Raw genomic sequence first — 288,358 nt, forward strand, 5'->3', positions numbered from 1 at the left:
CCATCTTTAGTTACGACCCTCACATCTTCACAGGACTTGGGGATGTGTTGCCTGAGGGGAGTCGCCTCCTTTCTGTGCTTTCTCAAAACCTCAGACTCCTGGTCATTCAGCCCTTTTTATTTCCGAATCTGCAGCTGAAGACCATCACACACTTCTCCTTCAAAGCCTTCTAATAAGTAAGCAAATGAAATTTTCACAGAATGCTGTAGTTTTCTATAAGGATTAGGACTGGTGGTATCATAACACTTTTTATGATTGTCCTAATACTCAGGTAAGGAAACCGAGGCTCTCTTCCTCTCCCCCACCTCCCCTTCCTGGTTTCTCCTTGACACTTGGTGGTCTGGCTTCCGCCCATGACTGCTCCAGAATAAATCTCATTAAGGTGCTTGGCGACCTCCTCCCTGCCAAATCTCATGGGCTGCTTCCCAGTCTTGATGCTGCTTCTAGTCTGCAGCATTTGACAATCCTGTTTTCCATTCTCTCCTGGAAATTGCCTCCTCACCCGATTTCCATAATACCCTCTCTCCTGGGTGTCCTCCTACCTCTAGGTTTTTTATTCTGGTTTCCCTCCTTCTGGTTGAGGAGCTCATTCCTTTTCCTTGAACTGTTACAAGAACTACCCAACTGGTCCCTACCTTTGACCTTACCGGTTCAACCAGTGTGATCTTTCCCACAGGAGAGTTGATCCTGCTCTAAACTCTCTGAGTATGGCTTGAACTGACAGGATAAAGTCCAAGCTCCTTGGTTATATATAGCATGCTCCTTGTAATCTGACGCTTATTATTATTACCAGAAGGCAATTTACAAACATCCCCAATTGGGGTGTTTAATTGTAACACTCTAACATGATCCTCACCCTCACCCCTGTACAGTCCAGCAAACACAGAACCTTTTGCAGTTACGGTGTTGGAAAACCAGGCTGCCTCACACCTCAGTGTCTCCAGCACATGCTATTTGTTCCCCTTGCTTGACCAGCAGGACAAAGCCTATGAATCTTTACCTCTTGGCTTAAGTGCTGCCTTTTCTGATTCCTTTAGAAAATATTCCCCATGGTCCCTCTATTGTAGCATTTACTTGTTATAATAGTTTGTGTGTCTGTTCTCCTAATTAAAGGGTAACCTCCTAAGGGCAGGGATCTTGCTTGCCCTTTTTATATCTCAGGGCCTAGTATAGTACCTTATGGTTGGACCATAAATGTGTGTTAAGTAGCTCTAGGAAAGAGATGCATGTCTTAATTGTGAACTCAGGATCAGTAAGGGGTAGAGCCAGGACTGGAACCTAGGTCTTGAAAAGTCCCATCCCTTTCCCACCAGTTTCTGTGAAATGTCAACATCTGTACTCCTAAGGCACCTCCCCCTATGACAAAGACACCAAAAGGACGTAGTTGCTTTGGCTGTATATGTCCTATGGCCCTAGCAAAAGGAAGAAAAGAGAGTGAGTGCTGTAATCCTGGACTGGGTAGAATGAATTATTACCGGAAGGCAATTTACAAACACCCCCAAATGGAGTGTTTAATGATAACACATTATAAAGCCAAACCACAAGAGCAAAGAGACCAATTTGATGGAGTGGCTTGAGAAAGCAACTCTCCTGCCTGGCTCTGAATTTCCAGGAAGAACAGGCAGGCAGTGTGGGGTGGGTAGTCGGTGTCACATTGTCCTCCCCCAGGTCAGGGGGTGTGGCCTGCCTGCTGATTGCTGATCTGTATGCGCCCACACAAGACGCAGAGGCAGAGAGGTGTAGCTGAAGCAGACTTCCTGTACATCACAGCACTTGAGTCCTGTGTTTTCCCTAGATCTGCCACTGACTAGCTGTCTGACCTCAGAAAGCCAAGCGGCCTCTCTGATCTCTCTGATCCTTAAAACGAAGGGATAGTTTAAATTTCTTTCAATCCTAAGATTCAGAAGGAGGGCACACCTGTATTTAAAAACTGGGAAACACTTTTAAGGTTAAATTGATCTACATTTTCCCAGGTATCACAGTGATGGCTGTACCCTCTCATTGTGCTAGTAATTTGTTTCATACCATCACAACTTCTCCCAGCCCATCACCTCAGACTATGACCTTCTAGATTATTGTTACTTACGTAAATGTCCAAGTTATTCAAGATGCTTCTCTAGAAGAAAGAACTTTAGTTTCACTCTCGGTTTTAACTATTCTTGTATGTTATGAGCTGAAGTAGATGATCCTATAGTAGTTGATTGATTAGTGAGAAAGAAATCTTAGAGTTCTTTGGCGGCTGGTTATACTGAATGAGAGCTGGCGCTGAGCCACTGCTGAGAGGGAAAGGACAGAGAGACTGAGAGAGAGGGAGAAGGAGAGGGAGAGAGGAATGAGAGAAAGCGAGTATTTTCCTTTTACAAACTCAGATGGCTTCCTTAGTGGTTGCATGTGGTTTCCACAAAACCAACCTATCATTTAAGTTAAGACTGTTAATGAGAGGGCAGAGATTTGGACTGCTGTCTACCAGCTGGTTATTAACCTGGAGGGAGCTGGTGAGGCTGAGCTGGTGGCTGCAGAAGACCCAGGAAACTCACCACATGCCGCCCTTTGGAGAGGGGACCCCCTCCCTCACCATATGTCCTAGATCAGCATGGGTAGGCGTCTCATTCTTTAACGTCCTACATATACCTTACTTCATCTAACACCCACAACCACATACGGGTAGATAGCACAAGACTTAATATCCCGATTAGGAGATGGAGGGTCAGAGAGGAAAAATCACTAGCCCAAGGCCACTCAACTGGCCCATGGGGGAGTGAGGACTCAACGGCCACACTCTCCTCTCCCTGGGGTGTCCTCTCCAAAGGCCAGCAACATCTACCTCAGTCTGCCCCCTCAGGCCTTCTCCATCTCACCATCTACTAAATAAATCACATCCTTTTGCATCTCTCATTCTTTCTTCCCTGATCCCATAATCCTCTGAAATACTCTATAATTGTTTCATGGGTTACTTTCACCTCTCCAACTAGGTGGTAACTTTCTTGAGGTCAAGGAACATGTTTCCTACTTTGTTTTCATGCTCCAGTTGCCTCTTATGATGTGTGTGGTAGTTGACAAGCCAACACAGAACCTACAAATGGCATTTTATTTGTAAACCACAGGTTCTGTGCCTTGTGGAATATGACTCTTTTCCCTGTCCTCAGCTTCTTTCTCTCTTACACGTGTCTTAAAGACCCTCTTGCAGCTCCTTGGATCTCCACTGAAATGTTGCTCTATGGAGCCTTCCCTGGAATAACTTCCCACTCTCAAGTGGTTATCCCAGGTTATTCTCTGTCACGGCATCTCTTTATTCTCTTTCACAGAACTTATCATAACATGAAATTATATATTCATCTGAGAATCTACTTGTCTTCCCTAATAGAATGTAAATCCCAAGAAGGCAGGGACAATGTGTGTTTTGTTCATCACAGAGTAGACACTCAAAACACATTTGTTGAATGAATGAACAGTAACTTCCGTTATCATCATTCACAAAGGGCCAACCTATGTATGTAGTGAAGAGAGGCTCACACTAGGAATCAAAACAGCTCCAGTTCAGGCTCAGTTACACCCTTGCTGGCCTCAGATCTTTACTTGCAAAGCAGGGATGATGGTTTCAGTCCCACTTATTCTCAGAGGCTGTCATGGGAAGAAGTGAGATAATTTTAGCCTTACTGTGTTTTTAAAGTTAAAGCCTGACACAAACTTGTGTAGATAGAGGCCTCTTGAGGGACAGGCTCCTGTCCCTCTCTCTCTGACTTCATTCTTCTGAACAGGCCATACAGGTACATGATTCAAAATTATCAAAATATTCAGAAAGGTAGGCAGTGACAATCCTTCGTCCTTCTTCTGGCCCTATCTGCCCAGTTCACCAGTCCCCTCTCTCCTCCCACACCCAGCTAACCATTGTTATTGGTTTCTTAGGGAGCATTGCAGAGTTTTAAAAATCCATATGCAAATAAGTATGAAAATATTTTTCCCCATAGAATTGTCTTAACACCTGCTAGTTTTCAAATGACCCTGCTCTGTGCCCAACACTGAGTCAATCTTCAGTTGATAACTTGTTGATGAATTTGATTAACAAAAGATATTGTACCCAAAAAATTGGACAAGAAGGAGGAAGACACTCAAAGTGGAGGGCTATTTCAGTTAAGATATCTATCTGCATCCTCATCTGTATGAGAGGAAGAGGCTTTCCTTTTCCATTCCAAGACCAACCCCTATGCTTGGGCTCTCTCTTTTTTTGTTGTAGTTTTGATTTGGTTTTCCTGTTTTTTTAAATGAATGTAAGCAGCTGATTGAGAAATCTCAACTCATCGGTTGTTACAAGGATAAAATGAGTTGCTACAAGCAAAGCACAGACGGAACTCAGCCGGCCCTAGAAATTCTCATCCGGTGCAGCCTTACCTCTGTCACCGCTCAACTCAGACACCCGGTGAAACCTTGCTTAGGCCAGCGTTTCCCAAACATATTACACTAGAGAAGTTTTGTTTCAGTTGTTTTTTAGGGATAGACAATGTGTCAGGCAGAAGGACACAAGGGGGCCCCAAACTGCCTGTCGAGGAGTTTCCACCCAGAGGCGGGGATGGGAGAGGGGCAGTGCCCGGGACGGGTCGCTCAGCGTCTGGCCCCGGGATTTTCCCAGCTGTGCCTGGGATGGACGCGTCCTCTCCGCCTACTCTTTGGCAGTGGGCGCGAGGAGGAGCCCGCTGCAGGGAGGAGGGTGAGCCTGGAGAGCCGAGGTGCAGAGACTGCAGACCCGGCTGCGCCTTCGTTCCTGCACATCTCAGAACAGTTCCGCCCCGTGGTGCCCTGAGCTTTGATCCTTTGGCTAATCCAGTCCCTCCCCCCCACCTTTTTTTTTTTCCTAAATTAGATCTGGTTTCTGACATTTGCAGGTCAAAGAGTTCCCTCCAGTATAGTTTCTACAGAATAAAATCCTAATCTTAAGCAGCTCCTGGTCAATTGCTTCTGCCAGACTCCAGCCTCCTCTCTCACTACTGCCCGAGGAGTAGTGCGTGAATGCTACAGGGGCCAGGGGTGCTTTCTCACGTCTGGGCCTCTGGGCCGGTGTCTGACCAGAGCAGCCTCCCCTGGGCTGTGGAGTACCTGGCTCACATCAGCCAGCCTCCCCTCCGCTGTGGAGCCTGCTACCCCGAGCATCTGATGCTCCCTTCTCTGCTTCCCCAGTGACTCTTGCCCACCATTATTGGAGCACATGGTAGTAGCGTGTGTGTGTGTGTGTGTGTGTGTGTGTGTGTCTGTGTGTGTGTCTGTGTGTGTGTCTGTCTGTCTGTCTCCAGGTCCTGGAGGCGAAGGCCTGTGTCATAACCATCTCTGTGTTCTCAGAACTCACCTCAGCGTCTGGCAAGTTTGTTGCCTTTAATTAGCTGATGACGTCTGCTCAGCTCTTTGCCCACGGTGGTTTGGCCCTCAGCTTCCAGGTATTCTATGGTGTTTATGGAAGATGGCAACCATTGTCCAACATTGACTCTTTAATAACCTATTACAGGGTTAACAAGGGATCCAGACAAAGATCCAATCTATCAAAAGCTCTTAATTAAAATGCCTTTGCAAAGCAGTCAGAGCAGTGGTTCTGCTATTACTGAAGCAGAACAGAGCTGGCTGCCCTCAGGCCAGCCTGAGCTCTCTGCTGCCCTCACTGTAACCCTGACCTGAGCCCAGCACCTGGCTACATATTAAGGAAACGCAGGCCTACCTGGGGGAGAATTATGATTCATAGTCATCCAGCTCGAGTGCCCACTGCGGGAGCCAGGCTGCTCACAGAATCGGCTGTGATCTCATCTTGGGGTGGCTTCTAGCACCAGCTCTGCTCCCCAGTTAGCTGTGTGCCTTTAGGGAAGGCATGTAACCTCTCTGATCAACCTTTCATCGTTCATTGGCCAGAGAGAACAGTGTTATAAATTAACGGGGATATGGTTGAGGATGAATGAGATACTGTGCATGAAAGTGTTTTCTTCGAACACCTTTAAGATGTTTGTTTCTCTGTTTGCTTCCTTGCTTGTTTGGTTTTTCTTAAGCCTGTATAGTTCCAACCCCTGGCTCTTCTCATCCCACCTTCTCATGTGCTGACCTCCTTAGGGTAATCTCGAAATTGCTTGCTGTCCTTCCTTACAACACACACAACCTGTGATGTCTGACCATTCTTACTCTTCCATTTAACAAATTTTTTCTGCTTTTCACACTTTTAGTTCCTACTTTTCCTCTGAGCCCTTCCCAATTCTCCACTTCCTTCTTTCTCAGTCTTAATCCTGTGACCCTGAGTCCTGGTGCTGGGGAATTATACATCCACTAAGTCACTGCACAGTGGGGGCCACATGCAGCTGAGTCATTTTTGTTACAATGGGGAATGATATGAGACAGTCTGACCAGCATACACCTGTCCCCATTAATGTAAAGACAGCTCCAGGTCCACCATTGTCTTGATTGAATCGTCATCCTCAGCATTGTCTTCATTGCTACCAATTCGTGGACTCTCGTGCTCCAGACATAAGGACTCGGCATTAAATGCATTCCTTTATTTAATGTTCACAATAGCTCTATAAAATTGATTGCCTAGTCTGGACAGGAAGAGTGTGGGTATCAGCAAGGTCACATTTAAAGTAAATCAATGGAGTACAGCACTTGTCTGTCCAGAAATACGCCCAGAGAGCCCCATTTCTTGCCTCAGTAGCTTAGCACTCTGGGTTCCTGTGACCTGCTTCCTTTGCTGGGTTCCTGACCTGCTCCAGAAATGCATCCAGCTCAGCACCTTGACCCAGCTTGCTGAAGGGCGATGGCTTAGGGCACACATACAACCTCGCTAGTTGTGGGCTCTCACTGGACTGTCATAGATGATTGCTTTAAAGCTTGGTGGTTTTAGGTTGTCAAAGTATAAGCCTGGGGCAATGCTCTTATGACCCTGACATGCTGAGACAGCAGGAGCTGGTCAGGCCACAGGCCATTGTGGCCACAGTGTGGCTTTGTCTTCTTACTGTGGGCAGAAGGGAGCAGCTGGCCACCCACCTACTGACCCCAAACTGCCTCTTAAAAAGCCTGTGAATGCACATCTCAACTTTTCTGAGCCATGGGATTTACCTGGCATTTCTCCTTCTCAATTCTGCTAACTCTGTTTATTTGCTTTTCCTATTTGCAGTCTATTACAAGAGATAGAATATTTTTACTGTTAGAATTATTATCTCTGATGCTCTTTTCACCTTTTGAGAGCACAACTAGCCAGCATGATTTTTAGGACCTGCTTCCAGATGCTCGTGGACCAAGTGTAAGTTCTATCTACTCTAGAAGGGCCTGTCTGTTCCCTGGAGATCTGCCTGCACTGGGGCCTCTGCCGTGTGAACCCCACCATCCTAGACCTCCCAGTGAATGACAGTTCCAGGTCCTCTGGAGCCCTGAAAGCTCTGCATACGCAGAGGCACGAGGTCCCTTGTTTTGTCTTCCTTTCCTGCTCTTTTTCCCTCTTTCCTCGGTCTGCAGATGAAAGGAAGCAAGATGGTTTTTGTCCCAGGAAGCATCTCACTGGTGCTGTGGGCAGGGAGTTCATTCTTTCCTTTCTGAACAGAAAGCGGTCACTGTGTACTGCCATGTGGAGAAAAAATGCTAACGAGGCTCTGAGTGTGACCAAGTCCCCTCTGTGGCCCCAAGTACTAGCTTGCACTTTTTCTTGGGCCAGCTTTTGTTTTCCCTTTCAGCAGGCTGGGCCTGAATCACAAAGATAACTTAAAACTCCTAACACTCTGCGACATGGACATCACAACAATTGGGTAATGAGTCTCATCAATTCGAAGATTATTCAAGACTAATTGCTGCATAAGAAAAATTGAGATGTCCTGAAAGCTTATGGATCATAAATGAAAGAAAAGTTGGTTGAAGTTTTCCCAAAGTTAAGAATTCTAACAATTTACGTGACATTAATGTTAATGAGTTACGAAGCTGAAAGAAACTCTTCTTTACTTTAATTTAAAATTTGATCAATTGTGCAGAAAAAAAGAATTCTCTTTCTATTCTTTCTACAGAAATTATATTGCAAAATCTCATATGAAGAAGAGATCAAAAGAGTATTCAGCCCAAAAATGTAGGGAAAAGGTATTTAGAGGTGCCTCAAGCAGTAGATCAGTAAAAATATTGCATTATTCTTTCAGATTTGGTGATGATTGTAGTATTGTCAGCTGCTTAAAATTTGTAATTTCTTGTTCTAAATAAATATACATTTTAGTGCTTAACTTTGTAATTTTGCTTTTCTTTACTTAAAGAAGATCTCCAACAATGAATAAGCTTTAGGACCCACAAAAACTGGATCTGGCCTGGGCTCTTGAATTGCTTTCTTAGAACAATTTTCCTCACATCCCTCACCTTGGTCCCTCTGCCCTGCCCTGCCTTTCTTACACAATTCACTGGAGCCTAGAGATTTCAGCTACTATCAGTGACTACAAATGTTGTGTGCCAGGAGGTCTGTGATGCAATCATAACTGCTAATTTTCCCTGAGACTTGTCTCCCTTAGGAGCGGATCTTACACTAATGAAAATGCAATGTGGCCAGTGATCAGGCCCTTAGATGCAATGAAGTTCAGATGCAATGAAGTTCTTGGGGTGGAATTGGTTGGCTCTTGCTGTTATGCGCTGCTCCAAACACTACCTATTCTGGAGATGAAACTGGGAACCTGTTAAGATGAAGAAGTCTGGACAGTTAACAGGCAGCTTAAATTCCTGGTGAAAACTGGATCTAGTCTTTCCATCTGAAACGAACAGACCTCTTATAATGACTTCCCTGAACAGATTATCGTGGCAGTCAGCTTGCTTCTTGTTATTTATTTGTAGTAAAAAACCTGTCTTGTTTTCAGGCAAATAGGAAATGTTCCATGCTCCTGACCTCTGTGGGTCCAATTTGTACTGAGTTCCCCTTTTACCCCAGAATGATTTAATGCCAAAGCTTTGATGAAATTATTGAATCATTAAAAAGGGCATTTTTTGAGTGAATCTATGAGAGCTGCAGCATCTGCCTCTGCCTGTTGGGTTTTCCTTAGACACAGGTAGAAGATTATCAGAGATGTGGTGTTTGTTATGAAGTGTTCCCTTGGGGCTACCTGATTAAATTAAATCTGATATGTTTATTATTAGAGGGATAAAAATGTTCTAACAGATTTATGGTGATGTTGTACCACTTAGTGAAGTCACTAAAAATCATTGATTCATACACTTGAAATTATGAATTTTATGATTTAATAAAGTTGCTTAATGTGTCAAGGACATAAATACAAGAGCTAAAATTAGAAAACTCTTAGAAGATAACATAGGGACAAATCTTCATGACCCACATTCAGCAATGGATTCTTAGATATGACACCAAAAGCACACACAACAAAAGAGATAATAGATAACTTTGATTTCATTGAAATTAAAAGCTTTTGTATATTGAAGAAAATTATCAAAAAGTGAAAAGACAACCTACAGAATGGGAAAAAATAGTTTCAAACCATGTATCAGATAAGAGTTTAATATCCAGAATATACAAAGAACTTTTTCAATGCAACAACAAAAAGAAAAACAACCCAATTAAAACATGGACAAAGGATTTGAATAGACATTTCTTCAAAGAAGATATACAAATGGCCAATAAACACATGAAAAGGTGCCCAACATCATAAGCCATTAGGGCAATGCAAATTAAAACCACAGTGAGATACTACTTTATACCCACAAGGATGGCTATTATTTAAAAAAATGGAAAATAAGTGTTGGAGAGGGAGAAACTGGAATTCTAGTGTATTGTTGGTGAGAATGTAAAATAGTGCAGGCCACTATAGAAAGCAATGTGGTAATTCCTCAAAAAGTTAAGTTACCATTTGACCTGGCTGCCCCAATTCTGGGTATACATCCAAAGAGAGTGAAAACTGGGTCTTGGATACTTGTATGCCTATGTTTATAGCAGCATTATTCCTGATAGCCTAAAGCTGCAAACAACCCATGTATTCATTAACAAATGAGTAGATAAATAAAATGTGGCATATACACAAAATGGAATATTATTTGGCCAAAAGAAAAAATGAAGTTATGAGATGTGTTGCAACATGGAAGAATCTTGAAAACTTATGCTCAGTGAAATAACCAAAACACATAAGGACAAAAATTGCGTGGTATCACTTATAGGAGATGACTGGAACTAGCAAATTCGCAGAGGTGAAAGCAGATTAAAAGTTACAGGGTGCTATAATTATGCCTAAGAGCCTCCTCCCGAATGCCTCTTTGTTGCTCAGAGGTGGCCCCCTCTCTCTAGCTAAGCCAACTTGGCAGGAGAAATCACTGCCCTCCCCCCTACATAGGATCAGACACCCAGGGGAGTGAATCTCCCTGGCAACGTGGAATATGACTCCCGGGGAAGAATGTAGACCAAGCATCATGGGATGGAGAACATCTTCTTGACCAAAAGGGGGAAATGAAAGGAAATTAAATAAGCTTCAGTGGCAGAGAGATTCCAAAAGGAGCCGAGAGGTCACTCGGTGGGCACTCTTATGCACAATATAGACAACCTTTTTTAGGTTCTAATGAATTGGGGTAGCTGGCGGTAGATACCTCAAACTATCAAACTACAACCCAGAACCCATGAATCTTGAAGATGATTGTACAAAAACGTAGCTTATGAGGGGTGACAATAGATTGGGAAAGCCATAAGGACCACACTCCCCTTTGTCTAGTTTATGGATGGATGAGTAGAAAAATGGGGGAAGGAAAAAAACAAAGGCACCCAGTGTTCTTTTTTACTTCAATTGCTCTTTTTCACTCTAATTATTATTCTTGTTATTTTTGTGTGTGTGCTAATGAAGGTGTCAGGGATTGATTTTGGTGATGAATGCACGACTATGTAATGGTACCGTGAACAATTGAATCTATGATTTGTATGACTGCATGGTATGTGACTATATCTCAGTAAAATGAATATTAAAAAAAAGTTACAGGTTGGGTGGGGAATGGGAGGGGGAAAGGGGGAGTGTTTGCTTGTAAAACAAAAAAAATAAAAATAAGTTGCTTTTAAAACCTAATATGTTTAATGGTCTTTAAATTTAGGAATTATAAGCATGAGAACAAAAATAGGTGCATAAGTCATTCATAATGCCTAACATATAAGATCTATTAGTCAAAATAGGAACTTTTAAAACAAAAGAACTTTTGGTCTTTATACAAAATAATCTTAGCTTGCAAAACCCTTATCACTTATATTATCTCACCTACTTCCCCTAACAATTTTGAAACCCTTATCATGCAAAACTTAAAATTGCAATTTAAACCAAAAAACCCACAAGAAATGTTGACTTCCTCCTAAGTGGCTAAGAAAAAAACTATAGCCAGTTACTCACTTTTTCATTCAATAATGAATCAAACTTCATGGAAATGAAGAAATCACCATATTTTTCTATCAATTTAGGTTTGGTAAAGCAAGACACACCATTGCTTAGAGCAAAACAAAAAGTCTTTTAGGGTTGGAATCTGGAGACTGAAAGCCACATGACACTAAATTTTCAGACACTGGATGAAAGAAATGAAAAAAAAAAGCAGTAATTCTGTGGCAACTGGAACTGAGAAAGTAGTTTCACCTAACAATTGACATTCATTAATATAAATAAACATAATTTGGTAATGGGAATCTCTCCTATTAGAAAAAGTTTTCCGTTTTCTAAGGACCACACCCTCCTTTGTTGATGCTGCTACTTGTGGTTACTGAGTTCCTTCTAGGCACCTCTATTAATATTCCAGATGGAGCAGGCTGTGGTTGGTTATGTCTTTCTTAAGTATAACAAATTTTTGTAGATGGAATCAGCAATACCAAGTAGTACAAGGTGTTCTTCCCCAGGAAAATCCCATTGAAAAAAATACCACCTTGCAAATGCTAGTCCTCTGAAGCGGAACACAGATATGTTTTACCGGGCATGAAAACACAGTGGGAGAGTGGCTAAGGTCTGTAGGCTGTGGTCAGCAGGCCTGGGCCATTCCTGGATACCAAGCACTCTGTCAGGATGGGAAATTAGAGCTGGGATCTCAGGGACCAGCCAAGAGGCAAAACAGAAACCCTGTCTTAGGCTTGCCTTCTTCTCACCCCTTCAATATTGAAGAGGAAGTATGTATCAGTAAAAGAATTTCTAAGGACAGCTGGCAGATGATAACAGAAAGATAATTTCATGGGAATGTTATAGCCATTTCCCAAAAACTTAATTCTAAAATTTGAACCACATGCATAAAATAATCCTGGAAAAGCTACACCAATATGGGAGGATTTCAGGCATAGTGGATATTTGTCACCGTTTTGGTCTCCCAGCATCTGAATGCCCTTCCTACATTTGGGGGATTCTCTATTTTACCAAGTAGAAACCCTGCTCCCACCAGTGTTGCTAAAGATGCCAGATTCTCGTGTTCCCAGCCACTCTTGTTGCTCGGATGTAAGTCCATGACCTAGGTTTTGCCAATGAAATGCCCCTGCCCCAGACTTTCAATTGGAAGCTAGTGGCTCAAAGAAGATGAACCTCATAATTCATTCTAGAGAAGGCTTCACTCACTGAACACCTATTTCCAACTCCTTTCCTTTGCCTGGCTCTGCTATGGAGGCTGCTCATATCAGATACGTGCTTCCAGCTTCCTTGGTAGCTACGCATGGCCATATGGCACACTTCTGACCAGAGAGATATAGATGGAGGTCTGACTTGGGATTTCTGGGGATTTTGGACTTCTAGCCTCCAAAATGGTGAGACATTAAATTGCTTTATTGATACAGTATCCACTCCTTCTGCCTTCTCCCTAATTTCTACCTTTACCACACGTGATGGCTATGGCTGCATCTTGCAGCCCTGAGACACCACTCAAAGGATTACAGCCAATATGCTAAGGGTGGTAAAGCAGAAAGTCAGAAAGAACCAGGGGCCCTGGCTCAGACAGTTGAATTGATGCTTGCAACCACTGATTTCTAGATATGTAAGCACACTAAAGATTTATTGTTAACCTATTTAGGCAGGTTTCTTTACTTGCAACTGTCTGCATTCCTAACTGATGAAGGCAGTTTCCAGCGCCCAGCATTAGTGTTGTCTGTGGTGCAAACTGCCATGTCAGAGCCAATAGTGGTGGCAGTAGTATTTTGTAGAACCAGTTCTTGGACATTCTTTTGGATGTCATTCCTCCTTCTTACCCTCCAAGCTCTTCTAGTACTCCTGGAGATTTTGTGAACTACACAGTGTGTCTTTTAATAAATTCTTTCTCTGCTTAACGTAACCAAAATTTCTTTTTGTTGTCTGCAGCTAAGATCCTTGGGAAGTACAAAAGTTAATGGAAGGGGTGGTGGTAGGCAACATACCCTCAGGGAATAGGGGAGAACATGAGATTTATTATCTGGTCTGGTTGGATCTGAGGACAATGAAAATTCAAGTAATATTATGGCTCATGGCACAAATGATCACTTGTGGTCACCTGCAGTGAAGTTCCTGCTGAAGTGAACTTGAGAAACCAAGTGCTTGCTACCAGAGAACAGTATGAAAGGCATGAAAAATTAAAGAACCATGGAGTGGAGTGGTTGATCCTAATGGCTGGATAGCTAATAAGAGAATGGCAAGGTCTTAAATTCTAGTTCAAGGCACAGACTGAAAACCAGGGACTTTAAATGACTGTGCTAAAAGAATATCTTATCTTTTGCAACCACAACCAAACCAAGAAGAAGATCCTGTGGGTTCCTGATTTATAGTATCTGTTAAAATCACAACTTCCTCTTGTCTCTTGTGGGATAGTTAAGGTACCGGTTGTAAAGAATGGGAATTGGGAGATTGAGATGGGGACATATGGGACTGAGGACTCAGAATATACAAAGCTTCCTTTGCCATAGGAATAGCCCTTCTTTCCTGTTGAGTTCTGTTTCCCACAAAGACATGCTCAAGTCCTAACCTCCAGTCCTGTAAATGTGAACCCATTTGCAAATAGGATTTTGATGATGTTAGTTAAAGTGTGCCCAAACTGAATCAGGGTGGACCTTACTCCTATATGATGGAAGTCCTTATAGGCAGAGGAAATTTGGACACAAACAGAGTAGAGACAGATGGACATGTGACGGAGATAGAGGCTGAGTTATGGGTTGCCTACAAGCTGCCACCAGAACACTACAGACTTCAGAGAAAGCATGGCCCTGCCAACACCTTGATTTTGGACTTCTAGCCTCCAAAACTGTGAGACATTAAATTCCTATTGTTTAAGCCCACCAGCCTGTGCTATTTGTTATAGCAGCCCTGACAAAAGAAGACATCCCTGTATGAAGAGGCTACTCCTGCCTTGCCTGAAGATATAGAAGGTTCCTGGCTAAGGAAGTCACTTTGCAAGGGGAAGCCAAGTCTCCTTGTACACTTCCCCCACCAACCCATTCTCATTGTCTCCAGACCCAAATCAGAACTAGATATTAATATTCCCCTGATGTTCCTTCCACGTTTGGAAGAGATCTATACACCAAAATAATTGCAAGATTTTCCTCTTTATATTGGCAAAATTCTTAGGAATACGTGTAGAAATAGAGTCTGAGGGTCCTAAGCCATGGAGGGAGGAACAGGGTTTTAGTTTACAGGGAGATTCTAGTTCAGTATGCTTCCTGGAGCAGGGCAAGTGGTTCTGATGATTTGCTTGATTGGTTGAATGAAACCTGGACTTAATGGTGGCACACACCAAAAGAAATTGAAATTCTTTGGCATAATGTAGAAGCAGGAGTCCAAGAAAATAGGAATTTCGATGTAATATGTTGCGTCTGACCCACTCACCAATTTCTATCCCCTGAGAGAGACCAGAAGATGCTCCCTTCATCAAGGCATTGAGAAATACATCGGCACGGGAAGTGCCATCACCTCTAACAGCACTGTCATGGCTATTTTCTGTACCTCAGGGATGCCAGGATCCCACGGTGCCAGAGGCCAGCAGTGGCACAACCCTCAGTAGGGGCATGGTTATCTCAGTAGAAGCCATGATGACCATGGCCATTCCCAGGGCAAGGCCAGTTTGGAAATCAGAATTTTTGCACATCAGAGATCTTTGGCAGAAGCTAATTGATCATGGTCCCCGTATAGCCAAATAGATGGACAGCCCTCTGTGGCCCAACTTAATCTATATGACAGGAGCAATCTAGATGATGAAACAAAAGAAAAACTATCTAGGCCTGACTTAAGACATCTGAACAGAGAGTCTTATACCACATCCAATTATTAGATTTGAATTTGAATGCTATGGAGTAGTAAATTCTTGTCACACACCCCTATTGAACTGTCTAGTTGGTACAGAAGATGGATGGTTCTGGAGAATGGTAATGGATTACCATCAGCTTAAAACTTCAGTGCAGCAAATACACACAGCCCCTGACATCCACTATATAACGACATTATCAGGAAAATGCTTTTTTTCTCATTCTCAATAAATAAAGAATTCCAAAAGTTGTTTTGTTTCATCTGGCAGGGATACCTTCACATCTTGCTTCAGAGTTATGTCAGCTCTGGCTCCATGCCACAGTTTGGTCTGTAGAAATCTTAATCATCTCCATGTCCTTCACCCAGTGACTACTCCATTGATGACATCATGCTATGAGGATCTAATGGGTAGGAATAGCAGTTAATCTAGACATGTTAGTAAGAAACATGCACATCATAGTGCAGAAAATAAATCCCATGAAGCTACAGGGGCCTGCAATCTCGGGGAAGCTTTTTAGGGGATCTAGTGATCTTGGACAGGTTGAGATATATTCCCCAATGAGTTGTTGCATCTTATAACCCCTCCAATACGAAAGACGGGTACAATGCTTGGAGGTCTTCTTTAGATTTTGGAAGCAACATTTGTCACATTAGGCTGTGCTTCTTTGACTCATTTACTGAATGACTCAAAAGGTGCTAATTTTGAAGGGGATCCCAGAGGTAGAGGAGACTCTCCAACTGGTTCAGGCTGTAATGCAATCTGTTCTTCCACTTATGACCCAGTGGATTCCCTGGTACTCAAAGTGTCAACAGCAGACTCGGGAGGTGTTTGGTGCCTTTGACAGCCCAGTTAGGAGAATAACAGTGTCAACTATTAGGGTTTTAGAGAAAACACATGCCTTCTTTGTTAAATAATCATTTTCCTTTTGAGAAAAACACTTGGCTTGCTACTGGGTTATGGAAAAGACTGAATGCCTGATCAAGGAAGTCTTATTACAGTGAAGTCTGAACATCCAGGAGCTGGATGTCATTTTGATCTATCAGGTCACCAATTCAGGCTCACCAAAAGACAACCTACACTGGGGACTCTAAGTATTCCAGTGGACAAGTTGACCTGCCCTGCGAATTTAAGTCAACTTCTCTCCTCAGCTAACCCACTGCTTATTCAATGGACTATTGACAGATGAGTATGTCAGGATTCTGTGTGTTGTATATGTGTGTGTGTATACACACATCTATATATCTCTGTCATCAATATATCTATCGCTCTATGTTAGGAGATTTATTATAGGGAATTGGCTCATGCAGTTGTGGGGGCTAGCAAGTTTGAATTCTGTAGGGCAGGCTGCAGGCTAGAAATTCCAGTGAAGGTGATATTGAAGTCTTGAGTCCACATTCCTCAGGCAAAGCTATCAGGCTGGAAATTCCAGTAAGAGTTGATGTTGGAGTCTTGAGGCAGCAATTCTTCTGATCCCTGGAACCCCCAGTTCTTACTCTTAAGACCTCCAACTGATTGTATGAGGCCCACCCACTTATGGAAGGTAATCTCCTTTTAATTAAGAAGATTTAATTAATTTAACTGATTATAGATGTTAATCCCATCTATGAAGTACTTTCACGGTAACAACTAGGACAGTATTTGACCAAACAACTGGACATCATAACCTAGCCAAGTTGACACATAAAATTAACCATCACAGTGACCAGGGTGACAGGGACCAAGCCTACCCATGTTCTCAACAATCTGGACTTCCCCTCCCAGGGCTGACCTGGCTCCTTTCCAGCATCACCAGCCAACTCTGAGTCTTCCAGAAGGTACTAAACTCAGGGGAGGTCTGAGGCAGTGACCTGGAAGCAGACTATGTACATTGGACCTCTTTCATCCTGGAGGGGATAAGTGATTTGTCCTTGCTGGAATAGATGTTTCTGAACTTGGGTTTATTTTTCTTGCCCTCCAGGCCATCACAGTCATCCTTGGACTTCTTGAATGTCCTGTTTGTCATCATGGGATCCCACACAACATTTCTCTGACCAAGGAATTCATTTTACACCAAAAGAAGAAATGTGGTAGGCAAGTTTCCATAAGATTCATGGGTCTTACCAAGTTTTTGGCTCCTCAGAAGCAGGTGGCCCTACAGAGAGTTGGAATGAACAACTGTAGACTTAGTTATAGTGCCTGCTAGAAGGCAACATCTGGAAAATTGGTAGTGCTATCCTCAATACATAGAATATCCTCTGTATCTAGGGTAGATATATATGGTGCTGTTTCTCCTACAGCCAGGACACATGGGTATAGGAACCAAGGGAATGGCATCTCTCATTAATATACCCAATGACCCACTTCCAAATTTTTTGTATCTGTTCTCTTTAATTCTGGACTCTACTAGTTTGGAGGTCTTAGCATTTTAGGAGGGAATTCTCCCACCAGGGAATTCAAACATGGTTCCAGTGAATGTATGAGGCATGAGGTTTCTCATGCCACTGACTAATACTGCAAAAAGGAGTATTATAGTGTTGACTGAATTATATTGACAATCAAGGCAAAATACAGTTACTGCTCTATGGTGGGCCTAATGAGGAGAATGGGTAGAATCTTGCCATGGTGGTGCCTCTTGGTACTGGTTTGTTCAGTGATAAAAATTAACAAACTCAGAACCCTATAAATGAAGTATTGGGTTACTCCTGATTAGCTGAGATGCTTGATAAAGGTGAAAGGGAATATGTAGTGTGCAGTGAGGAGAGGCATCATCAGTAACTACTGTAACCTTGTGACAGTTGCAGAAACAAGAACTCTGTCTTCTACTTATCTTTTCTTCTTTGCTGTGTCATTTGTATATTTATAACTATTTTAACTAATTTTCTTTTTCTTTCAATGACTTCTGTCCTTCTATTTTATATTAGAAACATTGATAGATGTCTTAATAATTTAGTCTATCAGATAAAGAATATTAGATGGGATTATGATAGAATAAAAGAGTAATGGCTATCAACCTGAGGTACTGGACCTGGAACTGGATACAATAAATGATTACCCCTTAGTCTGACCCCTTTGGAGGGGAAAGGAGTGAATGCACTTTTCAATTGTACAAGGGATTGGAATTATATTAAGTGGGAATATTTTAATTATATATTTGTGTGTGTATATATATACATACATGTGTGTATATATATACACACAAATTCTTACTATATATCTATACACACACACCATTCTTACAATTCTAAAATGTGTATATATGTACATATATATGTATATATGGATACACACATACATATACACATTTGAGAATTGTAAGAATGGTAAGAAGCATATTTGATACTGGGAAGTCAAAGGAATGGACTGTTGTAGCCATTTGGCATTCTTTTGGCTGCTACGGAGGTGTGGTTAATAACTGCTAGTCCCTCCCCACATCCATTCTTCCCTTTATCTTTTGTAACAGAACCTTGACTTTTAGCTGTGCATATTGCCATACAGAATAATGACCGTATTTCCCAATCTCTTTTGTAGATAAGTGCTGGCCAATTAGATGAAAGTGGATGCATTGTATGGTATTTCTGGGAAGGTTCCATAAACAGGAGCGGACAAGTGCTCTTTAGTCTCTCCTGTTCCTTCTGATGCCAGCCTGAAATGTGGATGTGGGGTTGAAGAGCCAGCAACCAACTTGGATAAGGTAGTCTTATGAAAGAAAGCCATGAATGTTGAAGGAGAAATATCAGAGCCTGGGTCTCTGATGACAAACTATATTCTTTCAGTATAATAAAATATACATTTTTTTTTTTTTTTTGTGCCAGGCAAGCACAAGGGAGAGACATTGGTAAACAAGTCATAGTTTCTATCCTAAGGAAACTTATAAACAGGTGGGGGCAATTGACATTTAGGCAAAGATGCTCTGGAAGCACAAAGGAGGAGAACCTGGCCTAATCTTGAGTCAATGGTGGGTGGAATGGTCTAAGAAGACTTTCTGGAGGAAATGGCACTTTTATGCATGACAAGGATTTGGCAGCTTGTTGGAGGAAAGAGTGGAACAAGGTATTTTGGCCTTGGAGTCAGATATCTGAACCTATTCTGAGAATTGTCTGTAGAAGAAAGAATTCCTTTTGAAGTGGGAGAGTTAAGAGATGAAGTCATGGAGGTCAAGCTAGGGTAGGAGATCAGACTTTCTCCTCAGAACAGTGAGGAGGAAATGCAGGGAATTTAACCCACGGGAGTAATGTGGTCAGATTTATTTTTTAGAAAGATCATTCCAGGTGCTCTGTGCAGAATGACTGAAGGGGACAAGATCAGAGTTTCCATATTTTCTCTTTCAATAGTGATAGGGAGAGAGAAAAAAGATAAGAGGAACAGAAAAGGAGCTTCACACCAAAGACACGCAGCCCTGATGAAGCCCCTGGATTATGCTGGGAGCATGTAAACACTAAATAATACTGAGGAAAAGCAGCAGTGGGTCCAGGCTTGGCGGGCCCTCTTTAAGAAAAAGAACAGACAATTTGGCACGAAGTGGAAAATTAATTTAGAACGAGAAAAGAAATCTATGAATTACTGGAGACTTGGAGATTCCGGTTTCTTTCTTCTGTTTACAAGAATTGCTTGTCTAGAAATGCTTCATGAGGGCGGCCTGGCTTCCCCTCTCTGCCCACACCACCCTACAACACCCATTACTCCCAGGGATTCACACTAATGAGGCGCCCTGGGGGGAAAGAAAATCAACTCTACCGCTTCTGAGGCGCGACCAGCTCAGCTGCAGCAAAGGAGGAAGCTTGTTGTTGGGCAGACAGACCATTTTAGAGGCTACTAAAGAGGCGAGGCTGTAATCGCGAGTGGTCACACTTCACTCAAGTCCTCTCGGCTCCTTCTGCTGACTGGCCGGGCGGGCGGTCAAGCCGGCAACGGACACGACCAGCACAGGCCGGGCCACTTCGCTCATCCCCGCACTTGCTCTGCTCCATTGCTAGAAGGTGAGAGGCGCAGCATCCCCACCTGGCGCATTCCACGACTCTCGGGGAGAAAGCATCCCTGCCTAGGCCACAAGGTCCATCGCCTCGCCACTTTGGGTATACAAACTTGGCTTCAAAACCAAAAACCAGGTCTTTGGTTTTTCTGGATATAGAAATAAATTTCACCCCAGCATGACATTTCCTAGGAAAAATGCTGGCCAGTTCATAGACACTGAATCGTGAAGCTTTATTTTTAGAGGGGGAAAAAAAAAAAAGACTTGCAAAGCTTGTTTGCTTAATAAAAGAATTAACTCTTGCAAAACAACAAGTAAACAACAGCAGAAAGCGCGATGCCTTGCGCATCATCCTCCTAGTAGCCGGCGGCCGCGGCGGGGTCGCGAGGTTCCGGAGGCGGGAGCGGCGCGGAGCCAGGAGTTGGCACTGTGCTGGGGGCTGGGGGCGGGGGGCGGCGCGGAGCTGCCGGGCGCGTGGGGGCGGAGGGCGCGACGCTGCCAATCGCAGACAAAGGCCGTCCCAGTGAATCATGTGGTGCCGCGGGGAGGAAGTGCGGCTTGTTTTCTTGCCTTCAGTCTCCTGGCCCCGGGTGGAGCGCGATGCGCCGAGACCCCGAAGCGGGTGGTGGTGGCGGCGGCGGCGGCGGCCGCGTGACCAGATGAGGCCAGAGCGTCCCCGGCCGCGCCGCAGCGCCCCCCGGCCCGATGGAGGCCCCGCGGTGGGACCCCCTCCGCAACGACTCGCTGCCGCCCACGCTGACCCCGGCCGTGCCCCCTTACGTGAAGCTCGGCCTCACCATCGTCTACACCGTGTTCTACTCGCTGCTCTTCGTGTTCATCTACGTCCAGCTCTGGCTGGTGCTGCGCTACCGCCACAAGCGGCTCAGCTACCAGAGCGTCTTCCTCTTCCTCTGCCTCTTCTGGGCCTCCCTGCGGACGGTCCTCTTCTCCTTTTACTTCAAAGACTTCGTGGCAGCCAATTCGCTCAGCCCCTTCGTCTTCTGGCTGCTCTACTGCTTCCCCGTGTGCCTGCAGTTCTTCACCCTCACGCTGATGAACTTGTACTTCACGCAGGTGAGTCGCGGAAAGCGGCCCCGGCGGGCGGGCGGCGCCGGGAGGGCGCTCACCTGGCACGGAGGCCCCCGGGCAGCGTCCCACGCGGCCGCGGGGGCTGGTCTCAGGCCGCAGGTGGGAAAAGGCACCCGTTTTGGGGTCGTGCCTCTCTCTCAGGTAACCCCTGCCGTTCCCAAAAGAGGCGAAGGAGAAGGAAGGTGAGGGCTGCAGGCTGCCCTTAGCGCCACATCAACCAGTGTAGCCAGTGTGTTGTGCTGGGCGCTTCCTCAGCGAGACAGCGCCAAGCGCACAACATCCAAGTCTTCATGCACACGTCAGAATTGGTACTGATGGAAGGTGCGCCCACCCGGGAGACCTGAACTCTGAAAGTTCTCCTCCACCCCTTCATGCCAAAGCACCTAACTCCAACCTGCCAAGGTCATTGGTACTTTAGCCTCAGACTCGGGTCAGACGCTGTTTTTTTTTCAGTGATGGCAGATTGTGATCTTCACGGTTTAGTTGAGATGTTTTGAACCCCGCCCCCGTTTTAGGAGCCCTTGAACTGCGACTTACTAATTCATTCCACAGGATTGCTAAACAGCAGTCCGGGGTAACACCCACCTCCTAGGCTGCTGCAACCGGAGGTCAGGCTTGCTCCAAAGAAAAAGCCATAAAAGTTTACTGGGGCTCTTTTATAGGCGCACAAGATTCATTTTATGAGGCATATTGTTAATAAGCTAATGGGAGAACATGCAAATTGACTTGGCTGCTTCTTTTCCTGTGACGGCTTACTTAATGAAAGTACAATAATGGTGAAGCTTAATGAAAGTACAACAATGGTGAAGCACTTTGTGAATACTGCGTGAGGTATTACACAAAGGTTTAATAACACTGCCATAATCACCATCGTCCTCTCTGATCCCCATTAATTTTCCAAGCACTAAAATGTCCATTTTTCACTAGGAATCTGCCCAAGGAAACATGCCAACTAAGTTGCCTGGTGAGGGTAATTTAGGAGGTGTCTAGTGGGCAGAGGGCTTGTGCAAGCAGCCTTTCTATTCATTTAACAGTGTGTCTGTTTCTCAAAAGAAAATGTCATCAGTGTAAAAAAACAAAGAAAAGGAAGTAAAAGTATTGCCTTGGCATAGTGGGAGCCACTGACTGAAAATTTGGAGGAAATACTTAGGGCTAAAAAAAAATAGTAAATGTAATATTTAGTAGATATTAAAATCTTATCAAAATGGGACTACCTTCAGAGCCTTCTTAAAGGCCCAGCGTCTCAGCATATTTTCCAGTCCACAAGTAATGTATATTGTCTGTGCAAATACTACCTTTAAACCTTCAAACCAGTTCAGGCAGTCTGTGCTGTAGACACTCCGCTTTTTAATTGGACTGAAAGGGGTGGTTCTAGCAAGATGTGAAAGTCAGGGAAGTTGATGTTCCCTTGAGAACTTTGGCATAGGAAATGTTGCACATTGAGATCTTTAATCATGTCCCTTTTTGAGAAGAAAAGGAAAACATAGGCAGCTGCCATCGTTCTCTGGTAATCACATGCAAATGCTGAACCTCAAGTTGGATTAGGGGCCAGGCTGCCCATTTTCTGTGCTGTCTGCTGGCTGGTGAATAAATGCTGAAGTAGGGAAAAGAGCCGGAAAGACAGAGCCACTCTAGGGTTCAACGCCCAGGGACAAAGTCAGGGGTCTGCTTTCTTTATTATCTCCTGGGTCAGCAGGCCCTACAGCTAAAGGCGTTTCACCTGAGGGCACAGAGTGACTGGCAGGAGAAAGAGGCACCCAGATGTCAGCATCAAAGCCACTTCATGGCTTTCTGATAAATAATCTGACACCGCTGGGGAGTAACAAAGGGGTCAGCCAGCTCTGACACTGCTCCCCCTCTCTCCACATACATTCATTCTCTTAGACTTCTCAACTTTGGCTGCAAAGGAGAGCTTTAAGAATTATTGTTATCAGGGCCCCATCTCAAACCAAGTAAATCAGGTTTGGAGTAAGGACAGGTAGCAGGTAACAATTAGGAAGCCTGAGTTATGTCTAGACACAGTTTTAAGTGTTTTTTTTCTTCTTTAAATAACAATCCCCGGAAGAAAGTACTGTTATTGCCCCCATTTTATGGAGGAGGAAACTGAGGCTCAGAAATGTTGAATGACTTGCTCAAGGTCACACTTGTCAGTGCAAGATGAAGGCAGGATTCAGACTCATTTCTGAGTGTAAATGCTTATACTTTATGGTACATATTTGAGACTTCTTACAATGGTAAAATATATCCTATAGCATACATATGACACAGATAAATAATAATTCAAGGGATTTTAGGGAATTTATATTTAAGTATAGAAAGAAGTACCAGATGGGGCAAATAGTATGGACCTGACAGTGCTCAGAAAAGAGATGGATTTGCAGGCATCTCCTTGAAGTTGGGAAGATGGGACAGAGGAAGGGCACTGGACCGTGGGAAGGGAGCAGCAGGCAAAAGTATGGAATTGGGAATGAATTGGAAAGAGGGATCTGAGAGGTGGAGGAAGGGTTTTTCTGTGGGTGTCCCCATCCTTCATGCCTGGCTGTGTGCCTGGGGCTTGCTTACTCATCTCATTTATACCTTCCTGATAACCTGGTATGGAAGGCATTATCACTCCCCCACTGAGGTTTACCGAGATGAGGAAACTTGCTCCCAGTGCTGTGCAGCCTGTGTGGGCCCTTTCTGAGGTAGCTGTGGGGTGCCAGCAGTGCAGCCGCCCCCTTGGGCTGACGCCACGCTGCATGGCTGCAAGCAGCTGCCTGCCCAGTCCACATCTTAGGGGGAACCACTTAACTGATAGGTTCAGTTTAGTATACCTTTTTCCTAAATCACTGTTTCTGTACTCTCTTCTATCCCCCAGTAGCCTCTCAGTTGGATTCTATATCTTGCCAGTTGGTCTCACTTATTAAAACTTTAATCTTACATCTCTTTTAAATCCCTGTCCAGTGCAGGCTAGACTTAGAGTTCGAGAGGCTTGGAGTTGAATGGGGATGTCTTTTGCTCTTAGCGTCTTCTACATCTGGCTCTCCTAGGACTGGGCAAGGGGAAGGGGCAGGGTGGTTCCATGTGTCTCTCTGCCTGTCTGCTTTTGGGCCTTGCTCTGGTTCTGCCTCTGCAGATGACTCCGCAGATGTGGCGTCTCTATGTGGGTGCTGTCTTAACTTCATTCTGGCCCCCTCTGCCCTGCCTACATTCCATTCCAATCCCTTCTTCAAGTGGGGCAGCTGCACATGACTTTGATCCTCTTCTCTGACTCCATTCCCTTTTTCATGATGCCACTGGACTGCTGAGGTCCCCATTATTCCCTCTGAGCCACACGGTGACAGCAGTGGGATGGCCATCCAGGTTTTTATCCCAGGCACCCATGGTCGTTCCTTTTCATTCCCACCTGCAGAAATCCCCAGGCAAAAGCAGGTACCTCCCTCCAATTCCTGATGCCCTCAGGCCTCCTGGGCACAAGTCAGGCTTTCCCAGGAACACCCTTTCACAATCCACTTTGCTCTAATGCCTACACTAGTGGGCCTTCAGGTTCTCAGCTCATCAAGCATCTGTGCAGGGAGAGACAAGACTCTCCTAATCTCTGTGAGCAATCCCTTTGGTGCTTCCTCCTTACTGGACCTGGGGTGAGGGCAATCACCTCCCACCATGAACACTGCTCTTCTACTGACAAGCTGCTAACTCTTTCTCCCATCCCTACCCTCCATCTGCTCATATAAACTGGGAGGTGGGGAGGTGGCCTGGGGTGGGACTGGTTCTGGTAACTCCTAGCGGGCCGTATGTGTGTGTATATATGTATCTGGCCCCAGTTATTTATGGCTCTCTTTGAAACAGAGTATTGTTTCCAGCAGTGGACTCCTGTGCCACTCAGTTCCCTGCTACATTAGGAAGTGGTAGGGCCAGGACTGGAACATAAGCCTTTCACTCGAGCCTGTTCTAAACACCACTTCAAATTGCTTTTTCAATAGGGGGCTTTAGAGCAGGACAGGAGCCTGAAGCATGCAGGAGTTCTTTGCTCATGGGGCATTTTGGTGCTTCTACCAATAGTTTTTAGAATAGAGGCTCAGAAGCAAAGGCGGTTTCCAGGGTGCTGGCCTCTGTGTGAGGGCAGCTCCTGGAGGAGGAGCATGTGTGAAGAGGCAGTGGTCTCAGCGGCACCCTGGGCAGCCACATCTCCCAGCTGTTTTCCCTCAGGTTTAGAGTGTGGATCTCAGACTCTTGAGGTCTTTTAGTCCAGTTGAATGGAATGGGCTCAACTTCCCCCTGGTTCAGTCTGTCTGGAGGCCTCTGACAAATGCCTGCCATTACAGTTGGGGTGGTCTGAGGAGGGAAATGGAGAAGTGAACTCTCTCAGTGGGGGAAGAGGCAGTGTGACTAAGTAGACTCAGAGTTGGGAGCTGGGACTTTACCATGCAATAGAGGGTAGGTAGGAAGCTGGCATTTCTTGAGGGCCTGCTCTACTTTGGAACTCTGCTGGAGGCTTCCACATTCCCCTCCACTGGTCTGCAGCAGGGGCTATTTGTTACTCACACTGCTGCTCATCATCATGGGTGCCAGGCTGATGAAGGTTCATGAATTGGGAGGCAGTACTGGGGAGTAGAAGGAGCAGGGACTTTGCAGTCAGAGCTGACTTTGAATCCTGGCTTTGTCTCTTAGTGTGGTACCCAGGGGCAGTCACTGACTTCTTGACCTCTTGGAGGCAAGTTCTTTACCAGGAAAGGAAAATCGTAATACTTATCGCATGGGGGTGTGTGGTAAAGATTAAAGGAGATACTGTCTATATTGACTCCCCTTTTCTCCTCCTTTCCCTTAAAGTGCTGCATTCCATGTCTCAGAACTGCCCTGAAGCACATCAAGCCACGGTCCTGAACGCCAGGTCCCCAATGCTGGTTCTGCCCTTTACCAGCTCACCATGTCATCAAAACAGCTTTATCACCAAGTTGTAACTTTGGTAGTTGTAAAATGGCAATGACACTTGACATCCCTTTGTGGGGGGTGGGGGTATGTAAAGTCACCACTTTCTGGTATCTGCAGCTCCTGAAACCTGGAGCCAGAGGAATTTGTGAGATCCTGTTACCAAGCCCCTCGTTTTGCAGACGGGCTGCCTGAGGACCAGGGAAGCTGAGCAACAACTCCTGGGGCCCCCGGTCAGGCAAGCAGAGGCAGGACATGGTCTGGTGTCTCCTGGCTGAGCCCGTGCTTGCTGTACACATCATGTCCCAGACTTGACAGGCCTCCAGGCTTGTGTCCCTCCCCTTGCCAGTGGGTAATTGGGAGGTAGCTAAAAATCTAATCGGGGCCTTTTTAATCAGTGAGGTGGGTGACCTGAGGAATAGGTAGGTTTTGCTCTGGTTTTTGATAGCCAATTTAGTCAAGAGGATTTACTGAATACCTATTGTGTGTCAGACCTGAATCTAGGCCTGAAGACAGAAGCTTCGAGAGCCCCTTGGTGATTGTGAAGCAGGAAGCTTAGGAAACACACAAGGCAAGACTGGAACCACACAATCACACAAGGGCAGGGAATAGAGTCCAGTCTCTGTCACCACCCCCTGGCCTCCTGGCCCCGGCACTGACTCCTTTTGGTCACTCAGACAAGACCCGGGAGAGGTCTCCTTAAAGGGTTCAGTCTACCATCCACCACCAGCTTCTGCCAGGAAGTAGCTCCATAATTTTACTTCTAAAAGTTATTGCCCAGGAAGAAGCCTTCCAGTTTTGAAGCCGCATTTCCCAAGATCTCCCTCCAAAGGGTTAGATCTCGATTCTCTCTGCCCTTCTCCCTGTTGCCGCTTCAGTGTCTGAGGTGGGCTCAAGGGGAACCAAATTTAGTTCATACCCTCCAAACTCTTCGGAACAATTAGAATCCTCACAGTGTTATCCCAGATACAATCCTGTTCACACCAAAGACTTGAGATATCAACAGCAGAGGTGGAGCTGAGCTCTGCCAACTTCCTCCTGAAGGGGACCTGGAGCTGGTGCAGTTGGCACAGCCTGTATCCCCCTAGTGAGGCCCTCTTTGCCTTTGGGGCCACATACCACATACTTGTAGGGTTGCCTTAGGTCTTTTCTGGTCTGCCTTTCAGTGGGTCAGACAAGCAGGGTGAGCAGCGGAGGCAGTGAGAGAGCACTTTCTTAAGATTTGTTCAGTTTCTTCAGCAGCTTCTCAGAGTTGCTCAGAGGCATCAGTCCCACCCCCACCTCCCACCCCCGAGGGCCGCTTCTATTTTCATAATCCAGAAACCCAAGGTTTTAATCTCTGGCTAACGGATAATCTTGGAGTGATAAGTAGTCAAGGGGTGAGAGGAGAGGGAAGCTGACCAGAGAAGACCATTAACAAAACTGAAGGTTACTTGTCAAAATAACTGTCACTAAGAGATCGTTAGGTTTTTGAAAACAATGAAGTCATGGGATCCCAGGAGATGCTTTTGTAAATCAGTTCCTGTTCACCTTGCATTTCCAGTGAGAGGAGAAAAGCCGCTTCCTGGTTTGTGGGTCTGTCTCTGTTCTGACTTTTCGGCTGGTCTGTTTTCTCAGAGGACAGAAATCACCTCAGCAAACACTTAAAACAATGCCTGAGGCACAGACATTCACTGAGGTCTGTAGAGACTTGTCAACATTTTACTCTGTGTTTATCCTGTGGCTAAAGGTTAGAGTCTTGAGTGGTTTTACTCAACAAGTAGGTTGATTTCCTTGAACTTGTTGATTTCCTTGACACCTTGGAAGGTCACAAGAAAGGAAATAGCAGAGTATGTGTGTGTAAATATTTTAGGCCTTTTGAGCCACGTATGGTTTCTGTTGCATATTCTTTTTATTTTTTAAACAACTCTTTAAAATGTGAAAACCATTCTCGGTTCCTAGGCCACACACAAAAAGGGCTGCGGGCCAGACTGGGTCCACGTGACATGGTTTGCTGACCCCTGGGTTAGGACAAACCCGTGGCTTGTCATCAAGACCCCACCCCACCTTATTCTGTTACTGGAACTGGGGCAAGTCCTGAGACAGGTTGAAATCAGGCTTTGGCCTCTTTTCTCATGGTCTGGGACAGGCAGAGTGTTGAGAGAGTGTTCTCTGGTTCACCCATTCCATGATTAAGCCTTATCCTGGGCTCTGTAGTGGCCAGGGATCAGAAGATGAATACGTTTGCTGTGACAGACATAGACAGACGTGGAAGTGCCGTGAGCCACATGCCACCTAAGGCATGTAGAAAGGAACCACCACCCTGCCTTCTGGGGCCGGAGAGACTCAGAGGAGGGCCGCCTGACATTCTGGAAGGGGTGTGACATCAGCTCACCCTCCCCCCTGCCCTTTTCTTTTATGGCAGTCCATACTTGCTAGGCTACACAATCTGTAAAACACAGCGTAAAAAGCCACCCTATCTCATAAGTTCATCTCCCTGGGGTCACTCTGCTGTCTGTGACAGGAGCCTGGCTTCCCAGACCTCATAGCCGTCAGAAGTCGTGTTGTCCCGTTGAGGGCAATGGGATGGCCTTGGTGGCGATGACTGATGACAGACAGGGAGGTAAGTGGGCCCACTGGGAGCTGTAGTGCAGGGTCAGGCCTACCATTAGGACTGCACTCTGCTTTCCTGGGAAGGTGGCACATGTGTCCACTCTACAGGCCCTTGGTCTTCCCACAGCTTTTACAAAGTAGCAATAAGCCTTGATGATAAGGGACATGGACACGCATTTCATTCATTCAGCAGGTTTTTGGGTACCTGTTACATGCCAGACAGTGGGTAGACTTTGGGTTAAGGTCAAACTTGGCTCCTGACTTTGTGGAACTTGCAGTTGTTCAGGGAAAACAGACTTTAAATAATTTCTCTATTGTGCATTTGGTCAGCTTTATTTAGTGAAAGTCATCACAGTGGTGCCACCAAATGTAGGAGGTTTTCAATGGAAGGTTAGAGGGTTTACTTCATTCCTTTATCTCTCTGAGCCTTCCTCTAGGATTCTTTTTTATTTTTTATTTTTAAAAGAATCTGTGGTTTTGGTACTATTTAAATGCAAGTCAGAGCCATTTGTAGTAAATCTTGTTACAATAAAAATATTTCCGAAACCTAAATATTCTCTTTGAAGAAATGTTGGTTCTATGGAAGGCAGGGTTCTTAAGTTGAAGCTGCTTCCCATATTTTGAGCCTTTGAGTTTTCACTCACCGTTACCCTGGTCCTGCTCTAGAGGCCATTTCAATTCTTGGATGCCACCGGGGGATGAAGGTTCAAACTTGGGTTAACACAAGGTGGTGTCCTCTGACCAGAGCAGCTCCAGAAGATGGGCTGTGGGATCTGGGGAGACCAGCTAGGGCTCCCTGGCTGGTCTTGGGGGATGCCAGCCTGGGCCAGGACCTCCCTGGGTCCTGCTCCAGGTTTGATTGGAACCTCTGCCTGCCCTACTTTGCCTACAGCAGCTTCCTGGAGCCCAAACCAACATCTGGGTAGAAAGGTGGTGCTTGGGAGAAGAATGGTTAACTTCCACCTCCAGCCCCTTGGGGCCACGCCTAGTGTAATCCCACTTCCCCAAGACAGACAGCCTTTCAAATACTGGAAGACATGTACGGTCCCCTCCCCGAGTCGTCTCTTCTTGGGTGGGCCGTGTTCGGTTCCTTTGATTGACCCTTGTGCGATGTGGGCTTGGTCCCACACCTTCCTGTGTCTGTCTCTGAAGGCCCTTCCCAGCGTCACACGGTGGGGGTGTGGCAGCACCACGGCTGAGCCGAGGTCTCCTCATTCCCGTGGGGGAGTTCCATTTGCACCATGCTGCTTCCCCTCAGGAAGTGCTGACAGCTGTCCTCCTGCAGGCAGAACCACGGGTCTCACCTAAGATCAGAACTGCCTCCTGTAAGGGGAAGAGTTCCCAGAAACGGCCAAAACCCCAGAATGCCCCTCACTGCTGAGGCCAGAAGTTGTTTTGTGGAATAAAATGGGGGCATTCTCTCTGCCAGTTGTGTAGTGCTTATATAATTTACTGACAAGGATTGGGGTAAAGCAATGAGATGTGGCACACTGCTGCAGCTTGGCAAGGGGTCCCTCCTCCTTCAAGATGCCTTTGGGACTGACTGGTTGTTAACCCACAGCTAGGCTTTCTGCTGGCAAGAAATGTGTCCTCTGTGCTATTAATGTGTTACTGATTTAAGTCTATTTGGAAGAACCGTGGGTAGGGCTCTGACTGGTCAACTTTGAACTGAAGTGGCAGGAGCAGTTAAGAAATGTAATGATGGTAATAGCACCTTGTGTGGCCACAGCCCTTTCCACTCAGGAGACTGAGGAGAGAGAAACCGGTCAGGGAGGCCCGTCTGAATTAATAGTCTCCACCTCTGTGCCTGAGCCAGGGAGACGGTGAGAGGAGAGGGCCTTCTGGAAGCTTCCACCCAGCTGGCAGGATGGCAGGTGAAGGTGCTTCGGGCCTCTGTGACTGAGGTTGTCCTGGGGGCTGCTGGGCACCCCAACAGGTAGGGCTAGGTGGGTATAACCCACCAGGGAGAAGACAGCAGCTGGTGCTGGTGGGCTCCATGGAATGGAGGAGCATTCTAACCTCCTAGAATACTCCAAGGAGAAGGCACCTTAATGAATATTTGTACTCACCCTTTAGTCTTGCAGACAGACACTGAGGCTCAAAAGGGTAAACAGAGTCAACCAGGGCAAGCAGAGTGGATTCATGTAGTCTGGCCAGCCCTGCTCCTGCACCTAGATGCTTAGGTGACAAAAGAAGGCACAGAAAAATAAGGAAACTGAAGGTCAGGGTCTGCTTTGTTTGAAATAGAATTTGAGAGCCTTTCGAGGTGCGGGTCTCTAGAGGGTTGCAGGCCCCACGACTCCTGCATTTGTTCACCACACATGCCTGCTGGACGCTGCCTATGGGCTGACTTAATCAACTTGGGGTTTGGTAGGGCCCTACTGATTTCTGCCTTCTTGGGTCAGGAGTGCTGGGCATTGGAGCTTGTTTAGTTTCCTAGGGCTGCTGTGACAGAGTACCGTGAGCTGGATGGCTTAAAGCAACAGATATTTATTCTCTCCGTTCTGGAGGCTAGAGCTCCAAAATGAAGGTGTGGGCAGGGCCACGCTCCCTCTGGAGGCTCTCGGGTGGAGAATCTGTTCCACTCCTCTCTTTTGGCTTCTGAGGATCGCCAGCAATTCTTGGTGTTCATTGGCTTGTAGACACTTCACTCCATTCCTTCTCCCCTGGATGTCTCTGCCTGAGTCCAAATCTCCCTCTTCTTATAAGGCATGTTGGTCTCAGGTCCCCCCTCCCCCACCATTCCAGTGTGATTTCATCTGAACTAATTAATTATTTCTGCAAAAACAGTATTTCAAAATTAGATCATGCCCTGAGGTTCTGGGTGAATGAATGTTGGGGGGGGGGGGCACTGCTCAACCCCCCACAGTGCTGTTGGTTGGAGTTGCACTTCAGTTTACAGGAACAGGAGGCCCTCCTGAGATGATGGAGGGATAGAGAAGAGAGGAACTTGGCCGCCGGGAGGGCTGGGAGAGTAGGAACCGGAAACAGTTCCTTCCTCAGCAAGGGATGAAGCAAATGAAGATGGCATTCACCTGTGAGATCTTTATCCCCTTGTCCTTTACTAAATGAGGAGCATATTCTGAGTAATGGGAGTAGGAGCATTCTAGTGTGAGGCTGTGCCCCTTGCTTCATAGAGTTAATTCTCTGTGGAGTTAACATACACCCCTGAAGCAGGAATCTTCTCTGCAAAGCTGGCCAAGCACGATACAGGACATTGGAGCTCTCTGGAGGGCAGGAGAGGGCTGAGAATACTGCCAGGGGGTTCTGGGGCTCCCAGAAGTCAAGAGGAGAAGCAGTGTCATCATTGGTCCCAAGATCTTGTATGAAAGAAGCTTGCATAGTTTTGGGGTGCTCCGTGTTCCCATGAGGCCAAGAAGGAGAGCAGATTCCTTCCCCAAGCCCAGTGCTTGCCAGTTTCAAAGGCAGGAGCTGACATGGTGAGGACCTGACCCTGGAACCCAGTTACCTCCCTGGAGCCTCTTACACCTGGCAGGCCTGGGACAGAGACCCAGCAGACCTTGGCTTCATTGAATAGGCTACTGAACCCCAGAATTATGTGACATGAAAATAATTCTTTTTCTTTCTTGGGGTTCTATGGCTTTAGTAAAATGGATTTGTTCGTCTTTTGAACTTTCAGCCTTGTAATTGCTTAGAGCATCGAATCAAAGAAATTAAGAGGAAAAAGCTGCTTCTTCACCCAAATTCCTTTTATATGTACAATATCCCTGGCTCAATTTAAAAGGACTACAGTAGAATAGAAGCCCCTAGTCAGCATCTTCTATTAAAGGGTAAAAGTCTGAGCCAGGCCTGCTGGGAGAGGTGCTGTGCAGTTGGGTTTGTGTTCGGTTGCCTGTTAACAGTGGTGTCGTACCCTGGGCTGTCATTTTCTTAGCCCACACGAAGCCCTGAGGCAGGAGTCCAGAGCTGATATAGCAAGCCTCTCTTTTGGAGAAGTGGCTTTCTTTCTCTCACTTGTCAGTTGTGGTTGCAGATATGTGTTGCATCTTCAGGGTCAGCCCATGTTCCGTGTTGCGGAAGGCATAAACTTTCCCAGAAGTCCTGAGCAGACCTCTGCTTATGTCTCACTCTGGAGAATCATGTCACATGGCTGCTCCTAGCTGCAGGAGAGGGAGGATAGTGCTCTAACTGGCTGCATCACTATTCTGCACAAATTTGGGGTTCTGTTAGGTAAGAAAGGGAGAGAAGAGATTGACCCAAGCATGTGAATGAGAGATGCCGGGCCACGCCATTTCAGAGCAGAGGCTGTCCACCATGTAATCCTGTATAGTGAACACTTGCTCCTGAGTTAATTGGAAGTCTGGCTACTACTCATTTTCCCTTTTACTTCCTCCGTTCAGGCAAGAAAATCAAGAAATCCCTTAATTTTTTTTCCTCCTTTGAAACAACTTCCACTGATTCCAGCCAATCTCCCTTGGCCAAAGAGTGTGTGACTTCACTAGATGCGAGTATAACTTGATCAGCATTTCCCAGAAATTTTACTAGTGTACAGAAATACTACTTATTTTTGCATGTTGATCTTGTCCCCCCCCCCCCATTTTGCTGAACTCGTTTATTAGTTCCAGTAAGCTTTGTTGTAGATTTTTTTTGGATTTTCTAAATATACTGTATGTCATCTGCAAATAGTGAAAGTTTTGTTTCTTCCTTTGCCATTTGGATGCCTTTTCTTTCTTTTTCTTGCTTAACTGCTCTAGGTAGAACTTCTAGCACAATGTTGACTAACAGTGGTGACAGTAGGCAGCCTTGTCTTGTTCCAGATCTTAGAGGGAAAGCTTTCAGTCTTTCACCATTGAGTACAATGTTAGCTATGGGTTTTTCATATATGCCCCATATGATGTTGAGGAAGTTTACTTCCATTCCTATCTTTCAAAGTGTTTTTATCAAGAAGTGTTGCTGGATTTTGTCAAGTGCTTTTTCTGTGTCATTCGAAATGACCAAATGGTTCTCCTTCAATTTGTTAATACGGAATATTATATTAATTGATTTTCCTGTTTTGAACCACCCGTGCATACCTGGAATAAAACACACTTGATCTTGGTGTATAATTCTTTTAATGTGCAGTTGGATTTGATTTGCAAATATTTTGTTGAGGATTTTTGCATTTATATTCAAAAACTGGTCTGTAATTTTCCTTTCTTGTAGCATCTTTATCTGGTTTTGGTATTAGGGTGATGTTCACTTCATAGAATGAGTTTAGTAGTGTCCCCTTCTCTTCAATTTTCTAGACGAGTTTGAGCATCATTGGTATTAATTCTTCTTGGAATGATTGGTAGAATTGTGAAGCCATCTGTTCCTGGGCTTTTCTTTGTTGGGAGGTTTTTGATGACTTTTTTAATCTCTTTACTTGTGATTGGTTTGTTGAGATCTTCTGTTTCTTCTGGAGTCAGTGTGGGTTGTTTGTGTTTTTTATGAATTTGTCCATTTCATCTAAGTTGTCTAGTTTGTGGAGTACAGTTTTTTGTAGTATCCTCTTATGAACTTTTTTTATTTTGTGGGGTCAGTAGTAATGTCCACCCTCTCATTTCTGATTTTATTTATTTGCACCTTCTCCCTTTTGTTCTTTGTCAGTATAATTAAGGGCTTATCAATCTTACTGATCTTCTCAAAGAACCAACTTTTGGTTTTGTGGATTCTCTATTTTTTTTATGGTTCTCAAATTCATTTATTTCTGCTCCAATCTTTCCTTCTGTTTGTTATTTCTTTCCTTCAGTTTGTTCTGGGATTAGTTTGCTGTTCTTTTGCTAGTTCCTCCCGGTGTGCTCTTAGGCCTTTGATTTTAGCTCTTTCTTCCTTTTTCATGTAGGCTAATAAATTTCCTTCTCAGTACTGCCTTTGCTGTATCCCATAACTTTTGGTATGTTGTGTTCTTGTTTTCATTCATCTAAAGATATTTACTGATTTCTCTTGCAGTTTCTTCTTTGACCCACCAATTGTTTGAGTATGTTGTTCAATCCCCATGTATCTGTGCATTTTCCAGTTCTTTGCTATCATTAATTTCCAGCTTCATTCCATTATGATTAGAAAAAGAGGCTTGTATAATTTCAGTCTTTTAAAATTTATTGAGGCTTGTTTTGTGACCCAACATGTGGTCTGTCCTGGAGAATGATCCATTAGCACTTAAAAAGAATGTATATTCTGTTGTTTGGGGGTGAAATGTTTTGTATATGTCTGTTAGGTCTAGTTCACTTATCGTATTATTCAAGTTCTCTGTTTTCTTATTGATCCTCTGTCTATATGTTCTATCTGTTGATAAGAGTCATGTATTGAAATCTCCAACTATTATTTTATAGATGTCTATTACTCCCTTCAGTTTTGCCAGGGTTTGCCTCATGTATTTTGGGGTACCCTGGTTAGGTGCCTAAATATTTATGATTATTACTTCTTGGTGGATTGCTCCTTTTGTTAATGTATAATGTCATTCTTTGTCTTTCATAACAGATTTGCATTTAAACTCTATTTTCTTCAGTATTAGTATAGCTACCCTAGGTTTTTTTGGGGATACACTTTACATGGAATATCTTTTTCCAGTCTTTCACTTTCAGCCTATTTGTATCCTTGGGTCTGAAATGAGTCTCTTGTAGACGGCTTATAGATGGGTCATAATTTTTTTTTAAATCCATTCTGCCAATCTGTGTCTTATTATTGGGGAATTTAGTCCATTAACATTCAGTGTTATTACTGTAAAGGCAGTACCTACTTCATCCATTTTATCCTTTGGTTTTTATATGTCATATCTTACTTTTGTCTCTCTTTTTACCCTTTTAGTTACCCTGACTGATAATCTCCATTTCTATGCTCTCCTCCAAGCCTCTCTCTCCTGTCTTTTCTGCGTACAGAACTCCCTTTTGTATTTCTTGTAGGGCAGATCTCTTGTTAGTGAACTCTCTCAGCTTCTGTTTATTTGTGAATATTTAAAACTCTCCCTTAGTTTTGAAGGTAAGTTTTGATGGATAAAGAATTCTTGGCTGGCAGTTTTTCTCTGTCAGTATCTTAAGTATGTCATAACACTCCTGCTGGCCTCCATGGTTTGTGATGAGTAATTAGCACTTATTCTTTCTGAGGATCTCCTGTATGTGATGGATTACTGTTCTGTTGTTGCTTTCAGAATTCTTTATCTTTGGCAGTTGACAGTCTGTTTAGTATGTATCTTGGAGGAGGTCTATTCAAATTTAATTTGTTTGAAGAACATTGCTCTTCTTGGGCATGTATATCTGTATCTTTTATAAGAGTTGGGAAGTTTTTGGCTATTATTTCCTTAAATATTCTTTCTGCCCCCTTTCTCTTCTCTCCTCCTTCTGTGATACCCATAACATGTATGTTTGTGTGCTTTGTGCTGTCCTTCAGATCCCTAAGACCCTGCTCACATTTTTCCATTCTTTCCTGTATCTATTCTTCTTTCTGTAAGATTTTGGATGCCCTGTCTTCTACCTTGCTAATCCTTTCTTTTGCCTGTTCAAATCTGCTGTTGGATGCCTCTGGTGTATTTTTAGTATCATCTATTGTGACTTTCATTCCCACAAGTTCTGTTGTTTTTCTTTGCATGCTTTCAAATTCTTCTTTATGCTCACCTAGTATCTTCTTAATATCCTTTATCTTTTCAGCCATATTTTCCTTCATCTCCTTGAATTGATTTAGGAGATTTATTTGAACATTTTTGATTAGTTGTTCTAACTTCTGTGTCTCCTCTGAAGTTTTAATTTGTTCCTTTGACTGGGCCATATCTTCCTGCTTCTTAGTATGGCTTATAATTTTTTGCCAATATCTGGGCATCTGACTAGAGATTATTCCAAAGGTCAGTTTCTCTTTCTTGTCTAGGATTTTGTTGTTGATTGGGTTTGTGACTTTATTCATCAGTATTTCCCAGCCAAAACAGATCAGGGACCCACACAGGGGGTGCAGACCGGTTCCAAAGAGTCCTGGGGAGAGAATCAGGGAAGATGCCAAAAAGGAGGCTGTGCTTTCCTGGCCTGCCCAGAAGACAGTGCTCTTCAGCAAACTACTCCAGGTCGTCCTAGGAAGGCAGGGTATTGTTAGCCCTCTGCCAGCTCTGCCTATGAGCGGGTAAACAATGGCATGGCAGTGCCCTTCTGCAACGGGCTAAAGCAGTGGGACCCAGTGGTCTGTATTCACTGGCCAATAGCTGAAGAGTAATGGGCTGTGTCCCCCTGTGTTTTGGGGGAGGAGGGCTTCCACAGCCCTCCCAGGCAGGGACCAGACCGAGCTAGAGCTGGTTGGCTCAGGGTGGGTGTGGGTACCAGGAGCTGCAGCCGAGGGAGTTACAGTTTGTCTTTGCAGTTTCTCAGTCTCTTTGTCCTGCTTTTCCCTGCACAGTATACTCCTGGTCTCTGGAGCCCCAAACAGTTGTTTTGGACAGTCTCTGCCTGTCCACTAGCCATTTTTGGAAGAGGAGTGAGCCCTGTAGCTCCCTACTCGGCCATCTTCCTGGAAGTCCCTCCCAGATATTTTAAGTTACCTTTTTAAAAAAAATGTCTTTTAATTAAACTATCTTCATCATCATGTGCTGTTTCCTGCTACCAGAAGACATTATTAGTTATGTCTGTTCTATTCTTTTCTAACCACTTTTATGTGAGCAGAAAATTAGTGTCTTGTAAAGTTTCCTCTGACTCAGGAGAGAACCCTCCAGGTCTCAGAGCTCCTAGAGCTGACAGGTTGTGGAGGAGGATGAAGAGAAAACATGTCAGTCTCATCTTCTGTCCATCTCTGACTGTCCCTCCCTCAGCTGTGGTGGTGATTTTCTCTCAACTGGCCATTTCATTTCCACCATCCTTGGACACAGAATAATGAGTTGGGGCTACGGAGGTTTACCTGATTTTGGTTCCCTGGACCTAAGGCCCATATTTGAAATTTGAAAGGAAAGGAAATCCTAACTGGAAATGAACATAGAGGCACCTCCCTTGCCCCTGCTTTCTTAGGCAGTTGACCTCAAATGCAGATTCTCCTAGAGCTGTCTTTGGCTCTTCTTCAGGGATTGCTGAAGAAAGAAAGCACTCCTGCATTTGGATTTCGGGGATTCTGATTGAGGTGTCACTGTGGGTGAATTCCGGTGAGTGAGAAAGTGCATGGAGAAAAACAGACCAAAGCAGCTAATGATTGTTGCCCTTGGTAGACCAAGACCTAGGGATTTGCATAATTTCCCCAAGATATCAGGAAGTGGGTTGTACAAAAAGACCATGAGAGCAAAAATCGAATGTGTCAGTGCTTCCTAATCATTTGAGTGTGAAATCTCCTGTTATGGTCAAGAAAACATGTACCACCAGTTTAGCAGTTGTATGTTTTGAACCTTAGTTTGGAAACATATTTAACAAATAATAATAACAGCAGCAACAGTACCACCAGACACTTGTTCATTGCTTATTAGGTGGCAGGCATTTGTCTAAGTATAAGAAGTCACCCAATCTGCACAAAAGCCTAGGAGGTAGGTACTGTTAGTATTCTTTTTTTGAATAGTTGAGGTACCTGAGGCACAGAGAGGTTAGGTAACTTTTCCAAGGTCACCCAGCTGACAATTGGTGGAGCCAGGATTTAAACCCAGGTAAGTTAGGTTCAGAATCTGCACTCCTAACCATCTTTGGGTGTCACTCTGCAGTAGGTAGATAACAGCTGTGGTCTGTTTATATAGTAGCATACTGTACAGTAGTGAAAATGAGTGAGCTACAGTGGTTTGTTTCAACATAGATTCATTCCAAACACATAATGATGAGTGAAACAAACAAGTTGTGGAAGGGTCTGTAAAGTACTGATACATTTATACAAAGTAAAAAACCATGCAAGACCGTACTATGCAGATTTATGAATATATGCATACATAGGAAACGTATCCCCATGCCCAGTTTATAACAACACCCAGTTTATGATAGTGGTTACTGCTGGGGAGGGCATAAAAAAATGGAATCCAGGAGGAGGATTCAGGGGACTTCAACTGCATCATTTTTATTTATTAAAAGCTAAACAAGAAAACCAAAATCGAAGCAAATATGAAAAAGTGTTAAGGGTTGGCTAAACGGAGTGGCAGGTGCACGAATATTTGATTTGTTATTTCTTTGTGTACGTGTTAAATATTTGATAATAAAAAGTTTAAAACTAGTATAAATTCATAACATTTTGAAATGAATTTGCATTCTATTGAAACATCTCACTGTGTTTGGAAAATAGTATTTGTGTGAGACACACTGTTTCTTTCACTTTCAGTCTGTGCTTTGTGCCCAGTTTCTGGCTTCTGGCAGTTACTAGGGTCTCCCTCAAAGATCTCAGCCCACAGGCAGAAGCTCAGGCACGTGAGGGTCAGGCGTCCAGCATGGGCTTAAGTGTAGGAGGATGGTGAAGTGTCTGTTTCTCCTGGTAGCATTTCCAGAGGGGTGGCACAATGTGGAGCCTTTAAGACATGGGTACTGTTTGGTGGGGGGAGTCATAAAAGCAGAAGGACTACAGAGAGAAATTTGGACTCAAGTGCAAGTTTTGAAGCATAGTGCTTCCACTTGGTTGTCACAGACACAGTCTCTGGTGAAAGAAGAGGGCACTTTAGTTATGCTCAAAGCACAAGGAACTCTGTCATACCCACAGATAGGAGTACCCACGAAGAGACTGCTGCCAGAAGTGGTCAATCACGTCATAAAAAGTGATTGTAAAGCAGAAACTTGAGTTAATAGGAGAAAAAATAGGAAGGAGTTTAAAGGGTGAGAACAGAATCAGTTCCACTTTAACAGACAGTGATTTATTAAGGGAGGGAGGCAGAGTTCAGCAGCTGCTTGTAAATGTTTCTGCTTCTGTTGAAACAAGTACGTCATATACAGGTTTTTGAGCGTCCTGTTTCATTTTAAAGGGTGGTATGGAGGGTTTGGGGGTTACTGTGAGGGCACTCAGTTTGCTCACAGGTTGGGGGAGAGGTGACCTTGACCTGTTTTAGGAGAGATTAACAGCTGGGAAGCAAATGCTGGCTCTTCCATTCTCCCACTGAAATTTGGGGGACAGCTGTCAGCTTCATCTCACGTCAACCCTGAACTAAATCTTTAAAAAATAACTGGGGAAGGGTGACACTCAAAATGGTCGCATAAACAGCTACTGAAAACTCTCCAGAGAGTCAACAACGAAAAGATAATTCTGAATTGTTTGAAACTGTGGAGGAGGATATAGACTGGAGAAGACCTTGCAGATGATGAATTGAAGAAAGAGAAGAAATATTAGGTAGGAATCTTCCCTCCCAGACAGCCAGTCCTCTTTCCTCCCCCTCATTTGGTCTCTGTATGGGAAAGACACAGAATCTGTAGACAGGACCCCTCTCACCAGGGATACAGATTTTAAAATGTCTCACAGCAGTGAGACATACTCCCACAGTTTGAAGTCCCAGGGAACAGGGGAGGGCATTTCAAGGCTCAGGTCAGTGAGGGACAAAGAGACTCAGAAAATGTGGACAGAGACTTTGATTCCAGCTCTGGGTCTGAAAGCCCTTCCCCCACTCTTGAGGGAAGCAGCAGCTGGATGGCCATTTCCTTGTCTTGGGGACGGCTGGAGTACTGGGACAGCTGAGGCAGTACTTTGCCATAGGTGGCACACCACACTAAGCCAGTTTTTGTCTGGTAGAGTAAGGGACTAGGAATCCCAAAGTTTCATCTCACCTGTGCTCTGAGGCAAAGCAGCCTATGAGGACAATTAAGTTACCAAACAGCACCATCTGCTGGACAGTCTGGAAATTGCAAGGGAATACTGACAACTGGCCAGTGAGAGGAACAAAGAAATGTAGAGATCAAAGAAAACCAACAAGGAGACCCAAGGCAAAAGAGAGAATACAACCTCCAGGATAAACTAATGAAGAAAATCAGATGCCTAGACAGCAAAAAATCTTGAGCCACACCAGGAAACATGAAGATATGGCCAAAGGAACAAACTAACACCTCAACTGAGATTCAAAAGTTGAAACAACTAATTAAAGATGTTCAAATAAATATTCTAAATCAAATCAGTGAGTTGAAAGAAAATGTGACAAAAGAGATGAAGGATATAAGGAAGACACTGGGTGACCGTAAGTAAGAATTCATAAGCTTGAAAAAACAAATGGCAGAACTCATGGGAATGAAAGTCACAATAGAAGAGATGAAAAACACAATGGACACATGCAACAGTAGACTTGGAGAGGCAGAAGAAAGGACTTCTGAACTAGAGGACAGTCATCTGAAATCCTACACACAAAAGAACAAAAAAGGAAAAGAATGGAAAAATATGAGCAGGGGCTCAGAGAACTGAATGACAACATGAAACGTGTGAATATATGTGTTACAGGTGTCCCAGAAGGAGAAGAGAAGGGAAAGGGGGCAGAAAGAATAAAAGAGGAAATAATCAATGAAAATTTCCCAACTCTTATGAAAGACATAAAATTACAAGTCCAAGAAGTGCACCATATCCCAGAGTGATCCAAATAGGCCTACTCCAAGACACTTACTAATCAGATTGTCAAATGTCAAAGACAAAGAGAATTCTGAGAGCAGCAAGAGAAAAGCAGTCCATCACATATAAAGGAAGCGCAATAAGACTAAGTGTGGATTTCTTAGTAGAAACCATGGAGGCAAGAAGACAGTGGTATGATATATTCAAGATACTGAAAGAGAAAAACTGTCAACCAAGAATGCTATATCCAGCGAAGTTGTCCTTAAAAAATGAGGAACGCACAGAATGGGAGAAAATGTTTGGAAACCATTTACCTGATAAGGGTTTAATATCCAGAATTTATAATGGACTTCTACAACTCAAAAACAAAGAGACAGGATGCAATTTTAAAATGGGAAAAAACTTGAATAGACATTTCTCCAAAGGAGAAACACAAATGGCTAATAAGCACATGAAAAGGTTCTCAAAGTTGTTAGCAAGTCAAAAGCACAGTGATACACCATCTCACATCCTCTAGAATGGCTTTTCTTAAAAACCAGAAAATAAGTGCTGGAGAGCATGTGGAGAAATAGGAACACGTGTACCCAAAAGAAATGAAAGCAGGAACTCGAACAGACATTTGCACATTTATGTTCATAGCAGCATTATTCACAAGTGCCAAAAGGTGGAACCAACCCAGTGTCCATCAATAAATGAGTGGATAAACAAAATGTAGTATATACATACAATGGAATATTATTTGATGATAAAAAGGAATGAAGTTCTGATGCATGCTACAACATGGATGAAACTTGAAGACCAAAAAAAATGAGGGACAGTTTAAAATATTTACAGATCAACAGACACTGAGAGAGTTCATGAACCTTAGGAGACCTCTTCTACAAGAAACACTAAAGGGAGTGCTTACAGACAGAGAAAGACAGGAGAGAGAGGTTTGGAGAAGAGTGTAGAAATTAAGATACCAGGAAATAGAAAGAGGGTAAAGATCAGGCATTTGATGCTGAAGGAGTACAGGATGTTCAACAGGATTGTTTGTATACATCCAGAAAGGGATAGCACAATTTTGGGTGATGGTAGCACAATGTTGTAAGTACACTGAACAAAGATGACTGTGAGTATAGTTGAAAGAGGAAGGTTGGCGGCATATAGGACAACAGAAGAAAAGATAGAAGATAAAGACTGGGACTGTATAGCTTAATGAAACTTACAGTGGTCAATGATTGTGATTAAATGTACAAATATAAGAATGTTTTTACATAAGGGAGAACAAAGGAATGTCACCTTTGCAAGGTGTTAAAAATAGGATGGTACTGGGGAAAAATAAAATCAATGCAAACTAGAGTCTAAAGTTAAGAGTAACATTGTAATATGTTTCCATTAATTGTAACGAAGGTAATATACCAAAGCTAAATGTCTATGAGAGGGGGATATAAGGGAGGGGTATGGGATTCTTGGTGTTGGTGTTGGTGTCTGACTTTTTAAATTGTATTTTGTTTTTCTTTTGTTGCTTATTAGTTGTCAGTTTTTTCTTTTTTTTTTTTTTTTTCACCTCTTCCTCTTTCTTTGTGGAAGAAATGGAAATATCCTCCTATAGATAGTGGTGTTGATTCCGTAACTATGTGATTATATAGGGAACCATTGATTCTTTACTTAGGATGGAATGTGTGGTGTGTGAATAAAACTGTTTAAAAAAATAAACAGAGGGATACAAATGCTGGAGAAAATGTGGATAAAGGGATGTACCTAATCACCATTGGTGGGAAGTAGAATGGTGCAGCCCATCTGGAGGGCAGTGTTGTGGTTCCAAGGAAACTACACATGGGGTTGCCATATGGTTCTGCAACTTGGTTATTAGGTATATACTTAGAAGAATGATAAGAGGGACATGAGTGGACATTTGCACAGTGGGGTTTATGGTGGCAGTATTCATGATTCACAGTCGATGGAGGTGGCCTGAGGGAACATCAGCTGATGAATGGGATGGTGAACTGTGATGTATACATACAATGGAATATTGAGCATCTACAAGAAGGAATGAAGTTGTGAGGTGAGTGGACATTGAGGACAGTATGTTGAGTGAGATAAATCAGAAACGAAAAGACAAACATAATGCCTCACTTAATATGGACAAACTATAGTGTGCAAACTTTGAGAATTGAATCTGAGAGCATAAGTTATCAGGGGAAGACTTATTGTAAAGGTTCCTAGATTGTAAGTTTTTACAGCAGTTAATCTATTCCTGAGTTGTAATGGCTATTTCTAAATTCTGAGATGCTAAGCTCTTTGTGTATAACCTGGTCAGTCCCTGGAACTTTGGGTGTCTGTGTGAGACCAGAGACGCAGAGCCAGAGTCTGGCAGCTATGAATGTCAGCATTACCCCTTACGGCAAATGGTAAAGAGTCTGAAAAAGAGATCAGACTTCCATTAGAGAAAAGAATGAAATGACTTGGTTAGGACTAAAGTTAAGTCAGTCTAAAGGGTAAAGGACGATATTGACAGCATTTTAAAACTTCAACTTCTTTGCGAGACCAAAGGAAGAGATGTTTATTAGGTGCAAAAATCTATATTTTTGTAACACACTATTTAATTTAACTTGTATGGTTAGTTTATTCAAACACCATAATTACATGGAACTTTGAATAGAGAGTAAAATCTGATTGGTTTGTACAGATTAGTGTGAAGCCCCGATACATGCCAGAGTAATTTGGGCAGAGAATAAGAATGTATTTGCAAAGCCCCCTTGAGGGACTGGGGGAAAATGTGGAAATACTAAACTTCCCCACCTGGGGAATTACTGATATTCTCTCAAGCATTGGGAACCACCAATTTAGAAGGCTGAGCCCTCGATCTTGGGGCTTGCCCTTATGAAGTTTGTTACTGCAAAGGAGAGGCTAAGCCTTCTTAAAATTGTGCCTGAGAGTCACCCCCAGAGAACCTCTTCTGTTGCTCAGATGTGGCCTCTCTAAGCCAACTCTGCAGGTAAACTCACTGCCCTACCCCCTACATGGGACCTGATTCCCAGGGATGTAAATCTCTCTGGCAACATGGGACATGACTCCCGGGGATAAGCCTGCACCTGGCATTATGGGATTGAGAAAGCCTTCTTGGACCAAGACGGGGAAGAGAAATGAAAAAAAATAAAGTTTCAGTGGCTGGAGATTTCCAATAGAGTCGAGAGGACATTCTGGAGGTTACACTTATGCATTTTATAGATATCCCTTTTTAGTTTTTAGTGTATTGGGAAGCTAGAAGGAAATATCTGAAACTCTGAAACTGCAACCAGTGGCCTTTATTCTTGAAAATGATTGAGTTACTATATATAGCTCACATGGTGTGACCGTGTGATTGTGAAAACCTTGTGGCTCCCACTCCCTTTATCCACTGTATGGACAGATGAAAAGAAAAATGAGGACAAAAAGTGAATGAATAATAGGGAGGGATGGGGTGTGTGTGGGATGTTTTGGTGTTCCTTTTTATTTTAACTTTTATTCCTGTTTTTTTTGTGTGTGGGTAATGAAAATGTTGAAAAAGTGATTGTGGTTAATGCACATTTATATAATGGTACTGTGGACAACTGTACGCTGTGCATGATTGTATGGTTTGTGAATATCTCAATAAAATTGGATTAAAAAATAAAAATAAATTTTAAAAATACCATATGAAAAAAAATAACTGGGGAAGCTAATGTCACTCAGTCCTCAAATCCTGAATCAAACCTTTGGGAAAAGCCACTTAGTTATTCTGTCATTGACATGGTTTCTAGGTAGGACTTCTAAAAGCAGAAAAGACACCAAGAACAAAATGAACTTGCTATTGGGGAAAAAAGTTTTCTTTCTCCAAGATGATGTCCTGTCTCCTCCTCCCTCTCCCTCCTGCCGTTCTCTGGGACCTGGCTCCTCCCATATGCCTGCAAACATGTTTGGGTCTTCCAATCTTAAAAACAATTCTCTAGCACCCTTGAATAATCTCTTTCATTTCCCAGCCACACATTATCAGAGTAGTTTGTGCTCTAGAATTGACGCACCCCTCCCACTTCCTCCTGCCTCCTCCCACCCCCAGTCCAAGGGATCTCCTCGAGGCTGCAAGAGACTTTCTACCTGCCAAATCCAGTGGCCAGCTTTTACAGTTTATCCTAGTTAACCTCTGGGCGGTGTTTGATCCCCAGCTGCTGCCTTTCCCCAGGGTTCTCTCCCCTGGCAGTCTTAAGGCCTTGGCTACCCTGTGCTGCTCCTGCTCCTTTTCTCTATTCCTTTTTAATAGTTAATTTAATTCTCAATAAATTGATGGTTGTGCAACCATCACTACAATCAATTTTAGATTGTTCCATTACCCCACAAGGAAACCTCATACCCATTATTTGTCACTCCTCATTTCTCCTGAACCCCCAGTCCTGAACCCCCCTACCTCCTCTCTCTGGATTTGCCTATCCTGGATATTTCATATAAAGGAAATCATATAATATGTGGCCTTTTGTGACTGGCTTCTTTTACTTAGTATAATGTTTTCAAGGTTCATTCATGTTGTTGCATGTATCAGAACTTCATTATTTTTAAGGCTGAATAATAAATATTCCATTGTTTGGTTACATCATGGTTTGTCCATGCATTCATTAGTTGGTGACCATTTGGGTAGTTTCCACTTTTTGCCTATTAAGAATAATGCTGCTATAAACATTCATGTACAGGTTTTTGTGTGGACGTGTGTTCATTTCTCTCATATACCCAGGGTGGATATACCAGATCATGTGTTTAACCTTTTGAGGAACTGTCAGACTGTTTTCCAAAGTGACCACTCCATTTTACATTCCCACCAGTAATGTATGTTGGTTCTGATTTTGCCATATCCTTACCAACACTTTTTATTATCTGACTTTTTGATTATAGCCATTCTAGTGGGTGTAAAGTAGGATGTCATTGTGGTTTTTGATTTGCATTTCCTTAATGGCTAATGATGAGCATCGTTTCATGAATTTATTGACCATTTTTATATTTTCTTTGGAGAAATATCTATTCAGATCATTTGCCCAGTTTTTAATTGTCTTTTCATTGTTGAGTTGTAGGAATTCTTTATGTTCTCTGCATACTAGACCCTTAGCAGATATGTGATTTGCAAAATTTTTCTCCCATTCTTTGGGTTGAATTTTCACTTATTTGATGGTGTCCTTTGAAGCACAAAAGTTTTCAAGTTTGATGAAGTCCAATGTATTTATTTCTCCTTTTGTTGCTTGGACTTCTGGTGTCATATCTAAAAAACTACTGCCTAAACAAGGTCATGAAGATTGAAACCTGTATTTTCCTAAGAGTTTATAGCTGTAGCTCTTACATTTAGGTCTTTGGTCCATTTTGAAATTTTTTTTTATGATGGTAAGTAGCAGTCTAACTTAATTCTTTTGCATGTGAATATACAATTGTCCAAACACCATTTGTTGAAAAGACTTCTTTCCCCATCAAACGGTCTTGGCACCCTTGTTGAAAATCAATTGGTCACAGATGTGTGGGTTTCTTTCTAGACTCTCAATTCAATCCCATTGATCTATGCCTATCCTTATGCTAGTGCTACTATGTCTTGGTTACTGTAGTAAGTTTTGAAACCAGGAAGTGTGAGCCCAAGTTTCTTCTTCTTTTTCATGGTTGTTTTGGTTATTTTTGGTTGCTCAAATTCCCATGTGAATTTTAGGATACGGTAATTAATTTCTGCCAAATAGCCAGCTCAGATTTTCGTAGGGATTGCATTAGGATATGTAGATCAATTTGGGATGTATTGCCTTCTTAGCAATACTGAATGTTTCAATCCATGAACATGGGCTGTCTTTCCACTTATTCAGGTCTTTTAAATTTCTTTCAACAATGTTTTTGTTTTTTAGTTTTCAGAATAAAAGATTTTCACTTGTTTGGATAAGTGTATTCTTAAATATTTTATTCTTTTTGATGCTCTTGTAAATGGAATTGTGTTCTTAATTTCATTTTCAGGTTTTCATTGCTGCTGTATAGAAATTTGATTTTTGTATATTTACTTTGTGTCCTGTAACTTTGCTGAACTTGTTCTAAGCATATAGTTTTTTTTTGTGTGTGTGTGTGGGTCTCTCAGAGTATTCTATGTACAAGATGATGCTATCTGCAAATAGAGATAGTTTTACTTTTTTATTTTAATCTGGATTTCTTTTGTTTCTTTTTCTTGCCTAATTGCTCTGGCAATATGTACCTCTAGTACAGTACTGAATAGAAATGGCAAGAGCAGTTATCCTTGTCTTGTTCCTTAGCATTTAGTCTTTTACCATTAAACGGTAAATATCATGTTAGCTGTGGGTTTTTCCTCCCTTCTTCTTTTATACCACCAATGACTTGTCTTAGCCTGCCTCTCTCCTTTCTCCTTACCCACCTGGGTGACTGCTTAGCATGTCAGATGCCACACAACTAGAAGAGCTCATTTCCCTCAAACTGTCTCCTGGTGCTTGGGAACTCTCAGTATCACCAGTGAGCCCCCAAACTATCAAACCCCTATTTCCACCTGTGCTCCGAGGACTATCACACAAAAGAGTAGGGAAGCAATGGGAGGACAGATAAACAACACCTCTTTTCTTTACCTGCCTGTGTTTTCCATTTACTTATGTTACCTGTTTTATTTGGTTTGAATAAGATTCCATGAGGAAAATTCCATCAAAGGTAGAAAACTGCTGCTCTGAAGAGTCCCTGTCTCTACTCTTTTGCTCACAACAGCCAGTCAGTGCCCAGGTACTCTAGTTTATAACAGAGCCTTTGAAGGTATCCCTTCATTTTCACCTCCTCTGCAACACCTAGTCTAGTCATTGGCTTCTGGCCCCCAACCCCTCCTCCCTTTTTTTAAAGCACAGATCGAATTTCCAATTCTGTTAACTCTGTATTTAAAAACTGTCCCTGACTCTCTTACCTCAAGAAATGCGCAACCCTTAACCAGGCCTTCAGCTGCCTTTTTGCAGCCTGGAATTACATTCAATAGCCTGTTCTGCTCCCACCACTCCTACTCAGGACAGGACACCACCTCACAATAAGCACAGTAAATACCACATCACATCTCTGCCCTCCTCACACTGGGTGGGGCTTATTTATTGACACATTTGTCTCTGCCTGTGAGTTTCTTCCAGCCAGGAACCAGCTTTTCCTTATTTTTCACAATTCTTGAGTCCAGTCCAGTGTCTGGTACAAACTCAGGGCTCATTGTCAGTTGAACTGACTTGGACACCACCAACCTGAATGTCAGGGTCAGTTTGCATTTTTATCTGGCCTTGTTTGTTCTTTAGCCATTTACAAGTCCCATGTCTTCCTCCTCTGTGATTTTTGTGGCTCTAGTTTTACACTGAGCAGGGAGTGCCCACTGCTGCCAAGAGCACCATAAAATACTTTTTTTTTTACTAGAGAAGCCTGGGATTTACAGTAAAGTCATGCATAAAATACAGGGTTCCCATATACCACCCTAGTATTAAAACCTTGCATTGGTGTGGTATATTTATTACAATTGATGAAGGCACATTTTTATAATCATACCATTAATTATAGGCCATGTTTTAACTTAGGATTCACTGGTTGTGTAGTATAGTTTCATGCATTAAAAAACATATACACTCTAACGTTTTTTTCTTGTAACCACATTCAAATATACAATTCAGTGTTCTTAATTATGTTCACAATGTTGCATTACCATTACCACTATCCGCTCCCCAAACTTTTCCATCATCCCAAATAGACAGCCTGTACATTTAAGCCTTAACTCTCTGTTCCCTACGCCATCCCCTGGTAACCTAGATTCTAGATTATGGCTCCGTGAGTTTGCTAACTCTGTTTCATATCAGTGAGATCATACAATACTTGTCCTTTTGTGTCTGGCTTATTTCACTCAACCTGATGTCTTCAAGGTTCATCCTTGTTGTATGTATAAGAACTTTATTCCTTATTATGGCTGAATAATATCCCATTGTGTACATATACCACCCATTTTGTTTATTTGTCAGTTGCTGGATATTTGCATTGCTTCCATCTTTTGGCAATTGTGAATAATGCTGCTATTAACATCACTGTGCATATAGCTGTTCAAGTTCCTGCTTTCAGTTCTTTTGGGTCTATACCTTGGGTCTACACTGGCAATGAATAAGTGTTCCTATTTGTCCACCTCCTCTCCAACACTTGTGACTTTTTTTTTTTTTTAACAGTAGCCATTCTAGTGGGTCTGAAATGGTATCCCATTGTGGTTTTGATTTTCATTTCCCTAATGGCTAAACATGTTCAACATATTTTCATGTGCATTATTCCATTTGTATATCTTCTTTGGAGAAATGACTATTCAAGTATTTTGCCCATTTTATAATTGGATTGTTTTTTTGTTATAGAGTTGAAGGATTTCTTTATATATGTAATTTCCAATTATTTTCTCCCATTGTGTATGTTGTCATTTTACTTTCAAGATAAAGTCCTTTGAGGTGCAAATGTTTTTAATTTTGCTGAGGTCCCATTTATCGATTTTTCCTTTTGTTGCTTGTGCTTTAGGTAAGAAAGCCTAAGAAACTGCTGCATAACACAAGGTCCTGAAGATGCTTCCCTGTGTTTTCTTCTAGGATTTGATTGTTCTGGCTCTTATTTGTAGGTTTGTGGTTAATTTTGAACTGATATTGTATATGGTGTGAGGTCAGGATCCACCTTCATTCTTTTGCAAACGGGGATTGAGTTTTCCCAGCACCATTTGTTGAAGAGACTGTTCTGTCCCAATCGAACAGTTTTTGAAAAGGGTCAAATGTGAGGGTTGATTTCTGAACTCTCAATTTGATTCCATTGGACTATCTGTCTCTCCTTTTGCCAGTACCATGCATTTTGATGACTGTCGCTTTGTTATTTTTCTGATTGGAAAGTGTGAGTCCTCCAACTTCATTCTTTTTTCTCAAGATAGCTTTGGCTATTCAGGGCCCCTTTCCTTTCCATATAAATTTGATGATTGGTTTTTCCATTTCAGCAAAGAAGATTATGGAACTTTAATTGGAATTGCATTGGATCTGTATATTTCTTTGGGTAGAATTGACGTCTTAGCAATGAGTATGGAACGTCTTCCCATTTATTTAGGTCTTCTTTGATTTCTTTTAGCAAAGCTTTGTAGTTTTCTTTGTATAAGTCCTTTACCTCCTTCATTAAACCTATTCTTAAATATTTAATTCTTTTAGTTGCTATTGTAAATGGAATTTTTTTTCTTGATTTCTTCTTCCAGTTGTTCATTAATAGAGTAGAGAAACAGTACTGATTTTGGGGTGTTGCTCTTATGCCCTGCCACTTTGTCAAACTTGTTCATTATCTCTAGGATCGTTTTTGTGGATTTTTCAAGATTTTCTATATATAGTATCTTGTTATCTGTAAATAGGAAATGTTTTACATCTCCTTTTCCAATTTGGCTGCCTTTTATTTCCTTTTCTTGCCTAATTGCTCTGGCTGGAACTTCCAGTACCATGGTGAATAACAGTGTTGTTCCGGTTTGCTAATGCTGCTGTTATGCAAAATATCAGAAATGGATTGGCTTTTATAAAGGGGGCTTATTTGGTTACAAATTTAGTTCTGCAGCCATAAAAGTATCTAAACCAAAGCATAAACATGAGTATACCTTCACTGAAGAATGGCAGTGCTGTCTGGGAAACCTCTGTCAGCTGGGAAGGCATGTGGCTGGTGTCTGCTTGCTCTCAGTTTGTGTTTCAAAGTGGCTTTCTCCAAGCATCTGTCAGCAAAAGTCTGCTTTCAATGGCCATCTCCAAAATTTCTCTATACGCTGCAGCAGCACTGAGCTCCTTCTGTCTGAACTTTTATAGGGCTCTAGTAAACTAATCAAGACCCACACTGAATGGGCGGGGCCACACCTCCATGGAAATAATCTAATCAAAGGTATTACCCACAGTTGAGTGGGTCACATCTCCATGGAAACAACCTAATCCAAAGATTCCAACCTAATCAACACTAATATATCTGTCCCCACAAGTTTTCATTAAAGAACATGGTGTTTTGGGGGACATAATACATCCAAACTGGCACAAGTGGTAACAGTGATCATTCTTGTCTTGTTCCAGATCTTAGAGGGAAACATTTCAGTCTTTACACCATTAAATATGATGTTAGCTGTGGGTTTTTCTTATATGCCCTTTATCATATCAAGGAAGTTTCCTTCTGTTCCTCGTTTTCTGAGTGTGTTTATCAAGCAGGGATGTTGGATTTTGTCAAATGCTCTTTCTGCATCAATTGAGATAATTGTGTGGTTTTTTTCCCTTCGTTCTCCGAATGTGTATTACATTAATTGATTTTCTTATGTTGAACCACCCATGCACACCTGGGATAAATCCCACTTGATTATGGTGTATAAGCCTTTTAATGTGCTGATGGATTCAGTTTGTTAGTGTTTTGTTGAGGATTTTTGCATCTATGTTCATAAGAGATACCGGCTTGTAATTTTCTTTTCTTGTGGTACCTTTATCTGGCTTTGGTATGAGGGTGATGTTGGCTTTATAGAATGAATTAGGGAGTGTTTCTTCCTCTTCAGTTTTTTGTAAGAGTTTGAGTGGGATTGGTGTTAATTCCTCTTGGAATATCTGTTAAATTTTCGCTGTGAAGCCATCTGTTCCTGGGCTTTTCTTTTTTGGGAGGTTTTTGATGACTGAGTCAATGTTTTTACTAGCTTTTGGTTTGTTGAGTTCTATTTTTTCTTGAGTCAGTGTAGGTAGTTTGTCTATTTCTAGGAGTTGGTCCATTTCATCTAGGTTATCCAATTTGTTGGCGTATGGTTGTTTATAGTATCTTCTTATATTCCTTTTTTATTTCAGTGGGGTCAGTACTAATGCCCCCCTTTCCATTTCTGATTTTAGTTATTTGTGACTTCTTTTTTGTCAGTCTAGCTAAAGGCTTGTCAACATAAATGTTCTTTTCAAAGAACCAACTTTTGATTTTGTTGATTCTCTCTATTGTGTTTTTAATTCTCTATTTCATTTATCTCCATTGTAATTTTTGTTATTTCTTCCCTTTTGCTTGCTTTGGGTTTGATTTGTTCTTTTTCTAGTTATTCCAGTTTGAGGTTTGTCTCTGATTTGAAATCTTTCTGCTTTTTGGATATAAGCATTTAGAACTATAAACTTCCCTCTCAGTGCTGTCTTTGCTGTATTGCGTAATTTTTCATATGTTATAGTTTTGTTTTCATTTGCCTCACAGTATTTCCTAATTCCTCATGTGATTCCATCTTTAACCCATTGGTTGTTTTAGAGTACATTGTTTAATTTCCACATATTTCTGAATTTTTTTTGCTTCTCCCTCTTTTATTGATTTCTAGCTTCATTTTATTGTGGAAGGAGAAGATACATTGTATGATTTCTATATTTTTTAATTTATTGAGGTTTGTTTTGTGGCCTAATATATAGTCTGTCCTGGAGAATGATCCATGTGCATGTGAGAAGAAAGTGTGTTCTTTTGTTAGGTGAAATGTTCTATATGTGTGTGTTAGGTATAATTGGTTAGAGAATTGTTCAAGTATTATATTTCCTTGTTGATATTCTGTCTAGATATTCTATCCATTATTGAAAGTGAAATATTAAAATCTCCTACTATTAATGTAGTTCTGTCAGTTTCTCCCTTCACATCTCTCAGGATTTGCTTTGCATATTTTGGGTCTCTGATGTTAGGTGCATATAAATTCATAATTGTTACATCTTCTTATTGAATTGACACCTTTGTCAATATATAATGAGTATCTCTGTCCCTTGTAACAGTTTTTGACTTGAATTCTATTTTATCTGATATTAGTATAGCTACCCCAGCTCTCTTTTGGTTACTATTTACATGGTATTTTTTCCCCCATTCTTTCACTTTCAACCTATTTATGTCTTTGAATTGAAGGTGAATCTCTTGTAGATAGCATATAAATCAGTCATGCTTTTTTTTTTTTTTTTTTTTAATCTTTTCTGCTAATCTCTGCCTTTTGACTGGAGAGTTTAATCCATTTACATTTAAAGTTATTACTGATAATGCAGGACTTTCTTCTGCCATTTTACGATTTAGTCTTTGTATGTCTTACACCTTTTTGGTCCCACAATTCTTCCTTAATGTCTACTTTCATATTTATTTAATTTTTTGGTATTATATCATATTGAATTCTTTCTTGTTTCTATCTGTATATATTTCTTATATATTCTTGTGGTTACCATGGGGTTAAAATTTAAAATCCTAATATATCACAATCATATTTGATTTGATTCCAACCTGACTTCAATAGCATAAACATACACTGTTCCCATATCTCTCCATCCCTCCCCCTTTTTTGTATGTTATCAATTGTATTTTTATACATTTTATGTCCAAAACCATGGGTTTACCATTGCTTTCTATACTTTTGCATTTTAGTACCTGTAGGAACTAAGAGGTGGAGTTACATGCCAAAAAGTACAATACGATAGTATTGGCATAATTAACCCAGATGGTTACCTTTACTGGAGGTCTTTATTTCTTTATGCTGCTTTGAACTACTATCTAAGTAGTAGATAGTACTTTTCTTTCAGTCTGAAGAGCTCCCTTCAGCATTGCTTGTAGGGCAGGTTAGTGATGATCTACTCTCTCAGCTTTTGTTTATCTGGGAGTGTCTTAATCTCTCCCTCATTTTCAGAAGAAAGGCTCCCTAGATATAAAATTCTTGGTTGGCACCTGTTTTCTTTCAGCACTTTAAGCACTTCAGTCTGCTGCCTTCTTGCCTCCGTGGTTTCTGATGAGAAATTGGTACTTAATCTAATTGGGACTCCCTTGTACATAACACATTGCTATTCTCCTGCAGTTTTCAGAACTCTTTCCTTGTCACATTAGACAATGTGATCAGTCTGTGATGGGGTGTATTTTTGTTTGAGTGTATCCTGTTTGGTGTTCTTTGGGCTTCTTGGATGTACGTATTCATGTCTTTTGCTAAGTTGGGGAAGTTTTCAGTCATTATTTCTTTGAATATTCTTTCTGTACCTTTCTTTCTTCTTCTGGGACTCCCATAATGCATATATTGGTAAGCTTGGATGGTGTCACAGAGGTTTCTTAGGCTACTTTTCCTTTTTAGAATTTTTTTTTCCCTGCTTTTCAGCCTTACTCATTTCAGTCATCTTGTCTTCAAGTTTGCTGATTATTTCTTCTGCCAGCTCCAATCTGCTGTTGAAACCCTCCTTGGAATTTTTCATTTCAGTTATTGTGGTCTTCAACTCCAGTAGTTCTGTTTGGTTCCTTTCTAAAATTTCTGTCTCTTTATTGAAATTCTCATATTGTTCATTCATTGTTTTACTGATATCTTTTGTTCTTTCTCTGTATTTTCCTTCATCTCTTTGAGCATATTGAGGATCATTTTTTAAAGTTTTTGTCTGGTATGTCCACAGTCTAGTCTTCTTTCTTTCTTTGGATGGACCATAATTTCCTGTTTCCTTGTCTTCTTTTCTTTTCTTATACACTGTACATTTTAATATTTTAAAATAATAACTCTGGGACTTATTCCCTGAGATGTCTGTTTCTTGAGTTTATAACCAGCTGGTGATATGACAGAGATTTTTTTGAGTGCCAGGATCTGCAAAAATCAAGCAAAGCTAAACCCCAAAACACCTTTCATTGTCGCTGCAATTGGCTTTGTGTTGGCTGGTGCTCTCTTCCAGAGTTCACCCTCCTATCAGGAAAATCAGCCCAAAGTGAATGCAAAATGCAGCAGGGTCCTCTGTGTTTTTCTGGCCTGTTTGTTCTGGGCTTGTGCTTGTTAGTGGCCTTAGGAGTTTCCTTGTTTGTAATAGACCCCTGGACTTCCCAAGAAACAGACCTTCTCCCTCTCCAAGGCATTCCAGATACAGATCTTAAAGCAGATAAGCCTTTGCCCTAGGCTGCCTGCCTCAGTTGTTTCTTACAGTTTAGGCAGAATCTGTTTTTGCCTGGAGGGTAAATTCTGGGAGGGAGCATGCCAGGAAACCCAAGTCAGTCTTTCCCAGCTGGAACAAGGCCAGGGCCCCACAAAGTAGGTATCATTGGCTGTCTCCAAACCTTCCTGGGAAGGGAATGAGGGAGAGACCAGTAGGGTGCCAGGAGCTTCTTCCACAAATCCCCAGCAAATGCAGCCTTTCAGCTATCCTCCACAGCTGCGAGGAAGCTCAGCATCTTTAAGTGTTCTCCACCACCATTTTCTGGGGTGGTTTGGGACAATGGCTGTCCTCAAAGCTGGACCCAAGCCATCTGAAGTCACTAATCAAAAGTGGTGTTCTGGTTTGCTAAAGCTGCTGTTACGCAAAATACCAGAAATTGATTGGCTTTTACAAAGGGGATTTATTAGGTTACAAATTTAGTCCATAAGTATTCAAACTAAGGCATCAACAAGAGGATACCCTTCATTGAAGAAAGGCTGATGGTGTCTGGAACATCTCTGTCACCTGGGAAGGCATGTGGCTAATGTTTGCTGAGCCTGTGCTAATTTCAAATGGCTTTTTCCAAAATGTCTCTGGGCTTCTGTCTCTCTTAGCTTCTCTCTCTCAGCTCCTGTGCATCTTTTCTTGTTCTCCCAGGTTGTTTCTCTCTAAGCATCTGGGGATCCTCTCTAATCTTCTGTGGGGCAAACTCTGGGCTTCATGTCGTTGCTTAGTATCTCCAGACATCCTTCTGTTTGCATCTACCAGCATCTCCAAGTGTCTGGGTCTGTGTGGGCTCTCAACTTTCTTAAGGACTCCAGTGATCCCATTCAGACCCACCCTAAATGGATGGGGTCACATCTACGTGAAAATAAAATAAAGTAAAACAAAATAATCTGATCAAAGGTCCCACCCCACCTGATTAGAATATAAGAACTTGGCTTTCTGGTCCATAACAGCTCTAAACCAGCACAAGCAGTGATCCGTCATTGGCCTCTGCCCACCCTGGATCTTAGCGGAGTGGATTTTTATGTCCCTTTCTGGCACCAGCAAGCTAAACCACCGGCTGGATCCCACTGCCCCCTTCTTTGAGAGTGGTAATGGGCACCAGTATAACAACTGTGCAGAGAGCGCAATTTACTGGTTTTTACTGTAATTTACTAGCTTTTCCCCCCTGCTCTTTCCTGGATGCTGCACAGTGTTCTGCTGCACTCTGGAGTTTCAGAATAGTTGATTCAAACAGTTTCTGCCTCTTCAGTAGTTCTGCTGGAGGAACTAATTCTTGGAGCCCCTACACTGCCATCTTCCCACCACTATAAAATACTAAAGATAATTAATCTTTGTCTGCCTCCCTTCTCAGAAGCCAGGGTCTCCCTGAAGCGTTTGCCTCCTCCCATTCAGTTCCTGCTGAGGTTGGTGGGAGTGAGTGCCGGCTGTGGGAGATGGGCAGCCGGATACGAGTTCCCAGCACCACAGCCCAGAGAGCAGAAGTTCACCAGGAGTTTCGCTGAAGCTCTGGGGACTCATCAATCTTTAATGAGGTCTCTTGGAACTCAAGGCAGGAAGGAGGGTGACGTGGGTAGGAGAGTTTGATTGTTTTATTATTGTTTTTTGAAAACTTGGTCCAGACATTTATGCCCTTTAATTTATAGGGGCAAGAATTGTACTGAAATAAAAAAATACATATTTTATATTGCAATTTAAAACATCAGGAATTTAAATACTACTTTAAGGACTGACTTTAAGGATTATGGACGAGTTTCTGAGCACAGCTTGAATAGGCCCAGTTCAATTCAAGACATATAATTGCATAAATTATAAAGAGTAGATAGAGCTTTTAAAAAAAACATGGTAAAGGCTTTTATTTTGATGTTGTTGATGCTTTTTTCTTAGAATCAACAAATCAGATTGTGTCTTTATAGGTGATGGCTTTTTTCCACCAGGCAGGATGGTATGATGAGGTGAGTCGGTGTTTTGTGAGTTATTCTTACATGGTTTTGTGAGCCATTCTATGGGATTGAATGAAAATTCCCTTTTGAGGCTAGAATAAGTACCCCCAAAACCCTCTCATTCTCAGTACATTGTTTGATCTGTATCCATGCCACTGTGGTAAAGGCTGAACATAATTTTAATGTTGTTTCTTGTATTTCTTTCTTCTTCTTCTTCTTAAGGTCACACTGAACATTCCATCCATGCTAATTTCCATAGAGCAGTGTTTTCCAAACTATGCCCCTGGAACACTCATTAGGAAGACTTTAAGTGGTCCAATACATTTGCAAAACTGCTGCATACCATGTACTTCCCTTAAAGATTTACAACCTATATTAGCCTTTTAAAGGCTCTGGGAATTCCTGCAGAGAAGAAACTGTTTAGCTTAGCGGTTCATGTGATGCTTACTTCCAGTAGCATTTATTGTTCACATCCAGTTCTGTTGGAATACATTGTGAAGCTCTGCCTTAGAATAAATTCTTTCAAGTGGAGTTGTTGGGTCCAAGCATTTGGGTGTTTATAAGGCTTTGGATGTTCCTGGATCATGATAGCCAGTGCTAGGGAGGTTTGTTCTGGGGCCAGGCTGGCCTTTGAAGCTGTCCTGACGTATCACACTCCATTCGGTCCCCCACCCATTGGACGTGTGCAGACTGAACTGCAGGGGCATAATGTTCTGAGGCCCAGGACCGTGGGGAGTAGAGAAATGTTCTCTTGGTTTATTTATATGAGGAGGATGGGTGTGCACGTGTGGGTGGGGCTACACTTTCAATTGGGAGTGTTCACCCACAAAGGGTGGCAAAATAGTAAAACAAAATTTCTGTATTTCCTTAACAAGGTCAAAACTGTTTTTAATACTGTAGTTTCTTTCCTTCACTTTGACATCTGTGAAGAGCTCTCCCAGTTACTAAAAGCAAGATCCCCAAATACAGAAGGGCACTTTTTGAGAGCATTATGTGTTGCCTGTCCCCTCCTCCTTTCCCAGCAGAATCAATGGTCACACTCCCCACCCTGGCTCCCCTTTGTCCTTCTCTACTTACAACTCGGTTAATTGCACCTCAGGCAATTTATTTCTCATTCTTAGGCAAATATTTGCGGAGGGTGAGCAAATCCTGAGTGGAAAAGAGGGGGAGAGCACCTGTGACTGGGGGATTGATGGGGAAGAGGTAGGACGGGAGTGGTGCTGGGCAGTAGGTGGGTTTCCAGGTGGAGACTGACAGGCCTACCAGGCCATAGGGGCAGCATGAAGAGAAGTGCAGAGGCACAGGGGGCCATTGCTTAGGAACTCCTCGAAGAAGAGTTTGCTTGGAAGTAGAGACTACCGCTCTTCTGACACTCACCAGATCATCCCTGAGAACACCCTCCCACTTCACTCTTCCAGATCCTTTCTTAACTTCTCCCAGTGCTGCTGTACCCCCTACCCCTGCCCCCCAGTAAACACCAGGGATCTGAGGCTAGCAGGCACATGAACACATGTGCTATACTGTTCTTCTCTCGGCTCCCCCGCCCCCCAGACAGCCCACGGAGAACCCAGTGAGCCATCACTCAGCCTCCGAATCTGTCCCCACGTTGTGGCAACCACACCCAGTCTACGGGGCTAGAGATTGAGTTGACACCGACTTTCTTTCTCTCCTCCTCCCCTTCTAGGGCTCCACCAGGCTGACCACTGCCCCAGTGCACTGGTGCTGTCACAATTGGGCAGGCCTCTAAAGATCTTGAGAAATTCCAGCACACCACAGTTCTCCAATGAAAAATAATCACGGGTGATATTTCTTACATCCAAAGATTTTATTGCTTTAAGTGTGCTGCAGAGTTTGAGGCCTGGGTAGATGGCTGCTTACATTCAAAGACATTAAAGTTTTACCAGTGAAAATTCTAAGAAAGTGGGAGGGTGGACTCTTTATCCCTAGGGCAAGTACCAGCTCAAATAAGAATCTTTTTTTTTTTTTTTATTAAATTCAGTTTTATTGAAATACATTCACACACCATACAATCATCCATGATATACAATCCACTGTCCACAGTATGATAACATAGTTATCCATTCATCACCACAATCTATCTCTGAACATTTTCCTTACATCAGAAAGAACCAGGACAAGAATAAAAAATAAAAGTGAAAAAAGAACACCCAAATCATCCCCCCATCCCACCCCATTTGTCCTTTAGTTTTTATCCCCATTCCTCCACTCATCCATACACTAGATAAAGGGGGTGTGATCCACAAGGTCTTCACAATCACACTGTCACCCCTTGTAATCTACATTATTATATAATTGTCTTCAGGAGTCCAGACTGCTGGGTTGGAGTTTGGTAGTTTCAGGTATTTACTTCTAGCTATTCCAATACATTAAAACCTAAGAGGTGTTATCTATATAGTGCATAAGAATGTCCACCAGAGTGACCTCTCGACTCCATTTGGAATCTCTCAGCCACTGAAACCATTTCATCTCATTTTGCATCCCCCTTTTGGTCAAGAAGATACTCTCAGTCCCACGATGCCGGGTCCACATTCATCCCCCGGGAGTCATACTCTGTGTTGCCAGGGAGATTTACACCCCTGGGACTTGGGTCCCACGTAGGGGGGAGGGCAGCGAGTTCACCTGTCGAGATGGCTCAGTTAGAGAGAGAGAGGGCCACATCTGAGCAACAAAGAGGTACTCAGGGGGAGACTCTTAGGCACCGTTACATACAACTTTAGACTCTCCTTTGTGGTAATGAGCTTCATAAGGGCAAGTCCCATGCTTGAGGGCTCAGCCCATCAAACCGCCAGTCCCAATGCTTGCGACAACATCTACACCAGTCCAGGTGAAGATGTCCAACACATCTGCACCTTCCCCCAGATCCTCGGGGCTGGGGAGGGGGAGGCTGTAAATATAATTTTTATTATCTGCCGAAATTACTCTGGGATGTGTCACTATTTCACTCCAGCCTATACTAACCTACCGTATCTCACTTCCTATTCAAAGTTCCATGCAGTTGTGGTGTTTGAACAAATCGACTGTAGACTTGTACCATTTAGAAAATTTAGAACCTGTACCAAATAGATATCTATTCCCTTGGTCTCATATGGAAGCTGAAGTTTTAAAACACAATCAGTTTCAACCTTTACCCTTTGGCCTGGCTTGCCCTGACCTGCTTCATTCATATCACTAATTGAAGTCTGGGCTCTTTTTCAGCCTTTTTTTTTTTTTTTTTTTTTGACAGTAGCTGTATGCACTAATACTGACATTCATATCTGCCGAGCTCTAGCTCTGAGTTTCAGGTGTCTCAGAGATATGCATTGTTCCAGAGACCAATCAGGTTATACGCTAGGGGATCAGCATCTCAAAGTTTAGAGATAGGCCTTACAATTCAGGGATAGAGTTAACTGCTGTAAGAGCTTACAATCTAGGGACTATTACAATTATTGTGTCCCCGTTAGGCTATGTTCTAAGATTCAATTCTGAGTTTACACATTGTAGTTAGTCCATATTGGTGAGGCATCATCCCTCTCACCATGTTTTCTCCAACACTTTTACTCCTATATATATTTTTTCCTACCATTTTATAGAGTTATGTTCACATACCATACATTTATTCAGTGTACAATCAGTTGTTCATGGTATCATCATAAAGTTGTACATTTATCACCACAATCAGCACTTGAACATACTGATTACTACAAGAAAAATTGTTTTTTTTTAAGCAATAAGAAAAAATGATAAAAAGAAAAATAACATGTCATACAATACAATATACTACTAAGGACAGCAAATAACACCACTACCAAGAATCCCATATTACTCCCCTATATCCCCCTCTCATATACATTTAGCATTGGAATATTGCCTTTGTTACATTTAATGGAGGTATATTACAATGTTACTGTTGACCATAGACTCCAGTTTGCTTTGATTATGTTTTTTCCTGAATACCATCCCTTTTTCAAATTTCTACATGGTTGACATTCATTTGCTTTCCCACATACAAAAACATTTTTATATTTGTATATTTAGTAACAGTCATTGGCCACTCCAGTTTTTGCCACGTTGTACAGTCCCAGTCCTTATCATCTATCTTTACCTCTGGTGTCATACATTCTCCTATCCCACCTCTTTCAGCTTTACTCACAGACGTCTTTGTTCAGTGTACTTACAATACTGTGCTACCATCACACAGTATTATGCTATCTATTTCTGGATCTATGCAATCAATCCTAAGCATTCTGTAGTCCTTCAGTATCAAATGGCTGATCTCTGCCCTCTTTCTATCTCCTGGTCGCCTGTGTTGTCAGCTTTTAACTCCCAAAGTTTGTTCATTAATGTCTGTTCATATTAGTGAGGCCATACAGAATCTGTCCTTTTGTTTCTGGCTAACTTCACTCAACATAATGTCCTCAAGGTTCATCCACATTATTACATGATCCGTGTCTTTGTTCTGTCTTACAGCTGCATAATATTCCATCATGTGTATATACCACAGTTTGTTTATCCACTCGTCCTTTGATGGACATTTGGGCTGTTTCCATCTCTTGGCAATTGTGAATAATGCTGCAATAAACATTGGTTTACAAATGTCTGTTTGTGTCTTAAGTTTCAGTTCCTGTGAGTATATACCCAGCAATGGAATAGCTGGGTCATATGGCACATCTATATTTAGCTTCCTGAGGAACCTCCAAACTGTCTTCCAGAGTGGTTGCACCATTCTACATTCCCACCAACAATGAATAAGTGTGCCTCTTTCTCCACATCCTCTCCAGCACTTGTCATTTTCTGTTTTTTGGATAATGGCCATTCTGGTAGGTGTGAGATGATATCTCATTGTGGTTTTGATTTGCATTTCCTTAATAGCCAGTGAAGTTGAGCATTTTTTCATATGCTTTTGAGCCATTTGTATTTCCTCTTCAGAAAAATGTCTGTTCTTGTCTTTTGCCCATTTTTTAATTGGATTGTTTGTCTTTCTCTTATTGAGATGCAGGATTCCTTTATATATTTGGGATATTAAACCCTTATCTGATATGTGGTTCCCAAATATCATCTCCCATTCTGTAAGTTGCCTTTTTACTTTTCTGACAAAGTCCTTTGATGTACAAAAGTGTTTAATTTTGAGGAGATCCCATTTGTCTATTTGTTCTTTGGTTGCTCGTGCCTTGGGTGTGAGGTCTAAGAAACCACCTCCTTTCACAAGATCTTTAAGATATTGCCCTACATTTTCTTCTAAGAGTTTTATGGTCTTGGTGCTAATGTTTAGGTCTTTGATCCATTTTGAGTTAATTTTGGTATAAGGTGTGAGATGGACATCCTCTTTCATTCTTTTGGAAATGGATATCCAGTTCTCCAAACACCATTTATTGAACAGGCTGCTCTTTCCCAGTTGCTTCGGCTTCACTGCTTTATCAAAGATCAGTTGTCCATAGATGTAAGGGTCTGCTTCTGAACACTCAATTCGATTCCATTGATCAGTATATCTGTCCTTATGCCAGTACCATGCTGTTTTGAGCACTGTAGCTTTGTAATATGCTTCAAAGTCAGGTAGTGTGAGACCTCCCACTTCATTCCTCTTTCTCAAGACATTTTTGGCTATTCGGGGCACCTTACCCTTCCAAATAAATTTAGTTATTGGTTTTTCTATTTCTGTAAAGTAAGTTGTTGGGATTTGAATTGGTATTGCACTGAATCTGTAAATCAGTTTAGGTAAAATTGCCATCTTAACTATATTTAGTCTTCCAATCCATGAACATGGTATGTTCTTCCAGTTTTTCAGGTCTTGTTCAATTTCTTTTAGCAGTCTCTTATAGTTTTCTATGTAAAGGTCTTTTGTGTCCTTGGTTAAGTTTATTCCTAAATACTTGATTCTTTTGGTTGCTATTGTAAATGGGACTTTTTTCTTGATTTCCTCCTCTTGTTGCATATTACTTGTGTATAGGAACACTACAGATTTTTGCGTGTTGATCTTGTAACCTGCTACTTTGCTGTATTCATTGACTAGTTCTAGTAGCTTTGCTGTAGATTTTTCTGGATTTCCTACATATAGAATCATGTCATCTCCAAATAGTGAAAGTTTTACTTCTTCCTCTCCAATTTGGATGCCTTTTATTTCTTTTTCTTGCCTAATTGCTCTAGCTAGAACTTCCAGCACAATGTTGAATAACAATGGTGATAGTGGGCATCCCTGTCTTGTTCCTGATCTTAGAGGAAAAGCTTTCAGTCTCTCCCCATTGAGTGTGATGTTAGCTGTGGGTTTTTCATATATTGCCTTTATCATATTGAAAAAGTTCCCTTCTATTCCTGTCCTTTGAAGTGTTTTCATCAGGAAAGGATGTTGAATTTTGTCAAATGCCTTTTCTGCATCAATCGAGATGATCATGTGGTTCTTCTGCTTTGATTTATTGATGTGGTGTATTACATTATTGATTTTGTTGTGTTGAACCAGCCTTGCATACCTGGAATAAATCCCACCTGCTCGTGGTGTATAATTCTTTTAATGTGCTGCTGGATTCAATTCGCGAGTATTTTGTTGAGGATTTTTGCATCTATATTCATTAAAGAAATTGGTCTATAATTTTCTTTTTTTGTAGTATCTTTGCCTGGTTTTGGTATTAGGGTGATGATGGCTTCATAGAAAGAGTTAGGTAGCTTTCCCTCTTCTTCAATTTTTTTGAAGAGATTGAGCAGGATTGGTACTAATTCGTTCTTGAATGCTTGGTAGAATTCACATGTGAAACCGTCTGGTCCTGGGCTTTTCCTTTTTGGGAGCTTTTTGATGACTGACTCAATCTCTTTAGTGGTGATTGGTTTGTTGAGGTCATCTGTTTCTTCTTGAGTTAATGTTGGTTGTTTATGCTTTTCTAGGAAGTTGTGCATTTCATCTAAGTTGTCTAGTTTATTAGCATATAGTTGCTCATAGTATCTTCTCATTATCTCCTTAATTTCTGCAGGGTCGGTTGTTATATTTCCTTTCCCATTTCTGATTGCATTTATTTGCATCTGCTGTCTCTTTTTTTTTTGTTAGCCTAGCCAGTGGTCCATCAATTTTATTGATTTTCTCAAAGAACCAACTTCTGGTTCTGTTAATTCTCTCTACTGTTTTCCTGTTCTCAATTGCATTTATTTCTGCTCTAATCTTTGTTATTTCTTCCCTTCTGCTTGCTTTGGGGTTAGTTTGCTGTTCTTTCTCTAATTCCTCCAGGTGAGCAGTTAACTCTTCAATTTTTGCTCTCTCTTCTCTTTTAATATAGGCATTTGGGGCAATAAATTTCCCTCTCAGCACCGGCTTTGCTGCATCCCATAAGTTTTGATAAGTTGTGTTTTCATTGTCATTTGCCTCAAGGTATTTACTAATTTCTCTTGTAATTTCTTCCTTTACCCACTGGTTTTCTAAGAGGGTGTTGTTTAGCCTCCATATGTTTGTGAATTTTATGACCTTCTGCCTTTTATTTATTTCCAACTTCATTCCATTGTGGTCTGAGAAAGTGTTTTGTATAATATCAATATTTTTAAATTTGTTGAGACTTGCTTTGTGACCCAACATGTGGTCTATCCTAGAGAATGTTCCATGAGCACTTGAGAAAAAAGTGTATCCTGCTGTTGTTGGATGTAGTGTTCTATAAATGTCTGTCAAGTCTAGTTCATTTATCATACAATTCAACATCTCTGTTTCTTTAGTGATCCTCTGTCTAGATGTTCTATCCATTGATGAGAGTGGTGTATTGAAGTCTCCAACTATTATTGTAGAGGTATCTATTTCTCCTTTCAGTGATCACAGTGTTTGCCTCATGAATTTTGGGGCATTCTGGCTTGGTGCATAAATATTTATGACTGTTATGTTTTCTTGATGAATTGACCCTTTTATTAATATATAGTGTCCTTCTTTGTCTCTCTTGATTGTTTCGCTTTTGAATTCTAACTTGTCTGATATTAATATAGCTACTCCTGCTTATTTCTGGTTGCTGTTTGCATGAAATATCTTTTTCCAACCTTTCACTTTCAGTCTATGTTTGTCCTTGTGTCTAAAGTGAGTTTCTTATAGACAGCATATTGATGGGTCCTGTTTTTTAATCCATTCTGCCAGTCTGTGTCTTTTTATTGGGGAGTTTAATCCATTTACATTTAGTGTTATTACTGTAAGGGCAGTACTTTCTACTACCATTTTGTTCTTTGGAATTTATATGTCATATCTTATTTTTTCCTCACCTTTTACCTTTCCTGATAATCTTCATTTCTGCACTCTTCTCCAACTCTCTCTCTTCTGTCTTTTCTTATCAGCCTGTAGCACTGATAAGTATTTCTTGTAGTGCCAGTCTCTTATTCACAAACTCTCTCAGTGTCTGTTTGTCTGAAAATTTTTTAATCTGTCCCTCATTTTTGAAGGAAAGTTTTGCTGGATATAGAATTCTTGGTTGGCAGTTTTTCTCTTTCAGTATCTTAAATATATCATGCCACTGTCTTCTTGCCTCCATGGTTTCTGCAGAGAAATCTGTACATAGTCTTATTGACCTTCCCTTGTATGTGATGGATTGCTTTTCTCTTGCTGCTTTCAGAATCCTCTCTTTGTCTTTGACATTGGACAATCTGACCAGTAAGTGTCTTGGAGTAGGTCTGTTGGGATCTGTTCTATTTGGGGTATGTTGTACTTCTTGAATCTCTAATTTTCTGTCTTTTATAAGAGTTGGGAAATTTTCAGTGAATATTTCTTCTATTACTCTTTCTGCCCCCTTTCCCCTCTCTTCTCCTTCTGGGATGCCCATAACATGTATATTTGTGCGTTTCATGTTGTCACTCAGCTCCCTAAGACCCTGCTCATATTTTTCCATTTTTTTCAACATCTCTTCTTTTGTGTGTATGAATTCGAATGACCTGTCTTCCAGTTCACTGATCCTTTCTTCTGCCTGTTCAAATCTACTGTTGTGTCCCTCCATTGTGTTTTTCATATCCTCCATTGTGGTCTTCATTCCCATGAGTTCTGCCATTTGTTTTTTTAAGTTTATGAATTCTTCTTTATGGTCATCCAGTGTCTTCTTTATATCCTTCAGCTCTTTTGCTATATCTTCCTTCATTTCATCAAATTTATTTAGCATTAGTTGCCTCCACTCCTGTGTCTCAGCTGAGCTATTAGTTTGTTCCTTTGGCTGGTCCATGTTTTAGTGTTTCCTGGTATGGCTTGTTATCTTAAGTATTCTAGGCATCTGATTTTCTTGATTAGTTTATTTTGGAGCTTGTTTTCTGTCTTTTACCTAGTGGTTTCCTTGTTGGTTGGCTTTGTTCTCTGGCCTCTGTTATTCAGTTCAACTTATTGTAGACGTCTAACTTAGGTTCTATTTAGTTGATCAGAATTTTTCCCCTCTTGTTTTTTCTGTTTCTTGCTCTGCCTCTATGTAACCTTTTTGTGAGTGGGTCTCCTCAGATATGGTCGACCCTAGTCAGATTTTCCCAGTCTAGTGAGGCCCAGGTCTCATTGGGAGGGTATGGAGTTTTCCTGAGAATGAGACCCTCCTATGAGGCCTTTAGAATTGGTGCTTTTCCTCTCCTGTCCAGCAGGTGGCGCTGGCCAGCCCGCAGCTCCCCCACCAGTGTAAGGAGGTATGGAGCCTTTAGTTCTCCTGGTGACTCTGATCCTGTCAGGGGCGTGGCTGACTGAAGCCGGAATCTGAATTCCAGCCCCTGGGGTCTGAATTCCCAGAAGGACTGCCAGTTGAGCTGGACCTCCCTCCACTCTCCCAATCCTCAGAACTCCAGTTGTCTCTCAAGGGCACTATTCCCTTCTCCCCTCTACTCTTTGGGGCCTCCCCAGGTAGATTCCTTGGTCAGCCTGAGTTGCCAATTAAAGACGGGGGTGGAGGCCTTCAGTAGTGAATACAGAACTCAAAGACACTGTGGGCACTCCGTCTCCCCCAAGCCCAGCCTAGTCACCCAACCTGGGCCTTCCGACAGAAAATAACCACATATATTACTTTTAGATTAAAAAAAAAAAAAAAAATAGAAAAGAAATCAAGAAAAAGAAAAAAGGAAAAAAAAAAAGTCTCTTTTAAAAGTCTTTCCCCAGCCTGGAAGTTTTGTCAGTGTCAGAATAGAGCATTTAAAGATATGCTTTGGGCTATTGTCTGATAATTACTCTCCAACCCCTTCAGTTCCACCCCTGCCGGGGGCTATTGAAATGCAAAAAGATAAGGGATCAGTGAGAAGCCAGAAGGGACAAAATATAGGGGGAAAAAAAAATGGCTTTTTTGGAGTCTGGGAATGGGTGCCCGCTTTTACGTGCCCCCACTTCGCGGAGCCCAGCCCTTCTTTAGCACCCCAGCTCCCAAAGTTAGTTAATTAATTTGTTAATTAATTCTGCAGTTGATGCTGGGTTGAGCCTCCCTTCTTGCCCTCAGCAGATTGCTGTTTTTTGTTTTTTTTCCCCCCCTTTCAGGGAGCCAGCAGCAAGACAGTCTGTGAGGTCTGGGTGGGGAGGGGCGCCAGACCCCTGGTCCGGGGAACTTACAGTGTTTGCTGCGATCTCAGCTTTTCCTCCAATTCCAAACTTGCGTCCAATATGTGACTGGTTACTGGAGACCCCGAAAACACTGTTTCATATAGTTCTTGGGTAATTGCCAGCTGCTCTAGGGGAGAGACGAAATTCTGCTCCCCACCACTCCGCCATCTTGCCCTGCCTCTATCAGGCTGACCCCTGCCCCAGTGCACCGGTGCTGTCACAATTGGGCAGGCTTCTAAAGATCTTGAGAAATTCCAGCACACCACAGTTCTCCAATGAAAAATAATCACGGGTGATATTTCTTACATTCAAAGATTTTATTGCTTTAAGTGGGCTGCAGAGTTTGAGGCCTGAGTAGATGGCTGCTTACATTCAAAGACATTAAAGTTTTACCAGTGAAAATTCTAAGAAAGTGGGAGGGTGGACTCTTTATCCCTAGGGCAAGTACCAGCTCAAATAAGAATCTTAAAATAAGAGAAGTACTTGACAGTCATAGGCCAGCAATACCTTTAGTTTTCTATTTTTTTCTTTCCTTTTTTTTAATAATTAAATTAGGTTTTAAGATATATTCACATACCATACAGTCATCCATGGCATACAATCAGCTGTTCACAGTACCATCAAATAGTTGTGCATTCATTACCCCAGTCTGTTTTTGAATATTTTCCTTACACCAGAAAGAATAAGAATAAGAATAAAAAATAAGAGTAAAAAAGAACACCCAAATCACCCCCCCATCCCACTCTATTTTTCTTTTAGTTTTTGTCCCCATTTTTCTACTCATCCATCCATATACTGGATAAAGGGAATGTGATCCACAAGGTTTTCACAATCACATTGTCACCCCTTGAAGCTACATTGTTATACAATCATCTTCAAAAGTCAAGGCTACTGGGCTGGAGTTTGATAGTTTCAGGTATTTACTTCTAGATATTCCAATACATGAAAACCTAAAAAGGGTTATCTATATAGTGCATAAGATTGTCCACCAGAGTGACCTCTTGACTCCATTTGAAATCTCTTCAGCCAGTGAAACTTTATTTTGTTCTATTTTGCATCCCTCTTTTGGTCCAGAAGATGTTCTCAATCCCATGATGCTGGGTCCAGAGTCATCCCTGGGAGTCATATCCTTCATTGTCAGGGAGATTTACACCCCTGGGAGTCGGGTCCCACATAAGGGGGAGGGCAGTGAAGTTCACCTGCCGAGTTGGGTTAGCTAGAGAGAGAGGGGCCACATCTGAGCAACAAAGAGGTACTCAGGGGGAGACTCTTAGGCACAATTATAAGCAGATTTAGCCTCTCCTTTGCAATAACAAGCTTCATGAGGGCAAGCCCCAAGATAGAGTCTTGGCACATCAAACCACCAGTCCTCAATGTCTGTGAGAACATCAGGAACAATCCAGGTGGGGAAGTCCAACACTTCTGCATTTTCCCCCAGCTCCTCAGGGGGACCCTGCATATATTTTTTTATTCTCTGTCCAAATTACTATGGGATGTGTCTCTATTTCACACTAACCTGTACAAACCTACTACATCTCACTTCCTATTCAAAGTTCCATGTAATTATGATGTTGGAACAAACTGACTGTAGAAGTTATATTGTTTAGAAAATATGGATTCTGCACCAGATAAACATCTCTTCCCTTGGTCTCACATGGAAGTTGAAGTTTTAAAACACAGTCAGTTTCGACCTTTACCCTTGGGCCCGATTTGCCCTGATCCTAACCACATCTGCTTTTTTCATATCTCTAATTGAAGTCTGGGCTCTTTTTCAGCTTTTTTTTTTTTCTCTTTTTTTTTTTCAAACAGTTGCTGTATGCGTTAATACTGACATTCATATCTGCCAAGCTCTAGGTCTGAGTTTCAGGTGTCACACAGATACCCAGTGTTCCAGAGACCAATCAGGTTATACACCAGGGATCAACATCTCAGAGTTTGGAGATAGCAATTACAATTCAGGAATAGATTTGACTGCTTTAAGAGCTTACAATCTAGGGGCCATTACAATAATTGTTCCTCTGATAAGCTGTGGTCTAAGATTCAATTCTGAGTTTACACATTGTAGTTAGTCCATATTGGTGAAGCATTATGTTTATCTTTCCATTTCTGGCATACTTCACTCAAAATGCTGTCTATAGGATCCATTCACCTCCTTGCGGTGTCTCACAGGTTCACTCCTTCTCGTAGTTGCTCAGTATTCCATTGCATGCACACACCACAGTTCACTGTTCTGTTCCTCAGTCAGTGTACCCTTAGGCCACTTCCACCTACTGCAAATCATAAATACTGCCTCCATAAACACCTGTGTGCAAATGTTCATTCATGTCTCTGCTCTCCAAGTACATACCCCATAGTGAGGTTGCAGGACCTTATGGCCTCCACATACTTAGCTTCTTGTGGAGCCACCACAGTGACCTCCAGAAAGGCTACACCATTCTGCCTCATCAACAGTAAATAGGTACATCCCTCTCTCCATGTTTTCTCCAGCATTTTTATCCCTATTTATATTTTTTCCTACAATTTTATAGAGATATATTCACATACCATACAATTATCCACAATGTACAATCATTTGTTCACAGTATCATCATATAGTAGTTGTGTATTTATCACCACAGTCAGCACTTGAACATATTGATTACTACGAAAAAAGTCTTTTTTAATGAATAATAAAAACGATAATAGAAAGAAAAATGTCATACAAAACAATGTAATAATAAGTCAGACAACACCACCACTACCAAGAATCCCATATCCCTCTCTTATATCTCCCTCTCATACACATTTAGCTTTGGTATATTGCCTTTGTTAAATTTAATGGAAGCATATTACAATGTTACTGTTTACCATAGACTCCAGTTTACTTTGATTATATTTTTTCCCCAATACCATCCCTTTTTCAACACTCTGCATGATTGACATTCATTTGTTCTCCCACATGCAAAAACATTTTTATATTTGTACAGTCACAGTCATTGACCACTCCAGTTTTTGCTAAGTTATACAGTCCCATCTATCTTTACCTGTGTGTCATACATTCCCCATCCCACCTCTTTCAGCCTTACTCACAGACATCTTTGTTCAGTGTACTTACAATACTGTGCTACCATCACACAGTATTATGCTATGTATTTCTGGATCCATACAATCAATCATGCTGAACATTATGTAGTCCTTCAGTATCGAATGCCTATCTCTACCCTCTTTCTGTCTCCTGGTAGCCTGTGTTATCAGCTTTTAACTCTCAAAGTTTGCTTGTTAATGTTAGTTAATATTAGTGAGACTATACAGTATTTGTCCTTTTGTTTCTGGCTAACTTCACTCAACATAATGTTCTCAAGGTTCATCTACTTTATTAAATGTTCTGTGTCTTTGTTCTGTCTTACAGCTGCGTAGTATTCCATTGTGTGTGTATACCACAATTTGTTATCCACTTACCCATTGATGGACATTTGGGCTCTTTCTATCTCTTGGCGGTCATGAATAATGCCACAGTAAACATTGGTTTGCAAATGTCTGTCTGTGTCTTAACTTCCAGTTCCTTTGAGTATATACCTAGCAATGAAGTAGCAGGGTCATACAGAAAATCTATACTTAGCTTCCTGAGGAACCTCCACACTGTCTTCCAGAGTGGTTGCACTGTTCTACATTTCCAGCAACAGTGAATAAGTGTGCCTCTTTCTCCACATCCACTTCAGCACTTGTAATTTTCTGTTTTTTTTGGATAATGGCCATTCTGGTAAGTGTGAGATAATATCGCATTGTGCTTTTCATTTGTATTTCCCTAATAGCCAGTGAAGTTGAGCATTTTTTCATGTTTTTGATCCATTTCAATATACTCTTCAGAAAAGTGTCTGTCCATGTCTTTTGCCCATTTTTTGATTGGGTTGTTTGTCTGTCTGTTGTTGAGTTATAGGATCCCTTTATATATTCGAGATATTAAACCCTTATCTGACACGTGATTTCCAAATATTGTCTCCCATTGCACAGGCTGCCTTTTTACTTTTCTGACGAAATCCTTTAATGTACAAGTGTTTAATTTTGAGGAGATCCCATTTGTCTATTGTTCTATGGTTTCTTGCGCTTTGGGTGTAAGGTCTAGGAAACCACCTCCTATCAAAAGATCTTTAAGATAGTGCCCCACATTTTCTTCTAAGAGTCTTATGGTCTTAGTGCTAGTGTTTAGGTCTTTGATCCATTTCATGTTAATTTTTGTATAAGGTATTAGATAGGAGTCTTCTTTCATTCTTTTGGAAATGGATATCCAGTTCTCCAAACACCATTTATTGAAGAGGCTGCTCTGTCCCAGTTGCTTTGGCTTGACTGCCTTATCAAAGACCAATTGTCTGTAGATGCAAGGGTCTATTTCTGAACACTCAATTTGATTCCATTGGTTGGTATATCTATCCTTATGACAGCACCATGCTGTTCTGACCACTGTAGCTTTGTAATGTGTTTCAAAGTCAAGTAGTTGAGACCTCCCACTTCATTCGTCTTTCTCAAGATATTTTTGGCTATTTGGGGAACCTTTCCCTTCCAGATAAATTTGGTTATTGGTTTTTCTATTTCTGCAAAGTAAGTTGTTGGGATTTTAATTGGTATTGCATTGAATCTATAAATCAGTTTAGGTAGAATTGACATCTTAACTATATTGAGTCTTCTAATCCATGAACACAGTATGTTTTTCCATTTTTTTTTTTTTTTTTTTAGGTCCTGTTCGATTTCTTTTAGCAGTTTCTTGTAATTTTCTCTGTATAGGTCTTTTGTGGCTTTGATTAAGTTTATTCCTAAATACTTGATTCTTTTGATTGCTAATGTAAATGGATTTTTTCCCTTGATTTCCTCCTCTTTTTGCACATTACTTGTATAGCGGAACACTACATATTTTTGCGTGCTGATCTTGTGGTCTGCCACTTTGCTGTATTCATTGATTCATTCTAGTAGCTTTGCTATAGATTTTTCTGGATTTTCTACTTATAGAATCATGTCATCTGCAAACAGTGAAAGTTTTACTTCTTCCTCTCCAGTTTGGTTCCTTTTATTTCTTTTCCTTTCCTAATTGCTCTAGCTAGAACTTCCAGCACAGTGTTCAATAACAGTGGTGACATTGAGCATCCCTGTCTTTTTCCTGATCTTAGAGCGAAAGCGTTCAGTCTCTCCCCATTGAGTATGATGTTAGCTGCGGGTTTTATCAAATGCCTTTTTTGCATCAATGGAGATGACCATGTGGTTCTTATACTTTGATTTATTGATGTGGTGTATTATATTAATTGATTTTCTTGTGTTGAACCAGCCTGGCATACCTGGAATAAATCTCACCTGGTTGTGGTGTACAATTCTTTAATTGTGCTGCTGGATTCGATTTGTGAGTATTTTGTTGAGGATTTTTGCATCTATATACATTAAAGAGATTGTTGTATAATTTTCTCTTTTTTTGTAGTGTCTTTGATTTTGGTATTAGGGTTGTTCCGGTTTGCTAATGCTGCCATTATGCAAAATACCAGAAATGGATTGGCTTTTATAAAGAGGGTTTATTTGGTTAAAAGTTACAGTCTTATGGCCATAAAGTTGTCCAAGGTAAGGCATCAACAACAAGTACCTTCACTGGAGAAAGGCCACTGGTGTCCGGAAAACCTCTGTTAGCTGGGAAGGCAAGTGGCTGGCATCCGCTTGCTCCCAGGTTGCATTTCAAAATGGCATTCTCTAAATGTTACTCTTGGGGGTTTTGTCCTCTGTTAGCTGCAGCTTTTCCAAAATGTCACTCTCAGTTCTTGTCCAAAATGTCACTCTTAGCTGCTCTGTGTCTGAGCCTGTGTGGCTCTTTTTAAAGTACTCAAGTGATTCAATCAAGATCCACCCTGAATGGGTGGGGCAACACCTCCATAGAAATAATCCAATGAAAGGTCTCGTCCACAGTTGATTGAGTCACATCTCCATGGAAACACTGAACCAACAGTTTGCAACCTAATGAACACTAATAGTCTGCCCCCACAAGATTGCATCAAAGATAATGGCATTTTGGGGGACATAATACATCCAAACTGGCACAAACATGATGTTGGCTTCATAGAATGAGTTAGGTAGCTTTCCCTCCTCTTCAATTTTTTTGAAGAGTTTGAGCAGGGTTGGCACTAGTCTTTATTGAGTGCTTGGTAGAATTTACATGTGAAGCTATCTGGTCCTGATCTTTCTTTTTTGGGAGCTTTTTGATGACTGACTCAATCTCTTTATTTGTGATTGGTTTGTTGAGGTCATTTATTTCTTCTTGTCACTGTTGGTTGTTTATGCTTTTCTAGGAAGTTGTCCGTTTCACCTAGTTTATTAGCATATAGTTGCTCATAGTATCTTCTCATTATCTCCTTTATTTCTACAGGGTCAGTAGTTATGTCTCCTTTCCCATTTCTGGTTGTATTTATTTGTATTCTTTCTCTCTGTCTCTCTGTCTCTCTGTCTCTCTCTCTTTTGTTGGCCTATCCCTGAGTCCCATCAATTTTATTGATTTTCTCAAAGAACCAACTTCTGGTTTTGTTGATTCTCTCTGTTGTTTTCCTGTTCTCAGTTTCATTAATTTCTGCTCTAATCTTTGGTGTTTCTTTCCTTCTGTTTGCTTTGGGGTTAGTTTGATGTTCTTTCTCTAGTTCCTCCAGGTCAACAGTTAATTCCTCAATTTTTGCTCTCTCTTCTAATATAGGTGTTTAGGGCAGTAAATTTCCCTCTCAGCACTGCCTTTGCTTCATCCCATAAGTTTTCATATGTTGTGTTTTCCTTGTCATTTGCCTTGAGATATTTACTAATTTCTCTTGTAATTTCTTCCTTTACCCAGTGGTTTTCTAAGAGAGTGTTGTTTAGCCTCCATATATTTTGTGAATTTTATGACCTTCTGCCTGTTATTTCCAACTTCATTCCATTATGGTCTGAGAAAGTGTTTTGTTATAATATTGATATTTTTAAATTTGTTGAGACTTGCTTTGTGACCCAACATGTGGCCTATCCTAGAGGATGTTCCATGAGCACTTGAGAAAAAAGTGTATCCTGCTGTTGTGGGGTGTTAGTATTCTATAAATGTCTGTCAAGTTCTAGTTCATTCATCATACAGTTCAACATCTCTGTTTCTTTATTGATCCTTTCTCTAGATGTTTTGTTCATTAATGAGAGCAGTGTATTGAAGTCTCCAACTATTATTGTAGAGGTATCTATTTTTCCCTTCACTGTTCTCAATGTTTGCCTCATGAATTTTGGGGCACTCTGGCTTGCTGCATAAATATTTATGATTGTTATATTTTCTTGTTGAATTGACCCTTTTATTAATATATAGTGTCCTTTTTGTCTCTTCTAATTGCTTTACATTTGAAGTCTAATTTGTCTGATATTAATATAGCTACTCCCACTTTTTTTCTGGTTGTTGTTTGCGTGAACTATCTTTTTCCAACCTTTCACTTTCAGCCTGTTTTTGTCCTTGTGTCTGAAGTGAGATTCTTATAGACTGCGTATAGACAGGTCCTGTTTTTTAATCCACTCTGCCAGTCTGTGTCTTTTTATTGGGGTGTTTAATCCATTAACATTTAGTGTTATTTCTGTAAGGGCAGTACTTTCTTCTACCATTTTGTCTTTTGGATTTTATATGTCATGTCTTATTTTTTCCTCTCTCTCCTTTTACCCTTTCTGATAATCTTCATCTCTACACTCTTCTCCAAACCTCTCTCTCCTGTCAGCCTGTAGCACTCCCTTTAGTATTTCTTGTAGCACTGGTCTCTTATTCACAAATTCTCTCTGTCTGTCTGAAAATATTTTAATCTCTCCCTTATTTTTGAAGGACAGTTTTGCCAGATGTAAAATTCTTGGTTGGCAGTTTTTCTCTTTCAGTATCTTAAACATATCATACCACTGTCTCCTCGCCTCCATGGTTTCTGCGGAGAAATCTGTACATAGTCTTATCGAGCTTTCCTTGTATGTGATGGACTGCTTCTCTCTTGATGCTTTCAGAATTGTCTCTTTGTTTTTGACATTGGACAATCTGATCAGTAAGTGTCTTAGAGTAGGTCTATTGGGATCTATTTTGTTTGGGGTGTGCTCTACTTTTTCAATCTGTAATTTTCTGTCTTTCGTAAGAGTTGGGAAATTTTCAGTGAATATTTCTTCTATTATTCTTTCTGCCCCCTGTCCCCTCTCTTCTTCTTCTGGGATATCCAGTATGTGTATATTCTTGCACTTCATATTGTTACTCAGCTCCCTAAGACCCTGCTTGTATTTTTCCATTCTTTTCACCATCTGTTCTTTTGTATGTATGAATTCAAATGTCTTGTCTTCCAGTTCACTTATCCTTTCTTCTGCCTGTTCAAATCTACTGTTGTATCTCTCCATTGTGCTTTTCATCTCCTCCATTGTGCCCTTCATTCCCGTAAGTTCTGCCATTTTTTTTTCAAGTTTACGATTCTTCTTTATGGTCACCCAGTGTCTTCTTTATATTCTTTATCTCTTTTGCCATATCTTCCTCAGCTCACTGATTTGATTTTTGAATTGATTTAGGAGATCTGTTTTATTATTAATTTTTTCAATTCCTATATCTCAGTTGAAGTATTAGTTTGTTCCTTTGGCTGGTCCATATTTTCATATTTCCTGTTATGGCTCATTTTCTTAAGCTGCCTAGGCATCTTATTTTCTTGATGCTCTGGAGCTCGTTTTCACTCTTTTTTACTTACGGCTTTCTTGTGTTTGGCTTTGTTCTGTATTCTTTGGTGTTCAGTTTAACTTATTCTAGACCTCTGACTTACGTTCTTTTTAGTTGATCAGAATTTTTTACTTCTTGTTTTTCTGTTTCTTGCCCTGTCTTTATGTAACCTTTGTGTGAGAGGGTCTCCTCAGATATAGTCAACCCCAGTCAGGTTTTCCCAGTCCAGGTCTCAGGAGGAGGGTATGGAGTTTCCCTGAGAATGAGACCCTCCTGTGAGGCCGCTAGACTTGGTGCTTTTCCTATTCTGTCCAGCACTTGGCACTTGCCAGCCTGCAGCTACCCAACCAATGTAAGGAAGTGCAGTACTTTTAGTTCTCCTGCTGCTGACCCTGTTGGGGGCTTGGCTGACTGAAGCTGCCTTCTGATTTCCAGCCCCTGGGGTCTGAGTTCCATGCAGGAGGGCTGCCAGTCAAGCTGGACCACATCCTCTCTTCCTGGGGAAGTTATGCCCTTTAGGGAATTGTCTTCTCCACTAGGCTCACTGCTTTGTCTATGAGACCTATCTCAGCTCTCTGTTGCCTGGGTTCAGAGGTCAGTTGCAGATATCTGAAAAGAGCTACTTACAATAGTTATTGTAAAAAGAAAGAAAAAGAAAAAAAGAAGTCCCTTTTTAAAGGCTTTCCCCTCCTGGAAGTTTTGTCAATGTCAGAATAGAGTATTTAAAGATGGGCTTTGGGCTATTATCTGGATAATTACTCTCCCACAGCTTTAATTCTGCCTTTGCCAGGGACCTATTGAAGTGTAAAAAGATGAGGAGGCAGAGAGCAAGAAAGGAGGAGGGGCAAAATGTAGGGGAAAAAAAAAACAAAACAGCCTTTTTGGAGCTAGGGAATGGGTGCCTGCTTTTATGTGCCCCCCATTCCCAGAGCCCAGCCCTTCTCTAGCACCCCCAGCTCCAAAATTTAATTAACTTGTTAATTAATTCTGCATTTGAGGCTGGGTTGATCCCCTTTCTTGCTCCCAGCAGATTGTTTTTTTTTTTTTTTTTCCTTTCAGGGAACCTGCAGTGAGACAGTCCGTGGGGTCTGGGTGGGGGGAGGGGGTCGCCAGACCCCTGGTTGGGGGATCTTACACATTTTGCTGCTATCTCAGCTTTTCCAGCCATTTAAGACTTGTGTACCATGTGTGACTGGTCACTGGAGATCCCGAAAACACTGTTTCATACAGTTCCCGGCTAATTACCAGCTGCCCTAGATTAGAGACTTAATTCCATACCTCACCAATCCACCATCTTGTTCTGCCCCTCCTGATACCTTTACTTTTAAAATTGTGTGTACAGCAGCAAAAAATATTTAGCCTAACAACCTTTCTTAAAACTGTGGCCATCTCAGTTCCAGAAAGTAAGCCCCCATGCCTGTGTGTCGAGGGAAGGGGGACTTCCAACTGATGATATTTGTTTGTTGGTGCCAGCATATTTATACCCAACCTGCCATGTTTTTTTGTCTTTGCAGGTGATTTTCAAAGCGAAGTCAAAATATTCTCCAGAATTACTCAAATACCGGTAAGTACCCTGGGCATTTCTTTCTGTGATAGGGGTGGTGGAAGCTCGCCCATTACCCATTTCTCCATGTTGGGCGAGCACACACTACTCCTTGGGTGCTGTGGGCTGCCAGAAACAGTCCTGCTTACTGAGTGTTTGACCACAAATATCCTAGCCATTGCCAAGAGTCAACTCGTTTAATCATTACTTTCTAGATTTAGCTATTACCTTGTTGAGAAACAAAAGCCCTGTGCCTTTCATAACCAGGAGGAAGTAGATGAATAAAATAGATGCATGTTACATATAAATCTTTCTGAGGCACTTGTGAAATAAAAGGCCTTAGCAGTAGGAAAAAGGGCTCCCTGAAAGTTGCAGCCCTGCTCCCCATCTGGCTTGCCTGGCTTCCCTTTTCTCTGGCTGCTGAAGGGTATTAGGCTTTTTGTTTTCTGGAACTCCATAGTCTAGTCCATTGAACAGTTACAAGTTGTGCTACAGAGAGTTACCATAACTTGCTACCCAGCTGCTTACTGGACCTCCACCCTGCAAATTTTTTTTGACTATTTAGTCACCACGAAGCAAAAAGGTTTGTGCCCTTGAGAGATATGCTTTCTATTTGAAGACACCCTAAAGAACACAAACCTTGAGAGTAAGGCAAAGCAGTATATGCAAAGCATCTGATCTTTTGGATGATCTCTGCTGCAGAACACGGTGGCCTGTGGGAGTCACAAATTTCCTGAAAGAGGAAGCTTGTGCTGGAGAGTAGAGGAGAGGCTCCTAAGCTGGCAGGGAACCTGTTCAGGTACATGCTAAATGCATGCAAAGAGGTGGATGCACGTGTTTTTCCTGTGGAGAGGGCCCATGGTTTTCCCCACATTTTCGGAGAGGTCTGTGACTCCTCATAAGTAAAGAACCACTGGCTTAAACAACAGTCAGGGTTGGCCAGAGGGAGGAGTGGAAAGGCTCCAGAAGGGGCAAAGGGGGTACACTGTGAGTCATGGTGTTTTTATGTCTGTGCCACAGGCAAATGTTTCTGGAAAGGCAGTTTTTCCAGAAACAACTTGGAGCAAATGAAAACTTAATTATTTTATTACTTTACAAATATGTAAAAATAGGTACATATTATATTCTGTATAATCCTAAATGTATGAAGAATTTTTATTTAAAATTCTGAAAGTGTGTATTTTAATCCTCATTTTATATTGAATGGAACTGAAGTTCAGAAAGTTACGTGACAGTGCCCAGGCCAGGATATAAGTAATTAGAATCACAATCCCATTTTTCTTCCTGATCTTGCTGTCCTCCTTCACTACCTTTTAGATGGGCTCAACTCATTTTTCCCCCAGGCCATTCCTTGTCCACCATGACCTGCTCTTGGTCTGAGGAGGGCAATTTAAAGTAGTAAATCCAGGTAGATGATTCCATCTCTTCTCTGATGACAAAATAGCCTTTCATCTGCATCCGTAATCTTTGCCCTTCATTCTCTCAAACAGAAACATAGATCAGCTGTGGGGACAGGGGAGCCAAGGAGGAAAGAATAAGTAAAGACTGGGGCAGTGAAGAATATTCTGATTGGAATATGAAGCTGAGAGCTGGTTGGTTGAGGCTGGGGTAATGAGATGTCTTCTATAGGTGAAATGTGGAAGCACTGGTCAGAAAGGAGGGTTGTTAAAAAAGTGTTTAAAGCTCTGAGCGGTAGAATGTTTTAGGTGAGCTGTTTACATGGAGTCAGTACTTGATCCTTGAACCAAGGTTCAGCTCTGAGATAGGAGGTGGTGATAATGGGCATGACTATTTTTATTGGGATGGGATTTGTGGAGATGAAGGGAAAAAATGGAAGAATAGATGTGGTCTGCCAAACAATGGAATGTTATCCAGCCATAAGAAGAAATGAAGTTCTGTTTCATGCTACGACATGGATGAACCTTGAAAACATTATGCTAATTGAAATAAGCCAGACACAAAACAGACCAATATTGTTGATTCCACTAATATGAACTATCTAGAATGAGTAAATTCATGGAGTCCGAAAGTAGATTACCAGGAGCTGGGGGAGGGGCAATGGGGAGTTACTGCTTAAGGTTGCAGAGTTTCCGTTTTGGGTGATGAAGAAGTTTTGGTAATGGATGGTGGTGATAGTAGCATAACATCATGATTGCAATTAATTCCATTGAATTGTACATGCAAAAATGGGTAAAATGATAAATTATATGTATGTGTGTATATATATATATATACACAGATACACACACACACACACACACATATGTTACCATAATTAAAATTTAAAAAAAACAAGGGTAAGAAATTGGGTCCAGATGTTAAAAGTGAGATGTTTGAGCCAAAGAAGGTGTTTTCTGAAGCCAGAGGGTAAGGTTCAATGGGAGAAGCCTGTTAAGTTAGAGCTAATAATTTAGTTGCTAAGTATAAAGAAATCCTAGGAGTTCTTCATGTTTAGGCACATCCTTAACCTCCTCAATTTAATTCCCCCTTTCTCTTAAGCCAGGTGCATTTCAGGTCATGATTTATCCTTTGAGATGCTTTGATATGTTGTTTTTTTTAAAATGGACTGGCTTCACTAAGTTTATCACGATTCATTTGAACTGAAACATAAGCCATTCGCCTAGAACCAGTTGAAACTTCCCACCCGAAGGTATTTTTACAGCATCTCCGTGTTTTGGAAGAGCATTTCTATTCAAGCCAGCTAAGAACTACTGTAGTTTTCACTAAAATTCCTTTATCTACAAACATTAGCTAGCTCGGACTTTACTGTGGTTGTGCAAATTTAATTCCATTTCTCTCTCAGTCTGTATTTTTAAATCTCTTTGGGCTAGAAAATGTGATCACTGGGCATGGGATTGTGCGAGTATTTTGATTTTACACCTTTTTAACTGTTTTCCTTCCATCTTTGATTTTTTTTTAAGAAAGTGAAAAGTATAATGAGCCAGGCATTGCTTTTCCCTTTCTTTGAGGTCATCCAAAAGTTGTAATCGAAGCTGCAGAAGTGAACATATTTCCAAGAGAGAATAGAGAAGAGCACCAAGGACATCTCACTTTAGGGATGGAGAGGAGGAAGAGGAGCCTGGGGACTCTCTGGGGACAGGCTCAGACCTGAGGGAACGAGGAGTGCAGAGGCAGGGGGGCTTCAGGAAGGTTGGAGGGGATGACGCCTGAGAGAGGCTCTCTGAGCTCAGGGAGTGGATTGCAGTGGTCTGGGAGGACTTGGGGTCAGCGGGGTGGTGGGCAGAGCTCATTTACAAGGGTTGTGAAGTGAGTGGCTGTGGGGGAAGTGATGATGGGAGAAGGTGAAGACTTTTTCTAGTTTTTGAAGAAGGGAAAGGCTAAGGTGAGACCTTGAAGCACAGTGGGTCGAGGACAGAGGAGAGAAAGCAGGAGAGGGAGGGGCAGGTCCATTGAGTTCTCGTAACAGCTCTTTGAGGTAAAACAGGAGTCATCATCTCCCTTATGCAGGTGAGGAATCCACAGTCCAGAGGGTCTGAGACTTGCCTGCTCTTGCAGATTTGTCTGACTCCCAAGCCCATCTTTCTGTGCCACCAGACAGATGAGGGAAGGGCGAGGGGAAGAAGAGGCGGGGAAGGGGTGGAGTGGAGGCTTGATCTCCACTGGGTAACATCCGGGATGGAGCTATCCCCACACCATCAATAGTGATGTCTGGATGATGAGTTGTGGCCTGGTATTTCTTGCCCTTTAGTACTTTCCCAATGTCCTCTCATGGCTATGCATGACTTTTATAATAAGGAAAAGGAATAATAATTTATAGTCACAATTTAATAGATTTTAAAACAACAACCATGAATAGTCACCTGGAAAAGATAAGTGTCCAGATTGTGCTTTTTCCAGAGGATCATTGCTGTCACCTTGGATAGAACAGGTGTGTGCGTGCCGGCAAGGGGACTAGAAACAACAGGGCTGATTCCAGCAATATCTGGATGTGTCCAACTTGTGCTGTTCGAGAAGCATAGCAGATAACCAGAAGACAGTAACAAATACGGCTTTCAAGGAACCAGAATGCAGATTTTTGGTGACTTCCAAATCACTGTCTTTGTCTTTTTCTCCCTCCATAGCCCCTGCTTTCCCCCATTGCTGTAAGAATATGGTAGAGAACAGATAGAGCTGATAGTGACTGATCACAACCAGACAGTGGTGTCAGGTGATCTACAGGCATCATTCACCAAACTCTCCCAGCCCTGCAAGACAGGTGCAGACTCCGTCATCTGTGTGCTAAGAGGAGGAAGCTGAGGCTTGGACTGATTTGTAACTTGCCTGAGGTCACACAACAGATTTCACATTTTCTTGATTCTGATGTAGTATCTACTCTAAGGCACACCATGGGCTTCACAGTAGATTTCAGGAGAAAAGAAACACTCTGTGTTAAAATGTACAGTGTTCCACATTGCAAAGTGATCCTGATCTAGAAATAGGGAAATGTGAAACCGAGTATGTCTTAGTGTTGAAGAAGTGGGGTAGGTGTATTGCACACTTACTGTGATCCCAGCTTGGTGCTTGGGGGCTGGGGACGTGGAAGCCCCTGTCCTTCCTGGTGTCTCTGTCTGACGGTGGGGAGCGGGGGTGGTGGTGGAGAGAGCAAACAGGTAAGCAAAGGAATGTGCTATTATATTAACTGAAAAAACTACACAGATGTCTTGTCAAGGAACTGATAGCACGTTGTGGTAAGCAATGGCAGTGGACAGGCCAGGGGGACCTTCTGGGGTCCGTGTTTAAGGAGAGACTTGCTGGATGAGAAGCAGCAGAATGTGAAGAGCTGGGGTAGGGCATTCTTCACAGCGGGAAGGCAGGGTCCAAGATTTCAAGGTGAGGGAGTTTGGTGGATCTGAGGGCCTTGATCTGTGATCACATTCTACAAAAGAACCTGTTCCTGGCAAATGATTCATGTGCACTTTCCTAAAATGTGTTTCTGCTTGAAAAGAGTTGCGTGCATAGACATGAAACTGAATCTCCAAGATTTTGAAATGCTGCCTCCCCCCATGGCTACATGCACAGACAGCTCCAGGGGGCAGCATTCCCACTGTCACCTCTGCCTGTGGATGGTGGGTGGCATCTCTGACCACACTGGTGCTCCTCTGGCATGTCCCTTACCTCCTTTAATGGCGTCTCCCCATGTAAGAATTCAGACATCCTCATGTTGAATCTCTTCCTTCTGCCTCCCCATGTCCACATCCCATGGATTCCCCACCATCTGTGCCTCCTGAGGGTCTCCTTCCCCACCTCCCTGTGGCCATCGTCTATTACTAGAGCTGTTACAGTAACACCACAAGGCGCTCTCCTGCCTGCATAAAGTCCATGCTCTACACTGCATAAAACATAACATGGTCACATCTGTCATTTCTTTGCTTGTCAACTTTACGTGTCTCCCGGTGTCTACTGCTCATCCCACACCCCACTGCTTCGAGTTTCATCTCCCCTCCCTCTTTGCCTCCTGTGCACACCTTGGACTCCAGGCCCAGCCAACAACTGGCCAGCCTCAGACAGACCACACTCTTTCATGCATTATGACTTTGTACACATTATACTGTCATCTTGCTCTCCCAGTGCACTTTGTTTGTTCTTCTAATGTTGCACATATCATATATCGTGGTCTCTTCCCACCACCCTGAGCTGCATGAGGGCCTGGGCTATGCCTTCTTCATCTCTGTATCTCAGCACGGGTCAGTTTAGGGCTGTGGAGCAATGAGCCTGGAGTCCTTTTCTCTCTCCTTTTAAAAATGTAACCCCTCAATTTTCAGTTGTATCCTTCACAGGAAAGGGGCCCATCTAATAGCTGCTGTGACAGAGTGTTTTTAGGAAATAAAGGGCAGCGCTAGTTTACATAACCAGTGTAGTACTTTTTGGATTCAGAATGTACATCTTAGTCTGGATTGATGCCTTCCGTCTTGCCTCCCTCTCTCCTTTTAATTAAAAACAGTTTTATTGGGGTGTATTCACATAACCATACAATCCGTCCAAAGTGTGCAGTCAGCAGCTTTTATTATAATCACCACCCTTGCATACCTGGGATAAGACCCACTTGATCATGGTGTATAATTTTAATGTGCTGTTGGATTTGATTGTCAACAATCAATTTGATTTTACTGAGGATTTTTGCATCTATATTCATTAGAGAGAATGGTCTGTAATTTTCTTTTCTTTTAAGTGCTTTGGTATTAGGGTGATGTTGGCTTCATAGAATGCGTTAGGGAGTGTTCCCTCTTCTTCAATTTTTTAGAAGAGTTTGAGCAGGATTGGTAATAATTCTTCTTAGAATGACTGGTAACTATGGAGCCACTTGGTCCTGAGCTTTTCTTTTTTGGGAGGGTTTTGATGACTTATTCAATCTCTTTACTTACAACTGGTCTGTTTGAGGTCTTCTATTTCTTCTCAAGTCAAGGTAGTTTTTTTTTTTTTTTTAGGAATTTTTCTGTTTCATTTAATTTGTCTAATTTGTTGGCATACAGTTGTTCATGCTATCCTCTTATGATCCTTTCTATTTCTTTGAAGTTAATGCCCACACCCCCTCCTTTCTGATTTTCTTTATTTACACCTTCTCTGTTTTTCTTTGTAAATCCAGCTGTTTGTCAATTTTATTGATTTTCTCAAAGAACCCACTTTTGGTTTTGTTGAATCTATTGTTTTGTTCTCAGTTTCATTTATTTCTGCTCTAATGTTTGATATTTCTTTCCTTCTGCTTGCTTTGAGATTAGTTTGCTGTTCTTTTTCTAGTTCCTCCAAGTGTGCACTTAGGGTACTTGATTTTAGCTTTCTTCCTTTTTAATTTAGTGTTTAGGGCTATAAATTTCCCTCTCATGCTCCACTGCATCCTGTAAGTCTTGAAATGTTGTGTTCTCATTTTCATTCATCTCAAGATATTTACTGATTTCTCTTGCAGTTTCTTCTTTGAGCCACTGTTGGTTTAAGAATGTGTTCTTTAACTTCCATATATTTGTGAATTTTCCAGTTCTCCACCTGTTATTAATTTTCAGCTTCATTCCATTAGGATCAATAAAAGGTTTGTATAATTTTAATCTTTTTCAATTTGAGACTTTTTTTGTGGTCTATCCTGGAGAATGATTCATGAGCAGTTGAGAAGAATGTATATACTGCTGTTTTGGGGTGCAATGTTCTGTATATGTCTGTTAGGTCTAGTTCATTTATCATATTATTCAAATTCTGTTTCCTTAATCATCCTCTGTTTAGATGTTCTGTCTATTGATAAGAGTGGTGTATTGAAGTCTCCAACTATTATTGTTGAGAGTCTGTTTCTCCCTTCGGTTTTGCTAGTGTTTGCTTCATGTATTTTGGGGCACTCTGATTAGGTGCATAAAAATGTATGATTGTTTTTGGAGGATTGCCCCTTTTATTAATATATAGTGTCGTTCTTTGTCCCTTATAACATTTTTGTATTTAACGTCTATTTTGTCTGATAATAGTATAGCTACTCTGGCTCTTTTTTGTTTACTGTTTGTGTGGAGTATCTTTTTCCAGCCTTTCACTTTCAACCTATTTGTGTCCTTGGGTCCAAGGTGTGTCTCTTATAGACAGATTATAGATAAATCATACTTTTAAATCCATTCTGCCAATATCTGTCTTTTGATGGGGGAGTTTAATCCATTAGCATTCAATGTAATTACTATAAAGCCAGTACTTACTTCAGCCAATTTATCCTTTGGTTATTATATGTCTTATTTGCATGTCTCTTTTTACCCTTTTAGATACCCTTACTGATAGTCTTCATTTTTACAGTCTCCTCCAAGCCTCTTTCCTCTTTTTACCTTTTAGCCTGCAGAACTCCCTTTTGTGTTTAAGGGCTTGTCTCCTGTTGACGAACTCTTTCAGTTTCTGTTCATCAGTGAATATTTAAAACTCTCCCTCATTTTTGAAGGACAGTTTTGCCAGATAAAGCATTTTTGGCTGGCAGTTTTTCTCTTTCAGTATCTTAACTATATCAGACCACTGTCTTCTGGCTTTCATGGTTTGTGGTGAGTAATCCCTTTTATGTGACAAATCACTTTTCTCTTGTTGCTTTCAGGATTTTCTCTTTATCTTTGGCAGTTGGTGTTCTGATTAGTATGCATCTCAGAAAAGGCCACTAGGATTTTTTCTGTTTGGGGTACTTTGCACCTCTTGGACACGGATATTTATGTCTTTCATAAGAGTTGGGAAATTTTTGGCAATTATTTCCTCAAATATTTTTCTCCCCCTTTTCCCTTCTCTTCTTCTGGGACATCTATGATGCACATGTTTGTGTGCTTTGTGCTATCATTCAGTTCCCTGACACCTTGCTGATTTTTTTCCACTCTTTTCTGTTTTTCTGTCTGTAAAATTTTGATTGTCTTCTCTTAAGTTTGCTGATTCTTTCTTCTGCCTGTTCATATTTGCTGTTGTATGCCTCTGGTGTATTTTTGATCTTTCTGTTGTGCCTTTCATTCCCAAAAGTTCTGTTATGTTTCTTTTCATACTTTCATGTTCTTCTGTATGTGCACTCAGTGTCTTCTTAATATCTGTTAACTCTTTAACTCTATTTTCTTTCATCTCCTTGAATTGATTCAGGAGTTTGAACATGAAGTTTAATTTGTTCCTTTAACTGGGCCATATCTTCCTGATTCTCAGTACGGTTTATAATTTTTACTGATGTCTAGGCATCTGATTAACTTGATGGGTTTACTCAGAAGGTCAGTTTCTCTCTCTTGCCTGGGATTTTATTGTTGATTGCTTTATGTTAAGTCTCTTCTTTGACACTTGGTTCAACTTATTCTAGACCTTTAGAATTGCCTGTGTGTAAATGAGAAGAGTTTTTCAGCTCTTTTTCATCTGGTACAATTTTTAAGATTGCACTGTTTGTGCAATTGTCTTAGCCCCAATGAAGTTTCCTTTCCTCTGCTCCTTTCTCCAGAAATCTTGATGTGTTCTGTTTGTTTTGCCTGTATGGTTTTTTTTAAACTCTCCTTTCACTGTCCCTAGCTGCTTTTGCCTGGAGGGCAAATTCTAGGTGGAAGATCACCCTGGGCAGGACTTTCCCAAGTCAGTATTTCCCATCCAGAACAGGTCCAGGGATGCATGAAAGGCACATAGAATAGTTCCAAAGAGCCCCGGGGAGAAGAAAGATGCTAAAAATCCTTTTTGACAGCTCCCCAAAGATGTGCTTTCCTGGCCTGCCCAGAAGGTGGCACTCTTCAGCAAAATCCCCTGCAGCCCTAAGAGGGTCCTGCGTCTTTGAACTTCCACCAGCGTCACCCCTGTTGGGGGCAGGGTTGAAACAGTGGCCACGGTGGCAGTCCCTGTATGGGGCAGGCTAAAACCACAGCTTAAAGCCAGGGTCCAGTGATCCCAATTTGCTGATCAAGAGCCATGACTGTACTCCACCCTGTTCCCCCCATTTTGGGGGAAAAGGGCTTCCATGTCCCTCTCCATCTGCAGCCACCAGCCAGGAACCAGACCCAGTGTGGCTAGCCCAGAGGGGATTGGGAGCTGGCACTAGCCGCTGAGTGCTCTCCTTACAGTTCTTTACCTCAGTGTCTCAGCCTCTTCGATCTACTCTTTCCTGGGTGCTGTACAGTGCTCCCCTGGCTTCCAGAGCCCCAGAACAGTTGTTCAGACAGTTCCTGCTATTCCGCCAGCTGTTTTTGGAGGATTAATGAGTACTGCAGCTCCCTACTCCACCATCTTCCCTGGAAGTTCTCCCTCCCTCCTTAAATGTGGATATAGGGGGTAAATGAAACAGACACCGTCTATCTTCACAGAGCTTACCACCGAGATAGTAGCAGACATGGATCAAACATTTGTTCATATATGTTATTATAAACTGTGATACTTGTGTGAAGTTAAAGTACAGGGAACCAGGTAGCAGAGGATACCTGATCGTGTGTGTGTGTCTGTGTGGACGGTGCAGCGAGAGGGTCAGGAAAGAAGTGGTGCTTGAGCTCAGATCTGGAGGATGAGGAGGAGTCAGGTGGGCAAATTCCTTTGGTGGAATGTGGGTTCTGAAAATTACGTGAGAGACTTTGCCAATGGAAAGTCAATTTTTCAGGATACATCTAATTGCAAGCCATAAAATCCCATTCACATAACTTCAGTGAGTGGGGGCTTATTATATGGTACTGACATCTCAAGATAGGAATAAAACTGCAGCTGGTCCATTGGCCTGGACTGATCTGGAACCAAGGTCTGTGTCTCTCTCCTCCCTCTTCCTTCCCGCCTTCACTTGAGCTCCTGTCAGTGGCACTTCTGGAATTGGGACTAGAATCTAGGTTTTCTATGTCCCGGTCTTTGATGGCTTTTGAAGACACCAGCCTCACTTTCTAGCTTCAAACCACTTTTAGTTGGTGGCTTCTGCTTTCAGACTTTAATTGAAAACATGTCAACTCAAACCAGTCTATTTTTGAGTTAAACAGGTCTGATCCTTATTTGGAAGTTTACGGAAGGATGTCTACCTGATGTAAACAAAATGTGGGCCATCATGAAGAGAAACTTGAGAGTGCTGATTTAGTTTAAATAAATCTGAGAAGTCTTTAAAGAGACCTTACCCAGATCATTTAGGAAGTCTGTAGCTCTGAGGAACTAGGAGTTGAATATGGGCAATAAAATAGTTTATATTCATTTAGCCTTGGGCAAGTTGCTGTGGCAGGTTTGTAAGCACTATGCCAGGTAAAACTGGGTACTCACTGGACCCCCTGCCCCATCAATGACTTTTTTGGGGGTAAAATGCTTTATAAACATGATGACACCTAATCCTCACAGACAACCTGGAAGTTGGGTGTTATTTAGTCTTGTTTCCAGGTGAAACTAAGGCTGAAAGAGGTTACATTCCGTCCAGGTTCACGCGATACAGAATAGTTAACACTGACATCCAAACCCAGATCCTCCCACTGGGTGCTCTGTGAGCAGCCTGAAGACGCCTGGCCTCCGTTACTCCTCACGCCCTCCCCTCAGACAGTGGCACTGAGGTCACAAGCAGCAGCTGATTCGTCATTGCAATCCAGGACCATCTACCGCCAGAATCCAAGCCCTTAAGTGTTTGCTAACTTGGGTGTGTCTGCATCCAGCATTTACCTGAAAAATATCAGTTTCTTTCTAAATTGACCCAGAATGTGCAGCCAAGATGCAGGAATGGTGTTTTAAATTGCTCTCTTGTTCTTTCCAGGTTACCACTCTACCTGGCCTCGCTCTTCATCAGCCTCATTTTCCTGTTGGTGAATTTAACCTGTGCGGTGCTGGTAAAGGCAGGAAATTGGGAGAGGAAGGTTATCGTCTCAGTGCGAGTGGCTGTTAATGATACTCTCTTTGTACTGTGTGCCGTCTCTCTCTCCATCTGTCTCTACAAAATTTCTAAGATGTCCTTAGCCAACATCTACTTGGAGTCTAAGGTAGGGTGGAAATGTGGTCAAGCTCTCCATTAAAGCTTGTTCTAAAACTAATTTCTTGGTGTGCAAACAGGACAAAACAAATGTCTTTCACACCTAACCTTCTACAAATGATTCGCCATACTGTGGTTGCAAGCTAAAACACAGAGGGATGAAGTTCACAGAATTTTGTATGCAAGCGTTCCCATTCCAGATGGCTTAAAATGTGTGTGTGTATGTGCAAAATGACTGTCAGAGTGTTAAACATCTGGTTTATAGATACAGTGATGTAACCTACATTTTAAAGGACTAGTGGAATCGGCTGTACCAAGAGTATTAATAGCAAACACATATCTGATGTTTACCACGTGTCAAGAAGTTTGATAAGCACTTTACATTTAGAAACTCATTTAATCCTCACAACCCTATGGGAGTAGGTAGTATTTTTATCCCCACTTTATAGATAAGGAAACCGAGGCCCAAAGAGGTCAAGTAGCTTGCCCCGGGCCACACAGCTAAAAGAAGACAGAGCCAAGATTCAGAGCAGGCAGCCTGGCTCCAGGGGTTTGTGTTCTTTACCACCTCGTTGTGCTGCTGAAGAGACAGATTCTGTCTCACCATGACTGGCTGTGCCCTGAGTCTGTTCTCTTGAACCAGCGAACTACTGCTAAGGCAGGTAAGGACAGCGTTCCTCTCGAGTTGAGTTTTCAGTGACAGAGACAGAGAGAGATGTTGGCCAGAAGCTGTTGGCCCATTCTTGTTTTGTTGTTTTTTTCACTACTGTGCCGCACACCTTAGAGTCCCTATTTTCTCCTTTCTTTTCTTCACAGTTATAAAGAAGGGCAAATATATTGCCTGGAGCTGTGGTACCAAAGTAATTTTTAATCAGCCCCACCCCTCAACTTCTCCTTCACTGACAAATCCCAAACCTACGCTCAGAACATAGTAAAAATACTAGAAGAAAGAAGTGTGGATGACAGGGAGAGGATGCCTGGGGCTGTAACCGGCAGTGTGACCCCAGCCCGACCTTGGTGTTGTCCTTCTGTAGTGCAGTGACTCTGTCCCCGTAATGCTATATGGCCCATCTACCTATAATAGATCTTTGGTCCCAAGAGTGTGGGGCTGCTCTGTCTTCCACAATGTTGCGTCTTCAGTAGTGATCGATAGATGAATATCCATGCCTTAAACTTAAAAAATACAAAGCCAAATTCCTAAAATTAGCATGGTAGAGTAGCTTTTTCATTTATAAATTTTGATAAATTTTAGGCTTGATTTTGCCTTAATTTTATTATATTTTTTTCCCATATAGGGAGAGGCTGTTCAGGGCATTTAAAAACAGAGCTGTGGTTTTAATAGAAGTTAAATTGTTGACTGTCAAAATACCATTTAGATTACCCCTGTGGCAAGCAATAAGATAATTAACCACTTCTGGCAAAATAAAATATCTTGAATTTAGTTAATGAAATCAGTTTTATTTTTTTGGCTATGTTAACGATCTCTTTCTAGTTAGTGGTTCTTTAATGTGACTTTGGAAATTGATAGCTTCATAAATTGCATCATAAATCATTGATTTCCAAGTAATTGCAAGCCTTGAGTCACGTCAGTCCTCCCAGAAGAAAAGACTCAGGATTTTGCAAATGTGCTTGCTGCCCGGGCACTCTTGGCAGCTTGGCCCTCTCCCAGCTGCCATTCCCTGTGAGACAGTTTTGTCAGTCAGCCGGCAGCCAGAGGCCCCTGCCCTTAGTTCCCCTGCTGTGCTTAGGAGCTGAGAGGTTCCTCTTGGAGCCAGACAGTGGCAATTACAGATTTAAAAATCAAAAAGCCATCTGACTTTCTTGTTCTTAATATGTAGGCCTTAGCAAATGACCTATATTTTAACCCTGGTAAAGCCATCTCCAAACCAAGTGCCCAGGTTTTTAAGTGTCTATATGAAGATCATTTGAAATTTTTAGGAAGAGATGTAGAATGAGGTGAGGTTTGGAGTGGTTTTTGGTCTGAGGGTAGAGGGTTCTGACAGAAGATCAGAGAAGACTGTAGTGACTGAGATCCTGAAGGGTTTAGTGGGATCAGCAGGAGAGGGTGTAGGGGCGATGTTCTGCGATGAGGCTGTGGCCTTGAGCCCTCAGTGGGTGCACCCCTCATGGTTTCCTCTTTTCCAGGGCTCCTCTGTGTGTCAAGTGACAGCCATTGGTGTGACCGTCATCCTGCTTTATACATCTCGAGCCTGCTACAACCTGTTCATCTTATCATTTTCTCAGAACAAGAATGTCCATTCCTTTGATTACGACTGGTACAATGTATCAGACCAGGTCAGTGGATTCAGGCATTTACCTGAATAGTGACTGCTTTTTAACATTCCATGTCGTAGAACAGTGTAAAAGTTCCTTCTTTCTGCTACTGAATCCCTGTGTGAACTTGGAAAGACACTAATCTTTGTGGTATCTGCATCCTCATCTGTAAAATGGGGATGATAGTACCTGCCTTTTTCCATCTCACAAGTCTTCTAAGAAAATTAGGGTATGAGTGTGTGGCGTGTGCGCGTCTGAATGTTTCTCCTTTCCACCCCACAAGGCTCTTCTCAAGCAGTACTTAATTTCTTAAAAAAAAAAGTGCCTCCATATAAGTGTAAAATATTAAGGGGTAAAATTTGGAAATATAAATTATATTCATGTTTCAGAAAATACATAAAATAGTGAGGTTCTGAGAATTTTTTTAATGAAGCATGCACACTAACAGCACTTGAGGAAATCTAGAGAAAAGGTGACTGAGGATATTTAGGTTTTAGTGAAATTTCATTTCACCAATGGTCTCTTTATGTTATTTTTGAAAAAAAAAATCCATTCTGTAAATTCATAAGAAATTTCTTCCTTAAACAGATGGTAGAATTTGCCAGTGATGCTATCTGGACTTGGAGTTTTCTTTGTTGGATAATCCATAGAAAATTAAATGGAAGCTGTAAAACAAAATCTAATTTCTGTTGTACTCTAAAAACAAACAAAGCTACTTATAAAGAAAATGGACAAAAGTAGCAAAACTTAATCTGGCATGCATGCTCACAAAAGATGAATGAGAATGAGCTAACATCAACTCATTTTGACAAATAGCAGAGTGCCTACTCTGTCCCAGACACTGTACAAGGTGCTGGGAGGCAAAAATGAACAGACTCATTCATTCCCTTCCCTGGAGAAGCTTATGGATCATTGGGGAAAAGTGACACACATATTAACCATTACAATAAATAAATATAATTCCTAAAAATAGGGGTCTGTTGAATTGAATTGCAAAGGTTCTTTAGCTTTTCTTGGAAAAATATTAAATACCCAATGTTGGGGATTGAATTATGTCCCCCACAAAAGGCATGTTCAGGTTCCAAACCCTGGTCCTGTGTGTGTGAACCCATTTGTAAATAGGACCTTTGAAGATGTTATTAGGTAAGGTGAGCCCAGACTGAATGAGTGTGAGCCTTAATCCAATATGGCTGAAGTTCTTATGAGCAAAGGAAATGGGACACAGAAAGGAAGTTCTGGGGAGTCCAGAAGCTAGAAGTCAGTAGAACCTGGAAAAGAAGGAAGATGTTGCCATGTTCATTGCAGCAGCCAGCCACAGAATGACATGGTTTTCAGTGAGAAGGCATCGCCTTGCTGATGATGCATTGATTTTGGACTGCTTCTAGCCTCAAAATAGTGAGACAAGAAATTCCTACTGTTTACACCAACCTACAGTATGGTATTTGTTTCAGCAGTGAGGAAACTAAGACACACAACTATATAGACAAATCCACTTTTAAAATCCCCAAAGTGCTCCTAACCTGGAATGAATTAAGTCTCTGGAAGAAAGAATGAATTTTAAAATGACCATGGTAAGTTAAACCTGTGAGGACAAAGTGACATTCAGAAGAGGTACATACAAGGTACTACACTTAGAAAAGATTAAAACAACAATAATGATGATGACTCCTAACCCAAACCAATAACCCGAATATAGGACGGGAGAAAGTTGGACAAGGCACTGCTAAAGATATGCCCTATTTTGAGAAAATCAAATAAATTAAAATCCAAACTTTCAACAATGATAAATTAGACACTTATTTTTAATACACAAATATTTGGTTTTAACAAAATAATTATTTTTCTTTCAACTAAGCTTATAATGATGGATTTAAAACAGGTTACAATATTTAAATTTTGTTGATTTTGCAGGATGTTTAAGGATATATAGACGTGTGTTGCAACCAAAGTAATTTAGGAGCAAGTGAAACAAATGACTACAGGTTGCACATGTTATTCATGTATGCTAAAAAAGAACAGTATATTGAGATGTATTATAGATAAAATAGATGCAAGGATTGAGAGTAATCTTTCTGAAGGGTAGCAAGGTATTAGTTTTGGTTACTGGATTTTAAATATAATTTAATGGAGAAGGCACAAGGATTAATTTTAGATCATTGGCCCTTTATGGTTTGATTTTGGTACATTCTCTTTCTTTGAGATGGCTTTCTGATACAGTTGCCAAATCCCAGGAAAGCTGCACTTTCTTCAAGTGTCTCCCAGAACAGGTACTACACTAACATGAGCAGTACTTTACCAACCCCCTTTGGCCATTTCACTTGTCCAGAAGCCAAACACCCTGGACTCTGGAAATTTTTCTCTAGGCAAGCCAGCCTGCAATAAAGCTTTAAAAGGTAAAAAAAACAAAACAAAAACAAAACAAAACAAAACTTAGGATGTGGGTTATGCGAAGAAATGTTTAAAAATTGTCATGTTTATCCTAGGGATGATGCTAATGGATAACAGTTATAGGGGTCTGTTGTTGATTTTGCAGGATGTTTAAGGATATATAGACCTGTGTGTTGCAACCAAAGTAGCCTAGGAGCAAGGGAAACAAATGACTACAATTTGCACGTGTTATTCATGTATGCTAAAAAAGAACAGTATACTATGGAGATGTATTATAGATAAAATATGAGATGCAAGGATTGAGAGTAATCTTTCTAAAGGGTCTGGCCCATTACTATTAACTGATTTAAACATTCATATTTTAGGGGAAAGGAATTATACTACATTTAGAACTATTCTCAGTTCATGTTAAATAGAATCAAATCAAACTTATTTCTTCTGCTGTATTCTAGTTACTCTCCCTTTCTCCACTCTGTTTTAAACAGGCAGATTTGAAGAACCAGTTGGGAGATGCCGGATATGTGGTATTTGGAGTGGTCCTTTTTGTGTGGGAACTCTTACCTACTACCTTAGTAGTTTACTTCTTCCGAGTTAGAAACTCTACAAAGGACCTTGTAAGTAAACTAATTTATATTTGCAGAAAATATCTACTAATATCTTCTAAGTCTAATAATGAAACATGCGATTAGAATTTTTTTTCTTTAGCATTTCAACAGAGGAGAACCTCTTCCATTCTATTGTGATATAAAAAGGTCCCCTATTTTATTGAGACATTTCTTTTGCCTTAATTCTTTTTTGAGGGAAGTGTTTTTGGTTTAGCTTTATTTTACAAAAGAGTTTAGCACCTTAAGGCCTAGGGAAAGGAACTGCTTTGCCTAATGCAACACAGCCTCCCCTAATATTTGGGCCTTCTTACTTGCTATGAATGAAATAGGTAACTTTTTTTTTTTTTTTAATTAAGGGAAAATGTAGAATGCCAAGTCAGTTTTTCACCCCTATATTATACTGGATGATGATTAGGAAATGGGGAGGGGGCTATTATGGAAAAAAAACATTGTGAAGAATGCTAAAGTCACTCTCCAAATTTGGTCAGATTTTTGTGCTCGGCCAACTTATAGAAATGTCTTTTTGGAGGCGGGACAGAATAATGTGAAACCCGGTAGAGTGAGGAAGCTCCTGGAAGCTTTACTCCATAAATTATTCCAGTCACACTAACCAGTGATAGAATTTTGACGGATCTAGGAAACCATAGAATAGTGAATGGTTTTTGGCCAATGTGAGCAGTGTGTGGTTGATAAGGAAAGAGGAATAACGTTCACAAATAATTCACAATTCTTACTTCAGACCCACATAGAAACTGACCTGTTGTGTTTAGCTTGCTTTTTCTTATTCATCTCTGGATAGTCATTAATGAAACAGGGATGGAAAAATAAAGCAAGACTAGGGTGGCGTGTGGTGGAGAAGCACAGCTTGAATGGCAGGGCCTTGAATAAAGAATACCAGTGGGTAGAGCCTCCTCAGCAGTTCAGGCTGTAGTTGGGATGAAAATCCAGCAGTATTTTCTAGATCTCAGGATCAGTTTCCACCCTTTTCATTATTTTCAGCTACAGAACAGTGGTTCTGCACTTTCTGACCTTTATTTGCATTGGGAACACATGGAGATTTCTGTCAAGCCAGACTCTAAACACTTCCTCCCCATGAGCAAAGAAACATGCGAAAGGTAGCCAGTGGATTCTAGGCCATGGATTCCAGGTGCCCTGTTTTTCGTCCCTCTCTGAAGGAAGATAGCTGAAGTTGTCTGGGAACCTGGTTTGACTAAGGGATAGCTGAGGAGTCTTAGTGAAGCAAAGACTTCACCAGTGCTTGTTGAGGCTTCACCTGGGCTCTCCACGTGCCTTTTACATCCCTTTATCATTTTCCTCATTTAGAGTCTCAGAGGCTTAAAAGCAATACTTCCTAAACTCAAGGAAGTTCTGAATGAGAGAGTATATATCTGAATCCTAAGAAGTGAAAGGTTAAGTATTATTTTTTTAAATGAATACAGAATAATATTGATAGTCTAATCTTTGCTGTTAGATATCATGTCAGGGAAACATGTCTTTCCTGAACACACACTCACATTCTATATTTATATAGGGTTTCTTATTTATTTCATTTGCATATATCTGTTTTTTAGGGGTACTATTTAGAGCAGTGGCTCTCAAATGTTTTAGGCTCAGAAATCTTTACAATTTTAAATTTTTTAGGATCCCCAAAAAACTTTTGTTTGGTGGGTTTTATATACATATACATCCATATAAATGTGTGTGTGTATATACATATATATATATATATAATTAGGATATAATTATTTATAGTTATTACATTAGAAATTCAAACTGAGAAATCTAAGAAATATTCATTTATTAAAAATAAATTCATGTTAACATAAAAGCATTTTTTATGAAAAATAACTATTTTCCAAAACACAATAAATAAGAGTAGCATTGTTTTACAATTTTGTGGCTCTAATAGAAGACAGCTGTATTCTCGTATCTGCGTCTACATTCAAACTGCTGCAGTGTTGATTTGATTGAGATTCAGCCTCACAGAGATATGTAGTCACAAGAAAGAAGAGTATTTTAATAGCCTTTGGACAAAATCCTGAATATTTTTCTTTGATGCTACACTCAAACTGAACAAGTTGTGGTTTCTTAAAAGTTGGTTGGAATATGGAACCTAAAGCCGTATCAACGAACTTTTTAGATTGTTATACATTGAAATCCATTGGTTTATTTTGCACTTTGAATGGGTCTTTTACCCATGCATGATTTTACATCTTGCATTTTCTCATTTGGAAAATACTGGTTTACCAAGTTATGTAGATCTTCCAAATGTTAACAGTTTTAATGATACAATACCAAGAAAACTTATTTTGGTAACGTTACCACTGTTCTCACAAGAAAAGTCTTCAAGTATTGGGGAGCCATCAAGCTCATGGTAAGGAATATGTTTTCCAAAGTTTTATTTTTTGCTTGAAAATTCAAATTTTATCATTGATAAACACACTGCCAGTTATTGCCTTAAAATGACAGCTCACTCCATTACTTTCAAGACAATTTCTGCTTTAATACCCTAGTCTGAATGGTTTGGCTGAGTTGTTTGACAAGTAAAAATGATGTTGCATGAAAAAAAGTAGTTAGTTCAGCTTGCAACTCAATTATAGTTGTCGAAGTTCTTCCCTTAAAAGAATCATCTTTAGTATGCAGAAGTGCTTTATACATATTTCCGACTGTCTCACAGAGGATCTACTCAAGGGTTGAGATTTAATAAAAGTAATATTTTTTACCACTTCATCAAGGCCAGTTTTAAGTGGAACTGTATTTTATTTTATTTTTTTTTTTACAGTGAGTACTTGGTGGTGAAAGATAAAGTAACTATCAGTACATTGGTGCCACTGCTTTGGTTTGAGCTTAGGCACCAGCAGTTCTACTAACCACTGCTTTTGCACTGTAAGTGCACATGTCAACACAATGAAGAAAGTAAGTGGTGTCTCAACATAATTATGAAAATAGGTGGTTATGATCTTTCAGATTCCTGAAAGAATCTTAGAGACCTCCAGGGATCCACAGACCACATCTGAGAGCCACTGATCTAAAGTAACATATTATAAAATGTTCTCTTTGCCCTAAAGGACTTGTAATTTACCAAGAGGGAATGGATTCAGTATGAAGTATGCATTATCATAAATAGAAAAAAATATTTTCCATTTTTTATGTTGCACTTAAGAAGTATCTTCTAAACTCTCATTGCAGGTGATTTGAGTTGTCACATTTGGCTTGAAACACTGTGTACATAAAGTAGCCTTGGGAGAGACTACCAGAGTTAATGTCATGGTTACACATGGAATTTGGTAATAATAGCTAACAATTATACAGCAGGTATATAGGCTAGGCACTATTCTAAACACTTTAGATTAAATATTAAAGTATTTAATCCTCACAATATCCCTTTGAGGTAGAAACTATTAGACTCATTTTTAGATGAGGAAACTGAGACTCAAGGTCACATGGCTCACAGGAGACAGAGCTGGGATTCAAACCAAGACAGTTTGGCTCCAGCATCCATGATTTTAATTACTGTGCTACACTGTGACTTTCTCTGGCACAGTAAGATTTAAGAAGAAACTAAATTCCTATTATTTATCACCTAATAATAATCCTATTACAATCTATAGCTTCTGGAATTGCTTGAAGAGAATACAGTCTAATATTCTGTTGGGGGAAGATTTATAATTTAGTTCATACTCACCTACTTTAAAAGAACACACTTCAGGTACTGCACTTCTTTAAAATTTATCTTCCATTTCTATTTTTAAATTAGTTGGTACAAACAAGTCTCTAAGATACTGGAATTCATTAGAGCCCGACTTCAGAACTTGAGTTCCAGTATATTCAAAATATGGCTCTTCACCCTCCGCATCAGAGTCCCAGGAGTGCTTGGTAAAAGTAAAGATCCTTAGGCCGTGCCTCAGACCCAGATCAGAATCTCTGGGAGAAGGTTTTGGGAATCCTTATTTTTATTAAGCACCGCAAGTGCCTTGACTGCATTGTAAAGTTTGAGAATCACTCTCCCTATCACAGACATTCTTGAGCTGTTACAAATACTCAATTTTAAGGCATCACACCTTGTATAAGTTCCACTTTGCTGCTTCGGTCTGGCGAGATTAATCTTAGAAAAGCAGGAATTCACATACAGACACCTATCATCTAACTACCTTGTTTTATACTCTGTTGGTTAACTTTTAAATAGACCACCAATGATACATACAAGGATTTCAAATAAGTGCTGGATTGTATGCCAGATTTGGCTTGCCATGCAATCCAATTCTGAACTTCTGTTTATCTTCCCTGACAAAGAGGATTTTACTTTTCTTTGTTGCTAGTGGAGAAGGCTTTTCAAACCACAACAGTTGCCCCAGGGCAGGTATTGTTCTGATAACTGGCAATAACCTCTAGGATCTACTCGAGGCCTGTCATTGAAAGATTCTGAGAGGTGAACTCGGGGATGGAAACTGGATGAATCAATTTTAGAGGCAGGATATGGAAACTGGATGAGAAACAATCACAAAATGATTTCATCATTACCATAATTTGTCACGAATGCCCAAATTATTATACACTTTTATATCCAATTTGGGACTATTCTACCTTAGTTTGGCTAATTTGGGCATTGTCTGGCTTTTCTATAAGGGAGTAAAACAATGATGATACATAGTTGGGTATTTAACAAATAGGACTCTGATAGAAGATTTTGTCCATACTGATAAAAGGAAAGTTTATCTTAAATGTAAAAACAACTGAAATCTTACAGTGATAGCCTCCGTCAGATGAGTAGAATATCTTAAGTCTCCTGCAAGAAAGACATCTTATTTATCTTTGTCCAGTATGAGGCACAGTGTCTGGAAGTATGCTGAATGATTAACTGTCTTTGTAGACCAACCCTGGAATGCTCCCCAGCCATGGATTCAATCCCAGGTCTTATTTCTTCGACAACCCTCGAAGATATGACAGTGATGATGACCTTGCCTGGAACATCGCCCCTCAGGGACTTCAGGGAAGGTAAGACCTTAGTTCCTGTCAGAGAGGCTTGGTTGGAGGGAGAGAGCTGCACCAATAAAATGGATTCAAACTAAAAGAAAATTCCTACATAAAAACATTGCAGCTGGAGGTAGTACAGGATTGGGATAGCAGCAGCATTAGATTGTTTTTACAGTCATGTGTAATATTCAGGAATGAGAAGCCACCAGCATCAAATTCCAAAAAAGCACCCTAGCATTATTACATATAGCAGTGTTTCCTAAACTGTATTCCATGGAAAATTATTTCCTTAATAGTATACCATATAAAAGGAAATGGTTTAAATAGTTCAATTTTTTAAAGTTGTAGGGCTCTTCAGAGCCTATAGTATGCTAATATGTCCTCTGAATTTTCAAGAGGGAAATACAGTACTTGATTCTGGAATCATTCAATGGAACATGATTTGGAAAATGCTGGAAGACTTCTTGGATCTGAACTTCTAAAGCCAGGGATTAAATTGTATGATATTCATTTATTAGAATAAATTACATGTTAGTAAGGACCAAATTTTCAAATTTGAATATTTCATTTACATTAAGGAACTTCATTATGGTCTTGATTCAAACAGGTGTTTATTTAACAAACACTTGTATAGCACCTACTATGTGCCAGGCACTGTTTGTTTTACGAGGTTCACAAGTATTAACTCATTTAGTCTTCATAACAATCTTGTGAGGTAAGTACTGTTAGCCTCATATTACAGATAAAACAGACATCGAGAATTAGGTGACTTGTTCAAGTTTGTGTTCTGAGTCATCGTACTATCCAACTATTTTGTGTATGTTTTAGTACCACATCTCTTAGCCTCACCTCTGCTTATGTTATACCTTCATATAAGTTTTAATAGGAAGCATCTCCTTTCTTGAAAATCCACCTGCAGAACTTGGCCAAGAATATTTTGGCATCTGCCTTTCAGGAGAGCAAGATTAAATCATAGAATCCAGTTCAGCATACATAAGTTGTAGTAGGACAATAAGTGAGCTAGTCTCCGCACCTCATTGTCTAATTTTGAGTGAGCTAAGAAGGCAAATAGAAAGGCTAACTGCACCTGTAGCAGCGATCCACCCACAGGATTCCAAGCACTGCCTACCTCTGCCACGGGCATGGTCAGCAACCATGAAAGGTGGTAGCTACTAGAATTCCCTTCCCCTTTCCTCAGCCTGCTAGTGCTTCACTCACACTCCAGTGTCCTATGCATGTCCCCTTGTTCAATCTGTGAATCTGGGACAGCATGGCCAGCAGAAACAAGAGGAACAGAAAGAACTGACCCAATGCTTGTCTTCTCTTCTTCCTGCTGGTCATCCCAGGGCCCCATATTACTCCTGTGAAAGGGAAGCTTCAATCTGAATGTCTCTTAGAAGTGAAAGCTAATCTTAGCCAACCTGTGGTGAATTTAAAGACCTATCATTAACAATTTAGTGTAAACTTTATTTTCTTCCTCTGAGAAGATATACTTTTTTTTACTCCTACTTTTCCTATCACTACCAATAGGAAAAGTCCTTAGAAAAACCTTAAAAGAGCTCTGAAAAAGAGCAGTTGTTTTAGGGACAGAAGAACTGACAGAACTCTGGGAGAATACATTGCTTTTTCAGTGGATCAGGGAGGAAAAAAATCTTGGTCAGAAAGAATAAACGATGGGAAGATGGCAGAATCGGAAAGTCCAAGAATCAGTCCCTCCATGAGAACAGCTATTAAACTGGCAGGAACTGTTTCAATCAACTATTTCAAAACTCTGGAGTCCAACAGAACATTGCACAGCATCCAGGGAAGAATGTGAGAAGAGGCTGGTAAATTACAGTATAGACCAGTAAGATGCTCTCTACACACAGTGGTTACCAGTGCCCACCCACCCCCCACCCCCCAGCTGTCACTGCAGCCCACAGTGGGGTTCAACCCCTGGCATAGCTTGCTGGTGCCAGAAAGGGACATAAGTCCACTCCCCCAAGATCTGGGGTGGGCACGGGCTGACTGCTGATCAGTTTTTGATTTAGTGACTTCAGATCACCAGGGTCCTGGCCCTGAGGGCAGCCACTGTTCCAGTGTGCCCTGGACAAAGGCAGCGGAGGAGACTTAAAGACAGTATGCTTGCTTAGAACTGCGGAGGACAGCTGAACTGCAAGTCAAGAAAGAGCAGCTTTAGGGAGCTGTGGAAAAAGCTCCTGGCACCCTTTCTGGCCTCTTCCTCATCCCCTCCCCAGGGCAGTTTGGAGCTAGCACTCCCTTTTTGGGACCCTAGCCTTGTTCTGGCTAGGAAAGACTGACTTGGGAAACTCCTTTCTGGCTTGACCCTCCCCTCTCAGAATTTGACCTCCAGGCAAAAGCAGCTTGAGACAATGAAAGCAGTGTAAGAAATAATTGAGGCAGACCATCAGTGGAAAGGCTTACCTGCTATAAGTACAGCAGGAGAACACCCCGGAGAGGGAGAAGGTCTATATCCTGGAAAGTAATGGGGACATTCAAACTGCTGTAAACAGGGCAACTCCTAAGCCACAAGAAAGCACAAGCCCAGATAAGACACAGGCTCAGAACAGACACTTTGCATTCACCTTGGGGAGACTTTCCTGATAGAAGGGCTGATGCTTAAGAAAATCTGTCATATCACCAGCTCGTTACAAACTCAAGAAACAGATATCTCAAAGAATAAACTGCAGAGAAAACATTTTAAAATATTAAAATTTACAGAGTGCAACAAAAGATTACAAGACAGTAAGTTTAGATGCTCCATCCAAAGGAAGAGGATGAAAATCCAGAAACATCAACAAACACCAGCCTGTGGAAATACTAGACAAAGACTTTAAAAAAAATGATCCTCAGTATGCTCAAGGAGAAAAAGGAAATACAGAGAAAGAATGAAAGGATATCAGGACAACAGCTAATAGGTTCAAGAAAATGAAGGAAAATACAGAGGAAGAACTAAAGGATATCAGGAACACAATGAAAGAACAATACGAGAATCTCAACAAAGAGAGAGAACTTTTAAAAAGAAACTAAACAGAATTACTGCATTGAAGATCATAGTAACTGAAATGAAAACTTCCCAGGAGGATTTCAACAGCAGATTGGAGGTGGCAGAAGAAAGAATTAGCAAACTCAAAGACAAGAAAATTGAAATGAGAAGCAGAAAGACGATTTTCACCTTTTAAAATTATTTTAAGAGACCTGTGGGAAATCGTGAAGTGCACCAAAAACGTGTTATGGGAGTCCCAGAAGGAGGAGAGAGAGAGAGAGAAGCAGAAGAAATATTCAAAGAAATAATAACTGAAAACTTCCCATACTTAGCAAAAGATGTGTATAAGCACCTTCAAGAAGCCCAAAACACACCAGACAGGATACACTTGAAGAAAAATTACACATATTGATCAAACTGTCAAATGCCAAGGACAAGCAAAGAGTTCTGAAAGCTGTAAAAGAAAAGTAATGTATTATGTACAAGGAAGTCCCAATTAGATTAAGTTCCAATTTCTCATCAAAAACCATGGAAACAAGAAGGCAGAGGTTTGAAATACTTAAAAGTGCTGAAAGAAAACTATTGTCAACCAAGAGTTTTGTATCTGGGGAGACTTTCTTTCAAATTAGGAAGAGATCATGATATTCTCAGATAAACCAAACCTGAGGGACTTCATCACCACTAGATGTGTCCTACAAGCAATGCTAAAGGTCCAAAGCAGCATAAAGAAATAAAGGCCTCTGGTAAAGGTAACCAGTTGGGTAATTATAAACATCAATACTATTGTATTATATTTTTTTTTATTTGTAGTTTTACAGCTCACTTCCTACAGGTGCTAAAAGTGCAAATGCATAAAAAGTAATGAATTGGGATGGTGGGGGAAAAAGTAATGAAAAATGTATGGTTTCAAACATACACTATACAAAAATAAAATCTGTAACAAGTACATAAAAAGTTGGGGGAGCAATGTAGTTATTTTAGCTTATTTGTTTTTCTTATTCCTTTGTTTTGTTAGGGTTTGTTAATTTTCTTGGGATATGGTAGGGACATGTCAGAAGCAATACAGTTATTTTAGGTTATATGTTTTTCTTAATCCTTTGTTTGGCTTTGTTTGAATTGTTTTCCTGTTTGTAAGTTTTTGATAAAGTAAGAAACAAACTATTGCATTAAACAAACAAAAAAAAAAGTTGGGGGGATGAAGGGGTATAGAAACAGTGTACATGTATGCTATTGAAGTCAAGTTGGTATCAAATCAAATGTAATTGTTAAAGACTTAGTATATTAAATTTCAACTCCATGGTAACCACAAGGAAATAGATGAAAAATATACCCAGATAGAAACAATATGGTACAATATAAAAAATCAAATAAATATGAAAGTAGGCATTACAGAAGAATTGAGGGATAGAAAAGATTTAAAACTTACAAAGACTAAATAGCAAAACAGCAGAAGAAAGATCTGTATTATCAGTAGTGACTTTAAATGTAGATGGATTAAACTCTCCAAGTCAAAAGGTAGAGAATGGCAGAATGGATAAAAAAGCATGAATGATCTATATGTTGTCTACAACAGATTAATCTTAAATTCAAAGACATAAGTAAGTTGAAAGTGAAAGGATGAAAACAATAATTCATGCAAGTAGTACCCAAAAGAGAACTGGGGTAGCTTATTACAAAGCTACAGTCATCAAAACAACATGGTACTGGCAGAAGAACAGACATGTAGACTCATGTAATAGAACTGAGAGCTCAGAAATCAACCCTCATATTTATGGCCAACTGATTTTTGACTAGAGGGCCAAGTCCATCTCAATTGGGAAAGAAAGTTTCTTCAACAAATGGTGCTGGGAGAACTGGATCTCCATTTGCAGAAAATAGAAAAGAAGGTCCGTAGGATCCCTACCTTACACCGTATACAAAATCAACTCAAAATGGATCAAAGACCTAAATATAAGAGCCAGAACAATCAAACTTCCTAGAAGAAAATGTAGAGAAGTCTCTTTAGGACTTCGTGTTAGGCAATAGTTTCTTAGAATTTACACCCAAAGCACAGGCAGCAAAAGAAAAAATAGATAAATGGGACCTCATCAAAATGGAACTTTTGTGCCTCAAAGGACTTTATCGTGAGAGTAAAATGATAACCTACAGAATGGGAGAAAATACTTGGAAACCATGTATCTGATAAGGGTTTAATATCCAGAATATATAAAGAAATCCTTCAACCCAATCTCAAAAATCCAAACAACCCTGTGAAAAAAATGGGCAAAAGACTTGAATAGAAATTTGTCCAAAGAGGATATAAAAATAGCCCAAAAAAAGCACATGAAAAGATGCTCAACACCTTATCAGGAAAATGCAAATGAAAACCACATGAGATACCATTTCACACCCACTAGAAGGCTACCATTAAAAAAACCAGAAAATCACAAGTGTTGGAGAGGATGTGGAGAAATAGGAACATTCATTCATTGCTGGTGGGAATGTACAATAGTGCAGCTTTTGTGGAAGGCATTTGGCAGTTCCTCAGAAAGCCAAGTATAGAATTATCAAATGACCTGGCAATTCCTCTACTAAGTATATAACCAAAAGAACTGAAAGCAGGGACTTGAACAAAGGTTTGCACACTGATGTTCACAGTGGCATTATTCATAGTTTTCAAAAGATGGAAGGAACCCCAAGTATCTGTTAGCTGATCAATGGATAAATCAAATGTGGTGGTATATATACAATGGAATACTATTCAGCCATGAAAAGGAATGGTGTCGATACATGAGACAACATGCATGAACCTTGATGTCATCATTTTGAGTGAAATAAGCCAGACACAAAAGGACAGATATTGTATGATGTCAATGATATGAAATAATTAGCATAAGCAAACTCTCAGAGTCAGAATCTAGGTGTAAGGTTACCAGGTGATGGGTTAATGGTACGGAATAGGGGTGAAGTCTTAAAACGTAGTATTTCCATTTGGGATGATGGAAAAGTTTTGGTAGTGAATGGTGATGATGGTAGCACAACATTGGGAACGTAATAGCACTGAAGTATATATTTGAATGTGGTTAAAAGGCAAAATTTTAGATTGTATATATGTTACTAGAATAAAATTAAAAAACAACCCGTGGAACTGTATAATACAGTGAGCTCTAAGTTAAACCATGGACTATAGTTAATAGTACAATAATAAAAATTTGCCTTCATCAATTGTAACAAACATACCACACCACTGAAGGTGTTAATAATAGGGTGGGATATGGGAGTCCTATATTTTATGCATGATTGTTCTATAAACCAACAACTTCTCTAATTTGAAAAAAAGAGAGGGGGAGGGGAGAGGGGAAGAGAGAGAAAGAGGGCATCAGGGAGGGAGGGAGGGAAAGAAGGAAGGTGGCTGGAGAAAAGAAGATAGTAGACCAACCCCTGGGGGGCAGCAGATGCAGAGAACACAGATAACCTGGAAGCCAGCCAATAAATAAATGCTCCCAGAGGTCAAAAAGAGGCCCTCTTCCCTAAAACTGTTCTCTTAACCAGTTACCCCCATTGCATTTCCTATTAGCCATATATGCCCCTTTAAACCCATACCCTGCTGGAGCAGCTCTAACTCAGAACTGAGAGTTCTCCCTGCCTATATGGGGGAAGAGACCCTTTTTCCAATACATAAAAGAAAATTATTATTAATAATGATAATGAAGACAACTTACATGTATTGAGTGCTAACTAAATACTAGAAACTGTTCTAAGCACTTTGCAGGTATTAACTCACTCAATTCCCATAATAGCTCAACAAGTTAGTTACTGATAAAAGTTGCTATTTTACAGATGAGGAAATTGAGACAGAAATTATTTGTCCAAAGTGCATACATAGTGAACTTGATTCCAAGTTAGGATTCAGGTACAATTTGTGGCTAAAAAATTTTGTTATACACAGTGATTGGTTTATGGTTCAATTAATACTATACTTCAAAATTCAATAGAATTTTGTGGGCAGGCTTTTAACCACCATGTATAGCCCTGTTTTATGGGAAAATGTGTTTCAGGAAGCAACTTTAAGGAACTTTAGGATTGTCTATAGTTTATATACAAAACCCTATCTCTATCTACCAACACAGACATGTTATATATACATGGTAAGTATAATCTTTCAAGTCACTGAAATACTTCTTTTTATTTTAAGTTTTGCTCCAGACTATTATGATTGGGGACAACAAACTAACAGCTTCATGGCACAAGTAGGAACTTCACAACAAGACTCAACTTTGGATCCTGACAAACCAAGCCATGGATAACACTGGTTGACGGTATTATGGAAGATTCCTCAGTTGAAAAACTTCAGAGAGACAAAGTTGGTGACAGCTGAATTTTTAGGGCACTTTTCCTTAAGAAACAGGACTTCATTTTATATGTTACAGGTTTCTAATGGCTCTATAAGACTAAGCAATAATTTAGATTGATAAAATCTTATTTTAGTACTAAAAAATGAAATGGCGGTTTCAGTGGTTATAATTTAAACTTTAAATGAAATCTATACTTTTATAAAGATGTATTTTATATAACTTAAATAATAATGCTAAAGTATACTAGGGTTTTTTTTTTCCTGAGAATGTTATTGCAATATATGTTTTAGTTTGCACAGGTTTGTATGCATAATTCACTTTAAAAGTAAGCAATATCTGGTCTAATAGGTTTTTTTTTTGAAGACTTTTGGACTGGAGTGTTCCTCAAATCCTTCTCTCTTCAGATCTCTGAGATTCTGAGCTCCACATTGGTAGACTCCTAAAACACAACTGACATAGAGAAAGCTGATTGCAACTCTAATGTTGAAAGTTCAAATGTAATGGAATATCAACTGGATATAAGGCTCCTTTGAATTTTTTAAGACCCAGATGGTTGGTCCCTCAAATTATAGCTTAAATTGTGCCAAAAGTTTGGTACTTTTCAACAGTGCTCTAATGTATAAAATTTAATGATAACAACTTGATAATGTATATAGAGCTGACAAACTATTAAATCTCCTCTGCTATAGTCAGAGATTTTGTATAGTTTTCCAGCCCAGTGAATTCTAATATCCATTACCACAAGACTACAGCAAGACTACAGCTTGCCCAACTCATTAAACTTTTATTACATTAAGGAGAAAATAAGTGCTTCCAAAAAAGAGCAATAAATATCCCTAACCCTTGAGCCAAAGGTTATGTGAAATCCTAATTGTTTTTCTGTAATCTCCAACCATACTGAAAACAGTGTCCTTTATTGTTAAATAGCTGCCTAAAGCAGCCTATTGGCAACTGCATGTTTAAAATGGAAGTAGCATTACAACGTGCTATACAGTATGATGCTGGTCTCTTAGCCATGTAAAAGGAGATGTCCCAGACAATGGCTTATAAGCCATCTTGCATTTAAGTGAAAAACATGTCATGCAATGCTATTTCACCAACCAGAAGTGCTGTTTAAAACCTCCATGACATATATTCTACAGCCATAAATCTCTGCCAGTAGTAGGAGCCTGTGATACATGGCTCTGTCAGGGAGGTTAAATGCTCTTCTAAAAACAGAAATAAGGTGCCAGAGAAGTACTATTACCCCAGAGAAAGTATCTTGCTGCTCTGTATAGGAAAGCTCAAGACAGAGGGAGGGACAAATGTAAAGGAACTTATAAGTCTTACCTACACAATGAAATCCATTTCAAATGACTCTTCTGTTTTAGTCCTCATGAATAATTTATCTCTGGGCATCAATTTCACAGAGATCAAGTCTACTTCTATTATTCTGATTGATTATTCAGGTTGCCTTAAAATAATAAAATGTTACAAGTTATTCTAGATAGCTTTAAGAACACCCTATTATGTGTCATACTGTCTTTGCTACTAATGCTTAGGAGAATTTAGAAGCAAACTCGGCATGCGTTTCATATATGTAGTAAAAATTCCTTCGGAAAGTCCTGCAGTCCTTCAATTTTAGGTCAGCTAAGGGTAGGTATATTTCAAAAAATATGACAATGATATCACTAAAATCATGCAATTATTTTCATTCTATGATATGCAAATACTGCTGATAATTCTATAATTGCTGGCAGGAAATTTTGAAATACAAAGCATTAACTGATAAAATCCATTTTAATGATAAAGCTGCTAGTATTTATTTCAACTATATTATTTTTTGATGGAGAGAATACAATGTTCTAAGTGCCTATTTTTCCCTTTCCCTTTTAAAAAAAAAAGGTAAGGTTAAAATGCAAATGTTGTAAACACACACTAGAATATAAAAAACTATGATAGTATCAAATTAACTATCTTTGCCTCATAGTAAACAATCATGTATACCCTGTGAAATGTTGCAGGAATGGTGTGGAAAAAAAAAATTAATTTCCTTTAGCTTCCTAATTTATTTGTGCTCCTAAGTACACTAACAAAGCTACTCCTCATGTAAATTATTAAATTCTAAGAGAGGGAAAGGAATGATGATTACTGGTTCTAAACTATCCAAATGCCTCGTTTTCAAAGCAACACAATGAAATTAAAATCCTGATAATGTGAAAATTAAAAGTATATGGGGAAGAGGCAATATTACTGAAAATTTGTACCGTAATTTGTCTAAGTCTGACATGCATAATAGGTCTGTCTCTATAGTTAATTGTGTAAGAATTCCAACTGATTTTTGTAGATATCTTTCATTGGCTCTTTTTTCCTTTTTATAATCAACCTGTTTGAGCCAATGATTAAAGCATCTGCAGTGTGTTACACGGGGTTGTGTAAGAAGTTTTGATTATAACTGTATACACATAAATCACATTTAGTTATGCCACTTATCTCTTGACTGTATACAGGCTACACTCTTAATAAAATTTTGGGTGTCTGATTTACTACTTAGATTAGGTACACTTACTAGTACCTGCCAAACTTCACCCAAATCCAAGAAAACTATTCTTCGTTGGACTTGAACACTTAATCCCTTTTAAGAGGAGAGGACTAAGCATTAGTAAACCCTAGAGCTTGAAAAGTGCTGTAAGAAAAAGGTTCTCATTTATATTTACATATTGGATATTCCTAGAATACTGCTTTTTTTTTTTAACAATAAAGGTGAATTTAACATTAAATGGATCTCACTATTTGAAACTTTTATCAAGATGTCTAACTAATGAAACTTAACTAAAAATACCATTTTCATTTTTGATTACTGTATGATATATACCACTATAAGACTGCTGAGAGATACATCTAGTATACATTCTCATTTTTTAAAATCTTATGTGAGAATCTTTTTAGTTAAAAAAGACCTGTCAGGTCCAGACGGAGGCACTACTGATTGGATCAGGCTAAAATAGTGGGAGCCTTCTCATCAAAGACTATAAATTAATAAACTGCTTGGTTAAAGTGAGGAAACCCTTGTTTATTTAAAAAGGGACAATGAACACAGGGCTATAGAATTCAGTCAGTCTTTACTGAGTGCCTGTTATGTGCTAGACATTGGGCTACACGATGGTCATGTGTCTGTGGGTCACCTGTATATGTTCCTTTTTTGGGTGCTTTCTCACTATAAACTAGATGTAATCTAGTATATAAGTTAAATGACGGCAAGGGGTTTTGACTGTTTTGTTTACTGCTGTAGATTCTCAGCTCCTAGAATAGGGAATGAATAGTCAAATACTGTTCTCCTGGTAGATAGTATCTTTCTTTCTTTCACGTAACTTCTTGTACTTGCACTTTTATCCACTGCACATTGATTTTAAAAGCTTAGTACTTGTTTGTTTAAGGGTACCTCCTTTTTGCCTCGCGAATCTTTGAGAAATATCTAACTTTTGGGCAAAAGATTCATAATGAGATAAAAATGTAAGAAGTTCATATAAAGATACTCCTCAAGTTATTCTTGGAGATCAACCCCCTAATTCTCTCAGCATAGGCACTAAATCCTGCCTCTCTTTGCCTTCACTTCTTTGGGCACTGGCAAACAGACTACTGAAATAATAAATAATGCAGCAAATAGTAAAATAAAAGAAAGAATAGTGACAAATCCAGTGGTTCAAAGTGCGACCTTAGAGAGAGAGAACACTAAGTTGGACAGAGCTTCAGCACAATCCATATGTTAATGATTTTTTTTTAATGCTCATAGGGAAAAATAAATGAGAATAGCTAGGAAAACTGTAAAAGAAATAGGGAAAGTGGGAAGGAATGAGAAGGGTCTAGCACACCAGATATTAAAATATAATTAAACAATTAAAACTTAATGAAAACAATGTGGTGATGCATGAATAGATAGACCAATGAAATAGAAAGATAACCCAGATAGTGCCAAATACATATGGAAATTTAGATATGATAAATGTAGCCTCTCAAACAATTGAGGAAAACGATGTATTATTCAATAAATGGTATTAGAACTAGACAGTCACCTGGGAAAAATTAAGTTGGATTCACAGTTTACACTTTATGCCAAGGCTACACTCCAAAGGGATCAAAGTATATAGATGTGAAAAAGAAAACCATAGAAATTTTAGAAAAAAAACAGATGAGTTACTCTGTTACCTTGGAGTGAGGGAGGCATGTCTGACTTAAAATCCATAAACCTATAAAAAATAAGAAATTTGACTACATAAAAATTTTTAAAAATATCTGCATGGCAAAAGCACCATAAATAAAGTCAAAAGACAGATGACAAAATGGAAAAAAATATTTTCAGCTCATTACAAAGGGTTAATATTTCTTAACACTCCTAGAAATTGATAAGAAAAAGATCAACAATGCAATAGAAAAACGGATAAAAAAGAGGAACACACAAGGAAATGCAAATAGCTCAAATATGTTAAAAGGTTCTTACTCAAGAGAAAAATATAAACTAAAAATATATTGAGACATAATTTTTTATCTATCATAATGGCAAAAATCCAACTGTTTGCTACCATCTGTGTTGGTGAGGTTTTGGGTATGTAGGCACTGTCATAAATTGCAGGGGGAGTTTTGGTAACTGCCATCTATGGAGAGCAATACAGCTTTCACAATTAGAAATACACATAATCTTTGACCCAACGATGCCATTTGGGAGAGTTGATTCTACAGGTTCCTATTTACATACATGGGAAATGACGTATGCACAAGGTTTAGAAGCAACCCAGTACCCACTGATAGCTGACTGGTTAATTGAATGATGGTACATACACAGAATGGAATACCAAACAGCCACTAAGAAAATGAGAAAACTATCTAGTGATATGGGAAGACTGCCAAGATATATTAAGTGAAAAAACAAAGTAAATTAACAAAAATTAATTTTCATTAATTTTCTTTTGCTATGGTGGGAGTATACTGGAAGGAATGAAGTTATTTCAGGATATTTGTTTCTCTCATTGCCTTGCTTTGTTTGGAAATTTTTTTTTATTTAATAAATAAAGTAATTTTAAAATAAAAAAAAGAAAAAGACAAAGTGAAGACAAGTATGTCTATAATACCACTCTTTGGGTAAAAATGAGAAAAAAAAACAAGACTACATTTCTACAGGCATACACCATAGAGCTATCAGGGGTTTGGTTCCAGGCCATTGCAATAAAGCGAGTCACACAAATTTTTTGGTTTTCCAGTGCATATAAATGTTATGCTTACTGTAGTCTATGAAATGTGCAGTAGCCTTATGTTTAAAAAACCAGTTTACATACCTTAATTAAAAAGTGACACAGAGACACGAAGTGAGAATGTGCTGTTGGAAAATGGCACCGATAGACTTCCTTGATGCAGGGTTGCCACAAACCTTCAATTTGTAAAAAATGCAATATCGGCAAAGCACAATAAAGCGAAGCGCAGTAAAACAAGGTATGCCTATATTTACTAATATATGCCTAAAGATGTCTGGATGGAAAGATAAGAAACCAAGAACAGAGGTGACAGTGGTGGTGGTGGTGGTACCAAGGTGGTGGGGCAAGGTTGAGAGGAAGACACTGCACTGTATAACTTTTTTGGCTTTTGAACCATGTGAATGTATTGCCTATGCAAAAATTAAATAAAAGTAAGTATATTTAAAAAGTTTTATGACTCAACACAAAAGAAAAGATAACAAAAGTCCTCCATTTTTAGCTGAATGGTAATAGGGTAACTTGAAATTGCACAAATATAACACATTCTGAGAAGAGGTTTTGGACTCAGACTTCATGGTTTCAAATTCTAGCCCCACAACATAAAATATATGACCACGGACAAGTTATTTAGCCTCTCATATCCTCAGTTTTCTTACTTCTAAAGCAGAGAAATAATAGTACCTACCAACTAGTGTGGCTGTGAAGATTAGATAATGCGTGGGAAACCCGTTTATAGTGGCTGCAAACACTTGCTATTATGATTAGAAGAAACCACCTCAGACTTCCTATGAACAGATTTTCTCCCATCTCTACAAATTAAAATCAAATTATAAGCAAAAGAGGGGAGGAAAAGAAAACAAGAAAAGAAAAGATTGCAGAAACATTTACTTTAATTCACATTTCCTAGAATCTGGTGGTTGTACAACAGCAAATTATTTGGACTTCTGTTCAAAGTCAGAGCTGTGCCTATAGATATTACTTAAGATAGAGTGCACATGAACTTGTGTTTTGTTTTACCAAGTAATTTCCATGATACCATGTACCCAATCTGTGTATTTTGGTGAATAGCTATGGTTTCTGCAGGTACTTCAGTTTGCAAACTGCTGAGAGGTTTTTATTGTGAACTGTTCCCAAATTTCCAGCTGAAGGCAATGCTGATGAAGATCAAAATGGTTGTCCTTTCTTAGATACAATGGCACCTAGGCAAAGTTGGAAAATATGTCACAGTGTTTCACATACATATAAGAATATTCAGTAATTCACAATGTAGAATGTCAAAATAAAATGTTCTGACTTATCAAACTTAAAAATTGTGAAATCTATTACTCTTCTGTCTGTCTTGCCTCATAATCTAAGAATCAAAACACTGAAACAGTCAAAGCTTACCAATTTTAATATATAGTTTCTCTAACGCACATGCATACTACTTAAGAAAAAATAAATGCATGCCATCGAAGGAAGGAATATTTTCCTTTTGTTCATTTTCCTTACTTCATCAGCTGGTACAATCGTTTCTGTCAGTTATATTATCAAGTGTTAGATTTTTAAATCAGGTGATGAGATAAACACAAAATGTCAAGAGATATTTACCAGCCAAGCATTTCACAACGCAAGTGGTACTCTATTTTTACTTCATAACAAAAGGTATGTGAATTGGAAAAACAGCTTATATCACAAGAACTATAAAATATCACCAGGCTCACAAAACAAAGATTCCTACAGTGTACACAATCATCTAAGAAACACACACACGTAATTTTTAAGCTTGAAAAAAAATCACAATTTTTTTAAAAAAAGCAATAAATGGAAATGACCAAGGATTTTCTCAGGTAAATAAGTTTAAATAATAGTCTTTAACAGAGGGAATGGTGAAGTAACATTACCAAAAAGACCTTTAAATTTACAGTAATAATACTAGACAATAGTAGACAAAGTGCAAAACTTTCACATTTTCTTAAACTCTGAACACTAAGTTAAGAATAACTCATGAAGTTTGCCAACAAGATTATATAGATATTCACTTTTTAGAAAAATTTGCCTCAAGGGCCTCCTCCCCACTGTACAATACTTGCATCCCTTAGAAAGAAAAGGAAAAGTGAGGGAGTCTTCAATCAGGTCAGCCTTTTTAATTGAACAGTCAAAAATACCACCCACACCATCACCAACAAAAAACTCCGTTTATGAAAGTTAGAAATTAGGTGAGAAAATAAATAAATGATACCTTACTTCCCCCAACCACATCCCTCTAAGACGGCTGCTACATATTTTTAAAAGAGGGATGATCGAACTAAATACAAGTTAAAATACCTTATTTCATTAAATAATTAATGAACACTTTCACACTTTGGCAGGATAAGATATAGGTTTAAGAGCACTTATTATTTCATAAAAGGCTGAAGAGTCTAAGGAGAGACTATGTTTTGTACCTGCATTATGTCTACACAGACGCATCCTTCCAAATTAATCACATTTACTGACACCTTTTTTTTAAAAATCAGTATTTTAAATATTGTTTAAGGTTTAAAAAAATGAGAGTTTAGTACTCATGGGTCATCTGTTGGAACAAGTCACACAAAGTACCATTTAGATACAAGAACTTGAAAAGATGGGGAGAGGAAATTAAAGGAAACTTGATTTAATCTACCTCCTTAAATATCCTACCAAAGAAAATAAGGTTGAAAGAGAATTGCATAGATTGTATTCTAAAGTAAATCCTTAAAAATGCTTACTTTAAAATAGCAGTTTGTGTATATAATGTTTTTAATTGGTGTTATAAATCCATATAATTGCATTCAAATTTTTTTCAAGAAGTAACCTGCTAAATCATATTTATGCAACTTTTTTTGTTTTCTTAAATGAAAATTTCTAAAATTGGGGCAGGGAAAACGAAAGGCAAAATTGAAAGAAATTGATTTGTAGATTGTAAGAATACTCTTGAGCCAGCACACTACACATACATGAACTCTATCTGGGTAGCAAAGGGCAGAGTAATTATTCACCTTTATCAAGGCAGATCCTTTACAGCAAAAAAAAAAAACAGCAACTAAAATCTTAAATAAAAACCAATGAAACTGAAGTCCTGGAGATTCTTGAGGAACCTCTGCAATTATACATTTGAAGGGCCATTCATCATATTGACAGTTCCATATTATCCAAGGTGACACACAGAGCTGGACAAGATTAAAAACATATTTAAAAATCACTGATAAATTTTTATTACCAATACTGGTCCTAAGCAACATTTGTTCCCTAGTTCTCCTTTTCCATAGAAGCCTGTTAACATTAGGATGGAAATAGTCATTTAAAGCTTGACAAATGGAAATAAAGGATAAGAACAAAGCCAATTTTAAACAAATGGAATAGCAGAATATTCAACAGATGGAAACACATGAAATGAAACAGAATTAGTAAAATTTACATGTTTTAAAATTATACTTCGTTTATAAATATCTCTGATAATAATCTATTAGGATCATAAATATTCAAGTCTGCATTTGAATTTTCTCTAAAAGTTCAGAATTCTTGAAGTCTTAGAAGATTAGTCTCTTTCTGCTGAATGTCCAAGACTAAAATGCTTCACACAGTTGCTTTATGTCTCTAATTAGACACGTAAAAGCCTGTATTACCTACTGTGTTTGTATTAAGACTTTAAAATTCTGTAACTCTCTTATGCTTGTAGAAAGCCTATAAGAGAAAAACAAAAGCATATTAGTATAGCTCATATGATACACACATATTTCAAATTACTGATACTTTTACATGGATTTTAATCTGAAAGCAAAACATAAATAAAAAGCTATAGGCAGCATTGAATATTGAAACTTCCATTTTAAAATGAGTATTGCTGTAATTTTTCTTTATTATTATTATTAAAGACTGACAAAAGAGAACTGATTCCTTAGTCTTCATTTAGAAGAGGAAAAGGAAGCAAGTCACTTATTATCCACAGAGCTATGGCTCTTCAGTCCTGGCTTGAATGGGCCAAGGAAGCCAGTTACTTCTCATTAGCAATAGATTCTAGATTAATTATGGGGGCAGTGATATGAATAATTCATACCAATAAAGACTCTCAGATCATTTACATATGGTCTTATAAATTCATTTTGCACATTTCTCTCCAAATTACCACTTCTTTTTCCTTGCTCCCTAAACACATTATTTTTTTTAATACTATTAGCTCCAGGACATTAACAATTCAGTTTGTCTATTGCTGAATCCCTGTGTCCTGTATCCCTCAATATTTACAATGTTCACTAAATGATTATGGGATGAATGAATGAAGTGCTTCTGAGTCCAGGTCCAGAACTAAAACTCTAGAATGGAAAAATAATTCTATAAACTCAATTATCCTTATGTACAATTCAGGATAGATAGAAAAAAAAAATCTAACGTTTCTTTTTCCTATAATTTACGATGATGTAATTTATAGCATTAAACTTTTATTTACTTTGAGTACTTGAAATAAGGAAAGTTACCATTTATTGAGCATTAGGACATGCCAGGCAATATTCTGAGCACATCACATAGATTAATCATTAAAAATCCTACAAGATAGATATAATTAACTCCAATTTTACATTTTAGGAAAACTGAGACCCCCCAAAATCAAGTAACTTTCCTAGAGTCATCAAGCTAGTATGTGGGTTCTAATCAGGTTCATTTGATCCCCAAATCCATACATTCTATTATGACATACAGCCTCTCCAAAAACTTTATGCTTTCTATGGTCTCAAAAAACTTTTCTTTTTACCTTCAAAAATTGTCTGAGATTAATAAGAAATTAAGTCTTACTCTATTTCAGAATATAAAAGGATTTAAACCATTTTAATTATTTAAAAAAGACTATGATTACTATTAAAATAAATGTGTAAAATCATATGCTATACCTCAAAGTAAGTGTAAAAAAAAAAGTCTACCATAACATATATGTGAGGATAGGGTAAAGAGGCCAAGGCCTATAACTAAAGAAAGGAGAGAGCTTAGTAAATAGCAGATGTATTCACAATGAAAAAGGCATACCTAAAGTCTGATTTTGACACAAAATGGAGAGGATCAGAAAACTCAAAAGTTATCATACAAAAGAACTACAAGTACATTTCCCCTGGAAGTACTTTATTGGAAACGTGAGCACAAACTGAACAACATTAAATGGAACCACAGTCTCTATGAAGATGAATTCCAGACCTCATAATTTATTACCCAATATATTTTCCACAATTTCTATTATCCTAATGATAGACATAGCAAGTCCCACCACATAACCTACATCTACCTACTGCTTACCCCTTAGGGAGCAGTAAAACATATTTTAACATCCAGCAGATATATTGTCATATCTACTTGTTCATGGGAAAATAAACCATTTGATATGCATTTTTAAAGTATCCCAAATTGGCTATTAATGGAGAAAAGACATTTTCAGAATAAACAAAACAGACTGGCTAGTGCCACTTAAGATAAAGAAGCCACATTTGCCAGGATTCAGTGGTCAGAGCTAAAGACAGTGCTCATTCCATGTCTCTGCCTAGTAGCAATACACAAGAAAGCAATGCTGTGCTCATGGCCCTAGTTGAGGAAGAACTGTATTAAATAGGTTGTGAAACCTAATTTCTAATTTCTTAATTAACTTAAGAAAAACTAATGCATGAACACCCCCATATGGAACAGAATAATTTTATTTGTGCAGCCTAAATCATTATTCATTATTGAAAGACTGATAATTGGCTGGAAGATATTAGGAAGTTAAAAGATCCCAATTATAAGAAAAACTATAACATTCTTTAAGTAAACAATAAGAAATGTACAGAATTCATATTAGGAAACAATAAAGTCTACCGAAATATAAAAATTACTTAAATAGAAATACATAATATGTTGTTGTGTGGGCAGAATAAAGATACAAGTTGAGTATAAAGTTTAAAACAATTACAATAAAATATCCTAATGGAACTTTTCTTGAAATTTGACAAAATAATTCTAAAATTCTCAAGAATAGCTGAGAAAAAACAAGGAGGCAGTGAATGGTTCTGATATATAGTTTATTTGAAGAGAAAAAGTTTTTTGGCAAAATAAGTTAAAATAGAACAGATAAGACAAGAAACAACTTATGAACTAGATCTTGAAAAGTAAGATCTTAATATATATATAATGAAGGAAGCTTCACAAAGCAATATGGATAGATTATTTGCTAGAACTGGGAAAACTGACTATAAAAAAATACAAGCTAGTTCCTCAGTTAAAAGCATATATCACATATACTCACACACAGAATATGGAAAAATTCATTTGGATTTAAGTTAAATATAAATATTTTTTAAAGAATAAGAAAGTTGAGATGAATAAACTAGATGAATAAGGACAAAACATCCCTAGTAATTACAGAAATTGTGGTGGTTTGAAGCTATATGTACCCCAGAAAGACATGTTCTTAAATTTAACCCTTTCTGTGGGTGTGGACCCATAGTTAGTAAGATTATTTTTTTTCCAGCATTTGTATCTTTCCGTTTATTTTTTAAACAGTTATATTCGCACACCACACAATCTACCCTAAGTGAACAAATAGCACCCGGTATAATCAAATAGTTACGCTTTCACCACCACAATCTATAAGAGAACATTTCCATTTCTTCTGCAATAAAAGAAGAGGAAAAAAACATATAAAAAAATAAAGAATAAAAAAAATGAAATTTAAAAAAAGGAAAAACAACAAGAATCCCATGCCCTTCCCTTATATCCCCATCTGTTGTCATGTAGCTTTGGTATATTGCCTTTGTTACAGTTAATGAATATTACAGTGTTACTGTTCTAAGTAGACTCGTTTGATGAGGCTACTTTAGTTAAGGTGTGACCCATCTCATTCAGGATGGGTCTTAATCCTCTTACTGGAGTCCTTTATAAATGGGATGAATACAGAGAGAGAAAGCCATGGATGCAAGAAGCTGAAAGCAATGAAACCTGGAAGAGAATAGAGAGACTAGCAGATGCTGCCATGTACTTTGCCATGTGACAGAGGAGCCAACCATGACTGGCAGCTGGTCTGTGGAAAGAAAGCATCACCTTGATGATGCCTTGACATGGACATTCTCATGGCCTCAAATTGTAAGCTGATAAATTCCCATTGTCAAAAGTCAACCCAATTCATAGTATCTGCTTTCAGCAGCCTAGGAAACTAAAACAGAAATGAACAATACTAGATGTTGCTTTTCAACTATTCTAACTGGCAAAAATTTTAAAAGATGATACTCAATGGTTGCTACGATTCTGTAGCAAGGGAATGCTTTACAGAGCAACATAGGAATATAAACAAGCATAATTCTGGATCACAATCTGGCACCCCTTATCAAGAAGATTACAAAACCTCACAGATACTGACAATAAAACTTTTGGAATCTATCCTAAAAATCAATCAGATATTTGGATAAAGATACATGTATACAAAAGTTGTGCAACCTAGCATTAACAATATATAAAAAAAGTGAGAAACAATGGAAATGTCTAATAAAAGGGGAATGACTAAATAAACTGTGGTATGTCCCTATAATAGAATAACGGCAAATACTAAAAACAATATTCATGAAAAAATTTTAATAACATTGGGTAATGATTATAATGTTAAGTAATAATAGGATAAGAGAATATACAAAATGTATGACCTCAATTTGGTATATATATACACACACATACATATGTATGTATGTTTTCTTAATAATAGATATATAGAGAGGGAAAACACACATTTAAAAATACATCAAATGTTAAAACAGTCCTAGGTGTAGGGATTAGGTAATTTTTAATTTCTTTATTTTTTTATTTTATGTTCATATATTTTTCTACATCTTCTATAATGCCTGCAGATTACTTTTATGATTAGGAAAAAAGAGATGAATATTTAAAAATAACTTCAAAAAGCAAAAAGAAAACTCTATTTGGTTTTCCCTGGGATAGGAAAACTAGGATTAAATTAAGCTGCTCCTTATTTGTGTAATCATTCAGTTACCCCTACTCCACCCTGAGGGTCATTACCCTTAAGAGAAGAATGTGATGTCACACCTAGTTGAGTCAGAAAAAAAATAAGGCAATTTTTTAAAGTACTGAAAAATATGAGTACTATACATCACTACCACTCCTCCTGCCCTTGTAACTTACGTAGCATCTTGTAGTTTAAAAAGGGCTGTCATACATACTAAGGCATTTTATCTTCATATTAACTCTGTGAAAAAGTTTTTATCACTTTCATTTTACAGAGAGGAAGAAAACAATCTGAGAGAGAGAAGTGATTTGTCTAAGCTCATACTACTAGTTAATGGCAGAGCCGGGATTCTGGAACTCTAGGACTCCTGATCTTGAGTCCAGTACTCTCCAGAGAACAATAAAAGGCCATATAAGGCTCTAGATATAAAATTAAAACTCGAAGCGTTACCTTTATGAATATTTTTGAGACCCAGGGAAATACAGAGGAAGTTAATGTCTGTTTTTTTTTCCCAATTTAATTTTACAATAGGTTTAAATTATTTTTCATTTAAATTTCATTTTAAATAGTTGAATTTAATCCATTTTCTCCTGTTTTATCTTACTACAGGCCTCATAAGTGGGTGGACTGAATTTTTCTTGCAATATTAATTAATGATAGTCATTCTATGTCTGTCTTGTGTTTGAAATGTCAACCTACACAGTCATCTTTAAATACAAGGGAACAACAGGTGAAATTTTTGCTTTTAAGGTAAGGAAGGAACAATTAATCTATTCTTAATTTAACTGCCTCTTTGTAATTTAAAATGGAGATTAAGAAAGCATAAGGAATACTCTCTGGATCACTTGATCTCCTATTTTTAAAGCAAATTCTTCCCGACTTGACTTTTTTTACCCGGAGGTGACACAGTATTTTTTTTCTCTTATTTTTTACGATTCTTTTCTTTCTGTTCTGTACTCCTCAGTTAGCTGGTATTGCATGTATGTCTGTAGACAGACTCAAATTATTTTTGAAACTAAGTGTCGTATAAACAAACAAGAAAACTGTATGTCCATAAATAGAAAAAACTAGGGTAGGAGCAAATGAAAGAAAAGATCATTCTCAGTTCAAGAAATAAAGAACAGTTGAAGGGTTTAATCTCTCTCTCTTTTTTTTTATTACTTTCTCAACCAAACTTTCCTTACTCCTGGTATTTGTACATGAACATATCTGAACCTAACTAAAGAGAATACTGTTAGGGTATTTTCCCTACAAAATTGAGGAGGTAAACTGAGAAATAATAGAGAATGGACCTATTAATTTTTCCAGGGACCTGCAGTGAAACTGACTTGTCTACGTTAAGGACACTCTAAGTCAAACGAGTGAAGTTATAACTACATATGATGTTCTATTTCTTTTAACGCTAAACAAAACAAAAACCTAGTTTAGCAGACAATCTGATTTCTGCAGTTTGTTAACCAACAGGGGAATCAAAAGTCTTCACCGTGAAAATGGTTCTTACCTTCCAAAAGCATTTAAAAGAGCAACTATCTCCTGTCGAGTGAGCTGGAAGCCTTTGGATGGGCTGTTCTCTGGAAGCTTTTGAATTTCTTTTTCAGAGAATAATATCTTCAGGGCAGTTCCTAAACCCTGAGTCTAAAGAAAAGAGCAACAAATTTACAATTAAATTTATATAATAACTACTATAACCATTTAAAGGAATACTCAGTCACTGTGATGACAATCAGAAAAGTCGCATCAGCTGAATTTTTCACCAAAATGTTAAACTATGCAAAACACCCTGTAAAAAGAAGAAGGAAGTTTAAACAGTTCAAGCTTTAATTTTAAAAATAAAAAGCATGGATTACCCAGAGAGGAATAATTCAGGCCTAACAGCTTCTACTTCCTCACAGATTACGCATATAATAAATTTACCTAAGCTATTAAGAAAACCTGAATAGTTTAACACTGTTGGAAACATACCATACTATTCCAAATCACCAAAATATATTTTTTAATGTAGAAAACATCACATTAGGATGGCAATGTTCTTTTTGTAACATTAAAACCATTTTGTATAGTTCCTAACAATTCAAAACTCAGAGACTATTAGCGACATCTACACTTAATAATTTCTCAGTTAGCACCAGAGAAAAAGAAAAATGTTTTCAGTGTTGCCTCCATTAAAATAAGTCTCTGTTTCTTGATTTTCTATGACTTATTATCATCTTTGTAAGAGAATAAGAGGTTGGTAGCTTCTTGGTTCCCGCGCCCGCTTTGAGATACAGCAGTGCGTCTATGGCAGAACCGCAGCCCGCAGCCGGCCTTACCGACGAGGCTGCCCTCAGTTGCTGCTCCAATGCGGACCCCAGCACCAAGGATTTTCTATTGCAGCAGACCATGCTACGAATTAAAGACCCTAAGAAGTCATTAGATTTTTATACAAGAATTCTTGGAATGACGCTACTTCAAAAATTAGATTTTCCCACTATGAAATTTTCACTCTATTTCTTGGCTTATGAGGATAAAAATGACATCCCCAAAGATAAAGATGAAAAAACAGCATGGGTATTCTCCAGAAAAGCTACACTTGAGCTGACCCACAATTGGGGTACTGAAGATGATGCAACTCAGAATTACCACAATGGCAATTCAGACCCTCGAGGATTTGGTCACATTGGAATTGCTGTTCCTGATGTACATGGTGCTTGTAAAAGATTTGAAGAACTGGGAATCAAATTTGTAAAGAAACCTGATGATGGTAAAATGAAAGGCCTGGCATTTATTCAAGATCCTGATGGCTACTGGACTGAAATTTTGAATCCTAACACAATGATAACTATTATTTAGTTCTATGAGACTACGTCTTTGTGATTTCAATGAAGACATTGTAGAGGACAAAAAGGAAACAATGTGGTTCAAGATAGTTATGTAACAAAAGCATTGAGGATCATTGTCCTAGTTCAAATTATTCTTAAGTTCATTTCCTTTTCCTACTTCACCTAACTGTTCTTAATTCTGGTTTTAAAATAGTGCTTTTATCTTATGCCCTTGAATGTAATTCTGTAACTTTACTTTTTGAAGTAATAATTAGAACAGTTCCCTTCAGACACTGCATTGGCCTTCATCTGTCTTCTAAATAAGACATCTTTTAAGCCTTTCTTTGAATCATCATTTTCAAAAAAACATTTAACATGTTTTTGTTGTGGATATCTTCTGGGGTTTCATTCCTCAGAAATAACTTTTCCCAATGAAAAGTAAGGAAAACATTGAACAAAAATGAAACCTCATGTGTACTTCAAACAGTATGAAGAATTGTGTTACAAAAGAAAGGTTCCTCTTGGAAGCAATTGAGAATCATGCTGACAAGGATGCTGATAGAAAAACCAATTTCTGTTCATTTATAAAGTACTTCCAAAGTTCAAGAACTAACTTCATTTTTTTAGGATGGAGAGGAGGAGGAAGGGGATATTGTTTACTGGATACCCAGACACTGGACTTGGCTGTCACATGCTTTATCTCATTTAATCCTCACAACTATCCTATGAAAAAGGCTAAACATATAAAATAACTTTAATAAATTGAAGACAATATAAATAGGCTCAAGTCCTCAAGATCTCATCATCATGTTTAGTATTTAGATTGTGTCTCAAATATTAGTACCTCACAATACCTCCTTTGCTAATTTCCTGTAAAATCCTTGGACAAGTTTGAACATCATCCTCTCAGCTCTCAGGCCTGATTACCACAGTGAGGAGTAAGCAATGGAGGAGGTCTTTAGCACATAACTCCCCTGGGGACAACCAGGTGACTCCTGCACAGGTGGTACTTACATTACTCCTGAAGAGTCTCTATCCCAAGGTCTGCATTATGCCATTAACCATTTATTATCAATTATATTCAGTGATAACGTAACAGTTATCAGAAGTCAGCTAAATGATCTTCCCTGCTGTGACTCATATTTGATTGGTTTTAAAAATCAAAGTGATTTTGAAAATCTCTTATGGTCTTAAGAATAAAAACATCTAGTTCATGGTTTAACTACATTTCAATTTTTTGCAAACTTTAATGAAAGATCTTTGGATAGGCCTTGCCAACTGTGCTAGCACTGCTAGAAGCTCTTTACATTTCCTTTTTAGATGGATTGGATTTATGAGACCAGTTCGAACAAATACCAGTACTTATAAAGTTAAATAAAATAAAATTGTAAATAAGTCTATGTTTAATTGCAAACTTCTGTCCAGCACATTCTTTCTAAAAAAGGCTGCTCTCAGGGAGTACTACAAGGATGTGAAAGGGCTTGCAGATTCATTCTGAACTGGGAATAATTTTAATTCTGTACTGCCTATAAAAAAGATAATTTCCGTGGATAAAGAAGTATAGAAGAATGGAAAGAGGAAAGTAAATAAGGAATAAAGGATTGTGGTAGATAATGGGCAGAAAGAAGAAAGGCCAATTATGAAAAGGTGAGTTGTAGGAACTGAAGAAAACCAATTTCATGTATTGAGTACTAGAATTATCAAAATGGGGGGGGTGTAATTAGATTCATAAATTATCATATAAACCTTATTTCCAGCCTTCTCCCTTGCTTACTCCTTAAGTCCACTTGTATACCTCATGCATTGAAAAAAAAAAAAGAGAGAGAGAGAATGTATTGTATTGCCAGGCCTTGCTAGGGATTGGAAACCTTATTTCCAAATTAACATACCTGACAAGTGGTGATATGAAAGGATGAAATAAAGCACCAAAAATGTTTCCTCAAAAAAAAAAAAAAAAAAAAGAGAATAAGAGACAAACTATCAAACATTCCTTTTTACACTGAATAGACAGGGTAATGGACCTGCCTGGCACAGCTTTCCTATTTTCATGACTCTGTGGTCTTCTTTTGATCATTGAAACAATTTCAATGAGAAAAACTTAATATTTAAGACTTTTTATATAATTATATTTTACCATTTATCCAAGTATATAAAATGCGAATATATTTATAACCACCAACCTTAGAAGTGAATTTGAGATTATACCAATAGAAACATAGATACGATAAAACAAAAATCGTTAACATAGGATAAAATGAAAAACATCCTTACACATATGCGGATAACACACAGAGCTTAATAATAATAAATTTTTTATCAATAAAATGGAAGAACCTTACGTGGATGTGCCTATTTCTAAACTCCAATTCAGTGAACAATGAATACATGTTAAATAAAACTTTTAGAAAACTTTAAGGTCAGTAATTGTTTTAAAACAGAAGACAATACACATACCTGTAATTTCCCCCATAACCTGCATTTGTCACATCCAACACAGTCCATTATACGGGAGATATTCTTGAAATGCAATCGGAATTCCTCCTAACATGCAGAAAATATTTTCATTCTAATTAGACTTTAAAAATTAAACTGCATTCACTGTTCTATATATATGCTAAATTTCATAATAAAAAATGTATTAAAAAAAGAATAGTGACAACAGCAGCAACAAAAATATAGTTTGAACTATAAGAAATAAGTTTTGAAGTATATTAATGAACGATCTGTGTTTTTCTTTAATGAATAAAAAAATATCTAAATTGTATAGCATAACATGGCATAAAGAACTGACATTAATGGAAATGTATAAAACTCATCCTGCATATTCAATAAATTTTTTATTGAGGGACTGCTCTATACAAAGCACCAAAATATGCAATACAGGGGACTTATGTAATAAGTAATATATGGTCTTAATTTTAAGGAATTTAACCTATGGCATCCATTGATATCTACCTATAACCAACGGTAAATGTATCTATTTATCTTTATTTTTGCTGTTTTTGCTTTGTGTGAACCTAAATCAGAAAGCTAGCTCTAGAATAATTATCAATTTTTATATCTATCCTTAGTACCACACTATGTTTTAAATAGGTACACAATCAAAATTGATGATCACAGGGCTATATAAGCTGTATGGCCTTACAGTTTCCCACATTTGCTAATGCAGATTCCACTGGGATGCTTACTGGATCCCTGTATTTTGCTATAATCATTTTCGTATTCAGGGGTGACTCTTCTGCCTGTGAGCATCTGTGCATGGTTTCCTATGACTCTCAGGTGAGTCTCTCCTTACCTGAGGATAACATTGGTTAAGACAAAGTTTCCTGATCTTTTTCACATCATAGCAAGCATAGAAAATAAAAATCACTTTACTGCACTGAGGCAAGTATCTTCTTACATGAAGTTGGAGGAAAATAGCCTGCCACAAGCCCTGCCCAGCTGCTCAGAGTGCTGAGAGGAATATACCTTGGTTAAAAGAAAGACAATATAAATGGAACACAAAAATACCTTTGCTCTCCATTCTTATGTAATTCATATTCTCTGAAGCAGATGGAAAAATAGACTTAGGTTCTCCTTTATTATATATCTTTGAAAAATAGCAAACAAAATTTCCAGCAATGTGTAGTTTGAAATATATACACTATATATTATAAAACACCTCATCAGTGTGTGTGTATGGCAACACCCTTTAATAAATGGTGTTTATGCAGCAAATGTAAAAAATATTCATACAAATATACATACAAAGCAGAATTTAAAATGTTTAAAAAATTTTTTAATATTTTAAAAATATTCTCATATCAGTGCAAGTCAGATTTTGCTAACAAATTAATTTGCACCAAACAATTTTAAAAAAATCAGTTTTGGGAGCTTTCTGGATTTCTGAATAACATATAAAAGATTGTTGACCTGTACTAGAAGAGTATTTGCCAGTCAATTTCAAATACTTTTATGAACTTTTTGAAGGTACAATTTATTCCTTAATGTACCAGAAGCAAATAAAAACAAGTTAAGGAACCCCTAATGTAAAGTTTGATAATGTTCCTAAAATATATTCTCCTTCTGATATCACAGGTTAACAGGTATTTTGCCTTTTATTTTAGTCCATAAGGACAAAAACATAATAGCTTCAAAAATTTTTAATGTTCCATAAAATAAATTTTAGGAAAATGTACTATTGATATCCTCAAAGCAGCTACAGCTGATGATCTTCTGAAAGACGCATCAAAGCAACAATACATAATGTGATTTTAAACTAAACACTTTAGAAAACTAAAATGTCCAATGTACTTTTTCTCAAAATAATCTGTTACCTTTTAGAAAGACATTTACAAAAGGGTCAAGCTTATTGGACATAGTAATGACAGAGGATTCACTAAGTAGTTGGACAAACTAGAAAGGAGAAAAGAATTGAGATGTACAGAGAGGGCTTTTGTTTAACTATAAAAAGCCATTCAGACCAACGTCAACAAGTTGAGAACTGGGAAAAAAAGAGTTTAGATGAATAAAATTAAAAGACAATTAGTAAACTGCTCTCCTCCTTGTTCCCCAATCAAGAACTTTTTACCTTTAACGATGTGGCTCCCTTTTTGTCACCTGCAAACATGGATTTCTCATCAAAGTGCATGGGAAAGGACCTGATGAAATGACAGTATTATATACGTTATAGACGGAAATTCCAAGTACTCTGTATTAGAGGTCTGGTAGAATTTTCTATCTTACAGATATTTCATTTTCATTATTTACTCTTGTGTAAGGTTTAGTAATGAAGGAAGGTGGCAAACAGTTCACATATAAACTATTCAATAAAAGACTAAAGCAAGATACAGATGGCATTGTAATTCATAAGACTAATATTTTAATAAATTACATGATAAAAATTATTTCAAAAATTATTTACTAAAAACAATTTATATGAAAAATTTGTAACATTCCCTTAACATACTTTTAGAATTCAATGAATAATTTACTATAAACACTTCTTATTCCACCTTTTCTTCCATGTACATTTCAACAACCAACAAACACAAAGTTTTATAGACCACACATTAACAACAACGACGAAAAGGTTATACTGTAGAGGGTAAGCATAATGTTCCTTTAGGCATTTATCCTAACGCTATCACACCTACAACGCCATCTGAATTTAAATGACTGAGGAATACAAAACCGGTAGAAAGAGCAATAAAAACAGCATTAAATTCTGATGCTAAATAAAATTTAAAATTTAAAGTTATATTTAAAAAATAACCTATTCTCAAGTGTGAAAGTTTCTACAACAAAGCTTTATAGATGCTTTTAAGTTTTAGAAATATTTTTAAATGCTGCTGTTCTGTTTATCATTTGCCTTCTACTTCTCCCTTTGCCTAATTTTTTTTTATCATTTTATTGAGATATATTCACATACCACGCAGTCATACAAAACAAATCGTACTTTCGATTGTTTACAGTACCATTACATAGTTGTACATTCATCACCTAAATCAATCCCTGACACCTTCATTAGCACACACACAAAAATAACAAGAATAATAATTAGAGTGAAAAAGAGCAATTGAAGTAAAAAAGAACACTGGGTACCTTTGTCTGTTTGTTTGTTTCCTTCCCCTATTTTTCTACTCATCCATCCATAAACTAGACAAAGTGGAGTGTGGTTCTTATGGCTTTCCCAATCCCATTGTCACCCCTCATAAGCTACATTTTTATACAACTGTCTTCGAGATTCATGGGTTCTGGGTTGTAGTTTGATAGTTTCAGGTATCCACCACCAGCTACCCCAATTCTTTAGAACCTAAAAAGGGTTGTCTAAATTGTGCGTAAGAGTGCCCACCAGAGTGACCTCTCGGCTCCTTTTGGAATCTCTCTGCCACTGAAGCTTATTTCATTTCCTTTCACATCCCCCTTTTGGTCAAGAAGATGTTCTCCGTCCCACGATGCCGGGTCTACATTCCTCCCCGGGAGTCATATTCCACGTTGCCAGGGAGATTCACTCCCCAGGGTGTCTGATCCCACGTAGTGGGGAGGGCAGTGATTTCACCTTTCAAGTTGGCTTAGCCAGAGAGAGAGGGCCACATCTGAGCAACAAAGAGGCATTCGGGAGGAGGCTCTTAGGCACAATTATAGGGAGGCCTAGCCTCTCCTTTGCAGCAACCGTCTTCCCAAGGGTAAAACTTATGGTAGAGGGCTCAACCCATCAAACCACCAGTCCCCTATGTCTGTGGTCATGTTAGCAATCATGGAGGTGGGGCCTTTGCCTAATTTTTAAGAATCAGTTTTTGTTGTACGTCAAAAGCTACCCATTAAAATACAGAGTGGAGCATTTTGGATGACTGATACTCATATCTTACTTTGTATCTTGAAAGATATTCAATAGAAGGTTTTTTGTCTCAGCATCTTCTTCTACATTTCCAGTGTAAAGATCAACAACTGAGCGCTCAAAATATGGAGCCACCTTTGATAAAGCTCGAAGCTCAATCAAGTATAAAAAGTACAGATTCTTTAGCCTTCTTGGACCTTCTCCCTTGGTTTCCACAGGGTCAAAGCGGCGTTTAAATTCTTTAATATTAGGTCCCCAACTAGGTTTACCCCAGGTTTCTAAAAAAAAGAGAAATATTTTACATTCTTTTAGAAAACAGGCATTTTTTTTTTTACTCTACAGAGACTATGTATCCCCCCCATCAATGATTTTTACACCAATAGAAGTCAAAATCTCTGATTACCTTCCAAAAGATAATTTGAGCATAGATGTAAATTGATACTAGCATGAAGTCCTGATATAAGCTTATAGAAGACTCTTTTCTCCAGACACAAACCTATTCAGAAAAATATTTTAAAAAAAGAAATCATGCTCATTTAGATAACAGAAATATCAAATCAAGGAGATTCAATATACAAGGCTTTAATTTTAAAGTTAAGATTCAAGGGTATTAAAAATACATCAAGGAATAATTTAAAAAAACAACTATATCAAGATTCACTCACTAAAAGGTAAAATAAGATTCTAGCTTCAGAATGAATTTAACTGAGTAGGATAAGAACTTAATGCAGAATAAGATAAAAAAGATTTGGGATCCTGAAGGTCCCAACACTGTGAATGGCAGTTGGCAAGTTCCCATGTTGCTCAAAAGGAAACAGCACAGATTTTTCTTGGTTTAGGCTAGGAACTTACTAAAGCAAATGTAATTATCAAGTCATTGCATTGGTTTAACAATTTAAAAGTCACTGCCTTCTTCCTTCTCTATATATGTTCTTTCTGTGAACCTACATGACAATGGGGGAAGAAGAGACTGAATTCAGTTTATTTCCTTCCTCTAAACCCAATGTTCAACTCTGAAATTCCTTAAGTCTATTTAACTATATGTTCCATTTATAACGAACCAAAACTTGGAAAGAGTCATCTAGGAATTTCAACCAATAAAAAAAGTATGTTGACTATTATGTGAGTAGAATCATATCAGATGGAGTTCAGAAATATAATGAAAAATTATTTTACATATCTTTCCTAACCCACAGTCTTTGCTAAAAACTTATGACACACTCTGGCGGACATTCTTATGCACTATATAGATAACACTTTTTAGGTTTTAATGTATTGGAACAGCTAGAATTAAATACCTGAAACTACCAAACTCCAACCCAGTAGCCTTGACTCTTGAAGACGATTGTATAAAAATGTTGATTACTAGGGGTAACAGTGTGATTGTGAAAACCTTGCGGATTGCACTCCCTTTATCCAGTGTATGGATGGATGAGTAGAAAAATGAGGACAAAAACTAAATGAAAAATAGGGTGGGATGGGGGGATGATTTGGGTGTTCTTTTTTATTTTTATTTTTATTTTTATTCTGATTCTGATTCTTTCTGGTATAAGGAAAATATTCAAAAATAGACTGGGATGATGAATGCACAACTATATGATGGTACTGTGAACAGCTGATTGTACACCATGGATGACTGTATGGTATGTGGATATATCTCAATAAAACTGAATTAAAAAAAATAGAAAGCTATTTGGATTAAAAGGAATGCATAGGATGTAGTTGTGCCTAAGAGTCTCCCCCTGAGTACCTCTTTGTTGCTCAGATGTGGCCCTCTCTCTAACTGAGCCATCTCGACAGATGAACTAGCTGCCCTCCCCACTACGTGGGACCCGACTCCCAGGGTTGTAAATCTCCCTGGCAATGCAGAATATGACTCCCAGGGATGAATGTGGACCCGGCATCATGGGACTGAGAGTATCTTCTTGACCAAAAGGGGGATGCAAAATGAGACGAAAGTTTCAATGGCTGAGAGATTTCAAATGGAGTCAAGAGGCCACTCTGGCGGACATTCTTATGCACTAAACACCTCTTAGGTTTTAATGTATTGTAATAGCTAGAAGTAAATACCTGAAACTACCAAACTCCAACCCAGCAGTCTGGACTCCTGAAGACAATTATATAATAATGTAGATTACAAGGGGTGACAGTGTGATTGTGAAGACCTTGTGGATCACACCCCCTTTATCTAGTGCATGGATGAGTAGAAAAATGGGGATAAAAAGTAAAGGACAAATGGGGTGGGATGGGGGGATGATTTGGGTGTTCTTTTTTCACTTTTATTTTTTATTCTTGTTCTGATTCTTTCTGATGTAAGGACAATGTTCAGAGATAGATGGTGGTGATGAAGGCATAACTATGTTATCATATTGTGGACAGTGGATTGTATACCATGGATGATTGTATGGTGTGCGAATGTATTTCAATAAAACTGAATTTAATTAAAAAAAAAAAAAAAGGAAAGAAAAAAAAGGAATGCATAGGGAAAGAAAGCATAATTTCAGCTCTTTATTTGAAAACGAGGGTTAGCAAACTTTTTCTGTAAAGGCCCAGATAATAAATATTTTTGATTATTAAAAAAAAAAAAAACACAAAAAACTTCAACTTCCATGTGATACCAAGGGAAGAGATGTTTATTTGCTGCAGGACCTACATTTCCTAAACAATTTAATTCATACAGTTTGTTCAAATACCGTAATTACATGGAACTTTGAAAAGGAAGTGAGACCTGGTAGGTTTTACCAGGTTAGTGTGAAATAGCGACACATCCCATAGTAATTTGGACAGAGAATAAAAATATATATGCAGGGCCCCCCTGAGGAGCTGGGGTAAAATGCGGAAGTGTTGGACTTCCCTACCTGGATTGTTGCTCATGTTCTCACAGACATTGAGGACTGGCAGTTTGGTATGTCCAGCCCTCTATCTTGGCACTTGCCCTTACAGAGCTCATTACTACAAAGGAGAGGCTAAATCTGCTTATAATTGTGCCTAAGAGTCTCCCCCTGAGTGCCTCTTCGTTGCTCAGATGTGGCCCTCTCTCTCTCTAGCTAACCCAACTCAGCAGGTGAACTCGCTGCCCTCCCCCCTATGTGGGACCTGACTCCCAGGGGTGTAAATCTCCCTGGCAATGCAGGATATGACTCCCGGGGATGAATCTGTACTCGGCATCATTGAATTGAGAACTTCTTCTTGACCAAAAGGGGGGATGCAAAATGAGACGAAACAGTTTCAGTGGCTGAGAGATTTCAAATGGAGTTGAGAGGTCACTCGGGTGGACATTCTTATGCACTATATAGATAACCCTTTTTAGGCTTAATGTACTGGAATAGCTAGAAGTAAATACCTGAAACTATCAAACTCCAACCCAGTAGCCTTGACTCTTGAAGATGACTGTATAACAATGTAGCTTATAAGGGGTGACAGTTCACTTGTGAAAGCCTTGTGGATCACATTCCCTTTATCCAGTATATGGCTGGATGAGTAGAAAAATGGGGACAAAAACTAAATGAAAAATAGGGTGGGGGGGTGATTTGGGTGTTCTTTTTTTTTTTTTTTTTTTTTATTAAATTCAGTTTTATTGAAATACATTCACACACCATACACTCATCCATGATATACAATCCACTGTCCACAATATGATAACATAGTTATGCGTTCATCACCACAATCTATCTCTGAACATTTTCCTTACATCAGAAAGAACCAGAACAAGAATAAAAAATAAAAGTGAAAAAAGAACAACCAAATCATCCCCCCATCCCACCCCATTTGTCCTTTACTTTTTATCCCCATTTTTCTACTCATCCATACACTAGATAAAGGGGGTGTGATCCACAAGGTTTGGGTGTTCTTTTTTACTTTTATTTTTTATTCTTATTTTTACTTTTGCTGGTATAAGGAAAATGTTCAAAAAATAGATTGGGGTGATGAATGCACAACTATATGATGGTACTGTGAACAGCTGATTGTACACCATGGATGACTGTATGATATGTGAATGTATCTCAATAAAATTGAATTTTTTTTTAAAAAAGTGGAAAAAAAAAAACTTATGACACAGGTCAAGATAACACCACCATCCTATTCTACCCAGATTCCATTTAAAGAACACTTTCTCTTATTTATAAAAGTAATACATAGTCTTTATAAGAAAATTTTAAAATAAATAAAAATGCAGAAAAGTAAATTTTAAGAATTCACTAGATGCAAAGCAAATTAGCTTTTTCCCTCCCTCATCACCCAACAGTTTTCTATTTGTTTTTAACACTCTACTCAAGGGACTATGAGCCTTTCATGGTAGAAAGTAAGAAATCTCATTTATATGCTGAGAGACTCTATGCTGAAAGACTCTAAAAAGAGTAAGAGTATTTGCGTGGCTTACTTTGCATCTTTTCAAAATCTTCTAGATCTTCAATTTACTCTATGTCCTACCATAGATGGCTCTGAAGTAAGTTACTTCTAATAGGAAAAAATAATTCTTTTGAGATCTCATTCCCTAATTGAGAATTCTTGCTAAAATATTCTAATTGTAATGGATGGAAAGCAAAAAAGTAGAAATTAAATTCTATTTTATAACTTCCTCCTAAAACTGCATGGCCAATTTTGGGTTTTATGCTAACAAAGAATAAAAAAAATATGAATACATTTAAATACTAACTTCTCCTCTAGTAAAACTTTTAATCAAATCTGCTATCAAGTAACAAACTGATCAGATTTGAAGTTCACTTTCTTTTCCTTCCAATCTACCCCTGTAAGCAGTGCTTAAGTCCAGTAAAATAGCTAAAGACTACAGAACGGACAGAGGCAAAGCAAAGGTCATGAAAATTCATATACCTAAAAATCGGAACCTGAAAAACTGGGAGGCAATTCTAATTAAAGCACACAAAGACCGTTAATTGAAATGGGTGGTACGTGAGAAGGGAGGAGTAAAAATGTACTTCCAGCAGTTGAGACAACTAGGTAACTTAAAGTAAAATGGTAACGATAAAAGATGTGGGAACTGAATGCACCAATAAGATATACACTATACACTTAGCAGTAAATTGTTGGAGAGCTTCTCCCGGACTGCAGTTTGCTGCCAGTGCCTGGCACTGTCTCTGCCTACTGAGATACAGAACAAAAGCCTTCCCAGTCATAATCTTAAGTAACATCTGCAAAACCTGATCTACAAAGGCAAAATCCCCCAACTACTATTTCTAATGAAACAGAGCAAAATGAACTACCCAATTTAGAAAGTGGTTCTTCCTTTTCCTCTTTTGGATTTCATTTCATTCAAATTCATTTCAACAAATGAATTACGGAACACTGACATATATATTTTTCCTCTCATAAAAGGGCAAGATATAACAGCATTATTTGGCATTTGAATATTATTTAATGGTATTTCAAAGGAATTTTTCAAAAGTATCATCTACATACGTACACAACAATGTATGTAAGTAGGCTGGCTATTGCCCCTCCCATGCTACAGAGAGGAAACAATCTCAAAAAAGGTTGAGTGAGTTGCTTTGCTTATAAATAGGAGTGCTTTCTAGAACCATGTTACAAATATTTATAGGCCCCCATTTTTCTACTCATCCATCTATACACTGGACAAAGGGGAGTGTGATCCATATGGCTTTCCCAATCACACTGTCACCAGTATTCTTTTTCACTTTAATTTTTATTCTTATTATTTTTGTGTGTGTGGTAATGAAAATGTTTTAAATTCAGTGATGAACACACAACTATTTAATGGTACTGTGAACAACTGAATGTAAGCTTTGTATGACTGCATGGTATGTGAATGTATCTCAATAAAATTGAATTAAAAAAAAAAAATTCATGGACTCCCATCAGTAGGATATGAGGAGAATGGTTGATACTGAATACCCTAAAATCCAGTATTATCCCAAAATTTCATTCTCATCTTCCATTATCAATATTCTGAGTCTCTGACTACCTCCTTCAACCTAACTGCTACTTTTCACAATTTGTATCTTTAGTGTAGAACTAATTAAATAATACTAAATATCTTCTTCCACATAGGCCATTAACAAAACTCCTAACAGTGTTTGCACATCAATAATGTTCACTATAATAATGGCTAATATATGTACATGGTTCATTAAAAAGGAAAAATCATGTTCATAAGAGAGCATCACTGACTAACCACATTTTAAAAATATAATTAACTACTAGTTTAACTCTGTAGATTTCTTATAAGATCATGGCTATGGAATATCAATTTTCCTATATCATTCAACTTACTTACCTTTTATCAATATACTTTAACTTTTGATTTAATAAACTAATGGCAATTTAGTAAAGTTAAATTTCTAAGCACTTCATATATCCAATTATTAACCAAAAAGCATCATATATCCAGTTATTTAACCAAAGTTGTGAAAATCCTAGAATATTTCAGCCTTTCCATTAATAATATTTTACATTTTCAACACTGGAAAATAAGAGAATGCAAAAGAATCTAATACAGTGGGATTTATAATTGCTTTGTCTTTAATTAAACAAGTTTAGACTATAACAACATTTAGAAACATGTTTAAAAACTTCTGAATTCAAATTTACTTTCCCTCCATTTTATATATAATAAAGTCCTTCCTACCAAAAGAACTGTATCTACTTTAAAAACAGGTTTATATACTGGTTACTAGAAAAGTAGTTTGGATGCATATTACATGGAAATAAGACTAGAGAAGATCTGATGACGGTATTTGGCCTGTATATTTTTATTACATTGGGTTTGGGCTGATCAATATCTTGAAAATTTTCAAATAATTTTACCCCCCAAAATAACCTTAAAACACATTTTATTTTCTTCTAAACACTGTCAAAATTAGTTGTCTATGTAATGAAATTCTATAACTTATAAAAATATAATAAATACATTTTTTAGATGCTAATAAATTTAAATCATAGACATTAAGTTTACCTTCTAGCCATGTGTAGAATGATTCTCCTAAAAAACAAAGAATTGGATTAAAATATTAAAATTTTTCATTTATTCATTTATAAACTAGAATAAATTAGGCCTGTGAAATATTTATTATGACAGAATATCTCCAGAAATGTCTTCTGCTTCATGTGGAGTGGAAAAATAGGCATATGGTTCTAAAAAATATAGTAATTCAAATAACTTCGGAAGAATGTTTTTACAAATGATATTTTGGCTACTGAAATTTTTTAGAAGATACTATATTTCAGTCAAAATATTATATGAATCTAATATAAATCATCAGAAGATTTAAATATCCTAAAGCATGGGGGGAAACAGTTTAACAATCTTAAATTTGTTTTTGTTGATAACTGTAACACTTTTTTAAAAATTCCAAAAAAAAAGTGAATTATAATTTATAAAAAAAAACAATGATTCCATTTTTCCTCAATTATCTAAGACTACTAAGTCAGAAGGGCTAATAAGAAATTCCTTAATTTTCATGACAATTCTTCAGAAAAGTTAATGAATAAAATAACTGACTTATATGTGCATTAATGTTAAAAGAACTATTCCTGGCCCAATACTGTTATTCCAAATTGAAAAAAAAAAAAAAAAAAAAGATGGCAGTCAATAAAGGATCAAAACTCAATATTGTTCAAAAACTACCTATAGATTATCTTATTAATATTTTTTAATTGAGAAAAGTATAAAAATAAAAACCTAACACAGGTGAGCTGAGCAAGGAGTCTAGGGGATAAATTAGATAGTAGGGAATTACTTCACCTCCTGAGAGTTTTCACACTTTGCAAAACAACACAAACATCTTCCTACGGATTCGTTCATTCAACATACACTTACTAAGGATCATTCATCATTATCTCTTTTGTTTACTTAAAAAGCTTCAACTGCCAGTAAGATAAATCTAGCTCCAAAGGTCCTCAATAATTTGGCCTCTGCTCATCTTTCTAAACTAAACCACCTCTATATAAAGACTTTCCTTCTGCTAAAGGGTCTACTTAGTGTCCTCTCTAACATGTTTGGCTTTTCCTTTCTCAACTACTCCTAGGTTCAGGCTATTTCCTCTGACTAGCACATCCATTTCTGCTGACATAAATCTGTCCCACTATTCAAAATTCATCTCAAATGCCACCTTCCATATTAAGCTTTCCCAGATCACTCCAGTAAGATATGATTTGCTCCACTGCTAAAGAGCTATATCCCCTACTGTATGAACTATACTTTGTCGTAGAAGTACTTTACTTCATTACCATTATTTATGTATAGTGGTTATCATTCCTGTTATATACTGTCAGCTCCTAGAAGGTAGGCCTCATGTTTTATACTTCTTTTTATCTTTTACAAGGCCCATCACAGTGCCCTCGCTAAGTAAACATCACTTGAAATAATTATTTTGGCTCTTTTGGGGGTATCTTATGACCCACATTCATTCAGTAACCTGGAATAAACAATTGTTGATAAATTACTGTTTATCAGATTAAATATTATATTGATAACTGAGGTTATAAATTTCAAAGTCAATAAGAAAATAGAGGTCACAAAGAAAATTATCTGGTAAGCCTATCTTAATTTGTCTCCATTTCTAAGAATATTATCAAGGAGACTATAATAACCAGAAAATGGAGAACTTGGAAGGTGAATCTGGTTTCTATATTAAACATTTAGGTAAAATGGTCTTCGTACACTTTTTTAACATAGGATAACTTTATATTACAAAAATATCATTCTTTTTAATTGCTACCATTCATTGGTAGCTATTTTCTGAGAAATTAGGATAAAAACTTTTGAATTTACATAGAGGAAAATCAAATGTGATTGTTAAAAACATTTCCTCTACACTTGAAGCAAACATAAGCAAAAGAGTTTTAACTCACCATCATCTTCTCCTGAAAGAGAAAATAGAAAGGATTTTAGAAAAAGGCTTATATAATTCAGACTCCAATTCTATTTATTTTTAAAGGGGACCAAAATTTTACCATGAACCTTCATCAGTGCAAATGAGGCTTCTTATTAAGAATACAGGCCAAAGAATACAAAATTTTCACATTTTATATAATAAGTAATAAAACCTCAGAAAGCACCTAAAAATAAAGACTACCAGTTTCAATAGTTAACTGGCAAATATACAAAGTCACTCCTTTAATCATTACGTACTCAACAGTCTCTGAGCAGTTCCCATGCTGAAATACTTTTCTTTCTAAAATTACTGTTCTTTGGCACATATACACCTTAATAAGAGTACTTTCCAAATTGTAATCAGTGAAACCCTTACTGTGGTGCTTCAGGGCTGCCTAGAGATGAGGAAGAACCAGAAGGTTGGGTTCTAAGACTCCACAGCAGTTCTGCCCTTATCAACTTAATATGTAGAATTTTAATATGTCATTTTTGGAAAAAAGGTTCTGTGCAGAAAAACTGTTGGAAAAATTCCTAAAAGCCTAGCTGTTTTGACTCAGGAATAGTATAGGAATAGTGTAGAAGAAACAGTTAAGAAGATTAAAGAGTTAATTGACAATTAACAGTTTCAGTGGAGATAGCAAGAGCTGTTACTTCCTGGACCACTCAAGTACCAGCTAAGACCCATTCTCCCTCCTTTAAATAGTCTTTTATCTTCATTTTTCCTTCTTTTTCTTCTTTTCTCTTCTCCCTTCCCTTTATCTTTTTTTCTATGTAGGGCCCTCCTTTATTCCTCATCCTTTCAGCAGTTTTAAGCCTCTAGTTCATCATAATATAGAAGCAAAGTATTTCTTAAGACTTGCTGGTTTTATTGAGTAAACAATTATATTTTCTGCTTTAAAAGTAAGTGATCAGGTGGGGCAAGATGGCGGATTGGGGAGGTGTGGATTTAGTTAGTCCCCTAGAACAACTAGCAAATAGCTAGGAACAACTAGTAAATAATCTGGAACACAAGTCAGGGGGACTTCTGTAACCAGACAATACCATACACCAGTCTGGAATGGGTGGAACAGCTGAGATCGCATCATAGAATGGTAAGTAAAGCTCCCCCAACTGTGGAGCTGGCACCCCTCCCTCACCGGCACAGCAGGCTGATTTGGAACCTGTGGGAAAAAGAAGCAGTCCCTGCCAGGAGCACAGGAATGTAGCTCAACCAAGCTCCAACTGCAGTTTTAATTAACAAATTTGGACTACTGAATACAAGCTAGGAGCATGGATAAACCTGGAACAAGCAGGAAAGGAACCCAGAGGTTTCTCCCAGCAGACAGGAGGCAGGGCTGATGGAAAAACAATACATAAATAAATAAAAACAGAGGCTTTTGGACTCAGCTGAGCTCAGAATACTAGAAAAGGGCTCTGTCTCAAGAAAAGGGGCACACAGAACTGGGTACCAACTCCGGTTCTTGCCTAGTGAACTGAAGGGCTGGAGACTGGCTCTGAAAAGGGGACTTCTTTCTTTTTTCCTCTCATTCTATGTAAGTCATCAGAGAAAGCCTCAGGCATTTTCAATTGGTGCACTGACCCAGGCAAGGGTGGAGTTAAGATAGAGAGTCAAAGGAAAAACTCAAATGTAGGAGACAATTCCCTAAAGGGATTATTTTCCCTAAAAAAGGGGGGCAGGGCCCAGCTCTAGTGTCAGCCCTCCCTCAGAGAACTTAGATCCCAGGGCCTGAGGGAAAAAAAAAACAAAAAGTTTAAGATTGGCTTCTGACACCTTCAGCCCCTGGCAATGACAGGATCCACTGAGAATTAAAGGCACTGCACTTCTTTACATGGTGGGGAGCTGCGGGCTGACAAGCACCACCTGCTGGACAGGATAGAAAAAGTACAGAGTCTAGAGGCCTCACAGTCAAGTCTGACAACCTGCTGGGTCTCATCCTCAGGGAAACCTGATACAGATTACACCATCCTGTGACCAGGGCCTGTCTTGCCCAGGAAAATCTGATTGGGGTAATCAAAGAAACCAGATGCTAGACAACAAAAAATTATGAATCACACTAGGAAAAACTTAGATACGGCCCAGTCAAAAGAACAAAATTACACTTCAAATGAGATACAGGAATTGAAACAACTAATTAAAATCTTCAAACAAATATGCTAAATCAATTCAAAAATCAAATCAACAAGTTGAGAGAAGATATGGCAAAAAAGATGAAGGACATAAAGAAAACATTGGGCAAACATAAGGAAGAACTCGAAAATTTGAAAAAAAAATTGGCAGGACTTACGGGAGTGAAAAGCACAACAGAAGAAGACGAAAAACACAATGGGGACATACAACAGCAGATTTGACGAGGCAGAAGAAATGATTCAGGAACTAGAGGACAGGACATCTGAAATCATACACACAAGAACAGATAGGGAAAAGAATGGAAAATTATGAGCAGGGTCTCAGGAAATTGAATGACAACATGAAGCGCACAAATATACATGTCATGGGTGTCCCAGAGGAGAAAAGAAGGGGAAAGGGGCAGAAAGAATAATGGAAGAAACATTCACTGAAAATTTCCCATCTCTTATGAAAGACATAAAATACAGATCCAAGAAGAGCAGCATACCCAAAACAGAATAGATCTAAGGAGACTGACTCTAAGACACGTAAGAATCAGATTGTCAAATGTCAAAGACAAAGAGAATTCTGGAAGCAGCAAGAGAAAAGCGATCCATCACATACAAGGGAAGCTTGATAAGACTATGTATGGATTTCTCAGTGGAAACCATGGAAGCAAGAAGGCAGTGGTATATATATTTAAGATACTGAAAGAAAAAAACTGTCAACTAAGAATTCTAAATCTGGCAAAACTGTCCTTCAAAAATGAGGGAGAATTTAAAATATTTTCAGACAAACAGATACTAAGAGAGTTTGTGAACAAGATATCTGCGCTACAAGAAATACCAAAGGGAGCACTGTAGGCAGATAGGAAAAGACAGGAGAGAGAGGTTTGGAGAAGAGTGCAGAAATGAGGAATATCAGTAACGGTAAAAAGAGAGAGAGGAAAAATAAAATAAAATAAAATAAGACATGAAATACAAAATCCAAAAGACAAAATGGCAGACAGTAGACATTACATTGAGTGAAATTAGCCAGAAACAAAAGGACAGATACTGTATGGTCTCAATAATATGAAATAATGTTGATGAGTGAAATTTGAGAGTTGAGATCACAGGTTATCAGGAGATAGAAAGAGGTTCAAGATTGGGCATTTGATGCTGAAGGAGTACAGAATGTTCAACAGGATTGATTGTATAGATCCAGAAATGGATAGCACAATACCGGGTGATGGTAGCACAATAATGTAAGTACTCTGAACAAAGATGAGTGTGAGTATGGTTGAAAGCGGAAGGCTAGGGGCATACATGACACCAGAAGGAAAGACAAGAGATAAAGACTGGGATTGTATAATTTAGCAAAACCCAGAGAGGTCAATGATGGTAATTAAATGAACAAATATAAGAAGGTTTTTAAAGGGAGGAGAACAAATGAATGTCAACACTGCAAGATGTTGTAAATTGGATGGTATAGGGGAAGAATACAAAATGCAAACTAAAGTCTATAGTTAAGGGTAACATTGTAAGATGCTTCCATTAATTGTAACAGAGGCAATATACAAAAGCTAAATGTCTATAAGGAGGGATATAATGGAGTGATATGGGATTTTTGGTGGTGGTGTTGTCTGAACTTTTCATTGTATTTTATTTTATTTTTCTTCTATCTTTTATATATTATTCATTTTGTTTTCTCCTTTTTCTCTTTCTTTGTATAAGAAATGGAAATGTCCTCATATAGATTGTGGTGGTGAATGCAAAATTATATGACTATACTGGGGATCACTGATTGTTTACTTAGGGTGGATTGGATGGTGTGTGACTAAAACTGTTTAAAAAATATAAACAGAGGGATACAAATGCTGAAGAAAATATGAAGAGAGGGATGTACCTATTCCCTGTTGGTAGGGAAGTAGAATGATGCAGTACAGCTGGAAAGCAGTGTGTTGGTTCCACAGGAAGCTAACTAAAGGGTTGCCATATGGTCCTGCAATCCCCCTGTTGGGTATATAGTTGGAACAAATGAGAACAGGGACATGAGCGGAAGAACTGAGAACAGGAACATGAGTGGACATTGCACTCTGGTGTTTATGGCAGCCGTATTCACGATTGGCAATGAATGGAGGTGGCATAAGGGTACATTGACAGATAAACAGAATGGTGAACTGTGGTATACACATACAATGGAATACTAAGCAGCAGCAAGAAGAAATGAAGTTGTGAGGTATGCAACTAGGCGAATGGACCTTGCAGACAGTATGTTGAGTGAAATAAGCCAGAATCAAAAAGACAAACATTATAATGCCTCACTAATATGGACTAACTATAATGTGCAAACTCTGAGAATTGAATCTGAGAGCACAGGTTATCAGGGGAAGGCTTATGGTAAAGGTTCCTAGATTGTAAGCTCTCACAGCAGTAACATCTATTCATGAGTTGTAATGGTTATCTCTAAATTCTGGGATGCTGAGCTGTTTGTGTATAACTGTGTTGGTCCCTGGAACTTTGGGTAACTGTGTGACACCTGAGACTCAGAGCCAGAGTTCAGCAGTATGAATTTGCTCATACAGCAAATGTTAACGAAGCTGAAAGAGAGATCAGACTTCAATTAGAAATATGAACAAAATGGGCTTGATTAGAACTAAGGTAAACCAGACTAAAGAGAAAAGGATGATATTGACTGTTCTAAAACCTCAACTTCTGTGTGAGACCAAAGGAAGAGATTTTTTTGGTGCAAAATCTGTACTTTCTGTAGCACATTATATAATTTAAATTGTATAATCAATTTATTCCAACACCATAATTACATGGAACCTTGAATAGGGGGGTAAGATCTGGTTGGTTTGTACAGGTTAGTGTGAAACCCCGATACATCCCAGAATAATTTGGGCAGAGAATAAAAAGTATTCACAAAGCCCTCTTGAGGGACTGGGGAAACATGGGAAATACTAAACTTCCTCACCTGGGGAATTCCTGATACTCTCAACTGCCCTCCCCCCAAATGGGACATGACTCCCAGGGGGGTAAATCTCCCTAGCAACATGGGACATGACTTCCAGGGATGAGCCTGGACCTGACATCATGGGATTGAAAAAGCCTTCCTGACCAAAAGGGGGAAGAGAAATGAAACAAAATAAAGTTTCAGTGGCTGAGAGATTTCAAATGAAGTTGACAGGTCATTCTGGAGGTTTTTCTTAAGGTTCTATAGCTATCCCTTTTTAGTTTTGGGGGCATTACATTAGCTAGAAGGAAATACCTGAAACTGTTGAGCTGCAATCCAGTATCCTTGATATATGGTGTGACTGTGTGATTGTGAAAACTTTGTGGCTCACATTCCCTTTATCCGGTGTATAGACAGATGAGTAGAAAAAAGGGGGACAAAAGGTAAATGAATAATAGGGGGGAAAGGAGTATGAAATGTTGTGATTGTCCCTTTTTACTTTTATTTTTATTTTTATTCTTATTTTTATTTTTTGGAGTAATGAAAATCTTCAAAAAATTGACTGTGGTGTTGAATGCACAGCTATATGATGATACCGTGAACAAATGATTGTATACTTTGGATGACTGTACAGTATGTGAATCTATCTCAATAAAATTGCATTTAAAAAAGTGATCACAGAAAAGGTCTGGAAGAATACCTTCCAGACTCCATACTACTGGAACAGAACGCATGTGGAGGCAGGGTGGAGAAGGGGGCAGGGGAAGTTACATTCTATAACTTCCTTATTGCTTCAATTTTTATAAAACGTGTAATTACAGTATTTATGTGAAAATAGAATAAAAAGCTATACATAGTGAAATGTAAAGATCACTGTGTCTAATACTTTATTAGCGAAAAGAGCAGCCTGAAGAACAATATATCCCCATTCATGTAAAATACAGTAGACACATAAAAGAGACACATACACAAATTTGGAAGAGTACACAGCAAACTGCTAACAACGGACTTTTTATTACATAGAAATTCTATTCTGTTTGACTTTTTAATAAGAGAAATATACTATCTTGAAAACAAAAGAGACCTCAAAAAGATGAAACTGAACATCTAAATTAGTTTCCTTTTTTATTTGTTATACTCCATTTTTTTCCCCTGTGAATTAGTTGCTCAGGACAGAAATAAAAGATTTCCTAATTCTTATTTATATGTGGGGGAAACAAGCTTTTTCTTTTTGTAATAGACTCATTGGAAACATTTATAATCCCAAAAAGTTGTGATAAGGATACATGTAAGCAAAGACAAGACTACAAGGCAGTTTATCCCAATGTTCTCCACAATTTGGAACAATCTAAATGCTCAACAATAGGCCATTATTTAAAGAAATTATGATACATCCATATGATGGAATATTATAAGGCCACCGAAAAGTGTGCTGGGAAGAATACTTTATGACCTGGAAAATGGAAACAATATAGTACATGGTATGAAGTAGAAAACAAAAACTTGTTTTCATTTTTATGAGAAAAATCTTTTTTTTACACACAACACACACACACACACACACACCCCGGACTCGAAAAGAATGATGTCATTGCTGATAAGCAAAAAGAAGTGCATAATCTAAATTTTAAAATTATTTTAATGCTTTTACAATATATATTTTAAAGTAAATATGAGATAAAAGAAGTAAAAGAGACAAAGGATAAGAAGCCATGCATACCTTTTCTGTCACCCAATTTTCTTCCCCAGGCAATTTCAGCATAAATTTGGGGAAGAATATTTTGCCACATTTGATAGGGTGAGCATCCAAGAGTAGTTCCATCCATTCAAAATTTCCAAGTCTATATGGTTCTCAGAAAGGCCTAAAGATATAGATCTACACCTGGACATCCAATATCTTAAATCAATCCTGATCTAAAGAAAACATTGGAATGGCAGGTCAACTCCAGAGTTGGTACCAGGGTTTGGTTCCTAATTGAGAATAGACTGAGGATGTGAATAACCTTCAACTGTCTACCACAATGACATCCAACAGAAATACGTGAGTCACATATGTAATTTTAAATGTTCTAATGGCCACCTTTTAAAAAGTAAAACGTACATATGCACTACAACAATTCTATCATAAGTAATACAAGGGTTAATATTAAATGTAGTCCTACCAAAACAAAGTTCTGTTTAATGGAAAAAATGTTTTACACTGCTTCGGTTTTTAAATTTAAATTAACTAAAATTAAATAAAATTCAGATTCACACTAGCCACATTTCATGTGCTCATTAAGCCCAAGTGGCACTGGTTACCTTAATGGACAGCACAAGTCTAGTACTGGAGGCAATCTAACTTTCTGAAACTTCTCCACATGCTCACTACTCAGAGTGTGGTACATGGATTAGCAACCTGGGCATTATCTAGGTAATTTGTTAGAAACTTGGATCCTACCCTAGACCTACAGAATCAGAATCTGTTTTTCAACAAGGATCCTAAGTGATTTATGCACACACTTAAGTCTGCGAAGCACTGCTGTGAGCCACTGGTTCTCAAACTGGCTGCATACTGGAATCATTTGGGGAGTTTAAAAAATATTGATGCCTGGGTCCTATCCCCAGAGATTCTGATTAAATTAGTAGCAGAGCCTGAGCATCCAGATTTTTAAGAGTGCCCCAGGAAACCTATTATGTATTTGGATTACTCACATATTCTATTTATTTTACATAAAGCTCCTAGCTGAGGGTCTGGCAAATAGCAGGAATTCATTAAATGACAGTAATTATATAAAATTATAGAAATATTGAGACTTAATGAATGAATCTTACACTTTTGATAATTCAAATTGAGCAAAATGTAAAATAGTTGAAAAAATATTCAATATGAAATTTAGTTACAAGGCATTTTATGGTCTCTATAAGAGTGAAAACATAAAAAACCCACCTCGGCTGGGTGCCAGAGGATTCAAAGGACGATAAACAGATCGAGGCCTAAAAACAAAGCAAAAAACCTAAATATAAAATGGTTTGACTTTTATATGCAATTTTTTACCAACTGAAAGAAATACTCCCTCTCCCCTGACCCTTTCCTTAGCATTTTTCCTCCTTCCCCAACCCCTTTAGTTACTTGAAACAGTTTTCCTCATAGATGCTGTTCCATACTCTCCATGCAGAGGGCCCTTTATATCCAGTGTAGCGCTCGGGGTTCAGCAACAGGTCTACATATTGAGCAGCAGGAGATCTCTCATCTGAACAAGAAACAATTCACAAAACCAACCACATTTCACCATTCATTTAAAATTTAGTATTACAAGGCAAACAGGACTATCAAAGGTTAAAGAAATGCTATGATTTTAAAAATAACCTCCAACTTAAATGGTAGAGTAGTTAGCACACTTGTGACTGTACTTGACCTTGGAATTATAAAAACTTGGACAAATTACTTAGATAAAAGCAACTCCTCCTTCTCCTCTGGATACTCAGTTCTCTTTTAATGTAATGTTCTTCACCTTATTAGAGGCATTAATTATTTCCCAAATTTTAACTACCCAGGATTGAAAAGACCTAACAGAATCATAACCTGCTTTAATATTTTATGTGATTTCTTCTATAAGTTTAAACCTACCTGAACACATATATTAACATATATACTATAAAAAATAGATATTTTCCTGCTACTCTCTACATGGACTTATGAAGTAAATTTAAGATTAACTCAGTAACTCAGATTGGCTAACTAACTTTGTGATTCAAATCTGATTCCTCATATAGCTACACAATGCTCTATTTTTTAAAAGAAATACATTACTAATTTGTTTTATGAACATTAACATACTGAAGTGCTTTTCCCCATCAAACCAACACACATGTAGGCATGACTTTCAAAAGCTTGTTAAAACATTTAAAATTCAATAACCATTTTCCATATGGAAACTCAAATGAGTATTTATTAGATCCTGACTATCTGGACACCATGATAATAGAGATCTTTGAGGGATACAAAAGATAAAGAAAGAGTGGTCTTAGTTATTATAGATCAGGACTATCCATAATAAGGAAAAATACAATCATGATACATGACTTCTAATCGTTATCTGATATTTTCAAGACACGGGAAGAGTACAAAGATAACTACAACCTATCATTATTAAATGGATTTGAATAGAGCTTATCAACAACAGGAACACAATTTTTCAGACTGTAAGAAGAATACTGGCTCTATTTCCAGCTTCTACTATACAAGTGAAGGCACAGATAACAGCTAATTTACAGATGGACAGACAGAAATTGTCCAAGAAAAGGACACAGATTGAATCAAGACAAAAACAATAATTTAATTTAAAAATCAATTTTAAAATAATATAAATTATGATAGCTTTTAGTAAAAACCAATAAAAAGTTTTAAAATACACTGTTTAATTTCTAAGTTATATATTTTTAATTTCTTTGAGCTGTTCTTTCTTGAATAAACTCATTTTCAAAATTAATTCAATTATGTACATAAACTTTACAAATATTATTAAACCCATCATAATATATATTCACTGATGCACCCATATGTTTTGTGTACATGTATAAAGAATTGGTGAGTGTGTGTGTATGTGTAAGCCTACAATATGTAAAGTCACCTGTGAATGTACAGATTGGACTAGTGGCAACTTCTTCCAACAAAACCAAGTAACCTACCAATAAAGGGAGAAAAAACCTGATTCAGATATTAAAATATAATGATTTAAAATATATTTTAAGGGAGATGAAAAATCACAACAGTAAAACAATTGTATCAGTTTGATATAACTACTTTCTTAAAATTTATATTTTCAACGTTCTTAATGTTTACTCCCTTAATTCAACCAAAAGCCTTTCTTTTTAATTTTAAAAATCTTTATTTTTTCAAATCAGGAAAATGGTGGGTTTTTTTTTTTTTTATTTCTTTGTTTTGTTTTTAACCTATACAAGGAGTCAGTAAACTAAAGTGCACGGGCCAAATCTAGGCCACTACTTGTTTAGGTAAGTAAAGTTTTACTGGAATACAGCCATGCTCATTTGCTTATGTGCTGCTTTCATTCTACGGTGGCAGAGTTAAGTAGTGCAAATGCAAAATATTTACTATCTGTCCCTCTACAGGAAAAGTTTGTCAACCTCTGACCTATACTACAAGAATTTCATTACACCTAAAGTGAGGAAATACACTCACAAATACAAATTGCATTCCTCCTAGAAGCACACCAGTGGTGCTGCCCATCATTACCCACGAGCTACCAATGACACTGATTTTGGTTAATCTGTTCCTAAACTATAACTTCTCTACACTGGTATAGCTACATCATCCACTCATATAATTCTCTTCGGATATCCTTCCTCAAAAAAAGTTATATCTTCTTTCCTCTATAACAATGCTCCAAAGCTGTTCCTTTTGACCATGCTAACCATTACCCAAGGATTCAAAGAATTTCCATTGGATCAAAATCCCTAATTCTGGTAATTCATCAAACCAAACCTATGTTTTTCCTAGTCTTCAAGAATACCATTTTTTCCCACTTTAATTTTCTTGCTTCCCTAACTAATAGTAGTATTATGAGGCCACACTGCATTTTCTAGGTTGCTAGAACTGCCCCCTGACTCCTAAACTATGTATCTCTTAAAATCCAATAGTAGCACAGGCCAGCTTAGTGTGCAGGCTTTATGGTCACAGATCAAAAATGTTAAGTTACGGACTCAGGATTGCGCCTGGAGCCCTCCATCACCAGATTTAGAAAATACTGTTTTAGACAACACTTTTATTAATGAACATATTTTAAGGGAAAAAATAAAGTCAAAATCTATCACACTTTTAAGGTTATTTATGAACCAACTACTTCATTCAGCAAATATTTACTGAATACATAACATGTCCAGGCACTCTTCTGGGCACTAGGGATAGACACAGTAGTGAACCAAAAAGAGAAAGCACTTGCCCTTAAGGAGCTCACAATCTAGCTGGAGAAAATAGACAACAAAACACATAAACTAAAAACACATCCCACACTGTCAGGTAGTTAGAGCTTTGAACGTGTAGGGGTAAGGCGGAGAGACAGCAGTGCAAAGGGAGAGTAATAGTGGTTACTATTTTATATAGGGAGGTGAGAGCAGGCTTCTCTGATGATGTGACATTTGAGCAGAAATCTGAAGGAAGGGAATAAGCAAGCCATGCATAGGGACGATAACAAAAACCAGAGTAGGACAGGGAAAGCAGCTGACCTTAAAGAATATTAAAAGGTTTACATTATTACGAACCTACTATTTGATCTAGAGAAATCATATTCCTTTCAAATAAAGACAACAAAACAATACAACAGCAGGAAGAAGGAGTATATGGATATATTCCCTCATAAGCTGAGATGAATATTCTTTAGATTTTTTTTTTTAATCCATCAAATTTAGAAAACAGAAACAGCTAAACAATGACTCTAAAGCTATCCTGGCATTAATAAAAAATATATTGGTATAAATCATTGGGACATGTATGAACTTTATTACTCAGAAGCGTAGTGGTAATCCAATTAATAGCATGGCTATATACATATAGGAAGCATATACATTGTAAAAATAACCATTTTAATCACGTAATCCTGAAAATCTTAAAGGATGGTTTTATATAAATTCTTACAGGACATCTCTTCTACTGTACAATTTACTTCAAAATATTAAAGTAGTAATAGATGATAGGAAATAATCAAACGAAAGAGTAAGCAGTGACTTAATTAGGTACAATGGTTTGCTTTGATAAAGACTTTGCCAGATTCAAATATCTTACTGGGAGTATTTTATTAATTGCCCATTATTATATCCAGATACCCAAAGAAACTGTGCTCAGATTTCTTAAAAAGTTCCTTGCTGAAACCATAAAAAGCATGGTAATAACATTCTACCTTTCAGCATTCTTTCAATTTACCATACTACAGTTCAAGCTCATTGTAATTTAATTCTTAAGAGTCTAGAGTAATACCATGATTCTACTTGTAAATCTATTTTTAAACCTTAAGAAAGCAACATGATCACTCTAGATGCTTTAAGAGTTCAGAAGTTGCCGCTGCCTGTTTTCAACTATGCATGCTTGAATCCCAAATTATTTCCACCACCAAAAATATAACCCTTCCAAAGTAAAAGGTGGAGAGAGGCCAAATGAAGGACTTAAGCCTACTAGGCACAATTCTTTGGGAAGATTCTCCCATACATAAAAATTTTGAGTCATCGTAATTATCTTCTGTTAAGAGAAGTGGCAGTTATTCTGCTGAACAGTGCCCTGTCTTTGCATTTTTCCAGGAGACTCTTGGAAAGAGGGCTGAGGAAAAGTCAAATTGGAGTCCTCTTCAATATTGGAAGGCGTTTTTATGTTAGTTTGTTGACTCATCAAATTCTACTGTGAACATTTTTTATAATATGTTCACAGACTTATAAATGAGTGGCTTGAATTGAAGGTCCACAGGAGATGGAGTATCATAAAGGAAAGAGTACAGGATTTGGATTCAGTCAGATCTAGGACTGAATCCTAGCTAAGTATCTTACTACTGTGTGATCTTGGGCAAGTTATTTAGTCTTTTTAAGACTCAGTTTCTTCAGATATACAATAATACACACCTATTAAGGTAGCTGTAAAGATTAGAAATAATGTACTTAAAGTGCTTAGCAAAGAGCCTAAAACAAAGGCTCTCAATAAATGCCATTATCAATAATAAGATTCACACAGCAAAGTCCATTGTAATAAAGCTATAACTCAGATTATATTTTCACTGATTTCAATGTCTTATAACAGGAGTAAAGTTAAAAATAATTTAATTACAATAGCTTATTTTATTACCATCAAGTTCACAAAAGTGATCCTGTGAATCATCATATCTTGCCCAGTCAATGAAAGCTTCTTTGCTTTGATTACTATGGGAAGGAGGAATAAAAAAGAAAAAATGATTAAATTTGGAATAAAAAATTTTGACATTGTATTCCAGTGCCAAAGACAAAAAGATAATCTGAGGTCACTTCTTTATTAATTAGATGGTATTACAAACAATTATTCGTGGTTACATGAAGGAATTATGAGAACAAGTCAAATGAAAAACAGAAATAAACTTCTATGAGTGATTTTTATTTCTTAACTACATTAAAATAATTATCCCTAGTTCAATAATTACCTTGAATAGAAAATTAATTTACAAATACATATAACATATAAACACAAAAATCAAACTGGCCTTTTGCACTGACTTAGAAGTTGTAGTAAATATTTATATTGTTTCCTGAAATGGGAATGAAATTTACTTTCAGGATTCTTTTAATTTAAATTGCTTCTATATTTATAGGATCCAAAATACCCAGAACTGCATTTCTATGATATTCTACCCAATGTGGTATTCACTGGTAACACCAATGTCACTTTTATTATGGTATAACATTCATTTTACCTACCACTATCTCACATTTAAGAAAATCTATGATCCAAATTTGTAACTTGGAGAACTGACAAGGAACAACTACATTTGCTCAAATAAATTTTTACCTGTATTCACTTTTAGCTACACTCAGACTCTCTGTCTTGCATACATGATGGCAGCATCTGTCAGAGAAGTATCATTTTGCTACCTTTCTGTATTCATTAGATCAAACGAAAAACAAAGTAAAAAAAAAAAAAAAAAGATGTTTGTGTACCAATTTTATGTCTGTTAATTCCTAAATGTGGCAGTGTCATAGCCAGTAATTTATTTTGTATTTGAGATATTACTATGTACCATAATCACTACAAGAAGTGCATAATGCTGGTTCACTACAACTTTATCAATAAACTTTTCCAATTCAATTTACAGTGGGATTGTTTTCTCCTGTGGGAACATATAATTAACTTTAAAAAGTTAACGGGAAAAATTTTTTGTATCATAGTAGACTCAGCTGAAATACATGGTGCCATAAAACAAGAATACTTAAGTTCTACTTACAGCTACAATGATAACCATAGTTACATTTAATCAGATGTCATGTTGAAAACAGTGAAGAATAAATCAATTGTGATAAATTCCTATTTTCTTGTTAGCAATATGACTGACTTATAGAAACCTTTCTTTGGAACATCTTATTTGATGCGCTTTTGGTGTTTCATTAATTCCTGCCTAAAGCCACAGTAGCTGAAAAGATATCTAATGCTAATCTAATGCTAATAAAGCCCTCCCTCTTTGGTTTATAAATGAGCTAAGAAGGGATTTTAAAGGTCATCCTAGTCCAGCTTTTTTCAACAATCAATTTGAGGATGGGTCCAAGCTACTTACAGAAGAAATTTCTTGGGCTTAATGCTGTATTTCCTGTCAAGATGGTGATGTGAGTTAACATAGTAGCCTTCAAACACAAACACGTAGGGGTACTGTACATGAATACTTTGCAAGGGTGTGCAGGTACAGAAAATTTTAATCATATCAATTTCCAGATCCTAAATTTCTATTTGCATTGTTTGTTAGTATTAAATAGGTTCTCTTTTTTCCCTTTCACAAAAGCTTTTTACTCACTTAATAAAATAAAAGAAAAGCATACCTTTCACCCAAACTGAATCCCATTACAGTGAATTGCTCTAGATTTGTAAGAACTTGCATGGCCATCACAGAATAATTTTAAAACTGCTTTGAGGAAGCTTCCTTTACTGCTTAATCTAGGTACTGTATACTCCCTTTCAGTCTTTCCCTCTCTTACACACACACCCCTATATTCTTCAGTTAGGAGTAAGATATGACTTAAGAAGTGGGTTATTCTGGCCCTTGTTAGGATGTTCTGACATCAGATATATTGTATAGTGTAGGTGGTGGACGTTATGGCATTTTTAATGGCTTTTACAAAACAATGCATTTCTCTTCATAAAGATACTGGCAAAAGGAGTGAGGTTACATAAATATACATAACCATTATTATATTATATTACATATATATTACACACATATATATAATGGTAATATAAGTTTTCTTCACATATTTAAATGTCAATGATTTTTTTGAGCTGTTCTCAATATTTGGTCCTGGAAAAATAAAAATAACAGAGCAACTGGAAATACAATTTAAAATATGTATGCAAGATCCTCAAGGAGCTAGGCATCTAGTCAAAATGGCCTAGAAACTTCATTTTTTTACCTTCTCCTTGTATGTGATAATTTGTTACTGCTGCAATAGAAAATACAGCAGCAAGCAGAAAATAGAAAATAGCTAAGAAAACTCGCAACTCAGAATCCTCACTAAAGAACTATAATAGTATATACTCTGGTAAGAAGAAAAGCGAACTCACTTTAAAGGTATGAGATGCAAGAAAAAAAGGTGAGCAAATAGAGTAATAAAATGCCAGCAACTTTATTGCCTATTGCGTATAAAAACAATTTTTTAAGGTAGAACTAAAACACTAGATTCAATCCACAAGGTGAGGAAATGTTGAGGCAAGAGATGTTCAACACGTATCTAAGGATACTAGGATCTTTGTCAAGTTTGAGAGAAGACTATAAATACAAAAAGAACAGAAAAAAAAAAAACCCAAACAAACAACTATAGACATTTTATAATTGGAGTTCATATTTAAAATGTAAAGGAAACCAGTAAAAGAATAGAAAGAAAACCTCTAGTTTCCAAACCAAAATGTAGGGAGGGAGCAGAAGGAAAGGAAGTGGGGGAAATGAGATAATATGGGAATATTTATTAATGTATCAGAAGGTTGAAATAAAAAAGCATAGAGGCTCTAATCCTGGCCAAGATGAAGTAAGAGAGACTGGATTTAGCCGACTGCCTGAAGCAACCAAAAATGGACAAAATATAGGAAACACTGATTTGCAAGATTCTAGCTATCAGAAAACAATGGAGAGAGGGGACCTAAGATGGTGGCTAGGTGAGACAGAGAAAAAAATCACCTCTGTAGAAAACACTAGATAAAAAACCAGAAAGTGACCCAGAACACCACTTCCAGACTAGCACCAGCCGGACAAGGTTTGCTAAAGCCACAGGGAATGTGCGTTTGGTGAAACCAGGAGTCTGCATTCCGAAACTAGTGAGTGAGTCGGCTGAGTCCCTCGGCCACGCTGCGGTGTGGGGAAACCAGGGGTTGGCATTTAAAAAAAAAAAAAAGAAGCCCAGGAACAGCTGCAGATAAGACGGGAGCAGTCTGGACTAACGCCTCGGTGTCTGGGTGGAGGATGCCCTTTCCCACACCCACTGCTGATTGTCTCCGGTCCAGGGGAGCAAAGGGGAGCCAAAAGGAGAGAAGAAAAAAAAAACAATGCATGACTTGCAGCCATCTCCCCAGCGGGCAGGGCTACTCATGCCCAGGGCCAAACACACAGCACAGAGCCGAGCCAAGAAACCCAGCCTGACAGGGAGTCTTTCCCGCAGCGCCGCTCACACAACACAATATCGGCCGTGGACAGTGGCCTTGAATACACCCACGGCTGATTGTCCCGGAGCTGGGAGAGTGGAGCTGTGCGGAAAGGGGGAGGTTAACGCGTCCCATTCAACCATCTTTGAAGCGGGCTGGGAACGCCCCTACACAGACCGGCGGCCCAGGGCTTCCCCGGAGGCCGGTGCTCACTTGTGCCGTGGCATGGCCCTCCCCCCTCAACAGAGGTCCTGGAAAAGCACAAAAGGGAGGGGGGAACCGCTTGGAAATCCCAGGGAACCTACACCAATACCAAGGACTTTTGTGTCAGTGGCAGAGAACAGCCTTAAATCTCTGGGAACACCTGGGAGGTCTGATTATTAAACCTGCCCTTCCTCCCTAACCACTCAGGCACACGCCCTTCACTGAGGGCAGACAGCACCCACAACACACCCAAATTAAGTGCACCAATTGGACCCCACAAGAATCAGATCCCCACACACCACAAAGTTGGGGAGAACTGACTTGAGGGGAATAAGTGACTCACGGACACCATCTGCTGGTTAGTTAGAGAAAGTGTATGTCACCAAGCTGCAATTCTAACAAATCAAAGATCAAGTAAAGCAAATGCCAAGAGGCCAAAAACAATAGAAAATCTTAAAGCATATGATAAAACCAGACGACATGGAGAACCCGAACCCAAACACTCAAATCAAAAGATCAGTAGACACACAGTACTTGGCGGAATTAATCAAAGAACTACAGACAGGCAATGAGAGCATGGCATGGGATATAAAGGACTTGAAGAAGAGCATGGCACAGAATATAAAAGACATAAAGAAGACCCTAGAAGAGCATAAAGAAGATATTGCAAGAGTAAATAAAAAAATAGAAGATCTTACGGAAATTAAAGAAACTGTAGGCCAAATTAAAAAGACTCTGGATACTCATAATACAAGATTAGAGGAAGCTGAACAACAACTCAGCTTCCTCGAGGAGCACAGAACAGAAAATGAAAGAACAAAAGAAAGAATGGGGAAAAAAATTAAAAAAATTGAAATGGATCTCAGGAATACGATAGATAAAATAAAACGTCCAAATTTAAGACTCATTGGTGTCCCAGAAGGGGAAGAGAAGGGTAAAGGTCTAGAAAGAGTATTCAAAGAAATTGTTGGGGAAAACTCCCCAAACCTTCTATACAATATAAATACACAAAGCATAAATGCCCAGCAAACTCCAAATAGATTACATCCAAATAAACCCACTCCAAGACATATTCTGATCAGACTATCAAATACTGAAGACAAGGAGCAACCTCTGAAAGCAGCAAGAGAAAAGCAATTCACCACATACAAAGGAAACAATATAAGACTAAATAGTGACTACTCAGAGGCCACCATGGTAGCGAGAAGGTAGTGGCATGACATATTTAAAATTCTGAGAGAGAAAAATTTCCAACCAAGAATACTTTATCCAGCAAAACTCTCCTTCAAATTTGAGGGAGAGCTTAAATTTTTCACAGACAAACAAATGTTGAGAGAGTTGCTAATAAAAGACCTACCCTGAAAACTAAGATGGCGGCTAGCTGAGACAGGGCCAAAAAAACGACTCCGTGAAAAACACTAGCTAAACCCCAGAAAGTGACCTAGAATACCGGTTACAGCGATGCACCAGCTAGAAGAGGGCTCCTAGCTCCAGAAGGGCCGTATACTTGGTGAAACTGGGAGTTGGCATTCTGAAACGAGTAAGCTGGCTGGAAGACCCACAGCCGTGTGGTGGGCTGGGGAAGCCAGGGTTCAGCGTTTGGAGACCAGCTGACTCTTTAAAAAAAAAAAAAAAAAAAAAGGAGCGGCTCCAGCAGCGATTGTGGGAACCACGCAGTAAAACAGCAAGAGGGGGCTGGGCCGGCCTCTCAGCGTCTGGCCGGGAAGACAGCCCGCAGCAGATACCCTTGGGTTCGGGGGAATGGAGGGGAGAGCCGGAAGCAGAAAGAAACCCCGCGGCTCGCAGCGGGACCCCCGGAGGGCTGGATAAACTCCTGCCCAGGGCTGTGCCCACAGCCCAGAGCCCCGCCAGTTGTCCCGGAGCTGGGAAGGAGGAACTGTGTGAGGAGGAGGGGGCTGAGACGCTCCGTTTGGCCCTTTTTGCCTTAGGCTGAGAACATGCCGCTGCACAGCCCGGCGGCCCAGGACTTCCCTTGTGGGACGGCGCGCACTGGTGACATAGCACGGCATTCCCTCGGCTGAGCTCCTGGAGGAGTGCGGCTGGGAGGCGGGATCTGATTGGAGAACCCAGGGATGCTATGCCAAGTCCGGTGGTTTGTGGATCAGCGAGACAGAGGGTCTGGGGATGAACTGAAATGAAGGCTTAGACTCTTGTGAAGGCCTTGAATCTCCAGGATTCTGGGGGATTTGAACATTAGAACTGCCCTTCCTCCCTGGCCACCCATACACACGCCCCACATTCAGGGCAGACAGCTCCAGCAACACACCCAAACTGAGTTCTCCAACTGAACCCATAAGAAACATTTCCCCACGCATCGCGGGAACAAGGTTGAGAACTGACTTGAGGGATATAGGTGACTCACAGATGCCATCTGCTGGTTAGTTAAAGTGTACATCACCTAACTGTGTTCCTGAAAAATTAGATCGATATCCCTTTTTCTTTACAACTTGAAAGAACCCTATCAAGCAAAACAAATGCCAAGAGGCCAAAAACAACAGAAAATCTTAATGCATATGATAAAACCAGAAGATATGGAGAATCCAACTCCAAACACACAAATCAAAATATCGGAAGATACACCATACCTCGCAAAATTAATCAAAGAACTACAATCGAGGAACGAAAACATGGCAAAGGATTTAAAGGACATCAAGAAGACCATGGCCCAGGATATAAGTGACATAAAGAAGACCCTCGAAGAGCATAAAGAAGACATTTCAAGTGTGAATAAAAAAACAGAAGATCTTATGGAAATAAAAGAAACTGTTGGCCAAATTAAAAAGACTCTGGATATTCACAATACAAGACTAGAGGAAGCTGAACAACATCTCAGTGTCCTAGAAGCCCACAGAACAGAAAATGAAAGAACAAAAGAAAGAATGGAGAAAAAAATAAAAAAAATCGAAATGGATCTCAGGGATACGACAGACAAAATAAAACATCCAAACTTAAGACTCATTGGTGTCCCCGAAGGGGAAGAGAAGGGTAAAGGTCTAGAAAGAATACTCAAAGAAATTGTTGGGGAAAACTCCCCAAACCTTCTACACAATATAAATACACAAAGCATAAATGCCCAGCAAACTCCAAACTGAATAAATCCAAATAAACTCACTCCAAGACATATTCTGATCAGACTGTCAAATACTGAAGAGAAGAAGCAAGTTCTGAAAGCAGCAAGAGAAAAGCAATTCACCACATACAAAGGGAACAACATAAGACTAAGTAGTGACTACTCAGCAGCCACCATGGAGGCGAGAAAGCAGTGGCATGACATATTTAAAATTCTGAGAGAGAAAAATTTCCAACCAAGAATACTTTATCCAGCAAAACTCTCCTTCAAATTTTAGGGAGAGCTTAAATTTTTCACAGACAAACAAATGCTGAGAGACTTTGCCGATGAAAGACCTGCCCTACTTCAGATTCTGAGGGGAGCCCTGCTGGCAGAGAGACAGGGAAAGGAGAAAGAGATATAGAGAATTTTAACAGACATATATAGTACCTTACATCCTAAATTACCAGGACACTCACTTTTCTCTAGTGATCACAGAACTTTCTCCAGAAGGGACCATAAGCTGGGACATAAAACAAGCCTCAAGAAATTAAAAAAAAAAAAATTTGAATATACTCAAAGCACATTCTCCAACCACAATGGAATACAAATAGAAGTCAATAATTTTTCAACTATAACTCCACTAGTTACTTCCTACATGATATAAAATACACAAACTCTAAGGACAAATCAGTGGTTTTGAACTCAATGTAAAATATGTAATTTTAGACAACTATATAAAGGTGGGGGAATGAAGGAGTATAGGAACATAGTTTATGTGTCCTATTGAAGTGAAGGTGGTATCAAAGAAAAACAAGATTGACATGGATTTAAGAGGTTAATTTTAAGCCCCACAGTAAATACAAAGAAATTATCAGAGAATATAACCATAGAGATGAAAAGTAGAGTTTGGGTTAAGAGAAATGGGGGAAGGGGCAATGGGGAGCTAAGAAATGAGTGTAGGGTTGCTGTTTGAGGTGAAGGGAAATTTCTAGTAATGGATGGTGGGAAAGAGCATTACAACATTCTAATCGTGATTAATCCCACTAATGAAAGGCTAGGGAGGGGGTGGAATGGGAAGATTTAGGCTGTACGTATGTTTCCACAACTGAAAAAAAAAAAAAAAAAAAGACAGTCTAACTAGATGACAATTGAATGCTAAGGATGAACTTGGATGGGACTGGAGGATAGAGGACAGGTGGCTCAAAGGGACACAGTTGAGCATAAGGAAAAGGAAATATAGAATGTAAGCTTTGTATCATTGTTAAATCTATTGTACTTCTTAGCTACACTTAACGGGATTGCATAAAAGAATGTTCTTGTTCATGGGAAGTGTATAAGTGAATTATAGTGTATGCTCAAGGATGTGTGCAGCTAACTCTCATATGTTCAGAAGACAGAGCAATAGATGATGGATGATAGATAGGGAGGGAGGGAAAGAAATAGCGATGTGACAGCAGGTTAAAGTTGGTGGATTGAGCTATCAGGGGAAGGGGGTCAGTGTATGATGGAATTCTGTGTATGGGGCTAGTATTGTTTTTGCAACTGTTCATATAACTTTGAATTTATTTCAAAATAAAATTAAAAAAATTTCTAGGAAAAAAAAAAAAAAAAAGACCTGCCCTACTTCAGATACTAAAGCGAGCCCTACCGACAGAGAAACAAAGAAATGAGAGAGAGATACAGAGAATTTCAACAGACATATATAGAATATTACATCCCATGTCACTGGGACACATGTTCTTCACTAGTGATCACTGATCTTTCTCCAGAATGGACTGTATGTGGCGACATAAAAACAAGCCTTAATAAAATAAAAAATAAAAAAAAATGAATTTGTTCAAAGCACATTCTCTGACCACAATGGAATACAAATAGAAGTCAATAACCACCAGAGACTTGGAGAATTCACAAACACCTGAAGGATAAAAATGAGGGGGAGATGAAAACATTCCCGGATAATCAAAAGCTGAGGGACTTCATCACCAGTAGATCAGTCCTAAGCAGGCTGAAAGGAAGGGACACTAAACAACTGACTGAAACCACATGAAGAAATAAAGATTTCCAGTAAAGATCACATGGTAAATATAAATACCAATACTACTGTATTGTTGATTTCTAACTCCACTATTTACTTCCTAAAGGATCTAAAATACTTAAACTGTAATGATAAATAGGTGGTTTTGGACTCATTGTAAAATATTTAATTCTTGACAAGAACTATATAAAGGTGGGGGAATGGAGGAGTATAGGAACACAGTTTAAGTTGGTATCAAAGTTGGTATCAAAGAAAAACAAGACTGCTACAGATTTAAGATGTTAAATTTAAGCCCCATGGTAAACACAAAGTATCAGAGAATATGACCAAAGAGATAAAAAGTAGAGTAGGGGTTCCAAGAAGTGGGGGAAAGGGCAATGGGGAGTTAAGAAATGAGAGTAGGGTTTTTGTTTGGGGTGAAGGGAAACTTCTAGAAATGGATGGTCGGAAAGTGATAGCACTGCAACATTCTAAATGTGATTAATCCCACTAATGGAATGCTAGGGAGGGGTAGAATAGGAAGATTTAGGCTATATATATCTTTCCACAATTGAAGAAAAAAAAAAAAAGACAGTCTAAATAGATGACAATTAAATGTCAAGGATGATCCTGGATGGGATCTGAGGTTGGAGGAGAGGAGGCTCAAAGGGACATAGATGGGACACAAGGAAAAAAAAAAAAAAAAAGGAAATACAGAATGTAAGCTTTATATCAATGCTGAATTTCTTGAACTTCTTAGCTGCGCTTAATGACATTGCATAAAATAATGTTCTTGTCCATGGGAAAGGTAGATGTGAATTATATTGTTTGTTCAAAGATATGTGCAGCTTGCTCTCATATGTTCAGAGGACAGAGCAATAGATGATGGGTGTTAGGGAGGGAGGGAGGGAGGGAAAGAAAGAGACAGTGGTGTGACAGGATCTTAATGGTGATGGATCAGGGTATTGGGGGAGGGGGTCAGGGTAGGATGAAGATCTATGTATGGGGTTTGTACTGTTTTTGCAACTGTTCCTGTAAGATTGAACTTATTTCAAAATAAAATTTATTATTAAAAAAAAAAAAAGAAAACAATGGACAGGGATCTCTGAGAGATGGGAAACAAATGAGGCGAAGCCGAGAATTGCTCCAGCTTACTCTCTTGAGAGAGTTTACAGGCCATAGCACAGAAAGGGGGAGCCCAGGCAGAACCAGTCATCTCCCTAAGTTAACAAGACAAAGCTGAGAGTAATAAGACCTGTTCGCTGAAAACTATAAAATATTGCTGAGAGAAATTAAACAAAACCTAAATAAATGGAGATATATACCATGTCAATGAGTTGAAAGTCCATAATATAGTTAAGATGTCAGTTCTTCTCAAATTCATCTATAGATTCAATCCAATCCCAAACTCTCTACAAGCCTTTCTGTAGAAATTACAAATTTATTCAATAATGCATATGGAAATGCCAAGGTTCTAGAGTAGCCAAAACAAACTGAAAGAGAAGAACAAAGTTGGAAGAGATACATTACCTGATTTCAAGACTTACTATAAAGCTACAGTAATCAAAATAGTGTTTAATACAATTACTAAGATACGCTATCATCAATTGTAACAAATGTTCCACACCCATGCAAGGTGTTAATAATAGGTATATGGGAATCCTGCATTTTATGCATGATAATTCTGTAAACCCGCAACTTCTCTAATAAAGAGAAAAATAAAGACCAAAAAAAAAAAAAAGAAAAAGAAGAAGAAAAAGAAGGGGCAAAGGCAACTTAGTGGAGAAAGGCTAGTCTTTTCAACAAATGGTGCTGCAACAAGTGGATATCAATATGAAAAATATTTGGAGTCAGACCCTGCACCATATACAAAAATCAACTCTAAATGAATCACTTATATGTCAAACCTAAAACTATAAAAATTTCTAGAAAAAACCATAGGAGAAACGCTCTGTGAATTTCTTAAGATATACCAAAAGCATGATCCATTTAAGGTCAAAATGATAAACTGTGTTTTATCAAAATTAAAAATGTCTCTTAATTAAGGACAAGTTCCAGATATGGAGAAAATGTTTATAAATTATATATGTGACCAAGAACTTATATCCAGAATATACTCAAAACTCTCAAAACCAATAATAAGAAAACAAATAACCCAATTTTTTTAAATGGGCAAAAGATTTCAATAGACACTTAACCAAAGAAAGATACATGGGCAACAAATAAATACATGAAAAGATGTTCAACTTCATTAGTCGCTGCAGAGATGCAAATCAAAAGCACAATGAAATACCATAAAATACTTTAGAGACTTTATGGCCTTAAGCCTGTAACTTTGAAACCAAATAAACCCCCTTTATAAAAGCCAATCCATTTCTGGTGTTTTGTGAAAAGGCAGCATGAGCAAACCGGAACACTCACCAAATGAAGCAGCCATTCCAGTCATAGAAGAGATATGAAGGCGTATGTCCATACAAAGGCATGCATGAATATTCTTAGCAGCTTTATTTGTAATGGTCCCAAACTGGAAACAACTCAAATGTCCATCAACAGTTGAATGGAAAAGAAACTGTGGTATATTCATACAATGGAATACTACTTAACAAAAAAGATAGGAACTACTGATACATGTTACATCATGGATAAATCCCAAAATATCCTATGTTATAAAAAACCAGACAAAAGGAAAAAATATATGCTACCCATATTCCATTTATACAAAATTCTAGAAAATTCCAAGGTGACAAAAAGAAGAGCGGTAGTTGCTTAGGGATAGGAAGGGAAAGAGAAGGGTAGGATAGAAAAATTACAAAGAGCACGAGGATGCTTCAGGAGGTAATGGATAGGATCATTATTTTGATCGTGATGTTGGTTTCACAGGTATACATATATGTCAAAACATCAAACTGTACACTTTAAATATATGTTGTCTATTGTATGTCAATTTTACCTCAACAAAGCTGTTTTGAAAATTATCGTACCAACTGCTGGGAAGTTATGGAACAAGGAACTCTCATACATTGCTAGTGACAATGTAATTTGGTACATGTACTTTGGAAAACCATTTGGAAGTATCTAATTCCACTCCTAGGTATATTCCTGTAAGAACTGTATGTATAAGACCACCAAAATATTATCTGAAATGGCCCCAAAGTGGAAAGCATCCAGCTATCAACAGTAGGATGGAAACACGGCATATTCTTGCTATTGAATACTGTATTTATCAGTGAAAAGGAATTAAATGCTACCATACTCAAGAAAGTGAATGAATCTCACAGACATCATGTTGAACAAAAGATGCCAGATACAAAAGAATACAGTCTGTATTATTCCGTTTATATAAACAGGCAAAACTCATCTCTGCCAAAAGAATTCAAAATAATGGTTAACTTTGGAGAATGGTAATGACTAGGAGAGTAAACAAAGAAGTATTCTTGGTTGTAAGTGTATGTTCTGGATGGTGGTTATATAGGTGGGTTCACTTTGTAAAATTAAAATTAAATTGACCTTAACACTTAAGATTTGTATACTTTACAAACCTTTACTGTACATGTGTTATAAAGTTTAAAAATTAATAACTTCTGTTCAACAAAAGAAACTGTAAGCACAATTAAAAGACAAGTTCTAATAACCCATACAACCAACAAAGGATTACTATCAGCTTATATAAAGAATACCTACAAATCTATAATAATTTGAAAAGCCAGCTCTCCAATGGAGAAACAGTGGTAAGGAATACAAACACACAATTTACCTCTAAACCTTGTAATGACTCTAAGTCCAGTTTCTGGATCAATCTCTATTTACACTCACTCCTTGGTGATCTCATTCAGATTTATGATTTTTAAGTACAATCTGTTCATTGACTTCCACATTTTACATCCTGTCCTTACCTCTTCCTTTGTGTTCAGACTTGTGTATCCAACTACCTACTCACCATCTCCAATTGGATGTCTATAGGCAACTCAAACTTAAATCCAAAGTTGAATTCTAATTTTCTCCTGCAGGTGTCGCTAGTTTAGTAGTTTCTAGTTTCTCAGGCCCAAACCTTGTAGTCATCCATAGCTCCTTTTTTTCATACCCATATCCAATCCTTCAGGAAATCCTGTCAGCTCTATCTTCAAAATATATCCAGAATCTGACCACTTTTAATCACTTCCACTGATATTAACCTGGTCTAAATCACCATCATGGCTTATCTGGATTACTTCAACCACGTAACCAGGCTTCCACAACTTAATACCAGGCTCTCTCAACATACTCCCTTACTCTTCTGCTCAAAATCCTCCAATGACTTTTCATCTCAGCCAGTTTAAAAACAATACTCATGATAACTGCTTTCAAGTCGCTACACAATTTCCACCCACCTCTGTCTGCATCCCTAGCACCTTTTGACTTTATCTTCTACAACTTTGCCCCTGATCAGTGTACTCCAACTGTACTGATCTTCTTATGGTTCCTCTAATACTCTAGGCATGCTCCAGTCTCACTAACAGTTATGTGTGCCTGGAATATTCATTCTCCAGACAGCCCGCAAGACTCATAACTTAATTCTTATTCAGCTTTCTGCTCAAATATCCTATTATCACTTAGGCCATCCCCGACCATAATGTCGCCATCACCACCACCCTGAGCCTTTTCTCTCCCTCTTCCCTGCTTTATTTTTCTCCTTAGAACTCATCATTTTACTTACTTCTCATTTACTTTACTTGCCTACTGTGTATCTCCCCCAACTAGGACATAACAGCAAGAGTTTTTGTTTATCATGTACACTACCATATTCCTAGTACCCTAGAACAATGCTTGGCATATTGTAGGCATTCATTTGTTGAATGAATAAGAAACCCAAATTATCTAATAAACAAAAGGAAAAATGCTCACTCTCAGTGGTAATCAACAAAATACTAACAAAAATGAGATACTATTTCACACTCATCAAACATTATAAATTGTTGGCAAGAATATGAAGAACAAAACAAACTCTCAGTGCTGGAGGCAGTATACATTCACATAAGCTCTTTGGAGAGACATGAGGCAATTTCCAGAATAGTTACTAACAGGCAACCCTAAGATCCAGCAATGTTACTTCTTGTGTACACTAGAAAACCTATTCAAGGGTGCTCAAAGTTAGCATGGTTTGTAGAAGTGACAAACTGGAAATAACCTAAATTAAAATAGGAGAATAGATAGGCAAAATATGGTATATTTAAATGATAAAAACTATTCCTCAGTTACAAGAATGTGGCAAATCTAAATGTTTCAACATGGATAGAATTGGAAAATAAAATGAGTAGTGAAAAAAGGAAGTGCAAAATATTGAGTACAGTGTGATATCATTTATACAAAGGGAAAATAAAATCATGTACACAACAAAACTATATATTGTTTATAAATATACTTATGCGACACAAAAGAATAAAAACATGGACTGAATACATGACAGTAGTTGTTTCTGGGGAATAAGGGAAGAAAATTGGATTGGGGATTAGACTACGGAGGACTTCACATTTATCTATGATATTTCTCATTTCTTGAAAACATGGTAGAAAATTTTAACATTTATTCATTTGGAGTAGAAAGTATGTGGGTGTTTATCATCCTTTGTAATTTTCTACATTAACATTTTTCTTCAACAAACATGTCTGCTAACTTTATTATATGTCTTTACCACTATGATACTTAAATACAAACCTAAAACAACAGAGAAACTGAAAAAAATTTCTGCAGGGTTTCTTTTGCTTTCCTCCCCTCTCCCATGTTCAGTTATTTTATACTGCATAATCTGAGGTCACTTATAAATTTTTTATGTTGGGCTTCAAATACAGGTTTCTGCTTAGTGAAAGTAAGGAAAAACCAACGGAAAAAAAATCTATGAAACTTGATTATGTTAATAGGCAACATTTTTCACTCAAAATGAAATGTATAGATTGAATCAATTTATAAAAGACTTACAGATTCAAGCCCCTTTTCCCATAATAATCAGGAAGAATGAACCCATAAGCCCTGCTATCTGAACAACTTTCTAAAATTCCACTTTTTAATAGATTCACTACAGAAAATACATCGTAGAAATTTAAGGACAAATCAGTCAAGAGGAAGCAAATCTATATGGAATTTAGGATAAAAAAATAACATTTTCCTCTATTGAAAATTTCCTAATTAAAACTTTAATGGGTAGCAAAATTGTTATATCAAAATCCTAAGATAAACAGATTTCTGATACAAATAAACTAAATAAGAGAATATTTTCTTAATACTATTCAAATAAAACTTGCCTTAATGTGCTGTTAATTGCCCCCAGTTTATTAGCTTGTTCACAATCTTCTAATTCTTTGGTATTGTTTGCCACTTTCAAATACTGCAAGGAAGTTCATAATATAAGTAAATTTATTAATAATCACCTTTCTTTTTATTTCAGTTCTGCGGAGAAAATAATCTGTCATTGATAATACACCAAATATAAACACATCCTATTACCAAAATTCCTAACATATATATAAGCAGTACAAATTAAAATGAGTTACAAATTTCCACCTATTAAATAAGCAAAGACACTAAAAATATAACAATTAGTATTGGTGTGTTGGTGATAATGTAAACTGAGAAAACCTGCATGAAAAAGTATTTGATGATATAATCTAGAGCTATAAAATCATAAATCCTTGAAATACCAGTTCCACTACTGAGACCATATCTCAAGGCAACACTTTTTTTTAAAAGAGGTACAACCATTTTAGAAAGTTATTTGGTATTCTCTCAATGTTGAGATATGCATACCCTAATGATCCAGCAATCCTACTTCCAGATATAGACCTAGAGAAACTCTTACACGTGTGCACAAGGAGACAAAAGACAAAGATGCTAGTGCAACATTATTTGTAATACCAAAAAATTAGATACAATCGAAACATCCATCAACAGAGGATAGACTAACCCATGATATAGTCATACAATTCAATACTATACAGCTGTTAAGATGAATGAACAAGATCTACAGATATCAACAGATAAAAATTTCAAAAGCATAGTACTGAGTAAAAACACAAACTAGAAAAAATGTTTTGACCTGAAGAAACTAAAAAATACACTATTATTTAAATTTTTAAATAAATTTACATAAAATAATCTATGGATTATATGTGGATACACATGCAGTAAAAGTTATAAAACCATATTAGGACACACATCCGCTTCAGAAAAGTGGCTAGCTCTGGGGAGGGAGTTAGTAGAATAGGATTGGAAAGGGACTCAGAGGGGGTTTCAGCTGTCTTTACACTGTTTTATTTACTTATTACAGATTTGAAACAAAAATAAATAGAAGACAGTGAGCACAAACCAAAAGCCACACAGGGAGAGACAGCAAGAAAATGGAAAGAAGACGTGCAAGGAGGAGGCACGGAGGAGAGTATGACGATATTTATTACATAGGCACAGTAGTGAAAAAAAACTAGAAGTAAACTGTTACTTAAAAATTAAACTTAAAAAAATCTATGGAACTGCACAACACAAACAGTAAACCCTAAGTTTAACCATGGACAGTTGTAAAAACAAACATATGAATGGCAAAGTAAATTATGACATTCTCATTAGAATAAAAGCGTCATCTTTAATGGTGAAATATTTTTGATATTATTTGGAAGTACTTTGCTCAAAATATCTTGATAATCATGCACTATCTACAGAATATAATCCTGGCTATCATAAGCTGACAAGTTGAAACAGAAGACTAAAAATACCTATGTGAAAGAACACCTGCTGAGTAGGTGATCTGAAACCGTAATTATACTTTATAGTTCTAGAGGTTCCAAAAACGAAACTGAGAAAATTTCAAAGAAGCTATATAATTTAATTACAAATGAACAAGAATGTACAATCTCTTTGCTTGCTGCAAGAATTAGGGATTTGGGAGTCTGAGGCAAAATGCCTCCCATTTCCAACTAACCGTATTATGGTTCTCTACTACAACCGCTGTCAAGTATTACATAAATGGTTGTTTATAAGGCAGAAATACTGAAGGAAGAAAAGTGACTCACCTTATTAGAACTTCCAGCTTTAATTCCGACTGGGATTTTACTCTTAAATGAACAACAACAAAAATTTTAAAGTGATCTTTACATTTATTTAGGATTTCTTCACTAACTAGTAATGCTATTGCCTAATTCACAGGGTATATTATTCCATTAAAAGCAGATATACACTCATTGAAATTCTGTTCTTACACTCCTGTGAGTTTCTGTAAAAGGTAGAATTATCCCAATCTACACACTTGTAAATCATAGTATGGACAACTGAATGATGTATAAATATAAAAGTCAGTGTCAAAATCAGTCCTAATAACTCTCAATGCAGTATTTTATAAATGGTTTATATCATTTTTAGGTTAAAAAATTTACTAAATCACTTTTTCCATAAACTTTCTCACCACAGGAAAGGAAGCATTTAAAAAGTCAAAATTTAAAAAAATATGTAATACCTGATTTTAATTTCTGCTCTAAAATGACAGTTAAAATTTAGACAATTTTGGATTAATTTGAAAAGGCAAGAGTCAGTTTTGTGGCCCTTGCAAAGAAGTATTTAGGGGTAAAAAATTATGCCTGTAACCCAATAAGAATAGATAAGCTATCATGGGTAAATTTAACGCTCTGGGAATACCCAGAATGACTCTGGTTTGTTAATTTCTGGTGGGCATGGTAGGAACAAGTTCACAGAAATGTTGTTATATTAGGTTATTTTCTTGTAGAGTAGGAACATGTTGGAAGTAAAGTAGTTATTTTAGGTTAGCTGTCTTTTTCTTACTCCCTTGTTACGTTATGGTTTGTCTGAAATGTTTTTTCACTGTATTTTTTTTTATTTTTATTTTTTTGATAGAGTTAATTTTAAAAAAAAAAAAAGAGTTAATAAAAAAAAAAAAAGGCAATAAAAAAAATATGCAGAGTCCCCTTGAGGAGCTGGTGGAGAATTCAGGGGTGTTGGGCATCCCCACCTCGATGGTTGCTGATGTGCTCACAGACATAGGGGACTGGTGGTTTGATGGGCTGAGCCCTCAGTCACGGGACTTGCCCTTGGGAAGACTGTTGCTGCAAAGGAGAGGCTAGGCCTCCCTATAATTGTGCCTAAGAGCCTCCTCCTGAATGCCTCTTTGTTGCTCAGATGTGGCCCTCTCTCTCTACCTAAGCCAACTTGGCAGGTGAAATCACTGCCCTCCCCACTAAGTGGGATCTGACACCCAGGGAAGTGAATCTCCCTGGCAATGTGGAATATGACTCCCAGGGAGGAATCTAGACCAGACATCGTGGGATGGAGAATATCTTCTTGACCAAAAGGGGGATGTGAAAAGAAATGAAATAAGTTTCAGTGGCTGAGAGATTCCAAAAGGAGCCGAGAGGTCACTTGGGTGGGCACTCTTACACACAATATAGACAACCCTTTTTAGGTTCTAATGAATTGGAATAGCTAGAGATAAATACCTGAAACTATCAAACTACAACCTAGAACCATGAATCTTGAAGACGATTGTATAAAAATGTAGCTTATGAGCGGTGACAATGTGATTGGGAAAGCCATATGGACCACACTCCCCTTTGTCCAGCGTATGGATGAATGAGTAGAAAAATGGGGGCAAAAAATAAAAAGGCACCCAGAGTTCTTTTTTACTTTAATTGTTCTTTTTCGCTTTAATTTTTATTCTTATTATTTTTGTGTGTGTGGTAATTAAAATGCCCAAAAATTAATTTTGGTGATGAATGCACAACTATATAATGGTACTGTGAACAATTTAATGTACACACTTTGTATGACTGCATGGTATGTGAATATATATCAATAAAAATGAATTAAAAAAATTATGTCTGTAACTTATATTTAAATGGTTTAGAAAATAATAATATATAAATATACATAGAAATAAAATAATAAGGCAAATGTAAAATTAACATTTAGGGAATCTGAGTGAAAAGTATATGGGAATTCTTTGTACTATTCTTGCAGCACTTCTGTAAGTTCAAAATTATTTCAAAACAAAAAATTAAAAATACATATTTTTGCTAATTTATTTTAAAGTTAAATCAAGAACAAGTTTTTTTTTTTTTTCACTTCCCTTTAGGAACTTGGTCCAGACTGTCTTTTCCTATTTTTAAGGACAACAAATGAGGACTAACTGAGTAGGCAAGAAAATCAGGAAGTAAAATGAAACCATACCTTATAACTAATTTCTGTTAAAGGGGAAGAATATAATTAATTTGGTGTCAGACACCAAAGATCAAAGTTTAAATGTAGCATTTTCTTGGTAATAAGAATAGCCAATTTTAAAAATGTGACCAGATTAAGTGAAAAACTAATTTCATGCCTGAAATGCATTTGAAATTTAGAGTCCAGTAGTATTTTCTTGGCCTATGAAACACAATGCAGATTCAGTAAAGCATGAATTAAGAGTTACCAATTATAGATCCCATCCTAGAACAGACCTCTGATTTTCCATCCATTTAATAATCAGACTATATTTCTACATCCAATTAACAAAGACAATGGATATGAGTGTCTTCAAACTGTTTTGGTGGGAAATACAGAATAAATCTTTTAAAATCCAGTTTAAAGGCAGAGAGCTGAGAGCACATGAGTTTGATGACAAATCCATCAGCCAAAAAAATAGACAGTTGAGGCTTATCTGAAAGTCCCAGAGAAAATGAATTTCACATAGAACTGAGCATTTTTCCCTATTATTTTATTTTATTTTATTTACCTCAGGGCAGGGTTCTACATGACAGTCTTTTATTGAACAATGGCCATCTTCTGCCCAGAAAGGACATGGTCGCTTCAGATTAACCTTGAGAGACAGAAAGAATGAATTAGTATTAGTAAATGTGTATTATACTTATAGAATGCTAAGTGCCACTGTGCCAGGGACAAGTGACAGGAAGGTGAATAAAAAGGAAAAAGCTTCCGGTCATTGTGGCACCTATAGTTCAGCATTTTAAATGACTGCAGTTTTTCAGACACCCAAATGTAATGTTAATTTTTAAAATAAGTATGACTCTTAGTCCTCTGACACTCTAGAAAAAGAATTATGTTTAAGTACACCTAAGTAATTGGCTGTATATGTTCCATCAGAAAAAGTCAAGTTCCACAGAAAAAGAGACTAAAATTTAAAAATCATACTTTAGAACGGAAATCCTTTATATTCACCTATATACATAAAAACATTAACAGAGCAAGAGTCAGTAAATAGCCAGGCTATAGAATTCCATGGCTTTTAAAACAATGAATTTCTCTTTTTTCTCTAAAAGGTTTTGACAACCATTTTATATTCAAAGAAAGGTCATTTCAGAACCAAGTATTTAACTTAAGAAAAGGCTATTCTCCTGCTTGATAACTGCATAGCTTATCTTAAGGACACTGGAATGCATTTTAGGACTATTTTAATGTCTTCCAGCCCTTTAACATTACTCTGATGAAAAGGATTCTCTCCCACATTCACTCAGTTAATAAATATATACCGAGCATCTTCTATCCTGTGTGTCAGACACTGTGCTCCAGGAAAAAGGAAGCAAAAAAAAAGGGGGGGGGGGCACTTTCCCTCATGAAACATACAGTATACCGTTGGAAAGAGAAATTCTGTATTTGTGTTTACTTAGTTAGAAGTTGTAGTAAGTCCTACAAAGGAAAAACCAGGGTTTTGTAATGGAAAATAATGGAGATGGTGGATGGAGCAAGTTCTGAGAGGTAATATTTAGACTGAAAAAGGATGGGTGAAAGTTGGAGAAAGGGAAAAAGCATTTTTTTGGATAAGGCAACAAAGGATTCAGACAGTTTTGGGAACTGAAAAAAATACCAGTTTAGCTGATGATTAGTGGGCAAGGGGCAGGATGACAAGGAATGAGAGTAGAGGTAACTAAAGGACAGATGATGCAGGACATTTTGGCTTTTCATATTCTAAAGATAATAGGAAGTAGGTAATTCAACATGACTTGTACATGAATTGCCCAAGTCAAAAATCTAAGTTTTATTCTTTCTCTCCTTCTTCTTCATCCCCTTCAAGCAATTCATTATCTACTTCTCATGACCTCCACTATCACCACTTATCTCTATGTTGTCCTATTGCAACAGTCTCCCTGCTTCTCCTTCCATCTACTCTCCATATCACAAAGTTATCTCTTTGAATCATAAATCGAATCACATCGATCCCTGCTCAAAACCTTTCCATGGCTTCCCATCACACTTACTTGAAGTAGCCCAAACTCCTTAGCAAGCTCCACAAAGCCCTCCATTATCTAGCTTCATGCCCACCTCTCTGACCTCACCTCCTACCACTATCCTACAGCTACACTGGCCTTGCTGCAAACTCACCAAGATCATTTATCTCAGGACCTTTAAACTAGCTGTTCTCTTTGGCTAAACTATTGTTTCTCCAGGTCTTATTGCTTCTTTACACTATTCAGGTCTCTGCTTAAATATCACATCAGCAAGGAGACCTCCTCTGACCACTTCTCTAAAGTAGTACTCGATATGCACCCATACACATCATTCTGTATTCTTTTATAACACTTATCACTACCTGAAATTATGATTATGATTTGTTTATTTATTTATTGTCTGCATCCCCACTGTAGAGACTGGGGTTTTCCCTTGTTTATATTTTATTCCCAATGCCTAGAACAATGCTGGGATACATAATAGGAACCTCACCAAATACTTCAGTTAAGCAAAGTAAACAATACCTACAATATAGAAGAACAGGCAAAAATAGGTAGGTAGACTAGCAACACAGAGGAGAGGTCAGGAAGACCTCGTTCGGGTAACATGCAAAATGGGTAGGAACAGAAGTTTCCTAGAGAGAGAGATTTCTAGGAAGAGGGATCAGGATATCTAAAGACATGGAAGCTCAAAATGGGAAATTTGTTTCAGGAACTGCAAGTTCTCAGCTCACGTCTCCCTTGAGTTCCTGACTTGTTTTTATATCCAATTGCCTCCCTGCCATCTCCATGAGACATTCACAGGTACCACAGACTTAACATATTCAAAACTGTGTTCCTCCCTCTAGTGATCCTTGCTATCTCAGTAAATAACAACTGTTATTCTAGTTCCTCAGGCCAAAATCTTGGCATCATCCTTGATTCCTCTCTTTCTCACCACACATAAGATAACTCTGAAAATAAGGTCAGTTCTACAGTCAGCATATATTCAGAATTCAGTACTCCTCACCACTTTCTTTGTTACCACTGTGGTCCAAGCCACCATCTTCTCACTCCTGCATTATTACAATTGCCTTTAAATAGTCTCCCTACCCAACCCTTACATCCATACCAGTTTATTTTCAACATAACAACCAAAAGTGCTCAAAACCCTCCAACCCATCTTACTTGGATTAAAAGTCAAAGTCCCTATGATGGCCCATAATGCCTTACATGGTCTGGTCCCCTACTGTCCTCCCGTTGGTCACTGGCCTCCTTGTTCCTCAAATACATGAGGCACATTGGTCTGAGAGCCCTTGCTCTTGCTGTTTACATCTCTCTAGAATGCTTTTCCCAGATATCCACAGTTTGCTTTCTCACTCACTTTAGGTCTTTCTCAAATACCACATTCTCAGTGGGGACTTCCTTGCTCCTGTTATCTAATCCTGATTCCCAACCTTTCCTTCCCTTCACTAGGTTGCTGATCACAATAGTCTCTAATTAACCTCTTACACACTTATCTCTTAGCAGGATCCTCTTCCAGGGAACCTAACTTGTGACAACTTTTCTAGTTCCAGAAAAAAAAAAAAAAATGTTATTTTCATTAGGATCATATTAAATTTACATTTTAACTTGGGGAGAATTAACATCTTTATGCTACAAAGGACATCCTTCCATTTGTCCAAGCCTACTTTTGTGTATTTCAGGAGTGTTTTGAAACTTTTCTCCTTTAGGTTTTGCAAATTTCTTGATACATTTATTCCTATATGTGTATTATTCCATTATATCTTCCAACTGGTTACTGTTTATAAAGATATTGATGTTTGTATATTAAAGTGTATAGCCTATCTTACTGCATTTCTAAACTCTTTGTTCACTTAATAATTTACTCTTTTGAGTTTTCTAGGTATATTCTTATCATCTATAAATAAAGATAGTTTTACTTATTATTTTAAAATTTTTATAACTGGATTTTTTCTCTTGTTTGATTGCACTGCCTATTACCTCTGACAGGAATAGAGATAGTGGGTATCCTTGTCTTGGTTCATGACCTAAGTGAGAATTCCTCTAGTGTTTCCTCATAAGTAAGATGCTTGCTATGCTAACGTTAGGATTGCAATCATAGTGTCAAGGAAGTCATTCTTGTTTTACCAAATGTTTTTAAATATCAGGAATGGGTGTTAAATTTTGTGGAAGAAAAGAACCATTCCTGCATTCTTGAAACAAAATCTACTTGGTCGTAATACACATATTTTTAGGCATCATCCTTGACTTCACTTCTACACTCATCATATCCAATCCATCAGAAAAGTTCATTCATACTATCTTCTTTTACCAGTAAAATTATTTTCTTTAGTGATAGTATCCACATCCAATAGCTTGAAATAAAAATTTACATGGCCTTCAATTGAGTTGTATGTCATTTCCTTTTAGAATGTCCTCTTTTCTTTGAAATAATTTCTAAACCACTCTTTGTGTTTAATCTTCTGTTTAAAATTCAAATATGGGTTTTTGGAAAGGCCACAAGTCATTAGCTCCATAATGTGGTGAACTGGTCCTTGTTTTGGAAAATCCTCCAGGTATTTATCCAGAAATATGTGTTCATGAAATTCAGAACCATCATCATTGAAACATGCTTCATCAATAACTGGGAACTCCCACAGTTTCCCCTCTTTGGTCCACTGGATCATTTCTTCAAAACCATTCTGAAAGGGCTGTTGATTTGATGTGGCTAACTACTTAGCAAATTCCAAATCCCAAAGTGAAGGTGATGACTCTTTTTCAGGTGCCTCTTGAGTAACTGCCTTAATATCAAAAATATTAAATCTTTTCCCTGTGAATATATTTCCCTTAAAACTTTTCTAAGATCAGAGGTCTTTTCCTCATCGAAGAAATTTTCTGGTTCTTCATCAAATTGAATCTGATGCTCTGGTCATACTAATTCTGGCTGTAGCGATCTGGCAGCTTTCAGATCTGATATTATGTTACTGAAACTAACTTTCCATCTTTCTCCATCTTTCTAAGCTTCCGATTCTTCCTCCTGCTGCCGTAGCTGCCTAAGCAGCTCTGACTTGGTGGTTTGCTTGTCAAAAAGGAGAGAGTGCGACAGCAGATGCAGCCGCCACTAACTCAGGACTCAGAGACTCATTTCTCATCGTTGTGGTATCTTCTGTAGCTTCTGAAGCCAACAAATAGTAACCTCCAAACTTTTAAGTGATTTTCTGTTGGGTGGCTTGTTTGTTTATTTAGTATGCTTAATCCAACTTTCATGCCCGTAATAATATTTAACATGTCTTTTTTCATATTCTCTTTGTACACTGCCTTGGCTCGTTGAAGTTCCCTTGGAAAACTCATTGGTTGGAACACTCTATTGCTCATCTCTCATACTACAGATCACGCTGTTAGTGCCAAAATATCTTTAGATATCATTTTTTGTCCCCAATGTGCTTGTATTGCTTTTTTGGTGGAACTATTAGCTCTGTGGTGACAGGACTGCCATATTTAGGGCTTAACACCAGTACTGGCACACTACAAGCACTTTCAATAAAGAACTCGCCTCCGTGGATGCCTCAGGACTCCGGCTAGACAGAGAGCGGAGGGAACGTGGGCGAAAAACTCGGATTGCGGCAGATCGAGGAAGCATGGCGGAAAACGCAGCTAGACCGGGCTCATACTATCATTTATATACAACCGTAATTTGATCATTTCTCACCTCTTTCAACTCTACCACCCCATTCCAAATCAGTGTTGTCTTTCACCTGAACTATGCACTAGCCTTGTAAATGGTTTCTCTATGTCCTCTCTCGCACCCTTACGGTCTATTTTGCACAAAAATCCCATTCAATAACTTCTTGACTCACTTAGAATAAAATCCAACATCGAATAAGGCCCTAGTTTATCTGGCCCCTTACTACCTCTTCTATTCTCCATCTCATTTCATTTCCTCCAGCCATATGGGCCTTCTTTTTTTTACTCTTGTAACACACTAAGCTTATTCCTGTGTCAAGACTTTTATACCTGCTATTCAACTCCCCTTCTCTGGAATGCTCTTTACCCAGATGTTCTCATGGCTTATTCTTTCATATTAGGTGGGTCTCTGCTCAAATGTCACATTAGCATAAATACCTTCCTTTTCAGACTACCTTTATAAACCCCATCCCCCAACCACAGTTACTCCTGATCTCCTACTTTGCTTTATTTTCCTCCATAGCACTTATCTTATAACCACCTGAAATTTTATTTTATTGATTACTGTTGTCTCTCTAATTAGAATAAAAGCTTCAGGAGGTCAGAGTCTTTATCTTATTCACTACTGTATCCACAGCTCCTAGAATAAGACCTGATTCAAAGTAATCACAATAAATTTTTGGTGAGTAAAGGAACAGAATGGACAACACAAGAGAAAAGTTATAAATACCAATTGCAGTAACCAACTGACCAGTTGCAGGAAGGCAGACTGTTGCTTCTACCTATACTTCCTTGCTTGCTGAATCCTAAGTATGTCTGTGTGTATGTTTAAAATTAACCTCTTCTCTATGCCCAAACCATACGTAGAGTATACTGGTGACGGTAAAATTTCCATTTTATTTATTCCATAGATTGACAGAACTAGAAGAGGAGTACATATCACACAAATATCTTGGACTTGGAGCTGAATGTATTAATTAGACCACTGCACTACCCTCCTTTGGGGAAGGGTATGAGTATGTTTTGGTTACACCCAGAATAATTTCATTATGTTGGCTGAACATTTTTAAAATTGCATGTAAAAGAAGAAGGATGAGATTGTATGTTGGGCAACGAAGGGCAGGCTGTTGTTATTTTTGCTTATTCAACTTCCACTTTCCTTCTTCTGTAACAGTCCCCTAATTTCCCTTTGAGAAAGGATACCTCTCCCTTATATACATTCAAATAGGGCTGTTAACCAAGGTGTCCTTCACTCTTTTAACCAAGAGGTCACATGACTCTAGATAGGCCATTCAGACCATCTATCCCAGAAATTGACATGAGTGTTTCAGTATATGGAAAAATGGTTAATGTGATCCAAAATTTTGGTGATGCCTTAAAGAGATCGGCTAATAGCTCCTGCCTGAGTTTCTCGCTTTTTTGACCTTTGTCTTTCAATTTTGTGAACTACTCCATACCTTTTCTTAATAAAACTTCTGGTTTGTGAGCTAACCTAAATACTCTACCTAAACTACCTAAACCATTATTTCTTCATTTGTAAAATATCAATACTGACCTGACAGGTTTGATGTGAAAATTAAACGAAATATTCATTCATTCACTTAAATATTTGAGTGTCTACTCTTGGCCAGGCCTTGCAGGGATGGAGAAAAAAAGATAAAATCCCAAAATGGAAGAGTGATAGAGGGCCTGATATGTTGAATGGAGATGTGATCAGAACGTCTTGTAAAAGGATGGTCTTTGATAGAAAGAACACTTCCTCCACTGTATTACACTGAATGGTATTCAACCATTTGTGACTTATAAAAGCAACAATTTCATCTGGTTCAACATGACAGTAGAAGGTAAGCAGAAGATGACAGCTATGCATGCAAACAGAGTTAATAGATTTAATAACAGGAATCAGAGAAAGCACCTGTCTTCTTTGTATGTAAAATGACTAGGATAATAGAAACTCAAAAGTTTCTCCTTTTTTTAAAGCATAGACTATTCTTTGAAATAAACCCATGGAATCTGCATTCCTAAAGAATTTTGTATAGAGGGAAACATTCATCTTTTTTGGATATTCTTGGTACTGATGGGAAAAGGGGATGGGTTCCCAACTCTTTATTCACTAATATATCATTCTGTCTGACTTAAAACAGCTAAAATACAGGATTTTTTTAATATTCAAAACTCAAAATTTTAAGGACTAAGTAGCCTACACAGAATCAGAATGACAAGAAAACAGGCTCAAATTTTAGAATAAACTGAAAACAAAAATCAAAGAAATTATAAACCCAAGGGTTTGATGGAGTTGCTCTTGTACCTTCTTTAAAAATATTTTTTATTTAAAATATTGTTGTTTTTGAATATTATCCTGTTGAAAAGGAAATGACTGTGGCTGCCTTTAAGCTATCACTAGTTATTTGTGATGGTCTCGAGTAGACTATTACTAAAGAACCAACTCTACAGTATTACTATGGGTAGTGTTCTGTTCTCTCAGCCAGGTTTACCAGCCCTCTCAGTAAACTTACACAATAAATACCTGCTGTTGTGGTACTCTGCCCTACTAACAATGCTAGTACATGACACTGTCCTTAGCACAACTCAGAAGTCTGGGTAGGTGTATCTAGATAGAAGAACCTAACTTACAGTGAAAGCTGAAAACTAAGTCTCTTGTATTTTCAGCTTATGTAATGGGAAGAGTCTCAAGGTGAAAGGTGAGGAATTCCCCAAACATAGGAAATGGGTTCAGATTTCTTACTGTTCAAAAACACTGACAGGAAGTGGGATGGGAGCCATGGCAAGGTACTAGGCAGAGAGGAAAATGGAATCTAACCTGGTGTTACAAATGGATCCCTCTGGACTTCTCATCAACCAAGGCAGCGGTGTAAGAAGTTCCAGGGTGCCATTCCCCCACAGAATCTTTGAACAACTAGCAAAAACTGGCAGAGCTATCTTCCTCAAAATTCCAGAATATGATTAAAGAGTTGTAATAACTGGTGAAATGCCAAAATCAAGACAATTCAACTTTAAACACCGTAGGACAGGCTTGTGGTGCCCTTGCTGCCCCCCCCCCCCCCCCGCCTACTCCTTGGTGCTTTACGGAGCCAACCTGAGCCCCCATTGCAGGCCCCTGGCCATATTCTGGAGGGAGCAACATAACCCTTATGTGCATACTGAGGTGCCTGTATATTGGTGCCGATCTATTGAGTAGGAGCATGAATGAGAGAACCACAACACTGGTCACTGGCTCATCTCCCAAGAACTTGGCTTGAAGGCAGAAGGAGCTTGCAGACAGCTGAAGTACTGTAAGAAACAATTAAGGCAAAGTGGCCTGGGGCAAAATATTAACTGTCTTAAGACTATAATAGAGCACACCGAAGAGGGGTAAAGGCTATCTCATAGGGAGTAAAATAGGCATTTAGATTGCTATAAATGAGAGAATTCCTAAGGCCACAAGTAAGCACAATCCCAGGACAAGACACAGGCTCAAAAAAGACAGAAGAAATGGAGATGTCCTTATATAGATAGTGGTGAGGGTGGTGAATACATAGATATGTGACTGTACAGGGAACCACTGATTGTTTACTTAGGACGCAATATATGGCATGTGAACAAAACCATCGTAAAAAAAAAATGCATTGATGAAGAAACCTTGAGGGCACTATATTGAGTGAAATAAGATAGACACATAAAGACAAATATTGCAGGGTCTCACTGATAGAACTAATTATAATATGTAAACCCATAGACATGAAATATAAGTTACCAGGATATAGAATGGAGCTAAAGAATGGGGAGCAGTTGCTTATTATGAGCAGAACGTTCAACTAGGGTGAACTTAAATGTTTGGAAATGAACAGAGGTGATGGTATCACATTGTGAGAATAACTAACAGTGCTGAATGGTGAGTGAATGGGGAGGAAAGGGGAAGCTCAGAGTCATGTATGTCACCAGAAGGAAAGTTGGAGACTAAAAGATGGGAATGTATAAAACAGTGAACCTTGTGGTGGGCAATGTCTGTGATTAGCTATACAAATATTAGAAATATTTTTCATGAACCAGAACAAATGGATGACACTATAACTAGAAGTTAATAATAGAGGGGCTTATAGGAAATAAATATACCTATTGCAAACTATAGTCCACAGTTAGTAGTATTTTAATGTTCTTTCATAAACACTAACAAACGTACTATACCAATACTATGAGTCAACAATGGACAGGAAGTGGTTAGGGATATGGGAGGATTTGAGTTTCCTTTTTTTGTCTTTATTTCTTTTCTGGAGTAATGAAAATGTTCTAAAAATTGAAAAAAAATTAATTGTGGTGATGGATGTACAGCTGTATGATGGTACTGGGAGCAAGTGATTGTACACTTTGGATCTTTGGATAACTGTATGATATGTGAACAATCACAATAAAAAAAACTGCAACAAGATACCATTTCACACCCATTAAAATGGCTGCTATTTTTAAAATGGAAAATAAATGTTGAAGAAGATGTGGAGAAATAGGAACACTCATTCATTGCTGGTTGCAATGTAAAATGGTGCAGCCGCTGTAGAGGACAGTTTGCCAGTTCCTCAGAAAGCTAAGTATAGAACTACCATATGACCTGGCAATCCCACTTCTAGCTATATACACAAAAAAATTGAAAACAGGGACTCCAACAGATAATTGTACACCAATGTTCATAGTAGCGTTATTCCCAATTGCCAAAAGATGGAAGCAACCCAGATGTCCATCAACTGATGAATGGGTAAATATAACGTGGTATATACATAAAATATTATTCAGCCATAAAAAGGAATGAAAGTCCTAATACATGGAACAACATGGATGTGTGATTAGCTACACAAATATTAGAAATATCTTTCATGAATCAGAACAAATGTATGACACTATAACTAGAAGTTAATAATAGAGGGGCATGTTCTAATACATGGAACAACATGGATGCATGTTCAATAAGCCAGACACAAAAGTACAAATATTGTATGATCTCACTGATTTAAAATAATTAGAATAAGCAAAGTCATAGCATCTAAACCTAGAATATAGCTTACCAGGGGACAGGGTAGGGATAGAGAATGGGAAATTAAGGCTTAAAATGTATAGGGTTCCTATTTAGAATGATGGAAATGCTTCATTAATGGATGGTGGTGATGGTGGGACAACATTGTGAATAGAATTAACAGCAATGAAATATATACCTGCATGTGATTAAAAGGGAAATGTTAGATTGCATATATGGTAACAGAATAAAAATTTTTTAAAAAAATCCATGAAGCTACACTACACAATAAACCCTAAGTTAAACCATGGACTACAGTTAATGGTACTAATATAAAAATGTGCTTTCATCAATTTTAACAAATGTTCTACACCAATACAAGGTGTTAATAATAGAGTGGTAAATGGGAATCCTATATTCTATGCATGATTGTTCTATAAACCCACAACTTCTCTAATAAGGAAAAAAATTATAATCTTACCTTATAATAACGGAAATAGTCTCGCTCCTGCAATTTTTTAATTTTGGGGAAGATTTTGTAGGTATTGAAGTTATCAATGCTGACAATATCACACAAGCAATCATCTAGGACTCCACTGACCTAGAAAAAAATACATATATAACTTAAAATATGTAAATCACTGACATTCCAACCTGAACTACTATTTTATAAAAAGATAACTTATTCATTCAAGTTACCCAATATTTAATGACTAAGGTATGTAACTGTAAGGTAGTCACATATTTTTACTATGGTCAACTAAATAAAAAACAATAGAAGCATTATACGTAGCCATTCTGAAGAACTAAATATTGGCTAGCAGACAAAAAGAAAGATATTGGACTCTCCTTCCTCTGCCTAACCATATAAAATCCAAGTGGCTGTTCAAATGCTATGGCAATCTCTTGCCAGAGTAACACAGAAGTCACAGACTGTAATAATATTACTGTAGTGACTCATTTCTTTCATTTAGGCTGCCATTTATTGAATGCTTATGTGACAGGCACTGTGGTAAGAACTTTTTATGTCATTTACTGTTTAAAAGCACACTATGAAATAGGTATCACTATCCCCATTTTGCAGGAAATTAAGGCTTGGCAAATTTAAAATAATTTTCCAAAATAGAAATGGAACTTATTTCCAAGTCCATCAGACTTTAAAATCCATGCTCTTATCCACTACCCAAAGGATTCATCAATCCAAGAAAAGATATGGATATTTTCGAAGTGAATTCAGAGTTCAAAAATCCCATAAAACGTTCTTCTCCTGAATTAGAAAATGAGACTCTCTGACACACACAACTTGGATAAATCTTAAGGGAATAATGCTGAGTAAAAGAAGCCAATCCTAAAAGGTTACATACCTTATGATTCCATTTATATCATATTTTTGAAACAAAAAAAATTTAGAAATGAAGAACAGATTATTGTTTGTGAGAGTTTAAAAATAGGGGTGGGTGTGGTTATAAAAGGACAACAGGAAGGATACTGGTGATAAAACTGTTCACTGTAGTGCTGGATACATGAATCTATTCATGTGATAAAATTGTATAGAATCACATCATACACACACACACACGAGGGCAAATAAAACTGGGGAAGCCTGAATAAGATCAGCGGATTGTATCAACATCAGCGTCCTGGTTATAAAATTGTACTATAGTTTTATAAGATGTTATCATTGGGGAAAACAGGATACAGAGTACATGGGATTTCTCTGTATTATTTATTACAACTACATGTGAACCTACAATTAAAAATGAAAAAAAAAAAAAATGAAGTTGAGCCTGTTACAGGTTATTCATGTGATCCAATAGAAGGAATTACATGCAAATAATGACCAGAGAATAGGAACCAGTCCTTGCCAGCTGTATCCCCATTCTTTCTCCCTAGGAGTGTAAATGTGTCCCAAAGCTCCCTACAACATAAAGAGTTTGAGCTATACTATCTTGAGATAAAGAACAAGAGATCCTTATCAAGAATTTTGGCTCTGAAATTCTATAAGCTTTGCCATCCTGCTTACTAGGATCACTAATTCTACTGAATTTCATCCTATTGTTCCAGCTTACTCCTTTCAAGATTTCAAATCTTAGCTCTTTAAATAACAACAGAAAAAGAGAAACAAATATAAACCAAAAAACTTTCTAGTTTTAAAAAATATATTACTCAGAGATTGGTCTTTCATATGAATTGTTCTTAAATTATTGATTTTTAGTTTGTCAAACACCCTATTTTATTTTATTTCCTTAAAATTTCCTGAATTTTAATTGTGGTAGGGGCTAGGGCAAGCTATACAACATTATCATGCATATATGTATAACTTTTCAAGACTACTAATAAGGCAAAAACTTGTGTATCAAAGTTTTAAGAAACAGAAATGGAATATAGCCAGCATTCTATAAATCTTTCCTTAATTATATTCATCTCCCTCTCCTTAGAGGTAAAAACAAATCTTACTTTTGTTGGTAAAAATAAACCTTATTTTTGTTATTAAACTCTTTACTTTTCTTTCTAATTTTTTCACATATGATGTATCCATCCCTAAATAAAATACTTAGTGTCTTTGTTTTTGAGCTTTAATATTAATGGATTCTAATGCGTGAATTCTTCTGTGCTGTGCTTCTTTTGCCAGCATTTTATTTTGATATCTCTCTGGGCTGATGAATTTCATACTAGCTCTTTTATTTTCCCTGTTATATGGTGGTACATTACATGAAAATATCACATTTTATTCTATTGTTGATCAATATGGTAGGCAGAATAATGCCCCCCTAAAGATGTCCACACTGTAATTCCCAAAACCTGTGAATATCCTAATCTGCATGGCAAAAGGGACTTTGTAGATGTAATCACAAGAATCCTTAGAAGACAGAGAAGGGAGATGAGTGAGAAGAGACACAGAGCAAGAATGGAAGATGCTGCCTTGAAGATGGAAGAAGCAATCACTAGCCAAGGGACATAGCAGCCTCTAGAAGCTGGAAATGGCGAGGAATGAATTCTCCTCTTAAGCTTCCGAAGGGAAAAAAAAAAAAATGCAACCTTGCTGACACCTTGATTTTTAATCCTGTAAGGTCCCAATTCCAGACTTCTGGCATGAAGAACTATAAGACAATAAATATGTAATATTTTAAGCTACCAAGTTTGTGGTAATTTGTTACAGCAACAATAAGAAATGAATACAATATATATTTAGGCTGTTTCCAGATATGGCTAAGTATTGGTATTACCATAAAGACTTTGCACGTGTCTCTTGGTGCACACGAGCAAGAATTTCTCCAGGTTATATACTCAGGAATGGAAGTGCTACAAGTACATATTTAGCTTTATTGGGGATGGCAGGTTGATTTCCAAAATAGTTGAACTAATTTATACTCCGACGAACAGTCGATGGATGTTACTATTGAGCCATATACTCACCAGTATTTGATATTAATTTGTTTTAATTTTTGCCAATCTAGCAAGCATGAAAGGGTATCTCATTTCTTAAAATTTGCATTAATGAGGTACAGTGTTATGTTTTATAAGAGATTTGTATTTCCCCTTGTATGCTTCATTTCTTTTGTCCACTTGTCTATCAGGTTGTCTTTTTCATATTGACCTGAAAGATTCAATACTGCGAGAGAGAGGGAAGATGGCGGCATAGAGAGGAGTCGAAACTAAGTAGTCCCCCTGGAACAACTGAAAAAAAAAACAGAAAAAAATAGTGAAGGATCCAGAATAACTGTGGGGGGGGGGGCAAACAAGAACATCCACTCATCATACACCAACCTGAATTGGGAGGAATGCCTGAGATCACAGCATAAAATCTGTAAGTAAAACCTGCGGATCCAAGTCATGAGACCCCCTCCCCCATAGCCCGAGCTGCAAAGCCTCGTGGTGCCAGAGAAAAGCTCTCTCCCAGCAAGCGAATATAGCTCAGCCGAGCGCCAACTGGGGTTTTAAGTAGCGAGTGTGAACTGCTCGCTACAGGTACAAATCACCAAAAAATAGACAGAGGCTTTGGGTGATGACTGACCTTGGAGAGCTGGAGGGTCACCTTGGACTAGGTTTGAAGGAGACTATCTGTTTCTTTTTCAGCTCAGTGGAGAGAGCCCCAGCCATTTTCAGTTCCCAGTGCTGTGACTCAGAGAAGGGTGGAGATAGCACAAGCAGAGAGAGAGACCATTGAAATGCTAATGGCCTCCCCCTAGGGGGTGTATCTTCTCCAAGAGGAAAGGGGTGGGGCCCTTTCCATTCAGAACCAGACCCCAGAGCCTAGGGGAACCCGGCCATATCTCCTCACACCAGTCAAGAATTACAGGCTAAAAAGGAGAAAAAAAACTCACGACTTGCAGCCATCTCCCCAGCGGGCGGGGGCACTCCTGCCCGGGGCCGAACCCACAGCACAGAGCTGTGCCAAGAAACCCAGTGCGACAGGGAGTCTTTCCCGCAGCACCGCTCACACGACACAATATCGGCTGTGGACAGTGGCCTTGAATACACCCACGGCTGATTGTCCCGGAGCTGGGAGGGCAGAGCTCTGCGGAAGGGGGAAGTTAACGTGTCCCATTCAACCATCTCTGAAGCAGGCTGGGAATGCCCCGGCACAGCCCAGCATCCCGGGGCTTCCCTGGAGGCCGGCACGCATTTGTGACATGGCATGGCCCTCCCTCCCTCAGCAGAGGTCCTGGAAGAGCACAGCAGGGAAGGGGGAACCACTCAGAAATCCCAGGGAACCTATGCCAATACCAAGGACTTCTGGGTCAGCGGCAGAGAACAGCCTTAAATCTCCAGGAACACCTGGGAGGTTTGATTATTAAAACTGCCCTTCCTCCCTAACTGCTAGGACACACGCCCCTCATTGGGGGAGGACGGCACCGACAGCACACCCAAATTAAGTGCACCGAGTGGACCCCACAGGGGTCAGATCCCCACACATCACAAAGACAGGGTTGGGGAGAGCTGACTTGAGGGGAATTAGTGACTCACGGACACTATCTGCTGGTTGGTTGGAGAGAGTATACGCTACCAAGCTGCAATTCTTACAAATTAAAGATCAAGTAAAGCAAATGCCAAGAGGCTAAAAACAACAGAAAATCTTAAAGCTTATGATAAAACCAGATGATACGGAGAACCCATACCTAAACACCCAAATCAAAAGATCAGAAGACACACAGTACTTGGTGCAATTAATCAAAGAACTACAGACAGGCAACGAGAGCATGACACAGGATATAAAGGACATGAAGAAGAGCATGGCACAGAATATAAAAGACTAAAGAAGACCCTATAAGACCATAAAGAAGATATTGCAAGAGTAAATAAAAAAACAGAAGACCTTATGGAAATAAAAGAAACTGTAGGCCAAATTAAAAAGACTCTGGATCTTCATAATACAAGATTAGAGGAAGCTGAACAACTCAGCCTCCTTGAGGACCACAGAACGGAAAATGACAAAACAAAAGAAAGAATGGGGAAAAAAATTGAAAAAATTGAAATGGATCTCAGGGATATGACAGATAAAATAAAATGTCCAAATACAAGACTTATTGGTGTCCCAGAAGGCGAAGAGAAGGGTAAAGGTCTAGAAAGAGTATTCAAAGAAATTGCTGGGGAAAACTTCCCAAACCTTCTACACAATATAAATACACAAAGCATAAATGCCCAGCGAACTCCAAATAGAATAAATCCAAATAAACCACTCCAAGACATATTCTGATCAGACTGTCAAATACTGAAGAGAAGGAGCAAGTTCTGAAAGCAGCAAGAGAAAAGCAATTCACCACATACAAAGGAAACAACATAAGACTAACTAGTGACTACTCAGCAGCCACCATGGAGGTGAGAAGGCAGTGGCATGACATATTTAAAATTCTGAGAGAGAAAAATTTCCAACCAAGAATACTTTATCCAGCAAAACTCTCCTTCAAATTTGAGGGAGAGCTTAAATTTTTCACAGACAAACAAATGCTGAGAGAGTTTGCTAATAAAAGGCCTGCCCTACTTCAGATACTAAAGGGAGCCCTACCGACAGAGAAACAAAGAAAGGAGAGAGAGATAAAGAGAATTTCAACAGACATATATAGAATATTACATCCCAGGTCACTGGAACACACATTCTTCTCTAGTGATCACAGATCTTTCTCCAGAATGGACCATATGTTGGGACATAAAAACAAGCCTCAATTAAAAAAAAAAAAAAAAAGAATTTGTTCAAAGCACATTCTCTGACCACAATGGAATACAAATAAAAGTCAATAACCATCAGAGACTTCAAGAATTCACAAACACCTGGAGGATAAAAATGAGGGGAGATGAAAACATTCCCAGATGATCAAAAGCTGAGAGACTTCATCACCAGTAATCAGTCCTATAAGAAATGCTAAAGGGAGCTGAGCAGGCTGAAAGGAAGGGACACTAAACAATTGACTGAAACTACATGAAGAAATAAAGATTTCCAGTAAAGATCACATAGTAAATATAAATACCAATACTACTGTATTTTTGATTTGTAACTCCACTATTCACTTCCTATAGGATCTAAAATACATAAACTGTAATGATAAATCAGTGGTTTTGCAATCAACGTAAAATATGTAATTTTTCACAAGAACTACATAAAGGTGGGGGAATGAGGGAGTACAGGAACATAGTTTATGTGTCATATTGAAGTTAAGTTGGTATCAAAGAAAAACAAGATTGTTATAGATTTAAGATGTTAAATTTAAGCCCCACGGTAAACACAAAGAAAGTATCAGAGAATATGACCAAAGAGATGAAAAGTAGAGTAGGGGCTACGAGAAGTGGGGGAAGGGGCAATGGGGAGTTAAGAAATGAGTGTAGGGTTTCTGTTTGGGGTGAAGGGAAACTTCTAGAAATGGATGGTGGGAAGGTGATAGCATTGCAACATTCTAAATGTGATTAATCCCACTAATGGAAGGCCGGGGAGGGGATGGAATGGGAAGATTTAGGCTATACATATGTTTCCACAATTGAAAAAAAAAAAAAAAAAGACAGTCTAAATAGATGACAATTAAATGCCAAGGATGATCCTGGATGGGATCTGAGGATGGAGGAGAGGAGGCACAAAAGGACACAGATGGGACACAAGAAAAAAAAAAAAAGGAAATACAGAATGTAAGCTTTATATCAATGGTGAATTTCTTGAACTTCTTAGCTGCGCTTAATGAGACTGCATAAAAGAATGTTCTTGTCCATGGGAAAGGTATATGTGAATTATATTGTTTGTTCAAAGATATGTGCAGCTTGCTCTCATATGTTCAGGGAACAGAGCAATAGATGATGGATGATAGACAGGGAGGGAGAGAGGGAGGGGGAGAGGGAGGGAAAGAAAGAAACGCTGGAGTGACAGAATGTTAAAGGTGGTGGATCGGGGTATCAGGGGAAGGGGGTCGGGGTATGATGGAGTTCTATGTATGGGGTTTGTACTGTTTTTGTAACTGCTCCTGTAAGACTGAATTTATTTCAAAATAAAATTTATTAAATTAAAAAAAAAAGAATCACTACTCTTTCTTCACTATTTTCTCTATTATCTTCTTTTGGAACTCCAATTAGACATATTAGACCTTCTTATTCTATTCTCTATGTCACTTAAGCACCCTTTAATATTTATTAACCTATTGTCTCTCTAAGCTTTATTCTATAAAATTTGTTTGCATCTATCTTCCATTCATTTATTCATTCAAGATATTTACTGAGGGATTCACAAAAACCTTGCACTGTTCTAAGTGTGGGGTTATAAAATTAGAAGGAAAAACACACACACACACAAATCTGTGCCCTCAAGGAGCTTATATTCTTGTAGGAGGAGAGAGACGTTGAAAAGAGAGGTGGAAATACAAATCTACTGCTGAGAATCCTTGACTAGAGATTTTAATTTGAGAGTCAGCTGGATAGATGGTATTTAAAGCAAAGAGACTGAATGAAATAACCAAGGTAGAGAGAGGAAAGAGTACAAGATTTGAATCCTAAGGTCCAAATGATTATTAGGTCAGAGGCGGTAGAGAAACAAGCAAACAATACTGAGTAAGTAGGACTGACCAGGGAAATAAAAGAAAACCAGAAAATATAGCATTCTGGGATCCAAAAGAAAGTATTTCAAAGGGAGGGAGTGATGAGTCATGAAAAAAAAATGCTGCCATAGGCAAAGCTAAAGTTTAAGAACTAAGTATAGGAAGGATTGTGGGAAGATGGTGGAGTAGGAAGTTCCAGGAATCAGTCTCTCCACCAAAAAAACTACGGAACTCGCATGAACTATCTGAATCAAACACTTTGAAACTCTAGAATCTAGGGAACACTGTACAGCATCCAGGAAGAAGCGGGAGGAAGAGGCTGGTAATTTGCCACAAAGACCTGTGAGTTTCTCACACAGACACACACACACACTCCGCAGCTGGTACCACACCCCTTCCCCTAGCCTCATGGCCAGTAGCAGTGGGGATTGGAGCTCCTGGCTCAGCTCGCTTGTGCCAGGTTGAGACATAAAGAACTAATCTTCCAAACTCCAGGGATGTGTGGTCTATTCCCAGATCTCTACCTTTGATCAGCTACTTCAGCTTGCTGGGGGCCAGCTCTGAGGGCAGCCAGATTGTTCCAAATCCCCAGGGACAAAGGCAGCAGAGCAATCTTAAAGACAGTAACTCTCCTCAAAACCATGGAAAACAGTTAAAGGGCTACATGAACCTGGCAAGTACTGAATTAAGAAAATGCAGCTTTAAAAACCTTAGAGGAAGCCCCTGGCACCCTTGCTGGCCCCTCCCCCATCCCCTAAACAACAAGGGTAAAGACAGCTTACACTGACACTGTGGGCAGCAGAGTAACTAACCCCTGTGTGCATACTGGGGTGCATGTAGTCAGTGCCAATCTATCAGGTAGAAGTCTGAGAGACTGAGCCAAGGAACTCGTCCTAGGCTTGCTCTCCCAGGGTTTGCCCTGAGAGCAGAGAGGCCTCTTGCAGACAGCTGGGACAATGTGCGAAAAAATTAAGTTGAAGCAGCCTGGGGCACAGGACTACCTGCATTAAGTCACTCAAAAGAGTACCTTGTTCAAAGAGAATAAAGGGGGGATTCACTCAAACTCCTGTGGACTGTAAATGGGAAATTTCTGGGGCCCCTAGCATGCACAGGCCCAGGAAAAGAAGCAGGCTCCCCACCCCCACTTCCATACAGGCCCAGATAAGACAGAGAGGACCATGACCTTCCCATTTACCTCAGGCTGTTCTGCTGGATAGAAGGGCTAAGTTCTAAAGCCAAAGCAGAGCAAACTTGTAAAGAACATTAAAGGTGCTTTTTGCCTTGCTTGCTTTGTTTTGATTAGCTCCTGGCATTCAAGAAAATCTCGGTCCTAACACTAGATGGATACAAACTTAAGCGACAGCCCAGGGACTAAATCCCAGAGTTAGCATTTTAAAACATTAAAATGGTGGCTCTTTTCCTCTTTCAAGAGCACCCACATGCTCCTCTTTACATGTGTTCCTAATAAATTTTCTGCCTGCTTATTCAGTCTGTGCTGCACCCTTGAACTCTTTCTCCAGCATGGCCAAGAACCTAGGAATTCAATGCCAGCAACATCTTTTCACAAGCCAGGCAGGAGACACTTCTCTCTGACTGTCTGGACTGGTGTGTCATGGCTATTGACCACGAGGCTTGGTCAATAGGCTTGGTCACTGTTATCCTCTCCTATGTCCTCATACAATTCCGTGTCTCTGGAATGTGGGGACTCTGACCCAGGACATAATCTCTGTCTACTCTGAGTTCTCTGGCTCCCTCCTCAGAGGTGGCAGGAGCCCATCTCCACGCCATGCAGATACAAGGAGACTCAGAGCAGCTGGTGATACTGCCCTTGAGACCTGACTGGAGGCTTCTCTATGTGTCATGAAGAAGTCCAATGGAAGCCAAATAAAGTCCCCCCATTTCTTTCTCTTTCCCTCCCTCTCCCCCTCTTTCCCCTTCTCTCCCTCTCTCTCTCCTCGGTTCTCAGATTTCCCCACTGTCTCTCCTTTCCTCCCCTCTGGGGACCACCTCTTGATCCTCGCTTGCCTAATAGCATTTCCTTGCCCTTCAGACCCCTCCTCCTGATGGATCAGTTCCTCTTTTCACCTCTTTGACAGAGGTCCTCTCCCCTGCCTCCATGAGAGACTCATTCTTTCTCTTCTGTCTGGCTTTCAATGACTTCTGAGACATTCAATCTTTCGTAACCAGATTCTGGGCTAAGGATTCTTGTACCAAACAAAGGGTTGTCTTTGACATTCTAGGGAGTCACCTCTGGTTTATGCCCATGGGAACTGAGTACTTTCCAGTGGGAGTGTCTCCCCTCCAGGCCTTGATCGTTTAGGCTCTATTGAGACAAACAGCAGCCAAACCTAAGCTTCCCTTCTTCCAAAGCATGCTCACCTTTTAGCCCTCAGGAAACAGGAAACAAGAGGACAACGGCTTTCCCAGGAGCACTGTCCTGAACTTCTCCCAGGCGGGGTGGGCCCCCACCTCGGGAGTGTAGGCCCCGGGGAGGGAGATACCTGGGGACTTTACTCCCCATGTTCCCAAGACATTGGGCAGGCAGAGAGGCTGTATGGGATTCAAGTCCCTGACTTGAGAGCACCGTCCTGGAATTCTTCCAGGCAAGGCCTGGGAAACTCCCTGGAAGCAAATATCCAGACATTTCTCAAGAAAGTGCTGTATGGTTCAAGTCCCTAACTGCTTGAGAGCATTTTACAGGAATTCTTCTGGGCAAAGCCCAGGAAAACTCCCAGAAGCATAGGAACAGATATCTCTCGGGAAAGGTGCCCAAGGGACATCGAATGACATCTGTGTTCCCAAAACACTGGGTCAGCAGAGAGGGTAAAGCCCACCTCTGACACACATTGGGATGCCAAGCAGTCACACTGGCACTAGTGAGGCTCCTCTGTTTCCTTTCAAGAGAAAATGGGAAATGCCAACAGTATTCTTCTAAAGAACTAGGATCAATTGCTCATGGAAGGCTGCAAGGCCACAATATAAACTAGAAAATGGGCAAGCATAGCCTTCCAATGGGACTCGCAATTAGATACCATACTCCAGACTGTAAAAGACAGGAAAAGTGGTCAGAAATTCCCTATGCCCAGATATGACTCTCTATCAAGTCAAAGACCTAAGACAGACTGGTCACTTATGTTATGCCCATGTCAGAGAGTGCAGGCCAACCTCAAGAATAGGGACCATATAGTCACCTGTTTGCTAAATGGCATGAAAAATGTACCAGCAAGTCAGTTAATTATAATAAGATAAAGGAGATCACTCAGGAGAAATAAGAAAACAAAGCCCTGTTCCAGGGGTGGTTAGTAGAAGCCCTAAATAAGTTTACTAATGTAAACCCAGATTCCCAGGAAGGTCAAATTTTGCTGGGAACCCATTTCATCAGCCAGTCTGCCCTGATATTTGGAAAAAGCTGCAAAAGTTCTCCAGGGGTAAACTCCCACTAATGAATGACCTGTTAGGAACTATCTTTCCTGTTTTCATCAGGACAAGGCCGAAGAGGAAGAGAAGGAAAAGAAAGTTAAGCAGAAAACCAGAGAACAGGCTCAACTTATTGCAGCCTCTGTTAAAAGCAGGATGCCCCTTGAGGTCACCCGAATCATTGCTCCAAGCCTCAGAGGACCACTGGCAGAGAGAATGCCAGAAACCTCGAGACAACCCTCAACCTTGAGACCTACCAGGGCCTTGCCCCCAAGTGCCACCAGCCCAGACATTTGGCCAGGGACTGCACCATCTCCAAAGGGGAGGCAGGAGAGTCCCTAGATCCCTGCATGTGGCAAGTAAGGTGAACTGAAGGTACCCAAGGCCGCATATGGCTCCACTGACTTCACATTTGACCATCAACCTAGAGCAGCCTCAGGTGACACTCAATGTGGCAGGTAAGATTTTTGACTTCTTAATTAACACTAGAGTCACTTACTCTATTCTGACCTACGTCCACTTGGAATTGCCTAGTTATAGGAGTTAATCGTAAAGCCAAACCAAGGACCTTTACTACCCCTCTCCTTTGTAGGCTTGAGGACATTCCGGTGTCCCATCAATTTCTCATTGTCCCTGAACGCTCCACCCCCTTTCAAGGGAAGGCTTTTCCTTGCTCCCTAGGTGCTACCTTAAGCAGTCCTTGACCTTAAGGACCCATTTTTTTTTTTGTATCCCTCTTCACCCTGACTCTCAATACCTATTTGCTTTTGAATAGCAGGGACATATGGAGAAGATTCCCACCCTACTCACTTCAACAGTGCTGCCCCAATACCTTTGGGAATGCCTTACCAGCAGACCTTAAGGACCTCCAACTGCCGCAGGGCACAGAATGCAATATGCAAATCACCTATTCATCTGCAGCCCCACCAAGGAAGCATCAGATTATCTCAGAAAAGGGTACTGGGCGTCAGCCTCCAAAGCCCAAATTTCCCTACAAGCCCTGAATAAATAATAGAAAATTGTAGAAGGTTTGGGAAACCGAATTTTGTTTGTCATTGCTGACCACAAGCCCCGAATGGATATGGAAAGTTATAAAAAGTTTGTGAAAGTGAGTTTTGTTCTTGTAATCAATGTTGACTAAAATTTGATAAGCTTGTCTAAGGGAGCATAGTTTTGTCCAAAAGTAAAATGGCTAGTTTAAATATGTAATAGAAAACCTGAATGAATGTTTTTTCTCTGTTAAAATAAAAGATTGTTAGTCTGCTCTTACTGAAGGGTTATAAAAAGTTTTTCTTAACCATGTGAGTACTCTGTCTAGAAGAAAAAGATTTTATATCATATCAGAATAATATCCTTGCTGATGTTTATGTTGACCTTATCATCCTTTATTTCAAAAGACAAACCTTCTCGCTCTTAAAAGAAAACCATTACAAAGGATTTGTTCTTTCACCTTGCAAAAGTAAAGTGCTAAAATAAGTTTAACATATTACAGAGTAAGTGTTTAGGAAATTTTACAATAATTTAAAAAGATTTTCTAAGCTAAATTTGTATAAGTGAAATGTTAGTCACATATTTAGACAGTGTATAAAATTCCTCAAGACTTGACAATGGTCTCAATGTCCATGTTATATCCTAATACTGATCTGTCTGATGTCAAAAGTTACAGATCATGGAAACCAGATTTACTTGTTAGTTACATTACTTTGCACTAATGCTTCTCTAAAAGTATACATCATCAACTGTAAGTCAAAACTTTAACAAAAAGAAATTTCAAAAGAGAAGCAAGACAGGTATATACCTGTTAATTAACATAATCCTAAGAAATGTATAGAAGTGAAACAAGACAAAACTTCTGCTATAGTTTGTAGCTGATGACCTCAATATAAGACAACTGTCAAATGTTTTTATTTCTGAAGGAGGACTTTCAGAAGACGCAGTTAGGAGAGACAGGGCAAAAAAACACCTCCCTGAAAAATACTAGATAAAAGCCAGAAAGTGACCCAGAACACCAGTTCCAGCAATGCACCAGCTAGAAAAGGTCTGCTAAATCTACAGGGACCATGCACTTGGTGAAACCAGGAATGGGCGTTCTAAAACGAGTTAGTAAGCCTCCTGAATAACCGGCAGCCATAGGGAAACTGTGGGTTGGCGTTTGGAATCAGACCAGTTCTTTTTTAAAAAACCCAAAAGCAGCTGCAGATATGGCAGCAAGAACTGCATAGTGAGGCACAGCAGGAACCGACTGTGGGTATGCCTCAATACCTGGTGTGGACGATAGCCTTTTGAGCACCCACTGCTAATTATCTTGAAGTGAGGCAGGCAGAGGTTAGCCAAAAGGGGAAAATAACCACGCCCCTTAAAGCCATCCTCCCAGCGGGCTGGGAATGCTCCTTCCCGGCACCAGTGCAACAGCCCAGAGCCATGCCAAAAAACCCAGTTTGACAGGAACGGTTTCCAGCATCGCACACACATGCTACAATATCGGGTGTGGACCACAGCCTTTCGTGCACCCACAGTAATTGTCCCGGAGCTAGGAAGGCAGAGCTGTGCAAAAAGGGGGAAATTAACACGCCCCATACAGCCATCCTTTCAGCAGGCTGGGAATGCACTTACATGGCCCTGAGGCCCAGAACTTCCCTTGAGGGACGGTGCTCACTTGTGACATAGCACAGCCTTCCCTTAGCAGAGACCCTGGGAGGGTGTGGCTTGGAAGAGGGACCCACTTGGAAATCCCAGGGACTATATGCCAATACCAAGTACTTATGGGTCAGCGGAAGAGACAATCTGTGGCGAGACTGAACTAAAGGTTTAGACTCTTGCAACAGGCTTAAATCTCCAGGAACACCTGGGAGGTTTGATTATTAAAGCCACCCTCCCTCCCTAGCCACTCAGACACATGCCCCACATTCAGGGCGGACAGCACCAACACCACACCCAAACTTGATAAACCAATTGGACCCCCACAAAAATCAGACCCCCACACACCACAAAGACCAAGTCGAGGAGAACTGACCTGAGGGGAATAGGTGGTTCACGGATGCCATCTGCTGGTTAGTGAGAGAAAGTGTACGCCACCAAGCTGTAGATCTGACAAATTAGAGATTAGTCTTTGAATAATCCTACCTATTCTGAAAGAACCCTCTCAAGTTAAGCAAATGCCAAGAAGCCAAAAACAACAGAAAATTTTAAAGCATATGAAAAAACCGGAAGATATGGATAACCCAAACCCAAACATCCAAATCAAAAGATCAGAGGAGACACAGTACTTGGAGCAATTAATCGAAGAACTACAGACAAACAATGAGAGCATGGCACAGGATATAAAGAATGTGAAGAAGACCCTAGAAGAGCATAAAGAAGAAATTGCAAGAGTAAATAAAAAAATAGATGATCTTATGGAAATAAAAGAAACTGTCAACCAAATTAAAGAGATTCTGGATACTCATAGTACAAGACTAGAGGAAGCTGAACAACGAATCAGCAAACTGGAGGATGACAAAATGGAAAATGAAAGAACAAAAGAAAGAATGGGGAAAAAAATCGAAACGGACCTCCAGGATATGATAGATAAAACAAAATGTCCAAATATAAGACTCATTGGTGCCCCAGAAGGGGAAGAGAAGGGTAAAGGTCTAGAAACAGTATTTAAAGAAATTGTTGAGGAAAACTTCCCAAACCTTCTACATAACACAAACACACAAAGCATAAATGCCCAGTGAACTCCAAATAGAATAAATCCAAATAAACCCACTCCAAGATATATTTGAACAGACTGTCAAATACTGAAGAAAAGGAGCAAGTTCTGAAAGCAGCAAGAGAAAAGCAATTCACCACATACAAAGGAAACAACATAAGACTAACTAGTGACTACTCAGCAGCCACCATGGAGGCAAGAAGGTAGTGGCATGACATATTTAAAATACTGAGAGAGAAAAATTTCCAACCAAGAATTCTTTATCCAGCTTTTCTAGTTTGCTAATACTGCCAGAATGCAAAACACCAGAGATGGATTGGCTTTTATAAAAGGGGGTTTATTTGGTTACACAGATACAGTCTTAAGGCCATAAAGTGTTCAAGGTAACACATCAGCAATCAGGTACCTTTACTGGAGGATGGCCAATGGTGCCCAGAAAACCTCTGTTAGCTGGAAAGGCACATGGCTGGCATCTGCTCCAATGCTCTGGTTTCAAAATGGCTTTCTCCCAGGACATTCCTCTCTAGGCTGCAGTTCCTCAAAAATGTCACTCTTAGTTGCACTAGGGGTATTTGTCCTTCCTTAGCTTCTCTGGAGCAAGAGTCTGTTTTCAACAGCCATCTTCAAAATGTCTCTCATCTGCAGCTCCTGTGCTTTCTTCAAAGTATCCCTCTTGGCTGTACCTCCTCTTCAAAATGTCACTCACAGCTGCATTGAGTTCCCTCTGCACATCAGCTCATTTATATGGCTCCACTGATCAAGGTCTACCCAATGGGCGGGCCAACACTCCATGGAAATTATCCAATTAGAGTCATCACCCACAGTTGGGTAGGGTGCATCTCCACGGAAACACTCAAAGAATTACAATCTAATCAACACTGATAACATCTGCCCACACAAGATTACATCAAAGATAATGGCGTTTGAGGGACACAATATATTCAAACTGGCACACCAGCAAAGCTCTCCTTCAAATTTGAGGGAGAGCTTAAATGTTTCACAGACAAACAAATGCTGAGAGATTTTGCTAATAAAAGACCTGCTCTACTTTACAGATACTAAAGGAAGCCCTACCAACAGAGAAACAAAGAAAGGAGAGAGAGAGATGGAGAAAGGTTCAGTACTAAAGAGATTCAATATTGGTTCATTAAAGGACAATAGGAAAGAGAGGGGGGGAAAATATCCGACAAACATAAACCAAAGGATAGGATGGCTGATTCAAGAAATGCCTTCACAGTAATAACCTTGAATGTAAATGAATTAAACTCCCCAATTAAAATATACAGATTCGCAGAATGGACCAAAAACTCTGAACCATCAATATGTTGCATACAAGAGACTCATCTTAGACACAGGGAAACAAAGAAATTGAAAGTGAAAGGATGGAAAAAAAATTTCATGCAAGCTACAGCCAAAAGAAAGCAGGAGTAGCAATATTAATCTCAGATAAAATAGACTTTAAATGCAACGATGTTATGAGAGACAAAGAAGGCCATCACATACAAATAAAAGGGGAAATTCAACAGGAAGAAATTACAATCATAAATGTTTATGCACCCAATCATGGTGCCACCAAATACATGAGACAAACACTGGCAAAACTAAAGGAAGCAATGGATGTTTCCACAATAATTGTAGGAACTTCAACACATCACTCTCTCCTATAGATAGATCAACCAGACAGAAGACCAATAAGGAAACTGAAAACCTAAACAACCTGATAAATGAATTTGATTTAACAGACATATAAAGAACATTACATCCCAAATCACCAGGATACACATTCTTCTCTAGTGCTCACAGAAACTTCTCCAAAATAGACCATATGCTGGGACATAAAACAAGCCTCAATAAATTTTAAAAAATTGAAATTATTCAAAGCACATTCTCTGACCACAATGGAATATAATTTGAAGTCAATAGGCATCAGAGACTTAGAAAATTCACAAAAACCTGGAGGTTAAACAACATGCTCCTAAACAATCAGTGTGTTAAAGAAGAAATAGCAAGAGAAATTGCTAAATATATAGAAACGAATGAAAATGAGATCACAACATATCAAGACCTATGGGATACAGCAAAAGTGGTACTGAGGGGGAAATTTACAGCACTAAATGCATACATCAAAAACAAAGAGCTAAAATCACAAAACTAATGGAGCAACTGAAGAATCTAGAAAATGAACAGCAAACTAATCCTAAACCAAGTAGAAGAAATAACAAGGATTAAAGCAGAAATATATGACATAGACAACAACAACAATAACAAAAAAAAACAATAGAATAAATAACACCAAGAGTTGGTTCTTGGAGAAGATCAACAAGATTGACAAGCCCCTCGACAGACTGACAAAATCAAAAAGAGAGAAGACCCATATAAACAAAATAATGAATGAGAAAGGTGACATTACTGAGGATCCCAAAGAAATTTAAAAAATTATAAGAGGATACTATGAACAACTGTATGCCAACAAACTGGATAACGTAGAGGAAACGGACAATTTCCTGGAAACATATGAACCTAGACTGACCAGAGAAGAAATAGAAGACCTCAACCAACCAGTCACAAGCAAAGAGATCCAATCAGTCATAAAAAAGCTTCCCCAAAATAAATGCCCAGGTCCAGATGGCTTCACGGGAATTCTACCAAACTTTCCAAAAAGAACTGATACCAATCTTACTTTAACTCTTTCAAAACATCAAAGAAAATAGAACCCTACCTAACACATTTTATGAAGCTAACATCAATCTAATACCAAAACCAGGCAAAGAAGCCACAAAAATGGAAAACTATAGGCCAATCTCCCTAATGAATACAGACGCAAAAATTCTCAACAAAATACTTGCAAATCGAATCCAAAGACACATTAAAAAAATCATACACCATGACCAAGTGGGGTTCATTCCAGGCATGCAAGGATGGTTCAACATAAGAAAATCAATCAATGTAATACAATACATTAACAAATCAAAAGAGAAAAATCAAATGATCATCTCAATAGATGCTGAAAAAGCATTAGTCAAAATCCAACATCGCTTTTTGATAAAAACACTTCAAAAGGTAGGAATTGAAGGAAACTTCCTCAATATGATAAAGAACATATGTGAAAAACCCACATCCAGCATAGTATTCAATGGTGAGAGACTGAAAGCCTTCCTTCTAAGATCAGGAACAAGACAAGGATGCCCACTGTCACCACTGTTATTCAACATTGTACTGGAAGTGCTAGCCAGGGCAATCTGGCAAGACAAAGAAATAAAAGGCATCCAAATTGGAAAGGAAGAAGTAAAACTGTCATTATTTGCAGATGATACGATCTTATATTTAGAAAACCCTGAGAAATCGATGATACAGCTACTGGAGCTAATAAATAAATTTAGCAAACTAGTGGGATACAAGATTAATGCACATAAGTCAGTAATGTTTCTATATGTTAGAAATGAAAGAAGTGAAGAGACACTCAAGAAAAAGATACCAATTTCAACAGCAACTAAAAAAAATCAAGTACCTAGGAATAAACTTAACCAAAGATGTAAAAGACCTATACAAAGAAAACTATATAACGCTACTAAAAGAAATAGAAAGGGACCTTAAAAGATGGAAAAATATTCCATGTTCATGGATAGGAAGGCTAAATGTCATTAAGATGTCAGTTCTACCCAAACTCATCTACAGATTCAATGCAATCCCAATAAAAATCCTAACAACCTACTTTGCAGACTTGGAAAAGCTAGTTATCAAATTTATTTGGAAAGGGAAGATGCCTCAAATTGCTAAAAACACTCTAAAAAGGAAAAACGAAGTGGGAGGACTTACACTCCCTGACTTTGAAGCTTACTATAAAGCCACAGTAGTCAGAACAGCACGGTACTGGCACAAAGATAGATATATCAATCAATGGAATTGAATTGAGAATTCGGAGATAGACCCCCAGATCTATGGCTGACTGATCTTTGATAAGGCCCCCAAAGTCACTGAACTGGGTCATAACAGTCTTTTCAACAAATGGGGCTGGGAGAGTTGGATATCCATATCCAAAAGAATGAAAGAGGACCCCTACCTCACACCGTACACAAAAATTAACCCAGAGTGGATCAAAGACCTCAATATAAAAGACAGTACTATAAAACTCCTAGAAGATAATGTATGTAGATATCTTTAAGACCTTGTATTAGGAGGTCACTTCCTAGACCTTACACCCAAAGCACAAGCAACAAAGGAAAAAACAGATAAATGGGAACTATTCAAGCTTATAAGTTTCTGTACCTCAAAGGAATTTGTCAAAAAGGTGAAGAGGCAGCCAACTCAATGGGAAAAAATTTTTGGAAACCATGTATCTGACAAAAGACTGATATCTTGCATATATAGAGAAATTCTACAACTCGATGACAATAGTACAGACAGCCCAGTTATAAAATGGGCAAAAGATATGAAGAGACAGTTCTCTGAAGGGGAAATACAAATGGCAAAAAAAAAACATGAAAAAATGTTCAGCTTCACTAGCTATTAGAGAGATGCAAATTAAGACCACAATGAGATACCGTCTCACACCAATTAGAATGGCTGCCATTAAACAAACAGAAAACTACAAATGTTGGAAAGAATGTGGAGAAATTGGAACTCTTATTCATTGTTGGTGGGACTAATGGGTCAGCCACTCTGGAAGTCAGTCTGGCAGTTCCTTAGAAAACTAGATATAGAGTTACCCTTCAATCCAGCAATTGCACTTCTCGGTATATACCTGGAAGATATGAAAGCAGTGACATGAACAGGTATCTGCATGACAGTGTTCACAGCAGCATTATTCACAATTGCCAAGAGATGGAAAAAAAACCAAAGGTCCTTCAACAGATGAGTGGATAAATAAAATGTGGTATATACATACAATGGAATACTATGCAGCGGTAAGAAGGAACGATGTCATGAAACATATGACAACTTGGATGAGTCTTGAAGACATAATGCTGAGTGAAATAAGCCAGGCACAAAAAGAGAAATATGCTACCACTAATGTGAATATCGCTGGGGGAGAAAGCAGGGGTGTTAGGCTTCCCCACCTCGATGGTTGCTGATGTGCTTACAGACACAGGGGACTGGTGGTTTGATGGGCTGAGCCCTCAGTCATGGGACTTGCCCTTGGGAAGACTGTTACTGCAAAAGAGAGGCTAGGCCTGCTTATAATTGTGCCTAAGTGTCTCCTCCTGAATGCCTCTTTGTTCTCAGATGTGGCCCTCTCCCTCTAGCTAAGCCAACTTAGCAGATGAAATCACTGTCCTCCCCGCATGTGGGATCTGACACCCAGGGGTGTAAATACCCCTGGCAACATGGAATATGACTCCTGGGGAGGAATGTGGACCCGGCACTGTGGGATGGAGAACATCTTCTTGACCAAAAGGGGGATGTGAGACGAAATGAAATAAGTTTCAGTGGCTGAGAGATTCTGAAAGGAGTTGAGAGGTCACTCCAGTGGGCACTGTTAGGCACAATATAGATTACCCTTTTTACGTTCTAATGAATTGGAATAGCTAGCAGTAAATATCTCAAACTATCAAACTACAACCCAGAACCCTTGAATCTTGAAGACGACTGTACAAAAATGTAGCTTATGAGGGGTGACAATGTGATTGGGAAAGCCATGTGGATCACACTCCCTTTTGTCTAGTGTATGAATGGATGAGTAGAAAAACGGGCAAAAAAACCCCACAAAACTTTAGACCATGCCTTGCACCTAGTTAGTGCTCAATAAATGCCAGATGATGAAAAAAAAAAAAAAAGAAAAGAAAAGAAAGAAAGAAAAGGCATCCATATTGGAGAGGAAGAAGTAAAACTTTCACTGTTTGCAGATTACATGATCCTATATGTATAAAATTCAGAAAAATCTACAGCAAAGCTACTAAAGCTAATCAATGAATACAGAAAAGTCGCAGGCTACAAGATCAACACGCAAAAATGAGTAGTGTTCCTATACACAAGTAATGAGCAACAGGAGGAGGAAATCAAGAAAAAAATTCCATTTACAATAGCAACCAAAAGAATCACATATTTAGGAATAAATTTAATGAAGGCCACAAAAGACCTATACAGAGAAAACTACAGGAAACTACTAAAAGAAATCAAACAGGACCTTAAAAAAATGGAAGAACATACTGTGTTCCTAGATTAGACGGCTCAATATAGTTAAGATGTTAATTCTACCTAAACTGATTGATGGATTCAATGCAATACCACTTAAAATCCCAACAACTTACTTTGCAGAGACAGAAAAACCAATGACCAAATTTATTTGGAAGGGCAGGGTGCCCTGAAGAGCCAAAAGTATCTTGAGAAAGATTTAACAAAGTGGGAGGTCTCACACAACCTGGCTTTAAAGCACACTACAAAGCTACAATGGTCAAAACAGCATGCTTCTGGCATAAAGATAGATATACTGTCCACTGGGACTGAATTGAGGGTTCAGAAATAGACCCTCTCATCTACAGACAATTGATCTTTGATAAGGCAGTCAAGTCAAAGCAACTGGGACAGAGCAGTCTGTTCAACAAACGGTGTTTGGAGAACTGGATATCCATATCCAAAAGAATGAAAGAGGACTCCTATCTCACACCTTATACAAAAATTAACTTGAAATGGATCAAAGACTTAAACATTAGTGCTAAGACCATAGACTTTTAGAAGATAATGTAAGGAAACATCTTAAAGATCTTGTGATAGGAGATGATTTCCTAAACCTTACACCCAAAGCGCAAGAATCAAAGAAGAAATAGGTAAATAGGGTCTCCTCAAAATTAAACAATTTTGTCCACCAAAGGACTTTATAAGAAAAGTAAAAAGGTAGCCTTTACAATGGGAGACAATATTTGGAAGCCACATATCAGATAAGGGTTTAATATCCAGACTATATAAAGAGATCCTACAACTCAACAACAGAAAGATAACCCAATAAAACAATGGGCAAAGGACATCGATAGACACTTTTCTGAAGAGGAAATACAAATGGCTCAAAAACATATGAAACATATGAAAAGATTCTCAATCCTAATGGCTATTAGGGAAATGCAAATCAAAACCATGAGATATCATCTCACACCTACCAGGAAGGCTACTATCAATAAAACAGAAAATTACAAGTGCTGGAGAGGATGTGGAGAAAGAGGCATACTTATTCATTGTTGGTGGGAATGTAGAATGGTGCAGCCATTTCAGAAGGCAGTGTGGTGGTTCCTTGGAAAGCTAAGTATAGAATTGCCATATGATTCAGCAATTCCATTTCTATGTATATACTCAGAGGAACTAAAAGCTAAGACACGAACAGACATTTAAAAACTGATGTTTACAGCAGCATTATTCATGGTTTCCAAGAGATGGAAACAGCCCAAATGTCCATCAACAGAAAAGTGGATAAACAGGCTGTGGTATATACACACAATGGAATATTATGCAGCTGTAAGAACAAAGTCATGGAACATATAATAACATGGATGAACCTTGAGGATGCTAATGTTGAGCAAAGTTAGCCAGAAACAAAAAGACAAATACCATATGGTCTAATATGAACAAACATTAATGAGCAAACTTTGAGAGTCAAAAGCTGAGAACATAGGTTATCAGGAGATAGAAAGAGGGGAAAGATAGGACATTTGATGCTGAAGGAGTAAAGAATGTTCAACAGGATTGACTTTATAGATCCAGAAATGGATAGCATAATACTGTGCCATGGTAGCACAATATTGTAAGTATGTTGAACAAAGATGTCAGTGAGTAAAGCTGAAAGTCTGAGACTACAAGGAAAGATAGATGATAAAGGTGGGGCTGTATAACTTAGTGAAACCTAGAGTGGTCAATGATGGTGACTAAATGTACAAATATAAAAATGTTACATGTGGGAGAATAAATGAATGTCAACTTTGCAAAGTGTTGAAAAATGAGTGATATTGGGGAAAAATATAATCAAAGCAAACTGGAGTCTGTGGTCAACAGGAACATTGTAATATGCTTCCATCAAATGTAACAAAGGCAATAAACCAAAGCTAAATGTCTATGAGAGGGGGATATAAGGGAGGGATATGGGGTTCTTGGTAGTGGTGTTGTTGTCTGACCTTATTATTACACTGTATTGTATGCTATTTTAATTTTTTATCTTTTTTACTATTCTTTTAAAAAAATTTTGAAATAGTGAACATGTTCAAGTGCTGATTGTGGTGATGAATGCACAACTATATGATGATACTGTGAAGAACCGATTGTACACAGTGGATGACTGTATGGTATATGAATATAGCTGTATAAAACAGCAGGGAAAAATATAAACAGAGGTGTACAAGTGCTGGAGAAAACATGAAGACAGGGATGTACCCTTTTACTGTTGGTGGGTGTGCCAGTTTGAATGTATTATGTCCCCCAAAATGCCATTATCTTTTATGCAATCTTGTGTGGGCAGACGTATTAGTATTGATTTGATTGTAATTCTTTTGAGTGTCTCCATGGAGATGTGACCCACCCAATTGTAGGTGATAACTCTGATTAAATAATTTCCATGGAGGCATGGCCCCACCAATTCAGCATGGGCCTTGATTAGTTTACCAGAGCAGTATATAGGCTCAGACAGAAGGAGCAAGCTTGCTAAAGACAAGAGGGACACTTTGAAGAATGCACAGAAGCTGAAAGTAGCTGCAGATGAGAGACAGTTTGAAGATGGCCGTTGAAAGCAGACTCTTACTCCGGAGAAGCTAAGAGAGGACAAATGCCCCAAGAGCAACTGAGACTGACATTTTGAAGAGGAGATGCGGCATAGAGAGGAACGTCCTGGGAGAAAGCCATTTTGAAACCAGAACTTGGAGCAGATGCCAGCTGCATGGCTTCCCAGCTAACAGAGGTTTTCCAGATGCCATTGGCCATCCTCCAGTGAAGGTACCCAATTGTTGATGTGCTACCTTGGACACTTTATGGCCTTAAGACTGTAACTGTGTAACCAAATAAACCCTCTCTGGTGTTTTGCATTCTGGCAGCAGCATTAGCAAACCAGAACAGTGGAGAAATAGTGTGGTGTAGCCTATCTGGAGGACAGTGTGGTGGTTCCACAAGAACCTAAGTATGTGGGTGCCATAAGGTCCTGCAACCTCATTATGGGGTATGTACTTGGAAGATCTGAGAACAGGGACAGGAATGGACATTTGGACACTGGAGTTTATGGAGGCAGTAGTCACGATTTGCAATGGATGGAGGTGGCCTAAGGGTACATCAACTGATGAACAGAATGGTGAACTGTGGCGTATGCATACAATAGAATATTGAGCAGCAGCAAAAAGGAATGAAGCTGTGAGACACGCAACTAGGTCAGTGGATCTTGAGGACAGCATTTTGAGAGAAGTATGCCAAAAATGAAAAGACAAACATTATAATGCCTCACTAATACAGACTAACTATAATGTGTAAACTCTGAGAACTGAATCTTAGAGCACAGATTATCAGGGGAATGCTTATTTATTGTAATGGACCCTAGATTGTAAGCTCTTAGAACAGTCACATCTATTCCTAAGTTGTAATGGTTATCTCTGAATTCTGAGATGCTGAGGCCTTTGTGTATAACCTGGTCATTCTGTGGAATTTTGGGTATTTGTGTGACACCTGAAAGTCAGAGCTAGAGTTCAGAGTTATGAATGTCAGTATTACCTCATACAGCAACTGTTAAAAAAGCTGAAAAAAAGTTCAGACCTCAATTAGACATATAAATGAAGAAGATCTGGTTAGGACTAGAGCAAACCAGGCAAAAGGGTAAAGGATGATATTGACTGTGTTTTAAAACTTCAACTTCTGTGTGAGAGTAAGGGAAGCGATGTTCGTTTGGTGCAGGATCTATATTTTCTGCAGCACACTAAATAATTTAATTTGTACAGTCAGTTTATTCAAACAACATGGAACTTTGAATAGGAAGTGAGATCTGGTAGGTTTGTGCAGGTTAGTGTGAAATTCCTATACATCCCAAACTAATTTGGGCAGAGAATAAAAATATATTTGCAGGGCCCCCGAGGAACTCGGTAAAAATGCAGAAATGTTAAGACTTCCCCACCTGGGTTATTACTGATATTCTCACAAACATTGAGGACTAACAATTTGGCAGATGAGCCCTCAATTTTGGGACGTGCCCTTGTGAAGCTTGTTGCTGCAACAGAGAAGCAAAGCCTACTTATAATTGTGCCTAAGAGTCTCCCTAGAGAACCTCTTTTGTTGCTCAGATGTGGCCTCTCTCTCTCTCTAAGCCCATATGGCAGGTAAACTCACTGCCCTCCCCTTATGTGGGACAAGACTTCCAGGGGTATAAATCTCACTGGTAATGGGGACATGAATCCCAGCATCAAGGGATTGAGAAAATCTTCTTGACCAAAAGGGGGAAGCAAAATGAAACAAAGTTTCAGTGGCTGAGAGATTTCAAATGGAGTTGAGAGGTCATTCTGGAGGTAACTCTCATGTGTTATATAGATATCCCTTTTTAGCTTTTAGTGTATTGGAATAGCTAGAAGGAAATACCTGAAACTGCTGAACTGCAACCCAGTAGCCTTGATTCTTGAAGACAACTGCATAACTACGTAGCCTTCATGGTGTGACTGTGTGATTGTGGAAACCTCATGGCTCACACTCCCTTTATCCAGTGTATGGACAGATGAGTAGAAAAATGGGTACAAAACTAAATGAAAAATAGGGTGGGATGGGGGGGAGGGAAAGTTTTAGGTGTTCTTTTTTACTTTTTTTTTGGAGTAAGGAAAATTTTCAAAGATTGATTCTGGTGATGAACGCACAGGTATATGATGGTACCATGAATAACTGATTTACACTGTGGATGATTGTAGGGTATGTGAATATATCTCAATAAAAATGTATTAAAAATTTTTTTAAAGTAGATACAGTTAAGTAACTTCAAAAAAATAAATAAAAATTTTAAAAAGTCAGGTCTGAAAAGGGTTAAAATGGGGAATTTTATTTTGTATATATGGTATCACAATACAATTTAAAAAAAAAAAACAAAATGTAGAACGTGTACAACACGAAGAGTGAACCCTAAAGTAAACTATGGACTTCAGTAAATAATATAATAATACTAGTTCATCAATTGTAACAAATGTACCACTCTAATGCAAAATGTTAATAACAGGAAAATTCTATGTGTGGGGGATGCGGGTGTGTGTGGAGTGAGGGTGGGGTATATGGGAACTGGGAACTGTACTTGCTCCATGATTTTTATCTAAACTTACAACTGCTCTAAAAAATTTAAATAAGTAAAAATTAAAATAAATAAAAATTTGTTTAAAATTTTAAAAATGAAAAAGTCAGGTCTGTTCTCAAAAAATAAATAAATAAATAAATAAACAGAAAGATACAAGTCCTGGAGAAGATGTTTGTAAGGAAGTAGAATGGTGCAAGTATATGCTTAGAAAAACCGAAAGCAGGGACATGAATAGACATTTACAAACTGGTGCTAATGGCAGCAGTAGTCACAATTTGCAACAAATTGAGGTGGCCTAAGAGTACATCCCAGGTGTAGGAAAGGTGAAATACGGTGTATACAAGCAACAGAATACTGAATGGCTGCAAGAAGGAATGAAGTTGTGGGGCATGCAACTAGGTGAATGAACGCTGAAGAACTTACAACTGCTCTAAAAATTTAAATATAAACTTACTATAATGAAATATAAACTTACTATAATGAAAAATGCTGAGAAATGAATTAGAGAGCATAGGTACCAGGAATAGAATGTGGACAGAGGTTGGATTATCGATGATGCAGGAGTACAGAGTGCTCAACAAGCCTTGTTGTAAAGGTTCACAGACTGTAAGCTCTTACAGCAGTCATATCTATTTCTGAGTTCTGACTGTTTTTTAAGAGATGTTTATTTGGTACAAAATTTATGTTCTCTGTACCATGCTTTCTCATATAACCCATATGGTCAGTTTATTTAAACAACATGGTTGCATGGTACTTAGAAAGGGGAATGAGATCATGTTATGCTGTACAGGCTAATATGATATGCCAATGCACACCACAGTATTTTGGATAGAAAATAAAAAACTATTTGCAAAGTCCTCTTGGAAGACTGGGGAAAAATGTGGAAATATTAAGCTTCCTCACCTGGGGAATTCCTGATATTCCTGCAAGAATTAGGAAATCCCAATTTAATAAGTCAAGCCCTTGATCTTGGGGGCTTGCTCTTATGAAATTTATTCCTGAAAAGGAGAAGCTAAGCCTACTTACAATAATGCCTAAGACTCACCTCCAGAGAACCTCTCTTGTTGCTCAGATGTGGCCTCTCTATCTCCAAGCCAACTCTGCAAACACGCTCACTACCCTCTGCCCTACATGGGACATAACTTCCAGGGTGTAAGTCTCCCTGGCAACTTTGGACATGACTCCCATGGATGAACTTGGCACTGTCATCATGGGATTGAGAATGATGTCTTGACCAAAAAGGGGAAAAGAAACAAAATAGAGTTCAGTGGCTGAGAGATATCAAATAGAGTCTAGAGGTCATTCTGGATGTTATTCTTATGCATTACATAGACATTATTTTTTAGTTTCTAGTGTAACTAAATAGCTGGAAGGAAATACCTGAATCTGTTGAATAGTAATACAGTAGACTTGATTCCTGATGATAATCATATAACTATATAGCTTTTATTGTGTGACCATGTGATAGTGAAAACCTGGTGACTGACACTCCCTTTAACCAGTGTATGGGCAGATGAGTAATAAAATAACGACAAAAAATATATATAAACAATATAGTGGATAAGGCATATGGGATGGTTTCGGTCCTCTTTTATTTCCTGATTTTTTTTTAAACTGTTTTATATTTTTTTCTTTGTTTTGGAGGAATAAAAACGCTTAACAATTGACTGTGGCAATGAATGCACAATTATATGATGATACTGTGTGCCACTGACTGAATACTTTGGATGGATTATATGGTGTGTGAGTATATCTGTGATGGTTAGGTTCATGTGTCTGTCAACTTGGCCAGGGGACCCAGCTGTCTGGTCAAGCAAACACTGGCCTAACAATTGCTGTGAGGACGCCTGAGGCTGGTTAATAAACCAACAGGCTGGTTTATTAAATCATCAGTCAATTGACTGCAGCTGTGACTGATGACTCACCAAAGGGCGTGCCTTCCACAATAAGAGAATGCAATTGGCTGGATTTGATCCAATTAATCAGTTGAAGACTTATAAGCAAGACAGATAGAGGACCTTCACTTCTTCTTTGGCTGCCCAGTGAAGCATTTCCTGAGGAGTTCGTCGAAGTTGCCAGTCCATTTCCTGAGGAGTTCATCGAACACGTTCATCGAAGATCCTAGTTCATTTCCTGAGGAGTTCGTCGAAGTTGCCGGTTCGTTTTCTGAGGAGTTCATCGGACATCTTCCTTGGAGTTGACAGTTTGTTGATGGCTCTACAGAATTTGGACTCGTGCATACCCACAGTTGCGTGACTCACTTTTACAATTTGATAATCAGAGACACCTCTCATTGATTCTGTTTCCCTAGAGAACCCTAACTTATACAATATCTTAATAAAATTGAATTTTAAGAAAAGCTAATAAAAAAATAGGAAAAGATACTCAACTTCACTAGCTATTAGGGAAATGCAAATCAAAACCACAATGAGGTATCTCACACCTACTAGAATGGCCATTATCAAAAAAACAGAAAACTACAACTGTTGGAGAGGACGTGGAGAAAGAGGTAAACTTATTCACTGTTGGTGGGAGTGCAGAATGGTGCAACTGCTCTGGAACGCAGTTTTGCGGTTCCTCGGGAAGCTAAATATAGAACTGCCATATGATCCAGCAATCCCATTACTATGTGTACACTCGGAGGAACAAAAGGCTAGTATGTGAACAGGAATTTTGTAAACCAATGGTTACAGCAGCATTATTCACAACTGCCAAGAGATGGAAATGGCCCCAAAATCCATCAACAGATGAGTGGATAAACAAACTATGGTATATACACATTATAGAATATCACACAGCTGTGAGACAAAATAAAGTCATGACACTTATAACAACATGGATAAACCTGGAAGACATTATGTTGAGCAAAATTAGTCAGAAACAAAAGGGCAAATACTGTATGGTCTCACTAATACGAACTAAGTATAATGAGCACACTGTAAGTTCAAATTAAGAGCACGTTATCACGAGAGAGAAAGAGGGTAGAGATTGGGCATTTGATGCTGAAGCCGTACAAAATGTTCAAGAGAATTGATTGTAAAGATCCAGATATGGATAGCACAATACCATGTGATGGTAACACAGTATTGCAAGTATAATGAACAAAGCTGAATGTGAGTATAACCGGTTGAAAGGGAAGGCTGGGGCATGTATGACACCAGAAGGAAAGATAGAAGATAAAACTGGGACCATATAACTTAGCAAAATCTATAGTGGACACTGATGGTGATTAAATGTAGAAATATAAGAAAGTTTTTACATGAGGGAGAACAAGTGAATGTCAACATTGCAAGGTACTGAAAATGGGATGGTATATTTAAAAAAAAAAAACACAATCAATGCAAACTACAGTCTATAGTTAATATAACATTGTAATCTTCTTCCATTAATTATAACAAAGGCAATACATCAAAGCTAATGCCAACAGAGGGAGGATATAGGGAAGGGTCTGGAATTCTTGTTATTGTTGTTTTTCCTTTTTATTTTATTTTTGTTTTTCTTTTATATTTTTTCTTCCTCTTTTTTTTGCAGAAGAAATGGAAATGTTCTCAAACAGACTATGGTGGTGAAAGCGTAATTGTATGACTATACCAGGAGCTCTAGATTGTTCACTCAGGATGGATTACACAGTGTGTAAATAAAACTGTTTAAAAAATAAACAGAAAGATGGCAGCATAGAGAGGAGTGGAAGCTAGTTAGTCCCCCTGGAACAACTAATAAACAACCAGGAACAACTAGTAAATAATCCAGAATAACTGTGGGGCGACAAACGTGACATCATACACCAACCTGAATTGGGAGGAATGCCCGAGATCGCAGCATAAAATCTGCAAGAAAAAACTGTGGCTCCAAGCCGGGAGCCCCCTCCCCCCACAGCCCAAGGTGCAAAGCCCAGTGGTGCTAGAGAGAAGCTCTCTCCCAGCAAGCGAATATAGCTCAGCTGAGCTCCAACTGGGGTTTTAATTAACAGGCGTGGACTACTCGCTAGGAGCTACGAATCCCCAACAAGCAGACAGAGGCTTTGGGTGATGACTGACCTTGGAGAGCCAGAGGGTGGCCGTGGACTGGCCCTGAAGGGGGCTTTCTGTCCCTGTTTCAGCTCAGTGGAGAAAGCCTCAGCCATTTTCAGTTCCCAGCGCTCTGACCCAGACAAGGGTGGAGATAGCACAGGCAGAGTCTATTCAAATGCTAAGGACCTCTCCCTAGGGGGTTTATCTTCCCTAAGAGGAAAGGGGTGGGAGCCAGCTCTACTACCCACCTGCCATTCAGAACCAGACCCCAAAGCCTGGGGGAAAACAGCCACAGGCCATATCTCCTTACACCAGTCTGGAGTTACAGGTTGAGAGGCACCCCTGCCAGGCAGGAAAGCACAGTGAACAATTTTCTAAGACACACCCCCAGGGAAACTGGATACTGAATATCTCTTCCTTCTGGGACCTGAGCCCATTCTGGTCTGGGAAATCCTGATTGGGGTAACCAAGGAAACCATGCCTAGTAACAAAAAAACTACAACCTACACTAAGAAAAACAAAGTTATGGCCCAGTCAAAGGAACAAACCTACACTTCAACTGAGATACAGGAATTGAAACAACTAATAATAAGTCAATTCAAAAAGTTTAGGGAAGATACGGCAAAAGAGATGAAGCATATAATGGAAACACTGGGCATACATAAGGTAGAAACTGAAAGTTCGAAAAGCCAACTGGCAGAATCTATGGAAATGAAAGGCACAATAAAAGAGATGGAAGACACAATGGAAACACAACAGCAGATCTCAAGAAGCAGAAGAAAACAGTCGGGAACTGGAGCACAAGGCACATGAAAGCCTACACACAAAAGAACAGATAGAGAAAAGAATGGAAAAATACAAACAACGTGTCCAGGGACTTAAGGACAAAACGAAAAGCAAGAATGTATGTGTCATTGGTGTCCCAGAAGGAGAAGAAAAGGAAAAAGGTGCAGAAGCAATAATAGAGGAAATAATCTATGAAAATTTCCCTTCTCTTATGAAAGACATAAAATTACAGATCCAAGAAGTGCAGCATATCCCAAACAGAATAGATCTGAATAGGCCTACGCCAAGACACTTAATAATCAGATTATCAAACGTCAAAGATAAAGAAGGAATCCTGAAAGTAGCAAGAGAAAAGTGATCCATCACATACAAAGGAAGCTTGATAAGACTATGTGCGGATTTCTCAATAGAAACCATGGAGGCAAGAAGGAAGTGGTGTGATATATTTAAGATACTGAAAGAGAAAAACAACCAACCAAGAATCCTATACCCAGCAAAACTGTCCTTCAAATATGAGGGAGAGTTAAAATATTCTCTGACAGACAATGACAGTTTGTGAACAGATACCTGCTCTACAGGAAACACTAAAGGAAGCACTGCAGACAGATAGGAAAAGACAGGAGTGAGAGGTTTGGAAAACAATTTTGGGAGATAGCAGCACAGCAATGTAAGTACACTGAACGAAGATGACTGTGAGTATGGTTGAAAGAGGAAGGTTGGGACCATGTGGGACACCAGAACAAAAGACAAAGGATAAAGACTGGGACTGTGTAATCAGGAAAACCTAGGGTGCTCAACGATTGTAATAAAAGGTACAAATATGTTTTTACATGAGGGAGAACAAATGAATGTCAACATTGAAAGGTGTTAAAAATAGGATGGGATTGGGGGAAAATACAATCAATGCAAACTAGGGACTATAATTCATGGAAACATTGTATTATGCTTCCTTTAATGTAACAAAGCCAATATACCAAAGCTAAACGCATATGGCGGGGTGGGGAATAGGGGAAGGGTATGGGATTCCTGGCATTGGTGATGTTGTCTGACTCTTTATTCCACTTCAGTTTAATGCTATCTTTCCTTTTGTTGCTTTCTAGCTGTCAAGTTTTGTGTTTATGTTTGTTTTCTCTCTCTTTCTCTTTTCTTTTTCTTTTGTCTCTCTGCCTTCTTTGACTCTCACTCCTTCTTTGTGGAAGCAATGGAGATGTCCTTATATAGACAGTGGAGATGGTGCTGAATACATAAATACGTGACTATACAGGAAACCAATGATTTTTTACTTAGAACGAAATGTATGGTGTGTGAACAAAACCATCTTAAAAGAAATGGGTTGATGAAGAAACCCTGAGGGCACTATATTGAGTGAAGTAAGATAGACACATAAAGACAAATATTTCAGGGTCTCACTGATATGAACTAATTATAATATATAAACTTATAGACATGAAACATAAGTTACCAGGATATAGAATGAGGCTAAAGAATGGGGAGCGGTTGCTTATTATGAGCAGAATGTTCAACTAGGGTGAACTTAAACATTTGGAAATGGACAGGGGTGATGGTAGCCTGTTGTGAGAATAACTAACAGTGCTGAAAGGTGTGTGAAGGTGGTGGAAAGCGTAAGCTCAGAGTCACATATGTCACCAGAAGGAAAGCTGGAGGTTAAAAGATGGAATGTATAAAATAGTGAATCTTGTGGTACACAATGTCCGTGGTTAACTATACAAATATTAGAAATCTCTCTCACGAACTAGAACAAATGTATGATACTATAACTAGAATAATAGAGGGGTATATAGGAAAAATATATATATACCCATTGCAAACTATTACACTACAGTTAGTAGTATTTTAACATTCTTTCATCAACAGTAACAAATGTACTATACCAACACTATGAATGAATAATGGAGGGGGGCATGGATAGGGGTATGGGAGGATTTGAGTTTCATTTTTTTGTCTTTATTTCTTTTCTGGAGTAATGAAAATGTTCTAAAAATTGAAAAAGAAATTAATTGTATTGATGGACACACAGCTGTATGATGGTACCATGCAACTGACTGTACACTTTGGATCTTTGGATACTTGTATGGTATGTGAACAATCTCAAAAAATATATATAAAAAAATTAAAAACAGATAAACAAAAATACAAGTGCTGGAGAAGATGTGGGCAGAAAGACATACCTATTCACTGTTGACAGGGAAGTGGAATGGTGAAGCCCCACTGGAGGGCAGTGTGGTGGTTCCACAGGAGGCTGGGTGCAGGGCTGCTGTATGATCCTGCAACCCCATTATTTGGTATATACTTGAAAGAACTGAAAGCAAGGACACGAACAGACATTTACACACTGGTGTTTATGGCAACATTATTCACGATTTGCAACAGATGGAGGTGGCCTAAGGGTACACCAATGGATGAAGGGAGGGGTGAACTATGGTATATACATACAATGGAATACTGAACATCTGCAAGAAGGACTGAAGTTGTGAGGCATGCAACTAGGTGAATGAATCTTGAAGACATTATGTTGAATGAAATAAGCTAGAAATGAAAGGACAAATATTGTAAGGCCTCACTCATACAAACTAACTATGATGAACAAATGCTGAGAATTGAATTCAAGAGCATAGGTTAGCAGGGGATAGATTCGGGCAGAAATTAGGCAATCGATGATTGAGGAGGACAGAACGTTCAATAAGGTTTATTGTAAAGGTTCCTAGATTGTAAGCTCTTACAGCAGTCACATCTATTCCTGAGTTTTAACTGTTATTTCTAAATTCTGAGATTCTGAGCTCCTTATACATAATCTGGTAGTTCCCTGGAAATTTGGGTATCTGTGTGACACCTGAGAGTTGGAGTTAGGGTACTGAAGCTCTGAAAGTCAGCATTATTCTGTACAGCAACTGTTAAAGAAGCTGAAAAAGAGATCAGACTTAAAATCAGAGAAATGAATGAAACAGACTTGGTTAGGATGAAGGTAAATTAGAATACAAGATAAGGATCTTATTGACTGTATTTTAAAACTCCAACTTCTGTGAGAGACCAAAGGAAGAGAAGTTTATTTGGTACAAAATTTATATTCTCTCTAGCACACTAATTTAACCTGTCTGGTCAGTTTATTTAAACAACATAGTTACATGGAACCTAGAAAAGGGAATGAGATCTTGTTATTCTGTACAGGCTAATGTAATACTCCAATACATCCAGAATATTTTGGGAAGAAAATAAAAAAGTTTTTGCAAAGTCCCTGTGCCAGTTTGGATATAATTATGTCCCCCCAAAAGCCATATTCTTTAATGCAATCTTGTGGGGCAGACATATTAGTGTTGATTAGGTTGGAATCTTTTGATTGAGTGTTTCCATGGAGATGTGACTCAATCACCTGTGTGCTAAACGTTTGATTCAATTACTTCCATGGAGATATAGACCCCACCCATCCAGGGTGGGTCTTGATTTAATTACCAGAGTCCTATAAAAGAGCTCACAAGCAGAAGCAGAGAGCAGCTGAGAGAGACAGTTTGGAGACAAGCTATGCGCTAATATTGACACTGATGCTGACACTTGGAGATGTTTAGAGATGCTAGCCAAGAGTTTGCTCCGGAGAAGCTAAGAGAGGACCCTTATGCTTAGATGCACAGAAGGTGAAGAAGCTAAGAGAGACCCAGAGACATTTTGGAGAGAGCCACTTTGAAACGCAACTTGGAAGCAAAGGAGCAGCAGATGCTAGCCACATGCCTTCCCAGCTGACAGAGGTGTTCCAGACACCATCAGCCATTCTTCAGTGAAGGTATCATCAACTTCAACTGAAGGTGAATCAATCAACAAAGTGAATCAAATTGATTGTTTGAAAATTGTTGATGCCTTAGTTTGGACACTTTTATGGCCTCAGAAGTATAAATTTTTAACTTAATAAATCCCCTTCATAAAAGCCAATACATTTCTGGTATCTTGTGTAACGGCAGCATTAGCAAACCAGAACAGTCCTCTTGAGGGACTGGGAGAAAATGTGGACAGATTAAACTTTCCTACCTGGGGAATTCCTGCTATTCTCTTGAGCAATAGGGACGCCCAATTTAATAAGCCAAGCCCTCGATCTAGAGGCTTGCCCTTATGAAACTTATCTCTCCAATGGCAAAGCTAAGCCTACTTATAACTATGCCTAAAGAGTCATCCCCAGAGAATCTCTTTTGTTGCTCAGATGTGGCCTATATCTCTAACCCAACTCTGCAAATTAACTCACTACCCTCCCCCCTAAGTGGGACATGACTCCCAAGGGTTTAAGTCTCCTTGGCAACATGGGACAGAACTTCCAGGGATGAGCCTGGCCCCAGCATTGTGGGACTGAGAATGCCTTCCTGACCAAAAGAGAGAAAAGAAATGAAACAAAATAGTTTCAGTGGCCAGGAGATTTCAAACAGAGTCAAAAAGTCATTCTGGAGGTTATTCCTATGAATAGTGTATCAGAATAGCTAGAAGGAAATCCCTGAAACTGCTGAACTGTAATGCAGTAGCCTTGATTCTTGGTGATGACTGTATAACTATATAGCTTTTATCATGGGACCATGTTATTGTGAAAACCTGGCGACTGACACTCCCTGGATCTAGTGTATGAGCGGATGAGTAACTAAATAACCACAAAAATACATATAAATAATGGGGGGAGGGATAAGAGGTATGGGATGTTTTGTGTGCTGTTTTAAATTTTTTTTGTTGTTTTTATTTTTATTTTGCAGTAATGAAAACTGAATATGATGATGAATGCACTGATGATGATACTGAGAGCCACTGATAGTATACTTTGGATGGATTATATGGTGTGTGAATATATCTCAATAAAACTGCATTCATAAGAAAGCATGCTATAAAATCTGATCTTATTAAATGCATGCTTGCATATAATGTGCAGAGAGAAATATACATACATTAAACTGTTATCAAAGGTTCCCCCAGGAGATGTCACTATTACTTTAAATGGGTGACATTGATGGCTCTTTTTGTTTGTCCAAATTTCCTAATTTTTAAAAATAGTAAGTATGCACAGCTTATAATAAAAAGTTATTTAAAAAAAAAATCTATGGAACTGTGCTACACCGACAGTGAACCCTATTATGTCTTTTGCTAAGTTGGGGAAGTTTTCAGTCATTATTTCTTTGACTATTCCTTCTGCCCCTTTCTTCCTTCTCCTTCTCAATCTCCCATAACATGTATATTGGTACATTTGATGGTGTCCCACAGGTCTCTTAGGCTATTTTCTCTTTTTATATTTCTTTTTTCTTTCTCCTCCTCAGCCTGACTCATTTTAATTTTCTTTCTTTGAGTTTGCTGATTCTTTCTTCTGCCACCTCCAATCTGCTGTTGATATCCTCCTGGGAATTTTTCATTTAAGTTACCGTGGTCTTCAGTGCAATAATTTTGTTTAATTCCTTTTTAAAGTTCTCTTTACTGAGATTCTCATATTGTTCATTCAAGGTTTTCCTGTTATTCTTTAGTTCTTCCTCTGTATTTTCCTTCATTTTTTTAAAGTCATTGTCCAGTATGTCCACAGTCTGGTCTTCTTCGTTGATGTTTTCTGGATTTTCATCCTCTTCCTTTGGATGGGCATCATTTTCTGTTTCTTGCTCTTGTAATCTTTTGTTGTACAGTGTACATTTTAATATTTTAGAATGTCATCTCTGCAATTTATTCCCTGAAATGCCTGTTTCTTAAGTTTGTAACCAGCTGGTCATATGACAGATATTTTCTTGAGTGTCAAGAGCCAACAATAAAAAACAGGCAAACGTAAGCAAAAATCACCTGTCATCATCATTGCATATTGGCTTTTCGTTGGCTGGTGCTCTTTGTCAGAATTAGCCCTCCAATCAGAAAGGTTACCCTAAGGCAAATGCAAAGTACAGGGTCCTCCCTGTCCCTTCTGGGCCTGTGTTTTGTCCTGGGTTTGTGCTTAAGTCTTACGAGGTCCCTGTTTACAGGAGTTTGAATGCCCCTCTACTTCCCAGGAAACAGACCTTCTCCCTGTCCTGGGTATCCCACTGCTGGACTTAAAGCAGGTAAGCCTTTGCCCCAGGTTTTCTGCCCACAACTGTTTCTTATACTGCTTTATTTTCTCAAGCTGCTTTTGCCTGGAGGGCAAATTCTGGGATGGGGAGGGCACACTGAAGAGGAGTTTCCCAAGTCAGTCTTTCCCTGCCAGAACAAGGCCAGGGACTCTCAAAGGGAGTGCCAGCCGGCTCCAAACTGCCCTGGGTAGGTGATGAGATAGGGCCAAGAAAGGGTGCCAGGAGCTTCCACAGCTCCCTAAAGCTGCACTTTCTCGACTTGGCCTCTGCCCAGCAAATGCAGCCCTTCAACTATCCTCTGCAGCTCTGAGGGAGCATACCATCTGTAAGTCTCCTCTGCTACCTCTGTTTAGGGCAGGGTAGAACAATGATCACCTCAGAGCTGGAACCCCAGCAATCTGAAGTTTCTAGTATCACATTCATGGTGCCTTATTTCTTTGTGTGTTTTGTGATTTTTTTTAATGGTTACCTGTTTGTTCTTCTTGGCCCAGGCTGAAAATAAATTCCTCCAAAGGGGATGTTTATATGCTTTTACCAGTAGCTTGAGGGGCATACAAATCCGGAACTATAGTTTTTTCCATCATGGGTAGCATGAATTTCACTTGCAAACCTGTGTAAGGGATGGCTCATGGTTACAAATTCCCAAGGGAGAGTTTTTCCCCCTTCCATCCAGTAAGTTTCTTTACTTTCCCCTTGCTTATAGTGGGATTCATTTCTCATTTACCCTTACACTGAGGATGTAGCCCTTTGGAGTCCCATCTTTATGGTGGGGTCTCCTATTAATTTCCTCAGCTTGGGCACACCTATGCTTTATTTCTTCTCCACTTCACCCCATGCAGCTGTTACAGCAAAAGCTCAAAGCCTCCAGAGTTTGGGAGACGTCCTCAGGGTAATGGACTGATATGGCATTGTTTGAGTCCCAAGTGTCTGGCTTTCCATTTGTTTGGGAGCTCTGTATATTTCTGGATTTCATGACACCTCAGAAAAGCATTTAAAAGGATTTAAAAGTGTATCCAACTGAAATTATTTCTTTAAAGAAAGATTAACTTGTTATATCACATGCACTCACTATACCTTTAGTTCGTAGTGTTTTGTCATACACCAAAGCATTCATTTATAGGAAAATGGGGCATGAGATATACGGAAGTATAACATTTCATGTGCTCAAAAATAATTTTCTCCTTTTATAGCAAGAAGATATATTTAAAATATCTCCTCAAATGACTTTGATTTCTTGGGAAAAGGGGTATTTTTCAAAACATCAAATTCTTTCCTTTATACTTTACTGCTTTCCTACCAATTTAGTATATGGAAGAGAAGTCAACTTCTGATTTTCCTGCTTTCCCTCTGCTTTATGTTTTTATTCTAGAGAAGCAAAGTATACTGGGATATACTGTTGTAGACTAGAAATGGGTCTGCACTAGGGCTCTAGTTTAATCCTGTTCACTTACTTAACAAGTGTGATATTAGTCATTTGAAGCTCTTTGAACTGCAGTTACCTCAATGGCCCCACTTCTGAGAGATGTATCAAATAAAATGAGATAATGTATATTTAAGCATGTTAGAGATTAAAGAACTGTCCAAAATGTGATCAAACACTATGTTAGAAAGTACCACAGGAAACAAAAAACAAAATTATTCACTTTTGAGGATGGCACAATGCTACTTTCAAAATACAGAAATCTTTAACTGTTGAACTATATATTCATTCAAATATAATAAAATTAAAAGTACCCGTGCACTTATGAAACATTACTATACATAAATAGGGGTAAGTGAAGAAATCTAAAATGAAGCTTCTAGATTGGTGACAAAGTAGTACATAATTAAGACACACTATACAAAAAGAGAAAATCAATCTCTAAATATAACTTCTACTCAAAACAAACACCTAACTTGTACCTAAAAAGCTAGAAAATAATTTTGCCAAAGAAAATACGGAAAATATACTTTTCATAAGACTGGTAGGTATGCCCAGATTTCCACTATTTCAGTGTTTCTCCAAGTGTGATCCAAAAGGTAATCTGAAGAATCACTGCATTAGTTTTCGGCAAGGCTTGTTTAAAATGCAAATTCTAGGGTCACATTCCAGATCCAAAGAATCAGAAAGTTTGGAGGTGGAGCAGAGAATCTGCATTTTTATCATGCTCCCTAATAGCATAACCTAGTTTGTCCTATTTTTTTTTCATCATTTATTTAAAAAGTACTCAAACATGGACACAAATTGAATGTTCAAGCAGTCTGAGATTTAGTGCAGAATACCATAAACCATGGCATAAGTATTTGAATAAAGTCAGAAAAACATGTTTACATGGTTATACTCATAGTTACCTTAGATTTTTTCATAGCAATGAGCATTAATTGCTTCAAATGACATCGCCCCTCATTATCGGGCCACCTGAGCCTTTTTTTTTCTCTCTTAGCAGTTTTGCCACTTTGCAGCAGGTGCAGACAAGACACAGCAGCACCTGGCAGTCTATTCAAATCCTACTAAACAAAAAGGAAACATCTTCATAAGCAGCAGGTTGGAAAGGCAAAAGGCTCTGGTGAACTAACCTTCAGATTTCCAGCATACCGAGAACAACTTCTGAATAAACGTTTCACATCGACAAACCCTATACTCTAATTTACTCTACAGCCATCCCTTCAATACTGAAAGAGACAGAACCACCACCCACGAGCCAGGTCAGAACTACAGACCAGTTGTCTAGTGCTTGGATTTACCTGGGTTTAACGGAGTACGAGTAAAAATAAAGCAGTCCTGAGCAAATGAATATGCTTGAGCAAAGGTAAAAACAAACAACAACAAGAAAACAACAACAACAACAAAAAGGGGGAATCTCTAGTCCAAAAGTTCTGAGAAGTTTTTTTACCTTACCCCACCCCAAAACCCCCGATTTTCGCAGGGCCGCGGGGGTTCTGTCACACTACTCTCAGTTCTCCTCCCTCCTTAACTCTTCAAGGGAACGGCTTCACCATTTCTATGCGTGCGCTTCGCAAAAGACAGCCAATGTTTTCATTCCCGTCCCATCTCCCGCCACACTTTTAGCCGCCAAAAAATCAGGAAAGAAAAAAGAAAACACCTCAGGGGACCGTCACCATCTTCCTCTTTTTTACTGCCATTACCCCATGAGTGTCGCCATCCTTGTACACCGCAAGCTCTTGGCAGACGTTTCCTGGACTTGACTATTATGTCTTTCCTCCCCTTGTCTTTTCCGTTCACAAGAAATTAAACTCAGGGTCCGGCCCCGGCCCTCTGCGCGCCGCAGCCGTGGAGGGTTCGCAGCTGCCGCGGGCGGTCGGCTGGAGGTCCCCAACACGCCATCCCTGTGCTTACCTGGGCCTCGACGAGGCTCGCGGCGAAGCTCAGGGCGAACAGCAGATGCACTCCGACCGCCACCGCCCCCTGCCCAGAGCCGGCCGGGCTGACCCCCCCGGCTCATGCTGAGCTCTTCCCCCGCCGCGGCTAAGCGGGCCCCTCGGGGCGGGGGAACGGCGGGCGGCCCGAGTGACGACCGAAGGGGATGGTTCCCGGAGGCTGAATGACTCCAGGGTCAAGAGCTCTGGACGCCCGTCGGGTGGCGGAGGACGCTCTCCCGGCGCCCAGCAGCTGTAATTGAAGGTTGGATCACTGAGCGCCCCCACTTCATCCCCTAGGCGGCCCCGCCCCCGGTTTCTTCTGCTTCGTCGGCCACGCCCCCGTTGGAGCGCAGGGGCTTATGGGAGATGTGGTCTCGAGCGGCTCGCGAGGGCACATCGGGCCGGAAGGCGGGGCCGGCGGCGGAGCGAACCCGGGAACTACCACCGCCGAGGCCGCTCCGCCTCTGCCGGAGCCTCGGGCTCCACGGCGGCCAATGAGCCGGGACCACGCGGACCTCCAAAACAAGAGGAGGTGCGGGTTACTAGGGCAGAGCTGGGAATGGGCTTGTCTTTGCGCGCCTTCACCGGCTGAGACTCGGCCGTTTGCTCCTGAAATAGTCCGAGGAAACGCGGCTGGAGCGCCTTCCTGCGTGGATTCCTACTGTAATCAACCGCGTCGTTTAGTGATAACTGCTCTGCCGCGAGGCTCCAGGATTCGCCTAGCAGGGCAAGATAGGCGCGAACGGTGTCTAGGATAAGCCACTTGCGACTTCTAGGTAGCTTTGGCTCCTCTTTCACTGTATACGTCCCAGAGGTGGTTTTCATCCCCAGCTCCCTACCAACCCCACTGCTATATAGAAACATGCGAACATATTGTATGTTAAAGACTTAGGACAAACCTAAGAGTTTGTAATAAAATATGGAATGAGAATAAAGGCACAGGTTTTAGTGACACAGACTGGATTCAGATTCCAACTCTAAAACATAGTAGTTAGTTTTGTTGTTACTTAACGTCTGTGAGCCTGTTTGTACTTCTTTAAATTGAACACAATACCCACTTCAAATATTGTTTCTAGGACTACATAAAATAATATGCAAAAAGGGCTTAGTATAGTGCCTAGCACATTGAAAGTGCTCAATAAATGATAGCTGCTATTAATTTAATTAATAATACCTCTGATTTCTACAAAGCTAGCAGTACATCATATATTTATGTAGCATGTATTAGTTTCCTATTGCTGCTGTAACAAATTACCAGAAATTTGAGTGGCTCAAAACAACACAAATTTATCTTACAGTTCTAGAAGTCAGAAGTCCAAAATTGGTCAGCAGGGCAGTGTTCCTTCTGGAGGCTCTAGAGGAGAATCTGTTTCCTTCCTTTTTCCAGTTTCTAGAAGTCTTGCACTCCTTGACTCATGGCTCCACTTCACATTGTTGCATCTCCTTCATTCTGCTTCCATTGTCACTTTGCCTTTTCTTTCTGACCCTAACTTTACTACCTCTGTCTTTGTGAGTACATTGGGGCCATTTAGATAATCTAGGATAATCTCCCAATCTCAGAATCCTCCATTTAATCACACCTGCGTAATTCCTTTTGCCATATATAGTAACATATTCATAGGTTCTAGGGATTAGGATGTACACATCTTTGGAGGGCCATTAATCAGCCTAACCCATAATGCTTTATACCTTTCAGATTACTTTCACATTTATCAGTTCTCAGGAACTGCTACCTAGTTTGAAAGGCTGGTACAAAATGAAAATGCAAGGGCCCTGAAAATGCAAAGGCCCTGGTTCCAAAACTATTAAGAATTTTGAAACTGTGAGAGCAAAGCATTAAACCAAGTGCAGGATCCTTCCAAGACAGGGCTTTTTGTAACTACACAGGTTGTACAACCATGAAGCCAGCCATCTCAGTTACTTCCTCTTCAGCAGCTTTCTCTTCTGCCTTCAAACGTATCCAGATATTCCCTACCTTAAAAACAAAAAAGATTGTTTGCTTGATCCTTCCAGCTGCTTTTCCATCTCTCTCCTTTTCTCTGCCAAACTGCTACTTAACCACCCATATCCCTCCTTTCTTCATATAAATGTGCTTTTGTCTCCCTCCTTCTACTAAGCATTTCTTTTATCAAATCCAGTGAATTTTTCTCAAGCTTCCTTGTCTGTGCTGCATTTGATGTTGCTGACAACTCATACTTCCTGGGATTTTGTTATACAAAACTTTTTTAAAACAGTGGGTTATAAATTTTCTAATTAAACCCTGGCTCCTTTTAACAGCTCTCTAGTGCCTGTGATACCAAGTCCAGAATCCATGGCTTGTAGCTCAGAGCTCTTCACAGTTTGTCACTGAAAAACAATTTAAGTGGTCAATTGATGCAGGACAAGTGTGGGCATGGAACTATAACGCAGGTGTCAAATAGCTTTTGTCCTCTTGGTTACCTAACCTAGAAAGTAACAGCAACAATTGCAATCCCCTGTCTGTTGGTTTTCAGATCAGAAGCCTGACACACAACTTCCGGGGAAGAATGGGTGAGTGGAATTGGAAATACCAGATGTTTGTCGAGAGAAACGTTGTACCAAAATTCATTCACAGTGATGGCTATAGCGATTTTTTTTTCCTGTTAGTTGTTAAGAGGGAATAACAATTCCCTGGTGAACAGGCTTGCCCTCCTCTTTATTCTCTCACCCTAGCCTCTTTGTTTACTTTTCCTTTCCTTAAAATCAAATGTACTGAAACCAGCATTTTGAGAGGCATCAGTGATGCCACCCATCCTTCCTACAGAATTCCACAGTTGTAATCATCCCTAACACTATGGTTGGAAGTTGAAGCAGAGGAAGGAAAATGCATACATTAATCCCCTTGGGTTTGCCAAGCCACAAAAATTAGCTCTATATAAATTGTTTTAATGAAAATGAAAACAAAATACATGGAATAGCTCACAGTACTAGGGAAGATTTTACCACTCAGGCCTCTGGAAAGGATAATCCGTCAGTACACCACCAGGGAAGCTAAGGAGTAGGAACTGATGGACAGTCTTTTCCAAGGTACTGCCGTTGACACAATTCCAGTTGCTTTCAGTCCCTTGTCCCTATTAACAAAATGAAAATTCCTTCCCGAGTTTAGCTTGAGCGAAGGAGGCAAGCATGTTGACTGACAGCTCCACAAGACTACATGGAAGGAGCAAGAGGTAGTTGCACAAATGAACAGCAAATGCTATTACCAGTAGAAGGAGGAAGGAATGCTGGTCAGACAAAACCAACAGCTGTCCCCTTCAGGAAGTCATGTTTTTCTAGAGTATTCCATTAGCACTTACTTTCTTTACCTCAGCTTCAATTCATATATTTATTAAAATATCACAGATGTCCTGGGTATGGTATACCAAAAAAAGCACACAACAGTATGCTGGGCAACTAGAAATAACAGCAATATACCTACTGTAGTTTACGTAATTTATGATTTACAAACACCACCTGGATTTGATGAACCTAATTAACTGGAACTGAAGTGCAGAAAAACTGACCACATTTTTTTAATGGAAGAATTTATGGGCCTCCCAGATCTATTAATCTTAGAAGGGTCCCGCAGCTATGAAGTCAATCAGTACAACTCTAGCATTACAAATGATCGTAATTTAATGATTTGTTTGGGACACATTATAAGAGAGGGTTTATCTAGAGAAACACTCTTGATACAGCTGGTGATTCTAGGACCAGCCATGACTACATTTCCAGTGATTCTAAACCGAGCCAAACGCATCAATTGTGGATGGCCTCGGTGTGATTCACCTTTTTAAAGAGGATAGTGTCAAAATATACTTAAATCAAGATTAGTTAATCTTAGTCAAATTTGAAATGTAGTCTCACTGACACCATTCACATAAACAAATTGATATAGCAGATTTGCTCTGTTTTGCTCTCAAACACAAATAATGCACTCCATGCTTCTTACCACCTTTGTTTCCCCTCCCTTGATTTCCATTCCATGTTCACCCCTTCTCTGAGAGGATGACTGGCTTATCTCATCCCTATAGTCTAGAGTCAGTTCTGCATTGCTATGGCAGTTCTTACCCCCCTCATTCATTTAGCACTAGCAATCTCTTGCTCTGTAATAGGAGTTATCTTTACATGCATAAATGGGTACTGTATTATAGCCCATTTAGAGTGTAAAGTTTTAGAGAACCTTATGTTTTTGTACTAAATTCTCTTTAATGGCTATCTCAGTTCTTAAGACTAGTAGTCAGTAACTGACTAGTCAATAATGGTTATAATTTCAATTTACCTTAGAAGATAGAGATCTCATTTCCAATCCTGGAAGTGGTGCCCCTGAACATTTCCCTTGGAGGATGGAAAGTAGCTTTTCTGAAACATTCCTGGAAAAGGCAGTAAGATGAAACTGGTAGTCTTTCATCAAAGTGAGAGATTACAGTCCCTTAAACAGAAGTATACTGGGGGACTTGCAAAAAGACTGGAGCATCAGACCTGTCAGACTGGTTGAGGCCAATTACCAGAAATCCATTATTTCAAGAGTTTTTTTAAACACTATTTGAAATAGCTATGGTTAATGGTTTTTTTGAAGCAAAGGCTTGAGAATTAACTTGAACAGATTACTGTAATGCTTAAGAGACTTTGTGAACTAACAAAATTGTACTAAGCATTTACATTTCCAAGATATCATCAAATGTATTGTTTTTCTTTGATGAATTTATGGGTTGGTTAGTTTCCAACGTCTAATGAAGATAGAAATCACTGACAAGTGATTCTAAATAAAAGCCAAGGTAATGGGGTGGAAATTTAATAACACCAGTAATTTTTACTCCTGATAGCAAGCTGAACTGTGATTAATGAACCTACTGAGTAATGGCAATCTGTTGTGTTTAAACAACTGTGTTTGTAGATAGTGCTGGTGTGTTAACAATGGGCCGCAGTAATTTTTTAAGCTGAATTTCTACGTGTAATTTAGTTATAAATGGAATTTTTATTTGGTAATAGGATTTATGAATTTTACTGAGGGGATTTCTTCCCCTTTTCTTTTGACAAGTGATAGGGATTAAAAGTAATCAAAATGAAAGAACTTGCCTGCTCTGTGGCTTATTAATTGTTCCACCTAAAGTATTCGTTGCTTTTCTTTAATATTTACTCAGCTGTGACACCCTTAAGTGTTTTTGCTAAACAGCATTAATGCTGATAAACTTGAATAGGTTAGAATTATTTTCATTTCTAAAGGAGTTTACACAGTGATATATGCAGTTTGGAAAAAATCCTCTTTTATATAACAACCATATATGATATGATTAGGGGGAAAAGTCTTAAATCCAAATAACTGGGAAAACTAGAATCATAATTCTGCCAATTTACTCTACCCACAAATTTCAAAAAGACTTCACATGGTCACAGAGTTCTATGTAACTACCCACACATTAGGACTATTTTACTTGTACCCACTCTCCACTCCACATGGGGTCCAGGACTAATCACTGTGAGGGCTCACACCTCGAATGTTTTTACAGTGTGAAAATGAGCACCAGGGTAGTGGCCAGGGAAGAATTCTCATTGTTTGTGAGTGTCCATCATCATCCAGAGAAACAGGATGAGCCATTCATAGTAAACTACATTACTGGAAATCATCTATTTCCCTAACAATGAAATATGCCATTTATGCCACTGCTTTGTCCCATAATCTCAGGATTCACTTTCTATTCTGTTATCCAGTGTATGGACAGATGAATAGAAAAATGAAAACAAAAAGTAAATGAGTAATAGGGAGGAATGGGGGGAATGGGATGTTTTGGGTGTTCTTTTTTACTGTAACTTCTTATTCTTTTTGATGTGGTAATAAAATGCTCAAAAATTGATTGTGGTGATGAATGCACAACTATATAATGGTACCATGAACAACTGATTGTACACCATGGATGACCATATGGTATGTGAATATACCTCAATAAAACTGAATTTAAAATAAAATAAAATAAAATATTCACAAATAAACAGAAACTGAAAGAGTTCGCCAATAAAAGATCTGCCCTACAAGAATTACTAAAGGGAGTTCTGCAGACTTAAAGGAAAGGACAAGAGAGAGTGGCTCAGAGTAGTGTGAAGAAATGAAGATTGTCAGAAAGGGTAACTAAAAGGGAAAAGGCAAAAGCCAATAGTAACTGTATCCTCAATATAAAACTCTAATTCCCATAAGAGTCAGAACACAATTGAACAAGAAAAGGCATATTTCCTGATAATGGACATGCAAAATATAAAGTGGTAAAGTGGGACAAAAATGACATAAAGAGGGGAAACAGAGGGCTATGGAAGCAAAGAACATGTATGCTATTGAAGCTAAACTGGTATCTTTTTAAATTAGTAGCTTATAGAGGTAGGTAGTGTAATATAAACCCCGAGGTATTTTAAAAATATGAGAAACAGAAATGAGAAAGTATTTTTTAAATATACAAAAACAGAAATGAGAAAGAGATCAGTCAGATACATCACAAAAGATCAACTGTATAGAAAAGGAGGTTGCGATAAGGAAAAGAGAAAAAAAAGAAGAAGAAATGATGTATAGAAAGGACAAAATGGCTGAACTAAGTACTACCTTTACAGTAATAACATTGAAAGTTAATGGGTTAAACTCCCCAATCAAAAGACACAGATTGGCAGATTGGATTAAAAAAAGCATGATCAAACTGAAAATAGGCTGAAAGTGAAAGGTTAGGAAAAGATATTCCATGCAAACAGTAACCAAAAAAGAGCTAGGGTAGCTATATCAACATCAGACAAAATAGACTTTAAGACAAAAGCTGTTACAAAAGACAGAGAAGAAAACTATGTATTAATAAAAGGGGCAATCTATCAAGAAGAAATAACAATCATAAAGATTTATGCACCTACCCAAAGGATCATAAGAGGATACTAAGAACAACTATATGCTAACAAATTAGACAACTAAGATGAAGTGGAGAAATTTCTAGAAAAACACAAATAACCTACACTGACTTTAGAAGAAACAGAAGACTTCAACACACCAATTCCAAGTAACAGATTAAATCAGTCATCAAAAACCTCCCAATGAAGAAAAACCCAGGATCAGATGGCTTCATAGGTGAATTCTACTAATCATTCCAAGAAACGTGAGTACCAATCCTGCTCAAACTCTCCCAATAATTGAAGAGGAGGGAACAATACCTAACTCATTCTATGAGGCCAACATCACCCAAATACCAAACCCAGATAAAGATACTACAATAATAGATAAAGACCAATTTCTCTTATTAATATAGATGCAGAAATCCTCAACAAAATATTTGCAAATTGAATCCAACAGCATACTGAAAGAATTATACACCACGATGAAGTGGGTTTTATCCCAAATATTCAAGGGTGGTTCAGCACAAGAGAATCATTTAATGTAATACACCATATTAACAAAGCAAAGGGGAAAAACCCATCATCTCCACTGATGCAGAAAAAGACATTTGACAAAATCCAGCATACTCTCATGATAACATTTAGAAAACTAGGATTAAAAGGAAACTTCCTCAAATTGATAAAGGGCATATATGAAAAACCCACAGTTAACATCATACTCAGTGGTGGAAGACTGAAAACTTTCCCTCTAAGATCCGGAACAAGACAAGGATGCCCATTATCACAACTGCTATTCAACTTTGTACTGAAGTTCTAGCCAGAGCAGTTAGGCAAGAAAAACAAATAAAAGGCATGCAAATAGGAAAAGAAGAAGTAAAATTTTCACTGTTTGCAGATGGCATGATCCTATATATAGAAAGTCACAAAAAAAATCTATAAGAAACCCACTAGGACTAATAAATTCAGAAGTGGTGGGGTACAAGATCAACACACAAAAATCAGTAGTGTTTCTATACACTAGTAATGAGCAATCTGAAGCAGAAATCAAGAAAAAAAATTCCATTTATATTAGCAACTAAAAGAATCAAATATCTAGGAATAAATTTAACCCAGGGTATAAAGGACTTTTATAAGGAAAAGTACAAACGTTGCTAAAAGAAATCCATGAAGACCTAAATAAATGGAAGGAAATTCCTTGCTCATGTATTGGAAGGCTAAATATCATTAAGATGTCAATTCTACCCAAAATAATTTACAGATTCAATGCAATCCCAAGCCAAAATTCCAACAACCTTCTTTCCAGAATGGAAAAGCCAACTAACAATTTATTTGTAAGGTTAAGGAGCCCCGAATAGCCAAAAACATCCTGCAAAGAAGAACGAAGTTGGAGGAGTCACACTTCCTGACTTTAACACAGATTATAAAGCTACGGTGGTCAAAATAGCATGGTATTGACACAAGATTAGATATATTGATCAATGGAATCAAACGGAGAATTCAGAAATAGACCCTTACATCTATGGCCAACTGATTTTTTACAAGATTGCCATGTTCACTCTATTGGGAAAGAATAGTACCTTTAAAAAATGGTGCTCGGAGAACTGGATATCCATATGCAAAAGAATGAAAGTGGACACCTTTCTCACATCATATACAAAAATTAACCCAAAATAGATTAAAGAACTAAATATAAGAACCAGGACTATAAAACTAGAAGAAAATGTAAGGGAGCATCGTGAGGATCTTATCTTAGGCAATGGTTGCTTAGACTTTACACCTAAAGTGCAAGCAGAAAAAGAAAAAATATAATAAATGGGACTTCCTGAACATTAAAAACTTTTGTGCATCAAAAAACTTTGTCATGCAATTGAAAAGACAACCTACTGAATAGGAGAAAATATTTGGAAACCGTATGTCCAATAAGGGTGTAATTTTGTATAGAACATATAGAGAAATCCTGGAATTCAACAATAAAAGCACAAACAACCTAATTTTAAAATGAGAAAAAGATTTGAATAGAGATTTCTCCAAATAATACAATGGAATATTATTCAGCTGTAAAAAGGAATGAAGTCCTGATGCATGCGACAACATGGATGAACCTCGAGGACATTATGTTGAGTGAAATAAGCCAGACACAAAAGGATAGATATTGTATGATCTCACCGACATGAACTAATTATAATAAGTAAACTCACTGAGTCAGTATCTAGAATATAGGTAACAAGGGGATAGTATGGGGTTAGAGAATGGAGAGTTAATGCTTAATTTGTACAAAATTTCTATTTAGATTGATTGTAAAAGTTTGGAAAGGGATGTTGGTGATGGTAGCACATTATTATGAGTGTAATTAACAGCACTGAATTATATATGTTGCTAAAAGGGGAAACTTTATGTTGTATATGTTACTATAATAAAAATTAAACAATAAAACATATGACTGTATAACACAATGAACCCTATTGTAGACAATGAACTATAATTAATAGTACAAGAATGTTATTTTATGAATTATAACAAATGTACACATTAAAACAAGAAGTTAATAATTGGGTGGTATATAGGAAAAAAATACACCTAATATAAACTATGGACAATAGGTAATAGTACTATTTTAATAATCTTTCATCAATTTTAACTAAGGTAACCACTGTTTAAAAAAAAGTACAATTTTAAAAAGTGCTATCATCAATTGTAACAAATATTCCATACCAATGCAAGGTGGTGGTGGTGGGGTGGTATATGAAATCCTGTAGGTTTTTCTGTAAACCCACAACTTCTCTTAAAAAAAGTTTTTAAAAAATTATATTCAAAAATATCACAAAAACCTTATGTTTATGCCTGAAAACTTTGTGAAATCATTTTTAAAATAAACTTTCTTACCTTGACATTTATGCCACAAATGGAAAAGTCAATATTAGCTGGAATTAATATAGATTAAAAGAAAACCAAACAAAACAAATTCATTAACCAGAAATGGTTTCTCTCCATTTCTGCATTATATGCTGATAAGAAGAAAAAATAGTGTGTCCAGTTATCTTATTAAAAATTAATGACTTTCAAAATTCAATCTTCTGGCCAAAATTATGAGCCAGGAGGGTGGGGTTTTAAATCTTTCAGCTATTCAGTTACCTTGATCTAAATCAGAGACAATAAAAGTGTCTGTTGCACTGGCAGAGCCTACAGAAGAAAATTAAGGCACAGTGACCTTCCTTAGGTAGCTTTGGGATAGCACACTACAGCTCAGACTTCCCACATCATTCTGGAATCTCACCCATGAAGCAGCTAGTGTCTCAGACCAGAATTACCTTTGAATCATTCCACACAAGGTAGTAATGCCACTTGTGTTTCCTCACTTTGTATTTATGTAAACAGCATAGCTCTTATTTATGTTTTCTGATTTATATTTTTTGAGTGGCAATTTAAAAATCTCTTGACTGTCCTTAAACACTTGGTATAACTCGTAATACTTTTCTATGGAAGCCTACTAATGTGTTTCTTGTTTGCTGATTTCTCTGATATAGAGATTATTTCATTTTCAAAAAGCATACAGAAACCAAAACTGATATATCTCCCATCACCACATCTACCCCACCTACCTGCCTCCATGTCCACATTCTCTGCCTTTCCCCTTATTTCCTCTTAGTTTCTCTTATTCCTCTTATACCCTCCCCTTAAGTACTAGCTCTGTTCTTTTTCGTCAACTTAAGGGCATTATGCCAACAATTCTCTCACCTCTCTCCTGCTTGATTGATTTCCCTCTCCACAGACTCATTCCATTACTATATAAAACATTTTGTAATCACTCCTATCTTCTAAGACAACTTTCTTGATCCTATTTCTGCCATGCCTTACTTTTTACAGAATCCTCCTTAAAGTAGTTATATATATTTGCTGTATCAAATTCCACTCCTCCTATTCTTTCATTAACCCACCCAATTGCATTTTTACCCTCACCACTCCAACAAAACTCTTTTATCTAAGGTTACTGTTGACTTCCAAGTTGCTAGATCCAAAGGCCAATACTCAGTTTTCATCTATGTGACCTACCAATGGCATTTAACACAGCTGATCACTCTCTTCTTGAAACACTTTCTTCGTTTGACTTCCAGGCTACAACACCTGTAGTTTTCCTACTACCTCTTAGGTTCTGCCCTTTCAATCTCCTTTGCTGGTTCCTTCTCATCCCATGACCTCTAAATATGGTCTTCTCTTTTGCTATTTACTTTCACTCCCTTGGTGACTACATCCAGCAAATTTAGATGCTATGTATATGTTAGTGACTCCCAGATTTCTGTCTCTAGCATAGACCTCTTCACTCAACTCTAAACTCATCTCCACCTTCCCATTCACTTTGATGTCTAACAAGTATCCCTATCCCAATTTGCTCCTTTTGCCATCTTCCTCATTTCAGTAAATGGTAACTCCCTTCTTCCAGATACTCAAGCCAAAGTCCTTGTGTTTTTTTCTTTTCTCTTTCTCTCTCACCCCAATCTGATCCCATAGCAAATCCTACTGACTGACTCTTTATTCAGAATACATCAAGAGTCTGATCATTTTTCACTATTTCCACTATTACCACCCTGATTTGAGCCTACCACCATCTCTCATATAGTTTACTGCAACAGTCTTCTCACTGGTCTCCCTGGTTTTGTTTGTTTGTTTTGTTTTGTTCTGTTTTTGCTTCTGGTTAGCCTTTTCTCAACAAAACAACCCTAGTGCTCGGGGGAAAACACATCAGATCCCTTCATGCTTCCGTTCATAACCCTTCAGTGGCTTCCTTCTCACCCAGAGTAAAAGCCCAAGTTCTCAGAACGCCTGCAAGGCCCTACGCAATCTCACCCCATCATTTCTCTAACTTCATGGCCATCTGCTTTCTCCTTGGCTCATTCACCTTCAGGCATATTTGCTTCCTTGCTGTCCTTCAAACACACTGATCAAGCCCCCACCCCTGGACCACTGTAACCTGTATTCTCCACCTGACATACTCTTCCTCCAAATATCTACATGGCTAACTCCTTTGCCTTCTACATATATTCACTCAAAATTCACCTTCTCAGTGAGGCCTTCCATATCTAAAATTGTAACCACTTTCTTCCCAACAGTTCCTCTCTCCTTTCTTTGCTTTATTTTCTTCTTAGAACTATTTAAACATGCATTTTACTTATCTTTTTAATTGTTTTTTCAAGTATACTGTAAGCTCCGTGTGGGTGAGGATATTTTTCTCATGTGTACACTGCTATATCCTCATCACATAGAAAAACTAACACCTGACACATAGTAGGCATTCAATGACTACTTTTTGAGTGAAAGAATAACAGTGTCGACTTTGTACCAAGCACCTTCTTATCCATTATGCATAAATGTTTGACAATGCCCAGTTGTAAAAACAACCTTGTGAGTAGTTAGGATTATACTATTGCTTTGACTGAGGATAAGATCAGGATTCCCGTTTAGAAGAGCTGAAACAATGTACCAGAGACAAATAACAAAGCACCCTACGGTTGATTTTTCTGATCCCCAGGTAGCAGGAGAGTGGTGAGTGAAAGTACTCTCCAAGATATTTATACCATTGCTGGTTTGGACTCAAAGAGTAAAAAAATAGTGTCACTACATAATTATAATTAACCTGAAGTTGTATAATTTATTATCTAATAAACAATTAATGATTCCTTACTGCACTTGTCTAGGTTCTCTCAGAATAGGGACTCATTTGGTGGGCATACCAACGCAGAAAGGCAAAAAAGGAACAGTTGCAAAGGTCACATTGACCCATAAAGTATAGTGACTTTTGCCAAAATTATTAAGCTTGCTAATAGCTTTTAGAAAGCCCAGAGTTCATCCAGAAACAAATGTTTCTCGTTTTAATCATCCTTAATAGCCATTGGCAAACAGCAAAACATTTCCTATAGAGACACTTACCTATTCCAATTTTATGTCTTAGGGCAAAAATTAATAGGAATCCACCTGAGCTGGCTTAACCAGAAAGGAGGAATGTGTTTATAAGGATGCAGAAGTGTTTCATAGGCCACAAGAGCAAGGAAGCAGCCGGGCTGAAGGAATCAGCTGGAATTAGGAACTCAAATTCCTCAGGAATATCAATGTTTCTTGCCTTTTCTGGTTCTCTATCAGCTTCATTCTTCTTTCTCACCGTGCTACAACTTTCTCTGCTCATCAGTCCACATAAGCAGAACATGGCAGCCTTTTTCTCTAAAATGTACTTCTCTTTCTGTGGTATTGTGAAACTGTATGTACCCCAGAAAAAGCCATGTTCTTTTAATCCATCCCTGTGGATGCACACCTGTTGTAGGTGGAAACTTTTCATTAGGTTGATACAATTGAGATGTGACCCACCCCATTCAAGGTGGGTCTTAAACCTTTTACTGGAGTCCTTTATAAGAGGATAAAGGACAGAAAAAGCCTGGAGAGACCAGAGAAACACCCCCAAAAAGCTGAGAGAGGACCCACAGAACCTCAGATAGGAAGCCACTGAAGCCAGAAGCTGTAAGCAACAAAACCCAGAGTGAAGGCCATGCAGACGCTGGCCATGTGCCTTTGCATGTGACAGAGATGTTCTGGATGTCAGCAGCCTGTCTTCAGAGTCTAGGAATCACCCAGTTGTTGGCTTGAGTTGGACATTTCCATGGCCTAAGAAGTTAATAAATCCCCACTGTAAAAGCCAACCCATTTCTGGTATATTGCATTTTGGCAGCTTTAGCAAACCAAAACACTTTCCTTCAAGACCATGAGCATACTCCCTTGGTCCCAATTCCAAATTCTCAGAATGTGCTTAAGCCAGGAACCCACCCCAGAATCACCATCTTTGCATAAATATGGTTGCTTCTACTAGAACCATTGGAATGAAGGTTGCCAGAACATTTGGGAGTGGACAGGAGCAGGTTGATCAAGATGACCCAGCAGGTATCTACTATACTCAGGCTTCACAGAAATCCCTAATACAGTGTTATATTCCCAGCGCTACCTGCTCTCCTGCCCCTCAACTCAGTTTCTGATTTCTCAAAGAAGGCAGTAAATATCTTATAGTAAGGTTGGTAGTGAAATTGCAGAATAGGAAGTTAAAGACAAAATCTTATAAGCAATCATAGAGAAAAGGCAGCTTATTTCTGAAGGTATGACAATTAAATTCACCACAGACTTCTCAAAGCAACAATGTAAGCAAGAAGACAGTGGAATAAACCAACTTTGAAGTCTGAGAGGAAATAAGCATTAACCTAGAACTACGGTCAACAAAACTATCTTTCAAAAATGAGGGGATGTAGTTAAAGGGGGAAATTTTAGGTTGTATATATATTCCTAGAATAAAAGTTTAAAAGAAACAAAACAAAAACTATAGTACTATACAGCACAAATAGAGAACCCTAATATAAACTATGGACTATACTTAATAGTACTGTCATAGTAACATTCTTTCATCAGTTGTAATAAAAATACCATACTAATTCAAAAAAAAAAATGAGGGGAAAATAAAAGCATTTTTATATTAACTAAAACCAGACAGTTATTTCTAATAGACACTCACTAAAGGAACGCATTAAGGATATACTTTCAAAAGGAGAAAATGACCCATAAAGCAAAGCCTGTGATGCAAGAAAGAATGATGGGTAAAGAAATCAGTAAATACAAATTAATTAAAACACACACCTTTCTATCTATAACAGCAACAATAATATTCATGTACAATGAGATGTTAAAAAAGACATTAACAGTAAGTTAATTGTGAAAGGGGTGATCAGAATTAAAATGTAAATTCTTTGGGATTTGGATTAAGACAGTGATTAAAATTAGGCTTGCCAAGTTGCTAAGTGTATATGGTGAAATTTCAAGAGTGAAAGTGAAAGAAAAGAAATAGAGTGCATAACTCCCATACAGGTAAATGGGGGAAAATGAGGAACAGAAAAACAAACAAATGACTCTGCTTCCAATAATGACAGACTAGATACATAGGCCAATCCCATCACTGAACAACTGGAAAAGCTGGAGAAAAACAATAAGCCTAAAGTCTTCGGAGAGCCAACAAAGAAGTGAAATATTTCAGAGCCAAGATCTTGGTGGAGTAGAAAACCCAGAGAGGTAACTCTGACATTTGGGGCAGCTTTTCTCCTAGAAATCCCTAGAAACCTGGGAGAGCTAACTGAGAGTTTGAAAAGGAGATTTTTATAGCTTGATTCAGATAATAGAACAAAAATTAGAATCAATGGCCTGTTAAAGAGGAGGAGGCTTGAAACTCCCCAGGCTTTCAGTTAGGCCCCAAAGGAATATAACCTAGAAGAAAAGGTAGCCTGAAGGGAAAATAAACCTGGCAATAACTAAAACCCAGATTTGAATGATCTCAATCCATGAAATTGAAATAAAATGATTCAGGATTGGTAGTACCTCTAGGCTGCTACAAAAGAAAATATAAAATCCCTCTGAGGGAATATAACATCATTCTAGGCCTCAATTTTTTTTCTACAAGTTTCCATATATAATATCTGGCATTCAGTCAAAAAGAAAAACCAAAACAAACAAACAAAAAAACCTGAGTACTTATGACAATGTGATCAAACAGACCCTAAAGAAAAACAGACAATAGAAACAGACCCAATGAGAATAGTGTTTCCAGTAACAGGTTTAAAATAACATTTTATTATGTTCAGAGAAATAAAAGATAAGATTGAGAATTTTGGTAGATAACTGAAAACTCTTTCCTCAAAAAAAAATTTTTAAGTTAAAATAATACAACAACAAAATTAAGATCTCAGTGGACGGTATTAACAAAATATTAGATTCAGCTGAAGAAAGAACGTAGTGAACTGGAAGACAAGTTAGAAGGAAATAGCAAGAGAAACATGACAAGCAAAAGGATAAAAAATGCAGTTCTTCTCCATGCACATATTTTTTAAAAGTAGCTATGTCATAGGCTTTAAAGTAAGTCAAATTTTTAAATCATTGGTATATAGACCATGTTCTATCACCACAATACCATTAAATTAGAAATTATAAAAATTAATAAGAAAAAAGTACATTTATAAACTTAAAATATATATTTCAAATTCTTTGTGGGCAAAGAAGAATAGAATTTTTATATATTTATTGATATAAAATTGTAGTACAATAAACTGAACATATTTAAAGAGTACAATTTGATGAGTATTAACATATGAATACACCTATGAAACTATCATCACAACTGATTTTTTATATTAGAGTTAAGGAAACCATCGAATCTTCAAATCTTATAGTAGTTAGTGGGCAGCAGTTTGGTACATGTCAAAGTAGCAGCTGGATGGATTGCTGTTCATTGTTCATTCAGTTCTTGTTACAGGTCCTAGTGACTATTCTTTCTTTATTACTAAGTTATATAGTGCTATAATAGAGTATGAGCTGAATGAACCTCTTTAAAATGACTTATTTGGGGTCATTTAGTTAAAAGTTCTCTCTCTCAGGAGCTAGACAAAAGTACTTAGGATCCTTGAAGCAAAAGTTTTCTCCACCTGAGAAGAAAAAGGGATGATGGGAAATAGAAAAGAGAAAGACTACACTTTATCATTTCAGCCAATATGATCCTAGAATTGGCTGTACTGAGCTGAGCTTGGCCAGAGAACTTGGGTACTGTAGTACTTGTGGTTGTCCTGAGGGCAGACTTAAAGACAGTCAGAATTTTAGGATGACATGCAAAGATTTATTCAACCAAAATTATGGTAATTTAAAATGGGAATACAGAAGGAAAACTCTGTTAGTTTGAAGCCTTCTATTCTGTCATCATTTACTTTCATTTTCATAAGACCATATCTGAGGTTTAGAAATTTTCTATTTGTCTTTTCTGCCTAACCAATATTTGCTGATATTAAATCTTAATCTACAGAGATCTTGTTATTCTGTATAGATTAGTGTGATGCCATGAAACATCCTAGAGTAATTTGGGCAGAAAATAAAAAAGTATTTGCAAAGCCTCCTTGAGGGACTGGGGAAAAATGTAGAAATATTAACTTCCCCACCTGGGCAATTCCTGATAATCTCGCAAGCACTGGGACTACCAATTTGGGCTTGCCCTCATGAAACTTATTCCTGAAAAGGAGAAGCTAAGCCTATTTATAATGATGCCTAAGAGTCACCACCAGAGAACCTCTTTTATTGCTCATATGTGGCCCCTCTCTCTCAGCCAACTCTGCAAATGAACTCACTACCCTCCCCCCTACATGGGACATGACTCCCGGGGGAGTAAGTCCCCCTGTCAACTCAGGATATGACTCCAAGGGATGACACTGGCCCTGGTATCATGGGATTGAGAATGCCTTCTGAACCAAATGGGAGAAAAGAAATGGAACAAAATCAAGTTTTAGTGGCAAAGAGATTTCAAGTAGAGTTGAGAGGTCATTCTGGAGGTTATTTTTATGCATTATATAGATATGCCTTTTTAATTTCTAGTGTATTGGAATAGTTGGGTGGAAATATCTGAAAATGTTGAACTGTAATCCATTAGACTTGATTCTTGAAAATAATTGTATAACTATATAGTTTTTATCATGTGACTGTGTGATTGTGAAAACCTTGTAATGGACACTCTCTTTATCCAGAGTATGGGCAGATGAGTAATAAAATAAAGACAAAAAATATATAAATAATAGGTGGGTAAAGGGGGTATAGGATATTTTGGGTGTTCTTTTTTATTTTTATTTTTATTTTTATGTTTTTCTTTATTTTGGAGTAATGAAAAATGTTCTAAAATTGATTGTGGTGATGAATGGACAACTATATGATGATACTGTGAGCCACTGACAGTATACTTTGGATGGATTATATGGTGTGTGAGTATATCTCAATAAAATTGCATTAAAAAATCTTAATCTACAAAGAAGTTCTCTATTAAAGATATTAGTTCAATCTTTTAAGTTTTTTCTGCTTTAATGAGAGAGAGAGAGACCTGTGAACATAGATAGGGTCATTATTTGACCCCACGGTGTAACAAAATTCATATTCTAACAAGCCTCTTAATATGGCTCTTTTCTGAATGCTTGAATTTCACATACCTTGCATTTCACAGTTGTAATCCATGGTCAATCAATGCTTTTGTTCATGTGTTGATACTTGTCAAATCATCTTGCTATTTCCTTTGATAAAATATATTAAAAAGTTTTCTAATTGCAAAAAAAAAAAAGATATTAGTTCAATTTTTTAAATAATTATAATTGTTGCACCAGACAAAAATTAATTTGATCACTATATTTGGGCAGTATTCTACATTATTTAAGTAGCTGGTGTTAACTTATTTCCACAGCTTTAAGAGAATTATTTTTACCTAAGAAGAACGGATTATCATTTTATTGTTAGTTTAAGTAGCAATACAAACCCTCAATCTTGGCACTACAGAAATGTTTGTAATGCCTCAGTCTCCAAATAAATATCCAAATAATGTCACATCTAAAACATGATTTAAAAATTCCCAATCACAAACCATCTATACATTGTGGTTTCTTCAAAAAAATTAATTATGCACCCTTGATATTCCCAGAGAAGAGTCTCTTTAATGGAACCACTGAAGAAAAGAGGTAATAATTTAATATATAAACCTTTTAGAATCATTCTTCCTATTTTCATACCTGTCTAATAGATGTGGAAATGGACGCAGTAGATACCACCACAGGAGGTGGATTTGGAACAACTGTCAAGCTGATTAGCTGGCAGACTGAAATACCCTCTTTGGGCCTGGGGTGGCTGAGGAGGGAGGGTGATCTACTTCCAGGCTGGAGCTATGCCAGGACTCAAGTCTCTGATGCTCCCCTGGACTTTTACCCCCACTCTCACAATAGAATGTATAAATTAAGACAAAAGATGCTCTATAGGGAGATACATCTAGGAAGATAAGTCGATGATCTAAAATTGCCAAATACCTGGGGCAAGCTGATACTATGAAGAGACAAAATAAAGGGAATTACTTGGGAGAAAACAGAGTTAACAGGGCAAACAGAATAGGGTTTTACATATCTTTAAAATATAATTAATATCTTCAAAATTTTTGGAGAGACGTTTGTGGGAAGATGGCAGAGTAGGAAGTTCCAGGAACCAGTCCCTCCACCAAAACAATTAATGAACTGGCAAGAAGTGTCAGAATCAACTATTTTGGACCTCTGAGGTCTAGTGGAACACTTGCAACATCCAAAGAACAGCTGATGAAGAGGCTGGTAAATATTGGTGAATTTCATCTTCCATGTAGTAGGTATCATCACCCCCATCTCCCAACCTTCTGGAAGGCAGCTGTGGGGACTGCAGTCTACATTCCTGGTGAGGCTTGCTAGTTTGTGCCAGAGAGGGAAGTAAGGGTATCCAAAAACCAGGAGTGTGTGGTCTTTGTTGATTGCAGCTTTTGATCACTGGAGGGGCCAGTAAGGAGGGTTGGCATTGTTTCAGTCCCCAAAAGGACTGAAATCTCATGGAGGAGATTTAAAGAGACAGTACTTTTTTCTCCCTTTCCCACTAGGGAGTAAAAATAGTTTGGAAAAGTCACAAACTGACAGCTATAGCCCTCAACATGCAAAATTAGCAATTCCTGAGGGGTAGGAGATTTTTATTTCCAGAGTTACCACAACATAATTCTCAGAATGTCCATTTCTCAAAAAAACAAAAACTACAAAACATCTAAAGAAACAGGAAAATGTGGCCCATTCACAGGAGAAAAAGAATTTGACAGAAACCATCCCTAAGGAACTCTTACATTGGAACTATTAGTTAAAGACATTAAGTCAACTGTCTTAAATATGTTCAACAAACCAATGGAAACCATGGACAAAGAACTAAAGGATATCAGGAAAACATCTGAATAAAATAAAGAGATAGAAATTATGAAAAGGAACCAGACTAATTCTGGTGCTGTAAAATTCAATAATCAAAATGAAAAAACTCACCCCTCTAGGGGTTCAACAGCAGATTTGAGAAGGCAGAAGGCAGAAGACAGGAAGACAGGAATGACCAAAACTTGTAGACAAAACAATTGAAATTATCCAGTCTGAGGAGTAGAAAGAAAAAAGAATGAAAAAAAAGTGAGGAGAACCTGAGGGACTTCTGGGACACCAGCAAGCATACCAACATACACAACATGAAGTCCCAGAAGGACAAGAGAGATAAAGGAACAGAGAAAGTATTTGAGGAAACAATGGCTAAAAATTTCCCAAATCTGATGATAGATGTGAATAAACACATTCAAGAATCTCAATGAACTCCAAGCAGGATAAACACAAAGAGATCCATACCACCAAAATACATTATAGTCTAATTGTCAAAGCCCAAAGATAAAGAGAGAATTTTGAAAGCAGCAAGAGAGAAGCAACTCATCATACACAAGGGATCCTCAATAAAATAACAGCTGATTTCTCATCAGAAACCATGGATGCCAGAAATCAGTGGGATGCCACATTAAAAATCCTGAAAGAAAATACCAACCAAGAATTCTATATCCAACAAAATTAACCTTCGTGAATGAAGGAGAAATTATGACTTTTGCAGATAAACAAAAACTGAAGGAGTTCATTGCCAGAGACCTAACTACAAGAAATGCTGAAGGGAATCCTTCAGGCTGAAGTAACAGAAAACTAGACCGTAACTTGAAGCCATAAGAAGAAATAAAGAACATTGGTAAAGGTAACTACATAGGTAAATATAAAAACCTGTATTATTGTACTTTTGGAATGTGAGGCTTTTTTCCTGCATGACTTAAAAAGCAAATGTGTGAAATAATAATTAAAAACTATGTTAATGGGCCTCCAATATATAAAGATGTACTCTGACACAAAAACATTATGAATGAAAAGTGATGGAGATGCGTAGGAGCACAGTATTTGTGCATTACTGAAACTAAGTTGGTAGGGGAGTTATTGCTTAATGGGTACTGACTTTCTGTTTGGGATGATGAAAATGTTCTGGAAATAGTGGTGAAAGTTGTACAACACTGTCAATGGTTCAAATGGTTTAAATGGTTTCATGTTATGCATATTTTACCACAATAAAAAAATTAAGAGAACAACATGAAGGCTATTATATATTTAAAAAAAAATTTACAGATCTTGGAAATGAAATATGGAATCAAGAACTCATTTTGGGTTACATAGGAAAATAAGAATCACAGCTGATAAAGAAATGGACCCAAAATTAAGAAGCATGGCAGATACATCTAAAATTTCGAATATTGGTTCAAATACATTTCATTGACTTTATTGCCAGCATTCCCCATCAACTTCACCAAAGAAATCACCTAAATGGCCTAGTCCATTGCCAGCCACCGTAACAGGCCCAGCCCAGCAGCACTGGCTGCACTTGCCACCTGGACTTCTGCCCTGGCCAACACCTGTGTCCACCTGTGCATCCAGGTGCCTCAGAGAAGAGCCCCAGGAAGCCCAGCAGCTCACAGCATGGCACCTATCTGGAGTCGGATGCCTGCACAGGTCTCAGAAAATGAGAGACTCCAGAATCAGTGTTTTAATCATTCAAAGGGGCCCAAAAACTTCCTCTCCTGCTTCCAGTGCCTCTAAGTAAAGGCTGAAAAACCAGGCACCCTCCCTTCATCCTCGATGTGGTCCTGCCCCTGGCCTGTCCCTTCCTTCTCAGCCTTACCCCTCCAGGGGTGTGCCCTGTACTGTGGTAGTTGGAGTCTGTGCTTGGCATTTCCAAGGGCTCTCCAGCAATGAGAGGGGTAGTAAGCAGAGCAAGGCCACTCAGCCTCCAGGGGAGCATGTGACTTGGGGACTCAAAGGGTGGGAACCAAAGGAGTCTCCAAAACAGAGGAATATTGCAGGCTGAATGAGACTCTTTTCTTGGGTTTTCTCCCCTCAGCTTCCAGACAAAGTCAGACCATGTTAAACCAAATATGCCCAGATTCATCCGTCCACAGAGTCTACTTTCTCCACTGAAACCCTACTTGCTACCATTATTGAAGGACTCTCCTTTAGGAAATAGAATAGTCCCTGAGTGACCCTGTTTCAAGAGAAACTAAACCTAGCAAGTCCCCGTCATCCAGGGATGTTATTGGTTTATCTGATGAAGGGGAGAAAAAGGGTCTGGAATGATCTTTCTGTATCAGGCCAATAATACAATGTTTTAATAATTTATTTGCTAAATGCTACTATGTGATTGTGCTGTTAAAAGTTCCCTGTGCTAGTAGTCAGTAATCTCCGTGACAGCTAACATTCGAGTGCTTGCCATATCCAAGCTTTATGGCTAATGCTTTTCATGGATCACAACCATATGAAGAAAGTACAGCTGCTTCCCTTATTTTATAAATGAGGAAACTGAAGTTCAGAGTTTGAAATTTCTCAAAATAATAGAGAAAGTAAGAGGGAACGTAGGATTTGGTTCCATGTGGTTGATTCCAGTATCATGATCTTAACCGCTGACATACACAGACCTGGAGTCTAGTTTTAATTCTACCCTCAACTCACTATGTGGCCCTGTGCACTTCATTCACAAGGTTTCCTTATCTGTAAACGATAAGTAGGCTGCTTTTGAGCTGATGTTTTATGACTATTATTTGAGCACGTGCTATTAGAAGAACTTTGCTGATAATGTTGAACTATTATAAATGTTTTTGAGTGAACTTTTTGGTGTAAAATAATTTTTTAGGGCCATTTAGTTTAGGAGGCATCTTTTGATCTCTAGGTTTTAATGCCTGCTTTACTACTTAACACTTAAATGATTCTACCACATCCCAAAACAACAACCAAGTGATAAGCTTTTTTTTTTCTCTACTATGCTTGCTTGGAGCTATATATCCCAGAAAAACATGTTCTTAATCTTAATTCATTCCTGAGGGTGTGAACCTATTGTAAATAGAACATTTAGATGAGGTTACTTCATGTAAGGTGTGGACTAGCTGAATCAGGATGGGTCTTAATACTGCTACTGGAGTCCTTTATCAGCAGAATGAAAATCAGACACACAGAGAGAAAGCCACAGGAAGTAGCCAGAAGTCAGCAGAACCCAGAGAAGCCAGGAGAGACCATCACATGTGTTGCCATGTGATAGAAAACCAAGGACCACGGATCATCAGCAGCCAGCCCCAGAGTGCCACAGTCTCCTGGAAGAAAGCACCGCCTTGCTGACTCCTCAGTTTTGAACTTCTCCTAGCCTCAAAACCATGAGCCAATATTCCCATTGTTTGAGCCAGCCCATTGCATGGTATTTGTTTTAGCGGCCAGGAAACTGAAACATCTACTAATAGAACAAATTTATTTATCTGGAGTCCACTTTTTCTATTTTCTCTGAAAAGGTTTTTATCTCTCCTCCTTTTGGGTTATAGGACCTATACCAAGTTTTGCTTTGTTAATCTTCCCTTATTGTCTTGATCCTGCTTTTTTCTTGGAAAAGTCATTTAGTTGTCTATTTGCCTAGAAGTACCTGCATTCATTCCTATAATATACTGTATTTGAATGCAACTAGGATTTGCAGCAAAACATGATTATGTATAAATAACTATATTAAAGCAGTTGGACAAACCCAACATGATTATGAGAAAATTGGAGAATGGGATAAAAAGATTAGAATACTGTATTGGAATCAGAGAGACTGGAGTTCAAATCCCAACACTTAACATATTTTATTTTTTAGCACTGTGACTTGGGACAGGTCAATCAGCTTCTCTGAGCTTCAGTTTCTTCAAATTTTAAACATAATATTTTATCCCATAATAGCAAACACCTAGATGGTGCTTACTATGTGCTAGGCTCTATTCTAAGTATTAACTTATTTAATCCTCATAGCAGCTTAATGGGTAGGTATTTTGTTATCCCCATTTCACATATGGGTTATGCAACTTTCTAAGCTCAAACTTACTGAGTAAGTGATATGGTCAGAATTTGAACCCAGGCAGTTGGCTCCAGAGTTCATGCTCTTAACCTTTAATTGGCTTTGTAGTATATATAACATTAGGCCAAATTCCCTGGTCTGACTTTCATACTCCAAGTTCCCAGTGATTTGTCATTCAGGAAGTCAAATACTGATCAGCAAATGGGAGGAAAGTAGAGTAAAGACTAAATATCTAATAACTTTTATGCTGTTAGCTCCTAGAAGAAGTAGCAGAAGCCTCCCCTATGATTTTATTCATCTCAGAAGATTAGCTTGTGACTCCTGGGAAAGGATGGGGCCTCTGTTTGTTCTAAAAATGTTGAGAGAGTTGAGTAGTGGCTTTGAACTCCATCTTCATAGAGGGAGCTGACCCAGTGCTAGAGACATTTCTTGTGCAAAGCTTAATAGTGGATACTCTACAAAGAACATAGTTGATAATTCCTTGGGCTGTTAGCTCTAGTTCAGCTGAGAAGAAAGTAATTTTCATCCTCCAAAGTCTTCAACTTCTTTTGGGAAATGTTCTATCCTGAGGGTTTCAAACTGGTGATCTGTGGGTCTCATATGGCTGGAAGACCTATTCTGCTTGGCTTGCAAAGTGTTGACCTACAAATTTAAAAAAAAATCAAATTAGTTGTCAACATTTAGCAATCAAGAGAGTTCACATTTATACCCAAGTTGCTGGCCTATTGGAAATTCTGAAGGTCTGACAACAATCCCATATGTCAACAATTAGCTGTAACTTAGCAGATTCTGCTGCCATTGAAGTGGGCATGTGTACCACCTTCCCCCAGTCCTCTCACATACCCTTCACCCCCCACTGTGGCCCATTTCACTAATGGACATATGTCCTGGGCTCCTAATAGCCAATGAAGTGGTTATCACTATTCTTACCTTTTACAGATTTTCCCTGACATCAGCCACTTCCCCCAGATGCCCAGAACTTCTCTGGTTGAAGGCTGACTGCTTCAGTTACTCAGTTAAAGACTATTTCCAGGTTAAAAAAACAAAAAAAAAAAAAACAAACAAAAAAAACTTAGCCTTGCTAAAATGTAAACATCTTAGAGCCCTGTTTTAGTTTGCTAAGCTGCTCAAAGCCGACACCATAAAATGTGTTGGCTTTTTAACAATGGGACTTTATTAACTTACAAGCTTACAGTTTTGAGGCCATGAAAATTTCCAAATCAAGGCATCACCAATGTGATGCTTTCTTCCCAAAGACTGGCTGCTGGTGATCCTGGACTTTTCTGCCACACAGTAAGGCACATGGCAATGTCTGCTGGTCTCTCTCTTCTTTTCTGGGTTTTGTTGCTTTCATCTTCTTGCTTCTATGGCTTTCTCTCTCATTAAATTTCATTCTCTTACATAGGACTCCAGTAAGAAGATTAATTCCCATCCTGAATGAAGTGGGCTACACCTTAATTTAAGAGCCTCATCAAAAGGTCCTACTTACAATGGGTTTACAGCCACAGGAATGGATTAGATTTAAGAACATACCTTTTCTGGAGTACATACAGCTCCAAACCACCACAAGGCCATTAAGGGACATGGTGTTGATAGTGATGATTTCAGGCATCCAGAAGACCCATTTTATCAAGTGGCCTTCTGGCAGGGCATGCTTGATAATAAATTATCTTCTAGGCATAAAATATATACATTTAAAGGCCATAGCTTTTTTTAAGTTTACATTTCACAAATGATCCATTTGAGAAAGGAATAAGCCAAAATGCCAGAATAATATAGATAATATGCTCCAAATGTCATGCCTGTAGGCAGCTGTAATGATGACCAGCTGATAGTTAACTTATCAAGGGACTGTTTCTTGAAAACTCTAGAAACAATAAGGACATAACTGAATAAGACAGAATCCTTCACGGGGAGAATTTTCTTCATGATAATTCTTCATGATAAAATTTTCTAACCTCCAAATTGGGATATGTGAGCTGAGATTTTTTTTTTCTATTTTGATAGTTTCAAAGAAAATAGCTCACCCTGGAATACCTTTAGATATACTTCACAACTCATTATTCTTGACACAGTTAAGCCATAATAGGTCAGGATCTCTTGAAAACTCTAGAACTCTAGTCTTATACATAGGGAGAGTCCATTCAGATTTAAATGGATGTGAACTATGATAGAGCAATCATCAAAGTCATAATTGAGAATACTGCCTCTCACATAAGTAATAAGTAAAGATTTATGTTACATTTAGCATCTTTTAGCACTTGTACTACACAATATAAAAAGCATCACAATTTATAATTTCTCAATTAGGAATGAAAAAGCAGTACTGACAAGCAGGTATGCTGTCTAGAAAGAGCAGTATCCGTGGTAGTTTGAAGTCTTATATTTTCACTCTGGGTCCTGGATGTTACCACATTTATAACACAATTAAAATTATTTTCCCTCCTTTCAAATATTTATAAAACAACTCATGGTCTTTGTTTACCTGTAATTTTCAAAAAATGCTTTAACCATAGTGCATCAGAAGGAAAAAAAAAAGGGCAGCCATCTACTTAAACTGTATTTTATAGGACACCCAAAGCGCTCTGCCACCCAAATCACTAGGCTTTTTCAATATCTGAAATCAAAACTGTTTTAGAAGCTTCCCAACAAAATCTGTACTCTCTCTTATCTTAATGTAATTTCAATTCATAACACCAGAAGTCTCCAAGTCTACCTGGATTTGCAATCTCAGTTACCTCTAACATTTTTCCTCTCTAAAAAGCAATTGTTTATTTTTTAAAAACTAGTTCCCTTCTACCCCCACCCCCACTTCCACCCCAGCACACCTCAGCTAGGGTCCTTGGATGTTTACAGGCAATAGAAAATAACTCTAAAGTTTTTTAAACAAAACAAAGGAATACATTGGAATTACACTGAGTAATCTGTCTATTCAAAGAATGTGCTGAACCATAAAATCTTGAAAGGAAACCAAGGAAGCACTAAGGTCCTCAGCAACAGGAACTTCCCTGTGGGGTCCCGTCACTGGGTAACTCTGCTCCTGACACCTTTCGTCCTTGTGTGTTTAACCCCTCCAAATTAAAATTCCTAAGAGTGTATGCTATTGGCCCAACTTAGTCTCCCTCCCTTGGGGTGAAGGTGAGTAGTCCAGCAGGCTCTCTTCTGTTACAGATCTTGCAGGCAGTGGTGAGAAGGCAACTCTCAGACAGTCACTGACTGAGGGCCCCAGCTGCTCTGTTCTGAAATCCCTTCCTCTGTTAGCACAGAGCGCAAGCTCCTCCGCAGGCTGCACACAGCCCACGACTCAGCTCAGCAAGGACACTAGGTAGGCCCATTCCTGGGAGAAGCATGCTCCCCCGATGGAGGACTTTAGCTTGAGGACTCCCAAGAGACTTGCCGAACTTTGCTTGTAACTATGCTTCTGGCTGAAACACTTCCACTCCATCTTCCTTCCCATTTTCTCTCTCTTCTTCAATCAGACCTACATTGCAGTCTGACGGCTCTCCCAGTCTCTCCCACCTCCTTCCCCCATTTTCTCTGACAGGCATTTCCCCAAATAAGTTTCTTGCACATTTAATTAATCCCATCTTGATGTCTGCTTCTCAGAGGACCTGGGCTGACACACCAAGAGAGCCATTAGGAGTAGATGAGGACAGTTCTCCAAGCCAAAGGTGCTGAGCAGAAAACATAGGCTATATTCCTACATTACTATATTCCAACATTCGACTGCCCAGCACACACACACAGGCACAAATACATATTACAAATCCTTTTTCTGAGGCCTTCCAAAAATGCTCCTGTCTAAGATCATGAAAGTTTCCACACATAACTAAACATTCTCATCCCTTTGTCAATTGAAGACAACATAAAGTAATGCCTATCTCTTGTATCTAAAAGTAAAGAATCTGCGTTTTCTGAGTTTACAATCTCCTAATCATGTCCATTCCACCTCTTACTCCTTCTCAAAACGGTCTTAATATTCTGAAGTATACGGCGAATTTAACCACTATCCAAATAACTGTTAATAACGGAAGAAGTTAGCAGAAAGAGAAGTGAAATTTAAAAATAAATAAATGACAAGGAATTAAGGAAATGCAGACTGAGGTTTAGGTTGGTCAAAAGGATATACAAGGGATTGAGAATGCCTTTTCGACCAAAAGGGGAAAAGAAAGGCAACAAAATAAGGTTTTAGAGGCCAAGAGAATTCATATAGAGTCAAGAGGCTGTCCTGGAGGTTACTCCTATGCAAGCTTCCCCTAGATCTGCCAAATGACCACAATATGGTAAGCCCAAGTCAACAGTAGTCCCGAAAACCTTAAAGAATACCCGGATCCCTATCTGAGACTCCAAAGGTTTCACTCACTAAGTTTATTCGTCAGAAACTTAAATCCTTCAGAGTGCTCCTATGCCAGCTAAATCCCATAACCCAGAGGCAATAGCCTCTTCAAGAACATCAACTAGATGTGTCCCTTTTGCTCATAAGGTTGACACCCCTTTTCAGCATGGATAGGTTGGGGTGGTCACTGCCTGGACATTCCTGGTGATCAAGAAAGTGATTGAACTACAGGAAGGGGTAGCAACAGACAAGATGGAATTTAAAAGATGGTTATGAATGCTGAATCTTTATATAATTTTCTTTTTCTTAGTTGCTGGGGTGTTGGAATAGTTAGAAGGAAAGAATTGAAATGGCGGAACTGTAACCCATAGCATCTTTTGAAGTTTGTTCTATAGATACTTGTTAAATTGTAATTTGAAAGCTATACCTTTTTGTATTACGTTATATTTCACAATAAAGAAATAACTAAAACTATGGTACCATAAGTCAGAATAACTTTGGAAATTTCCTATATATCTATTTGTTAAATCATACTTTGAAAGATATTACCTTTTTGAATATATATTTCATAATAAGGAAATACCTGAAACTGTGGAATTGTGACCTATGCTCTCTAACTGCTTGTTAAATTGCACTTGGAAAGTTATCACTTTTATGTATTTATGTTATAATCTACAATAAAAAAATAGGATTAAAAAAAACAGGATATACAGCCGCTGGGCATTATGTCTTCCCTCCTCCATTGCTCCATCAGACCAGCACCTCTCCTGGTCAGGGATCTGTACTTGATAGTGTGGCTGAGACTTTCATTCCCCAGGGGTCTGAGCCCACAGTCCTTCTGCCAGTGTAGGGTAAGAGCAGTCGTCATGCCCCTTTACCATTGGGAATAGTAATTCAAGGATGCATCCCAGGGTGTTCTCAGATTCTCACTATTCTCTTCTTGGCCCCCATTTGTGTCACATTTGCTCTGGGCAGAAAAAAAGTAGCAGAAACCCCCTTAAAATTGAATAAAAAATAACGAGCTTTATTATCTCAGGACAGGAAGTCCAAAGGTGGATCAGTTTCCAGGAAGGTTAGATCAGAGCTCTTGCTCAATGTCTCTTGTCTTCTCTTTGCTCTGCCCTCCTCTGAGTTCAGCTTTATCTATTCTACCAAGTGTGACACAACACTTTGGGAGTTCAGGCTGCTGCCATTCAAAGGCAATGTACGCTTTGACTCGCTGATATATATAGTTTTATTTTTCCCATAGCATAATACAAGATCCAGAAAAGAAGAGTAGAGATGGGAACGGGAAAGAAAAGAGAATTCTTCTCACAGTTACAACCAATGAACCCCTTGCCTTCTTTCCCTGGGACACCTGGCTCTGTAGGTTTGGTTTTACTGAAGTATCCTCCCTCAAAGACATAGAGACTTTTTTGCTGCAACAGAAGCTGATGCTACTATGTATATCTGACTGTGTCTGGCTTTATATTCAACCAGAAAACTAACAAGAAGGGGCTTAGGTTACAGTGTTAGCAGCTGTATTTGACCCTGACTCTCTCCACAAAGGAAAGAGCCTTGCTGTGTACTGTGATCACTCTTCCCTCAGCATCTATTCCTACCTTTCTCCTATATTTGGACCTCAATTTTCACCAATTATCCATTGGTTTCCTTCACATTGATCATTATCAAGAGATAATAATCATCCCCAGCCACAGGGGTGGGTCCTGTCATATATGTAGATTCCATTGACTTTATGATAATAGACTAAGAAACCTAAGTCAGAACCAGTCAACACATGGCAACTCCCTGGCAGCCAGTATTGGTTCAGGAGTGGGAAAGTGACCAAAATTGTTCACTCAGACTGATGAGTAGGAGTTTTATTCTATAATTGGGACAGAGATCAATGAAGAAGTAAGTGCTTGTCTTTCAAGCTACTAGCTTGTGATCTTGAAGGAAGGTCGCTGACAGTCTTTGCAACATTGCTTAACTATTTAATAAACATTATTAGAATCTTATTCCATGTTTAAGCAACTCATTTCTAATGTATTTTTTTAATCATCATTTTATTGAGATACATTCACATACCACGCAGTCATACAAAACAAATTGTACTTTCGATTGTTTACAGTACCATTACATAGTTGTACATTCATCACCTAAATCAATCCCTGACACCTTCATTAGCGCACACACAAAAATAACAAGAATAATAATTAGAGTGAAAAAGAGCAATTGAAGTAAAAAAGAACACTAGGTACCTTTGTCTGTTTGTTTGCTTCCCCTACTTTTCTACACATCGATCCATAAACTAGACAGAGTGGAGTTTGGTCCTTATGGCATTCCCAATCCCACTGTCACCCCTCATAAGCTACATTTTTATACAACTGTCTTCGAGATTCATGGGTTCTGGGTTGTAGTTTAATAGTTTCAGGTATCCACCACCAGCTACCCCAATTCTTTAGAACCTAAAAAAGGTTGTCTAAAGTGTGCGTAAGAGTGCCCACCAGAGTGATCTCTCGGCTCATTTTGGAATCTCTCTGCCACTGAAGCTTATTTCATTTCCTTTCACATCCCCCTTTTGGTCAAGAAGATGTTCTCCATCCCACGATGCCGGGTCTACATTCCTCCCCGGGAGTCATATTCCACGTTGCCAGGGAGATTCACTTCCCTGGGTGTCTGATCCCACGTAGGGGGGAGGGCAGTGATTTCACCTTTCAAGTTGGCTTAGCCAGAGAGAGAGGGCCACATCTGAGCAACAAAGAGGCATTCAGGAGGAGACTCTTAGGCACAAATACAGGGAGGCCTAGCCTCTCCTTTGCAGCAACCGTCTTCCCAAGGGTAAAACTTATGGTAGAGGGCTCAACCCATCAAACCACCAGTCCCCTATGTCTGTGGTCATGTTAGCAACCATGGAGGTGGGGTAGGCGAATACCCCTGCATTCTCCACAGGCTCCTCAAGGGGGCACTACATCTTTTTTTTTTTTTCCTTGTTTGTCTTTTTTCTTTTTTCTTTTTTTTTTTTTTAACTTTCCCTTCTTTTTTCAAATCAACTGTATGAAAAAAAAGTTAAAAAGAAAACAAACATACAATAAAAGAACATTTCAAAGAGACCATAGCAAGGGAGTAAGAAAAAGACAACTAACCTAAGATAACTGCTTAACTTCCAACATGTTCCTACTTTACCCCAAGAAAGTTACATACTATAGCAACATTTCAGTGAACTTGTTCCTACTACATCCATCAGAAATTAACAGACCATAGTCATTTCTGGGCATCCCCAGAACGTTAAATAGCTTATCTGTTCTTCTTGGATTATTGTTCCCCCTTCCTTAATTGCTCTCTACTGCTAGTTCCCCTACATTCTACATTATAAACCATTTGTTTTACATTTTTCAAAGTTCACATTAGTGGTAGCATATAATATTTCTCTTTTTGTGCCTGGCTTATTTCGCTCAGCATTATGTCTTCAAGGTTCATCCATGTTGTCATATGTTTCACCAGATCGTTCCTTCTTACTGCCGCGTAGTATTCCATCGTGTGTATATACCACATTTTATTTGTCCACTCATCTGTTGATGGACATTTGGGTTGTTTCCATCTCTTGGCAATTGTGAATAATGCTGCTATGAACATTGGCGTGCAGATATCTGTTCGTGTCACTGCTTTCCGATCTTCCGGGTATATCCCGAGAAGTGCAATCGCTGGATCGAATGGTAGCTCTATCTCTAGTTTTCTAAGGAACTGCCAGACTGACTTCCAGAGTGGCTGAACCATTATACAGTCCCACCAACAATGAATAAGAGTTCCAATTTCTCCACATCTCCTCCAGCATTTGTAGTTTCCTGTTTGTTTAATGGCAGCCATTCTAACCGGTGTTAGATGGTATCTCATTGTGGTCTTAATTTGCATCTCTCTAATAGCTAGTGAAGCTGAACATTTTTTCATGTGTTTCTTGGCCATTTGTATTTCCTCTTCAGAGAACTGTCTTTTCATATCTTTTGCCCATTTTATAATTGGGCTGTCTGTACTATTGTCATTGAGTTGTAGGATTTCTTTGTATATGCAAGATATCAGTCTTTTGTCAGATACATGGTTTCCAAAAATTTTTTCCCATTGAGTTGGCTGCCTCTTTACCTTTTTGAGAAATTCCTTTGAGGTGCAGAAACTTCTAAGCTTGAGGAGTTCCCATTTATCTATTTTCTCTTTTGTTGCTTGTGCTTTGGATGTAAAGTCTAGGAAGTGGCCTCCTAATACAAGGTCTTGAAGATGTTTTCCTACATTATCTTCTAGGAGTTTAATGGTACTTTCTTTTATATTGAGATCTTTGGTCCATTTTGAGTTAATTTTTGTGTAGGGGGTGAGGTAGGGGTCCTCTTTCATTCTTTTGGATATGGATATCCAACTCTCCCAGCCCCATTTGTTGAAAAGACCATTATGGCTCAGTTCGGTGACTTTGGGGGCCTTATCAAAGATCAGTCGGCCATAGATCTGAGGGTCTATCTCTGAATTCTCAATTCGATTCCATTGATCTATATGTCTATCTTTGTGCCAGTACCATGCTGTTTTGGCAACTGTGGCTTTATAATAAGCTTCAAAGTCAGGGAGTGTAAGTCCTCCCACTTCATTTTTCTTTTTTAGAGTGTCTTTAGCAATTCGAGGCATCTTCCCTTTCCAAATAAATTTGATAACTAGCTTTTCCAAGTCTGCAAAGTAGGTTGTTGGAATTTTGATTGGGATTGCATTGAATCTGTAGATGAGTTTGGGTAGAATTGACATCTTAATGACATTTAGCCTTCCTATCCATGAACATGGAATATTTTTCCATCTTTTAAGGTCCCCTTCTATTTCTTTTAGTAGAGTTATGTAGTTTTCTTTGTATAGGTCTTTTACATCTTTGGTTAAGTTTATTCCTAGGTACTTGATTTTTTTAGTTGCTATTGAAAATGGTATCTTTTTCTTGAGTGTCTCTTCAGTTTGTTCATTTCTAGCATATAGAAACATTACTGACTTATGTGCATTAATCTTGTATCCCGCTATTTTGCTAAATTTGTTTATTAGCTCTAGTAGGTGTATCGTTGATTTCTCAGGGTTTTCTAGATATAAGATCATATCATCTGCAAACAATGACATCTAATGTATTTTAAAAGCACATGGCTTAAAGTGGAATTCTGATTTTCCAAAATACTGAAAAGAAACTTTAAAAATCTCTTACTTATTACTTAATGCTTCAGTTCCCAATCAAACAGTTTTTAAGCAATTTAACAGATTTCTTGCAATTTCATAATATTCCTCTCTCCAAGTTTCCAAGTGAAAGTGACCAAGTTTCAGGTAAAAACCAGGTGAAAACTTTTTATCAGATTTAGAATCTTTAAAACTTTTTCTCATTCTTTCTAGTGTGTTTCACTGTGTTTTACGATCCAAAGTGATTTGTAGTTCCATTGTTTCACTCTTGATTATTTCCTGTTGCAAAAGAGAATCCACAGATAATGATCCTGGCAGAGGCAGGACAAACAGAGAAAGCAAATCCTAATGCAGAATGTGTGTATTCTGGTGAAGGTCAAATCACTGCCCTTTCCAAGAGAAAAATCCAGTGTAACTGACAACCACCAGGTGGCTGGATGGGCACCTCAAGATAGGGTGCCAGATTGGCAGTTCAGTATCAATCCTGGCAGCCAGCAAATTAGGCACTCAGCAGTGGCAGCTTTGGTGATGGAAAGTACACATCATTGAGCCTTCACACAGCTTGAAGCCCTGCCGCCAAGGATGATTTATTCATAAGCACACTGGGTTGGCAAGGGAAAAAGGAGACTAACATCTCGACCTCAGGTTGTCTTGTCTACTTGATTAAAAGCCTCCTTTGCAATGCAACGGGGTATAAATAATCTTGTTTGCCCTGTTAGGGACAAAGTGAGGGAGTGCATCAGAGTGGCATACACGTGGCACAATTACAGTATTTCCATCATTTCAAGCTCGGAATTATTTCCTCTATGTTGGGGTTTCAACCTTGGCACTATAGTTTTTTAGGGCAGGTAGTTCTTGGTTGTGGGAACTATCCTGTTCATTGGAGGTTGTTTAGCAGCCCCTCTGGTCTCAACCTTCAAGAGGCTTCTAGCACCCTCACAGTGACAATCAAAAATGTCCTCAGACATCATCAAATTGTCTGAAAACCACTATACCGCATTATGCCAAGGATTTATTATCTTCTCATATTTTTTAACTTGGGCAACATTAATTCCTGACTTGCAAAAGCCAATCCAGCAGTCCATTTAGCTGGATTCAGAATTGTGATCCTCTTAGTTAAATATCTTCAAAATAGTCCCCAAATTTTGAGATGTAAAGTAGTAAATTCTTGCAGTTTCTTTTTTCCTGTTCCTACTCTGCAGTTCTACAAACCCTTGCCATTGCAAGGCCATGTTGAGATTGAAACTGGTAAACAACTACTACAACTGCTGTTGCTGTTGCCGCTAGTTCTACCACATGCCAAGCACTTTCTTTTAACTTTGCAAATATTAATGTTTAATTCTCTTCTTAACAACCCCATGGAGTTAGTACTGAGATACCAAGAAGTTAAGCAATTTCCCGAAGTCACATAGCAAGTTAGTGGCAATACAGTGGGAAGGTGGGGGGATCATTAGCTTTCCCTAGTAAGAAAGGCAGAGATTCCGCTAACTCCAGCTAACAACGAGAACTGGGGTGTGAGAAGTGTTATATATCTCCTGAAATGAGGCAGGAGAAACAGTGAGGAGGATTTCAGATGCATTTGGTTGGGATAATACAGGCAGAAATGTGTATAATTCTTTCCTGAATTCTTTAACTGCATTATTTTATTTCTGGAGTCCTATATACTGTTTGTTCCAATTCTGACTAATAAAATCATGACTGAAGTCTGAGACTGCAAATCTCTAATTAGCAGTTGTTAATGAAAACTTTTGAAGTAAAAATGATCATTGACCCCAGTACTATTAGAAGACAAAATTCTGAGCAGTGCTGCAATTTAAAGGCGTGTTAAATAGACGAAAACTTGGTGATATTATGAATATAAATCCTAATCCACACTGAAACAAAATACTGGGTATGGGAGAGGTCAGCTTGAAAGCCTATGACTTGAAAGAGATAAAGAGATTAAGGAGGTGGGGGTGAAATCCTGGAAAAGGGTGATATCACTAAGGCCAGCCATGGCAATTGCTATGGCTCTGGATGGGGCCAAGAGAATTGACCCTGTATGTTTTACCTTTACAAAGGGATATTTGTGAAAATATGCATGGATCAATATATTTAAAATAGATTAATATCTAATCCAACCTACTAAAGCATGCTTCAATTCATTGCAGATCCTTTCAGTTTTGCTCTGAAAGTATTTTTCCCTGTCCCACTTTGACATTTGCTGTCCCCTTCTCTCCATTCTTCCCTGACATTTACCTCTTCCATTTCCTCATATGCCACCTTCTGCCTGATATGTGGCCAGCCTCACTACCACAGGACACAGCAATCTCTTTCCTTTGGAGTCCAATGGCACTTACAGTCTATGTCATTCATTTAGCACTCACCATTAGCCACTCTGGATTATGAGTTGTCTTTCATGTGTGTGTATTTGTATCATAGCCTATCCAGACCATAACATCCTTGAAGACAGAATTCCCATCTTATACATATAATGGCTCCCTGTTTATCACAGAAACTATTCACAATTGCCAATACATATTTTTTATTGAATAATTGATAATTGTCTTAAATTTCTATTTGATCTCAGGGGCTATTTTAGATGACAATCCTAGAGTTGGTGCCTCTTGTGGAAAGAGAAAATTATGAACCCCCAATACTTTGACTTAGCGCTTATTAAATTTGAAGCAGAAACCATAGACCCACAAGTCAGTATAGTATTTCTTTGAAAGGCTAAGAAGATCAATGATGCAAGCACCTTTGAAAAGGCAACACTGGGCTTGTCATTAACTCTCAGAGAAAAAGGAGAAGACTGAAAAATATTTACTTACAGGCACCATAACAATGCAAAGAGAAAAGAGCACTAGCTAAGTGGGGTAAAAGTCTGTAAATATTCTCATTCTTAGCATCATGAAGTTGAGTTTCTGGCTAACCTTTTTTCTATGAAGGGCAAAACAACCTCCTGTATTAATCTACTTTTTTAAATGCAAAATTTTTTGCTGTCTCTTATGGAAATTAATCCTAATCCTTGATTTAGGGTTGACTTACCCTAGCTTGATTTACATGTTTGTTATAAGATACGATGTTTACTCTGTGTTTGTTATAGAAAAATACAATTTTTGAATATACATTTGTTGTAGAAATTTAACTTACATAACCTCTAATGTATACACCATCACTAGGATGATTAGTTTGCCATCTGTGACCTTATAACTTTGTTCTATAACTTCACCCATATATATGTAGCATAAATTCACTTTCTAGGCGGAAAGCAGTAAAATGCTTTGTCCTGAAATTTTTTCTTGGGACTTTTTGAGAAAAATATATTTTATGATTTTACCAGAGTTATTTCTAAGTAAAACATAAATTGTGTTCCAGTATCCAAATATTTCTTTTAATGGCTTAAATATAGCATTCCTAGAAAAGGCAGTAGATTGGAACCTAAGATGGTGGCTAGATGAGACAGGGCAAAAAAACACCTCCGTGAAAACTACTAGATAAAAGCCAGAAAGTGACTCAGAATACCAGTTCCAGTGATGCACCAGCTGGACAGGGTCTGCTAAATCCACAGGGACCGTGCACTTGGTGAAACTGGGAGTCTGTATTCTGAAATGAGTGAGTAAGCCTGCTGAATATCCGGCAACCACCCTGTGGTGTGGGGAAACCATGGGTTGGTGTTTGGAGGCGGACTAGTTCTTTTTTAAAAAACCCAAAAGCGACTGCAGATATGGCAGCAAGAACCGCACAGGGAAGTACGGCAGGAACAGGTATGCGAACACCTCAATATCTGGCGTGGAAGATAGTCTTTCGCGCACCTGCTGCTAATTGTCCCGGAGCGAGGAAGGCAGAGGGGATCCAAAAGGGGGAAAAAAACACGCCCCTTGTAGCCATCTTCCTGGTGGGCTGGGAACACTCCTGCCCGGTGCCGGAGCCACAGCCCAGAGCTGCGCCAAAAAACCCAGTGCGACGGGAAGTGTATCCACCAACACGTGTCCATGCCACAATATCGGGCGTGGACAATAGCTTTTCACACACCCACAGCTAATTGTCCCAGAGCTGGGAAGGCAGAGCTGTGCGGAAAGGGGGAAATTAACACGCTTCATACAACCATTCATACAGCAGGCTGGGAATGCACCTACGAGGCCCGGCGTCCCAGAACTTCCCTTGAGGTACGGCACGCACTAGTGATGTAGCACAATCTTCCCTCAGCAGAGGCCCTAGGAGGGCATGGCTTGGAAAAGGGACCCACTGGAAATCCCAGGGAGCATAAGCCAATACCAAGGACTTGTGGATCAGCAGAAGACACTATCTGTGGCAAGATTGAAATGAAGGTTTAGACTCTTGCAACAGCCTTAAATCTTCAGGAACACCTGGGAGGTTTGATTATTAAAGCTGCCTTCCCTCCCTAACCATTCAGACACATGCTCCACATTCAGGGCAGACAGCACAAACACACCCAAATTTGGTGCACCAATTGGACCACACAAGAATCAGACAAAAATCACACACCATAAAGACAAAGTTGGGGAGAACTGACTTGAGGGGAATAGGTGAGTCATGGATGCCACCTGCTGGTTAGTCAAAGTGTATGCCACCAAGCTGTAGATCTGACAAATTAGACATTAGTCTTTGAATAATCCTACATATCCTAAAAGAACCCTCTCAAGCAAAGCAAATGCCAAGAGCCCAAAAACAACAGAAAATTTTAAAGCATATGAAAAAACCAGACAATATGGATCACCCAACCCCAAACACCCAAATCAAAAGATCAGAGGTGATACAGTACTTGGAGCAATTAATCAAAGAACTAAAGGAAAACAACAAGAGCATGGTACAGGATATAAAGGACATGAAGAAGAACCTAGAAGAGCATAAAGAAGAAATTGCAAGAGTAAATAAAAAAAAAGATGATCTTATGGAAATAAAAGAAACTGTTGACAAAATTTAAAAGATTCTACATACTCATAGTACAAGACTAGAGGAAGCTGAACAATGAATCAGTGACCTCGAGGGCCACAGAATGGAAAATGAAAGAACAAAAGAAAGAATGGGGGAAAAAATAAAAAAAATAGAAATGGACCTCAGGAATATGATAGATAAAATAAAACATCCAAATATAAGAATCACTGGTGCCCCAGAAGGGGAAGAGATAGGTAAAGGTCTAGAAAGAGTATTCAAAGAAATTGTTGGGGAAAGCTTCCCAAACCTTCTACACAATATAAATACACAAAGCATAAATGCCCAGCGAACTCCAAATAGAATAAATCCAAATAAACCACTCCAAGACATATTCTGATCAGACTGTCAAATACTGAAGAGAAGAAGCAAGCTCTGAAAGCAGCAAGAGAAAAGCAATTCACCACATACAAAGGAAACAACATAAGACTAACTAGTGACTACTCAGCAGTCACCATGGAGGCGAGAAGGCAGTAGAATTTAAAATTCTGAGAGAGAAATTCTGAGAGAGAAAAATTTCCAACCAAGAATACTTTATTCAGCAAAGCTCTCCTTCAAATTTGAGGGAGAGCTTAAATTTTTCACAAACAAATGCTGATTTTGCTAATAAAAGATGTGCCCTACTTCAGATACTAAAGGAAGCCCTACCAACAGAGAAACAAAGAAAGGACAGAGAGATATGGAGAAAGGTTCAATACTAAAGAGATTCAATATTGGTTCATTAAAGGACAATAAGAGAGAGAGGGAAAAAATATATCTGACAAACATAAACCAAAGGATAGGATGGGTGATTCAAGAAATGCCTTCACAGTAATAACCTTGAATGTAAAAGGATTAAACTCCCCAATTAAAAGATATAGATTGGCAGAATGGATCAAAAAATATGAACCATCAATATGTTGCACGCAAGAGACTCATCTTAGGCACAGGGACACAAAGAAATTGAAAGTGAAAGGATGGAAAAAATATTCCATGCAAGCTACGGCCAAAAGAAAGCAGGAGTGGCAATATTAATCTCAGATAAAATAGACTTAAATGCAAGGCTGTTATGAGAGACAAAGAAGGCCACTACATACTAATAAAAGGCACAATTCAACAAGAAGAAATAACAATCATAAACGTTTATGCACCCAATCATGGTGCCACAAAATACATGAGAGAAACACTGGCAAAACTAAAGGAAGCAATTGATGGTTTCCACAATAATTGTGGGAGACTTCAACACATCACTCTCTCCTATAGAGAGATCAACCAGACAGAAGACCAATAAGGAAATTGAAAACCTAAACAATCTGATCAATGAATTTTATTTAACAGACATATATAGAACATCATATCCCAAATCACCAAGATACACATTCTTCTCTAGCGATTATGGAACTTTCTCCAGAACAGACCATATGCTAGGACATAAAAGAAGCCTCAGTAAATTTAAAAATAATTGAAATTATTCAAAGCACATTCTCTGACCACAAGGGAATACAATTAGAAGTCAATAGAGACTTAGAAAATTCACAAACACCTGGAGGTTAAACAACACATTCCTAAAATAAATGGTTTATAATGTAGAATGTAGGGGAACTAGCGACAGAGAGCAATTAATGAAGGGGGAATGATAACCCAGTAAGAACAGATAGCTGTCATGGGTAAATTGAACGTTCTGGGAATGCCCAGGAATGACTATGGTCTGTTAGTTTCTGATGGGTATGGTAGGAACAAGTTCACAGAAATGTTGCTATATTAGATTATTTTCTTGGGGTAGAGTAGGAACATGTTGGAAGTAAAGCAGTTATTTTAGGTTAGTTGTCTTTTTCTTACTCCCTTGTCATGGTTTGTTTGAAAATTTTTTTATTGTATATCTTTAAAAAAAATTGTTTTTGATATAGTTAATTTAAAAAAAAATTTAATTAAAAAAAAACAATGAAAAGGCAGTAAAGATAGAAAGCAGTCTTTTAGTAACACCAAGAAAATTACAGCTTCTTCTAAAAGATCATCAGAGAGTCAAAGGATCTAAATGGTTATCATACTTGTCAGAACAAATTAATGAAATCCTATCAGCTCAGGATTTTCTCTGAAAAATTACTTTAATAGCTAATGATGTATTTTGTAACAGATTTCTGAGCTGTTAGACATTGTGCGAATTAAATGGCACTGAGTATTTGTATTTCCATGACACCAGCGAATGTACTGCAATTCTACCATGACTGTGTTTTGGTTGACCTGCAATTTAAAGAAAGAGGAAACAATTGATGAATACCTCTATTTCAGTGCTGTAAAAGATAAATTGAGGCAATTTAAAATTTTAGTAAAGTTTATATTGGCAACAAATAATTTGTGAACTGGGCAGCACCAAACCAAAAGTGATAAGGAGCTCTGCTGCTGAGGGAGTGGAAAGGGGAAGTTTGTATAGGACAAACACAGAAGAAAGCAAAGGAATCTTCTGATTGGATGTTGAAGCTGCATTGTCTTATTTGGGCTGTTTTCTGTGGAAACCCCTTTATAAGGTGTCTATTTTTGACTGGCATTATGTTTCTTTCTTTTTTTTTTTTTTTTTCAGTACAGCAGGTCTTTATGGAAAAGGCAGTCTCTCAAGTTTTGAGCCTGCCTTTTGAGTTTCTCAGTCAGGGATTGGTCAAGGCCAGTCACCCTGGTCTAATGGTCTCCTAAATTTTATTTTAATAATACAAAGGTATTAGGGTGATATGTAATAACATACTTTGAATTTTTAATAGCAAGAAGAATCTGTATTAATGAATCTGGATATTGATGCTTACAAATCCTATGTTATATTAAAAGGGGAGATTGGTGGTTTGCTTCCTGGATTTATGCCTGTGACTTATATGAGGGAATTTTTGTATGATGTTAGCTTTCTTGACCTTTTCTAGGACACTTCTCTTTCTTTTGAAAAGTTTTGGGATAAAAATTAACCAAAGTCAAGGAAAACATTTCCCCCTGAAATGTTTGAGTGTAAAACTTTCTTCCCTCTCCTATCCAACACAGACAAACATGAAATTATTTAGGATGATTAACCACTCTAAATGAGTTTACACAATGAAAAATGTATAAAGAATTATTTAGACCTTTCTAAAATTATCAACATATAATGCTAGGCTACAGTTTACTGTGCTAAGCATGTTTAGAAGACTCTAATACTCAAAAAATGGGAAAAACTATGACTTAATTCTGTCCCATTTCTTCACACATTAACTTCCTTAATGCAAATATTCTTAAGAGTAAAAGGGATCACAGAACAGAACAAAGCCAGAATATTAGGACCAATTTTTTAACTCCTATCCGGTTTCCTAGTCCAGTCCACTCTATCTACTGTCCTCGGAAAATCAGTGAGGACCACCACCAGTAAGGCTTTGATACTGTGAGATGAACGTCAAGAAGAGTAACGAGGTCAGAAGAGGTAGTGACCGCAGAGAGCAGACAAAGCTGTCTGAGCAAGCATTGTTGGCACTGACAGGGTTCTTCCTCCTGGTCAATCCTTACCCCAACTCATTGGGAACCTCATACAATAGCCTGGAACTCTTCAAGTTCAGTGCCTTTCCCCATGTTTCACTCAAAAACACATTTATCGATTCCATGTGGTTGCTGCATTTTCACTTTGTGTTACTTCTTCTCCAAGGGTGAGATCCATCAACCCCCTGAAGAGCCCAGTACTTCCTGTGCAGGCTCAGTAGGGTGGGTTTCTGTTCCTGACCATCTCTGCGCCATACCTTCGTGCAGGTTTAGAGTCTCTTCTGGCTTTGCAGAATCCTTTATGGTTGGTTTCCATTCCCTACAATTCCCTGCAACCACTTTCACCTTCTCCTTAAGAAGATGGCAGCTTGTATTTGGAATGATACACATAAATCATGTGCTCTTGTCTGGAAGAAAGACGAGCAAGTATATGTTTTGCAAGTTGTTAAAAAAAAAAAAGTCCTTCTAACTTGGTACCTAATAGGGTACTTAATGGGATTCCTTATTCCTTGTCATCACTAATGTGACTACCAGGGCAAACCAGATTCCAGGGATGTGCATGCCTCTCAGTGTGAGAGGAGCCAATTATGCTGCCCCCTTCCTTCCAGGCTCTCATCAAAGACCAACTATCCAGCATAATCAAGGGATGATTTCTAATTTTATTACCCAGTTTTGTTAACATATTTAAATTAAGGAATTTTAAAACAATTTTAGTTCATTTTAAAAATTTGTGCCATATATATTATATATATATGTAATGCTCAGTGACAAAGATAGCCTACTAGAAAGTGAGTGAAGGATGAGGGAGCAGTGAGAAGTCATCTTTAAGGTATTTTCACCATTGCTGCTCCTGATTCAAGTAGAGCTCCCTGGAGTTCTGACCAATCACTGAATATTTCTTGTGTGTGGTGCATTTATCATAGGGAGAGGAAATGGTATAAATGGCCCCTCATACTCTACCCTAGGCAATGTGAGAACAGGGAATCACTTGGTTAATGGTAGCTATCATTTATATAATATTTTCTGTGTGCTAGGCACTGTTCTTAGTGAGTTACAGGCACTGAAATTTTTAATCCTCCTAGTAACTCTATGAGTTCTCATTCCTTGGAAAAGTTAAGCAATTTGCCCAAGGTCACATACCTAGTAAATATGCAACCTGGGATTTATACTCAGCAAGTCTGGATCCAGAATCTATGCTTTTACTTTTATGCAATGCTACCTCAATCAGTATATCTTATACTATATATTGTCTTTATACTAAAGGGGTAGTGTGAAAGGAGGAGAAGGCACTTGATTCCAAAATTAATTACTTGTAGAATATATTAGCACTGATTTAGAAACAAATGCTTCTAATGTTTGTTTTCTCTTCAGCTTTTAGCAAACAGCATAACTTTTCCTTTGAAATACATAGATGTGCCAGTTTGGATAAATTACGTCCCCCAAGAAAAGGCCATGATCTTTTAATCCAGTCTCGTGGGATATTGGGATTAGGTTGTTTCCATGGAGATGTGACTAGCCAACTGTGAGCAACACTTTTGGTTAGAGTGTGACTTCTGATTGAATGTTTCCATGGAGGCGTGGCCCCACCCATTCAGTGTGAGCCTTGATTAGTTCACTGGAGTCTTATAAAGGGGCTCACAAACAGAAGGACTTCAGAGCAGCTTGCAACTAAGAAAGGACAAAATACCCCAAGAGCAACATTTTGGAGAATGCCATTTTAAAATGCAACCTGGGAGCAAGCAGACGCCAGCCATGTGCCTTCCTAGTTAATAGAGGTTTTTCAGATGCCATTGGCCATCCTCCAGTGAAGGTACCCGATTGTTGATGCCTTATCTTGGATACCTAATAGCCTTAAGACTGTAACTTTGTAACCAAATAAACCCCCTTTATAAAAGTCAATCCATTTCTGGTGTTTTGCGTAATGGCAGCATTAACAAACTAGAGTAATAGATCTTGTCTTATGTATTTCGTGTTCTGGTTGCTTAGGTTGGCTTAAGCAAACAGGCTACAATGATGTCTAATCCCAGAAATAATCTTGAAGTAGGCAATCTCACACTTTCAATGCTCTCTCTCTCTGCATATATATACACTCCTCTCTGAACATCTGTTTTTCTCATATCTTTCATTGCAGACCAGCCTTTTCTATTTCTAGTATATCTGGCAGGACATGGGCATCCCCAGCTCCCAGGTTTCTATTGCCTCCCTTCCAAAAACCACCTAGTCTCTGAGAGTATCTTGGTAATCATTTCAAATTCTCAGTAGAGAGACTTTGATTGGCTCAGCATGGGCCAAGTATTACCTCTTGAACCGGCATCTGGAGATGGGGCAAACTATCTTGTACAAATGTGGCTGTTTCCTCCACAAAACTTAGCAGTTATGAAAGGGCAGCCTTATGAAGTATTTTCAGAAGGTGGGGGGTATCAGTAGAGGAGGATGAATGGACAACCCAGGAGGTATTAACTATACTTAGATTTTACTGAACTTCAAAGTGGGACTGAATTTTAGGACCCCATCTCTTCTTGTACCCATCAATTTAGACTAGGCTTTACAAGTTCATGGAATAAGCAAGAGTTATTTGACAGCAGGATCAGCAGCCATTTTTAACCCTGAGGGCCCCCAGTGGCATTCAGCAATACCTAGAAAAGCAGAGGACAATCAGAGAGAAGAGCAAGCTTTATTAGGTTTCTTTAAATGGAAGATATTGGTCTTGTTCCATTAGATCCTCAGCTTCTAGAACCTTGTCTGAGCCACAGTAAAGATTCAGTAAATATTAACTGTTATTTTAATTTTTGTAGAGAGCACAAAATGAAGAGTATTAAATGTTGCTGAAGTGGGAGTTAGTGACACGAGGTGAAAGACAGCACAGTACAGACATCAGTCTTATCAGGTGCTGGTGCCTCAATCTTCTTAACACTTATCTAAAACAAAGCACATCACAGAGCTAGCTGCTTACAATACTCAGTAAAACAATATTTTCTCAAGGGCCTTTTTGTCAAGATAAGGAAAAATAAAGGCAAGGACAAGAAATTTTTAAAGGTCAAGATTAGATAAACATGTTGTATGTTAACATTAAAACTTGTAGTAGCCTCTTTAACCTCTGGGTGTTTGTTTCAAATAATCTGACATTTCCTTCGATATCCAGCATGTTAATCTTTAATATCTTGCAATCTGTATATATGAAATCCAGAAAACGCTAATCCTATATTGTGATCCTGAAGTATTAGTGTTACAATTACTATCTAAAATTTAAAAATAAGTGTTAGTTTAAAATACTTTGTGTCTTTTTGCACATTAACTCAAACAAATTGCAGATATTGTCCCAGTGATGATCCATTATGTAGAGCTGAACAAGGGCCTCCTTGGAAGTTAATTCTTGGAGCCTAATGCTGTTAATCCTTGCCTGTATCATCTCCATTCCATGGTTAGCACTGATTGTCTTCAGAGAATGTGATGTGATTGGTGGTGGCACCTTCTGTTCCAAGCCACTCAGGGATGATGCTCTCATCATCCATGGAACCAAGATTCTACCACCCTCCACTCCAAGTGAGAGAGAACAGCCCTTCCAAATCAGTGAACTCTGCTGAGAGCAAAAGGAAGGAAGCTGAGAAAGCCACACCAACTAATAAACAAGGAATCAAGGAACATGGGACCTGGATATGGCGGTCATAAATTATATACCTTCAGATCATATGATTACTGAGTTCAAGTATAATGGACAGACCAAGATCTCATAACTAGTTAGAGGATAAGACTGTACTTTAATATACTTCACAGCACAGAACTTCTCAGGGTGCAGATGGCTCCAAATGGCTTTGTAAGCCCAACATTCTGAAATGCCTCTCTGACAGCTGGCATTCTGACAACCATTCACTTAAGAATCACCACAGGCTGCCACAATGGTTCTGGCTTCCCATAGCAAGGGACTTCCAAGCATCTTCTCTCTCCTTGTTCACAGCCTTCCCAGTTAACCTTGTCTAAAGTTTTTTAAAATTCAAAACCAAATGACAGCAAAATAGGTGTATCAGTTTCCTATTGTTGCTGTAACAAATTATTGCAAACTCAGTGGCTTAACAAAACACGAATGTATTAGCTCTTGGTTCTGGGGGCCAGAAGTCCAAAATGGGTCCAGCAGGGCTGCGATCCCTCTGGAGTTTCTAGGGGAGAACCCATTTTTTTGCCTTTTCCAGCTTTTTTTTCAGGCTGCCCACATTCCTTGGCTCATAGCCCCCCACCACTCTGACCTTTGTTTTCGTCATCAGATCGTCTTTTCTCCCTCTGCTTCTGTTGTTACTTAGCTTCTAATCCACCCAGATAATCCAGGAAAATCTCCTCATCTCAAGATCATTATCTTAACCATATCTGCAGTTACTTTTGCCATGGAAGGTAACATATTCCAGAATACAGAGATCAGAATGTGGACATTGTTGGGAGTGGGCATTATTCAGCCGACCCACAGCAGGCTTACTTTCTTGAGAGAAGCACCAGTCCATGGTGCAGGGATGAGGAACCCAGGAAGAGACAGCAGACTCCCTGTGTTGAGAAGATGGAGCCCAGAGTTCAGGAAACAAAGTCATCTAGAATTTGCAGGTCAGGGTACCAGGGAGAAGAGTCTGTTTGCACAGAGAGAACTCAGGAGATCTGCACAGGGTCCTCCTCAAATATTCATTACATATGCAAGAGGAAACTACCCAAGGCCAGGGGAAAAACACCTGGCATTCACACAGGGACTGGGGATAGTGCCTGTTCTTAACTGTGACGATGATTCCAGCAGTGCATATTTTTGTCAAAACTTATCAAATTGTACACTTCAAATACATAGACTTCTTTCCATGTATGTCATTTATATTTCAATAAGCTGCTTACAAAAATAGCAAATGATTTTGCATTTTAGTCACAACATCGACAGCAATTATTGGCTTCTATCTGGTCTTTCCCCTCAATAAACTCCCTCTTAGGCTTTACCCAGAGGAGTCTTGCCCTTGTGAAATGTCTAGATAGGGTAAAAGGGATCAATGAGTTCCGCAGCTTCATGCAAAACAGATAAAACACAAACATAGGGATCAGGGAAGCCAAAAGGTGCCAGCAGGTCAGTTTAGCTAAGTCACATATGTGGTTTCTTGATATCCAGCCTCCCTTCTGAAACATTCTATTGCCTTCCTCTGGCCTACCCTCTTCCACAGACCTTTGAGAAACCCTTAAATTTCATCCCTACCAACTCGATCTTTATTTATGAGTCCCTTCCCACATCTTAGGCCTTGCTGAAATCATCCCCCACACCTGCAATACCTAATCTCCTCTACCCTTCCACATCTTCCCAGTACTTATAAATTCCAAGGCAAAATCCTCTTCAACCAGAGAACTTTCCCTGAGTATCCCACATCTGTCCCTCTTCCCATAATACAATGCATGGAGATCCACTGGAACTTCTGGGAGAATATGAATGCCAAATTTCTTAGATTATGCATTTCATTTAAATGTATTCTATTATTCAACTTCGGAATTCCAGGTGTTATCATCTATGCATTTAATTATTCATGAGACTCCTGGGCTTATATTTATTCAAAACATAGCATAATTATAATGTAAAGTCCTTGGTCTCTTCTAGTAAGTTATCCTAGCCCACCGCCCAGCGTATTCATCTTGAGTAGACTTTATTCTCTCTTTTTCATTTCAGATAAGTTTTATGGGGAAAGGTAGGTATTATCATAATATTAACACTTTTAGAGGCTCAGGATATATTCCTTTTGAGAATACAGCTCTAACTAGAATTAACATACTTTCTCTGAATAGGACTCAACTTCTTGAGGAAAAGGGTAAGTTTACTAAACCGGAATATAACCTAAGATGAGTGACACTATATAATGCAGACAGCTTTACAGCTGACATGGTCTTATACTCACTTAGTGTGAAAGATATTCTTCCAATCCTAGAGACCAGTTTCCTGTTAAAATTCCTGTTAACCAATATGGTGATTTATGGGCAATTTTTATACAAAAATAAGTATTCAAGAGTATGCATTTTGAGATAAATAATTCTGTGCTCTACTAAGTTTATCATTTTGACAAGAGGTTTTATTATTATTATTATATGAGAGGACTTTTAAATCCAACTTCCCAGTTCTCAATTTAAATTGAGACTTGCTTTAAATGGCTCACTTAGTATCACCTCTTTCCTAGGGGAAATTTTTCCCATTTTCCCAAGATATAACCTCAAAGTATATCCCAAGACTCAGTGGTTAAGTGTCCACAGCTCTCTCTTCACCACTCATTTCCCTCCAAAATAAGAATTTCTGACAAAGACATTTTCATTCAATCATTGAATCAATTGCAGGGCAGCCCGTTTATTCCTTCTATTATTGGATAAATTGAAAATCTTTTGAAAGAATAAAAGGAGGTGTGCTTACATCAACACATAGTTCAGTAATGGTTTTACTTTAAATTTTTCTCAAATCAAAATTGAACCCTGATTCAAACAACACAAAGATTATGTAGGCATTTGACAAGGTCTAGGAAGGGACTACAAGCAAATAAAAAGTCTGATTCTCTTTAAAGAATGCAATAAATTTTAAACTTTTGTTTTGGGTTCAGTTAATATAATTACACTGTTATCTAGGAAATAAAAATATATAAAATTTAAAGTCCATGTTGATGCTAAGGGCACATGAGTGATGAAGAAAGGGAAGCACAGAAAAGGTTCTTGAAGCAGCCACTCACGAGTCATGACAACCGGGGTCATAAGGAACACTGGTCTCAAAAGGCTTGAATTCCATCAGGAGACCTTAAGGTTCTTTGACTCCTGCAAGGGTTCTCCAGAGGAGAGTGTGACGGAGGATCAGCAAGGGCAGTGGATAGTGGTGTGACTCACTGTGGACCAGGCAGACAGGAAAGGGCCTGTGCCCCACCTCTGCCACCTGCAGAACCACTTTTGACAACTTGGCTCCTCTCTCTTTGCCTCAGTAGCCTCATCTGAAAAATAGGGAAATTCATTCTTGTCCTTCTTGTACATTGGAAGTACAAGGCACATAATGAGTACAACGGTATAGAGGTAACAGACAAACAAGAAAAGTATTGTTACTGTTCCTGATTATTACTGGTAGTGACATCTTGGCATTTTTAGCACAAACCCTTTCATGAAAATAGTCCAGATTTCACATTTTTCAACTGTGCAGAATATAGCACTTCCTGAAAAGAGAATCATATTCGGAGTTCTCAGAATTGCAAAAGTAGGCTAGACGGGAAAATTGTTCAAAATGGGCATAGGTTAGTATCACTGGAAAAGGAGTGAGTCTGTCTTGATCATAGCTTTATCCTCAGCATTTAACACAGAGTCTAGCACATAACTAAGGTTCAAAATATATTTGTTGTGCTAATAAATGTATAAACACAGATCTGGGTCGAATGATCATTCAACAGGAGGGAAAATGACATTACAAAAGCTGTCTGTGCTTAGGATCCAAGAGCAAGGAGTTTATTTGATAGGTGCTAGAACACTGACAGAGGAATGAAAAAGTGTTACAGAGAAGACAAGGTAGGTAGTAAAGAGCGACTTAAGCTTAGTCCTGTGGGGAATCAGGGCAAAACCGTGCACCGAGCACTGAGGGTGCTGGGGTATTTATTGAATGAAGGCTCCCCCAAGAAATATTAGTTCTCAGGCACTTCAGGACCTACAGTGCATGCAGACAAAGCAGCTTTCCATGGTTCTGGAAAAAGTCCTCAGATGCACAGCTCTACATACTGGCAGTTGGAAGTCATCTGAGCATAGAGAAATGGTAGGGCCTGGGGGATATGGAAGGTAAAAAAAAAAAAAAAAATGTACAAAACAGCGTATATAGTACATTATCTTTTTCTATAAAATAAAGGGGAAATAAGAATATGCTTGTAAAGGTCATTAACTACCTGGATCATAACTCCATCTCCTCCCAGTGCTTGACCTCTAATAGCTCTGTTTCATTCTCAACCCCATAGCCGCCACTTTCTGGTAATCTTTGATTAGTCTTTCCCTGTGCATACACAACCTGTCCCTGTGCCAAGGATTTGCCAGATCCCCCACCTAGATTTCTGCCTGCGTAGGATTTTCAGGAAACTTCTACCTTTGTTCTCTGTGCAGTTTCTGGTGTCCTACCCCTGCAGAATTCAACTATTTGAGCAGCCCCAAACTCAAATCTCTTCCTCATCAGCTCAATGCGAACACCATGTTATGCTTGGGTTCCAGGTCTCTAAACTGCAATCAAAATGTTGGGGAAATTGTAGGGCTCATCTTGTGAGTTTCTCTTTTATCAGAGATTGCAGTGGGCCTGGAAACCACCACCTTATATATGTTGCTTAATTTTAAAGAATTCCCTCCTATATGGAAAAGAAGAGGAAAGTGAAAATTTTTTAAAAGGAAATATCATGTTTTACAATCTTGATGAGGAATTATCCTGTCACATGCTGTTCTTGAAATAAGTCCACTACGATCTTGGGGATATTATAAAAAAGAAAACATTAATTCATCTGAATTTGCAGTAATGTAAGATAGAACTATAATATGACAACCCTGTCAGTCCAAGCCTTTATACACCATTTTCACATAATACTTTTCCATAATACTAAACCTGGACTTTGGAGAGCTCTACGAGTCTTTGGCTACCTACCCAAAGAATACTAAGAAGTCCTCCTCAAGAAGTATGGATACACTGAAGCCAGTATGGCCTCAGCATTCTCAAATGTAAAAACTTCAATTTTTATGTGGACATTACCCCAGAGATTCAAGGCACTGATGGGGTTTAAACTATTAATTGTATTTCAGCAGTGTTAAGAGGTTCTTTTTCTTTTAAGGGTCAATGTTACAAAGGCTTTGAGAAAATCCTAGAAAGATGGATGATCCTTTCATTGCTAGTTTAAGCATTAGTTTGGAAATAGGGAAAAAAGGGCGCTATATGATTATCTGCAGCCTACTCTCATATTTAAAACATTATTTAAAAGAAATTAGTTTTGATATATTTGACAACACAAAGAATCTTTTTTTTGCATGGTGGCTTTTATAAAAATATTAATGCTTGTATTTTTCATATTGTTTTTATATATCCCTGAATATATGACTGTTTACTTCTCAGATATGAAGAAAATCCAGTTTTGACACAGCACATCATTCTATCAACACCACAATATAAAGATGAGGAAAATGCACCAGGAATGCTTCATGCCCGAATTTGGGGCACGGCAGCAGCACAGGGGGATGTTCCTTCAGGAGGGAGGGTGCTCCTTCCACCCATCCTCCACCCTAAAGGTGTGGAGAGTAAAACAACAAGTTTTCAGGGACTCTAAAGCTCAGATTTGTTAAAAATCAGCAATCACCCACAGTTGAGGCAAACCATCATCATGAAAGAGAGTCAACAACCTCAATAAATGAAGAGTCTTAAAAAAAAAAAAGGGTAGAAAGAAACTCTAAAATACATGTAGTTAATACTTTTGAAGGGCAAAGAGACAATGACATATGCAAAAAGTAGACCAGATGTTAAGAAAAATATCCATGTAAAGATCACCAAGGGAAAAAAAAATAGTTTTTAAGGTTAAATAATTCAACATACTGGCTGAATAACCAAAAGTTACAGCTGAAGAGCAAATCAATGAACTGGAATATCAAGCCAAGGACATCTCTGAGAAGGTAACACACAAAGCATGAAAGACAGGAGATACGAAGGACAAATCCTAAGGTTCCAACATCATTCCCAAAATGTTTTATTTACGTGGATGTTATCTCCTTTCTGCTTTTCTTCCTAGCCCAAAATAATGCAGCTCAGCCAGCCTTTTCCCTTCCCATTTCGGGGCACTGAGCAGCCCACTGTAGGAGTCAAGGACACATGGTGGTCGATAGGCTCTGACCACATGACCCTCACACCAGGGGAGATTTGGGCCTGGGTGGAGGGTGGGCCTCTTGTGCCCCATGATCTGTGGCAGTCCCTCCCCCCTGCACCGTCGCTGGTGGTTCCTCTTTCCCTAAGCCAGGCTCCAAACCAAGGTTTGCTCCAGGGGCTCTCCCTGCATGGAGCCTCCAAATTTTCCTAACTAAAATTTTCTAACTAAAATTTAGACCATCCTGTGAACCCACACAGCCCTAGCATTTGGCCCAGACTTTCCAAAAATAGGAGGCAGAAATGCATCTCTCTATTCATTTCTCTGTAGTTTCATTCCTATATAACTGGGAGTTCTTAGAAATTTCACCAGCGACTTCTAGCTCCTGCTCTGTTTTCACTGAACATCCATTTAGGGGCTTTCATTAATCACCACTGTTTACACACACATATCAGCAATTAAATTTTAAAAAGGCAGCAGCACAGGTTTTGAGAAGGACCCAGGTTCCCTACCTTGTGAAACACCAACAGACGCTGGATTCAGGGACCTGGGACCCGGCACCTTTGGCTGTTTCCACATTTGCAAATACAAATGTGCCAAATTCTGAGCAACGATTCGCTAATTCTGAAAAATAAAACTCATCAGGACTGAAAGAGTGAAAATCAGCTCAGACTGAAAAATGAAAAAGTAGCCCTGCTTTTAATAGGACCAGCAGAGAGAAAAACAGCTGCAAGTTAACAGGAAATGTTGTCTCTCCTAAGGTTGTGCAGCAGCTGTAAACTGTTAAATGCTTTAATGACACTTCTTGGAGGGACTTCTGCTTTCTTACCAATGACTACCCCAGATCTGCTTTTGCTATTCCCATCGTTTACTGAGGATACCCAATTGCTAAACCACCCTCTCCTCATGACAGCACCCAATTCCTGGTTAATTCCTGATTCTGCTAATCCCCCCTCAGAAACTTTTTTCATGTGGCTACATTTTTAATGTGGCTTCTCCTTTAATGGGAGACCAAACCTTGCAAAAGACACTCTCCTCCTCCCTCTTGTTGAGCAGCACCTCGGGTTCCTGTGGAGTGTTTTTCTTCATTGCACTGAATAATAAATCTGATTTTAACAGACCACAGCCTTGTCCCTCTGGTCTTTGGAAGATTAGGCTTTAACACTTCTGAGAAAGTTCTCCATTGACCATTTCATGAAGGAATGAATTATGTCCCTGAAGCCAGTTTTGCCACCTTCTAGCCATGGATGCATAACTGAGACAAAACCTCCCAGGTGTTGGCTGTTCACAATGTTTGCTGTTTGGCTTAGAAGTGTCTCAGGTGATAATTCTGCTTTAATGAGTTCTCGACAAAAGGGCTGATAGGTAGTGGGTACAAAGTGCACTGATAAGCAATCCTGATGTTAGTGAATATTATTTGAGTCCTCACTGTGTTCCAAGCATTGTGGTAAATCACTGTCAAGAATTAAAACAATTACAACTCAGAGTAACCCTTTGAGGCAAATACTATTATTTTTCCCATTTCATAAATTATGAAACAGTGTCAGAAAACAAAATGTAGCAAGGGAGAAGAATCAAGATTTGAATCCAGGCAGTCTGACCTCAAAATTTATAGGCTTAAACAATAAACAATGTAGATCTGGTTCTAGTTTCAGCTCTGCCATTAACTTGCTCAGGTTTCCATTTCACAACAGAATTTTAATTTTGTCTGAGTTTGCTTCACTTTTGCACACTTGGGCCAGAAAAATTCCAACACCACCTGGAATTGGGGTGTAGTAGTATCTCAGAGAACAAAAGGGACATTGCTCAGGCAAACCCAACAAATGTCCATTACAGGAGGTCATGTTTTTGTCATGGTTCCCTGTCAGCACCCTCTTCATTCATTCAGTTTTTTTTGCAGTCACACATTTCACAAATTCTTTCATCAAACATGCAGTGAGTGGAGAACATAGGAAAAACAATAGAAACAAATTTAAGCCTTCTGGCAGAGACAGGGGCAGTGCAACAATTCGCCTTTTTCGGTTTAGAGTACTTGATTCCATAGCTGAGTTACTACCACCACTTGATCTAATTAATTGAAATTAAACTAACATCTTTTGAATGGGAGAATGTGTGGTCTCAGTAGACCTGTGCTGTCTGCTGTCCAGTACTGTAGCCAGTAGCCACATGTGGCTATTGAGCACTTGAAATTAGGCTAGTCTGAACTAAGATGTGCTGAAGGTATAAAATACACACTGGATTTCCAGACTTAGTACAAGAAAAATAATGTAAAATACCTTATTAATACTTTTTATATTGATTGCATGTTGAAATAATTATATTTTTGATATACTGGGTTAAGTAAAATATGTTATTAAAATTAATTTCACCCATTTCTTTTTCCTTCTTTAATGTGGCTTCTCGAAAACTTAAGAAGAAATATGTAGCTTGCATTTTATATCCATTGGACAGTGTTATTCTAGACTATATGGTGGCAGAAAATAAAGAAGCCAAAAAGTCAGGTAGTACAACTCCAATATTACAAACATTGCAGGTAAAATATAACTGATGAAAGTGGAACTAAATATAGGAAGAATTACCCTGAAAGTTCATGACATCAGAAAGTCATGGGAATGTGATGGTTAAGTTCTTGTGTCAACTTGACTAGACTGTGGTGTCCAGTTGTTTGGTCAAGCAAGCACTGGCCTGATTGTTATTGGGGTGAAATTTACAGTGTTTATTGTTTCTTCCATTTATTGGATAGCCCTGTATTTTGGTTTATCTTTTCATATATATTTACATGATACTGTGGGATTAAGGGGAAAATTCGTTTAGTATAAATATTAATAGATGTATTATGGATGTTGTCTAGAATTTCAGTTTTTTTCTTGGAGTATATCTCAGGTGACCCCTTTGGAGGGAGTTCCCCAGAAAATTCCCTTGGAGGGCTGGTTCATTCTTTTTGAGGCAGGAACTTTCCTAAAGAGGGTGGTGATATGTTAGGTGCCAAAACTGGCAATCTTTCATTAAGAAAAAGGATTACAATGCCTTAAACATAAGTATGCTTTCCGGATGTCCAAAAGCCTAAGAGGCTGTCAGACACATTGTGGCAAACTAATGGAAACCCATCAGTTTGAGGGTTATCATCCTGGGGAATAATGCGGAATTCCTTCAGTTAATGACTTTCCTTAACAGATGCTTGATTCGTTTACTGTAATGGTTGAGCAACTGTGCACATTAGCAGAATTGCACTGGCACTTACATTTCCATGATACAATCAAGGGAATTGTTCTATGACAATTTAGTGGGTTCCTTACTGAGGAACTGGCTAATGAACAATTCTATATCAGTGTCAAAGTAATGGGATAAAAATGTAATAAACAATTGATTTGTACTTATGGGAATAAGCTAATTAATGAGCTAGCCAGGCAGGGGTTACAACTTTTATTTACAGAGTGCAACAGAGATTTTACAAGATGGGTAAAGCTTCTGAGGAGGCTGATGATTTATTTATTTATGTCTTGTTTTGGGCATAAATTGCAATTTTGCTTGGTAATAAGACTGCTGGTTTTTACTGACATTCCTTCTCCTTTCTTTGTCAAGTAAAAGGGACAGAAAGTAACCAGAACAAGTCCTTTGTTTTTCTTACCTAGGGAGTTGTAAAACTCTCAAGTTTTCTTTAGTGTACAGGATTAGACAAATTTGGAATAAAGTTAGAATTATTTGTATTTCTAAAAGAGGTTACAAAATGAGAATGTCAGTTTGAAGAGATTCATTTTTATAACCAACATATTGACTAGGCTACAGTTTAATGAATGCTGTGCTCAGGATGAAAAACTTAATTCAAACACTGGTAAAAATGTTTCGTAACTCTGTTCCTTTGTTCCACAGACCCTCTCTTTCAGCACAAAGCACTTTACACATTGCAAAGTGTCAGAAAATAAGTTAACAGAACTGGGATGTTGGTGTTACTTTTTATTCCAAACTACTCCACACTGAGCGTCCACAGTGCTGTGGTAACTAACCTCATTCTTGGAATCTGCTCATCCCCCAAGAGTGGAGAGGGACCACTTAGAACATGCTCTTCTCCCACGATCTCACGGTCTCAGGCTCGCATCCTCCACTCTTCCATCAGGTAAAATAACTTGGCCACTGCCAGATAATTACACCAACTTTCAGCCGTCAGTAACCACCACCAGATTATAAAACAGCCAGAGAAGGGAAAAGAATAGAAATCTCCTGCCTTTTCTTCCACCTTTCAAGTCAGAGCCAGCTTTATGAACTCACCGAGGACACAGCAGTTATTTTACAAATCAGACTACTTTAACCCTGAAGGTGCTTGGTGGGGTTCACAATGCCTGGAGAAGACAGAATGGGAACTGGGCAGTAAAAGAGAAAAAAGATGGTTCTCAGCTTAATGGGAACAGAGTCCACATCTATTTTTACCTCTATTTTTATTTACCATTATAAATCCAGGTCATAGCAGAGAACCTGGAACACAGTAAGCTCTCCATAACTGAGAGCTGTTTTTATTTTTATTACAGTAGTAAATAATAAGTATGTTGAATGTTGTTAAAGGACAACAGAGTACCTTCTACAAAGGCCCCAAGTGACACAGTTGCCCCAGATTTCCTCACGCTCTGCTGCAGCAAGGTCTGTTGAATTTAATGCAATGAAGACTCATTCTATTAGACCAAGGACAGTGAGACAACTTTATTCAGCCAGTATTACATCAGCCATATTGTATTTTAGGGCTTGTGGCCTTCCCAATGACTAGGTGCTTACTTCCCTTAAAAGAGTTGCTCTAAATGCTGGAGGGGATGTGGAAAAATTGGAACTCTTATTCATTGTTGGTGGGACTGTATAATGGTTCAGCCACTCTGGAAGTCAGTCTGGCAGTTCCTTAGAAAACTAGGTATAGAGTTACCGTTCGATCCAGCGATTGCACTTCTCGGTATATACCCGGAAGATCGGAAAGCAGTGACACGAACAGATATCTGCACGCCAATGTTCATAGCAGCATTATTCACAATTGCCAAGAGATGGAAACAACCCAAATGTCCTTCAACAGATGAGTGGATAAATAAAATGTGGTATATACACACGATGGAATACTACACGGCAGTAAGAAGGAACGATCTTGTGAAACATGACAACATGGATGAACCTTGAAGACATAATGCTGAGAGAAATAAGCCAGGCACAAAAAGAGAAATATTATATGCTACCACTAATGTGAACTTTGAAAAATGTAAAACAAGTGGTTTATAATGTGGAATGTAGGGGAACTATCAGTAGAGAGCAATTAAGGAAGGGGGAACAATAATCCAAGAAGAACAGATACGCTATTGTGGATAAATTTACGTTCTGGGAATGCCCAGGAATGACTATGGTCTGTTAATTTCTTATGGGAATAGTAGGAACAAGTTCACAGAAATGTTGCTATATTAGGTAACTTTCTTGGGGTAGAGTAGGAACATGTTGGAAGTAAAGTAGTTATCTTAGGTTAGTTGTCTTTTTCTTACTCCCTTGTTATGGTCTCTTTGAAATGTTCTTTTATTGCATGTTTTTTTTTTAATTATTTTTTTTAATTTTTTAATTTTTCATACAGCTGATTAAAAAAAAAGTTAAAAAAAAAAAAAGGAAAAAAATATGTAGAGCCCCCTTGAGGAGCCTGTGGAGAATGCCTACCCCACCTCGATGGTTGCTAACATGACCACAGACATAGGGGACTGGTGGTTTGATGCGCTGAGCCCTCTACCATAGGTTTTACCCTTGGGAAGACGGTTGCTGCAAAGGAGAGGCTAGGCCTCCCTATAATTGTGCCTAAGAGCCTCCTCCCAAATGCCTCTTTGTTGCTCAGATGTGGCCCTCTCTCTCTGGCTAAGCCAACTTGAAAGGTGAAATCACTGCCCTCCCCCCTACGTGGGATCAGACACCCAGGGGAGTGAATCTCCCTGGCAACGTGGAATATGACTCCCGGGGAGGAATGTAGACCCGGCATCGTGGGCTGGAGAACATCTTCTTGACCAAAAGGGGGATGTGAAAGGAAATGAAATAAGCTTCAGTAGCAGAGAGATTCCAAAAGGGGCCGAGAGGTCACTCTGGTGGGCACTCTTACGCACAATTTAGACAATGCTTTTTAGGTTCTAATGAATTGGGGTAGCTGGTGGTGGATACCTGAAACTATCAAACCTACAACCCAGAACCCATGAATCTCAAAGACAATTGTATAAAAATGTAGCTTATGAGGGGTGACAATAGGATTGGGAAAGCCATAAGGACCACACTCCCCTTTGTCTAGTTTATGGATGGATGAGTAGAAAAATAGGGGAAGGAAACAAACAAACAAACAAACAGACAAAGGCACCCAGTGTTCTTTTTTACTTTAATTGCTCTTTTTCACTTTAATTATTATTCTTGTTATCTTTGTGTGTGTGCTAATGAAGGTGTCAGGGATTGGTTTGGGTGATGAATGTACAACTATGTAATGGTACTGTGAACAATCGAATGTACGATTTGTTTTGTATGACTGCGTGGTATGTGAATATATCTCAATAAAATGAAGATTTATTAAAAAAAAAAAAAAAAAAGAGTTGCTCTTCAGTTCTCCAGGGTATCAATCTTCTTTAACAATTTAAACCTATGTCTTAGTCTAGCACAGGCACTCCATTTATAGTGACATTAATATTAATATTACAAAAAAAATTCTCATCCAAACAAGTTACTTATTTTCCTTGATTAAACATTTAGTGCCTCCTCCTTTCTTCTCTCTTTAGCTCTCTCTCTCACTCTCTCTCTCGTGCACACACATAAAATCAAAAACAATAACAAAACATTCCCCATCTGACTTGCTTTACAAAGTCACCCTGTTTGCCTACTGATGTTTCCTATCACATTGATCCCCTCTCATCCCCAGCCACCTTCTATCGTTTCATAGACTCTCAGCCAAGACTGAACTGGAATCAGTCCTGGAAACTTCTGCCCTGGTTCTCTGCAAATTTGTTATCAGCACACTCTTCCCCATGCATCCACCCCAAGGGATTGCTGGAGTTCCTTTATGGATCCATCCTCCATACAGCCCTTCCACCCTTCTACCCTTCTTAAGGAGAAAGGAAAAGTAGCTACTTCTCTTCAATGGTTAGCAAAGTATGGTTTAATAGAAAAACTTATTGCTGTGCTTCTGCACTTTATGTATTCGTGATGGTCAATCCAACTAACAGGCTGAGAACCAAAGGACTTGGGTTCTGGGTATGGATAAAACAAATTAACTCAAGGCCTGGGACACATGACAACATCACATGGTGGTAGACTAGATGGTTAAGGAATTGCCTGAGGCCTCACATCAGGTTAGCAGCAGAACAAGAAAGAGATTCCATATTTTCTGACTCCTGGGACAGAAATCCTTTATTTTCATTACAGCACAGTACTTCTTAGGCTTCAGGACTGACAATTTTTTTTCTTTTTCTTGAGTATTTTATTTTAAAATTTACAAAATTTGCAAACACTGTGTGCCCACCAAGCAACAACTTTTCCTTCCCTCCTCCCCTATCCTCTGATAAACAAATGTACTTTCTGTCTCTATGAATTTACTATTTCTAGATATTTCATATAAGGGAAATCATACAGTATTTGTTCTTATATGCCTTGCTCATTTCACTTAGCATAATCAATAATCAGAATAAAGGTTCATCCATGTTGCAGCATGTCTCAGAACTTCATACCTTCTTATGGCCAAATAAAAATTCCACTGTGTGTATGAACCACACTTTGTTTATTCATTCATCTATTGATGGATATTTGGGTTGTTTCTACCTCTTGGCTATTTTGAATAATTCAGCAGTGAACACTGGTGTACAGGTATCTGTTTGAGGCCCTGTTTTCAGTTTTTGGGGGAATAAAACTAGGAGTGGAATTGCCAGATTATATGGTACTTTTATATTTAACTTTTTGAGGAACTACCATATTACTTTCCTCAGTGTCTGCACCATTTTACATTTCCCAAAACAATGCACTAGAATTCTAATTTTTCCACATCCTCTCCAACACTTATTATTTTCCATTTTTTAAAATAATGGCCATCCCTGTGAGTGTGAAGTGGTATCTCATTGTTTTGATTTGCATTTCCTTAATGGCTAACAATGTTGAGCATTTTTTTTCATGTGCTTATGGGCCATTTGTATATCCTCTTTTGAAAAATGTCTGTTCAAGTCCTTTGCCCATTTCTCTATTGTGTTGTTTTTTTGTTGTCTTGATTCTATACAGTACTTTGAGCTCTGATAGATATTCAAACTTCAGAATCACCATTGGCTGGAAGCAATGGTTTGGAGGTAGCCATAGAGGATTCCCAAATGTCTTCCCTTCAGGGTTGTCCCTACCTAAAACTCAAAACTGTAGAAGAGGTAGCGCTTTCTACTGAATCTCTAGCACTAACACCCTACTTGAACTTCAGAGGTAAATTTTTTATACTCACTCATCCTTATGTCTTAATCTGCCACTCTAGAATTCACTCCATGTTATTTCCCCCCACACACTGATAAAGTCTTTTTTTCAGGCTTTTGTAAACATAGCACTGTTTTCAACACACTGTATTCCTGGCTCCTAGAGTTCAACCTTTTCTCTAGAGATACCCCTTACTCTTCAGCCAGAGAAATCACAGACGTTAGGAATATTGAAATTGGATATCAGCAACCATTTAACTATCAAGAATTGATAAGAAACCCTCCAAAATAGATTAAAAAAAACCCACAAAACTAAAAACATACAACGCAGCTGAACTGCACCAGTGGTTTCTTGATATCCAAACCCAAATACCAGCTCCCTTTTGGAGTAGTTACTTGACTACCTCCCACAGCTACCTCCACCTTTCCCACTCCTATCACCTACCACTTCAGTGCAATTCTAGGACACCCTTATTCCCCAGCCCTTGTCAAGTCAACAAAAACGCATGATTCCATTCCTCATACTTTATTTAAATTACCTCCCAAATGTGGTAATATCCATTTCATCTTCTTTCCCCCAAAATCCACCACTTCCTGAGAATCTTCCATGTTTTTCGCCCCTATAAGCTAGTGGACAACTTACTGGAATACTTGAGTAAATATCGGTGCCAATTTGTCACACCACATTTGCTACATACTGCTCTGTTCTATTCTGTGGGTTTGGATTTGTTGCAAAGGTCTCTGAAGGTTCGCTGCTTGTGGCAGTTTGTAATTGGCTGCAGGTGGATTTAATTAGAATCCTCTGTGCAACTATCTGAAGCAATAAGTCACCTGACCAGCGACTGAGCCTGGTAGATCACCTGTCATGCACATCTCCTGAGGCTTTCATTGCCCTCTTTTTAAAGATACATGTTCACTCTGAACAGACATACTCTTCAGGGAAAGCATGATCATCGAAAAGCAGAGTGTAAACACAGCCAGTTGCTGCTAGATTGTGCAGGCAATACTGAGGTCCCCCAGTCCTTATCTTCATTCTGTTTTAAAATCCTCCTATTCTGTAACTAGCTTCCTTTCAAAATTCTAACTACTCAATATAGAGGCAGGTGGGTAATCTTCTACATGATAACAAAAGTTCAAAGGTACATGTATTTTAAAGCAAGTAATTTTGTACTCTATTGGCTTTGCTATTTTAATAGGATTATCTATAATATATCAGAGAGGCAGTTTGAAAGCACTTTCCTTTTGCCAATTTAAGTTCAAACTTGTTTTAAATTGGTCATTTATTCCCTCCTCTCTCCCTGTGGAATTTTTTTCATGTCCTACTTTCACATGATAATCTAACCTCAAATGGAATCCCATGCCTGAATGGAAAATTTTATAGCATTTTCCTCTTCTCTTCCCTACTTTCCATTAATGAATGCCCTCCTTATAATTAATTTAAATAGTATAAATAATTTCAAGAATATTCACGTGCAAAACAGCATACTTTGATCTTTCTGCTCTTAGACTGACAACAAAGCTTTTGAAAGAATGAAGAGAGCTGAAGTTAGTGAACAGTTTTCAAATTTAAATCATAATTAAAACTACATAAATCATATAAATGTACATGAAGATTAGAAAGAAAACAGCAATTTCCTCAGACAAGAGTTTGACTTTTTTCAGAATGTAAGGGGAATTTTACTTTATTTAGGCTTCTGTTAATGTGGATAAATTATCTGTGAAAAAAATGTAATAAAGCCACTGTTTCTGCTTGTAATCTAAGAGTTATGAAAAAGTGGTAGCTTTGGGGATGGTGCAGTTGATTATATTTCCAGACCCTTCTACAGGAAACTATGCTCTGTTTGGGGGTGAGACATCTTGAAAACATTTGTGCTTTTTCTCCATTCTAGTGAGTGTACCAACAAGTTTCTAGGATGATGTCCTAAAATCAGACTAATATCATAGGTCACAAGATAAGAGGGGCCCTAAGGAATGCAGGTTTTAAAATTACTTGATCTTTATGGGGATACTTGAAGTTTTTCTACCTATGCAAGGGCAGACCCTTGAGAGAGGACTAGGAGGAGGATGGGCAGCAGATCGACAAAAGCAATGAATAGTGATGTCACTGACCCCAGCCTCTCTGGCTGGAAGATTCTGATTAGGAAAACCTGAATTCTGGAACTGATCGACCGCATCTTGGTTGTTGGTAACATGAGACAAGACATGCAACCTAACTTCTCCTAATAAATTCGTTTATAAAATGCAAGTAATAACACTAGTTCTTAAGCCAAAGAAGGCTTCTTCAAGGGTAAAAGACATAAAATAAACACACATGAACAATATTAGCATTACTATTAATGATGTAGTGAAGTGATTTTTTGGCTTTTTTGCTCATTTCTTTAATGAAAATAGTTTTTCCAATGACCATTTGCAATATATCACACTTGCTGAAAACAAAACCATATTAGAGATGAAAGAACTGCAGAAAGTGCACACCGTGGGAAAACCATCCAAATGAGCTTGTAATTTCCATGAAGGTATGGATTAGCTTGGTCTAGATGATTGAATTAAATAATGGATTAATTAAATAATTGGACCAAATAATTTGGCCCAATATCTTTTGTACAGAGCAAAGTTGACACTGAAGATCTGAATTCAAGGCTCTGTGTTCTGCCTGAAGTGGAGGCCACACTAACACGGAGAAATCATGATCATCACTTACATGTTCAGAATCTATATGCAATGTTTTAACATAGAAGCCATAAAATGCCTACATATGAAAAGTAAAGGTTATAGCTGACTTCATCTGGAATTTTAAGTCGTAACTTTAAAGAAACTTTGGCTCTTCAAACCTCTGAAGGTATATTATTCAGTATTTTGGGTTGAGAACATCACCATTTCCAATGTAGACAGCTCTGGGTTCTAGTGTCAATGCTTGTGCTCTCTTACTCTATTACTAAGCTGTGAAAAAAATAGTTCCAACCTAAAATTTGCACTAAATGAAACTCTCTACCCAGGCTTGACATTATGTCTTTCTAGGCTAAATTGTATCTTTCATGAACCAGTCAAAAATACAAGTTTTGTGAGCTCTCTCACCTATTGTAAAAGGAGGGAAAGGAAAATACAAATGAAAGAATTCAACTTTGAAATAGATAAAGTCTGAGTCCATCACTGTACTGAGCTGAACCTGGCAGTGTGGTAACTTTGGTACCTGCCCATTGTTGTGAGAGTAAATGTACAGATACCAGAGTGTAGGTGATGAATATGTCATGGAAATGAAAATATTCATTAATCTGAATGTGCAGCAATTCAAAATGGGAATGCAACATGCCAACCCAGTTACTCTAAAGCCTTTATATGCCACATTGTTTTTCCACCCAAAATTAAACATAATCCTTAGAATTGTTTTGTGTCCTTTGCTATCTGCTCAAAGAATGCTGAAAATTATACATACCTGTTGATTAAATGCTCATATGCTAAAGACAGTAAGACCCTCAAATTTCTTGATTGAAAAAGCAAATATTCAAACTTAAGTTATGCTCATTGTAACAGGGGTTCAGACACAGATAGGAGTTAACCTAATAATTGAATTTAACACATGTTCCAGTTGACCTTAACAGAACTGCTAAAGAATTCTTATACAGAATATGGATGCTTCTTGTATTGCTAGTTTTAAAATCAAATTATTACCTCCAGCAAACTGTTATGCTTAACAAAATGTTTTAAAAAAAACTTACTCTTATTTATATTGCAACACAAAGAATCTGTTTATCATTTCTGTAATAAAGTTGTTACTGATAATGTTTTTCATTCATCTTTGATAGTCCCAGTGAAGAGGTGTGGTTCCGTTTTAAGCCCCAAGTGTGTTTCCACCCCTCAAGTGATGACCACCTGGAGGGAGGGGGCCCAGGGGAAACAGAGAGAAACTGGCTGAGATACTAGAACAGGAAACTTCATCAAAATACCACCTTTCAGGAAGCAGAAAAATGGGATCTCTGCTTCAAGCCCTGAGCAGTGACTATGAGAGCCTGGGTAAGAGAAAAAGCAAAAATTCCAGTGGTTCCCAGGCTAGGGAGGAAAGGAGTCACCCCCCTCACACCTCGAAGCCTTTAGACTATAAACACCACTTCTTTCCACTCTCGTTAAAAAAAAAAATCAGAACCCTGTAGCGCCTTTCTCTTCACCCCCCCCACCCTCAAATCTATGTTAACAGAGTAAGAAAACAGACTAATGGACTCTCAAGTACAAAATGAGTGAGACATAACCAACAATCACAAACATTCGAGGAAATCCTGAGATACTTTAAAAAAAAAACAAAACAGGACATTAAAAGCTGTATAAAATACTCATAGAGATAAGTAAGACTATCTCATCACGAAATGAGATCAGGCAGTTATGAAAAGAATTAAAAAACATGTATTGAAATAAAAAGAAAAAGGAACCTTTAAGAGATGGGCTGAACAGCTGAATAAAAGCCGTACTGTGAAACCAGAGCTGGAATATCAAGTCAAGGAATTCTTCCAGAAGGCAATCCAAGGGATAAGAAGATAAAGGCTATGAAAGAAAGGTAAAAATTATGGGGGACAGATCTCAGAGTTACAGAGTGGGTCCAAAGACATTTCATTGACTTGGCTGTCATCTTTCCCACTCATTTTCTTAGCCAAAAATAAATCACCTTAGCTGCTGGGCTTTTTCCCGTAGTCATTACGGGCTTCCGCCTGTGCAGTTCTGGTTTGCGGCTTGGCGGGGCTGGTTTGGGGACCGGGAATCCCCCCGGGATTTCCCTATCAGTACCACTAACTCCTGGAACTCAGAGAGGCTCCCCAGGAAGCCTAGGACCACCAGCAGCTTCGTTGCAACTCAGACCCCGGCTCCCCAGCCGTGCACTTTCCCTGTCACCATTTAAACAATGTTCTCAGATGGTGAATGACTCCAGGGATCCGCGGATCCGATACCTATCCGCGGCGGAAAAAATCTTTCTTGAACTCCTGGAAACCCACGTGGACGCCGAGTTGCTGAGCGCCAACTATTCACAAACATGGTGGCCCCGCCCAGGACCGCCCCTTCGCCTCGGCCACGCCCCCGCTGGAGCGCGGGGCCTTATGGGAGTTGTGGTTCCAGGAAGGTGGGGCTGGCGGCGAAGAGAACACGGGAATTGCAACAACTGAGGCCGCTCCGCCTCTGCCCCGGCCTCGGGCTCCGCGGCCGCCAATGAGCAGGGACCACGTGGGCCTCCACAACAAGAGGAGGGGCGGGCGGCTGGGGCAGCGCGTCCTTCTCTCGGGAACTGCTCGGTCGCCGCGCCTCCTCTTGGGGCTTTCCGCGCAACCTTCGTTACAGACTCAAATGTAGTGATCCTCCTGCGCTAACCCTCTGTGTAGTCACGGATTTGGAGAAAATAGTGGCCTCTTCTGATTCGTCTTTCCACAGACTCATCTTAGAAATTACACCTGTGATTACTCTAAAACCCCTTTCAGGGTTTGCACTACCCCACCTCTGACACATGCAAGCATAAAAAATTACATTTAAAAACGTTTTTAAAGGCACTATAGCAAATATAAGTAAGAGTAACCGTTTAGCAGGAAACCTAGTAGGATTATAGCAGAAATCGAGGCTTTCAGAAATCAGGCACCCTGCATTTTCCACGCGTGCAGACACAAAAGAAGAAGACCTACCTACAAGTTGCCTTGCTCGCAGGTACTGCCTAACGAAGCTGCAATGCCTGAACCTGTATGGAAGGTGCCCGCCCCTTCACAGGTCTTTTTCTTGATTCACGACATAGGAAAATTGAAGAATCCGGAAAAAAAAAAACTATTTCAAGTTCAAGATGTGGTAAACTCTTCCAGTCCCAAGAGCTGGTTGCCTATAGCTTTCTACTGATTTTAGCTGGTGTCCAAATAAAATAAAATAAAATAAACAGTGCAGAATTTTCTTCTGCATCAGTCCAATAAATAGTTGATTTTATTAGACATTAATAAAAGAGGTGGCTGACTGCTATGATGAAAGTGTACAGAGAAGTTGTTGTCCATAATAATAATAATAAAACCAAGAGACAAAGAGCGATTAATTTATGGAGAGCACACCACGTGCCACATGGAAAGCCCTTTATTTGGATTTTCACAGGACTCTTCACAATAACCCTGTGAAGTAGGCGTGATCAATAATACTCTAGCTCTTATAACTTGGTTACTAAATGTTAGAGTCAAGCCTTGAACCTGGGCAGTCTAATTTCAGAGACCACTGTCCTTACCTCTGACCTATACAGCCCTGGATTCTGTTTCAGCTCTGCCAAGAAAAGTTGTGTGACCTTGGGCAAGTGGTTCATTTTTTTGGTTTCCCTTATATCATCTGTATCTGCATACATCTATGCTAGGTGGTGATAAAATCCACATTATCTGTGGGACGGTAAGACTATTGAGCACACACTGTGCCTAAGACACGTATTGACAAAGAGATGTTGGACTAAGGCTGGCTTTTAAAATGGTGACTATTTTTGGTAATGTTACTTAAATGTATAATAATATTTTAAGTTACATGAGATGATATCTTTTCATTGCTTGGGTTTTTTTGCCTTTTGCCCAAAGAGCAAGCACTAGATAATCAGCTTTTGGTGTTGCTTAGCAGAATGACCGGTGCTTTCCTTTGAAGCTCATCGGTTCTCTCATATTGGAGGCAGTTTTCCTCCTCTGCACTCTGGGTTGCAGGGCTTAAAGATTCTAAGACATTAACTTTTGCCTTTGTAATCAGGCCTTATTAGGCTGATATTTTCCTCTTTGAAGACTATTTCTCAAACATTTAAAAGCCTAGACACACCACAATTTATTCCTACATTTTGCAACACTTACCAAGGAAATAAATTCTGGATGTGCACAAATGACTCACATGCATTAAAGTACCAGGATAAACTCAGTGATTTTAGGAGAAAATATCAGAATGACGGAAAAGACTAGAATATATGAGGTCAGAAACACTTGGGTTCAAATCCCAGCATCTCCATATATTGACTCTGTGACCTTGAACAAATCAATTAACTACTCTAAGCCTCAGTTTTCCCATCCATAAAAATAATAATAATACCTCATAGAGTTGCTTTAAGTTCTAAGTGAGAAACAATGTGATATGATATATACTTAGTATATCTGCATTTAGTGGAATAGAAGGCCCATAATGACTGCTGGATAAGTAGCATTATTATCATTATTATTTCTATTACTATTGTTATAATCAACTTCTATATTTTTCAAAGCACTTTCACTCATTTGACCAGTTCTTTTCCCTTGTACCCCTCTTTTATTCTAGATTAGTATATACTTGGAGCATCACTAGCTTTAAAAAATATGTGTACATGTGTTAGACTCTTTTACCCCTTTCCAACTTCTCTTCTTAGACGTTTTGCTGAATAAATCCAGTGCATGATCTACACTTACTACACTGCCCATTCACTCATTCTCTTCTTGACCTCATATAATACTGCTTCTGCCTTCATTGCAGCAAATCCAATGGCCATTTCTCAGGCTCTCTGTGAACTTTTGTTATGCTGAACTCTTACAAATAATAGGGTTTCCTTTGTGCTTATAAAAATCAGTGGCTCCAGACTTCAATTAGTGATATGAATGAAGCAGGTCTGGTTAAGACTAGGGCAAACTGGGCCAAAGGGTAAAGGTCGAAACTGACTGTGTTTTAAAACTTCAACTTCCATGTGAGAC

At 38.8% G+C, this 288,358-nt stretch overlaps 3 protein-coding genes and 1 long non-coding RNA gene across 7 annotated transcripts; 2 read left to right on the forward strand and 2 right to left on the reverse strand.

The window, feature by feature from the left end:
- The first annotated feature begins 20,796 nt into the window (after window positions 1-20,796).
- Window positions 20,797-113,148, forward strand: GPR137B (G protein-coupled receptor 137B). The gene is given in 8 exon segments (XM_037821671.1): window positions 20,797-20,832; window positions 20,834-21,211; window positions 77,659-77,708; window positions 88,840-89,062; window positions 91,198-91,347; window positions 94,200-94,328; window positions 99,190-99,314; window positions 106,454-113,148. Coding segments are annotated over 8 exon segments (1,203 nt in total). The 3' UTR covers window positions 106,566-113,148.
- ERO1B (endoplasmic reticulum oxidoreductase 1 beta) lies at window positions 112,711-183,629 on the reverse strand. 4 transcript variants are annotated; one of them, XR_005214567.1, is made up of 18 exons: window positions 183,364-183,629; window positions 180,795-180,914; window positions 170,196-170,279; window positions 167,491-167,532; window positions 165,733-165,815; window positions 150,645-150,718; window positions 145,932-146,052; window positions 145,749-145,795; window positions 137,754-137,765; window positions 135,856-135,882; window positions 129,328-129,420; window positions 128,956-129,202; window positions 127,176-127,245; window positions 125,060-125,146; window positions 121,309-121,442; window positions 115,469-115,522; window positions 114,838-115,008; window positions 112,711-113,037 (listed from the first exon to the last, which is right to left on the reverse strand). XR_005214567.1 is itself a non-coding variant. In XM_037821643.1 (17 exons), the coding sequence occupies exons 1-17, from the start codon at window positions 183,406-183,408 to the stop codon at window positions 113,022-113,024; spliced, it is 1,356 nt and encodes a 451-aa protein (XP_037677571.1). In that variant the 5' UTR covers window positions 183,409-183,629; the 3' UTR covers window positions 112,711-113,021. The 4 variants fall into 4 exon arrangements, 2 of the variants coding, with proteins under 2 accessions (XP_037677571.1, XP_037677587.1); XR_005214568.1 differs by having other exon boundaries at window positions 115,465-115,522; XM_037821643.1 differs by lacking the exon at window positions 114,838-115,008.
- Window positions 121,776-124,465, forward strand: LOC119522941 (lactoylglutathione lyase-like). Its single transcript, XM_037821685.1, has one exon. The coding sequence runs from the start codon at window positions 122,085-122,087 to the stop codon at window positions 122,634-122,636; it is 552 nt and encodes a 183-aa protein (XP_037677613.1). The 5' UTR covers window positions 121,776-122,084; the 3' UTR covers window positions 122,637-124,465.
- A 34,468-nt stretch (window positions 183,630-218,097) lies between the features above and the next one.
- Window positions 218,098-270,176, reverse strand: LOC119522950. The gene is made up of 5 exons (XR_005214570.1): window positions 270,088-270,176; window positions 245,452-245,544; window positions 244,981-245,163; window positions 238,761-238,868; window positions 218,098-218,122 (listed from the first exon to the last, which is right to left on the reverse strand). It is a non-coding gene; the product is annotated as an uncharacterized LOC119522950 (long non-coding RNA).
- Between the last annotated feature and the right edge of the window lie 18,182 nt (window positions 270,177-288,358).

Source organism: Choloepus didactylus, chromosome 2, assembly GCF_015220235.1.
Source record: "Choloepus didactylus isolate mChoDid1 chromosome 2, mChoDid1.pri, whole genome shotgun sequence".
Classification (NCBI taxonomy): Eukaryota; Metazoa; Chordata; class Mammalia; order Pilosa; family Megalonychidae; genus Choloepus; species Choloepus didactylus.

Coding starts and splice junctions, on each gene's coding strand:
- ERO1B (XM_037821643.1), bottom strand. CDS start 183,408: ATGCCAGAAGTCTGGAATTGGGACCTTACAGGATTAAAAATCAAG. Junction 146,053..150,644: donor TCACTTTTGTGAACTTGATG/GTAATAAAATAA, acceptor TTTCTTGTTCAG/ATGAGAGATCTCCTGCTGCT. Junction 129,203..129,327: donor CTCAAATTATCTTTTGGAAG/GTAATCAGAGAT, acceptor TCTTTTTTTTAG/AAACCTGGGGTAAACCTAGT.
- LOC119522941 (XM_037821685.1), top strand. CDS start 122,085: ATGGCAGAACCGCAGCCCGCAGCCGGCCTTACCGACGAGGCTGCCCTC.